General features: G+C 40.4%; 1 protein-coding gene across 6 annotated transcripts; it reads left to right on the forward strand.

Moving 5' to 3' along the window:
• The first annotated feature begins 18,779 nt into the window (after positions 1 to 18,779).
• On the forward strand, positions 18,780 to 216,256 carry nrxn1a (neurexin 1a). 6 transcript variants are annotated; one of them, XM_056255588.1, is made up of 23 exons: positions 18,780 to 19,150; positions 21,316 to 22,607; positions 31,656 to 31,673; positions 32,692 to 32,721; positions 33,484 to 33,495; positions 91,388 to 91,689; positions 92,584 to 92,607; positions 93,855 to 94,016; positions 104,934 to 105,378; positions 113,909 to 114,292; positions 124,823 to 125,026; positions 128,381 to 128,407; positions 139,792 to 139,914; positions 141,352 to 141,733; positions 141,828 to 142,018; positions 142,649 to 142,834; positions 149,193 to 149,312; positions 167,207 to 167,388; positions 179,000 to 179,171; positions 184,971 to 185,060; positions 186,304 to 186,620; positions 211,867 to 211,948; positions 215,054 to 216,256. In XM_056255588.1, the coding sequence occupies exons 2-23, from the start codon at positions 21,896 to 21,898 to the stop codon at positions 215,353 to 215,355; spliced, it is 4,467 nt and encodes a 1,488-aa protein (XP_056111563.1). In that variant the 5' UTR covers positions 18,780 to 19,150; positions 21,316 to 21,895; the 3' UTR covers positions 215,356 to 216,256. The 6 variants fall into 6 exon arrangements, with proteins under 6 accessions (XP_056111563.1, XP_056111557.1, XP_056111559.1 ...); XM_056255582.1 differs by lacking the exons at positions 18,780 to 19,150; positions 21,316 to 22,607; positions 31,656 to 31,673; ... (5 more) ...; positions 104,934 to 105,378; positions 113,909 to 114,292 and having other exon boundaries at positions 124,827 to 125,026; positions 211,867 to 211,939; XM_056255584.1 differs by lacking the exons at positions 18,780 to 19,150; positions 21,316 to 22,607; positions 31,656 to 31,673; ... (6 more) ...; positions 113,909 to 114,292; positions 184,971 to 185,060 and having other exon boundaries at positions 124,827 to 125,026.
• The last annotated feature ends 71,345 nt before the right edge of the window (positions 216,257 to 287,601 follow it).

The raw sequence follows: 287,601 nt of genomic DNA on the forward strand, positions 1-287,601 counted from the left end.
AGAAAGAGCCCTGGACAGATAAGAGCTGACCTATGGGCCATAAATCCTTACCCTCCTCCAGTCGGTCTCTATGTTTGGGCTAATTGCTCCGGCTGCATTATGGCAGTGCTTGAAGCTGACCACCTAAACAGTGTTGCTGTGAATCATTTCGGTCTCATACGTGGGATCTGTGCGTGCCCATTTTGTGTGTGTGTGTGTGTGTGTGTGTGTTGTGTGCCATGCATGGGTGGTTTGCTCCTGCACTCCGGCTCCATATTTCGCTGACTGTGCAGCGTCGTAGAGATCAGGCTCCTCCACAGTGGGACAGTGGGAAAATTACTGCTGTCATTCCTGCATTGGCTGACTGGTGTTGGATTTGTGGTTGTACAGAAAAATGATGTGATAGATTTATTCTCCAACAGGGTGCATGGCCATTATGATGCGCATACCAATCAGATACTTTCTCAATTTTAAGAATAAACCTATCAATCTCACCTTCGCATAGATCTGCCTTTGAAATGCATTGCAGTGGACCACTATTTCTGATGTCTAGAATACATTTCTGTTGTTCCCTGGCAGGAGATGCATGCATAGGAAAATCAATAAAGCACATTTAAGTAACTCCTGTTATAAATATTACACAAACTACATCCCTTGTTCATTTTGTCATTCCTTATTCAGTGTAGCTAATCTAAACGGATGGGAATGCAACATCACTTGCCAAAGCACAAGACAGCTGAGAGCATTTCGAGGGAAATTGCCATCATTTGGCTCTCAACCATCGCACATGGAAAGTGGAGGTCAGAGGAGTAATTTGTAGAAATTGGCAGACTCTGTCAGGCCCTGCTATTTGTGCAGTTCCTTATGCCGACCAGAGATGGCAGGAGTGAGCTCTGTTATGTTGACTGCTGTGTTCTCCTCCCAGCATTCTACAGATGATCTGTACTGGCTTTTGAAGTGTCACCATCTTCTTGTTTACAGTAATGCTATTAGAGAGGATGGAGTCACAAAACGAGGAAAAAAGCAATGTAAAATGAAAAACCGCACACCATTGCAGTGTTTGGGAGAGTGCAGTTGTGCCAGATCTGACTTCTCTGCTAACTTTGACTGTATGAAAGATTAATTACACTGAACATCAAATGCTCTCTCAGCCAAGTCAGACAATCAAGAACCTTCCAGCTTTAATGATGGCGTCCAAAAGGACAATGCTAGAATCATAATCGACAATCGTTTCAGGAATAAAAGGGATTTGTGAGTGTGTTCACATGTGTGCCTGCTTACGCGAGTATGTGGAACGGGCAGTAATTTGGCTTTTATTCAAAGCAGACGCTACCAATTCCGCTGTGCTTCAGGGAGCAAGGGACATAAATTACTTTAAAGAACAATAACAGATGTAAGCAAGGGTATTGTTAAAGGTTCATCATGCACTAAAGAGGTTTGGTGGCCCGCTGCATGGAGTGCCAATGCGAGTCATGCTAGTCACCCTGTGTTTAAAGAGCAGGCGACGAGCGCCTCAGGATAAACATGCCGCTGACAGACATCATTCAAACCCAATACTGCGATTTCCACTGTGTGGGGCTGCTGTGAGACAAATCGAGCCTGGTCTGCAGGGAAATGCATGGTATGATCTCATCGGCGACATGTCCTGATGTGGTTCTGTGCGTGTTTGTGTGGCGTTCATGTACAGTGCATTCACGTGGGAACATTTGCATCATAAGGTGTGTTATATGTGACGTTGTTTTATTTTTCTGAGCAAATACAGTGGGGTTCAAGATGCCTCATTCAGAAGGTTTAGTGATATAGAATTGAATTTAAACTTGAAAATAAGCAGAACATTTAAGATTTTGAAAAATTAACTTTAACCATAAAATATATGTATTACTGTATGTACTTACTGTATACGTATTATACATATAGTTGGCTGATAGGTCCTTTAAATGCAACAAGCAAGCAATCACATCATTGCCTCATGTCACAAGCTGATTGACCTCTGATCCTGCAGTCAATGAGATTGCTTGCTCAGCATTTAAATATTCTGTAAGCTAGTCGGAGTTCCTTTGAAATCCTCCACCTCCCCCAGCTCCACCCACTTAGATCTGCTACGGGATTTATGTCTGTCTTTTTAATTCAGCAGTAGCATATCTTACATTCTCACAGCAGCGTGTCTATATATCTATTAGCAGTAGCAAATCCGTACATCAGCAGCAGCAGCAGCAGCGTAGCATGCATGTTCATTTGCCCTATTTTTCAATTCAGTTAAATTATGTTGTTAATTAAAGGTGCCCTAGAATGTTTTTTTTTAATTATTTTATAATGTTTCCTGGGTTACCCTTATAATGTTAGTATGTTTTTTAGATAAAAAATAATCATAATTTAGAAATAAATGGCATTTTTCCTAGCCTGCTTTTAGCCTCTGATTTGAACACTCTGTTTGAAGGGGCGTGTCTGCTGTGGGATTCAGTGTAACCGCGGCCACTGCTGTGATTGGCTGACATGCTTGCATATGAAATAGCTACGCATTACATGTGAAACTCTCTCCCGAATACTTTTACTACTGCTATTATACGTTTTTACTATAACAGCTATCGAGATTAACGAATCGTGAGATGTTTTTAAAGTATTTAGATCTATTCCCATCACATAAAATGTTGCCGTGATGAGCATTGAGCAGATGACAGTGTGTTGATCGCGAGAATGAAGATCTTATCATTGCAAAGCAGTTTCTGCACTCTCTCTGCTTTCACCAATGCAAACACGATGATGTAAATACAGTAAGAGCTTCGTTGTGCAGTAAAGTGCATCATTGATTTCATAACGAGTTTGGCAAGTGTCCAGATAAACTCGCGCTGTGTGGAAAGATTGTTCTTTGATCGCTTTCTGTATATAATTTGTTCACAATTTAAATACGATTATTTTCATCCGACTAAAAGAAACGATGTGAAGCTGATATTTTAGTCACTGGCTTGACTTACTGATGCATAAACAGTATTGAACGATTTTGAGAGAAAGATTACCTGTCTGAACTTGAAAAATTACACATCAGAAAGTGTTGCTTGGTAGCTCGATCCGAGGCCAGCTCTGTATTGGCCCAAGTTGAGGAAACAGCCGGTGAAATGTTTGGAAATTTCCAGAGAAAATAAAATTAACCCATTGTTTCTTCAGAGGCTCAGATGAAGGAACTAAAAATACTTTTGTGTTCATGTGTACATCCACACTGAGCAACTGCCATGCTTCGGCTGCGCAGTTCCGCCTGGCATTGAGGGCTGGCATTATGCAAATATTTGGAGGCGTACATATTAATGATCCCGACTATTGCGTCACAGTCGTTATTGTGTGGAGAACCGACCGTTTTTCAGGGGTGTTTTTCATAAACGTGAATTAAAGGTATTGTAGGTAGGATTTTTTTTTTTAACTTTTTGCCAAATTTGTTTAAACTTTCTATATATATCAATGCATAATTAAAATGTAAGTACTCTGGAAAAGAGAGTATAAAAATCGAGTGTCTGTCGTCCTCTCAGGGCTGTAATAAACACAGCTACTTATCTCCATTCACTTCCACCCCCTCCATTCTGGGCTCCTTCCAAAACCACGCCCCCAAAACACATGAACGCGCGATGCCGACAGCTCACAGCTGGAGGACGCGCTTACCAGCGCCGAGCGGAGAGGAGCAGTGCATGGAGTGACATTATGTCAGACTCACATGTAATAAAATACCTAACTTTATCATTATGAATATAAACAACTAACATGGCTGTTAATACTCACTATCAAGCTAGCATATCGATACTGGTAAAGTTTAAAATATATTGAGTTTGATTCGTTAACGAGCTAGTAACATAAAGCAAAGCTAAAAACAGGTTGCATTGATACACGTTTTCCCAATACAATCAATTACACTGTGATGAAGGTGATTTTCGTGTAAGATTCATAACATATACGCCGTGTTTTGCATGTAATTGTGTCTCTTACTAGTCTCTTACCCTCCTCGAGTCAAACGAGTGCGCGCATGTGGGCAGCGCATGTAGCAGCGGGGGTGTTGCCATGGTTGCGAGAGAGTGACAGACGCCTAAGCCAATCCATTGTTTCGTCCCGGAATGAAATAATGAGCTGTGTTTAGTGCAGATTAAACGGTCTAGAGTCACTCGATTTTTATACTCTTTTTATCAGAGTACTTACATTTTAATTATGCATTGATATATATAGAAAGTTTAAACAAATTTGGGAAAAAGTTTTTTAGACCAAAAACGACCTACCCTACCTTTAAATGAGAACGCGAAAACAGTCCAGTTTGAGATTCACTCTATGTCATGTCCATGCACTGAACTCTTGTTATTTGACTATACCAAGGTAAATTCAATTTTGAATTATAGGTCACCTTTAATGTTAAAGGAGAACTCCGGCACAAAATGAACCTTTGGTCTAATTACACATTGTTACCAAGTCAACCGTTATCTGAGATTTGTTTTCATGATTATCGAATGTAAATAGTTTTATCTCTAAAACAGTTTAGCCTATAACGCTAGTATATAGGGCATAGAGTAATGACAAATAAAAATCGCTTGTTAATACCACTAACAAGGCTCAAAATAGCCCCACACTAACACGGTAGCATAATGAGGGTCCCTACCTTCAAACCGAAGCATTGAGAACTTTGTCAGTGTCCAGACAGTTTAATAAGAAGATATTTTATACATACAGTCAACTTCGCGTATACAGGCAGAAGCCATCTTTGAAAAACAGTCCCTACCAGTCGATCTACGAACGCCGATCCAAGTGTATTGAAGAGAAGAAAATGATTCGTGTTTGTGCTTTTCCCGGCTGCGATAAGAAAATGAAACGAAAAATGAAACAAAATGAAAGTTTCTTCCGGAAACAACGGACCATGTGAGATTCTTCACAGTTCAGCGCACTTGGATCGGCGTTCGTAGATCGACTGGTAGAGACTGTTTTTCAAAGATGGCTTCTGCCTGTATACGCGAAGTTGACTGTATGTATAAAATATCTTCTTATTAAACTGTCTGGACACTGACACAGTTCTCAATGCTTCGGTTTGAAGGTAGGGACCCTCATTATGTTACTGTGTTAGTGTGGGGCTATTTTGAGCCTTGTTAGTGGTATTAACAAGCGATTTTTATTTGTCATTACTCTATGCCCTATATACTAGCGTTCTACTAGCGTTATAGGCTAAACTGTTTTTAGAGATAAAACTATTTACATTCGATAATCATGAAAACAAATCTCAGATAACGGTTGACTAGGTAAAAATGTGTAATTAGACCAAAGGTTCATTTTGCGCCGGAGTTCTCCTTTAATATACAATATATTTTTAATTACAATAATAATTTTTTCAAACTGTATATTATCATGTTATGACGCCTGAACATTTAAGATTCGGTGTTTTTTAATAAAGAAAATATGTATGCATATTTAATATCCATTTACTGGTGACCAGCCATAAGTTAACATGAAAATAATAACAACATACCAATTGCAACATGCCGAATTAAAAATTCACGTAAATTTACAGTTAATCTTTGCACAGAAATTATGCACAGCACATAATATATTTTGTCATTTTAAAAACGGCATTACATGAGAAAAATGCAAAACAGAAGCATTTTTACAAATGGGCTTTCGAACCCCAGTGTATTGTGTCTGAAAACATCACTAGTGGAGACTCAAGCTGCTGGTGGTTGGCATTTTCAAAGCTCTGGCCACTGAACCATGTAACCTCTCTGCGAGCACTGCCTTAGCTCCGTCCCAGATCACTTTCATCACTAGGCTAGTGTCTAATCAATCAAGTGGAAAAAGAGTCACAGTCAGCAATGAAATCGCCATGAAATACTGTCTAGATGCAGGATGAAAACACAAGTCTCCTAGACCAGCTCCCTTGTAGAGTTAAATCAGTTGATTTTCCATGGATTTGCCAGTTTTACATGTGATATTATATTAAGCGCCTCATTGATCTCATACCCGAAAATTCCTTCCTGTGAGTCCAGCCATTGCCAAAATCAGCATTCAGAGCTACTAGCCACCACTGCAGAATTTGGATTCAGGCTGTCCCACACGTCGTTGCTTTTTAACGTCCATCTTGTGCGCGTAGTTGAATTAGATGTGCTCTGATCCATGTCATGGCTAATGTAATACAGTGCACCCTGACACAAGAAAGAGAGGCGTGATTAGATAAGCATTCAGAACAACTGTACCATGTGACACACCCTGACACTAACACTCAGTAGGCATCACAACTTGCGTGCCGCGACTATAAAACGACCCACCCTTTAACATATTTTTTTGATGTAGCAGCTCATGAAATTGACACGAAACAGTGACAAGTGTGCTCACTATGCGAAAAAGCCGTGAAGACATTACTCACTTGTGATGCCTTTATGTCCCACGACATCCAGTTCCATTAGACAAGGTCTGAACTCATAAAAGGAATTGGGTCTAATAGCATTGATACGAATGGCACACTATACACTCTGAAAGAGCTCTAGATTATTCACCGAGTTGCCAACTGCCTGGCGCCTAAATGCTTGTCCATCTGTGTGACACAAACAACACACCGTACGATTACACTAATGTATAGTTATATAACTATGCCTACATATAGTTGGACTACAACTGCTGGGATTCCAGCTGTGCTGGCGTCAAAAACCTTAGCGCTGAGGTATTGTTGCAACACGGCGGCAGAGTGAGTCTGTCTATCTGAGCGCTAAAGAACGCGTCAGTTTCTGTGAGGGAAGGTGGCAGGCATTTATAGCTATTGAGCGATTGGATTCTGGGCTGATGGAGAAGATGGCTAGGCTTCTCCAGAGCCCGCAGGCATGTTCAGTAATCAATGCACGCTTAAAAAAGGAGGATGAATGGGAGAAAAATGAGGTGTCTACACAGAAAACAGCAATCTAGTGATGACGAGTATCATAACGCTGGTTACGGTGAAGCCATGGGATATACAGTCAGTAACAAAGCTCAGCCTAGATTTGTGTGTTTCCAATTTGTCTTTTTTAACTTTCGGGTTATTTTCTTCTTAACACCTTGAACTAGCACCATCTTTCCCTCAGAACTGCCTACGCATGTTGACTCATTGCCTATGGTCAAACATCGACTCCACTCTCGGATTGTGGTGTAAAAAACACTTGTTTTGGAGTGAGAGAGGTTGATAGTCAGGCAGAGAAGATTATTTAGATCTTTTGTGTTTCAGTTTATCATCTGGCCCTAAAAATTCTGTTTTATTCATGACTAGTACAACACCAGTGTGATTCGCTTCTCAGGTCATTGTCTGGACATACTACATTCTCAGATGCTTGCGTCATGCTGCTAGATGGGGAAGGAATGATTGACAGCTATTTGAATAATAGACAAGCACCCTGCATGTTTAACCATGAGATTATATTTGCTGCTCACATTTTTATTAGTAATTATTACTGCCAGGGAGCACAGCAACACCGGGATGCCTCTAATTCATGTTTACTGATGTGTAAATTCTCTGTAATCTGAATAGCTTTGTTAAAATGTCAGGGATGCTATTTTGTCTGACTTCAAAGTGCAATCCACAGACTTTGCTGCCAATTTGCTCGTTTACAATTTTTATTTATAGGTGTTTGCATGTTTTAACCAAATGCTGTTTTGCAAACTAATGAACATCAAAAAAGATAATCAAATTGGCTTATAAACAATTCTAAATTGTTCAGATTGTATAGGGATGCACTGATGTAATAGCTGGAAATTCAATACTATTTTGCCTAAATAGTTTAAAAAATAAAATAATAAAAATCTGATGTACAGTATGAAAAATAATCTGGCCAGCAGCCATATCACCCTGTAGCCCAAGACTGGTAGCCCACTGAAGCTAAGCAGGATTGAGCCTGGTCAGGATCTGGATGCGAGACCTCCTGAGAAAACTAGGTTGCTGCTGGAAGAGGTGTTAGTGAGGCCAGCAGGGGGCGCTCACCCTGTGGTCTGTGTGGGTCCTAACGCCCCAGTAAAGTGACAGGGACACTTTATTGTCAAAGAGCACCGTCCTTCGAATGAGACGTTAAACCGAGGTCCTGACTCTATGTGGTCACAAAAAATCCCAGGATGTCTTTCGAAAGAGTAGGGGTGTATCCCCGGGATCCTGGCCAAATTTGCCCAGTGGCCTCTGTCCATCATGGCCTCCTAATCATCCCCATTTATATATACTAATTGGCTTCATCACTCTTGTCTCCTCTCCACCAGTAGCTGGTGTGTGGTGGGCGTTCTGGCGCACTATGGCTGCCAGAACGCCCAGGGATGCTGCACATTGGTGGTGGTTGAGGAGATTCCCCCTTCTATGTAAAGCGCTTTGAGTGCAGAGAAAAGCGTTATATAAATGTAATGAATTATTATTATTATAATTTTTTAATATTAATTAATACAAATATATATTTTCTCATTTTTTAAAAAGGGTTGCTAACCTGACAAAACGTAATATCTAACATGCAACTCATAAGGCAACTAAATACAGCGTATGTATTGTTGCCAAATAAAAATATTAAACATACACAATATATTTCAATATATATCATACTTTACAGTATGAGATTTCAGATGCAGCTATGGTCAAGATAAACCGAGCATCAGAATGAGGAAGAAAGGTAATTTAAGTGACTTTGAGTGTGTCATTGTTATTGGTGCCAGATAGGCTGGTGTGAGTATTTCAGAAACTGCTGATCTATTGGGATTTTCATGGACAACCATCTCTAAGGTTTACAGAAAATGGTCTGAAAAAGAAAAAAATATCCAGTGAGTGAAAATACCTTGTTGATGCCTGAGGTCAGAGGAGAATGACTGGACTGGTTCGAGCTGATAGAAAGGCAACAGTCATTCAAATAACCACTCGTTACAACCGAGATCTGTAGGGGAGCATCTGAACCATGAAGCAGAAGGACTACAGCAGGAGAAGACACATCGGGTGCCACTCCTGTCAGCTAAGAACAGGAAACTGAGGGTACAATACACACCAAAATTGGACAGTAGAAGATTGGAAAAATGTTGCCTGGTCTGATGATTCTCGATTTCTGCTGCGACATTCTGTAGGATCAGAATTTGGTGTAAACAACATGAAAGCATGGATCCTGAGAAACCTACCCGAGTATTGTTGCTGACCATGTCCATCCCTTTATGACCACAGTGTACCCATCGTCTGATGGCTACTTGCAGCAGGATAACACACTAGGCTCAAATCATCTCTAACGTTTTTTTTTTAACATGTACTGTAAAAAATTGCGGAAACCCATTGCCTTAAAATTATATAAATTATAATTGCCTTAATTATTATATTGCCTTAAAGTAAATAAACGTCATGCTTAATCAAAAAAAATTAAGTAAAGTGGAATTGTCAAGTTCACATAACTTAATTTTTTCAAAATCATTTTTTATTTTATTTTAAGGCAACGGGTCTACTAAAAAAAAATGAAGTAAGTGAACTGAACACTTTTTACAGTGTGACAATGAGTTCACTGTACTCAAGTGGCCTCCACAGTCACCAGATCTCAATCTAATAACAGAGCACCTTTGGGATGTGGTGGAACGAGAGAGATATCATTTTTTGTATTTACTATATATTATTTATGTCATGTCAATGTTTGTTGTTTGCTATTTATTTTCCAGCTAGGTTTAAATTCAATTTTGAATCTCTGATTTTCAGTGTGGCCTTTTGAACCCCACTGTAGTTGCTCTGTCAATCTGAAAATGTCAAATACGTTGTCACTCATGTCTTATATTGCAAGTCATGCTCAAATCATGCACAATTGATTATTCAGTATCAGCCGATGCTGGGGGGGTTGCCAGATGGATTTGATATTGCAGTGTCCAGTACTGAAGTATGTAAGTTATTACTTTAGTGTCTGACATCAGCGACCAGCACCCACCATCTCTGACCTTGGAATTTCAGTAGCTTGGAAATGGATCTTGTTTCCATCACCTTCGGCCTGCATGCGTACAGTGCGAGCATCCTTCATTTGCTGTCTAATGTTGACAAGACTATGAGGTGTGGGCCTTTGGCTGTCATGAGACACTATCTGTCACTCAAATGTGCTTTGACTCATTTCCTCTTTCCATAGCTGGTTTTTCCTCTCCGTCTCTGATGACTTCATTAGATTTGGGCATGCTCTCTCAATCAAAACACCATACGGACATGTCAAGACAGAGTGCAGAGCCACTCCTTCCCTGTTTTGTTCTACTAAAATATATCCATCTTCTGACATAATCTCCGGCTTCTCTCAGGACATGGATCATCTGGGTTTGGTGGGCGATTTGATTTATAACTCTTATTAACCCATTCCTCTCCTGTCCTCCGGTCATTACGCTCGCCTCATCTGTCCGGCACCTACACTCGGTCTGTTTGTGAACTCTCTTCTCCTCTTTGAGCTGCGGGTCTTGCCGGGGCCTCTTTGATTGCGGTGTTTAATGAGAGGCAGCCACCACAGAGAGAGAGAGACAGGAAATCCATAACCCAGAGAACAGTAAACCCTGCCAGCCATTAATCACTGACAGCAGCGCTCCTCCATGGCCTTCACCGCTGACAAAACCCTCCCTTTTTTATCCTCCCTGGGAATGTGCGCCAGTCCTGCATGCAACACATAGCAGACTAGACACACTTGGCCTGTTAAACACCCCACAACCAGTCAGCGCAACCGACCCATCCAGTGCGCATCCCTAAACCAACCCATCACATGCACATACACAGCCTTGAGGGGACGTTCGAGCACTGATCCAGCCTTCAACAGTGAATGCGACTGACTCAGGGAGTTAAATCAATTCGCTCAACTGTCCCTTAGCATGAGTCTCAAGGTTCTATATGAACACAGCTGATCCAGCAGGCTGCTCTTGAATGCCACTTGTGGCTGACAGTAGTTTAGAACCCTCACACCAAAAGCCTAAAGTCCTAACCTTACCGGCCTTTAAAGCGATAAAAGAAAGCTCTTTATGTAAACGTTTTGTTATCACCTTGTATTTCTGTGGTGTTGTGCTGGGTAGCCCCGCCCACTGTGAGATTGGGACTGGCTGATTGTTTCACGTTGCCCATCAAACAAATATTAGCTAATGCTGTTCAATATGTTTTGAAATGTATTCTAATTTTTTTTATTCTTAAAAAATATCATAATTTTTCATTTTGTATTTACATTGCATAATGCATTTGGCAGATGCTTTTATCTAAAGCCACTTACATTGCATTTAAAGTAATCATTTCATCAGTTTTGCATTCCCTGGGAATCAAACCCATGCCCTTGTCTTTGCTAGCATCATGTTGTCCATTGTGGATGCGTTGCATGCCTAATTTCAGTTCTGTTTTATGGGAGAATCAAAGCTTTTGAAACAATTGCTTCACAAAATGATTCACTGTTTTGAAGCACTCAAAACGAAAACTCAGTCCAAAAATGCATGAAAAACATTGAAAAGTGTATCGAAAAGTTGAATCTATTTCATGCAATTGAAAAATATATAAAACATAGGTATAATATTTGTTATTTGATTAAATTGTTCTTGGTTTGTTTGTTTTATGGAGAGCTTGGTTAATCAGGCCAATAGGCGACTGTTAACCACAAGATCAGGTAAAAAAAACAACAACATATATAGTAGATACTGGTTCATGGGTTTACAGAGATCGCCCCTAGCGGCGAACTATTGAAATTTCGAAACATTTTGAAACGATGTCATGAAGCCTCGTTTACTGAAATCACGTGACTTTGGTAGTTTGATACGCGCTCAGAATTAATGGTTTGAAAATAAGATTTACAAAGGTTTCGAAATGCCCATCTCTAGTTGTATCTGCCTTGCCCTGTGTCTGTATTTACTCTGTTTCTACCTGAATTGAATTTTTGTTATTTTGTTAATAAACTTTGATTTGCACTTGGATCCTACTCGCCTCCTTTCTGAAGCACCCTGTATTACATTGGGAGAAAATAACTTGCTATTATAACAAATTAAAAAATATATTATTTAATTAATTTATTAAATGTATTAAATAAATTCCTTTCCTCTTGCAACAATACAAGAAGGTATGTTTGCCCACCATGCATTATTACATTATACATTATTAGTGGATACATTTTTTTAAAAAATCTTTTGCGCATGAAGATACCTTACTATATCTACTTTGGGGTGCAAAAATACACTTGTGAATGTTTTGTTGAAATTTTACAATTTTTAAAAATTTTCTTCTGATAATATCGTTATCCATGAAAAAATAGAACATTTGAAAAATGCAACACAAAAAGTATCTTTTTGAAGACCATAAAAAGGCAGAAAAAAATTGTGACTGAAAAAAGCTTATGAATTACTGTTCAGTTTAGTAAAGAATAACTTTGTTGCTCTTGTTCACAGAACCAGCACATGCAGTATGGTTGTGAGGGAGATGGTGTAGTCGACTGGACGCCAGTCTTGGAGGAGCAAGAAACATCTCCCCACTGCAGTCGCCGAGGGATCTCTGCCCAATCTGATTACTGCATTTGTCAACCTGCCACCCTGTTCTGCAAGTAAACAAAGCCAACACCAGATAAGACCCTGCCGACTCCTTCAACGCTGCTCGAGACAATTCCACTCGAATGTAAATGTACCCATCCCCCCACAAGCTAATGCACACAGGAAACACATTGGAAAATAGCCAGGATGCTTCCAATTCTGTTTATCTGATGGACAGAAGACAAAGGTCTACATTACAATCAAGCTCTAATGCATTGCATTACACATGCCACATCCTCAGAAGACTTCTGGTCATGTCCTATAGTGTCTGCCCTGAAAAGCTGCAACCACAGCTCAGTGTTTCTGAATTTTCCTATTATAAGACTGTCCCAGCTATTTATTTTTCACTTTGTTTTATTGCTGGTTCCTAAAGGAGTGATTGCTGACTAAAGTTCCTGAAGCCTGGACTTGGGTTTATACCAATATGTCTTGTAATACTCTTCGGTGACTTAACAGTCTGACATTCCTTATCATTCAAGAACTGATGGTGGTAAAAAACAAACAATCTCCTCACATATTTACAACATCATAGAAATTATTTCCTAATCTGAAAATAGTCTCATGTATCAGGATTCAAACAAAGGCTGTGTCACATTTGCTTAGAAATCCGCTTCATAATGTCAATATCATTTTACAGTGTTCATTTAATGCTCATAATTAATGGAAATAGAGATGTTCAGTTTGTAGTTTGTTGTCCCGGAAAAGAATGATCATTTTTAATGAGTAAAATAAGGTCTGTATTACCATTATTTGAAGAGTTTTTACATGTTTTCTTTTTACTACATTCATTATTATTATTATATAAATTGCATGATACCACCTAGGCAATTTTTTATGCACAATAGTTTGAAAATCCACATTCAAGGTATGACTCAATCATTTTCTGGAACACAACGAAAAAGTCTTTTCAAGTAATGTTGACCACATTTTACTCATCCAAAACCACTATTTTAAAAACCCATTAGAAATTCCTGAGGGAAAAACTATTGCAAATGATCCTTTTGGTTCGGCCTACAAATTGATATCATAACTGAGGGGCTCTATTGCAATAAAGAATAATTTGCAGTCTGTAAACATCATGACATAATTAGTGCCTCCTCAAAGTCATCATGAAAATTATGTTGTGAACAAAACCACACGTTTCAGGCTGCAAACAGACACACGACTGAATTGCACCTTATTAGAAATGTATTGTCTTATAACAGAGGATTGAAGATGTAATACTTTATTATTGATTTGCATTATTCAATAACTGTGTATTTAGAGTGGATGTGAGCTCATAAATCAAGCTTTTACTCGACTTTCATTTACACTGTGGTCCAAACCAGGCCATGTCATCAAGGCAGCAATGTTAAAACACATATTCCTCATAAATGATTAATACCATGATTCTGAATGAGGTCCAAGCTAGTATTAGGACACAACATTATTTTAACCATTTTTTTGAAAGACAAATGGAACAACAGGGATCTAGTGAGGCCCATTGTGAATACGTCTGAAGACTCATTTTATTTGCATTTGATTGTGTTTACAGTAATCAGACTTTCATGAATTCTCTCTCATGTACCTTGAAAAGCCCAAGAGTGAACAGAGCATGAATCTTTGGAAGAGGAATCATTATGCTCAGACTGAATATGCTGCACATGTGTGACTAAAATAATAATCTTGTATGTTGTAAGTAGTTATAGTAAACATTTAAGATATAAATATGATGTTAAGATATGTGATGGGAAGCCCCATTAAAATGCTGTTTTAACATAATCTTGTATTGAGTAATGACTTAGAATTTTCAAAGTCTAAATGAGGAAATAATTACTTTGCTGAAATTAGAAAGAACTCTGGGGGAGTCATAAAATGGAATGAAGATACAGGTCCATCAAAAAAGAATGGAATAAAAACTATATAACACGAAAGATTTGTAGTTGTTAATTGTATACAATAATAATGATGTTTCACCCCCCCAAAAAATAAAAATCCTTGATGTCTTTTTTTTCAGATTCCAAAGAAGACCAAAACCAGCTGATTCATGCTAGCCCCTTTCAGAGGAGACAGGTACTCCATATTAGATTTTATTCTTATCTCAAACAACATCCGTGCTGATGAAGACGCATAAACATAAAGCAAAGCTTCCCCCTGAAAGCATGCATGTCATCTCACGCCTCACCGTAAGTGCCCGAGGAACTCACACCTCATGTATTAAAACACCTCCAGTTTCACACTTGTAGCGATTGGGCCTGTTACCAATGCAATGTTTTGACGTGGAGGGACGAGTCATTGAACCATGCAACTGTTGAGTACAAAGCTGGAGGTTCCCAAGGGAGCTTTGCCCCACTTTTCTTGTCAAAAGATAATAGCTAACTGAGCAGAAGAGGGGACATCGAACAGATTAGTTTTGGAGCATCCTCTCTGAACAATCCTATACCCACAAGATGGTGCCCAAACTGCTATTAACAGAGACATTTGAATGTTCCCTGCTTATATTAGGTGTCTTTAACGACTATGTACAGTACATGTATTCAAATTGCAGTGTTTGACTATAGAGTGAGGCATTTATTTTAGATAGTAAAACAATGGGGGAAAGAGAGGGGTGGTGGATGGCTACATAATAGCAAACCGCTTGCAAGGTCTGCATGCAATATTAATAGACCATTTTTATTTGGAGTCATGCGGTGACCCTACCCATGATGCTAACCTTAACCTTTGTAGCAACAAATGTGAATATAGTTGTGCAGAACAACGTGTTCACAATGAGTGTATTATATCAAATGCTGTAAAAGAATATTTCAGGTTTAATGTAAAAGCTTGTGTATTATTTGATATGTAATGCTGTATATAATCATTTTTACAGTTGTTTTATGATTTTAGTGTTTATGGCTTTGTATTGTCACTGCCTTTTTCACAGTGAAATCATGTTGACATGCATATTATTTTCGTCTTATCATTTACAGATTGGCCTTATTCACTTCCATCTTGCAAATGCACCCAGATTTCTGTTTTTATTTATTTTATTTTATATTTTTTATTTTGTTTTGTGTTGTATTTTATTTTATTGTATTGTAGTTTTGTTGAAAAGGAGAGACTTTGTGTGGTATTAATGCCACAAATGCTGTTGAATGAGCTTAAAGGGGTGTCTAATGCTATTTCGTGCATTCTGACTTATTTACACCATTAAAGAGTTGGATTCTCATGCTAAACAGTTAGCCTGGTTGACACCAGACCCTTCTCAGTTGTAACTGAGAGTGGCTCTGGGAAAGGTTCATTCACAGCCCATTTCCAAAGGGGCGTCACCAACGGACGTCGCTCAAATGCCTCTGGGCGCAATTGGATAGACCTAAAACCGATCAGAGCTATCGTCATCGTGTAAAGCCCGCCTGAACGTTTGTGATTGGTGCCTCGATTTGGAAAAATTGGAAATGGGCTTGAATGGGCTCTTGGCCAGACTGACTAGCAAAGCAAATCTCAAATTTGCAGGAAGTTCGTCTGGGTTTTCCCAGGCTAAACATGGCCATTTCTGTGCCAAAAACACTCCTTTAGGGTTTGTATAAGCCTGCGTTCCACTCCACTTTTAGACACACTCTTGAACTTCCCTAAGCACTTCCCATTCCCTGACGCCATTTTGGACAAGGGAAGTTTAAATGGACAGACCCTCGTCCCCTCGATTTTGACCGAGGGAGCGAATCTCCGATGTACACTTCAAGCTGCTCTATATCCCACAATTCAACTTGATTGTGATGTCACAGCAGATCACGCTCAACTGTAGTGTATTATTTTGAGAATTAATCGCATAATAGTGCATAATACATCATGTTGAGATTTAATCACATAATACGTGTAGCTTACGTGTACGTGTAACCTTATGTTCACAGTCAAAGTTTATACTATTGAATTTTTTTTTCATTTTTATAATTTTATTTTTTTCTCCAACAGCTCATATATACGATTTTATATATTCTCCAACAACTTATATGCATATACATTGGTGGATAAACAAATTAATAAGTAAAAGAGGGGTTTAAATAATAAATCAGCTCCATAGTGAATTCTAAGTGTTCAAGGGCTTAGTGGTTCCATTTAAACCTTATTATGCGAAAGTTCCGCCAGTAGTGGGCACTCGTGCAACGTAAGCAATGACACACATCCGAGTCCACGAGACGGAGGGAAGTTAGCAAGTGAAGGGCATACAAATTTGGAGTGGAACAAGCAGCCTAAATTTGGGAAAGTTTTTTTCGAGTATGGCCCTTTATGACGTAATAAAGGACGGAATTCCTTGTATGGGCACTTCTACCGGAAGAGCGCGTGCACACATCAGCCCGAGCAAGAGCACGCCCATCAACGTGGTTCTTTCGTTCGTTGCTCGAGAAAAAATGGACAATTTGCTTTTAGACCTCGAAATCATGTCACCAAAGTGTGTTTTTGGTTGTGAGGGTGAGATAACCGTATTCAGCTTCCCAAAGAACCCAGTGTTAAGGGAACAGTGGATGCAATTTGTTCCGGGGCAGCAACGGAGTTGTTCAAGTAACGTTACGTGTGTTTGTTTGTTCCCGGGTTTCGGTGACGAATGTTTTATAAGCAAGGCCCAGTTCGACGCTGGATTTGCAGATCGTTTGAAACTGAATATGGAGCAGTCCCAGGCCAGCTATAAAAGATCCCGGTCATGAGTCGGAACCGCAGGGGGTAAGTAAAACTGCATTAACGTTAAATGTCTGTGTTTTGTTGTCAATAGGCCCGCAAGTGCATAATGTAAACGACACGAATTTATAATGAATCAAAAGTTTTCCAGGGATATTGCGATGATGTATTGTGTGTTTAAATCCATTTGTTTAGGTGACCACCATACTGTAATCCATTTGTTTATTCTAAAACCACATCGTGCTACTTTAGCTCCGCCCACGGCACGCCTCCAGGTGCTCGACTGTTTTCAGATAAAGTATTTTATAAATCTGATCAAAATAAAGACTCTTCGGAGATATGAAGGATGCAATACTACTCTATAGGTACTCTAAACTAAAGGTACTCAATATTAACATGAGATTGACAGATACGGTGTGTGTTATGTACCCTTAGTTTAACTTAATCTTTTCATCCCTATTGTAATGTAAATCCGAGTAAAACGGCTATTGAACAAGAACAAATTTAGGAGGGGACTTGGCTTTGTCCATTGGGAATTGATGGAATCGTTGGATTGTTGTCTTTTGCTGCTGCTGTGATCTCATATGAGTGACAGGTTGTCCCGCCCTTGCGCTGGCATACACGTCATACATCAAAGGAAAGATCTCGCTGCAGGAGGGAAGGGAAGATTTTGATTAAAGATTACAATTGCATATGAATAAATATATAAAAGATGTGCACTGATAAATAATTTATAATAAATACAACAGTAGCTTTTTCCATAAAAAAATAATAGGCTAGTTAATTTTGATTTCATGGTGACTTTATTATAAACCCATGACTATTTGTCTTCCCTTTAATCATTAGGGAATTTTTAAATAGTTTATTTTTGTATATGCAGCTAGTGGTTGCAGCTTTTTTTAACATCGTGACTCCAAAAGCTCCAAAATCGCTCAGTCCGGAGTTTCTCTCATTAGTGTGTGTAGGGAGTTGGAAAAGATAAAAACCTGGAGTGGAGCTGGAGCCGTGTGATGATAACGCTAGAAATCTGTCTCTGCTCCACTCACACACTGCTCCAGACCGTCTTTCAGTCTGTGCGTTGCTTGGCGACACACGCAGCTTGACATTTCTTTTGGAACTAATGACATTAGTGAAGAAGAAATTATACAAACTAAAAAGACTATTTTGCCTGAATCATAAGTTACTGGAAATTAATTGACTATGGTATTACAGTAGCAATGAATATCAGCACGGTTGTGACCTGTGGGCTAGTGCCTACGGACAAATCAGTCATTCTGATATTATTCTTACATTTATTATTAAATGACTTAATGTATAAATGCACCGTGATAGTTTACATTACAGTATTACACGGTAATAACTTTACCATGTTACACGTGTATATGGTGCAAGTATAATTAGGCCTAAATGTTTAGTTAAATAGCATTAACTTACTTTTATCAAAACAGATTTACAAAATAAATTGCAAATAAGCTGCATGAAGTACCTACGATATAACCGATCAACATGCACACTGTACTGTAAAGTGTGACTGAATGCTCTTATTTGTGGCGATCACGGATAAAGCTGTTCCCTCATCTGTATGTGGAGTTGCTAATAACGGTGAGCGCTGTCCAAGGTGCTGCAGCGCGCTCCCGCCCCGCCCGCGCGCCTCCATCACACACTAACCGGGAGACACGTGACGCGATGTGCTGACAGTCCCTGGCAAAGCTCGCCTGAGAAACACATCGCACCTTGTCTTGCACACAGAACAGGGAGCGATATCTTCTATTTTATATACACCGAGGAAATAACAGTTATATTGTAAAAATTCTTAAGCTTGAACCGTTTTGTACTTAATCTTAATTGGTTGTTGGCTCCATTTTTATTTTATTTTTGAAAAATCTATTGGGACTTTGGAGATCCGCATACGCAATTGTATCGCTCCCATTTCTTCTGCTCATTCGACACCGATGCAGTGATTTTTTTTTTTTTTTTTAATCGATGTGGAGGAAATCAGCCAGGTTCGTCGGTGAGGTTGATCTGTCAAGGGGCGCACAATGGTCCATTTCTCAAGGTAAAATAATTAAGAATTGTGTAAGTGTAATTTGAAGGCGTATTTGAGGTGATGTGCCGATTTCCGAGCGAGTTATGGTTGCGCTCAATGCAGTCACGCGCAGGTGAGATGCTGCAGCTGGGCTTTATTTCTGTTTAATTATGCTCTACAGCCGATTCATTCGTGTTTACTGCTGGCCTTTGCTTCGTCTTAAGCGATATTTGATGACTCCCTATATTTCCTGTCCTCGGCATCTGAAAGTGAACGTGGTAGAGGCGTGTTAAAGGTGTCTCTCTCGCTCAGTTTAAGCAGATGGTGGTTGATTATTGGCTATGTTTTGCGCATCTGAGTCATCGCCAACATTAATCAAGGGAAAGGAAAAAGGACAACACATTGTGACTGTTATGGAGTCTAGATTTAAAAGCGCAGATGTATTGTAGGATCCCGTTGTTGCGAGACTGTAAATCTGATGCGCGAGGCTATTAGGAGGATTGTGTTTTGTTCCAGACCCCATCTACAGTACTCATTACCGTAATCGTTACGCGGCGAATACGGTAAATAAGACTGCCTTCTACATTAATCGCTTATGATATGTTGTGTAAGATCCATCTGTGAAAGGGGTCGGCTGTTATCTTGCTAAGTAGCCCCGTGTAAACCTGACAGTAAACACATAAGAATTCAAGCATGAAATGATTGGTTGAGATCAGTTGACAGACAGCCCAGAGGCCAGACAATTGCAGTGTCATTAATGCTTAAGAGGCGCGCGATAAGCCCCCGCCCTGGGCTCATTTTGGGATGCAGGACTTGAACTGAACGAGGTTCACTGAATCAAACGAGATTTTGCCCATTACACAGTTTCGATGCTGCCGCCCGCTTGGAGCTTTCGTCAGTCTGCACAGGTCCTCCTGCTGAAATACCTGTAAAATATCATTGCATATACGTCTGACTCTTCTACACACAGTTCGCTGTAAAAACTGTCCGTAATTGTAATGGAAAAGAATGCAAAATACCACAGTACAACTTGGTTACCTTACCATAAGATAACATGTTTTATATTTTAAAATACAATACAATACTAAAGTAATGTAAAACATTTATATGTAAAAAAAGTATACATTAAATAATTTGAGTCAATTTACAGTATAATCAATATGTATAATTTTCAGTAAAATACTTTTTATAACGATGAAATATGAATTGCCTTATTCATAGCTAGTTTCTGTAGATTTCATGTTATCAGGTGTGCACATTGGAAGGGTTTATGATGTATGTCATTAATTAGTCATTATTTACGGCATTATTTTAGTGGTGTGTTATCCTAATTGTGTATCCTAATTGTGGGAACACTGTGTTCTATCTTTATATTAGTATTGCCACAATTGCTGAAGAGACCAATTTTGATGATTTTTAAGGCATCATGTTGTCTTTCATTGTTCTACCCGTGTTATTACAGAAACAAACAGATTTTAAAATAGGTTGGTATATTACGTTATGTATTAAAAAAATATAGAAATGGTTTGGAGGAGTAAAATATATAATGGCCAGAATGCTTCCTGTTATGCTTGTAACATCACTGTATTTTTACAGTATTTACTGTACATTTAATAAAAATACAGTACCTACCCAGTTTTGCAGCAGCAGTAGTAACATTTCATGGTATTAAAGAGTGAACCTAATGAGAGAGAATCTCTTGAAAATGAAAATAAAATGGAAATAAAAATAATTTGTGTATAATTTTTATCCAATTTTATTTTAGTTTTCAAGCTTTTTTTCTCTGCTTTATTCCTACATGCATCTAAAAAAATTATGATTTTTTTTTACCACCTTTGATCATTTAAGCAGAGTATTTGGTACTGTTTTAAAATAAGTATTTATATAGACAAAAACATCAGTGCACCACATGATGAAATGCTTTGGAGTTTTCTGGCTCATAAGACATACATTGTAATCATTGAGAATTATAGTGAGAAAAGAAAAAAAGCAAACAGAAAGTACTGTTGTAATTGAAGATTAATGCAATCAATATCAGCGTGAAATTAGTGGTTTCAATATCAATATCACTATGAAATTGTGGTTTTGTGTATGAATGATTGTATTGTGTGTATGCTATCTATCTTTTTAAAAGAGCCCATCTTTTCTTTGATTTCTTATGAAGAAATTAAGATATTCTTTTCTATTCTTTTCAGATTATGGATCAATATGTCAAAACGGATGTGAATTGAAGGTTTGTGAGCACTGAGGGCCCTATTCGGGCCTGCAAGTTAACACTGCAAAGTGTACTTTTTGTCCACTTGTGATTAGTGCTGACTTAAAGCGTACATGATGACTTTTAACTAGACTTAAATGACCCTGACATTAATGACCCTTAACACCCCTAATGAACTCTCTGCTGTACAGCACTACACATGGCTACGATTTATATAGATACTCTGATGACTTGGCCCCACTGTAGCACACCTGGATCCCACTGAAGGTTTTTTTTAAGCAAAGCAGTAGCCTTATTTTTTATTTATTTTTTTAGAAGACCACTATTCGGGCTTAGCGACTCCCTTTATTCAGATTTGTATCTAGAAATTGAAAAGAGTGGGCCGTAATACAGGCCTTCTCCCTCTCTCAATGAACAATGAATAAATTACCCCAAATGCATAGCAGTCCTGTATGCCATTGGGAGCTCTGTTACACTTTAGGAGCACATCACTAAGAGAGCTGAATCATTTTAGTTTTGATTAGTTCTATTGTTAGTTCTAACTTCCTTTACCATTCACAATGAGCTTCTCAATGCGGAACGGCGCACATCTAATCTGGATAGGCTTACTGGTTTGTTGCCTTGTCGACATGGGGGCCAGCATGGAGTTCACCGGCGCAGAAGGCCAATGGGCCAGGTTTCCTATGTGGAACGCCTGCTGCGAGAGCGAAATGAGTTTCAACATGAAGACCAAAAGCGCTCATGGACTTTTAGTGTACTTCGACGACGAGGGATTCTGTGACTTCTTGGAACTGCTCATCCACAACGGTAGACTCAGTTTGCGGTTCTCCATCTTCTGCGCCGAGCCGGCGACGGTGCTCTCTGACACCGCCGTCAACGACAGCCGCTGGCACGCCGTGACCTTGCGCAGGAATTTCAAAAACACTACGTTAGTTGTGGACGAAGAGATCAAGTGGGTGGAGGTTAAGTCGAAAAGGAGGGACATGACGGTCTTCAGCCATTTATTCTTAGGAGGAATACCTCCCGAACTGCGATCTGTAGCACTACGCCTCACGTCTTCAGCCATCAAAGATCAGGTTCCCTACAAAGGATGGATAACCAATCTGAGGGTGAACAGTTCCGAGCCGTTGCTTATCGGTAGCGAGGGAGTCAACAGCGACATTTGCGAAGCCGACCACATTTGCCTGAACGGAGGAGTCTGCAGCATCGTCAACGACGAGCCGATTTGCGACTGCTCCGAAACGGGATTCCAGGGAAAAGACTGCAGTGAAGGTAAGAGGCCTGGATTCGTCGTCTCCGTTGTTGAGGTGTTGAAATGTCTTTTGAAACACAGCCCTTCCACTTCTTTTTTCGTTTCAACATTGCACTAGTTCCTCAAAGGCAGTGCATGCTACATCATGTCTGTTCCTGGCCTCCACTACAGGCCTAGTACATTACATGATTAGATTACCACTGATTTCAGTCTGAGAAAGCCATTGTTCTGAAGCAGGCGATCATTTAAATAGGCTTTAGTGCCATCTGTGTCAATTCCAGAAAGCCTGTGTTTTTTGATAACATGACGTCAGCAGAGGCTCCTCACTCCTTTTTTTTTATGATAAATTATCATAATATACTCTTGACACTACACTGGCATTACAATTAAGTATGAAAATGAGTTGAATACATGCACACAAGCCCATGATTGAAGTATGATGATTTGAATATTATTCTCCCTCTGAATTGAAGGGTTTGGATGCTCTAATTACGTAATTAGCCAGATGTTTCATAGAGTCACTGAAATGACTTAGGCAAAGTTGCAATTTCAATATCACAGGAAAAAAAAATGACATACTCAATGTAGCATTCAGCAACCGTCACATAGAATTTATTAATCCAGCTTTACCAGTAAACCTCCACTACTGCACTTACAGAATTATTGTAATTACAGATTGATGATGTAACTAAATAGGGGAAGGCTGTTTCTGCTAATATCTTTTGAAAAAGGATGGTTGTATGCCTATCACAACAATTCAGATTTTCATGTAAAGTCTGTTCCTTTTTGAATATGTATGTTTCTGGTTGGTTTCCTAGTTTGACTTACTCCCTTGGTGTCCGATTTCACTGTTTTTATGTTCTTTCCATCTTTTTCTTCATTTTTACAACCGTCTCTGTGGACTGATCTTGATGTTGATGGATATTGTCTGGGTTAGGCCATAAGCCGAAGAGGCAACATGTTGCCAAGGAAACTACAAACCCACTGAGTAAATTTTGCCCTCCTAAAGCACAACAGTACGTTTCACTGACGAATGTTTAAACTAGAATAGCAGTCGCGTTGTGGTACGGCGTTTGCTGGGCTCTCAGCGAAATGGATAGTCTAGTGTATTTGATGAGATTACGACAAAAGGGCAGGGCCCGCAGATGCTCGGCAGCTTACTTAAAAGCAAGATGTGCCGCTCTCCAGCCCATGTGCTGGTAGAAATGCGCATCTTTGCCGGGTGAGTCAGAACAGACCTGCCCACGCAGCTTTGAGTGGTCTCCGTCATGCGCTTTGGGATGACACATGAGGATATGTGGAGAGATTGTGGAGGCCACAGGACGTGTAGCTCTGAATCATTAGCGTTATTTATTCAATATTGGAGGATCTTGAGGCTAGCGGTGTTAGGCGTTGGCGCTGCATGCTTGAACATTATCAGTTCAGTTAGATTTAGAAACATACCATGTACCGGTAAAATATATATACCGGTCCGGTATATATATTTTTTTTATGGAATCCAATGTGGCAACTGAACTACACCCTTAACTCTTTCCCTGCCATTGACGTAAATCTCCGGCTTTCCATGTTTTCACTGTTATACAGTGATTGCGCATCTTCTGAAATAATACTGAATCTCCATTCTCCAGATCAAAAGACATGTGAAGAAGCAGCAGAAACAAGCGATATCATATCTATGCAGATGCATGTAAAAAACCAGCGATCATCAACATTAAACCGCATATAAATCAAAACTGCCTTATGTTACCGAATTAAATGTTGACCCACGTGCAAGCTTTGGGGGTGTTGATGGACTCGATCTACTCTGTTTTGATCATCATTCTGAATCCGATGTGGATGTAGTCTTTAACAAAAACGTGATTTTTTTTTTTCTTAGCTTTTTGCTCAAAATGTTGCTTTTTTATGAAACTTACCCACATTCAAGTGTTGATAAAAACAGAATGCATGAAGCTAGAATAAAACGTTTTTTTGTTGTTGTTTAAAAGCAGAGGGTCTGTTCGTTCTTTTGATATATTGTATGTTCAGATATTCATACAACAAAATATTCTGGGGGCCATGAAAATTTTGTGAAAACTACCAAAAATGCTGGCGGTGGTTGGCAACTTCTTTTCAAAAACGCTGGTGGGGAAATAAGGTTAAATTTTTTTTTTTTGCAGCAATGCTATAGAAGAACCATTTTGGCTTCCCCAATTAACCATTTTTAAACCATTTTTTTAAACCATTTTTTTTTTTTAAACCATTTTTTTAGAACCATTTTTTCTTTTTGCGAAGAATATGATAATATACAACACCTTTTGTGCAATGGAAAGGTTCCATGGATTTTAAAGGTTATTCATGGAACCATAGATGCCAGTTAATAACCTTTATTTTTTTAGAGTGCATGATCCCTCCTTTTTCTGTCAGAAATGTGCAGCTATTAACACAAAATCAAACCTCCAAATGGCACCATGAAGGCTTAATTCCTCAAATGAAATAGAAATGGGGCTGGTGTATCGTTCATTAAAACAACAGCATCATTTTAAACTCCTCTTAGCCTAAATCTGTCCTTACTTAGGTTATTAATGCAAATCTGGCCCATGCAGCTCCTGCTGAGGAGAAAGCAGGCCACTTTGACTCATTCTACCTCCATTCAGTTATTTTGTGTGTTGTCAGCTTCATGACTGATGTGATCTGTCAGCTGACCACCAACTGCCATTGGCAATAAAAACCCAGACTCGTATTTTATGCGGCTAAAAAATGGATAGCTGCATATTAAATTGTTCGTTGATGAATTGCTAGCTTTTTGCTTTAGATATATGTGCTGCTTGCTTTACCCCTGTCGTCATGTGCAGTGCCTTGAGAGCGTCTATACGTGTTTGCAGATCCAAGGCAAGAAAGGGTGGTGTGTGGATTAAATATGTCCTTTCTCTCCACACGTCCACTCCGTCATTCTCTCGACAGGCAGTTGTGGTAATAACCTTCTTTAGCAAAGCAGGTGGGGCTCTCAGCGGGAAAGGCAGTCCGCACCGCAAAGAATAACAGTGCTACGGGTAATGAGATATTTTTGCCCTGCTGGGGTTAGAGAAAAGGCCTTATTTTGTGTTATTATGGTTAATGCTCTTACAAGTCTGAATTGGAAAGCCAAAAGAGTCTACTCTGTATCAGCTTGCAGCCATTGATACCTTATCTTTATGCTCTATTAACTGTATAATGTGCTCCGTCTCCCTGGTTAAAGATGGCTGTAAGGGATCTGCAATTGACGTCCGTGCGGTTTCATATGCTAGGAGACTTTGGTTGGAGAATTGGATTGTGTTGGAGGGCTTGTTTACAACAGCGATTAGATTGTTTCACCTCATCTCTTATCTTTTGTGGTGGAGCTAACGTTGTAAGGGCCGGTTCCTGGCTGTGCACTGTTTCGTTTAATGATGCAGTTATATTTTAAAGGGGTTTTTTTAACCTCTGCTATTGAATCTATGTAAATTAATGCGGGCGGCGTAGTGTACGCCTATTAACCTCTTGCTAACGAAATAAAAGGCCTGCTTTAATTGGATACATCAGCATATTAATTTTAGTGAGTCATTTAATCTTGTCACAAGGGGCCAGTTTTGAAGTTGACAAAAGGAAGATTTTAATGGATAATTCACCCAAAAATTTTTATTCTGGTATTTACTTGCCCTTATGCGCTTTAAAAGTAGTAGCCTGCAATTGTTACCTTAAAGAGCAGGGTTTTTTTTTACTTGATACATCAATTTATACCAACAAAATTGATTTATTTAGGATGCTTTAGCAATATGAAATAATATTTTTGACTTGAATAAAACCAGTTCATTTGATCATATTTGGTTAGCATTTTTTTTCCCAGCGTGTTATTCCAAACCTGTCTGACTTTCTTTCTTCCGTGAATCACAGAATAAGACATTTTTGAAGAATGTTCAAACAATTTTTGTCCATACAATAAAAACATTAAGGGTCAAAAACAATATATGCACCACGTTGATTTTCACTGTGAGGACAAAAATTTTCCACAGAACAAAACGTCATACAGGTTTGAGTAAATGTAATCCGTATATTAAAAAACCTACAAAAAAATTAAGCAAATACTTAATTTGTAGGTTAACTTAATATAATGTATAGGTCAAAAACTGGACGTGTCTTAATTTACTAAGGCACTCCAGTAAAAATGATGATCAATAAGTTATGACAACATATGTTTTTACATTGCTCATCAAAATAATTTAGGCAATTTTCAACTTTTAAAGTTAACAAGATTCAACTAATTTAGGTCAGAATAATGTAATTTAAGTTGAAATTATTTAAACATCCAAATTTATTGTACTTAAAAATTTAAGGTAGCAACTCTTTATTTATTTTTTTATTTATTTTTTACAGTATACCCCGTTGACTTTCACTGTATGGACAAAAACTTATTTTGCATTCCACAGAACAAAACAAGTCATACAGGTTTGAGTAAATGAGCAACATTTTCTTTTTTGGTAAACTGTCCATTTAAGTCAAAAGACATTTGTATAATCTGTACATTACAATAAATGTACATAAATTAAGCAAATACTAACAATGTAGGTCAAAAACCGGAAATGGATTTATTTCAGCCGCACCAGTCTAAAATCCCCTGGCTATTATAATATCTATGGGCTTTTCCCGAGTCTTGCAATCGACTTTCACCTTCCTTGATCCTGTAAATTCGCTTGATAATCTTGAATGGAGGGGGAGCCCGTGTCAAATACACTGTATATTGAGAATTCCCCTATCAGTGGCGGATGAACCCTTTCCAGATGGACTAAGCTCACTAATCTCTCTGTACTGTAGATGACTGCAATATGGAACATGCTGCACATTGCTCCCTGCGGGGGAAATGTTAAACTAGATTTGGTGAAGAGGATTAAAATCCCCATCACTGGCACAGTGACTATACATCAATGATGTAGTGCTATGTTTAGAAGCTTTTACAATTAATACTCTTGTTTTGGTTATATTTACCAGTGGTTTCTGCTCAACTATAAGCAAATTTATACCTCAATAAACTCTAGCATAGTGATTTAGGTGTTATCAAATGCAGCGGAACTTTTCCAACCCCTTCCAACTGGATGGTCATTATCTCAGTTTTTTGATGTTTTAGTCAATCGTTGTGGACAGCTACATCTTCAGTGACTTTGCCGCTGCGCTATGCGGAGCGTACGCTCGTCATATGATCCCTTTGGGCGAGTTCCACGGCAGATCAGCGCGTGTGCGTTTGAGAGTAACATGCTCTGACTTGCTGAAAACTGCTTTAAACGAGCATCTGGATCTGCAGTCCTGTTTGTAAAGGGTTGCATGAGTGCGGGCGTCACATCGCGTTTGCCCCCTGCTTGCGCCGGCCCATGCTGGAGAAGGGCAAGCATGTGTGCGTGTAGGTCATCCTCAATTTCTATCTCTTATTCGCTGCCAAATTCGGGGCAGTATGCAAGGCCAGCACTTAAAAGAAGCTGTCAGCTCGATGAAAGCCTGCATGTCGCTGGCTCTGTGTGAGCTCTGCAGTGCTAAGGAGAGGCTATATGATCCTGATCTGTCAGTCAGTGAAATGTAAATACAACCGCTGTTCGGTCAGCCGGACTCTGAGAAGACCAGGCTGTGCGTATGTGTGTGTGTGTGTGGTGTTCTTCCAAAATGGCTGCTGCATCCACACACAAATACTGTATATCTAAATTTCGGCCCTGTCCTGGAAGGTTTTGTAAGCGAGAACTTGACACCAGAGATGCTCACAAGTCTCTGAGCTAGAGTCCAAGTCAAGTCTCAAGTCTCTGAGCTAGAGTCCAAGTCAAGTCTCAAGTCTCTGAGCTAGAGTCCAAGTCAAGTCTCAAGTCTTTGAGCTAGAGTCCAAGTCAAGTCTCAAGTCTCTTGTGGTTATAAGTGTTGCATCACGTACAGCGACCCATCCAGGTTGCTTAGAACACTGCATAACTTTATATAAGGAATTCGAAGCATGTAATATGTTAGGTTACACTTTATTTCGATAGTCCACTTTAGACATTCTACTAACCATGTACATTTTCAACTACATGTCAACTAACTCTCATTAGAGTATTAGTAGACTGTCAGGTTATGATGTGGGTTCGGGTTTGGAGAACAAGTTGACTTGTAGTTGCCAAGTTACTTATAGTCAGTAGAATATCTGTTGGGGAACCAACAAAATAAGATATTATAATACATAATTAGCAGATATTAAGCCTACTAATACTCTAATGAGAGTTAGTTGACATGCAGCTGCAAAGTTACTTATAGTTAGTCGAATGTATAAAGTGGACTATCAAAATAAAGTGGTACCATATGTTATTATGACTCCTTTATCTATTAGCATACAGTATCAGCTTTGATTTTGGTATATAAGCAGTGTAAACAGGCTATTGCAACATGACAAAAACACCAAGAATGCTTTACTTTTAGGACCTAGTTAATTTCTTTATTTTGCCTTGTAGCTTGAACATACCAAGACATAAGACCAAATATAGAAAATGATATAACTCACAACACTAAAATTGACACACTCCTATTTAGTGCAAAACATCAGTGTAGCTAAATGCAAATAAACTATTGCGTCCAAATGAAATTAACACTACAGTGCACTTCCAAAACATTCAAATGCTCAAAATCTTTAGTGTAAATGTGAAGCAACTGACCAACTTATGGCATGTAACGTTAACTTGTTAAGAACAAAATGTTTAGAAATAAAAAAATCCAAAGGGTGAGATCAGACTGGTTAACCTTCTCTTCTCTTAACACACTCACTAGGTATGGGCCACAAAACATTTCTGGCTTCTTCTGGCTGCACTGCCTATGCAACTAATCATAGCTTAACGTTATACTGTAAGTCAACACATCCCAGACTCTCAAACCAGTGTAACGTTATAACCAAATGAAACTGTAACGTTACATAAACAACAATAATCCTGTAACCTGTTTGTAGACAACGGGCAGCCAGCGGCACGTAAATGATTAACATTACGTTAATCGACCACCACAAGTTTGGCAATTAAACAATCGCTCATTCATATTTCATAAGGAAGACAATCGGAGTTAACCTCCCGTAACGTTAGGTAGCTAAAGCAATAAGCAAGCTAACGGTAGATGGTCAATGCTGAGCTAAACATGTTTACTCACCTATCAGGGTGCGTTTTCAGACGCCTGATAAAATTAGATGTAGTTGAGCCAGAATCTTTTATCGTGATACTGCATAATTTGCATTGAGCGCTTCTTTTGAGCGCGTCTTGTTTGAAGTTTTTGAACCTAAAGCTAACGATGAATGGCACAGCAGCGGCCGGTGCAGTCGAACTTTTTGTTTGTTATCCTCTCATGGTCGCGCGCGCGCTGCCAGCAATAGGCCACGTAGTACGTGGTTACGTAGGCAGGTTATAGGTAACGGAGGGAGGGGGGTAACAGCGAGCTCATCAGACGTTTCCTAAAAATAAACATTGTTCACGAGTCCCGCAGCTCGAGTCCGAGTCGAGTCTGAAGTCTTTCGAGGACGAGTCTCAAGTCGAGTCTGAAGTCACTGTGTGTGGGACTTAAGTCGCACTCGAGTCCGAGTCTCAAACTCGAGTCCCCATCTCTGCTTGACACACATGTCTCTGCAGTGTGCAGGATATGTTGAAGCACAAAATCAATAGAGTGGGTCAGTTAAACTGCTGTAAAGCAAGTGTAGATGGTTAGTTAATGTTTTATGATGGTTTAAGCTAACTAAACTGTTCAGGGTTAGTTTTTTAAGCATAATTGTTTTTCCTTCCAAGCTGTCAGTGGGATGAGTTTGCACATTTGTCAAAGCAATTAGGGTTTGTCAGTCTCTTCATAAGTTGATAAGAAAGGATAGAAAATGTCCTGCCATTTATCACTGCAACACTAACAGCAAAATATTTCTTTGTCATCTTTTTCTGGCATGGCACGCTTTTCTGTTTATGATTTTTTTTTTCTCCTTTGATTTGTTTATTCATACATTCATCAGCATTTTTTTTTTTTTGTGGCAGTAGTGGTGCATGCAATTTGTGTTTGGTCGGGTGGAGGAACCGGCTGCGGTAAGTCCCTGGTCATTATTCTCCTCCTCAAGATGCAAAACACGGAGGTAGGATTGGATGCTTTAACTTTGAGATAGCCAAGTCCATTTTTAGGGAGTCTTGGGTGAGTTGATCCAGGGACTGAAAGTGTCACCAGAAGTAAAAGGTGTGTTGAATAAATGCATGAATGAAGGTAATGTACCCTTTTTGTCTAAGAACAGATAAAAGGTAATTTGCATTTTAATCAAAATTAAAAATGCCAATGTAAATTGGGTAATTACATGACAAGCATATGCATATTCAGGTATTGTACATTTCTTTATTACTGACCTGACTTGAATGATGTTGTTTTCTCTTAGTAGGTTCATGTTGCATCATCTATCTGCATTTTTATTTCCGAACACGTGCATGCTTCGCATCTAGCCCCTGTAAATTCCCCTCACAAGCACCATGAACGCCATTCAAAATGATAAATATTCCTCCTGAAGATACAAATTGTTTTGAACAGCCCTTCAGAGCCGATCAAAAAAAACAATCTTGATGTTTTAATATGCTATTTACATTTTTTCCTGAGGGAAAACAACATATTTTGCTTTGCTTTGCTTTGTATAAAACAACTTCTCTGAAGTAATATCGTAGCTATTAGGGGTCCCACCCATTTCTCTCCGTCTTTTAGTTTACTTTTAATTACGATTTGCATGTTTGCGCATGTTCATTGATATACTGTGAAGAGTCTATTTCACCATGTGTTTTATCAGCTTTTGAATGACTTAATAATGTGTTATCATCATCTCACCATGGAACAGCGCTCTTTCAGAGTACTATAGACTCAATGAGATTAGATCTTGAGGAGGCCAGAGGACACTTAAAGTCAAATAAAAACCCTCTGGTCTCTGCATTTTCCATGGTAATGAATGTTTGGCCTGGGCACAGGATGATAAGACGCATGGTAACCACGGTAATCCTCAAGGCTGGGCCACCTTCCAGTCTGCATGCTTCTTAATCAATGTCTCCTTCTCTCTCTTCACGCCTCGGCCGCCCCTCCAGAAGAGGCCTATGTAGGAGGTGGGTAGACGTTTTTTCCTATTTTCTTTTCATCCAACCCCTGTCCCTACTCATGTACTTCTCTCTGTCTTCATATTTCAACTCGTTCTTTTAGAAATATCCTCTATTTCAAATTTTATTTGAATACGGTACACAAACAGAAAGTGGAACTGGTGTACAGCACAGGTAAAAGGTATGCATCTTCATTTTGCAATATTATTATTGAGAGCACTTCCTTAATTAGAGGTTTTCTGTAAAGACATGGTTCATTTAAATCGGTGTGCTCTGCTAAGCAGAAACCAGAGGCTGGAGCAAAATGGACGCCGTACTGTTTAATTACATCTAAAGATACAGACACATGAGCTTTTGAAACCTCATATAATGAATAAAAGACACAAACTCACATACATGCATATGAAGTGTTTACTACAATGGAAAATCTGGAGAATCTGGTTGGTAAGTACTATAGACAAATGACAAAATCTGCTATTTCTTACTAACAGAGTTTATATTTGAAGAGAAAAACCTACACTCTCCATTCAGATTTATTTTTGGAGGTATATATATTTATATATTTTGGCTGTGGCTCTCAGGAACCTAAACAGACATCAAATTAAAGATGAAATGGGTAATATTGATTTATCCCAATATAAGCTGTAGATATTTTGTTTTTGTATTGGCACATTTTTGTGGCCAACCATTATTTGCAACATAACATAACTTATCATCTTCCTCCTGTGGAAGGTTGACCAGGCGGACGACAAGTTTGTTGTTTGGCGACTGAGAAGTGATTTATTTCTTTTCTAATCTAGATGTGTCTCTTTCGAGTGTGACCGATAAAGCATTGCAACCGCTGGGTTGAGGAAATGCTTTTTGAATGTTCCCTCACACCCACTCTCTCCCTCACCTTTGACCCCACCCCACCCCCACCCCGCGGGCATCCACCGTTCAGACGATGCCCGCATGTCAATGTGACCAAAAAAAAAACCTTCCCATGATCCCGTTCTCTGTGCTGACTGTGCTCTTGTCTTCCCTTAAGGTCTTGCGCACCTGATGATGGGCGACCAAGGTATGGGTTTAATTTCTTACTCACCTTTTTGCCTCCATCAGCCACTCCCTCCTCCATTTCTCTGCCTTTCTCTCTCACTGCCTTGTGCTGAATCCTCCTCATCTCCCTTCACTGCTGGTAGGGTTTTACTGGGGCTGCTTTCTTTCTGGCTTGGCGCTGAGTCAATGGATGGTTTGGTCTTTTCCATTTTTCCCCCCCCACCCTCTCCTCTGTCTCTTCTTCTCTCTCTCTCTCTCAATCTCTCTCTCTTTCTGCTTTTACTTCCCTTCAACCCATCACGCCGCTTCTTTTGCGCTTTAGTTTTTCTCTCCGTCATTCTCTCAACAGCCCCGCTATTCCATTGCCGCTTGCCAACTTCATTTTCATATAGAGGGGGAAAAAATACTTTCAACCCAGTGGATGATGTGAGTCACAGGGACTTTTCTCAGGGGTCTGTTCACTCTTTGTAAATGTGCTAGCCTGAAAATTCTCCGAAACTGGAAAGCATTAGCCATCTGTTCGATATTCATGCAGTCTCCCTCATCTCTCCCATCGTCATGTTCTGGCATGTATTGCGATAGGAAGCTTCCATCTCCTCTTTGCCTGCCCTTTCTCTTTTTGTCCGCAATGCATGGAGTCTCTTCTAAACGTAACCTTTCATTTTTCTGTCTCTGAATCTAACACACGGTCATGATTCTGACTGTTGCCTCTTTCCTCTCCTTTTGTATTTCCCTGTATCTCTCTGGACTTTCTCTTCATGGAACCATTATATCAATATCATAGGGAAAAGAAAAGGTATATAATGCTTCTTTCATACTATGTAATGATGTAGTTTAACTTAAGCTCTTCATGTATATTCCTGTATATGTGGCTTTACACATGCATCTGTTTATTCGTGTGTTTGTGGTACTGAAGTCACACTGATTTTTCTGTGTCACTCCCTACAAATATGACGAGGGGCTGGAAGGTAGGTGCGATGTCATGAAAATGCACATGTCAACAAATCTAATGTAGGGTTATGAAGGACAACAACACATTCAAATTAGTCTGCTACTAGAAAATCAGTTGCACAGTGTTGTGTAGATATGTATTAATACCTACAGGCAACTAACAGTTTGCTTTGTGTAATCTATTACAAAAAATACAATAAAGTAATAATAATATATAGTAATTGCCTCGATAGACAGGTTTATTTCCATTATTTCAGAAATATTCAAATAAAATATTGACCACAAGGAGTCGACGAGAACACATGCAGATTTGGGACACATTTGAAAGTTTTTCTAAAAGCATTCAATATGAACATGTGTTGTCAGATCATCCCAAAAAATCAGGTAAGAGCTCTTCAAGATATTAAAATTTTCATATTCTGCAGACATTGATCCCTTTTAGAACATTTCATACTGCCTGTATGCACAAATGCATATTAATTTAGTAGCACTTTACTGCTCTTTGATATTAAAATACAATTTTTGAAGAACCCGGTGAGACCCAGCTAAGGTAAGTGGACGGCACCCAACACACTCACCACTGCAAGCACTCACATCCTGCACCCGGCTCACAGACCACTGCATGCTGGTTTATCCACTGAAATGTAAAGGGCTCCACACATAGACTGATGGGGTTATGCACCTTGGTTTGAAAAATGAGGGATCCGTGATTGGTGGAGCAGGTAGGTGTGCTTTCTGTCTTTCGCTGGGATCTTGATTGTGCTCTGTAAGGCATTGACACCCAGGCCATCACACTATCCTGAATGGGCTAATGCCCACAGGAGATGTGGGGGCTTCAAGGCTTCTCTTAGCACATTTGAATACATTTTCAGAGGCATTTATATTTTCTCTCATTCCATTTTCTTATAGAAAATTGGTTTTCATCTGTCTGTAAAATTGAATGAAATGATGCGTGTGGCGGCTGACCTTGCCAGCGGGGTCACGCTGGCATTATCAAATGAATTTTGCATTGTGATATTTTTCTGTGGATATATGTTTGTGTGTGCGAGGACCACAGTTGTTACAGAGAAATTGAATGAATTGGAATGTGCATTTCTTGTTGATTTATATTCTGTTTATTGTTTGTGTAGCAGCTTCCGTTACATGCTTCAGTGATGTCCTGCAATTAAATTGAAACAATTACAACACAAATTTACCAATAATTGCAGCCAAATTAATTACAAGGCAGCACATAATATAATTAAAGATTCAGTAAACTTCTCAATCTTGGGATCTTCAGTTGAGCTGTGCCTGCATGGCTGAGAATATAAATTACCAGCATGTCTGAAATTTATTATAATTCAACGCATGTGTATACTGTATATATAATTCTCTACTCTTATTAAATCACTTTTATGTTCATGTTATATGCTGAGAAGGCAGCGAGAGAGCGCCAGAACTAAATAACAGTAAATATTTTTAGTTTTACATTTAAATTAGGCTTTGACTGAATATGATTACTGAAGTTATGATATAAGGTTTTTTTAAGCGTATTCTGTTTCTCCTGAAGGAGTGTTTAAGCTTGAGATAAAGTTCTTAAGTATAAAATAGGAAAGTATGGGATTTCACATGCTTGTCGTCTTAGCATTCGTAATAAAAGGTTGGGCTGGTTTTCACAAAAAGCCCTGCAAGATTTGGAATGTTACTAAAAACAGTCCGTGCAAAGGTCTTACAGCATCGTGTTTTCAATTATTTATTTTTTTTACAGTTATTAAACACCAAGGAAAAAAGCTTGAAAATTTCAAATGCAGATGTGGCGGACCTCGTCCTGCTCGCCACAGCAGAATAAAAAGTTGTAATGTTAAATAACTACTGTATATAAAAAGCTATTCATTTCTTTGATTAAGGTCATTAGTTACACTGTTAGTTTGTGAAATGTTTTGCCAAATAACCTAAAATGTAATTAATGGGGTAACTGCTTTTATTCAAGTTGAACATTTTTAATATTATTCTATGATAAGTTTTGTAAAATTATAATAATATTTAAATATGACTGCATCTACTAGATTGTCACACCAAAATAAAGTATTTTAAAAATGTTTTTTAAACCTCTAGTTCTCTTTGTAATTGCAATCCATATCCCTTTAATATGATACTATAGGTCATTTGCTTAGGGACATTTAAAGATCAGGGGTCTGAGCAGTGTCCTTGCTTTCGGCATGAGTGAACTCTTTGTTTATATGTGTGGTTCCCTCTGGGAATGCACAAACCCATTTTTACTTGACATTAGCCGGATCGAAGACAAGTGCAAGTATCTTATTAAAATACGTGCCGTACAGCATAGATGAAGTGTGCGTCTGTGAGATTGTGCTTGTCTCCTCTTTGCAGCCGCATTACCGTCGTTCTTATGCTAAGTTGCTTTGGGGAGGATAAAAGATGTGCTGTAATACGGGTGGTGCGCAGAAGGCCGGTGGGTCTAATTGCTGTCATTTCACTCGGAGAGAGCCTGTGAAGCTGAATCGTTGCTGCAGGCGCTGTAAAGCCCGGTTCACAGGTGGGACTACACTGACTCCAAATTAGAATTCTTTAAATCTAATTGACATGGCGGCATAAATAATGCCAAAAGTGTGGGTATTTATAGTAAATCCTCTGAATTGAAACCTCCTGCACCTGTTTAAATAAGCAATGTTGTGGTAGACGTGTAAAATTCCTGAAAAGTCTTTGGATTAGCTCTCGTTTTTGTTGCGAGTGAAATTATCCAGCCAGCTTGTTCCATTTAGCATGTTTAGCTTTTACTATAATCTAGAAAAATGCTGTGCTAGCTGCTTAAGTCGTTTCTTCTCAGCCAAGAAACGCACCTCAGATACCATCCTTCACTTGTGTCATTGTCACAGATGACCCTGAGTGTGATAGGAAGAAGAAAGCCTGCTGTGAGGTGTTGATCAATACGTATTTAAAATCCCATTACGCCTGCCGTTGCACATCGGATGCCTCGTTAATGTAATTACAAAAGTGGAACGGCCTCTTAAATTACTACAACCGTACCTTTGCTGACTTGCCACTGTCGTGTTCATTCATACACTGTGATGTATTAGGTGAAACGCAGAGAAAATAAATTGTGCGCCAGTGGAAAACACACCACTGGCTTTTCACTAACTCACTAACCCGCTAGCTAACCACAATGTCAATATTTAGAAATAAATCAATAGCGCTACCTCACAGTCACAGGCGATTAAAGATTAAAAGATGCTAATCTACTCTGAAAACAATGACCTTTCCAGACCTGTTATGTGATATTTTGTGTACAGGCTGAAAACAAAGTACAAACTGGCCATTTTTTTTCTATCTTAATTGCAGCGTAAGTCACACAAGGTCACACATTCCAGTTATAAGCACTTCCTGCAATCTAACAGCCGTTCATCCATCACAAATCCCATCACCTTATACTCTGTTCTCATTCATCGCTCTTTGACACAAAACTTCAAAGACTTTTTTATAAGGAAGAGAGGCAGTGTTTCAGGCTTGCTGCCAGTTGGAACTGATGCTATGTTGCTTGAAGTAAAAAAATAGAAAGAAAGAAAATAAATATTTTTTTTCTTTTACTTGAAGGAAGAGTATGTTGTGTTATTTATGGATTTAATACTGCCTCCAGACTCTCAGTCTTCATATCTACAAGACACCAGTCCTATGCTAGACCTTATCTTAAATTGGGCGCACATTTCAATCAAACACAGAGTTTCAGTTGCAATCATTTCGGATGAGATTTCACTCAAAAGATATAAATATATGGGGAAACCATTAGAACATCAGTGTTTACAGAGGAATTTTGTTTGTAGGTATTTCCTCAGCTGACTAGCAGTCATTTAAATGATGGAGGGTCATTCTTTCTTGATAATTTCTGAAGCACTCTCCAGTATGTGCTTTTCTAACCACTTCAGACTATAAACAAGAAGTAGAAAGCAAACACAATTACAGGTGAAGTGAGACACGTTCTGATCATTTGCCATTGGTGTTGTTTTTAAAATGTGACCCAAATGGCTTCTTCAATATATTACCACTTGTAGAAAATGGTAACAAGTTGCAATAAGATTCACTTTGTTAACGCTAATGCTGTTAAGCACTAGGTATCAAGAACTAACATTGTACTATTTTTAATAATCTGTGTTCATGTTAAATTCTAGAACTACCAATACATTAACATTGATATATTTCACATTGAATAAATTAAGCATCGGCTTTGCGAGTTCTGGTCATCTTTGGGATTAATTTAGCAGTGATCGGTTGACTGAACATGATCACTCTTATTACATGGCTATTCATCAAATAAATAAATAAATAAATAAATATGTTTACATGTAATATTGAAATGTATTTATCAGCCTACCCAAAACATGAACATAGTGCAGTTACTGTATGAGCATCTATACAGTGTTGTTATGGACGACGGTGACTATTAGTAAATATCTGGCCGCTGAAAGCTGAGATTGACCAATCAAAATCAAACATTCCATCGAGCCATGTAAAAAATTTCGGACGAGCATGAATTAGCAATATTTATGAATTAATTATTAAATGCTGTAAAAAAAAAAGGTTAATGGATTGAACTAATGTTAATGAATTGAACCTTACTGTAAAATGATAGATTAAGCCCAGGTTACACACTTGATTCATACACCCATGCTGGTGTTTTCTGCAGATAATGCACACGATTTATGGCGGTGGTTATTTCCCAACATTTATTCAATTGGAGCAGTCTGTAATGGAGGACAGCTCATTTCATGGGGTTCAGAGCCATGGCTAACCCCATCAGAGCAGCAGACATTTTAGGATTGTGTCTGGGCTAAAGGTGCTGAATACTCAGACAGTCAGGGGACCACAATGAGTTCACTGTCGCCATTTATGTAGAGCCGATCATTGTTAACAAGATGATTTTCTCATTAGATTCCTATAATGAAATTAAAAAGTAATCAGCAGATGTCATTCATGCGTTTTTGGAATGGGGGGTTTATCTTTGTGAAGGCGGAAGGATTTCTTGATGGGTCAGTCTAGCCACTGAAAAACACTTCTCAAATGCCACTATGCCTGACCAATTCAAAATGTATCACCCACCTCTTCTAGTTGGATTTAAACTGAACACTGATCCCAGTGGCCCCAATTTGCCAGTTTCTATGCAGTGTACTGAAATCTAGGAATATAATATTCACCATTGATATTTGAGAATCAAGCCACAATATTGTGTAGATGGTATTTAATTAATGTGGTGCAGTGTTTTTCTAATTGAGTTAAGAGATTGTCTGTCTTGTTTTTGTCTTTATGCAAATTAAAGTTCCATAGAACTTTTTTTTTCTCCATTCCAGCGAGATGCGAAGCAGTATTATGCAATATTATTTTACGGTGATATTTCTATTTGCTGAGAGCCATGCCATCAAGTAATGGCTAGCAACATGCAATTATTATATATAATTATGTGTATAATTATGTTTAATAGCACATTTATTTCAAGTATTACATTACGATCATTGAAAAGGTGTGATATTATCAGATATTATAGTCATACATGTCATGCTGCAAAGTGTTATGTTGCAATCATTGAGGCAAAAATAGGACCGAAAAGACTACGTAATGAGAGGGAGAAATAGATAGGCTCCGTCTTTCTTTCCTTTGGAGTTGAAGCAACACTTTTATCTTGCTGAAGGAGAGGAACATGCTGAGCCTAATTTGCTGGAGCAATGCTGGCTGGCAGTATTTTTCCATCAGGTCAAGCTATTTTGAAATACCCTCAAGGTGTGATAGTGCTTGGACTCATTGTTGTGGTGTGCCTGCCAGAATGTCATTACCAGCATTGGTAGGTGGGTGCTATCCTCGTCCAATGCACTGCACGTTCACATGCGTGCTGGGGTGATTTGATAGCTGATATAACCTTTTGGAGGAGATTTAGTAATTTTAGCCTGTAAACATAATAAATTAATGTCTATCGCTTGCTTTTGATATTGACTCGTGGAAGGTACTTACTGCATACATGGATGCTTTTCGAGCTGCAAGCAACTCACAATTTAACTACAGTCTGCAAATGTACTGTATAATCATATAATATAATTTATATTTTAAATGGAGACTAAAGGCCTGTTCACACCAAGAACGATATCTATAAAGATCATGATTACTATATTAGCGTCCACACCAGCGGACAAAACAAAATCATTCCGAAAGGGATTCCAGCGATACCTTTTCTCTGTGCCGTTATTGTTAAAGTTGTGGTGTGGACTCTGCTATTCTTTAATATTTAGAATTGTTTTTAGAACTATCTTTGTCATTATAGTTATCATCCTTGGTGTGAATGGGCCTTTAGACTTCAGTAGGCTAGATTTTTCTTTTAATGAACATTGCACGTGTAAATTCACACTCAATACCAGGGCTGTGCTCCATTCATATTTTAATTGAAAATGCCTTTTAAATTCCAGTTCAGGTCTTGAATTTGAATTTGTAAAATTCAAAGAAATGAATATAACATTTTTTTTTAATAAAGGCAAAAGCCTTGATGTTTGAAGATAGATGGATGGATGGATGGATGGATTCCCAAAATGTTATACCTGCATTGAATTTCTTTGAATTCAGTAAATTCCTCTTCCTGTCATTCAAATTCAACCGTCTGTGGGGCGCTGCCGATTCAATTCAAATTCTGTCTTCTGCTAAAAATTGATGTCACCCAAGGAAGATGAATGGAAATAGTTTTCTCCAGGTATTATAGGTGGATACTGCAGCTATGATTCACTGACCAAAAGAGAGAACTGTGTTTTTGAGCTTTGCATTAAACAGAAATAGAAAGTCGTGACAACCCTTTAAAAAACGTAAAGCGGAAAAAAGAACGAAAGAAAACAAAGACAGAAATCATTGGCAACACAGATCAATACACAACGGACACACAAGCTCCCCAGGTGAGCAAGATGGAGATCAGACGTTGAATCGATAGCCTGCAGTCAATAGAGGAGAGTGACTGAGGTGATGGAAAACTATATCCTGGGCAGACGAGCGAGGGCACAGTCCCCGAGGCGGGGGTGGGGGCCCTAAGCTGAGCTTGCACGACCGTTTCATTTTCAGTGGGAATACGTCCGACCTTGGTTATTTAAGATCAGCATAAATCTCCCTTGAGTAGAGCTGGCAGCAACTCACTCCCTGTTGTGCCACTTATCTTCATAGAGCATCGTTCGCTAGCAGCCAAATTGTCAAGAGATTATTTTTTACTTTATTTATTCTTTTATACCTTGGTAGCAGATGCGATATCGTGATTTATTGTTGTTTCAGCAGGTTGATGCCAGGAATAAACAGGACGCTTATCTGTATTCTAATTTCTGTAAAAAACCCATAAAGCACTGTAGCCTCCGCGACCTTTAAAGCGATTAAATACACAAACATGCACATTCGAAAATGAACCTTAAATACACACACACACGCACGCGCGGTTTCAAAGAATTTTTTGAAAAGCTCTGAAGTGATGCGTGATGACAGCTTGTGTATTGAAAAACAGTAAATATGCATGAGAATGGCTGCTAAGCATTTTCCTCTTCACAGTCGGTGGATTGTGAAGAAAGATGTGGATTGTGTGACTCATTTCTCATGAGTCATAAAGCTTATGCATTCATAGTCACTCCTTTAAGTGCCATATGTGAACTTCAGATTCAGGCTGAATACGGCAAGAGAGAAAAAAATAACCAGTCGGATCCCTGCGGTTAGTTGCCCTTAAAGGTTTGCGATGCAAAAAGATAAACAGACAGACAGCTTTGGCGCGGTGGATTGATAGGTATTTTAATGAAACCATAAACGAGGCTGTTTTGCCCCGCTCAGATTCAAGTGCAAATTCAAGCCATCCTCTCAAGATAATTGTAATACCTTAATTAACAGAACACATGAATGCATAAAGGCCTCAGAAGGGAAAATACATATTTAAATCCTTCCGTTTAGCCCACTTTGATGAATTTCAAATTTCTCTCACTGATGGGATGTGGAGCGCCCCCGCGGGAGAATGAGCTCTGCCATTTCCCCATTCCTCTTGACCTGCCAAATCTGTGGCGGCCGGCACCAGTCGGTCTCCCTGGGGGTGCGCGGGTACTCATTAATCTCCAGCCCGCTGTCCCAAAGGGGGCAGAGTAATTGTTTAATAGTAGATACTGAGAGATCATGATTCTCTCCGTTTGACATTTATGAGGTCATCAGTGTCTCTCTACATTAATGCACATATTTATTAACACGTCACGGTCAATAAAGTGGGCTTTACGGATATCCGGCGAACCACACGGCCAGCTGCACATAATAAGAGTATCTGCGTGACATTTCTAATGAGCGTGTCATTTACTCAGCGACGCAATTACATCACTGATATAATGATGGGCTGTGATTGACATTGTGTGTTTTTTAATCACAAACCGCAATGATATGTTTCACATCGAAAGTGTTGTGTGTCTTGCCCTCGCTGATATTCCTTCTGTTTGCTTAATTGTTTTGCTAATTATCCTGCAATGGCACAATGCTTTCCATTCTATATGTCAATTCTAAAAATATGTTGCCATTTGTATTTCTGACACGGGCGATGAGCTCTCTGAATTTCAATGAGCGTGGATTGCTAAATATATATATTAGGACATCATTGATTTCGGGTCACGGACTGGCTGTAGGGTAACTCCTTGTTAAAATGGACACCTCTTGTCATTAAAACCTGGCCAATTAAGCCATTACTCTGGAAAGGGTGTTTATGTGAGCCATGCAGTCTTCAGGCTTTCTGTTGGGATTGTTTTCCCACATCCTATACAAAATCCCCATGAAATCAAAATGGAAGTTTTTTGGCTTTTAGTATGAATATGTTAGTCTTACTGTTATCTATAAGATAGTGTGCTCCAAAACAATGACAAAATTTGTTTTTAAAAGATATAAGCATTAAAAACTTAATCTCTGACTTCCGGCAATATGGATCAATGATTTTGATGACATCACGCTGCACTTCAGCTTCTCATCAGATTTTCTGTTCAATCAAATGCTCTCTATAATCAACAGCATCCCGCCCCCAAATAGAAGCTGAACCTGTGGCAAAAATGCACACATTTACTATTTTCTACATGATGTATCGCACATAGTGCAATGTATAGGGGATAGGGAACAATTCAGACTATGTAAATATGCTTTCCATTTGGGCGAATGAAGCCTGGTTTTACGTTAGTGTCAAGCGAATCGCCGCAGCGTGCACACAGCCAGTCCAGAGACACGATAGCACAGAGCGGATCATATGCACGAGTCAGAGCAGACCACAAAAAAGTATCGGACCCATTTAAATTCTGCACAGAATGCTATATTTTAAAACGATATGGAGGTGGTTAGGAGGATAAACGATTAGATATTAGTAGGAAACTGCGGCTTTTCCAAGCTCAACTGTAATATAAACGAAACACTATTGGCTATTAGGAGCTGTTCGATATGTCCCACTATGTCTTCCTGTTTCAGTGGAAATTGTCAAAACATTGAATAATGCTGCTCGTCTCAAGGCACTTCAGTGGGCCTTTAACCACTTCAATTCATGAATGGATATAGTCAGAATTTCTTAAAGCGAGCGATCACCCAAACATTTAAATTTTGTCATAATTTCATGTCATTCCAAACATGATAAACTGTAATAAGGTCAGTGGGTTCGAAAACAACATTGGACCACATAGACTTATTGTATGGGAAAAAACACTTTTTTTCAGACAGTTTTCAAAATCACACTTTTTTGTATGATACAAAAGAAGATTCTCTCTTTTTGGTTTGTTTGTTCATACATTAAAAGACTGATGCTTATTTTGAATACCCCACAAAAGAAAGAAAGCCAGGTTTGGAATGACATGAGGGTGAGTTAATGTTGGCAGAATTTTCCTTTTTAGGTGTGTAAGGACTCATGGGCGGATCTAATCCGTGGGGAATTTGCATATCATAATTAATAATTGGTAATTAATAATTATTCATACATGTTTGGATTAGATCAGTCTTACATGTTAATAAATCTCCCGATAAGGGATGATATGTCATTTTACCTGCATACCTGCACGTGTATCCCTGCAATTAACCACAAGTTGATTGCAATTAATTACAAGGACCACGTCCCACAAAACAGGCAAAATTAATTAGCTCAATTGTCAGGATGATATTTGTGGGGATCCACAATATCATCTTACTTTATAGGATTTCAGGAAACGCAATTCTCTGGCCAGAAGAATTGGGTTTCCCGACCTATAAACACATACTCTTTAAGGTATATTTAATTTTAGTAAGCTTGTAGCATAAGATCTTTGGCACTTAAGGGACTTGAAACTGAGCAAAGAGACAGTACATCAATCAAATGAATATATAATTAATTTAATAGAGGCATGACTACTTATGTATTTACTACGGTTACACGGGATATATATGTATTTACAAACACATAGACATCAATGAACAATACAATAAGACATCAACGAACAATACAATAAGACATCAATGAACGAGAAATGCGTAAAGTTTGGACAATGGATAACTTACACGCGTGAGCGAGTAAGAGAGAGAGAGAGAGAGAGAGAGAGAGAGAGAGAGAGAGAGAGAGAGAGAGAGAGAGAGAGAGTGAGAGAGAACATTGGCAGAATTCCTCCTAAGACATTCACCTCTCCGATTACAACACGAAACATCATCTTAAAGCTTCTTAGAAGCTCTATAAAGAGATTATACTTGCACAAGTTATGTTATGGTCTCTCTGTGTGTCGAGGCATTCCTGTACGGCCCTGTCTGGCCGCGTGAGCTGAGTCCTTTGTGTGTGAGGAAGCGTCACGTGGGCTGCTTGGCGCGCGTGTTGAACGGAGGTTCAAAGTCTTTGGGGTAACATTACCAAAGGGAAATAGTTCGGCTAAGTTCGTTTCACTTCGTGAAAGTGAACTGAGTCGACTACGGAAAACAAAACTTTGACTAACAAAAAGGAAATAAAGATCTCTACGGGGAAATCACGCGGAGTTAACGTTACATCTTTGCATGGCTGGTGAAGAAGCGCGTGTGCATCTCTCGGTCCGTCGCGTCACGTGGTCACGTGCGCGTGTTTCTCCTTCAAAGCGCGCGCGCGCTCGTTTAAAGGTCCCTTGTAGATGGATTTGCTGAAGAGATATGTCACGCGGTTTTCTTTTCACTCGTCGATTGGAATTAAACACGGAGACTTATCTAAAACTGAAAAACACAAACGAAACTAGAAGCAAATAAAAAGAAAGGCGAAGAGCTCGCCCGGAGGCGAGACGTTACATTATGGCACGAAGACAAGAGTAAGCGAGAGACTTAAGCCTGCGGTTTGTCCATTTGAAGACCTGACGTTTCCGCCTTCTTTTGGAAGAGGGTCCAATCAGGAGCTGTCCCTTTGGAGGGAGATTTTATGACCCTTTGTGTTATAACCAGGCATCTCTAGTTTCATTGGGTGTTTAAGAGAAGAATCTTCACAATTCTTATAATACTAATGTGTCACAAAGTTTAGCAAAATGTAATGTCAATTAACAAATGGGGAACGAAGATTGGAGTTTATCGAGACCAAACTTGCCACAAATGGATTTGGTTAAACCTTAGTTGGCAAAGTTTGAAACATTATCCCATTAGAGTTGTCGAGAAACATAGACCAAACCACAGAAAGGCAACTCATGAAATAGGGAACTTAGATACATTGTTCATACAATTCTCAAGTGGATATATAATAGCATATATGAATACAGGATTCATTTCTCCTTCTTAGTTAAATCCAGAGAGAGAGTGAGACACAACAATTCTGGGGATCGACAGTTATATGTAAAATGCATAATGATAAAGTCACAGTTATTCCAATGTAACCTGGACAAATAAACACACATAAAACACATTGAATATATCTGGTTAAATGTCTTTTAAGGAAAAGGAGTTTCTTTTCGCTTTAGAATCCACTTCCTTTGGGAAATTCCGATCAGTCATAAAATGTCTTGTAAGCGGACACCACGCTCTGTCCTGAGTGTGGTCTTCACTGGTGGGGGATGTGTGTGTGTGTGTGTTTGGGTTAATTTACATTCAGAGATTTTGGGTCTTTAGGATGTATTTAGTTATTCAGATTCACCCTCGCCCAGTCCTTACAGGTGTGGAAAGGGGTGTCATGAAAAACTACGGTGACACGATCAAAGGTGAATACATTTTAGGCATTTATGTATTTGGCAGATGCTTTTATCAAAAGTGACTTGCATTTCATTTAAGGTATACATTTTATTAGTTCCTGCTTTCCTTGAGAATCGAACCCCCGACCTCGGCATTGCTAGGGCCATACTATATTGTTGGAAGGAAGGCTAAGAAAGTTGACTTCAGTAGCGAACTATGCTGGCTAAGTTTTATAACAGAAGCCAGTTTTCCTGTGATCGTCAATTGAAGCCACCAAAGTGCAGCTGCCCGGTCAATTCATTTAAGTTGACTTAACAGAGAGACCTCTTGGATTGGCTGTCTCAATCTAAACGTATGGCCCATCACATCTTTAATAGCAAACACAAGATGGGCTCACCGCCACAGTGGCTCTGGGGCTGATCATTCGTCTCGTGTGGAGAGGGGGGCAGTAAATCAGACCTGGCTAGGGATGTGACGCCTTGGACGGGGATAATTTGTGCTCATTCTGTTCTGGAGAAACTGGGCCAGAGATCATTAGGCCATAAATCATGCCAAAGACGGATGTAAATGTAAAAGAACAGGAAACACAAAAACAGAACCCTGAGTCAAGACTGGAAATGGAAACACTGTGCTGTGTTAAATGACTTCCTAGGCCTAGGCTGGGTTAGCTGGTAATTTTCCTTGGGCAACAAACTGTCAAGGTTTGTAAGACTCTCAGTTATGAAAGACTTTTAATTGGTGATTTTCAGTTTTAATGAAATACTACAAACTATCTGTGAAGGATGGTGTTCTGTCACATTGTCTTGCAGGACATTATTGGAGTAGTGTTCTATGTAAAGTAGGTGTGAGTGTCTTTGATTGATGGGAAATGGGAGTACTTTGCATACATTGTTGTTTAGAAACAATTCAATTCAAATATTTTACCCTCTGAAAGTCTTGGAGCCTAATTTGATGATCAAATGCCAGATAAAAGTGTACAGTGACGCCTTTAGGTGTATATGTACCTCTTGCAATGGAGAAATTATCTGTTTTTGTATCTATAGTTGGATAGATATACAGTACGAGCTTAAACTGGAAGTACATCACAACCACATTAAGCAGCCATTACTTCAGTCTTTAGTGTCACGTGATTGTAATATATTATTGTAATATTATTTCACAATTTTTAGTGCATTTTTTATCAAATAAATCCAGTCTTGGTAAGCATAAGAGACTCCATTCAAAAACCACTAAGAAGGTCTTCTTAATTATGTCAAAAGCAGTGTAATAATATATTATTTATCTGTAGTTAAAAAGCTTTATTATTGTAAAATAATTAAATTGTGATTATGATTTAGCTAATGCAAGTTCACTACAAATATTGCTTTATCCTTATCCTTATTTTTTGTCTCAGTGGAATTTGATAGATTGTTTTTCATTATTTGGCTTTTTTTACAGTACACCTTTATCTTTTTGCCCTGCTTTTGTTCTTTTCACTCATTTTCACCTTGAACTTTTTATTTACCGGTGTGAGAGATTGTGCCTCTACCATGTTATTTTACCCTTTACAACTGCTCTCTTCAGCTAGCTATACAGACAGGAAGGATATAATGCATCTCTATTTGTGTATATGTATGCTTATTTCATCGTTATAAATGGTTTAAATTGATGTTGTTTACTCTTCTTTTTATTTAAGACTGCTTGGCATCCTGTTGCAGTATAGGTCTATTGAATATTCATCCAATAGCTTGTTTTTGTTTCTGACGTCCCCTTCTTTTTTGGGTGGGAGCGTCCACAGTAGTGGGAAGATGCAAAGAGTACATTTGGTGTGGGTTGTGTTGAAACTATAAAAGAGCCGTATGATGCTTGAATGATGTAAAACAAAAGATTTGAAGTGAGAGGAGTTGTCGTGGTTACCAGAAAAGGTCTTTAACAATAGCTAATGTTCTCCTTGGGACCGAAGAGAAAACTAGCGTCACAATGAGAAGGGTTGCCTGGCAGTGCCGGAAGAGTAGTTGTTTCGGTTTGTGCTGTACAAAATAGATATCTAGTAATATATTCAAATGAAAAGCACTTTTGGATCTTTAGTATTTGGAGTTCCAGGGATGGGTGATGGAGACAAAGAACTCTGCATCTCATGCTCATTCTTTTTGTTCTTCATGCATTTGCTGACAACAAAGCACGGAGCGATCTTTATTAATACGATTCCAGAACGCTTTTGCTAATTGATTAAAAGGTGATTGCTGAAAGGTCTAACATGTTCTGGCTGCATTGGTCCGTCTGGGTTCTAATTGCTTTTTAATTGAGTCTTTCTCCCTTTGAATCTGTATCTCCGATTAATGCTTTTTAAAACGGAGGGCAAAGATTGGATAAGCGAGGCTGTTTTCTTTCATAAGATTCCCAATAATCCATATTCATGTCTGGTATGGTGTTATGTTAATGAATTGGAGCTCTTTACGCTGGGTAGAAATGAGTTCTCCCTCTCCTCTTCGCTTCTCGTGATAAGTGCGAGCCACGCTGCACTCGAGTGGAGAGCGAGCTCTGGAATACATTTAGATTCCCACCACAAGAACAACCTGTCAAATTGGAAATATGGAAATATGACAGCTTATTGAATCCTAGGCAATTTAATGAAGAATGATATTTGATAGGCAAAGCATTTTTGTCAAAAGCAATTATACAAATCGTGTCTGTGCCAAGCCTGGCAAAAACAGCCTTGATTCTGATTTCTTTTCTGTTCATTCTGTCTTCAGATGTGCATGTGTGCATTCAGACTATGATTTAAGTGAGAAACAGAGGAAGAGAGTGAGAAGAGAGCAGGTTGGCATCTGCAGCTTGGGCCAAAAAGCATAATACCTCATAGAGAAAGCACTCAGCGAACTGAGAAGAGCAAATGGAACCGATGTCAAAAGAGCAGCTTTGCTCTGTAGCCTGTGCTGAAACAGAGCAGGCCTCTTTCTAAAGTAACAAGGGCACACAGACAGGGTTCATGTTGTGTGCTCTTCTCTGTAAATGCTATGCTTTTTTTCATGGATCATTCCTCATGCTCCAGAAAACTGAAGTTTTGCCTCCACTCTCCCACTCAGAGTGACTTCAAAAGGATACAGTAAATCACCAAAAAATGAAAAAGCTGTCATTATCTGCTAACTCTCATGTCATCCCAAACCTGTTCGACTGACTTTCTTCTGTGTAACACTATTTCTTTACTGTTTCTAACATTTCTTTTGTTTTTTGTTCATACAATAAAAGTCAATAGGAACCCATGTTTGTTTTGGACCCTACAGAAGAAAGTTCTACAGATTTGGAACGACATGAGAGCGAGTAAATGACAGAACTGTCATTGTTGGTGTGAACTATCCATTTAACATCGAAACTTTCAAACCTCAGTCAGCAGTCATAATCCAACACTTTTTACTCATTAATGCAATTACAAACGTCAGCAGACCTCAAGGATGCATATTTCTAAGAAACATACCCCTTTAAGTCCAGAAATTTGCTTTGCTGATGCAGTGAAATTGCAAATGTGCCATGCCCATTCGCTGGAGTACATACGTCTCAGGGTGGCGGTTTAATCCCGCACCGCTTGCGACGTGAATAAGTGCTCGTACAGTTCAACATGACCCACGCCTGATACTTCATTGGGGAAGGGGGCTAATTTGTCTTCTCAAATGGATTTAGTTTGTCAGGGCTTTAACTAAATTGAAAGCGGGGAGGAAGAGAGGTAGAAGAGCAGCGAGAGATCCGTTAAGGTGGCGCCGTTACCGCTGACAGACTCTGCTGTGGCGACTGGGATATTGCAGCCATTTCTCACTGCCACTGCGGCTGCAGGAGCCACAGGATGCGGAGCAGAGATGCCTGTGTTCGAGACCATTAGGGACCTGGGCAACCACTGAGCCTAAGGGAGAAAACACTACACCCAGAAACAGCCTGCAGCCAAAACACTGTGTGTGTGTGTCAAGGCACTTGCCTATTCGTCCAGCTGTTCATTATAGCGCTCGTGTACACAATGCCTCAATATTTAATGGTTCTGTGATTGACTCATCTCCACCTCAGTGCTGTCAATGGCATGAGAGAGATGGGAGGGGGAGGTCACTGAACTGTCCATTCTTTTCCTTTACCAGCCAAGGATGTAATCCAAGGCTTTTGGATGTTGTCTCACTTTGCTGTCCTCACTAGCTTTGTTATTATAGCTTGGTGCTGCAAGCTCATTTCCTGACTCAAATGGTCTGTGTGAGTGGCAGGGTTCGCGAGACCCGGCCTTACCGAGAGGCCTGTCAGCCACATTAATAATAGAGGACTCAAATTGCTTAAACGAAGCTGCAGCGAAGAAAATCAATGTGGAAAATGATTGCTGGAAGCTTCCTTGTGAAAGGAAGACCTGGAGTCTCATTGTTTGTCTCGCTTTCAACCATTTCGAACTGTGGTTTAGCATAGTACAATAGAGGATCTGTAGGGAAGGTTTGGTAAATAATTCACCTTCGACAGCTAGCTTAGCGGTTTTCTTCTATAGATCCAAATCTGTAGAAAATATCAGTGTCTAAATGCGAGGCACTCTATTATTTTGAATCAGAAGTTGCCAGTGAACTCTTTTGGAGCAATGCATTTTGCACAAAACCTGATTTTTTTATTTTTATATAATACTTTATTTTTATATATACTGTACACTACAATAAAGATACTTTACATTCAGCATTAAATTGATCAAACGTGACAGTGAAGACATTTAAAGTGTTACAACAGATTTCTATTTAAAATAAATGCTGCTTTTTAAAACTTTCCATTCATCAAAAAATCCTGGAAAAATATTATGACTATTTTTACAAAGATATTAAGCAGCACATCTGTTTGCAACATTAATAATAATTGTTTCTTGAGCATCAAATCAGCATATTGGAATGTTTTCTGAAGGATCATGTGACACTGCAGACTGGAGTATTGATGCTGAAAGTTCAGCTTTGCCATTTCAGGAATATATTACATTTTAAAGTATATTAAAATAAAAAACAACTTCACGTTACATTTGTCTCAGGAAAGTCAGTGAGTGTCCATAGTTCGTAGCTTGAAAACTTTAGAGCAGAGCATGTAGCTAAAATCATAAATCTATTGGTACATATATGCACTATATTATAAATGCATTATATATTTACTTAAACTGTTGTTGCCTTAACTATGTAATGCCATTTTTTAAACAAAACTTCTATTTCTGCCAAAAAAAAAGTCTGAAAACTGTCTTAAAAAAAATAGACTCTATGGTTTTCAGCAACCACCACTAAAATGAGTAGAAACAAAATAATACATTTTTTTTTCATTCAGTAATAAATCTCAAAAGGGGTTTCTGGGTCAAAACCATTCAGTATGATGGAGCAGGCCACACTTCACCTTGAATAGTTTCTCTTCACAGATTCAAGTCTGTAGAAAATGTCATGCTATATATTTCGCAGTCACAACATCTGGAGCCACTTATAGATGACAAGGAGCGCTGTTGCTTTGAAGATCTCCGATCTCTCATACTCTCTCAAAATTAACTCCTTAAATCCTCTTGAACGCTTATCCCGTGCCTCACGAGTTTCCTTTCTATGTGTAGCGTTGTTTTTTATGCTGTCATGGGCAAGTTACAGGAAAAGATCCTGACTCGCCAAGATTTTCTTGTTTAAAGACCTTGCTGTCCTTCTCGCTCCGAAGGTGAATCATGAGAGCGGCGTAGTGTGATGTATAAAGACGGTTCATATGATTTTTCATAGGCGGACTGTTCGTGTCAGCAGGAGGGAGAGGGTCTGTGGGCTGCTGTGGTCGGGGAAAAGGATTTCATCAGTCCTGACTCCTACTTTTGTTGCCTAGACAAAAGTGCCTGACGAGAAGTTTCTCGCAAGACGATGACAATGATCATGATAAATGCTCTCAAAATGGCTGCCTCTTTATCATTCGCCGTTAACTCTATATTCTCATTTTATGCAGTTAGTGCGCTCACACAAAAAAAAAGTTCATCAAAACGAGCAGGGGAAAGTGAGACTGCAGAGTTTTTGTTATCAAATTGATCATTATAAGCTTTATCTCGCTCGCAGTGCGCCAGAGAAAACAAACGGCCCTGTCAGCCGCAGCACATCACCCATAATTCCTCGTCCTTTTTGCTCCATAAACAGTTGTTCCATCCGCACCGACCTTGGCGAGAGAGATAAATAAGTGGAATTAATTTGTTGCTGGGGCGACAGGGAGGCGTAACGAAGAGCACTGCCTGTTATTAATGTCCCTCCCGGCTGTGGCCGCACCCCCAAGGACCATAGACACTCGGAGAGGAGGTCAGGAGAGAGGGAGGGTTCGACTGGTCCAGTGGGCAGCACGGTGAGCAGGCTCAGGGTGATAGAATACGCAAAGAGGCCACGGAGAGCCCGAGGCAGAGACAGATGATCTGCCAGATTGACAGGAAATTAGACTGAAAGCTGGTAGATATGCCAACGGCACTATCTCTCCGCAGAGCGCCGGCTTCACGCTGCTTCGTTATAGAGCGTCGAGTAGAATGCTTTTTGATAAGGCTGGACTTGTGACCCGCAAGGGTGCGTAATTAAGCGAGAGCTTTTAGGACGTCAGTTCTTGGTGTGTGTACGGATCGGGCTTTTTGTCTGCACGTTGTGTCAGGCAAGTCATAATATTTAGCCGAGCAATCCAGTCCCTGTTCCCGGTTCAGTTAATTGAACCTGGCGAGAAGTAGGGCAGTGTCGCGTAAATGGTGATTGACCTCGATAAATTTTAGGCAACCCTGGTGTGCGAGGGGAGGGCCGTGTAGACACATTTCTACGCCAGACCCGGTAATTAGCTTTAATTTCCTACCTTTATGGCTCGTCATTAAAATTAAGCCTCCCAGTAACGCATTTATTACCCTTCTCGGGAACAGTAGATGTTCCTTACAGAAAAGAAAACCGTTTAGGCGAGAATTTACATTTTAACGATTATTCAAGCAGGCGTTTCCATGAAATGTAATGTGTGCTGTGCGACTGTATCTATCTGATTTTACTATATGCAACCATGCCAATTAGCACAGCTACTGTTTGCTAGTGTGGGCCCGCACGCTACAGGATGACCAGGGCGGCTCATGGTGAAGAGGATGGCAGGAGACTGCAATTATATCATATCACCCACTTCCCTCAGAAGGAGGTATACATCTCCATCCACTCTCGGAGGAAGTATTGTTTTGCACATACATTTCAAAGGATTACTCATTCCGGTAATTCAAGAATAGACAGTGCATTATAGGGGTCCAGCAGGCCGAGTGATGATTAATTGCCGGTACTTTTGAAGATGCAGTGGGCATATTTGCTTCACAGTCATGTTTATATCTGGAACTTGTCGTCATGGAGCGGTTCACGCTCCTACTAAAGCCTGTGCGATTGAAACTAAAGTGTGATCTAAATTTTCAGGGATGTGATGGAAAGTCAAGTCACGCTTCATTTTGCAAGGTTCTTTGTTCTAATATAAAAAGTGACTTAAAACCAGGAATGTGCAGAGTTGTGTTCTCTGTGCAGATTGGTTTTTTGCAATTGATTAAGTGCATTACTCAATACCGAGTACACGTCTTCAAAGCTCTTCACACAGTAAGTGCAACAGTCGTGTCTGTGGTCTAAACTTGCTAATTGCTTTTCAGTTGCTTTCATACGAAAAATGCATTCACTGACTGTATCAGTTAAAAAAGAAATTCTGAACCAACTCAACCGCCGTGTTCATGTTCTCTATTTCCACACCTCTATTTCCATACTCTTCAAAATGGTTATGCACGTTTTTGAATCTGTGTGCTTTTTTGTACTGCAGTACCTCATTGAAGAATAATCTATATCTAAAACACACTTAATGAGGTTTCATTTGTTAACATTATTTGGTCCCACTTTATATTAAGTGGCTTTAAGTACTATGTACTTACATTGAAATTAATAATTTGATACAATGGACTTATTGTGTACATACATGTTTTTACATTGTACTTATATTTTAAAAATACCAGCTTGTAATTACAGCTGTAATTAATGTATGTAATTACATTTGTAATTACGCAGTTGACCCTTCCCTTACACCTTAACCAATCCTTATACCTACACATACCACCACACCTGTCCCTAACCTTACCCGTATCACATCACAATAGCAGCAAAAGTGTTTTACCATACAACTGAACACAATTTTATTTGAACACAATAATATTTTTCGATGCTAATACTTAAAGCCACTTAATATAAAGTGGGACTCATTATTTAATATACAACTATGAACACAGCTTGTACAGCATTAATTAATCTTATGCTAATTTCAGGATTTAAATTTGCATAAAAATGCATTTAACAGCATTTATTTATTTATTTATTTTTTACAAAAAACGCTTTACAATAAGGTTCCATTAGTGAAAGTTAATGCATTAAGTAGCATTAATTAACAATGAGCAATAGGCCTATATTTGTTATAGTAATTTTTCATCTTAATCAACATTAGGTAATAAAAATACTGTAATTTCACAATAAACTGTTTATTGTAGTTAGCTGTCGTCTGTTAACTGATGTTAAAGGTTCTCTAAGCGATCCTGGGTGACGTCACTTCTTGTTGACGTTCGAACTATTGTCAAACAAAACGGAGGCTAGCTAGACCCTCCCTCCTCCTCATCCGCACACTAACCCCCCAAACCACACCCCCAAACCCTTCTTGTCGGTCATTGGCTGGAACAGTTTGTTATGTTTTGGGGAGCGGGTCGCTGCAGTTTGTTTTTGGTGCTGTTTGTGAAGCATGGGCTGTCTACAGAGATCGCGTTTCTTTACAGTGTGTTCAGGGGACAGGCAGCCAGCGGATAGTGAGGAGATGTTTGCTGTATGTGACAAAAAATGTTTTGGCCTAAAAAACACATGACATCGCTTAGAGCACCTTTAATAGAGACAACTTTTGATTTTAGTAAATGTTAAAAATGAACATCAACTAAGATTAATGAATGCTTTAGAAATATTTATCATTGTTAGTTCATGTTAACTAATGTAGTAAACTAATGGAACCTTATTGTAAAGTGTTTTTATTCAAATTATTTTTATACAAAAATGTGAATGTTAACAGTAGTTAATGCACTGTAAAAAATGCACAGTTTTTCACTTATGCATTAGCTAATGTTAACAAATGAGACATTATTGTAAAGTGTTACCCAATTAGATCTGCCACAGCTGATTTCTCTTTTAGCTGAAAACCACCCTGAAATTGATTTTTTTCAAACCAATTTTGTTACCATCTACTTAAAAAGATGAAATACTTTTTATAATGATTCTGTTATTTAAACATGGCTGACAGAGAAAGTAGTGATTGGACGCATCTTTAACAGTTAGGGTCACAGTTAGGGGTGTAAAGGTTAAAATTACTCACAGTTCGGTTTGTATCACGGTTGCTCTATGGTTCGGTATGTGCTATGTTCAGGAAAAAAATTACTACTGTCAAATAAAAATAAAGAAAATGAGACTACAAGAAAAGCACAAATAAATACAATAGAGCAAAGATACAAATGAAAGAGCAGTGAATGGATTTTTTTGTCTTGTTGTTTGATTACCATTAAAAACACAGACAGACATAGACAGTATGAGTGCAAGTTGCAATTAGAGAGATGGTGTGGAATTCAGTTGGATCACAGCCTCGGGGAAGAAGCTCTTCCTAAGCCTACTGGTGCGAGAGCGTAGGCTCCTGTAACGCCTGCCCGATGGAAGGAGGGTGAAGTCCATAGTTAGGGTGGGAGGCATCCTTGATGATGTTCCTTGCCCTTCCCAAACAGCGTTTGTGGTAGATGTTCTCAATGGTAGGTAACTGAGTGCCGGTGATCCGTTGGGCAGTTTTCACCACTCGCTGGAGTGCCGTACGGGCAGATACGGAGCAGTTGCCCTACCACACTGAGATACAATTTGTTAGTATGCTCTCAATGATACAGCGATAGAAGTCCACAAGGATCCTGGGACACAGGTGAGCTTTCTTAAGGCTCCTTAGGAAGTAAAGGCGCTGCTGTGCCTTTTTGACAAGGTTCGAGGTGTTTAGAGACCAGGTGAGATCATCAGAAATGTGGATGCTAAGGAACTTGAAACCAGGCACGTGCTCTACCACAGCTCCATTGATGTAGATGGGGGTGTGTGCATGGCTCCTAGCCCGCCTGAAGTCTACGATGATCTCCTTGGTCTTCTGGGTGTTTAGTTCCAGGTTGTTGGCGGCACACCACACTGCCAGGTGCTCTACTTCATCCATGTTGGCTGACTCATCGTCATATTTGATCAGACCTACTACGGTGGTGTCATCTGCGAACTTGATTATGGTGTTGGAGCCATAAACGGGAACGCAATCGTGGGTGAATAGGGAATACAAAAGAGGGCTCAGCACGCAGCCCTGTGACACGCCGGTGTTCAAAGTGATGATGGAGGAAGAGAGGTTATCTAACTTAACAGATTGGGTTCTGTTAGTCAGAAAATCCAGAATCCAATTACAGAGGGAAGTGCTTATTCCAAGCTGTCTGAGCTTGGAAATCAGCTTGGAGGGTATCACAGTGTTAAATGCTGAACTACAATCAATGAACAGCATTCTGACATGTGAGTTTTGACTGTCCAGGTGGGTTAGGGCAGACTGGAGTGCCGTGGAGATGGCGTCCTCTGTTGACCTATTGCGGCGATAGGCAAACTGGTGTGGGTCCAGTGTAGCAGGGAGACAGGATTTGAGATGAGATAGAACCAGTCTCTCGAAGCACTTGGCAATGATGGGGGGTTGATGGGTGGCATGTACAAATATTGTACATACGTTGTCTTAATATACTGATACTGTACACATGCGTGGTCTTTCTTGACTGTTCATGTTCACTTGAGACATAACAGACTGTGTTTGCTAGGATACTCGTACCAAGACAGGCATGTTGACATCATTTTTGAGTGCAAGAAGACTTGAAAGAGAACTCAATTCAGTATTCGGATGCTGTCTGAGAAGCATCTTTCCGTGTATGCGCACAGAAAAATTCTCATACAACGCACGCAAGTTCTCTTTCCCCTATTCTTGCGCTTAAATGTTTAAATTGGCAAGGCTTAAAAACACCAACATGTGAGGAACTGTGAGGTCAGAAAAATATTTGCATACTAACAGTTGATTTGGGCAGCTACTCTCACCTGAAACACATGTGGAGCGTATCCATTGACAGAAACATACATTAGTGGAACACTGTCTTGTCTGTTTTACGCATAGTTTTTTTTTCACCAAACCATACTATAGATGTGTTGTCAGATTTGAGATTAACCGCGGTGCAAATGCGTGCTGAGCCGTGGGTGGAGAACAGTGTGGTTCGTTGTTTTTACCTAGAACCATTACACCCCAATGCAGAATACATCCTTTACTTCTAGGTTGACCTTCATGCAAGGCTTGTGTCTGGTAAAGAACAGAGCAAAATATGGCATTTTATCACTGTCCTGCAGTCATAGAATATCAGCATAATGTGACTTTTCAAACTCTGCATTCCATAATCCTAGGAATTTCTTTTCCTCATTGAGGTGAAAAGTATAAGATACCATTCATATGATCAGATGCCCCTTCGGGTGCAATGAATGCAAGATATCCAGATACATTTGCAGAGGATTGCCAGGAATGGATCAGGCATACAGAGAGATTGCATGGTGCATTACAATACATCTGCCATTCATATTCAAGGGAACTAAATGGAACATAGGTGAAACATCACAGTAATTAGCTATACGTTGACATTAGTTAATGCGGTAACACTACAATAAGGTTAATTAGTTAACATTAGTTAACTACCTTAGTTAACATGAACTAAGGATGAACAATATTTCTTCAGCATTTATTAATCTTAGTTAATATTAATTTCAACATTATTTAAATCAAAGGTTGTGTTTGTTAACATTAGTTAATGCACTGTGCACTAACATAATACAGCCGTTCATTGTTTGTTCATTAACTAACATTTGTTACAGTATTTATTAATCTTTGTTAGTTCATGTTAGTTAATACAGAATATACTTGAATAATACTTACATGATAATGAACCTTATGTAAAGTGTTACCGTTAATGCAAATACAGATTAGCTAATGATATAAAAATGTTGTAATAATGCTGTAACTTTTGCAGCATTTAGTAATTTTGATTAATATTGATTTCTACTAATGTATACAAATTTAACATTTCAAGTTGTATAAACCATTCAAAAGTTTGCCGTCGGTAAGAAATGAATATTTATATTCATAAGAATACATTAAATTCATCAAAAGGTCTCAGGTTTCTTTGCTATTATTGATCAAATAGTTAATTGTCAGTTAAAAATATCACAACTTAAACTTAATAATTGGCTGTTGTGCATTATATGGCAAATGTACTGTATTGAAATTATGTTAAAGGCTGTTTATATGTGAAGTTTTTATTGCTTAGAGTAGTTTGTCTTTACAACCATAAATTGCCAGTACACTATTTTCCTCCTCAATAATTACTCTGTGTGATAAGGGATGCAGCTGAAACTGACTTTTGTTCGCTGTTGTTCGTACATCTGTGTTCCTTGTTTGTTATCATAATCATACCCACAATGCATTGTGCATTCATGGATCAATTCCAGACAACCTGGCAATGTGTCACAGTAACTGAATAAAACTTGGATATTTACTTCAAAAGAAAGCAAGATTAACTTTGATACCCACCCAAACTCTGCTACGGGACCGAATTGGACTGAAGGTTAATATCTGGAGCGTGCATTCATTTGCATGCATTTGCATCCATTGACAGTAACGGGCCATCCATCTGGATACGGTTCAAGTGAGAGAGCAATAAGTGATGTGTGAGAGAGACAGCAGATGAGTAAATGAATCCGTGAACGCTCAGAAACGTGACCTCACCGGTGATCGATCGTGTAAGTGAGTGTGTGAGAGTGTGATCTCATAGGGTTTCGGGTTACTGCAGACCATCACAAAGTAGTGAATGGCAGATGTGGAGCCTGATGCAACTGCTGTGAACGAGTGAGAGTGAGCAACAGTGGTCGTGAGGTTTGCAGAGCTTGCGGTCATGCCGCCCTCCTTCGCCTCCGATGGGGGTCCTAGGTGGGCCCTGTCGCTTGGCAACCCACTGAAATAGCCCAGGACATGTCATGGGGGAGAGGATTACACTGTAATCAGGTTGCAAGGTCACAGTCAGAGAGCGAGTGCATGAGAGGGAGAGAGAGAGAGAGGAGAGACAAATTCACCGCTGCAGAATATAGAATTTCATGCTTCTGGTTGAACTTCATTCATCAGGGTGTCTATTGAATGGGCATGCAGCCATGAGGAGGAAGTGGTAAAGGTTGCTGGAGAACCGGGTGAAGTGGGAAGAAGGCAGGGTTGTGGAGGAGAGAAGCCCTCAGGAGTAATTGTATGGGGAGAAGGACGCTCAGAACGTGAAATGAGTGTGTTGTGGTTCAGAATTGTGCACGGAACAATTGTGTAGGTGGCGTATGGGTGCTGGGAAGAGGTCGAAATTGATTTGAGAGTGTGTTTAATTACAAAGTTCAATCAAGTCAATCTTGGGTAGAAATGTCTTTATTTTTTTGCATCAGTCTAACCCTCCTGATGAGATGGTACTCTTTAATTAAGATAAATTAGACATGAAATATACCAGAAAGAAACAGCCCATTCCCTTCCAATTTATTTATTTGTTTGGTTATTATTTTAACCCCGGCCTGTGACTGGGACTAATGAGCTATTGAAACACATTTGGGGAGGTGCCATGTGGGAGGTGGGGAGGGGTTCGGAGAGAAAATAGAGAGAGGAAAAATGTGGGTTTAAATAATGACAAATCACCCTGACTGATAGAAGCGTAAGATTGCTTTTACTGATGGGAAGAGAAAATATTACGGCCTCTTCTCTGGGAAATTGAAAGGGTATAAATAAATTATATTATAGGGGAGGGAGGGGAAGATGAAGAAAATTGGAGAGGGAGCAAGAAAGAATGAGGAAGGGAGGAAGGAAGGGAGAAAGAGCTACAAACTGTCGAGGCCACACTGGGTGGAAAGGACAGGGAGACATTGATTGTAATACATATCCATACAGATTATGTGTAGGATTATAGCAGAGTTGCTCACATATCTCTACATAAGTGGTGGCCTGTGAGATGGTGCAATCGTGTTTTTGTTACTTAAAGGGATAGTGCGCCCAAAAATTTTAACTCTGAAATGACACCCTTATGTCGGTCTATAAATTCATGATTTTTTTTTGTGAAGAATATCTGGTCCTCTTTATGATTTTCTTGTGTAACAGGAATATCCTGTCCACTTTCTAATGAAAGTGAATTGGGAAGGGAGCTTTCAAACTCCAAACTGACAGAAAAAAGCACCATGCAAGTAAAATAATAGGGGTCGGTATTTTGTGTGCTTTATTTTCAAGTCTTCTGAAGTCATACGATAGCTTTGTATGAGGAACAGACCTTGAACGCTCCAGTACTCATTCATTGTTATTGAATGGAAGAGAGAAATCAGTATTTTTATTTAATTATATATATATATATATATATATATATATATATATATATATATATATATATATATATATATATATATATATATATATATATCAGTGGCGATTTCTTTAAGACTGCAAGGGAAGCTCAGCTTCCCCTATAATGTCAAAAGATTAATGGTCAAATGTGTACCTTGTGTTAACATTTTATTGACTAATAATGCGTTAGAACACGTTCATCTCGAAGACGAGTTCGTTCAGAATCAGCTCCATATAGCAGGTCGGCGGACTCGATTTCCTTCTCATACATTCACGTAGCGTCACAGTGCATTTCCCTATGGCATTTCCCCGTTGAAGCCGAGCGTCTATTGACTTCAATGGGGCTGCTTTGAACAGTTTTTTTCAGTGCTTCGAAACTAGACGGTCATTGGATAAATGCTGCGATTATGTCCCGCCCCCGGACGCTCAGCGTCTCTGGGGTGAATAGAGAAGTGGGCTGGCCTGGAGTCCGGGCGTCTGCGTGATGATTGGAGGATTGCATCTCCTTTTGATTGACAGCGATTTCGTCCAATAAAAAGTCGCTGACGCGGAAGCTATTCGAGATTTCGAGCTGTCCCATGATCGCGGATTTTACAAGTGTACTCGAAAGACAAACTGCTGTAACATATTTCTTGGTATTTGCAAAACATTTTACATTTCACAGTTTAACCTAATTCCCACATTTCCTCCGTCGATGTCAGGTGCCTTGTTACATGTGCGGGCGTGGTGTTTGAATCACGGCACATCTGTCTAGTTTGGTTTCGGTTTTGTGTCGGGATTCGGACATTCATGCTCCTCGTGTTTGTTTGTTTTCTGTTGTGAGCGCACAGGATGAGCTTACGCTCGTTCTCGTGCATAACGTTCTGTCAGGTCGTGTGAGTGTGCGGTTTTGTGTTCGCTCTGTGCAAGTGTGTTGTGTTTACATCGGTCACGTGCTTTCATGTCATGTTTGTGCTGTGTAGCACAGCTTGTGTTTTACACTAGCTGTTTGCTTTCATGTTGTCATGTTCTGTGTGAACACGTGGCTTATGAGTGTTCTCATTGTTCGTCATGTCTCATTTTGTGTGAGCACATTGCTTGTAATTTGTTTTACTGGCCATGTGCTTGTGTTTTTTGTCATGTTTGGTGTGAGCACATGGCTTGTCATGTGTTTTCCTTGTGCATGTGCTCTCCTGACGATTGTGTCAACTCCCATCTTGTTTCCTGATTATTAGTTAATTTGCCCCACCTATCCTCCCTCGTTACCTGCCTTGTTTGCTCCCTATTTATTCTCCTTGTGTTTGCAGTCCTGTGGTGGTTCGTAGTTTTTGTTTGTATTATTATTTTTTATTATTATTATTAAAATAAAGCCCATCAACTCTGCACTTGAGTCCTCACTCTTTTCGCCATCCCCACACCTGACAGTCGAGTTTAAAAAAAAAGAGCTTCCCCTCTTTGAAAGACCAGCAGCCGCCACTGATATATATATATATATATATATATATATATATATTCTATTTTATAATTTGATGGGTTTTTTTGTAACAAAGTCAGACAGATTTGGAACAATATGAGGGTGAGTAAATGATAACAAAATGTTTTTATTTTCATGAACTGTCCCTTTAACTAAAATTAACCTGTGTTAATTTCAAAGTTCCTCAGCCAACCAGTTTCACTGCAAATAGTATATGCACTAAACCAGCATCAACCAGTCTGAATCAGCAGTGAAATTCACACTAACCTAAGATCCTGCTCCATTTTACCGTCATACTTCTTTCATTACTCACCATATCTGTCACACGGTGTTCACCTCCTTTTCTCTCTCACAGATTGTCAACCATATATCTGTACTCAGCAACAGCTATGCATATCCTTCCCCATTAACACATTTATACACAACATATGCATAACACTGTGCAGATGGAACACACTTTGACAGTTTAAAAACTTGTTCGCACAGAGCGAAGAAGTGGCGCTTTCGCACATATGCCGCAATCAGGCCTAGATTAAAGTGCACACCAACTCAAATGAACATTGCAAACAGCTGGAAGTGAGACGTCTAAAGCAGTACACCTGGCGGTTTGAGGTTCCGCTATATATGGAATAAATAACAGTCCTCATATGACATGAGTATTTTGATATAAACATGGAAGAATGGGATCACATGCATATCATATTCAGCGCGTGGGGTGGGATTCTGGCATTTACGCCATTGCATTTTTCAGGGTAATTGCGTTTCATAGTTCAGCTAAGATATGAGTGGGAGCATGTGCGCATATCAAAAACAGCATTTGCTCTGCTTATTAAATATGCATTTCAGGCCCATACATTGCAATGTGCAATCCCACTGCATCTGCCTTTGAGGTGCTAACATTAATGGAAAACAGTCATTATAGGTTAAGGTTACTGGAGCTTTATTCCTTATTTATTCCTTACACAGAATAGGTTATCCCTTACAGTTGCACCTTTTAAGTCATAATTGTGTTCGAGGCATTTTTGTCAGATCGTCAATTTTCTCTTTTTTAGAGTGAAAATTATGGAGCGCTCGTACCTGGCTTTGTGGGATTTCTTAAGCTGACTGCGGAAGGAAGATGTGAAGGCTTGAGACCAGCCGAGATATGAAAAATGCAACGTGGGCGGAAATGAATCCCTGAAAAAACACTCTGTGATTGAGTGTGTGTGTGTGTGTTTGCGACCAGCAATCCACATGGTGACGGGTCTGCAATGATTGAAGTCTCTCTCTTTTTTTTAATTTTGGGTTTAGATACGATGTGGGTGTGTGACTATGTCTGTTCCATTCCTCCATCCGCCTCTGTCTTTATATCTTTCTGTGCCTTCGCTCTCCCTCTTTCACATCTTCCCCTCGTCCCCCCTTTCTATTCCATACTCAATCGATTTTGCTCTCTGACAGACAGCGGTTGCTTTTGATCCTAATCCTGTTATCTGTTTATACTGTGTCCTCAACATGGAGGCTGATGAGATTTCAATGCATTACTGTCACCCAGTCGCTGACAGCTCGACGTCTGTATGTGCGGCTATGCGTTTGTTTCCCGCTGCGAGTTTGGAAGAGAGTTTGATGCTAGTGGATTACTTCATTTTTATCACTGGATTCAGGGTTTGTTTACTAGTAGGAATTTTGGTCTCCTGTACATAACATTGTTATTTTACCTCAGTTAAATGCTTGCACACCACTAAAATGATTATTGCTTGCCTGCTGGGCTTCCAACCACAGAATAAGCCATCCTTTTTTTTTTAAAAGGGATTCTGTCTCCGTTTACTCATCCGCATGTCATTCCAAACATGTTTGACTTTCTATAATGCAAAAGATTGTTCTGAAGTATAGGGCTGCACGAAAGGGCCCTGCATTTTTTTCTGTCACAATAAAAGCTTGTGGTTTAACATTTGAACCAGTAAAGTAAAGACATTAAGACATAAGCCGTTAATTTTAAAGTTGTACTGTAAAATAAAATGATTATATTATAGTATAGCTGTAATGTAATATAAAAACATCATAAAACCATTATAAAATAAGTCCTTTGAAGCTATAGGATAGTTTCGTGTGAAGAATAGGCTAAAATAAATGAAGCACATGTTAATTAAAATAAGCACACAAGCGCACACCCACATGCATCATGAACATGTGCACATTTTGAATTATTGTCATTATGAAATAAATTTTTTTTTAGCTTCTGTTTATAGCTCAGACATTAAGCTATACAAATTTCTTCCATTGTGTATTACATGGAAGAAAGAAAAGCCGTGTGTTTCAAAAGATATGAGCGTGATTAATGATTACCGCGTTGTTATTAGTAACTTAAACTAAAACGATTAAAAAATTACTCGTTAATTTAAATAAATCTGACATTAAAAAATATTTGTAATAAAAAAAATATATTTTAAATATTAAATAATAAATAAATATTAAATAAATAAAATTGAATAATTAAAAAAATCACATATGATATGCTGAAATAAATATTTAGGTTGATATACTAAAATTAGTAAAACTGAAATAATAAAAATAAATTAAAGCTAAATATAAGCTAGTAATAAAAGCTTTTTAAAAAATATATTCATAAATACTATTAATAGTATATAAATAATACTAAAAAACAACGTAGGGTGCACTATCCCTTTAGGAGTGAGCTTTTGCACTACTTTTTTCACAATTTGCTGCAATTAATGTCAGTTGTCTGACTGGTAGCCGTGCGCATCTCAAATGTGTGCCAAAGGCAGACCATCTCTGTTACCTCTAAAAATAAGCTCAGAAGAGGCGCAAGTGCATCAAACTGAATTGTGTATTCAAGAGACACATCAATTAGTCATGATGGTTGAGACCGAGAGAAGCATCCCACAAGAGTTTGTGCATCACAGCTCTGAATATCATCGCGTTTTCTCTCCTCTTAACTCTCGTTTTTTTCACACTTGCTGTCTCTCACCCGAATCTTTTAGCTTCTCCTTCTGCCTCTATCTCTCTCTCTGTTCCTCACTCCTCTTCTTTCTTGTTTGCATTTTGCCTATCCATTTATCTATCCTCTCTTCATGTCCGTCTCTTGACTATCACTAAATGATGTATTGCTGAGTCTAGGCAGGATGAGCGCCAGCAGTGATAAAGCAGCGTGCTGCCTCCGTTTTCTGCGTCCTCCATTTTGATTCAGTAGAGCTGTCCACGCAGATATGCGCTGAGGCATGCACACCGACACAACCACTGCACCTTAGATTGTGTGTGCGCACTTCTATAGTCACAGGAGTGTCAAGCTAGTTTGAATTTCTTTCAGTCTTTCTCAGAAAGGCTCAGGCAAAGTCATCTTTGAAATAATGGAGGGAGACATAAACACTCACTCGTGTGCTCACACGCGGAGGAAGATGGTGTGGATGGCTCTGTTCCAAAACCTAGTGTGCTGCCTACGTAGACGGCATGCGCAGTGGAAAAAAAAAATCCAAGATGAAGCAGGGAAAATGTTTTTTTTTTTTAGAATATCATTCTTATTAAAACACTAATATTTGTGTGTTGTGCATTTTATACTTATTCAAACATGCATTGTTTGCTTAGCAACATGCTAACATTAAACTCTATTGAAATTAGGGTTGGGCAATAAATAAATCTCATTATTTACCAAAAAAAAAGTATACTGATAATAAACTTTTGAGAAATTTTCGATATTTAGCATTAGGGATGTCACAGTACCAAAATTCCAGTGATCGGTACAAATACCAGTAAAATTTGACGATTCTCTGTACCATAGCAAAAACTGTTTAATATATATATTTTTTTTTCAAATAGTTTAAAAAAATAGTTTTATTTAAATGAGTTCATTATTTATGATGAAGTAAATAATACATTTAACAGCACATAGCTTTCAAATACTTAAATAAGTAAACATTGTTTATACAAAAGATTTAATAAAATTAATAATAAAATGAAGGACAAAGAAACAAATACACTTTACATGGAACAAGTGCAAAGACTTAATGCACATCTACTTTGACATCCAGTATCAGCTTGTTTTGTCCTTTATAATTTTGTCCTTGAAGCTGTCAGTCACTTAGACTATGGTCAGCGTCTGCTCACTGAGATCTTCACCCCTGTGAAAACAGCTTAAACTCTATTTCAGTTGGCTTGCTACATTAGAACACAACTTCCTATGTAAACAGCAGAAATCAAGATAGCATGCTAGGTTTTGGTACAGAGTCGGTGTGAAGACACAACTAGTCTTTTCCCATATACAGTAATTATAAATGAATAATGATTACATTGTTAATACCAAACTCTATTGAAATTCACTGAGATGAGATTCTCCTATACTATTTCCTTCATCATCACAAATGAATGCTTAGACTGACGGTCTGATGGAGCCCCTTAGCATTGGGTTGCTATAGAAACACCAGTACTTTCGAAGATGACCCAAATTAGTTTTCCAGCAGCCAAGCGTACATGGTCTCCCACCTGGGAGGGTGAAAGAAAGATGGGAGGAGGGGAGGAGAAGAGCAGAGGAGGTTAGCAAAAGAACATACAAATGGAATGAAACGCTAGAGTGAGACAGGGGTTTAGGCTGAGAGAAATGGAAAGCAGAAGATGATTCCAGCAGGTGATAGACAGATGTGATGAAGTCATGATGGGGGACAGAAGAATGAAAGAGACCGAACAAAGCCTCGTGATTTGATACAATATACAACGTGTCAAGACGACATATAAAGGCAGAGATTAGGTTGTTGGAGAACACACTCCATCTTTAAAGGTCACTCCGAGGTGGCGGCGCTGACTTCGACGGAGGCATCAAAACATGAATGTTCAGAACTCAGAAAGCTTATTACAAGCCTACGGTCAGATTAGCCCTACAGCACACCACACGCTAATCAGACCAGAAAATACGGCGGGGATTACACACAACAAACTTCCCCTGCCACACAAGCGCCATTGTGAAGACCGAATAACTTATATCGAGCCTACCAAAGGCTTGTTATTTAGGAGAGAGAGAGACATTTGACGCCAGCCATCACTGCTAAGGAAGTGCTAAAAGATTTGGTCTGCTTTTGTATTAGGCTAAAGTGTGTTCCATTATTGATTTAAGTATTAATAGACCGCCCGTCTCAGGAAACACAATCACGGAAATTGATCCAGACATGTCAATGGCTTGTCATGGGCCGAAGAATGTCACACCTGCTGAAAACCGGGGCGAGCGAAATCAATTAAGTCAATTAGCATGCAGGCAAATTTCCCAGCTGGACGCATTCCTTCGGGTTCACTAGAGGGGGAGGTTGCCGAGCAACCGAGAAATTAATTGGTCATTGAAGTCCTCCCTGGGTGTGTTGTGGTGGACACATTTCATTCCTGACCTCATCCTCAAGTCCATCTGTTTCGGTGCAAACAGCTGGCAGACAGATGAAAGTCCAGCCCTTTGCACTATATATATATATACGTGTGTGTGTATATATATATATGTGTGTATGTGACCATAATATATTTTTGAGTTTTTGGAGGGAATGTGTGCCTTATGCGGTTACATTGAGATTGTGGAGATGGGAACCCAGCGAATGAATGTCTTGATCCAAAACCCCCCCCCCCAAAAAACAACAACAGAAGATCAGTTCAAATTGAACTACACATGTAGGCATAAACAAATAACACCAAAATCTCCACATCTTTTCTATTACCTTGGGCGAAATAAAGTCAATGTATACAGGGGCCGGTTGCATAAACTGCTAAGACTAGTCTTACGTTTTAGTCATACATTTTTTTTTCTTTAAGACTGTTCATAATTTTTTCAAGTCAGTTACATAACGACATAGATTGGTCTAATTTGATACTGAAAAGTAAGACTGATTACACCTAACTAACTGCTAGTTGGTCATATTAGTTCTTAAAGTCCCCCTGTGGTGAAAATCAAGTTTTTAATTTTGGCTATATGTCTATGTGGTGTTTTTAATATGCTTTAAGACAAACCATGTGCAAATTCATTGCTGAGTATTTTCTTCTTAAAACTGCAGTGAACCAAACACAGTCTCAAAAACTCGGTTTGAAATCGCTGGTGTTTCTGACGTCACAAACTACCGTATAACCAATCACGTCAACGATTGGATCTCTGAGCTGGTTTGAGTGAGTGGAGGCGGGCTAATTTGCATATTCATAGAACCGCATATACTAAATGAGGCAAGGGTGTAGAGTTACATTTAAGCTATTTTAAGGCATGAATAATTTTTTTCCACGGAAAAAACATTTAAACATGTAATTTTGGTGATCAAAGATGAGTTTTAAGGGATAAAATTTTGACTACAGGGGGGACTTCAAGACACAGTCTTGACATAATTGCTGTGTTTTTGCAACTGGCCCCGGGGTTTATTTCGTGTCAATTAGAGGTCCACGGCTCAATTGTTTTATTTTGTAAAAAAAAAAAAAAAAAATTCTGAAGAAAGACTAACATAAATAGTGATGAAAGACAAAATATTAAATGCCATGGATAAATATTAACTAGTAATCAACTATTTTGTAGAGTGGGGTCAAAATGACAATTTTCACCTTAGATTTAAAGCCAAATTACAGGGGGGAGAAAATGACTTTACAAAGGGTCCAATTCTCACTATTAACTAGTTGCTTATTAGCATGCATATTACTAGGATATTGGCTGTTTATTAGTACTTCTAAAGCACATATTAATGCATGACCATATTCTACATCCCTTAATCCTACCCAATACCTAAATGTAACAACTACCTTACTAACTATTAATAAGCATTAATTAGGAGTTTAAGGCAAAAGTCGTAGTTAATCTAAAGTGTGACTTTATTTTATTTTTACACATAGATAGGTAGGTCTATTAGTAAATTCTGTTGTCTTTAGCAATCTTTGGTGCATTATACAATGGCATATAAACCAAAGTTGGCATACTCCAAAAGTAATAAAGATATATCAATATGTTTTTAGAATCTGGTTCTTAAACTTTTCTTTTGGTATCTTCATTTTTTTAGGCTGTATATGGTTAAATCACAGAGATATGGGGATCTCAATGTGGATCCATGAGTAAATTACTAAATTGTACTTGGGTCAAAAACCAAATGTGGGTCACTTTGCTCTGTAAAAGGAAAAACTATCAACCGTGCAATGTCTGAAGAACAAATTATGTTGAAACTAGAAATGTGTCTTGTTACGTTACCCAAAAGTTATCAATATTTGGGTTTTGACCATTGAAAATGGGTAAAATTCAATCATTTGCATTGAGATCGCTATACTGTATCTGGGAATTAACCATATAGGGCCTTAAAAATAAAGATATCAAAAGAAAAGTTTAAGAACCAGAATCTAAAAGGATATTGAGATCTTTAATAATTCTTGAGTTACAGGCAAGCATACTTTGGGAAGAAAAATATTTGTGGCACTATGTTCTATGCAATTGCTTTGATAGAATGAAACCAAATGGATTTCTAGTTTCAGCATTATTTGTTCTTCTCGTTCTTGAGATACAGTAAGTGCATGCAAACCATTGGGGTATAATGCAACAAGGATTGCTAAAGGCAAAATAATTTACTAATAGACCTATCTATCTATGTGTACAAATAAAATAATGTTTTTTCTGTCTTTCTAAAGTCATTTTCATCCACCTGTAATTTGGCTTCAAATCTCAGGTAAAATAGTGAAAATAGTACAAAATAGTGGATTACTCAGTAAATTTTCATACATGGCATTTCATATTTTGTCTTTCGTCACTATTCATTTTTGTCTGTCTTCAGGAAAAATATTAACAAAATCAAAAATTTTAGCCGGGGAAGTTTCCAAAATTTGGTTGATTTGACACGGAATGACCCTACAGCATGATATAACACTATTTACTTTAAAGGTAGTAAAAACAAAGCCTGCAAACTCACAGACTTTTAGATATGTACTAAATTATAAATAAGTTAATTTAAAAAATGAATCTTGCAAGTAATGGAATGGGTTAACAAAACAACTATTTCTTTATCGGTTCAGAAGTGGCGGAATGTCTTTCCGGGCCGATTTAACCTCTAGAAGCACACACATTTCTGCAAGTATGTGTGGAGAAAGCAATGCTGTTTCCCTGGAATGGAGAGTGAGCTAACATAGATAAAAGTCTTGACGAATATGAATGTGACCCAAACATGGCCTAAAAAAAGGAAAGCCACTTCATCCCTGCTGGAACTCTCTGGATATGTTAAACCCTTTATCTCCGGTGCACCATGCGCTGCGTAGGCCCCCAGTGTGATATGTGTGAGTGTGTGTGCTTTGGATAAATATATTTGCCTTCACACTTTAGAACAGCGATGAGCTGATATCTGTATTCACACAATGCTCGAGTCTATTTAAGATTCATGACTCACATGGAGACCAAACTGATTCTTTCCAAAATGGGGGCACCTTCTGCAACCTCGTACCTCGGCAACACATGTAATCAAAGAGTGCAGTTAGTCTAGGAGGGAAAACTAGAGATAAACTTTGGTATTATGGTTTTAGATCTAAAGCAAAGGCTGTCATCCTCTCCTGTGCTGTGTGCGCTGTTTGCTGATATTAAACCTCTCATTAGATTCAAACACTTTCCCTTGAACACGATAAGCCCAAGGCAACACTTTCTAATTAGTTTATGTGGACCGCTGGTGACTCAAGTCGTTGTTTTATTTTTCCTTTTTTGGCAGCAAAGTGTCATTATCACTCGTGCTGATCTTTTTTGAAGCGCTTTTGGCCTGGTTGGCTCCACTGTGGGTTGACGCACTTGTTAGTGAGAGGAAGTGGCTGCTGTGAAGGTATATCTTGAGGCTAATGTAGCAAAGTGGAGCAGCGTACATCCATATGCAGTGCATGTTATCTTGCGCATGTCCAGTCATGCACCAATGAGGCTGCTGTTTGCTGTGTTGGGGAAGCTATGAACAATGCACCGTTTGAAGTATTTAAATGAGTCTGTCACACAAAAAAAGCAAAACAGTAATGATACATTTTGTCAAAAAGAGCTTAAAGTGAATCATAAGAGTCATTATTTACTCAGCTTTATGTCATTTCAAACCTGTATGGCTTTCATTCTTCTGAAGAACACAAAATAAGATGTTTTGAAGATAACAACTATCACTTTAAGACTATGAACTATCACTTTAAGACTATGATCTGTCATGCGACTGAATATGACAGCAGTTGAGCCAAACCTGTCAGAGAAGGCAAGTGTGAAAATTATTAAATTGATTAAATCAGTCAAATAAACCCCTAATAATTTTTTCTGATTTCCATTGTTACAATGCATTTAGCCTTTGTAGGACAGTACAGTCACCCTTTTCTTAGTTAGCTCAGGGTTCTCAAGTTTTATCAAAAGCTTGGAGTGAGATCACATGCGGTTAGGGGAGGAGCCTAAATGGAGCCCCGCCCCCGCCTATCCCCGCCCCCAATTTTACCCATTGTTCATAATTAACCAGCAAAAATTTAAATTATAACAATTGGTAAATCTGATAAATGACAGAGCAATTCATCACATCAAATATAGGCCTACTCTTTAATGTTATATTTCAAAATTAGGCTACAAATATATAACAAATTGCTCCAAAATGTTTGGAAAAACAATATTTTTACATTTTTCCCTGACATCTTTGAAAAATACAAATGCAATGGCAATGATTAGGCTAATGTATGTTTTGACAGGATATACAATATTACCAAGAGCACTCTGCTTTAGCCTTAATGTAACTAGAAATACTAATACAGTATAATATAGAATTTAAAATAAACTGAAGAAATACATCTTCATTCCTTCCCATACCCAATAACATTTCCTTAGCCAAACTGAGCCAAAGCTTTTGGCCTGGTTGCAAAGCAGTTGTAGAGTTTTTGACTGCATCAATAATGTATACGATGGGCTATATATTAAATGTTCTAGTCTAAAAATGTTAGGCGAGCTTTCTTCCAACTTACTTTCTCGATCACGACGTGTGTTCGCACGATGTCGCGGTGGCCGAACTTCCGTGTGTGTTCGCGGGTCTAAGTTGCCTAGTAACGAACGCAATCTGGCCGAGATGCGGACGCGCCGGCGGCAGGAAACTTATCTTTGTGTGCATGGCATGCGCCTCGTATACAACGTTATATATAAAGCTTGCAGGACAACTTGGTTGGCATTGCCTTTTCAGCGTGAGATATACACGGTGTGGCGTGTGAGCGTGTGAACTGGTTGAATTGCGTGTCTCACGGCCAATGCGTGAGACTTGAGAACCCTGGTTAGCTTAGATAGCTACGTAGTTAGCTACGCTATAAACAACTGAAAATTATTATACAGCTCTTTTTTTTGTATATTGACTGTGTCCATGGCAACTCTGTATAAAAGCCTGTTTACATCAAGAACAATAACTGTAATGATAATTATATGGGGCGTCCACAACAACGCACGATAGCGTTTAGTTAATTATGAGTTTGCGCTGCAGTTCTGTCGTCTGCCACTATAAATGCTTGCTCTTTAAAGTCAGGTGGATTCTGATTGGCTGTTTTTATCGTTCATCAGATGGAAAATCCTGTTCTGAAAGTGATTCCAACATTTTAACGGTGGTGTGGAGTATTATTAAAATGTTATAATTAATAGTTATTGTTATAATTATTGTTCTTGTGGTGAACGAGCATCAACTGACTGCTCACACCTACAGTATGTTTCCTACTTAGGTCTGCTTGATTTTGGTTTCTCCATAAGTAGGCTAATAACATCAAATGCATGTGTGTGTATATATATATATATATATATATATATATATATATATATATTTTTTTTTTTAAACTGGCTGTTTTTCTATATATTTGTTTTTTAAACGGCCTTGATTAGGTCATTAGCTTATTGGCGGTTTACCTCTTTTTAAGGGAGCATATTATCTGTGTTTTGTGCACCTTCTCCCAGCATTCTTTGCTGTTGAATAAGGCAAAGACAGTGCCAGGTAATTAGGGAGATTTTGGCCAGCTTCTACAACATCTCAGCCTTTTAGTTGCACAGCTCATTAAAACCCATGGCCATTGACACAAAATCTTGCACTGTGCCCATTCGGCGCTGCTAAAACAGCATAGCGATCAAACAGACTGCATAACTTCAGAAGAATGGGTGGCAAAGCATAGTTTGTTTTTAGAGAGTGCTAAAATCTGCAAATGCAGCTGATATTCAACCGGAACCGAATGGCAACAGAAGCATCGACCGCAGCACATTGAATGGAAGTCCCTTGTGAAGTCTTTGCCCTGACCTGCCAGTCACGCCGGACATCTCTGCGCGAGCAGTTCAGGGTGACCACTGGGGCTGCTTCTCCTCATAGCAGCGCTGACAGCTGGTCAATTGGCTTTAGAGAGCCGAGGCCAATCTCGGCTCGCATGCAGAGTGGTCTAAGTGACCTTGGGCTTGCCCGTTGAGATGGCCAGGGAGAGCGGGATGAGATATCCATACAAAAGAGAGCATTTTTTACCCTTTACATTGTTCGTTCTATTTCCACTCTGTTCTTTTTTTGTACCCTAGGATCATTGTTTTTCCGAAGATATCTGAGATTTTCGCAACTCTCTCTTCCTCTCTCTTCCTCTCTTTCCTTTCTCCTCCATGACCTGCTGAGTTCAGGAGAGAATTTATCCTCCGGGAAGCCTGGCTCAGTGTCAACATCGGCATTTCTCCATAGTGTTCCTGTTTACCTTTCAATGTGAGTTAATACTCTGTCAACACCATTAATCCCCAGCATAATAGGGAGCGTCCACTAGCGTCCGCAGTGTTTACCAGGCTGCCGACAGCTCGCCGAGATTGATTCAGTGATGCTTTATGTCCGGCAGTCTGATCTAATGACACGGCTGTAAATTCCCAGCTTGGAAGGGCCACGGCTGCAGTGCCTATAGTAGTTTTGTGAAGTTTGTTCCTCCATGCTGGGTTCAGCCTTACATCCGTTTACTATACCGCACCATGCTTCTTATTGGGGCCCATTTAACACTTCTGTTAGTTAATTTCATGTACAGACAGCTGATGTACTTTTGTTCCCTACACTTGGCTCACTCTCTAAAGAGAACCGACTAAAACACAAAAATTAGCTTAACTGTCTATTTGTGTGTCTATGTGTCAGAGAGAGAACACGAGTGGGTGTCTGAAATCACAATGACAGACAGCCGCAGGAATGAGTGTGTCGGTCTGTCAGGCACATGTTTCGAGTGTGTGTTTGTGTGAATGTCTGTAAATTGTCTTCTGTTTGGTGCTGAGAGCTTCGATAGGTGGGGTGAAATACAATCTCTTTTCCATTTCTCCATGAAACTGGTTCACTGTCATAACCCCAATCCCTCTCAAAGAAACTGCCAATTTGGGCAGTGGGGCCGCGTGACTCGCGCACTACGGCGCGGTCTGGGTCTGAATCTGGAGAGCCTGATAATAGAGCAAGTGTGTCAGTCACATCTCCCACCCTCCTCCTCTTCTTTTAGCATCCATGTAATGAACGAATAGATTTCTGTAATTTCAGTTAAATTAGCTCTAAATTATTTCCATGTCCTATTATTCAAGTCAAGTTTTCTTACATTATTTTGGATTAATGTACAAACAAAAAAGCACCAGATTTCAATGTTTTTCAGAATAGCGATAAACATCTGTTAGTTATCGCCTCCAGTGGGATGTAAATTGTGTATCTAGATCTTTCCATCTCTCCCTTTTGTTCTCAGAAGGACAATGCTGATCTTTGATAACATACAATGATAAATGACTGAGTTGCTCATTCCCTCCCCGTGCTCATATTAGCACACTGATATTTGACTGACAGCCTGTCATGGAATTACACTTGCTGTTGCATGGTTCGCACGTCTTTGATGATTGCTGTCGAGGGAATGACATCTGTTGAGATTCCCACACCGAGTGTTACTCACAGTGGATGCCATTAAATCAGCCCCTTACCCAACACCCCACCCCTCCACCCCCGATATTGGCAGTAAAAACATGCCTCAGGAGCCGAACCAAGATAATGGCTTTCCCATTACAAATACACCAATATTTGTAAGACTGCAAACTCGCCACAAACCTACAGGGACTGGGGTACGAATTACATTTTCGCTCTTATTGGATACCATTTGAAGCGTGCTGTGAAAGATAACTTTTATTTCTTGTGCCCTGAAATCAGAAACCGGTTTCTGCGAAGGCAAGTCGACCAAGATGAATGTCAGATTTCTACTTTCTCTATGTCAAAGCCCGATCACATGTCCATCCAATCGAACCCACTGATGTCTTTCGACTCTGTTCTATCTGTAAATGCATGGCTTTGGTTGTGTTATATTTATTTATTTATTTATTTTCTTTTAGACCGAGTAGAGAGGAGAGAATGGAGCAGCTAGAAAACTGTGACAAAGGAGAGCGATTTTGTTAGCTGAGCAGTCATGCGGGATGAGATAAGTGACGGGGGCCATGCTCATGTGTGTACGTTGAGCAGTGAAGCATGTGTAGCACAGCCAGTAGTCACTTTAGAAACGTATGCGTCGCAGAGGCTACAAGCCGGGTCACCTTCCATCCAACCAGAGAGCCGTGCTGTGTTCAGGTAACATTCCCAGATGACTGCGGAGATGGAAGGCTCGTTTCATAAATGTATTTCTGCACTGCAAAAAATCCAACTTTCAAGTTCCTAAATCCTTGAAACAAAACCAATTTACTTGAAAAGCAATCCTGCATAAGACATATTTTGAGAGAATATGCCTACCAGTGTATTTTGTCTTACTGCAAAGGCATATTTTGCACCTGTTTTAAGGATTCAAACGGTAAACCCCAAGAAGCTGTTGTTTACAGTGATTTTAGAACAGCTAAGGGTCTTGTTAGGCATGATGCACAGTTGTTAGCTACTACATATACTGTACATGGAACGGTTTCATAAAATAAACACAGGAACAAAAACGTAATCATTTATTGAAATTTGATTGGCAAGCATCACACAGACGCAGTGGTGCAGTACTACTTATGTAATGAGGTCAAAGGTGTATGTTTATCATATTTTACAACGACCTCAGCCAATCGCAATCAAGGACCAGGATAATCTGTTTTATAAAAACGAGTTTAAAACAATTTGAGCATTTTTGGATGACTGTCTGAAGGTCACAGTTGAGGGTGGAGGGCAGAAAGGAGAGTTGGAGCCACGAGAAGAGGATCGTGCTTCCTAAGGCCTGGGTACTTTATTTATTCATTATACACTAAAAATGGTAATAATAACTATAATCTGCTTTTTTAATGTAATTCTAAAAAAATACAGATATGTTTTTTGGTATCCTGATTACATTACATATATTCTGTCACTCCCCAAGCCTGGTCAACTGCCGTGCTCAGATGCTCTGTGATTTATTCCATCGAGCAATATAAAAAAAATAAATGAAGTAGCTGAGAGAAAATTAAAGACAAGGAGATTGAGAGAGGTAAAGACATAGAAGGCCCAGTCTCTCCTTTAACTTATATAAGCACGTAAACACTTGAGGCATGAAATGAACAATTGCATATTTTAAAGAGGCAGAATTATGTAGATGAAGTGAAGGTAGAAGGAAGGGAAGCTTATCAGAGAGCGGCAGTGCTGCTCCCTCAGCTCGTGTGTTTATGGATCAGGAGTCATTCATAAAGCCCTAGCCGAGGTGTTTACGTCTGTGTATATGGAGATGGAGGAAGCTGAAGCCCGGAGTGAGCCTGAACCTCTACCTGAGGACGGTGTAGCTTTCAACTGCCTCATTCCGTCGTTTAGTCTTCCTGCCAAGCTACATGGTCCCCTATTTATCATTCCAGTAGCTTTGGCGTTTTGTAGCTTTCCGTCTTCACGCTGTGGAGAATTTGATTACCGTGGCGTTCAGGAGGAGGAGATGCAGACCCGAGTGTAATCGTCTTGTTTGTCTCTACTGGTGTTTGGATATGAAAGGTAGTTCTGTGCTCGTACTGTTTCATATCCACCATAAGGTACAAGGACACTTTGATGTCTTCGGTTGGGAGAATGTTCTGTTGCATATGCTATGCAGTGACTCGGTTGTTCTGAAGCGGAGCTGTCCCATGTCCTGTCTTCGCTGTCATCCGACTCAATGGGTGGTCCATTTAATTCCCTTCTTTGATCTGGTAAGCACGGAGGGGAGCTTTTGCACAGAAAATGAGTGGTTGCGTCTCCCTTCCCAACTGTCTCAACCTGCTCTTGTTTTCCCCTGCACCAACAATTACTATCAGGGCTTGCCGACACCCTCCTTCCCCCCTTCCCCAATCTGTATCTCCGGAGAATAGGAGGAGAATAGGAGGGCGCATGTGTAAAGCACACTGATGTGTTAATCACATTTTGTAGTGTGTTCGGGTAGTGCTGTCTCGCTGTGAAGCAGTGTGCAGCGCTACAGCGCTAACCGTTGTGTCTTCCATCATGGATTGTAAAATGGCTACTGGAGTGACAGTAGTGAGCACATTTTCTGTGAGAGGAGAGAAAAGAAGGAGCAAGCACAGCTATGCTTTCATTAAGAAGGGCTAGTTCATTTCTGACCCAACAAATTGCAAAAACTTGTTGAAAAAAAGTGATTTTTTTGTTTTGTTTTGTTTTGTGATCCAGTGAAAATTGTATATCCTTATAACAAGATTTACTTGTTTTATAAGATTTTTTTGAGAATGTCTTGAATTATCCTGCCCCACTGGCTTCCCCCCTCATTTTAAGCACACATTTATCTAAATTTACAAAAAAAACTAAAAAAAATACTATATAAGGGGACAGAACTTAATTAATTCAAGTTATATTCTATACACAAGTCTTACTGTCTTAAGGTGTGGTCACATTAGTATCATTTCAGAAAGAATTTGCAGGCAAAAAAGGTCTATTGTCAATTGTGTAGTGATATATGAAGCAAAACTTTCAAACCAAGCAGCTTTCTGTTTCTCAATGCAGCAAATTCACTTGACCAACTTGAAAGTGTGGAAATATTTCGCTATTATGTGCCATTCTCAATTGTGTGTGTGGATTCCTATTGAAATTACTGTTTTTTTTTTTCAGTGAAAAATTTGTTGAACAACAATAAATGTGACTGCACCCTTACCCAATTTTGCTTCTCAAGTCAGTTTATCTTATTTTAAAGGTTTTTATATATATTTTATTTGGATTTCAAAATGATTTGTTTACTCAGGACGACTCACCCAAAAACACTGATTCATTCAGGAACCAAACTAGCCACTGTCTTTACGAGTGAGCCATTGATTCATTCACTTGACCGTTTTGTTCAAAAACATAGATTCATTCAGAGACTAAAAAAGTGTCTGTCTTTTTATGAGTAAATCATTCACTCAACCTATCCATTCATGAACACATAAACAGAGGCCTTTCTTTATGAATGAATCATTGAATTTACCAATTTGTTCAGGACCACAACACCACTTCTGTGCTTTTATTGACCAAGCAAAAATTGGCAAAGCAACTGGCAAAATGTAAGTTACTCAATATTAACTGCATGTTTATTCATTTATTATATCAAATTAAAATCATAATCGTTCTGTTGGCCTGACCATCACCACAGCTACCCCACCACTTTTACGCATGTCATGTTTATTAATAGAAGATTGAATCTGAATTTGAATTTATTTCAGGATAACCCCTTGAGATGTAACATCTCATTTTCAAGGGGGTCCTGCAACATATATATATATGTACAGTCACAAAGGTTAAACACACAGTACATATACAAAAAAAACATAAACACAATATAAACACAGACATATGTACAAAACAATAACTCGCTCACCTGCCCTTACCCCACAATTACAATAGCACACACATATTAAAGTATATTAACACATAGTCAGCCAAATGCATTAAACTAATGCATCATTTATCAATTTGCCTTATGACAAAATGTAACATGCAGGATAACGTCACATCTCGCAAAGAAATGTAAAAAAAAAATCAAGCTAAAGAAAAAAAGACAAAGAAAATCATAATTGTATACTACTATAAGTTTTCTACATAAATCATTTATATGTAAATACCATTGGTGTCCCTAATTACAAGAACATGTAGTTTTAAGAAAAGAAAAAAGTGACGATTTGAATAAGCCAAATATGGAAATAGACCTCAAGAAAAGAGGAAGGTTATTCCAGTCATGAGGGGCCTTATATTGAAATGCTCTCCTACCAGCTTCAGAAAATAACCTTGGTACCGTAAAAAAAGTTGGACATTGGAGGTGTCTAAGTGAGTATGTTGAGCAATAAGGTATTAAGTACTGTTTAAGGTATGCCGGACAATTGGAATAAACACATTTAAAGATAAACATAATCCAGTGATAATCCCTTCGTGATTTAGGTTGCAACCAGTTTAACAAGTCATACATAAAACAATGATGAGTTTTAAATGGACAGTTCAATATAAATCTGCAAAGGGAATTGAATACAACATTAAGGGGTTGGCAGATTGGCAGACTGTCATCTTTTAACAACTACCATTTTGTTAGTGTCTGTTAGCGCAGTGTATACTAGGCTTAATGCAAGGTAGACTGACTCCTACTATGGAGTTCTGTCAGCTTCCTGAATGAAAGGAGAGTAGAATTGGTGGCAGCTCTGAGGGTCCCAACTGGGGGAAACGGTACAAACGATGTGGTCACTCCATTAGTGGTTACCTTACACAGATCTGTTTGTCAGAGAGCGTAAATATAGTGGATCAATAACTGAATGACGAAAGCAGAGAAATGCATTTAAAGACAGATACTAGAAGAGATCTGTGTTATGTTTTCATGTTCAAGCTTCTAAAAATACACCGGTGCTGAGAGGACAGCTTTCCACAGAGCGTCAAACCGAGCTTACTTTAGCGATCTGGAGAGTAATGGAAATACAGGTCTGAGATAATGGCATTGATATGCAGTAGGGATGAGAGAGCTCTGCATGCTGGCTCTATATTCTGTCTCTGCTGTGATGGGAAGGTCTATAATGAATGTGTGTGCATGTGTACGTGTGTACATTGATCAGTTACAAGGCTGTTCTGGCACGTATAGACTGTATGCCATATTGCGTCCATGCTGGAGAGCTTCAGCAGAGAGGGTAGTGCTCCTGAGTGCTGAGATTCTGAGCTTTCCTCCCTGCTGTTATTCAATATCAGCACAGGCCCATGGATCCACATTCACGGTCTGACGATAACATCAAATTACACTGATCCAGCACAGAGCTCTGACTGAGTTTACAAAGAACACCTCTCTCAAACTCTCTCTTTCTGTCTGTGGGAATCTTGGCAGTCTGTTCACGCCCACCTCCTGTTTTTCTTTTAGGGACACTGCACCCAAAAATAAAAAGTCTGTCATTTTCTCAACCTTGCACAGAAACGCCATTTTTTTTGTCTCTCTTTTCAATAATTAAATGACTTTTTGTTAACGGTTCTCGTGTGTTCTTCTGCTGATGCTGACGAAACGCCATACTAAACAGCCTACAGCACAACCAGTGCAGTCTGATTCACTCTAAATTGTAATGTGGACTCATGCATTTTCTGTAAAGCTTCTTTGAAACGATGTGTATTGTGAAAAGCGCTATACAAATAAATGTGAATTGAATTGAATTGATTCCTGAACAAATGACCTTGAGTCAGTTCTTTTTAGGGAATCAAAAACATAGAGATCAACCATGATTCCTGAACTAATGATTCTGAGTTTGTAGTTAATCAAACAAATACAGCTCTCAAATACGCATAGTTAAAGATAAACATTACAAGGTTTTTTTTATATTATTTATTTTATAAGGTATTATTTTATAACGTCAATCATTAATACAGTGATTGACCCAACTATTTATTTGTAAAATAATATTTAAGCGGCAGTTATGCCACTTCTAAAAATGATTAAATGATGATGACAATTTAATTTGGTAACACTTTATTTTACAGTGTCATTGTTACATATGTTACATGTAGTTACTATAGTAAAAACTATTATGCATAATTACATGCAACTAACTAACCCTAAACTAAACCAAACCCTAATCCTAACACTATAGTAAGTACATGTAGTATTACTCAGTAGTCAGTACTTAAATGTATATTACAGTATAATTACAGTATAAAAAAGACACCTTACAATAAAGTGTAATCTTTAAATTTTCATTTGAACTATTACATTTCACTATTACCTTTTACCTCTGTCTTTCTCGCTGTCTCTCTCTCCTAATTGATCGTCTGTCTCCCACTTCATCTTGTTTCTGTTCTACTTTTGCTCCCTCTGATGCTCTTTTTCTGCTGATCTCTCCATCTCCCCACCTCTGTTTTTCTCGAAGTATGTTTATATCCTCACCCCCCCCCCCCTCTCTCTCTCTTTTTCTCTCTCACTTTTGCTAATGGGGTGCTCTGAGGTCTTGTGTGCAAGGAGTTGGCAGAACACTGGGACATATGGCAGGGACTGAGTGAGAGGGTTGGCTGCTGGTTTGATGCTCCAGAGAGGTAGCTGGCTCTGACAGGTCGGACAGGTCCCAACGCATGGAAGGAGGACTTTCCAAAATAAAAGTGCCCGGACGGGTTTATCGAGAAGAGCTGTGAAATAAATAACGTTAGTGGAAGAATCTGTTTTCTCTCATCTTCTTGGCTGGTTTCCAGATGCCATATGAACTGAATCTTCTCTGTGAAATTGAGACGAGATCTGAGGATTTTACGTCACTCAACCACAGGCTTCTCAATTTAATATGGTGTCCTAGAAAATGCCAGCGTTTAAAAACACTGAGCCTCCACACCTGCAAGAGAGAGAGAGAGAGAGAGAGAGAGAAAGAGAAAGAGGGAGTTCAAAAGTTTAGACGGATTCGTTAGGAGAGGCAGAGATGCCTGTAGGACGGCAGGCTGCGTGTCTGTGTGATGCCAGTTTGTCTCCTCGCATTTGCATAAGAAAGGCTGTAATGAGGTGCTGTGGAGGTGGAGAGAGCGTTTTGAAGTGAGTTTTGACTTCGCGCTGCATGTTCCACAGATTCACGGCTATTTTTTGAGAGATATGTGTTTGGAGCGTTTAGCTAAAGGTGTCTGGTCACAGCTGAATATAGGAATACGTTTAATAGTGCCATTTCTCAGAATGATAATCGGACTCCTTGTTCACAAACACTGCAGCTATGAGACTTTCAGTGAATTTTTTTTTCTCTGTGAATCTCAGATGCATGAAGGCATTTTCAGCCTCTAAAAAAGCACCCGGCCTTGCCATTTTTGAATAAAAGCCTTTGAATTATGTTTATGGAAGATCAGTTGCCAAAATATATTTTGCATTTCATGTTTAAAGGTGGAGAAACCATGTATCATCCCCATATTTTGTAAAAGTGATGTGCTTTCAGCCTCTTCAATACTTAATCATTAGAATGTTATTCCAAACCCTTTTATTTATTTTTACCAGATATGAGCTCTTATCTCAGCAAAGAAAGAATCAAATATCATTCCTCCCCACCAAAATGTATAATACTGCCATTTGGAGAAATCGTAATTTCAGATTGAACCGCATCGACGATGCAGCCGCCTCGACATCCGGATCCCCGAATAATGAGCCAGCCAGTCTTTTGTGCTTTTTGTATCTTTCGCCATCTGATCCCATTCACTGGCAGACTTATGATGTGAGGAATAATCAATCAAACAATAAATCAATATTCAACAAAAAACATCTGTGGCCATTCAAGTGTGAAACGCTCCTCCGTAGCGCGGGCTCAGAATAGCTTGACGGGTCTCGGCTGCGCTCTGAGATTGAGAAATTTTGATAACCGGCCTTATCAAGGTCGAAGCGGCTAAGCAGACTGAATAAACTTGTCACACGTAATATAGTGCTCTGTCGGAACGTTTGGGGGAAAATATCATCACGCAGGGGAATTAATTGGAATTATGGACGACAATATGTATTTACATTATGTCAGTTAATGCAGTGAATGTACTTGAGGCCCTTCTTAGCAGCTGAAAAAGCTCACTTGCAGCGTAACTAGACCTCAGAGTCAGTTTAATGGTATCGTTGCTGTCCACGGTCCATAGCCCCCGGTATATATTTAGCTTGGGTAATTGCGGTGTTATTATCTTCTGTTGTTGTCACTCCTGTTGTTTTTCTTGCCGTTGTTAGATTGAGACTCGGCTGCGGCTTTGGAGCTGCTCTCATTAACTCACTGTGCTATCATCTCCAGTAGCAAAACAAGCTGCCTGAGTGAGTGTACTGCTCACTGGGAGCCACTTAGACCTCTCCTCTCCTTTACTCTTATAGACCCTATACATACTGTATGTGCAGTGAGGTTTACATGCCCCTCTTTTCTCATGTTTACACGCCTCTATCATAATCTGCAAGGTCTTTTAACATTTTAATAAGAATAATTTAATAAACTGCAGAAAATATATTTATTTAATAATTAAAAGTGAATGTTTTTGAAAGACGTTTCTTATGCTCACTAAGGATGGATTTATTTAATTAAAGACAAACAAAAATATGCAATAATTAACTAAATTAAAACCGTAATATAGTTTTAATATAGTATACAATTTTTCTGTTTTAAAGTAACACCATGTAACTTTTGCTCTCAGGGTCCCCCTACAGTTGGGAAACAGTATTGTCTTCTACTTCTGTTGTAATATCTGTCATGGTTACACGTGCATTTGTTTACAAGCCGATACCCCCGAACTCTGCAGAAGGAGTTCTCACGTCTTGGGCAGACTGCCTGCGTTGCGTGTGAAATATCTTCATCCCAGGTACAGTGGCATATATTTCAGCATGTCATATGAATATAATTTCATGTTTGTTTTTTTTCAAACGCCAAAAGATCGCGTAGCTCACGTTTACAAGCCAGCGTCATTTATAGTAGCCTATTGGCGAATGTTTTACAGAATGGATATGCTAATTCAATTCAATGTTTGTGTGGTAAGTAATAGCCATATATTGTCAATATTATATCAAGCTACCATAGATGAATCTGCAAATTTGAAAAATCGATTTGCATTATAGCCTGAGGCAAGACACTTTCACCTTCGCCGCCTTTGGTTTTGTTGCTGCTTCGGCCATGATGTTGATGATGATGAATCATGATAACAACATCCGGCAAACAAACGATAGTTGGGCTCTCACGTCCGAATTTGAGAAAGTGGGGGCTGGTGGGGGAAGTGAGGTATGCCATAAATCAGTCGAATTTTGTAGTTCTTTTTGTGCTCGGGTTACTACCCGAACCCCGAAGTTACGCAGTGCCAGTAAAAGCGATACAGACCCCGCCATGACGTGTCATTCAACCTATTGTAAGTCGATGTACCATCACAAGGGTTTTGGAAATATATTATGAAGGTTAAAAAACTACATAGTGTTGCTTTAATATATTTTAAAATGTAATTTATTCCTGTGATGGCAAATCTGAATTTTCTGCAGCCATTACTCCAGTCGTCAGTGTCACATGGTCCTTCAGAAATCATCGAACTAGAGTGGTGCAGGTATGACGTCACTTTGTAGGCCAACCAGCAGTTAGCATCAGACTGGTTCCCTCAAAAACCTAATAGCATTTTCCCATAGGCTTTTGGATTATCAATGAAAACAAAGTTTATGATTGCATGTTTTGTCAATCAAGATCATTTCACAGATGAGTACAACTTTTATGAATTTAGAATTTTGAGTGGGATAATACTGATGTATTTTATGTCGTAGAAAAAAAACGTGAAAGTGTCTTGAGCTTATGTTCACCACAGTCCTTATTTCAGCCATTTAACCAAAATCCCATTCAAAAAACCCATTAAATTCAGGACGATGGAACTGGAAGTGCTAAAATGCTTACTCGCTTCCGTGTTTTCGCCTACAAAGTGATGTCATACCCGCACCACTCTATATGCTGTTGGTGTCCAGGTTTCTAATCAATTTAGAAAAAAAAAGTTGTACTGCTTATTATTATTAATATTCTTCTTTTTTTTTTTGAAAATCGTAAATTTTTTTCTGGATTTTTCCTTTTTTTATATTGAACATTTAAAAGAATAGCATTTATTTGAAGTAGAAAACTTTTGTAACATTAAAAATGTATGCACTGTCATTTTCTATAAATTGAATGCATCCTTGCTAATTTTTTCAAAAATAATGTAATATTTTTTTTAAACAATTTTTAACTATTCTGTTCAATAGTTTTGGAATACTAAATGAAATGATCATCATTATAGCACATTTATAAACAAGGGTATGTAAACGTACATGCAGAACTGTATACCTAATGTATACCTCATGCCACATTGAGTCAATGTCAGTGGATTACATTTAATTCTGCTATGGTGAGGTGAGTGTCTACACACAATTGACATACAATCCACACACACACACACATACTGAGTGCAAATTGTTTGGGGATGTACTGCTCCTACTATAAACTATAATGGAGGACAATATTTTGCTCGGAATTATAAAGCTGGAGGCTCAGGGAAGAAAGGTGTGAAAAACGGAGAGAGTCGAAGTGAAGGCTGGTGATAAATGATAGAAAGGGTGGATGTGTTATGGAAGAGAGAGAAATAAATGTGTGAATACACATGCATGTAATATGAGCTTACTTAATTGCTTCTGCTTCTCCCCAGAATGCCTTCCTAGAGCTTTGAAGGGAGTTTCCTCACTTCTCTGACAATGCAACAAGATTTTTATTAAAAAAAAGATCATGTTTGTTTTATGCAGGTCAAAACAGAAGTGTTTAAAAAATGACTTAACGGGATAGTTCACCCAAAAAAATATATTCATGATCATGTCGTTCCAAACCCCGTTTGACTTTCTTTCTTGCATGAAAAAAGATATTTAGCAGAATGTCCAAGAAGCTTATATTTCCCATACAGTGAAATTGAATTTTGAGCAGACAGTGGTGGTCACTATTCAATTTCATTATATACTTATATACTGATTTTATACTGTGGTTTATTTAGACATCATTATTAAATAAAACACCGATAGCATGTGTGTAACGGCATGCTGTTACCCCCACCCCCTTCTCAAGCAGATTCTCAAGCAGGCACAGATACAAGTGGCTAAGCTATTACTTGAATGGGTTTGCAAGTAATCTTGATCTAGTGGACAAGCTTGAAGAAGTGTTTCCTCCCACTAGATTTATCTGTGCCCAGAGCCTCAGTCTCCTTTTCAGCCCCACTGTCGTTTATCTCCGCTCTTGTATTCCCTACAGCGTGAATGGGGCCACGGTGGTGAAGCTATATGTGATTCACCATAACATATCTCTAGAGAGCCTATAAAGGGCGTTTGGCTAAAACACAAAGAGAGGAAGAATCAAAGCATACAGGATCAAATTAATGCACAGGCTAGCTGTGGCCACTGAGGTACAAGGTTGACAGGCGTATTATTTATACTTAAGTCAATGACAGTGCAGTATTTCTCTACAGATTACAAATTCATAGTCCATGAGCTACTGTTGAAATAGCTTTACTTTTTTCTTACATAACTGTGAGCGAACTTCACCTTATGAAAAATCAATGTAGACAGCTTTGACAGTTTATCTGGCGCTTAGTCCCTGTTCAGTCTGACACCAAACGTTCACTGAGATCAGCCTATTCTGTCAGAGAAGCTCCTGTGATTTTAATTAATTTTCATTTTGGTGTCATTTAGTGGTGTAGTTTTCTAAGGAGATATTAAAAGGGCCAAATGATTGAGTTTTATGTACGGCGTCAATTATTAATGTTGACTGTTTTGTGTAGCATTATTGGCTTTGTTGTTGCCTTGGAGATTGTGCCGTCGTATAATTGTTAAAGGGGATTTAATTATAAAATTTATATTTTGTGTTCTTATTCTTAAATATCACATTTCAAATATCAAAATAATGATTATGGAAAAAGATATGGGCATGTCAAAATAAGTTTATGAAATGTCTGTTGTTGAATAGAACAATGTATTAATGTATTACCACCCCTGCAGTACTGCTAATTAGACCAAGTCTGTCATATTGCGTTTATCGCATGCAGCACAATACAGATAATTAAAGTTGACACTGCTTTTTTTAATTGTTTTTTTAATATCCCACCGTTACTGGGGAAGCATCAAATTGCAGCTTTCATAAAGCTCTTTTTTTCAGACGGTGTCATGGTGAGAGGGAAATCATACAGGAAAACATACTACAGCTTGTCTTCCTGTAGCATGGGAGTTCTCAATGGTTGAGTGACTGTGTTCAGCGTTCACAGGCTGTCGCCTGTAGCAGCTTTGAGGTAACAAGCCCACAGACGTGCTGCCCCCAACGTTCCTGTCTAAATTTAAGCTGATGAAGAGATAATTGCTCAGTCAGCAGCGTAACAGGAATCACTCCACAAGTGCGAACAAGAGCTATAGCAGTTGAGTGGTTCTCAACTGATTTGTGTACTTAGAATTTACTTTGGACATCATGTGGAGACCCTACTACACAATAATTGTACAAAAGGTGCACTATACTGTTCAAAGTTTGGAGTATGTTTTTTTTTAAAGAACTGAATACTTTTATTCAGCAAGAACACATTAAATTGATCAAAAGAGGCAGTATAGACATTTATAATGTTAGAAAAGGTTTCTATTTCAAATAAAGCGTGTTCTTGCGAACTTTTGATTCATTAAAGTATCCTCGAGGGGCCACAGTCCTGCAGAGTCTAGCCTCAACCTCGATTACATGCACCTGATCCAGCTAATCAAGTCCACAAGTACACTGAATAGACCGTTTTTTTGAGGAAACAACTTATTTTTTACGTAATTGACAGCCTGTTCGCTAATCTTCAACATGTTTTACGCCAAACAATACTTTTGTTGGGAACGATATGTAGATTTTACTATGATAAAAAGGTTATTTTATAAGAGAAGGCAGAGTAGGGAATGTCGTGACAGGTAAGACTCATTTGCGGCATTACCATAGTATTTAATAGTAATATTGAGTGATATTGAATATTGTCTAAAGAAAGTATAAAATACTGATGTTTTCTTTCTTTGGATTTCAGGTTTTACCAGTTATGGTAATACTTGAAATGTAACGACTATTATAACCGCATGTATGCATGACGCTGATATTATGCATTTTAATGAATAAAGACAAAATTAATCATTTAATTATTAATATTGTGTTAAATTGTATGTTGTTTAATTCAAATAAAACATGAAGTGTTGTCAACTGCTGTGTGCCTAATGATGATGATATAATGCTTTTTAATGAATGATGGTAAAAAAAAGTTGAATGAATTAAATATGTATTAAATTACAATTAAGTTTTTAGTGTAATCTTAAATGTAGTTTTTTTTAAAGTGTTAGTCACCCTGCAGTGACTAACACTTTGCAGCTAATAGAGATATTCATGCTTTTTTTCCGCAGTAAAGTACATTCCACAAACAATGCAGTCATACTGTACCTATACTAGCGAATATAACACCAAATACAAAACATTTATTCACAAGACCAATGCGCTAATAATCCACAAGAAACTGATTAACGTTAGCTGTAACGAACTGTCATAAAACTTTGAACTGCGAGCACTGGCGTCACTTCCATTACTTCCATATGCTGAGGTGCGTCACGTGATCCAAGTTAGCCGTTACGCTTTCTCTAATGGTAAGAAATACAGACCCTCTGCTACAGGTATGTGTGTTGGAACTAAACTCTTTAGGACTTTGGACCTCCAGGAACTGAGTATGACACCCATGGTTTACATGAATCCAAAAATCTATTTTCTCATAGTTTACATTGCACATCACCTCTTTCCTCAAAGAGGCTGAAAATGGTTTGTTCGAAGATTCTGATTCTGTACGAAAGGTAATATTTGAAAAAGCATAATAGGGAGACTAACACTGACTGAATAGGAAAATTGACAATTTTCTAAATGTATAAACATCAGAAGTGTGCTGCTGCTTCAAAATATGGCAGAAGGCAGCCACACCAAATTATTAGTGCTATGATATCAGCTACATCTTTGTTTGTGTACATCATAAATTCACTGTTTGTGTTAACAGAGAAAGCAGAATTATTCCAAAAGGAATCAGCCATCACAAATGGCATGTATCTTCAAATGCTATGTCGGCAGGTAAATAGACAATTTAAACCGCATTTAATGTCATAGATTGTACTATGAGCTTTCAAAGAAAAAAAATTGTATGGCTCATTTGGGCGTGGATTGTTTGGCGTATGTAAAAGCAAGCTTTACAAAAAGGCTGTTATTCAAAGATGAGGCATTGGCAATTATTTTGGACCTGACGGCAAACATGCAAGAGATCTTGCTCATTTCAGATGCAAAAAGTCTAACCAATCGTAGCTGACATCCCATACATATTGTCTTAAAGGCACAGTATCAAAATCAAAAGAGAAATGGTGGAGCATGAATGACTAACATGTATATGGACTATAGAGGAAAAATGTACATTATGTAAATAGAAGTAGGTAAGTGTAAATGGTGACAAATAGCATCTTGTTTGCATTAAGTATGAATTGTGCAAAATGGAAGTAATGTGCTGTTTTATAAGGGTAAATTGATTGAGCAGTGGTGGTTAGAGAAAATAGTTGTTACCAAGGTTGGCGTAAATAGACACTGTCAAAAATAAATGATAACAACAGGTAGGATATGGCTTAAAACAGAAACAAAGTACGTATGATGTTATGTATGATGTATGCATATTTATGATGACATATATTTTAATCCTGCATTTAATCAAGCATTCCTGGTTATTTGCTCTTGAAGATTTTATTTCCTGCAAGAGTTTTTGCAGAGAACAAATCTGATGGGAGACGAGACAGCAGAGTCACAACGGAGACAAGTTGAGACGAAAGACTCATAACACACTCTGTTACTGGCATTGGAATTGGGTTTTAAAGGCCATTTTGTGGTTATTCTGGGCATCCAATATATATACCTGTGTGAAATGTTGTGTGTATGGCCCAGTGTGTGTGTGTTGATGCAAAAGCCTGTTTTGCTGGTGCGACTCTGTGGGCGCCTTCCTGCACTGAGTCACATTATAGCTGACTCAGTGGTATATAGAGGAGGTGGAAGAGAGCCAGATACAGCACCACCCTTTGGCTCTTTGTGCACAAACAAACACACACACACACACACCATCATCCGAGGCAAAAAGCTTATTTAACTCGCAGTGGACACAGGAAGGGTGATGAAGGATGGAGAAAAAGATGGAGTAAATGAGCCTTGTTGATATCTCCAGGGTTTATCTTAAGAATATTCCAGATAATTCCAGAGCAAATGAGCTGGTCTTATGGTGTGTTAGGTTAATTGTGTTGCAGATTCCTGGATTTATGGTAATTTGGTTCAGTCTTGCTGTAAATTGCCTGTTAAAGTCATTAATATTCCTGATGAGAAGTAGACTCAGCTCTGCTCTGTAATAATATAATTGTATTTACCGGTAAGAAGGTAGCTGTGGAGATAGGACTTCACAGTTTATTAATGGGCGCCTCTTCAGTTATTATTTTAACCAAGTTCCCAAAATACTCTCGGATCTGTGTGACAGTCGGAGCTGTTTGCGCAAATGGGAAGAGGAGTGAGAGTGTGCGTGCCTGGGTTCTGTGCCAGCACGCTTACAGTAATGGGTCTCGCTGACTGATTTGGTAATTATGTCCTGATATGTGTGGCTGCTTTATTTATGGTCACCATTATCAAGGACCTTGGTTCTCATTTATGAGCAAGATGGCTCTGACCTCAATCTCAGGTGTGTGTGTGTGTGTGTGTGTGTGGGGGCATACTGACAGCAACCAATCACTCTCAGATTGACTGTGGTGAGTTTCCACAACGTTTGACCCCTTTAGTATGACTTTTGACTGGCTTTTGGCTTTGTACAGGTAGGTAATTTGAAAGTTGAAGCAAGTCTTGTGTCCAGTAAGCATGGGAGCCAGTAGATGGACGGTAAGTGATCTGCTCTGTATTATTATGTGATGGAGGGCCAATGACATATAAATGCATCAACAACAAAGAAACACTTTAACGCATATGTGCTTGGTATTAATGTTTGTAAATGTTTTTTGAAAAAAAGAAAAAAAACTCATATACCATTTTTCAAGAAAGGTTTAATTTTGAATGACTCTAAAAATGCCATGTGGTGCAACAAAGTAAAACGTATTAGCATTTTGCATAAATCTTAAATATGGGTTTGAGTATCAACATTTTTTTAAATGTTTTTTCAGTCTAAGAAGTATTTTTATTTCATTATTATTGTAAATGTCATGAATATCAAGGTTTTGTGCAGTCACACCGCATGGCATTTTACAACCTGAACTAACCTTGCCTTGTAATAAAGTTCAAGATATCTGATATTTTAAGAGATTGATCTAGACACACAGGGTCTGCAGGGGTCCTCTCTATGATGTCATTTTCTTTTTTCTTGCATGTTGGTTGGACCACATTACTGGTGATTTGGTGGAAAGGTTTTCAATGTTCAATGTTTTCTCTCTAAGAAATAGTAATAAAGGATTATGACAAACTAGTTTAGTTTTTTTATTTAAATAAGGTTTTAATAAAAAATATACTGAAACTCCCTCATATATTTTTTACTTTATTCCCCCACCCCCTCCCAAAAAATAACATTTTTATTTCCTTATAACAGGTTTGATCAATCCTTCATTGTAGTTATAAATTGCATTGTAATGTATTTTTTAATAAATTAATAGATATGGCAAAAAAGCATCATGTCACTGACCCCTATATTTGCTCATCTTTCCAATTAAACTTTTATATTGCATTGCATTGCCTTTCTAGCTTGCTATTAATGCATCTGAACAATCTCTTTTATTGCAAAACACTGGTCTGCTCCTGGCTTACCTGCTTTGTTTCTCCATGTTCTTACAGAGAGGGAAGAGTATGTTGCCACCTTCAAGGGTTCAGAGTATTTCTGTTACGACCTGTCCCCGAACCCCATCCAGAGCAGTAGCGATGAGATTACCCTCTCCTTCAAGACCCTGCAGCGCAATGGACTGATGCTCCACACCGGAAAGTCTGCAGACTACGTCAACCTGGCGCTGAAGAATGGTGCCGTCTCGCTGGTCATCAACCTGGGCTCTGGGGCCTTCGAGGCCCTGGTGGAGCCCGTCAATGGGAAATTTAATGACAATGCCTGGCATGATGTGAAGGTTACCAGGAACCTTCGTCAGGTAACCGCGCAGAAAAGGCAGAGGTCGAGATTGGATACATTCAGATTCAGATTAGTAGCATCAAACTAACCTTCGGAATAGATTTAACCGTAAACACTTTAACCAAGACATGCATCCATTTAAAATAGTTTAGGTTTCCATGTTATGTGTTTGAAAGTTGCTACTAAAAGTCCACTACTACAGAGAAAGATCTAGGCGTTTGATGCACTTTTAGCATTTTAAATAAGCTTAATTTATGTAGCATAGAGAAGAGTTCATGTATAAAAGACGCTCCCGATATTGAAGTTTTCATGTACCAGTCATTAATTCAGCTTTTAGACATGAGTGAGCATACCCTTAACACTGTTCCCCTTGACTAATATTTAAATTCAACCTCAGACGCTACGGCATCCATATTTTACTGTCACTATTTGATAGCGCCACCTCTCACTACATTACATGAGTGCATCACCTGTCAACGCAGAACACCTTTGAAGTGTCAAGACTCGGATAAGATCCGAGATGTGTGGCACGAAGTTGGATAGGACAGGCAGTAAACATAAAAAGCTCAGTGGTGTGTTCTGTCACCAGTAAAGTTAGTGGAGCGCCAGGAATAGGAAGAGACAGTGTTTGGAACAGAGTAGACTAGATGCGTCCCAGAGGAACTCCACGGTGCAGATCTCTTCTGCTTCTCCTTTCCTTCTCTTCTTTTGCCCTTTTTAAATGTTTACTAACCTGCTTTTGGGGAAAGAAACTAACCTTTCATCCATGGAATGTGTCATTTACTAACCTGTTACCTCTTACTAACGTGCAACGCTGATGTACTAACCTTGGCAAGAGACCATCTTTTTTGATTAAGGAACGGTGTTCTGTTCACAGTTTTTTAATTTCCTTTCTCCCCCCTTTTCCACAAAGCACTCAGGCATTGGACACGCTATGGTAAACAAACTACATTGTTCGGTAGATATCATTCTAATTGTTTCTTAGTTTGGGTTTGCCGTGTGTCTATTTTCCTTTTTTTGAATCGTAGACATCAATACTAAACAAAAAAAGGGGGAAAATGCGGTTGGTACTCTTTACGCTTACTTCCCCTGCCCTGCCCAAATTCCCCATTTCTTTTTCTTCTCATTAGTTCCGTTTCCTCAGCTCTTTCTGTCCCGTTCATCTTTATCGTTTTTTTGTTAGGTTATCTTGCATCTTTTCCTTCTTTGGGTTCTTTTGCATAAGGTTTTGCTCACCGATCGGTCTCGGCTGGCTGGCTCTGAGCCTTTTCATTGGTCCAGCTAGCTTTGAGGCCTGTTGTTCAGCATGGTGTGCATCCTGGCCACCCCGTGTACTAACACCTCTGTTTCATCAGTACATTTAAGGCTGGCATGGGTGGCCAGTCATCTCGTCTGTTGTAGTTTTTGCTTGCTTTCTTCATGTGAACACGCTTATGCATGCAGACACCTCTGCTGTGATTGGTCTCATGAGCTTCGTCGTGTTTGTGTACTTCTCCCTCCCCTTCTCTCTGTACTCATTCCTGTGCAATCTAATCTGTGAGAAGAATTATTCTCTCTAACCAACCATTGTTTGCATGTAGAGAGGGAGGGATAATGAAGCATGCATCCATTCAACCAAATCTGTGAGAGATGTGCCTCTAATTGCCTGTGCTTTCATTTCTAACCTCTTAGCACGCCGTGTTCTTTGTTTTTACCTCATATAAATACATTGAAAACTGCTGAAACTACTCACACGCACTGGATTCAAGCGATACTAACTCTCAGAAACACACATACTACTAACACCATTTTTGTGTCTGCTGATTTATTTTTTGTGCTCTAATAGTGGCACCACTAACATTGATCATGGGCTAATGTGCCGCAGACTTCCTCAGCTCACCTAAGGCATACTAGAATTTAACACCAAAACGTAAATCTAGAAGGACAAAAAAAAAAGAAAAAAAAGAAAGTCAAATAAGAAATAAATAAGAATTTCCTGAAACCTGAAACAGACATGAAAATGGGTTCACATTAAATCAATAAAAAGAGAAAAGCAATAAATAAATACATAAATAAGAAGCATTAAAGACAAAAAACAAAACAAAACCAAGCATCCAAATCCTTAAGAGGGGGACCAAAGCCCTGTAACAGCATTCAAGTTATATGTGAGTATAGCGTGTCCTTTCCCTGTGCTTTGTTGTCTAGGTTACAATATCTGTGGATGGAATTCTGACCACCACTGGATATACACAAGAGGACTACACCATGCTAGGCTCGGATGACTTTTTCTATGTCGGGGGTAGTCCCAGCACTGCGGATCTGCCCGGATCCCCCGTTAGCAACAACTTTATGGGCTGCCTGAAAGAGGTAAGCGCCCTGAAAATTGCTACTTAAAAAAAGGTATTTCCACCCAGAAGTCTGCTAGTAATTGAATTACCTTCAATTGATACTGTATTACATTTATTCATTTACATTTTGAATGATAGAAAGATATGACCATGCATTTAATCCACAAAAATGTATTCAAAATATGTTGAATTGGACTATTGCACTAGTTTCGTTTTATAGGAAGTATGTATATACAGTATACATACATATATATGTATATTGAATGAAAAAAGGAGATGCGTCCTTGCAGCTAACTTCTCCCAAACATTTGGACAGTAGTGTGTGTGTGTATGTGTGTTAGGAATAATCTGTATTGGCCGATTGTTTAAAAACAGCCGATGATCAGGGCCGATTATATCCAGTCAATCAAAAGGGAGCAGAAAAACGTGTCAGACTGACACATGTGTGAAGAAAATGTCTGTTGTGTTGAATTTAAGGCTGTGGAAGTTAATGCAACAATGACATCATATAACAATGCATAAACAAAAAATAGCGATGTTAAAGGGGTCATATAATGGTACATGCACTTTTACAAGTTGATTGTACTGAAATGTGTGTTGGCAGTGTCTGTACACAACCATCATATAATGATAAAAATCCATCCAGTGGTTTTGTTTTAATCTCCTTATATGTTTTCCCCTGTCTTAAATTGAGCCGTTCGTTTTTGTGACGTAAATAAAACGGACGCCCCTCCCACGATTGTTGATTGACAGCCGCGACAGCCGCGTTTCAACACAGACCCGCCCTCGCTAGCTGTCAATCATAGTCAGCGCGGACCGGCGCGGTCATTGTTGATATGCTGGAGCACTGTCTATGAGCAGAATGGCGTCTAAGCGATTGTGGTGTTCTGTTCTTGGGTGCAATAACGAACACAGTCATTTTAATGTTCCTAAATCCGAACCGCTGAAGACGCAGTGGCTGAGTTTGTTTTCGAAGGGAATATTCCCCACGATGCTCATGTTTGCGCGAATCATTTCACACCAGACTGCTTTACAAACGAGGATCAGTATAAAGCTGGTTTTGCTAAGAAGCAGCTCCTGAAGAAAGGATCGGTAGCAGATATTCGTGTTCCTGCTGAGCCTCCAAAAGAACTGAAGTGAGTGTAACGTTTTATTAAACTTTATATTACTATTTATATTAATCCTTGTAAATCGCTAGCTGCATGCTTCACAATGAATGCGTCTAACTCTAAGGTTTACACTCAGGGTACATTACGGCATGTTTTCTATGTATGACGTTCTCAATATAATGCATAATCCCACGTTTATACTGAACAACGCTATGGTTATTGTGTTATTGTGTTACAAACGGTGTACGCCAGAGCCGGCTCTGGTGACGCATAGAACAGAGAGGCGGAGTCAGCAAAGCTTATGATCATTTAAAGTCATATACACTGAAACGGCGTGCTGAAAACAGAGCTGTTTTTGACCAGGTAAAATAAGTGTTTCCTTGCAATACTAATGAGAATTTTTAATTAAAGTATATTACAAACTTTTAATTTAGACCCTAAAGAATCATATTAGCTTGTACAAAAATGGCATTATATGACCCCTTTAAAGCAGGCTCTATTTGACCCTATGTATCACCCGTAGGCCGTAGTTCAAGCCAGGGTTGCCAGGTTCGCGTTTACTCCCTACACCAAACATTATTTGTAGCTCCTCCCATCCAGTAATCACAAAGAGCATTGTGCTTTGTTACTTCTGATAAGAAACAAAGTCTCAGCTTTCAAATTCTGTCCATTTTATCACAAAATGAAAATTTGACGCTCTTAAATGTGGTTACATATCTATGAAGTGCCTTAGTTCAAGCGGGGGTTTGCTTCAGAAACAGCATTTTTAATGTCACCCTACAAGTTTCCAAAGTAGTTGAGGTCAGGGATTTAAGCAGGCAACCAAGGAAACCAAGATGTTGCTCGCTTACTCGTGTGTTTGGGGTCGTTGTCTTGTTGAAAGACCCATTTCAGGGGCATTTCCTCTTCGGCATAGGGCAACAATCTCTTCAAGTATTTTAATGTATTCAAACTGATCAATGATCTCTGGTTTGAGATAAATAGGTCCAACACCATAGTATGAAAAACATCCTCATACCATAATTTCTGCGCCACCATGCTTCACTGTCTTCACAGTGTACTGTGGCTTGAATTCAGCACCCGGGGGTCTCCTGTCCTGACGTACTGTCGATGACCACTAGACCCGAGAAGAACAATTTTATTCTCATCAGTACACAGAATGTTACGCCATTTCTCTTTGGGCCAATCGATGTGTTCCTTGGCAAATTGTAACCGTTTTTTCCAACAATGGTGCTTTACGGGGGCTTCTTGCTGTTAGTTTAGCTTCGATCTAACATAGCCATCTAATAGCTGTCCAAACACTGCCCTGACGTCTAGGCTAAAACAAGGCAAAATTTGGGCTGTCAATAAAAATTTAATAGACCTCTAACCATAGCCCAAGAATAGACGCACAGGTAGGGCTGCACGATTATGGCCAAAATGATAATCACGATTATTTTGATCAATATTGAGATCACGATTAATTATCACGATTATTTGTTGATTTTAACCAAAACAAATTTTATTGTCACATAGGCTAATTATAACTGCTTTCACATCCATATTGTGCTACATTCCTGCTAATGTACAAATTTGTGCATCAAAATTAAGCAGGTCCTCTTATTCACCAAAATTCAGTGCATCTCCTTAAAGAATAAATAAAAATAAATAAAACAAAGAAAATTTAGCAAAACTTCAACAGGGCACTATTTTACATTGTGTAAATATATTTTAGGAAGCAAAATATAAACTTGCATTGTACCTGCATAATGGATGTGAATAAAACTCAAATATACAATCAATAAAAAACAAATATTCCATAACAGAATGTAACCAAATGAGAACATGTCAAGGCAGAACTATGCACTATGGAAGTTCGATTAATGGATGAAATGCAGAGTCATTGTTATTTGACGCTTAAGAAACGTAAAGCCTGGTTGTGGTAGAGTGTCAGTGATTAGTTGTGAAATCTTACTGCATAAATTGAATCCATTTAATCATCCATATGAAAGTTTATGTGCTCGAATTATTTCTATTTATTAAACAATAGTTCAAAACAAGACGTTTGTAGTACTGATTATTGGAGTCCATTAATCGAACTTTCATGCCTCTTATATAGTAATTATATACTACTATGTAGTATGTACCAATTTGCTAATGCTCACACTCGGTCTCTCACGCGCACTTTCACTCGGTCTCTCTCGCACGCAGACACACAGACACTCTCGTGCACTGTCGCTCGCGCGCAGACACACTCGGTCTCTCTCGCGCACTGTGACTCATGGAGGCACGTGATCAGACAGTGGTTTACGGAGCGTAAATTGGCTTTGCAAAAAAAAAAAACTTTGTGAACGGAATGACGCATTTTAAATATCGCTCGATCACGCGAATTTGATCGTGGGAAGCCAAAATCGTGATCGTGATTAAAATTTTATTAATCGTGCAGCCCTACGCACAGGCTACGCATAAAACATGTCAAAGAAATGATATAAAATAAATGTTTTTCTTCAAAACACGTTGGGAACAATTATTTGCCCCCTTTTATTAAATACTTTTTGCAACCTTTTTTTTCCAAGATAACAGCTCTGAGTCTTCTCCTATAATGCCTGATGAGTTTGGAGAACACCTGACAAGAAGAGATCAGAGACCATTCCTCCATACAGAATCAAGATGTCCAGGACCTCTGGCAGAAATTAGGCCCACAGCATTAAAGATGCATTATTAGTATTTCATTTTACACATGGGCAGTGGCGTCATGCCCATTCAAAGTGAGGGGGCACGTGCCCCCTCAGATTTTTCCTCCCTAGGGTGACCAGAAGTCCCGAAAAATTCGGGACAGTCCCGAAATCTAAGCTGTTGTCCCGAATCCCGAAACCGGCCTTAATTGTCCCGAAAATTATACTAAAGCAAAATCTTGATATAAAATATTAAAAACTGTCCGTGGAAGTTGAGTCGTCCTGCAGCCAGCCTCTTCCAATTGCAGCAGCCGCAGCCGCGAGGACAGTGAATGTGCAGGCAGCCAGTCTAAACTTTAGTTTTTTTACGCGCGTCATTTGCTCTTGACGCGCGAATGGATTCAAAGTGTTCACGCGTAGGCTATAACTAGACGCGGTAGGCGCGAATTTGACGCGCTATTCGCGTGTGGTGTGAACGCAGCATTAAAGGAGTGATTGATTTGTCGCGTCACTGTGTGCAAAAAAAAACTTCGTCCGGGCCTTATAATGTCTGATGTCGGGTTAGGCCTACACAAAGCAAATCATCTACAAAATTATTTAGTTTTCCTATTTAATGACCGACAATTTAGTTGTAATAATAATTTTGCCATACGGCTTATTAGCGTTATGGTGTGTTCACACCAAACGCGAATAGAGCGTCAAATACGCGTCTATCGCGTTTAGTTAGACGCTTGAACATTCGCTCGAGTTCAAATTTTTCAACTTGCGCGGAAGACATTCGCGGCAAACGCGTCGCCCAATTCGCGTCATTCGCAACGCCCGGCGCGAATGATGCGTCTATTCGCGTCTTTGCATTGACTTTGTATGTAATCTACTCGCGCAAATAATTAAATTCGCGTTCGGTGTGAACACACCATTAGGCTATAGCCTGAAAGGTCTGATTTAGCCTACACACTGTTACAACAGTAACACATTTTTTTTTCACAATGACATTTGAGTTCATGATTTTAATGGTTTTTTTTTTTTTTGGCAGACTAAAGACTAATGACAGACTTTGATCTTTGAATTAAAAAATATGTTTGGTTCAGGTTTGAAATTCATTATCTTTTAATGTAGTCTAATATCATAGTAGGACTACCCCCCAAATCCCTACAGCATAGTTGTTATACAGATCGCTATACATATTGCATTTGATTTGATTACTTTTCTACATTTCTGTCAAATATTAACCATTTTCAAATAAACGGGGTAGTGTTAACCTTATTCAGCACTGAAATCTGTCAAACTTCTTTCAAAGTCCTTCATCACATATTAATATTAAAATAACTTAATTTCAGAGCACCACAAAGTCAGACCTCAGCACCTTTATGTAGGCTACCTTTAATGTAAGATCGTTCTTAGGTCACATACCAATTTAAAATCATAACATAAAAACTGCAATGGTACTGTTTTTAAAATCATGTGTAGTAGGCCTAAGTGTACAGTAAGTGTGTGTGTAAACATGCTTTAATGAAGTAGACTTCAAAAGCTTTTGAATTTGAGCTTATAGTTCTTTCATCAACCTGTCTTTTACATAAACTTACAAAATAGATACTTTAACTTAGTCCTCAGAATCAGATAGAGGAGTGTTGCTGCTAGCTCCGTTAAGGTATTTCTGTCCCTCCCAAACTGCATTGAAATGGTATGTTAAGCAGCCAGAATTTAACAATTTTCAGGGGGAGAAACCCCCTGACCCCTCCTAACATGATCCATATCACCCGTCAGAAAACAATTGCAACGTCTCAGATTGTGCCCCCCCAGAATTTTGGCTTGCATGACGCCCCTGCACATGGGGTACTTTTTTATCCCTGTGTGCACCAAATCCATCTGAAGTGTTTGCTGCCAAAAAAGCTCTTTTTTGTTTGTTTCATCTGACCATTGAACCCGTCCCGTTTGAAGTTCCAGTAGTGTCAGTTACTTTTCAAACTATGGACAGATGAAAAAAATAAAATAAAAAGCTTTTTGGCAGCAAACTCTTAATATGAGTTTGGTTCATACAGGGATAAAAAAGTACCCCATGTGTAAAATGAAATACTCTGCGACTATATCTTTAATGCTGTGGGCCTAATTTTCTGCCAGAGGTCCTGGACATCTTGTTCAGATACATGGCATCATGGATTCGATCAAATACCAACAGATAAAAAAAATCAAAACCATGACAACCTCTGCTAGAAATCTTATAATGGGCCATGTTTGGATCTTCTAACAGGACAGTGATCCAAAAACTTTTAATTGATGACAGATTTCCCCACTTTCAATTATTTTACTTCAATGAAAGGTTAGATTTTTTTTTTTTTGATTTTTTTTTTATAAAATATCAAAAGGATTAACAATGCAGATTTTTTTTTACAGCCATCTTTGATCATTACCAAGGGGGCAAAAAATTCTGACCAGCACTGTACATGATGGAATATCATACATCTTACAATGTATTTAGGCAAAAACGACATGTAACCAAATTCAAGGTTATTTAGGCTAGAAGTGGGTTAAGTTACTTATAGCCGGACTATATCGGGTCTATAGTTAACCGAGACTGTGAAATGACGGTTATTGCTTGCTGGGATGTTTGAAATGGCCCATTTTCTTAGTAATTCAGAAGGAAATGTATTTTATAAAAATGTTTGAAACATTTGCTTCCCTTTTTCCTTAATAAAGGACAATTAATGACCCCTTTTTAAATTAAACTCCACACTGCTATTATTTTGAACACACCCCTTTTAATGAATGAGTCAATTACTTGGAACAAACAGGGTGGCAAACTGTATATGTCAATACAGCATTCACATATATGTCTGCTGTTTTTATCATTTGTATTAGTTACTTTTTATAAATTTTTATGTACGTCAGCATTGTGCTTATGTGTGCTGTCTCTGACCTGTGAAAACGCATAACGCCAACAACTGAAGGAATTATTTATCAGTCGCCACGGACTCGGGAGCCGAAACACAGCAGCAGAGTTGAAATGCATTCACTAATTAACATTGCTGATGAGGTTTCCTCACATCTGAAGACTGTTAATTTTAAAATGGGTCACAGATCGTCAACAGTGACAGAACTAACAAATAAACAAGAGTGCGACAAATTGGATAAATAAGTAAATAATACATTTAAGTTCATGTGGAAATTAAAAGCAAGCCTAATTAAATACATTAGAATCACTCAGTTCCCGGCAATATTTGATAGATCTGTGCGACAGATCACCAGTCCACTACCTCACATGCTCTTGAATGTGATCGTAAAACTCCTGAGAGGAAAACTGTGGAGAACATGTTGTCTCATCCATCAGCTTCCATCCTCCATGTTAGACTCGCATCCCTATGGAATGGGATGTCCTCTGATACGCCAGCTGGTGAAGTAAAGAGCTGTTCTGACTGCCAGGAAGTCAGATATGTGTTTGGTGTTATGAACAGAAATAAAATGCCAGCCATTTTTGTTTTATACATAGAAAAAAATGCATATTTAGCTAACTACAGTACGCTAGTGAAGAGCAGTTAAATTGAGTTGATTGTGATTGATTTATGAAACAGGGAGACAATGATGGTGTTGGTTAAACTTAAGGTGCTATATCTCTTGGTGATTCATTCATTATTAGTGACCCACAATTAGTGACAATTGCTCAGTGGCATTTACCTTGTAAGTCTATTTATCATGTCTAATCTTACACAGCCTAGGTCAGTGGTTTTACTATGGTCACCACGTGACCCAACACAGAACCATCAAATGTCCTCTTTTCTTTTTTTTAACCGTGCATAGTTTTGTTCATGGCTTCCATAGATGTTATGCAACCTGCAGAATTATTATCATGACGTAGACTGAATAGAATAAATTAACATAGTTTTTACATTTTATTTTATAGTTAATTTTTTTTATTAATATATTAGTTTGGTTTAAAATAAAATATCTATTTTCATTGGCCTGGATGCCAGCCCGAACCCCGCCCACAACATTTTTTGCTCGGGAAGTTCGGTCTGGACTCGATCCATTGAGGAGTAATTATGATCGGTTCAGAAATCGTCTGGCCAATCAAATTGCCAGGGCGGGCTTTATACGATGATGGACAGATGATCTGCAGTTACGTAATCATCACGTTATCAAAGAGCGCTTGGGTTGAACTGGTTTCCCTCAAAGGTGACTGCAGCTGGAGAATTGAGATGTATAGATTCAGCCATCGCGTCTGTTGTAAAAGAAAGACAGTGCATTAATTTTAAAAGACGAACAGAGAACTGCAATCACGGCATTTGTCGATCGGAAAGATGTGTTTGCCGTCCTTCCTACGGGATTCGGCAAAAGTTTAATTTATCAGCTGGCTCCGATGGTCACTAAGAAGATGGGACGCAATGAAAACCCTGTGGTCGTTGTGGTTTCTCCTTTGGTCGCACTCATGGAGGACCAAGTAAAAGAAGCAACATTCATTATTTTACTACTTCTTCCAGCGTGCGTGCAGTTGAGTTCTGTTGACAACTATGCATAGCTCAACAACATACGTCACTTACTGCGTTGCTCTGATTGGTTGTAGGTCTATCCAATTGAGTGCAGAGTTTTTTTTTTCCTGGTTCGGTTAAGACACACCTCATAATCAAAGCCCTATGGAGCAGTATCAGACTCACATTCTGACTAGAATATGAGTATGACGAAGTCAGGCTATATTTTCATGCTTATTTCCATTAAGATTACCTTTGCTGCCATCAAACACTCTCTTAAATCTTTTAAAACACTAATAACACTGTAAAATAGTAACCTTTCGCAAATCTCAAAATAAATATTAATTTTTTATACTGTACATTATAATGTTGTAATGCCTTAAGTCATTTAGCATTTTAAATTATTGAATGTAGCTTTAGTTCAGTGTTTTATTGTTAAGAAAAAAAAAAAGCAATATAATTTTAATTTTGGTGGTTTCTTTTGGTTATTGATTGTAGCATGACAATACCCCATGTGTAAAATGGGGTATTGTCAATCTGTTTAAAAAAAAAAAAAAAAAAAAAAAAAAAAAGTATATTAAAGTTTTATTATTTGCATTTTTTAAAAAGTGTTTTTAAATTATTTATTTTATTTTATTATTTGTATTTAGCATTGTTTTTACTGGCTGTCCGCAACTCTATGAGAACAGTCCTCCATCCAGTATTTGAGAACCAGTAGTTTAAATATAAATCATGATTTTAGACAGAGGCATCAAATATACAGTAATGCTAGTGCCTTTCTTAATGCAAATGTAACACTTTCAATAGTCACAAACTCTTACAAGAGGCCTAAAGATGACAAAAGGTGAGATTTAGTCAAATATGTGGATGCACTGAGCATTGAAACAGTGTAGACTCTGCACTTTCCGCCTCCAGCCTTCAGCCTTCATTTCAAAACCAATCCACAAGCAATCAATCAATGTCAAACCATGAAAGTGCAGACTCGTGTAAGCTGTGGTCTGCTGCCACGTGTAGGCGTTGGGTGTCTCTTGTCTGTGCTTTAGCGCTATCATTTCCACAGATTAGCAGCAGGCCTGAGGTCATCGACCTGTGTTATCAAACACTCTAGTGCTTTGAACTCATGAACGGGAATTCATATTAAGAGGATTCTGAATGGATCCTCTTCTTGGTTCATTCACGAGCTTTACTGGCATTAAAAGAACAACTATGCGTAGGCGGTACAGGGGACCTTTTAACATTTTATTTTGTCATTATTTTGCTTTGCAAAGGTCATATTTAATATTTTCATGCAAGATGTGCATTATGAGTGTGTGTGAGGTACATTGAGGACCTTTAGGTGTGTGTTTGTTACCGTGCGCGAGTAGTTATTTATGCCGAGGTTGATTTATTCAGGCATTTAGAGCTGGGTGCACAAGAAGCCCATTCATCATTAGTGCATTAGTTTTAATGCGTCCCACCTCTCAGGGGCATTTGGTCAGTGCTTTCCGGGCTCCTGATGGTTCAGATCAGGTGGCACAGACAGATGTGTCGTCCTCCACCTGCTGTCCCTGCCCCTAACCTCTCATCTGTAATGCGCTCTTCTCCGGCGGCCATGTTGTGCAGTGTTTTATCACAGATCGCTAGTGTTTTTCCTCCCGTGTGAGTTTATGAAGCGGGAAGGAGGAGGGGGGTTCACTCCTGTGGCACGTTAATGGCTGGAAAGGCTCTTGTGCCTGCCTGTGATTGGCATTTCTGAAGCATCATCAATAAGCTTTTATTGCATCCGCATACCATTATCTTCTTCCTGGCAAGGGCTCAAATGAAATCGAAACTGAATTAAAAGAGGGTTATAGTGAACACTTCACAGTCTGGTGCTCGGCTTTATTTCACCGGGTTTCGATAGAGAGAAAGTGTTGTGCCCCACATTCTGAGAGGGCAGAAAATGCTCTGCGATTTGATGCTATTTAGATTGAGTAGTAAAATGACACCGGGAAGCTTGAGTGATTACATACCCACTGTATTACGAGGGAAATATAGTAAAAGGATATGTACTTTTCATTTCGAGACACTGAAAGTGTGAATGACAGTTTCTTTGACAAATGTTTGACAGACGTTTAGCCTCCACAAAAATGTAATCCAAATTAGAACTGAAGTGACATTTATTTGCTTTTAAATCTATAAAAAAAAAATATATTTGTCTTATTTTTACTTACAGTATTGTGCCATTAGTTTTAATCACTGCACCGATGCCAGAGGAAATGAATGTCTATTGGTTTCTGTCCAAACATGCACCTGAAAAAGATAAATAACCAACCATTAACCTCTCAAGTTTTTAGTATTACTTTAGTATGTCATTGAGTCTGCTTGTGGTTAATGAAACAGGTGAAAGATAATGAAAGATAGGTTTCACATTTAGCTAAAATATTGATTGAGTTTAAACAATTATCGAGTGGAGGAAGGATTTTTTTTGTTTTATTTTATTATAAATTTAAATATTGCATGTAAATATAATTCATTCAAATAATACTAACAAATTGTATTTAACAGCAGCTCCGATCAGAGACATTGCTGGGGTTTCTGTGCTTCTTGTGGACTTTATTAATAGTGGAACAGAGTTTAAGACTATTAACGTGATTTCTGCCCCCAGCTCTAGTTGTAATACACAGTAACATAATGTGATATAAAGTCTGAGTTTTTTCTCACTGGAATTCTCTATTCTTCTCTTCACATAAAGGTTGTGTACAAGAACAATGATGTAAGGCTCGAACTATCTCGACTGGCCAAGCTAGGCGACCCCAAAATGAAGGTGAGCGGTGTGGTGGCCTTCAAATGTGAAAATGTGGCTACCCTAGATCCTGTCACCTTCGAGACACCAGAGTCATTCATTACCCTTGACAAGTGGACTGCCAAAAAAGCCGGTTCCATCTCCTTCGACTTCCGCACCACTGAGCCCAACGGCCTGCTCCTCTTCAGCCACGGAAAACCCAAACCGCAGCAGCAGAAAGACCCCAAGAGCCCCAAAACCTTGAAGGTGGATTTCTTCGCCATAGAGATGCTGGACGGCCACCTATACCTTCTGCTCGACATGGGCTCGGGCACCACCAAAACCCGTGCTGTCAACAAAAAAGTCAACGACGGAGAATGGTACCACGTGGACTTCCAGAGGGACGGAAGATCAGGTAGATCAGGCTCTGTGTCTTAATCTTACAGCTGTTCCTTCATTCTGCTGATGCATTTTTGATGTATTCAATGTATGGTTAGATGTTGGCTGGTATTCAAGGCCTACAAAAATATTGACATAACCGAGACAGCAGTGTTCTCTCACGCTCGCGTGAACACAGCCGTAACCGTGCCTTCCGGAGCGCACTGTCAGGCAGGCATTTGAATATGAACAGGACCCGCAGTCTTTCCTGTCTTCCTCCTCCTTTCGAGCTCTGTCTTCTCTACCGGAGTTGCCATGGAAACCAGATTTGGTTTCCCAAAGGAGAGAGCAAGCTCTGCCAAGCAAAGACATTCATCCCTAACTCTCCCACTATCCCCCTTTTTCTCTCATGTCAACGCTGTTTGCCTGGAGTCGAAAGAAGGGCCTTTGGTACTCGTTCGTTTTCTCATTTCTGTGAAAAAGTGAGAAAAGGCTCTATTGATCCGTGGTTATTGCGAATCTCTCATCTTCTCTTTCCGGATATAGAAATGCCAGTAGCCTGCATTAGTTCTGACATATACTGTGAGATTAAATGGTGAAAGTTATAAGGAGAAAATTAAATAGCTTTTGAAGCAATTATGAAATCACATTTCTAAAGCAAAAGTGTTATTTTTGTTTCATGCCAATACAGTATTCAATTGGGATTGGATACGGTTTCGTTAAGAGAACTGGTCTTTTTTTCCACGGCTTTAAATTGTATTTTTCATCAAATCATCGTTTTCAATCACGGGGCTCGGTTTGATCTTATTCTCCAGGCTTTATCGTCGCACAATCCACTAGCCGTCATTGTGAGTTCAGGCACATTTTAAAGAGAGAATAAACCTTTTCTCTTAGTGGCATTTCATGGGAATCTGAAACGCCATTGACAGATGGGGCCTTGCATTTCAGGCCTGCAGAATAAGCTGTGTCACTCTCCCGCCTGCGTGAATTGGCTGCCTACGCAAACCTTTTGATCATATATGGGCAGCCGTCCTGGTTCAGGGTGCGCCCGCGTGTGGGCATGCTGGTGTTTTTGCGTGCATGTATGCAAACATGTACATTTGTGCCTTTGCTTATGCATCTATTAATGAGAATGTATTATGTACACGTATATATGTGTGTCAGGGCCGTTTTTGTGCCTCCACAACAAATGTAGGATGAGAGAATAATCAACAATCCAGAGATTCGGAAATATGAGATCAAGTATAGTGGATAAACCACTTATTTTTCTAAAGTGACACTGTCCAGAAGTCAGCCAGGCCACAAATTGGCCTGAATGAATGGGTCAAAATGGTGGAAATGGACAGGCTAAGTACAAAGGAAACACACCCACTCAGACATCTCCACTTTCGGTCACTTCTGAATTGAAATGAACTGGAAGTGATGATCTATGAGTGTGGTTTTAGTGACCATTCAGCTCAGTTAAATAAAAGCTGCACATCCGTGCTTTTCCCAGGCATGAGACCTGCAGTGTTTACAGAGGACTTGTTGACTAATGGTCCAAAAAGAAGGTGATTATTAGTAATAATAGCTTAATAATAGCTAAACATCAGTTACCAGTAACAAGCTACAGTACATGAAATTATATAAAAATGTTAAAAACCATAAACTTGATGAGATTAAAAATCATAAACTTTATGAGATTGAGTACAAATTATTGTATATACTGTGTATATATATATATATATATATATATATATATATATATTTTAATTCAGTAGAATTCGTTATTCATTTTTGAAGCTATTTTTGTGCCTTTTTTACTGCTGAATAATATATTTGACTTCAAGCATGTCACTAATAAATAGAATGCTAATATAATGCATGCAAACAATTATAGATTGTATTGTTTGTTGGTAATGTAAGGTAAATGCCATTCCATAAACATTTCAAGCAAAAACCATGTAAACATCAAATGAAACTAGAACATGAATTTACATTGGATTTAAAAACCAAATGAAACATTGCTTCCTTTTTAAGAAATCCACTCTACTCCACTAATGTGTGTGTATTTGTGCGTGTGTACAAAAAGTAATGCCGGGCCCAGCATTAGGCCGTGCTATGTAATCACTGAGCAGAGTGAATGGAAGTCGAGATGATGGAGAATGCTCATTACTGATGACCCGGGGGAGATGTTTGGCTGCTGTTTAGGGGTACATTCGCCAAGTGCGCAACACAGGACAAGATAATGTGTGTGTGTGTGTGTGTGTGTGTGTGTGTGTGTGTGCACATGGGTGTGGGAGGGGGATGTGAGTGCAAGAGGAGGAGAAATAGTGCCGCTATGCCTCATCAAATCCATACAGACTTATTACAGGCTTAGAGGAAAATGAAATTCTTATTTACCAACACTGTTAGCATGTTACAAGTGGCATCTCTGCAGTAATGTATCAAGCGGAATAGAACAGAAAGCACTATTTTCGTTGAAACACTTGGCAGGGAATGAGTTACATGGAGCATAATTATAATTTACTGTGCCACCATGTCTAGCCGTTTAATATTTCTCCCATTTCTTTGGGTGTGCCTGTGAATAATGAGTCAGATACAAGAGGGCGTAATCAGTCTATGGAATCACATTTAATCTCGAAGGGAATTTTTCTCCCTCTCGAGGTATGTGACGCAAATCTAAGCTCAGGCCCAGAGCTCTACATCACAGACCGGAAAGCATAGCAGAACGTTACTGCAGCCATTCATTGAATTCCCACAATAGCCATTAATGATGAAAATAAATCACAGATCTAAGAACAAATACATCCTTTATTGGAGCTTGGTGCACATTTATAGGCACATACTCACTGAAGCTCCTGCTTTGTTTCTGTGATCTATTCACAGATGATTTATAATGAAAATCCATACATTTTCAGCCAATGTTTGTTTAGATTTCTTGAGGAATTTAAAGTCCAAGTTAGCATGTGCAGACTGACTTAAAGGATAAGTTCACTTCAGAATTAAAATTTCCTGATAATTTACTCACCCCCACGTCATCCAAGATAGTCACGTCTTTCTTTCTTCAGTCAAAAAGAAATTAAGGTTTTTGAGAAGACATTCCTGGATTTTTCTCCATATAGTGGACTTCAATGGGGTACAGCGGTTTGAAGGTCCAAATTTGCAGTTTCAATGCAGCTTCAAAGGGCTCTACACGATCCCAGCCGAGGAATAAGGGTCTTATCTAGCAAAACGATCTGTCATTTTCTAAAAAATAAATAAACATTTATACAGGTCCTTCTCAAAAAATATGCATATTGTGATAAAGTTCATTATTTTCCTTAATGTAATGATAAAAATTAAACTTTCATATATTTTAGATTCATTGCACACCAACTGAAATATTTCAGGTCTTTTATTGTTTTAATACTGATGATTTTGGCATACAGCTCATGAAAACCCAAAATTCCTGTCTCAAAAATTAGCATATCATGAAAAGGGTCTCTAAACGAGCTATTAAACTAATCATCTGAATCAACTAATTAACTCTAAACACCTGCAAAAGATTCCTGAGGCTTTTAAAAACTCCCAGCCTGTTTCATTACTCAAAACCGCAATCATGGGTAAGACGGCCGACCTGACTGCTGTCCAGAAGGCCATCATTGACACCCTCAAGCAAGAGGGTAAGACAGAAAGAAATTTCTGAACAAATAGGCTGTTCCCAGAGTGCTGTATCAAGGCACCTCAGTGGGAAGTCTGTGGGAAGGAAAAAGTGTGGCAAAAAACGCTGGACAACGAGAAGAGGTGACCGGACCCTGAGGAAGATTGTGGAGAAGGACCGATTCCAGACCTTGGGGGACCTGCGGAAGCAGTGGACTGAGTCTGGAGTAGAAACATCCAGAGCCACCGTGCACAGGCGTGTGCAGGAAATGGGCTACAGGTGCCGCATTCCCCAGGGCAAGCCACTTTTGAACCAGAAACAGCGGCAAAAGCGCCTGACCTGGGCTACAGAGAAGCAGCACTGGACTGTTGCTCAGTTTTGCATGTCATTCGGAAATCAAGGTGCCAGAGTCTGGAGGAAGACTGGGGAGAAGGAAATGCCAAAATGCCTGAAGTCCAGTGTCAAGTACCCACAGTCAGTGATGGTCTGGGGTGCCATGTCAGCTCCTGGTGTTGGTGCACTGTGTTTTATCAAGGGCAGGGTCAATGCAGCTAGCTATCAGGAGATTTTGGAGCACTTCATGCTTCAATCTGCTGAAAAGCTTTATGGAGATGAAGATTTCATTTTTCAGCACGACCTGGCACCTGCTCACAGTGCCAAAACCACTGGTAAATGGTTTACTGACCATGGTATTTCTGTGCTCAATTGGCTTGCCAACTCTCCTGACCTGAACCCCATAGAGAATCTGTGGGATATTTTGAAGAGAAAGTTGAGAGACACAAGACCCACTTTGGATGAGCTTAAGGCCGCTATCGAAGCATCCTGGGCCTCCATAACACCTCAGCAGTGCCACAGGCTGATTGCCTCCATGCCACGCCGCATTGAAGCAGTCATTTCTGCAGAAGGATTCCCGACCAAGTATTGACTATTGAGTGCATAACTTTTTGACAGGAATTTTGGGTTTTCATGAGCTGTATGCCAAAATCATCAGTATTAAAACAATAAAAGACCTGAAATATTTCAGTTGGTGTGCAATCATAGGTTAAATTGGGGCGGAGCGCACCGGAGCGCAGCTCCGCCTCCTCGGGTCCACAACACACTCTGCCGGAGCTCAGCTCCGTCTCCTTCAGCACCAAATATATAATTTTTGTTGAGTGTATATAATGAAAGTTATGAAATAGGTGCAATGATTCGCCCATCGCAACGATGACCTTCTCGTCTGAGCTGCTTCAGCACTCACCCGCTCGTCAATGTCAGAATGTTTGAGTTCAATCAAAGCAAGTGGGATTTATGTTCACAGAAGCGCAAGCCGAGCGCGAATTCCAACTCTTCACGCTTCAGTTAACGGGCATATACCGTGCGAGATAAGATGCAAGTAATCTAAACAGCTGTTTGTCGATAGAAGTTTTAAATGATCGACAGAAATACTCAGTTTGATCAAAGACAGTGGATAATATAAGCTCAATTTAACAACACAAGCACCCAATTAAATATATTGCCATTATTATTGTAATATATTTGTATAACGTTACCTCGAATGTGTTCGACTTTTCACTGTTTGTATCACTCCGCTTGTTCGTGTTTGCGCAACTTGCATCATTAAGCCAGAAGGCGGCGACAAGTGACTGTCTTTATGAGTGAACAATTGAACCATTGATTAAATGAACAGATTAGCTAGTCCAAAAATATTGATTAATTTAGGAAAGAAAAGTAGCTGAAACTGATGCTCATACTAATTGCTCATATGCCTCTGGGCACAGAATGATTGCATTGGCGTTTGTTTGAAATGTAACATCTACAAAATAGTCCTCGAATCATTTCTTATTTAAGGACATTCCCGTTTCGAATATGTGATTGTGTATTGTCAACAATATGCATAAACATTCTGCATTTCTATTTTATAGTGTGGATCACTCATTGCGACATTTAACATGTTAAATAATCTGTTATCTGATCAAATAGGCCTACTTCATGCTGACCACTGACATGCTTTTAAAGCTACTGTTGTCCTTTTTTTTTTTGCCTTCAAAACACCTTAAAATCGACATGTTGAGATCAGGAAAACCAAAAAAAATTTGGGGGGGGGTTGGGGGGACGGGCATGCCCCCAAACCCCCCAAGCAAGATCATTTTTTGTAACTTTTATTTAAACCCCCGTACGGCCCTGCGTGTCGGTGTGATTAAATCAAACAACAAATTGCCAAAGAAATTGGCCCTGATTCTTTTAAATCAACTTTTTTTCTTGTTTTAAAAACATATTTGCCGCAGTGCTAGTGCGATGTGTGGCGCATCGCACTAGCACTGCGATGCGCCACACATTACGTAATCTTACCAAGCCCCTTATTCCTCGGCTGGGATCGTGTAGAGCCCTTAAAACAGCTTATAAATCATACTAAGTGATGTTTTTTGAAAATGTAAAAATGCAGAAAGCTTTCTGTGATGGGTAGGTTTAGGGTTAGGGGATAGAATGTACAGTAAAAAAATCATTATGTTTATGGAAATTCCCCATAAAACATGAGTGTGTGTTACATAGAAGAAAAAAAAGAAATGCATGTTTGGGATGACATGAGGATAAGTAGTTGATGACAGGATTTTCTTTTTTGGGTAAAATGTCCCAACATGTTGTATGCCTACAGTACCACCTCCAGCTGACCCCTCGATTATAGTCACACAAATTATGCCTTTATAACAGAAGCTGCATTTTTGTCACTAAAGAAAGAAGGTTTTGGCACTGAAAGGGCGGCATCTTTAATTCTAAGCTGCCTTTTATTGAGTTTGGACTAGTGTTGGACACTAATAAACAGGATTCAGCAGTGGCCAGAGCTTTGCGTTAATCCCTGCCTGTTCTCTCCTATCTTGCCAGTAATGGCTTTTCTTTTGTAACTGCCTTCAAGGCGTGAATAATGGCAGTGCACAGTGGTGGAAAATGAGAAGGAAAATTCTGAATTGCAGCCTGCGTATAAATGCCTGTTTGTAGGAGTCGCCAGGAAAACAATGAGGGTGATTATAGAACTCGTGAAAGTGTTTTAACATTATTAGAGTGAATGAAAGGCTCGCCTCACCCGAGACCACTGTGTTTTCGCTCTTTATATTAACCACTGTTGTAAAAGCGGTGTTTAGACATAAACCATAAAACAGGAGGGCGGACAGAAACATGCTTTGAAAGGGTTCACAAATAATTTGTTAGAACTGAATCAGTCACAACCAATCAATTAGATATGAATAGGGCTGAGCGTTCATTCTGTTATATGCCCTTTTGATAGTGATGACTTTCCGGTGAATCTGGTACATGTTGTCTGCTGTTGCTATGGAGACTGCTTTTTGAATCTTTGTCTTTGTGTAAGGGTTTGCACTGTCATATCAAGACAGCCCAAAAACAGATGATAATAGAGTGGTGCAGGTATGACATCACTCTATAGGCCAACCGACAGTAAGCATCACACTGGTTCCCTCGACAAAAACACAATAGGATTTCCCCACAGGCTTTTGGATTATCATTAAAAAAAAACAAGCTATGTGATCAACAAAAGTTTATGATACTTGCACGTTTTGTCCATCAAGATGATTTTCACAGATGAACACAATTTTTATTAATTTTGATAAAATGCAGTCGCAAGAAGTAAAAAGCTAAAGGTAGGCTATAAACAAACTACACCACGGTCCCACGACTTCAGCGTCACCATCACTAGCCTCTGAAAACTCTTTCAGTTTTTATCTAAAAAACATTCCCCAGAACATTGGAGTTAGAATAGTTTATAAGAGCACAATTATAAGTGAACTGAGTTGACCTGTTCGGCTGATGACGTTTAATCACCTCGACTGCCTCTGTAGTCCCATTTAGCCGCTTGTTAGCAACTGCCTTTTTCAAGACACATAACGGCTTAAAAAATCATGAGTGGGATAATACTGATGTATTTTATGTCATAGAATAAACCATAAAAGTCTCTTGAGCTTGTGTTCACCACAGTCCTTATCTCAGCCATTTAACCAAAATCCCATTTAAAAAAACACATTGACTTTAGGACGATGGAACCGAAAGTGCTAAAATGCTAACTTGCTTCTGCGTTTTAGCCTACAAAGTGATGTCATACCCGCACATATGGATTTAATCCCAATTTCCAACAGTATGTAAAATGTAAATTATTACTATATACATCCAGTAAAAGTTCTGTACTGTTTTACTTACCGATTCCCTATATTATATTATATTATATTATATTATATTATATTATATTATATTATATTATATTATATTATATTATATTATATTATATTATATTATATTATATTATATTATATTATACATCAAATGGGAGTAATATACAATTATTTTGAATTTTATGTAAATTATCCATCTATTCCAGTAACTTGAATACATGAAATAAGTGCATCTACCTTAACAAGAAATTATGCAAAAGACTTGTCATTGTGACAAGGGCCCACGTTTTGTCCCAGGCTTCCTTTTTTTTCGCACCAATATTGTTCATAACTCATACTTTTGCTATTGACATCTACATCAAGCTGATTTGATCATCCGCAGAGCGATTTTATACTCGACACATACCTACAAATGCAAAACTGACAAATCAATGCTAAAGGCGCTGTTCTGACAAATGGTGACAAAGTGTTGCTCTGGAATCATCCTTCACACTTTCAAGCTTAAGCATGAATATACAGTAGCTACATCATTTCAGATTTACTTTGAGGAGACTGAAACCGAGAGTTTTCGTCTACACATTGTGTGCTCTGAAAGCAAAGGGGCTTTTATTTACAGAGGAAAGAATGAAGGATAATTTCAATAGCCTTAAAGAGTGTCATTTGCATAGTCCATAATTTGCATATATAATTCCTCATTAAAACTGAATCAAACTTTTTAGAAGTTGCTGAAATGGCATCTAAACATCAAGTTAACGCAATTAAATTTGCTCCTTGTGGTTTTGTGACAGGCACCATTTCCGTCAACTCGATCCGGACTCCCTACAACGCTCCCGGTGAGAGTGAGATCCTGGACTTGGATGACATACTCTACCTGGGCGGCCTGCCAGAGGACCGCGCCGGTCTGATCTTCCCCACGGAGGTGTGGACCGCTCTCCTTAACTACGGCTATGTGGGCTGCGTGCGAGATCTGTTCATGGACGGCCAGAGCAAGGACATCCGGCGGATAGCGGAGGCCCAGAGGGCAGTCGGGGTGAAGCCATCCTGCTCTAAGGAACCTCCCAAACAGTGTCTAAGCAACCCCTGCCTTAACAGCGGCTCCTGCAGAGAGGGCTGGAACCGATATGTGTGTGACTGCTCAGGGACGGGCTATCTTGGTCGCTCCTGTGAGAGAGGCGAGTACCAGTATTTTGCATGTGGAGTCTAGAGTTTGGTCTTGCATTGTGTCACTTGATAATCTTTTCCATGATAGCCATGACTGTCAACAGTTTTGATGTAAGCTTGGTTTCTATTTTTGCTGTATTGTGCTGGGTATTCCTGTCCACAGTGAAATCTCATTGGTCTAAAATCAAGCTTCACATAATAATAGAGTAGTGCAGGTATGAAGTCAAAACCCGGAAGACTAATTTGCCCCTAGTTCCCTCGAGATTATGGGATTTTTAAATTCATGAAAGCCTGTGGTAAACATAACTTGACTATACTTTGACGTTTTGTTTTTACATTGTAGAACAAAACATCAAGTCAAGTTATGTTCACCACAGGCTTTATTTTACTCATAAATTGAAAACCCCCATACTAAAATCTTGAGGGAACCAGTGGCGAATTAGTCTTCCGGGGTTTGACGTCATCCCTCCACCACTCTATGGCCCCCCAAAATATTTGACCATATTTGGCCACCTTAGCCACACTTAAAATGTATGAATTTCATTGTATTATGTCAAATCAAACTAGACAAAAAGTGTGATCCGCAAACAAATTCTGATAGTTTTTCTGATTAATTTGTGATTGATTTGGAGTGATTTCATTTCTATTTCTTGATTTCTTTTGAAAACCTAATAAAAGGTTCTTTTTTATATATATTTTCTTTAAAAGTGCACTATATTTCTATAAAATAAATGCCATTGGGTTTGATATTTTGTTTTTAAATACAAGACATTCATACATTTTGAAGTGTGGCTTAAATATCCAAATAACAACACTTTTTGAGGACAAACATCACATATGTTCTCATTAGCTGCGATTGTGTTGCTTAGTGCGTTGTTTCGTTTTCAGCAAGGACCGAATAGGACAAGATGTTACAAAGCATCCCTACTTCTATGAAAGATCTGTACACTCATTCTTTCCCCCGTGATGTGTAAAGACGCGGCACTCATTCAGAGATATTCTGTCCATTATGTTGCGTAGGAGAGGGCGACATTCACCGCTTTGTTGCCTCGGCCTTAGCATAGAAAAGTATCTCTCTTTGTCAGCTCATCCTTGACAGTGCAGCTGAGCTGACGTTACTGTTACCGTGGTAATTGTGTTTCTCTTCAGTCCATGTCATCTTCAGAGAAAGCCACTCAAGCATGGATTATGTTTTTGCCTTTTGTCTCCATCCCTAGCAGAATTTTAATTCTGTTGTTTTTCCAGATGAACAAAGCGACCAGCGTTCACCCCCTGCCTGTTAAAAAGGGAGTCAGCAAGAGCTCTAAGTCCACATCCAGTTATGCATTTCCACCCCTCATAGATGCCTCCTTATATTCGGGCAGGCCTCCGTGAAGTGCTTTAAGCTATAGTGGCTAATTCTTTAATGGAAGAGCATCTCTCTTAAGCTTGTTGCTGTTGTCTGGACGGTGATATCACCCTGCAGCAAAGCCGCTACTGTGGGAAAATAACAATCAATTATATGCGCATTGTTGAAGCTCTGCGCAGGAATTATGCAAGTGATTCGGTCAATTAACCCATCAAAGACGGGTTGCTTTGTCATCACCCAAGCAAATTTCACCACAAACAGCCGTCAGAAAGAGAATGGTGCAGTCTGGTGCAGTTTTATAGGGTGTTGCCGGCTTCCTCCAGATGCACATTTATAAGATTCCAGTCACAGAAAACAGCTTTTTGTGCAATGCTAAAATGGAGGAAAGATGAGAAAGAGACACACACAGAGAGAGAGAGAGAGAGAGAGAGAGAGAGAGAGAGAGAGAGAGAGAGAGAGAGAGAGAGAGAGAGAAAGACAGTGTTACGACATTGTTAATCTTGTCAGCAAAATTTATAATGGAAATGACAAAGATGCTTACTGACAATAATTAAGCTATTTTAATCTAAATATGCTTAAAATATGATGAGGCAAAGATAACCTAATAAAGTAAAATGGTTTTAGAAGAAAATCAATGCAGAAAGAATTGATTGAAATGATCTAATTACAGCATGTTGGTATTGATCTGCTTCAACTGAAAGAGCTGAACACTGGTGTAAAAATATATACACAAGATACTATAACAACTGCGCAGGTAGTGAAGCGAATGCTGATGATCTTCAGTGCTGGTCAGAATGTGTTACTCGTATTTGCCATAACAACATGCTACGCTAAAGCAATATCCTGAACAATTTCTAAAATGTGGAAAAGGACTTAAGCATGTCTCTAAAGCATGAAGAGCTCACTGTTCAGCTTCTGAAAGGTAGCTAATACTTTATAATACTCTAGAATACTCATTCTAATGCTTTTTTTTTTCTTCAGTTTTCGCTTATGTTTTATATGATTTGATAAATGTTTATACTTTTTTCAAAATGTTCAAAATTTTGTTAGTGTGGTCTGCTAAAACTCATTACATTTTATTTTTTATTTGATATAATTATATTTAATTTCAAATTATTCTAAGATAATTCTATTATATACTGTATATTTCAGTCAGAGTAAAATAAATTAAAGGAGAATAATTAAAGGAATAAAAGTAAAAATTTAAATTGAAAGGATTTTTCTTTTATCCTGGTCTACTAAAACAAATCAATGTTATTTTTACATTTTATTTTATTAGATAAGTAGATTTAATTTAAAATTAGTATTAGTATAGTATAGTTTACTGTTTCAGAGTAAAATGGGGGGGAAAATGAATATGACATGACAAAAAAATGGCTGAAATGTTAAAAATGAATTTTGAATTTGAAAAAGTTTTTTTTAAACGAAGTCTACTACAATGAATTGATTTGTAAAATGATTTTTATATCAAGTCCCCTTTATTTAAATAGTGCTTTATACAATACAGTTTTTTTCAAAGCAGCTTTACAGTGATATGATTCAATAATGATTCAATGATGCAAACAGAATTCTGTTGTAAAGCAGCTCTAAAAAGACAATACTAAAGTTATTCAGGTGAAATCAGTTCAGTGTTGATTCATTTCGGTTCAATATCTGTTCATCAATTGTGGAATTAGTTCAGCTGATCTGTAAAGCTGCTCTGAAGAAAATAGTGATGTCATCATGCAACTCATGCAGTTCAATTATACTTATATTTAATTTCAAATTATTATATTATAATTCGGTTAGTTCAGTCAAAGTAAAACTGACAAAATGAATGAATATGAAACGACAAAAAGGCAGATGGAGACAGGGTGAGTTAAGGTGAGCAACAACAACAATAAAATTATGCAAAAAAAAAGTTCCCGTAGAGTGTGGTTATGTTCACAGTTGGCCCTGCCCAGCTGTGTGAGGTGAAATAAACTCGGCGCATAAATCCATAACCATCCAGCTGCTCTCAGTGCTTGACTTACTTGAACAAAGCATCAAAGAAAAACAAACGCCCCAGAATAACATCTGCCCTAATTTCCTTTTCTATCACTCCAATGGTCCTAATGGGCACTTACAGTGACTAAACTTAGCGCGCAACCTCTGCTCATCCCTCAGTACCCGATAGTTCCGCAAACAGAGTTTTTACCCTACAGCACTCGTTTTGTTTAGAGAGGCGATAGGATGTGCTACAAGCGGGATCAGCCGAGCCTTAATAGACTTCACTTTTATTTCCCTCAGCCACACCTGCTTGATTGCACGGTTGGCAGGTCGTTCATGTTGATTCCCAAGTCGGTATTTGTTTCATTGCCCCGGCCGCTGCGCGCTTTTAGACTTCATGAGGTGTCGTGTTGCGTGCAGAAAAATTGTAACATGCATTTACGGTGAAGGTTCCATCGGCATGCAGGAACTCACCACGAGCAAACCTGAATAATGTATGATGCCTCTGAGCCAACTCATCCTGTTTATCATGATTGTTGAACATACATTTCCCTAATCCCTGTTGCAACTATAGCTCCTGTGCGCTGCAGTATTCTGCCGGGGAGGGCCTGCGGCTGCACCATGTGATTGCTGACTCTCCGGATGTCACCTAGGGAGCTAAACTCAAAGAACAGCTCAATTCAGGGAGTGTGTATTCAGATTAAGGCAGATTAGGTCTTTTGCATGATCAAATGCACTTTGACATGTCGAGCACTCATGCAGGTGGTGATGCAAGTTTAAGTCTGGCTTGTGTCATTTTCTAATCCTGTTCTCCCTTTACTGCACCATTTCCAGTTATTTTTCTGATATCACTATGAATAAAATGACAAAAAGGCCAAAAATGTATTAGAAAAAGGGCTGTAAGTTGACACTATTGTAGAGCGTGCTTCAAATGGAAGAAAAAAAAGCTAAATTGCATGTCATCTCCAATTAAAATAGCCTTAGTAAGTCACCATTTTATTCTAAGAATATCAGTAATATCTTTGTTTACATTTTTCTTTTTTGTTCTCTGTAAATTTTGCTGTATGTGATAGATTATTGTTAACTAAAACTACCAAAACTATAAAAACATTGATAACACTTAACCAAATAAGTTACATTTTTAAGTACAACCAACTTGGATGTTTAAGTCATTTCAATTTAAATTGCATTAAACTGACTTTAAAAAAAATGAGTTGAATCTTGTATAACTTAGAAAAGAAAGTTGACAATTGCTTAACTTATTTTGATGAGTTAAAGCAATGAAAAAACAGCATGTTGTTATGACTTATAGATCTTTTTTTTTTTCAGTGCTGCAACTACATATCAACTACCAGTCATTAGATTATTAGTTGTTAGTTGACATAGTTGCAAAGTTACATAGTGGACTATCGGGGAAAAAAAAGTGTAATGAAAACATGTGCATTACTTGAAATAAATAAACATTAACTGATATAAAATCAAATATAAAAAACTGTAAATATACAAATAAAATCTAATTTAAAATATTAACAAAAACTAGTATATAAATGATGCTAAACACTAGTACACACTAGTATGTGATGAATTATGATTAGGCCGATTAATTGATTGGCACATCATGTAATTTATTAAATTAAATTGTTAATGCATCGACAGCCCTGTTTTTATTTATTTATTTATTTGTATTTATTTATTTTTATCTGACAGAGAGTAAGTGCTTCATGTGAGATTATGTAGTAGCCTGATGGAACGGGAAAGACAGAGACGGATGAGGTATTTATTCCTGCATAACAGTGTCTCCATTTGCATGTGTTGGGCTGATCCTGCATTTCAAAGGAGTTGGACAGCACCGAGCAATAAATGAAAGTAGCAACAGATGGAGGGGCAGATGGAGAGAGTGACCAGCCATGTACACTCCTTTCTACCTGCGGTCCTCCAGTTCCGTCTCTCTCATTACAGACCAGGAGAGCGGCAGTTTGAGGAGCTTTCGTGACTGGTCAACGCTTGTTGCGACACGATTGCCCTTAATTGAGAGATCTGTGTCATTCGAAAAGATAAACCGAAGCCATTCTAAAGCTATGGGCAGTATAATACTAAGATTTACCTTTTTTTTTTTTTGTTATATGAGGGTTACATTAAATCCATTCCTATATCAGTTATTTTTTGCTACTTTTCAAATGCCTTTTGCATAGATTTTGTCATTTTACATTGACTTCCAAACATAAATATGAAAAACTATTATAATCTAAACAAGGAGCGAAATAATAATTAACAATTGTAATGTTTATTGTGTGGAAATTTATATTAATATTTTTACTCATTGTGTCTGTCCTGTTGCGACAGACATTTTATATATATATATATATATATATATATATATATGTAAATAATGTCTATATATATATATATATATTTTTTTTTTTTTTTTTTTTTTTTCTCTCTCTCAGAACTTTGTGTTCTTGGTTATCAAATTGGCCATTACGTCAGATATGAAATATGGCGCATAAACCAATCAAGGTAAATATCTATTGTGGAGAGAACATTTTTATTGTGCTGATATATTAATTATGTGTATTGAGGATTTATAACATGTTATGAGTAAAATTAACTTTTTGGGCATTTTATTCCAAATAATTATTCCATTTTATTCCAAAATTGTTAAAAATCTCATATCCATGACCATAATTTCCATTCCATCAGAATGCTATTACACACAATATGTATTTTTTTTATGTGGGAGAAGTTGGAGGTGACATTATGATGGAAATACTCATGATGTTTCCGAAAATGGCACACTTTTCATTTCATGCACGAGTTAACACTGTTGGGTATTGTTAGTAGATACATTAAACTAGTCAAAGTGTGTTTTAAGAGAGTTATTTTAAGCCCACCGGGTCCAAAAGTGCCTACAGTTGAAGAAACACCCTTTTCCAGTGTCTAAATATGTGGACAGCTGAGCTATGTCGATCACACCTTCAATTCTGTCATTTCCCGTCCTCCTTCTGTTCCATCTCCATGCTGGTTTCCTAGCATGTTTCTTCATTTGAAACCTCTGCAGACCTCTGCGAGGCTCAGAGAGCGTCGCTTCCATCTTGTCCAGATTGGATGTGATGTGTGGGCTGTCGAGCGCTACGGATGCCATACTGCTGCGCTCTCCCGCTGTGTGACTGTTTGAGGAGGCAATGAGGGTCTTTCTGAACCACTGGCCATACCTCTCTTTTCATTATCCTCTCCCCTGGCGTGAGACTACTGCACTGGAGACGAGACGGGGGCTCGTTTGTCAAGCTGTCATTGTTTTGAGGCTGCCTCCTCTCTGGAGCGGGTCTCAGTGGGGAGGGCTAAAGATTGGGGTTTAGGGTTAAAGGCTACAGTGGGAGCTGCTGCTCGGAGCAGGTGGGCACCTGCTTTGTGGTTGCTAAAGTCTACGTGATACTGTATTTGTAACCCTTCTCTTTTATTGATTGAAATTCTGTAATGTAGGGTGGGACTTGATTTTGGAAACCAATTGGATAATGAAAAGTTGAGGTTAAATACTTGAATGGAGCCAAGCTGAATGAAGTTTGATTGTGAAACATATAGGTTCAGGTCACCTTCTGTGTGTCAACGGATACCAATGCTACAGCTTCACCGATGTGTGTTACTTGGTTACGCACAACAGTTCTGCTGTGGCTTTTGTTGGAACTGTTATTTTGTTGCAAATAGAGCAAACAATGTTGCCAATAGTTAGTTTAAACTGTAAGCTACGTCACTAAATATTACCTTTTTGTTTGTTGAACTGTTATATAAAATCCATGTCACATTTTGCAACCGTGTGGATATTCGGGAAAAATTGCATTCTTGATCGTTTAATATATTATCAACATTAAAAACAAGAACTCACACAGGATATCTTTCTGCATCAAAGAGAGTTTGAGTCTTAAATCAATCTCGATGCACAGTCTGTGTCTGTATTTGTTCTTCATGCTAGTAAGTGCTTAAACCTCACTTTTAAAAGTACATTGCACGACAGTAATGTAGCACGATTTGCTAAGACAGCATATTCTGCAGACAACAGTTTTGACCACAAAAGATGAGGTAATTTGATTGGATGTCATTTATTTGACTATTTACGGCACTACCTTTTTCCTGTTTTTAAACTAAAGACGGCATTTTGCCTGTTAGAAATACATGCTCGATTTTAATGTTATTTTAAGATGGGAGTAGAATTAAATGAACGGCAAAAATCAGCATTTTGTTCACGTGCCTCCTCAGTCACCTAACGTACCCCAGTTCGGGAACCACTGCGTTACTATGATCAAAGATAGGAATTTGTATGTTCCCACTGTACATTTGACTTCCTAACAGTTAAAACGGTTTATAATATCATTTTTAATAAAGTGATTTAAATGGTTTTTCTGCCTTAAAACTGCTGTTATACTGTAATTGTTTTGCACATAATCTATATCATAGATATATTTACAATATTTGTTGTCACATCGCAATTTGTACATTGTTTGGAGGACAACACTGGGTGGGAAGATATTATATACAGAAAATATTTGTGTAAAAAAAAAAAAATCCTGTTCAAATTGACCCTGAACATTTGACCAGTACTGCACATTGGATAGATACTGTATACGCTCACATGCACCATTACTGAGCTTCATAATCTATTGATCTCTGCTGTGGCACTAAAAGATAGCATTACACATTCCTACAGGCCTCATAAATTGAGTTTAGTTACAATGACAAGCTGTTGTATGCAGGGGCTTGTTAGGTAAATCAATGTTTTGCAAGAGTTGAGACATAATACTCATGCAACATGACTACGGTACCTTTTTTAAATGGCTACATTCTCACACGCTCTCTTTTCCTTGGGGGTTGAATGTACATCACACCACTGTGCTGATTAGTATGCATGCTGCCGTACTTGTGTTCCTGTCTTCGTCTTGTTTTCCGCTAGCTCGCTCTCTCTGTTGTGCTCTCGGGCTCGGCAATGGTGTAACAGAAACAGGATGCTGAGACAAGACAGGCATCAAAATTGCTGGAAGAGTGTGTGTCTGTGGGTGTGTGAGGAAGAGGGCAGCCTAATTGGTGATAGCCTGCAGCCTCATCATCTCCAGAGCTCCCTCACAAGCGAGTGATGTCTCTGTACTGGTTCCATGCCAGATGTTGTCCTCTGGCTGAGAGGCCGGTCTTTGCACAGAGGCAGATGTGTTCGGCCTCCATTATCGTGCTAAATTATCTAGGCATATACACTACTGCTTTCCTCATCAGACCTATTTTGGCTTTTTTTTTTTTCTGCTACCTTTCTCCCTATTTTTCAAGGGAAACTCTCATACTCAGCACTTCTGTGGTTTTAAGTGTCCTGTACCCATTTTCACTGAAATTGAGGCTAGTGTTCTGAAAACTTCTCAAAGTTACTTCACGAAGACTGTTACTGCGTTTTTTTTACACAATACTTACCAATTACCAGCTGACACAAAATTTGTAAATTATAGCCTGTCATTTTAGACATTTATAATGTTACAAAATATTTATTTTCCAAATAAAAGCTTCTCTTTTGGGGGAAAAAATATTAAGCACCACAACAGATTTTAACATTATTAATAAAAAGAATTTCTATTGATCAATTTCTAATCTGATTTCTGAAAGGATCGTGTGACACTGAAGACTGGAATAATGACTGCTGAAAATTCAGCTTTGCATCACAGGAATTAATTACTTTTTAATTTATTAATTATAATTAATAAAATTAATTAGGAATTTTAATATATTTAAGGGATAGTTCATCCAGAAATTTAAATTCTGTCATCAGTTACTCACCCTCAAGTTGCTTCCGTCAAGTTTGGTTAGCCACATTTTTAAAAATATCATCTTCTGTGTTTAGCAAAAGAAAAAAAAATGCATACTGGTTTGGAACAACTTGAAGGTGAGAGTAAGAAATAAAATAAATAGAAAACACTTATTTTAAATTGTAATTATATTTCGCAATATTGCTGTTTTACTGTATTTGTGATCAAATACATAAGGCATTGGTGAGCATAAGATATTTCTTACAGAAAAATCTTTCAGACCCCAAACTATAATATAATATAATGTAATTTAATGTAGCCTAATGCAATGTTATATAATATAAAAGTTCCAAATCCATTTCAGTGTCTGTATGCCATCACAAGCTGATTAATGCAAGCACGATATATTATTTATCAACCAAAATTCATAGCAATCAATTCACATTATTATTTTTGTAAATTTCAGGAGCAACTGTGTAATGCGATGTACAGTATAAAATGCTCGCAATTGTCATTTGTATTTTAGTTGATTATAATGGGACTGTTTATTAAAGATTTTGTCATGTCTTACAGTAACTACTTGAGGATTTTTCTTTTTTTTAATTCAGCTGAAACTTTTGAAAATTATTTTAACAACGTCAGACCACATTTAGTTTGAGAGATTTTATCAAAGTGGTGAAATCTTGGTTGTGGGAAAAGTGGTGGTCTTATATTCTTAAGGTTTTTATTTTTGTTCCTTTTAATATATTTTTACCTGTTTTTTACCATGAAAATTTAAGTTGACATGGCTAAACAAACAAACAAAAACAAAATAATGGGGGTGAATGGGAGGAGTTTTGTGAATCTATTTTTGTTTCCATTTGATACCAGCTCAGAACCAGGTTTTATGCAGGAAACGTGCGGAGTAGTTGCAGATCTCTTTCGGTTGGCATGTGTGTGTCCTCTTCTCTTTCTGGACTGTATATCTCTGATTGAGCAGCTGGAGAGATTATGCTCTGAGACACTCTGAGACCTCGACTATCTCCCATTGTAAAATGAGTTGTCTTGAGATTCGGCTCACTAAATTGAATTGCTCTATAAAATAATTGAGATACGTATAAACAGATTAAAGCAATTGACGGCGGTAAACGGCGCTTCAAAAGCCCCTCAGCAGGAATACATTATGTGGTCTCTTCATAAACACTGCCTTGCAATATAACAAAGAAATAAAATGTGGTGTATAATGAGTCTTTTTTATGGCATTTATCTTCTGGTTTGACTGAGCAGTTGTGGGCTACTGTTGTGAAATGCTGTAGAGAATTTCAGTGTCTGGCTGTAAAACATTTTAGTAAGCAGTCATTCATCTGTCGCCATCAACACTGGGGTTTATGATCAGCCACGAGCTGCTGTCACTGCCCAGCACTCTCCTTTTTTAGTGTTTCCTAAATTCTCTCTTCTCTTCTCTCTCTCAGATGCCACCATCCTCAGTTATGATGGCAGTAAGTTCATGAAGATCCAGTTGCCAGTAGTGATGCACACAGAGGCAGAAGACGTGTCGCTGCGCTTCCGTTCCCAGCGTGCCTATGGTGTTCTCATGGCAACCACCTCCCGAAACTCAGCTGACACTCTGAGGCTGGAGCTGGACGGAGGACGTGTCCGACTCACTGTCAATCTAGGTACATCAGCCAATCGGAGTGCTCACCTTAATGGCTAACTACACACATACACAACATAGCATGGAATAATTTGTTTTCAATTTGTTGTTGATCTATCTATTGTCTATGTTAATAAGTTTGAGTTTTACTATTCAGATTCATTTTTGCCAGTATTTCTCTTTTAATATTCAGGTAACACCCACACAATAACTTGGCTATGGGAACTTATCATTTACTTCTAATTATATGCACACTATAGACACATTATATTATATATTATGTTATATTATATTATATTTAGTGCTGGACAACGATTAATTGCGATTAATCACATCCAAAATAAAAGTTTGTGTTTACATAATATATGTGTGTGTACTGTGTATAATTATTTTGTACATATAAATACACACATATGCATGTATATATTTAAGAAAAATGTGTTATTTATAAATACAATATTTATATTTATATATAATATATATTATGTATAAATATATACCTTATATACATGCAAATATTTCTTACATTTGTACATGCATGTGTGTGTATTTATATATACAAAATAATTATACACAGTACACACACATATATTATGTAAACACAAACTTTTATTTTGGATGCGATTAATCGCCTTTAAACGTTGCCCAGCACTTTTATATTATATTAAATTATATTATATTATATTATATTATATTATATTATATTATATTATATTATATTATATTATATTATATTATATTATATTATATTATATTATATTATATTATATTTTTGTTCCCATATTATATTATATAATATTTTTGTTCCCAGAGTATAGATAAGTATATACAGTAGACACGCTTTCTACAGACATTAAACACTTTAAAATCTTTGTGTTGAAGAGAAGGATGTAGAACCTTCAACGGCCAGAGTCTGCGGCCAAGCGCTCACTCCCAGATGAGCACGCTGTAGACTTTCCCTACCAGAGAGTGCACAGTCCCTTCCACAGTACTGATACACAATAGTACTTCATCTGCATACTATAGACTCCCCACTAGAGCGTTACACGTGTCAGGAGTACTGACAAGCCATTGTTCCGCCCAGTACGTTTCATTTACATTTCCCCAGAAGCCACTACACTTTCCTCCCTCGGTTGCACAGCTTAATATTATACAGTCTTGCTCCACTAAAAAAGCACCACCTCTGCTGTTCGCAAGTTCAAGCTAGTTCACAGTAAGTAAATTTGAACATTGGTCGTTTAAAGCTAAAAAGTTCCTCTGCTCAAATGTGCAGAGCTCTCACTAAAATGAATGCCATCCATTCCCATCTGGCAGTGTGACATACACTGTGCCATTTAACATGTCCGCTTACATATAGCTTGTCTAAAACCTCCCAGTTGTCCCAGCAGGCTTAAACTTGCACACCTCCACATACACAAACAGACATGCACCCACACAAACACCAATCATTTCTTCTGGCCCGGAGGGTACTGCACTCGCTGTTAGGGTGGACACACGTTGCTCTCTGGCTGTTAGCGGCCACGATTTTCACTGTGGTTGACGACACGCGACGGGCTGCAGCCTCATGGGAAAAAGATAGAGCTGGATTTGTGTAATGTTCTGAATTCCTCTCGGCCCTCCACTCCATCATAGCACACACTGAAGCATGGACAGGACACTGAGCACGAGAAATATTGATTCTCCATTCCAGAAGTACACTTTGCAAAAGACAGTAATGGGAAAGGGGGCCTCCTCACAGGATTCAAGCAAGGGTTTATATTATACAGTACCAACCAGAACAAAAGCTGTTGTGTTGTGCTGTTCAGTAAGGAGTCTCAGCGGTACTGTACTTTTTAGCGTTTAAAGACCGCTCACCTTAAGTTTTTTTTTTTTTTTTTAAACCTAAGATTTAGGTTTTTGTGTTAAGGCAGATTCACTTGGGAACATGGGGTTTGGAAAAGAAGCTGTAGGCTGAACATCCTGAATGTTAATAAGTGATATCAGGGCTCAACAATAAGGACTTTAAGTGTGAGAGTTTTGTGACAGTTGACAGTTTTACAAAATGTTAAGGTTAATGTAAAGGTTTATAAATGTCAATGTCAATGTCAAGTTTATTTGTATAGCACTACTAACCACAACACCAGTTGACCAGTGTGCTTCACATCAAATACAAAAGACATAAAAAACAGAGGGAATAAAAAAACACACCATACAAATACAATACATTTCATCCTTAGCCATATGCTAAATCAAAAAGATAGGTTTTTAGCCTCGATTTAAAAACAGACAAGGAAGGAGCTAATCTAATATTAAAAGGTAAATTAGTTATATTATAGCTTTATAATTTCTACTCAGATGAGTTTTATATATATATATATATATATTATTATTATTATTATTATTTTGGAGGGACCAGCTAAGATGTTGGCAGCGAAAATAAAAAATACAGCAGAAAAAAAAACTTGTTGTTGAGACCTGAATAGAATTTATTTAAAAGCAGTATTAGTAGCATTAATAATGATCCTGTCAGGATCTTGCCTTTAGGGAAATTACCGAGAGGTGTGTTCTTTATTTTCATGCACACACTCAAACCTCACCCATACTGGCTTTCCTTATAGCTTCACTGTGAGAACCCCCCATACAACGTGTTATTCCTACAGTTCTTCTCACATGCAAGCAGGAAAAGTGAACCTCACGTCAAGGGCTGTGGGTTTTTTCGGAGTGTTTTTATCTACAGGAGCATTCTAAATTCAGCTCTTCTCCCAGGAGGCTAAGGCTTACCGTGGACACGCTCTGGTGCTCTGCTGCGACATAAACACACGTTTTTCCTCTCCCTCTTATCTTGCGGCCCTTTTCCCATTTCCAAATTCGTCAAATATGAGCCGTTCTTTAATTCGTCTGATTTTACTCATTAAAGGGAAGTGTTTTTAAAAATGTGCATATGAGAGCATCAGCAGCACCATTGGCGAGGACCGGCTGTTTCTCTGGCAAGATTCTCTCTCTTTTCCTCTTCCTGTGCCGCTTTCTGAGCTAACCCAGAGAGCAAATTAATCAATTACCTCTGAATATTCAGTAGTCCCGAGACTCATATGGAACTGGGTATAATCACATTTCAATACATGCCAAATTTCCCTAATTCTAAATATATTATGGCACAGTGAAGGCATGAATATTCATTAGCGCAGGCAGCGAGTCTGTATCCACTCCACCTGGGGTTCATTATCGGCACGCAGGAGGTAGAAAAGAAAGAGTGCGTATCTGGTCAGCGAAACAGCGCCTCTCCGCTCCACTTGGTTTGCGTGTCCGTCCCCAGTTTGTTGGCGATGTGTTGTAATGGATGTCTGCAGTCATAACCTTGAAGGCTGAATTTACATCTTGTCTGTTCTCCCCCATCTAGACTGTATCAGGATAAACTGTACTACCAGTAAGTGACTCTTCCCCTCTCTTCCTCTTCTCTCTGCCTCTATGATACTGAACCAAAGCGCCCTCTGTATGTGTACTCTTCATTTGTATGTATGTGCGTGTGTGTGTGTGTGTGTATGGTTTCAGAAGTGTAAAACATTGCGGTTATGAAGCCTCTGTGTTGCGGCCAGCAGGGCTTTGAGTGGTGTTTCCAAAGTGCGAGCGAGCTGTCAGGTACGGCTAGTTTTTGCCTGTGGGCTGCAGGAGCCTGAAGGCTCCCTGGCAGCCATTTTCTAGGAATGTGAGAAATGGAGCTGACTGGAATGAGAGGAGAGGCGATTAAGTTTCTCACTCACAGATCACACTCCAGCTCACGCAGTTTCCAATAACCCTCGCAAAGATCATTTCCTCAGAGAGCCTCTCCTCAAATCCCTCCTCAGCCCCGAGCTTAACAGCCAATGACTGCATCTTGTTTTCCTTCCCTCATCTTTATGTTGCTTCCTGGTCACTGCAGAAAGAGAGCCCATCAGGAAGTGTTGGGAAGAGAAAAATGTGGCTATTTTTTTTTTAAAGTTTTGTGATTATTGTGAACATTGAGTATTTACTACTTACCTTGTGTTGTTCTTGTTCCATGCTCATATGAATTTAAATTTTTTTCTAGGAAAAAAAAACGAGATATTAGAATCTTCACCAGGTCTTTTCCGTACAGCAACATATATAGAGCACAGCTGTTACACTCAAATAACAAAAGGAATAGTTATAATATCAGTAGTTCATATGGCGTACGCTATATTTCAGTTCTTCTGAAGTCATACAATATTACAGTATGTTTAAATTAAATGATTTGCTGACCGTCTTCCTCTCCAGTCAGCTGTTAAATGGAGAACTGCTGTGACCAGATCATTGAATCAACCGTGATTCATGAACAAATCAGTCTGATTAGTGAACCACATCAGCCGGTTAAAAGAAACCCATTTAAAAGAGCCAATTGTGCACTGATTTGTTTTTATGTTTAGCTTACTGATTCAATAATAGTCACAGTTATTCTTTTTTTTTTTTTTTTTGGAGCTTAATAGGTGTGATCTGTCACAAAAGAAATTATTTATTGTGTTAATTATTTATGCTATATTAAATTATTTATGGCAGGGGTGAATTCAGGATAATTGGGAAAATTGACTGGGAAAAAATATGAATTAACCCCTATAACCTTAATAAGCAACCTATTTGTGTACATATACACACCTGGCTGTTAGTGCATTCTAAGTCACTATGAACTATCACTAAAATAGTTTGCCAAAAAATAAATAAATAACACCGATTTCTACTGTTTGCTTAAAATATTCCTTTAACAGGAAACAGACGTTTTGTGTTAGGAAGGTAGTGGAAGAAAAAAAAGTGATGTGAGGAGAAAGATAGGTGTTCTCCATCTCTGCAGGCTTTTAATTTTTTTTTTAAAAAATTTTTTTGTGAGAACTCCAGCATACCCTGGCATTGATTCTCCAAAAGCCTCAGGGTAATTAATAGCACTTTTTAAAGTCTCTTTCAAAGGAGTCTTGTGTTTGCTTGTTTCCGGTACAAATCTCTTAAAGTGACTCATCATAGAGTCTTATGTCCCCAAACTGCCATTGCTCATTCATATTCAAAGAATGAACGTAATGATCAGTTCCCTCATCATCAAACTAATACTGCTTTGCATCCAAATTTGGCCTTCAGAAATATTTGCTTCGTGCTGTTGCATAGTGACAACAGCTTATTTGTTAATTCACAGAGTTTCTCGTCCAATCTAAAGCATCCAGAGATTTCAAGGATTTTACCATCCGATAAAGTGCTTTGTTTCTTGGTCTTACCGAGTGTATTTTGTTTGTCCGTCTTAACAGGCTTTTGTGAGCGTATTATTGTTTTGTTATTTCGTTGCAACCCTGAGCTCAGTATATTGGCTCATTTGACAATGAGGCAGTTGTCTGTGTTAACCTGAATGCCCAAGATAACAAAGCACCTGAGCTTCCTCGGGGGGCTTTGCTACATCCTTTCGTCTACTCCCTCTGCATAATGGTAGCACAACACACTCCCAGACATGGTAGTCTTGTAAACAGGCCAGTGACAAATTAGGGTGCACATTGTTAGATTTTTTTGCCAAGATTCTGCTGTTTGAGACCAGGGATTGTGAAATATTTATTTTCTAGTTCTTTCATCGTTGGGCAAATTCAGCAGTCTTGAATCTCTTATTGTGTCATGCCCGTCCTCAAATAAGGATGTCAGACCGGACGCAGACTGCCCAGTCAATGATGTATATCGTAAAATCTGTTGATGTCTCACAGTCTGTCTTGGCTTTTCTCACTTGGCTCATATCATGCGATCTGACAAGCTGATTCGTAGCTACAACGCATTTCCATGCACTTAAAAAAAATTAAGTTTGACCAAATCAATAATTCTTTTGACATTCTTTTTTAATGTCATATTAACGCTTTAGACTAACTGAAATCATGCTGTTGTTTTTGTGATGGTAGCTCGGCTTCGTCCAGCATGTGCATTACCATTCGAAAGTTTAACTTCAAAACGATGTTTTCTATTTTAGTACATTGTCAAATGTAATTTATTCCTGTGATGGCAAAGCTGAATTGTCAGCATCATTACTCCAGTCTTTAGTATCACATGATCCTTCAGAAATCAGTCTAAAATGCTGATTTGCTTCTCAAGAAACATTTCTTAAGTTAAAAACAGTTGTGCAGCTTTATATTTTTGTGCAAACTCTGTTATATTTTTTCAGGATTCTTTGATGAATAGAAATGTGTGTGTGTGTGTGTGTGTGTATTCTTCCGGATTAATCCAGAATTCCGGTTATTTCAGCCTAAAATCATGACCCACGTGAATCATGCAGATCAGTAATAAAACTAAAATCGGGGGTGGTGGGGGGTGTTTGGAAGTTTTGGGATAGTCATTGTAATTTGTTTCAAAATATTTATATAATAGAATGTTTAAGTGATAATATTAGTTATCTACTACAATACTTAACGTTCATTCGATCCATCCGACTACGGCATTTCCATCAGATTTCGTTTTGCAGCGTTGAGCATTTTAACCAATCGCACACGTTTCCGTTGAGTTAATGACCGTGATGACCAATCAGAGGCGTTCAGATTAGTCATCGCTGAAACGAATAGTTTTGTTCAGTGCACTGACTGAATTCTTCTGACTTCCATCATAAACAACAAAGTGCAGATTCGATGTAAGAGATTCATGTCGCACGTTTCTGTGATTTTTTAACGGGAGTTTTGTGCGTGCTTAAACTCGCGCTAGACCCAAGTTATGGACAGCGTCACGATCGTTCCTGGCACTGCGTATCTAGGCCTATAGCACGAGTGCTTTTATTAGGCTTGCTGTTTATACGCAAAAGTAATACGTGCATCTGGTAGGCAAAAAAAGTGCGTATCATATGTAGCCTACGGCGCTAAATTGCTTATTGGATGCACGTAAAAGGTCATTTATACGTAAAAGGTCATTTATGCGTATAAAGAGCACGCAAAGCTCGATCAGTCACATTCTCTGCTCCCTTTCTGTGTACAGTTTACCCAGTTAATATAATTTATTCATCATGCTGATAAGATTGTGTAGTCTTAATTTTCTAATGCGTAAAAAGCATTAATATAATTCATAAATGGTTCTTAGGTTGTTTTTTCTGTGTAGCCAGAATATGATGTGCAGTTTACCAAAACACAAAAAAACATTTTATGTTGCATATTTCTATTGTAGAAGTTTGAGTGGAATTTTATTTACTGAATGAGATTGATCGGTATTGGAAACACAGTTGTTTTCTTTACAGAACTTCAGAACAGTTATCGCCCTTACATTTACCCCAAAGATAAGTTAAGACGTCCTGTTTTGTATTACTAGAAATAAATTATAGCTGTTAAATATATTTCCATGTGTGTCACTCATCACAGTTCCTGGTAGTTCATGCAGTAAATGGCTGATTCAGGTGTTTAAAAAGTAAAAAGTGCTTTACGCTGGGTCTTAAAAAAATTTCCTGCTTTTTTTCACTCGCATAATCACATCCCTGATTTACACTCACCGGCCACTTTATTAGGTACCCCATGCTAGTAACGGGTTGGACCCCCTTTTGCCTTCAGAACTGCCTCAATTCTTCGTGGCATAGATTCAACAAGGTGCTGGAAGCATTCCTCAGGGAGTTTGGTCCATATTGACATGATGGCATCACACAGTTGCCGCAGATTTGTCGGCTGCACATCCATGATGCGAATCTCCCGTTCCACCACATCCCAAAGATGCTCTATTGGGTTGAGATCTGGTGACTGTGGAGGCCATTTTAGTACAGTGAACTCATTGTCATGTTCAAGAAACCAATTTGAAATGATTAGAGCTTTGTGACATGGTGGAAGTAGCCATCAGAGGATGGGTACATGGTGGCCATAAAGGGATGGACATGGTCAGAAACAATGCTCAGGTAGGCCGTGGCATTTAAACGATGCCCAATTGGCACTAAGGGGCCTAAAGTGTGCCAGGAAAACATCCCCCACACCATTACACCACCACCACCAGCCTGCACAGTGGTAACAAGGCATGATGGTTCCATGTTCTCATTCTGTTTACGCCAAATTCTGACTCTAACATCTGAATGTCTCAACAGAAATCGAGACTCATCAGACCAGGCAACATTTTTCCAGTCTTCAACTGTTCAATTTTGGTGAGCTCTTGCAAATTGTAGCCTCTTTTTCCTATTTGTAGTGGAGATGAGTGGTACCCGGTGGAGTCTTCTGCTGTTGTAGCCCATCCGCCTCAAGGTTGTGCGTGTTGTGGCTTCACAAATGCTTTGCTGCATACCTCGGTTGTAACGAGTGGTTATTTCAGTCACTGTTGCCCTTCTATCAGCTCGAACCAGTCTGGCCATTCTCCTCTGACCTCTGGCATCAACAAGGCATTTCCGCCCACAGAACTGCCGCTCACTGGATGTTTTTTCTTTTTCGGACCATTCTCTGTAAACCCTAGAGATGGTTGTGCGTGAAAATCCCAGTAGATTAGCAGTTTCTGAAATACTCAGACCAGCCCTTCTGGCACCAACAATCATGCCACGTTCAAAGTCACTCAAATCACCTTTCTTCCCCATACTGATGCTCGGTTTGAACTGCAGGAGATTGTCTTGACCATGTCTACATGCCTAAATGCACTGAGTTGCCGCAATGTGATTGGCTGCTTAGAAATTAAGTGTTAACGAGCAGTTGGACAGGTATACCTAATAAAGTGGCCGGTGAGTGTATATATATATATATAAATTACTTATTTTGTAACATTATAAATGTCTTTTGCAATGCATCCTTGCTGAATAAAAGTGGTCATTTATTTTCTTTTGTTTATAATTTACCGACCCCGAACTTTTGAAAAGTAGCGTACTCACATAAAACGGACTTCAATTGTCCTCAGCATTCTGCTCTTGTTCTGAAAGACAGAGGTGACTCACAGTGTGTATTTAATCCTTCAAATATTTGATTACACATTGTGTCGTGTATACTTAGACAGATGAAGACTGTAGCTCAACTACGCAATAACCTGCTGTAGCTCAATTATAACTGTCAATGTAAATGCTCAGAGATGGACTGCACATAGGAGAGATTCACAAAGGATGGATTCTTGATTAAAAATGGCTAGACAGACCACAGAGAAATGGAACAGAATATGTTTATAGGTGCATTAACTTCCATGCACCAGATGGACTGTGTAAATTTAAGATGCTTATGTCATCCCCAGAATTATCTGATCCAGTCCATATTTTTAAAAATGGACATTGATCTGACATGCAGCATATCAAAAGTTGAACTATATGTTTCAAAAATAGCACAGGTGAAATGCAAGAACACATCCTGTGTGAACAAATCCTTGCATGTCCCCTAACAGAAGATCTCATGAACAAACTCCAGCCTGATTATTTAATAACACCTTGTGCAGAAGCACATTTACCGACGACAAGGGGACGACATTTCGATGCATTCAGAGCATCCTTTACTAGAATCAAGAGATTCATGTGAATTCAAAAGGACCTCATTTCTCTGAAACGGCCTCCTCCATAAATATGCAGTAGCGTTGCCATTTACTGAAGCGGTAGTGTTCATAAATATGCAGTGGCGATGCTCCTGTTTCATTTGTGATGCAGATAGAACGGCGGACAGGGTGAATAGCAATGCTAGCCCTCCGAGCCTGATCTTACTGTGTTTGTTTGTCTGTATTTACTGATCTTTACACGGTGTGGCTGACTGTATAAGTCTCACATTGTGAGTCCTATGAGAATAGTATTAAAAGGCCATTTATTTAAGGTCCCACAATCTCAGCCCTAACCTGGCCTAATTTCTGAGTGATAGAGCAGATGGTCACATCATGATGCCCCCCATTCCATCACAGCCTCGGTATCCCAGTTTGCCGCAGTGATGTTCAGATCTGGGCGGGACGGATGACTTTGTTTGAACCACTGGGCATCGGACCCAAAGCCTTTTATCCCACATGATTGGCTCTTTAAATGATTTGTTGCTTCCTGATGAAGGCCCAATTTTGTCTCCGAAAGACAGCCATCAGGAGTCCCAGGGGTTCGAGTGGATACTCTGTCCTCCCAACAACTCATTTGTGTACCAAATGTATGTGCTTTTACCCCAATGGGACTGCATTCTGGTGACGTTAAATAAAGTTACCAGAACATCCTCACCTGAATCTATTCCTTGGAGGGAAACGGTTGCGGGGAGAACTGTTGAAATGGGCCCAAGCCATCAAGCACTCACCTTCACGAAGCACAGTGTCTTGCTGCTGATTGCACTGGGTGTTTCGGCATTGAAGAAGCAAAACAGCTCTCGCTTGACGATGTGCGAAACACAAAGATGCCTGGAGCTGTCAGGATCCTCCACATCTCCCTCACAGTTGGGCATCTACCCACACAGTAAGGAGCCTTGGGAGATAATTATACACAACTACATATGAACAGAGAGGAAGTTGGAAAAGGTGTGAATGGTCCCATGAAAACCACAGGAACCAATTCCACTTCGATAGCGAAGAAGGATGCCTGGATATTTCTGACGAGTGGTTTGTCACCCGTCGATACAGTTGGGTAAGAGGTCTCGTAAACAAATCAGAAATGGAAACACTTCGCACGGTAGTCCCCTGCAGAGAGTTTACCTTTTAACACAACACACAGAAGAAGAGTCTGACTCTGCTGTGTGCTGCTTGTTTACATTCTGTTATTTCAATTTACAAGTCACTCAGGAAGCGGATTCAGTAAGATTTTTTTCCAGAACGTTTATCAACAGTGTCATTCATTTTGTTGAGTTTATTGCATTTTTTCCCCACCGAGGAACTGAAAGGGAAACAGTATCAGTTTGATAAATGTGGCCATCACAGGTTGGGTGTCTGTACGATTTTTTTTTATATAGCCTATCTATCCCCCAGTTTCACAGACAAGGCTTAAGCCTATAGTCCCAGACTAAAATGCATTATTGAACTGTTTTGACTGAAAGCAACTTGTACTAACATATCTTAAAATATGTCAGTACCATTGTTTTGTCTCAAAAAGGCACGTTTATAAAAGCTATCCTAATTAAACTAAGGCCTAATTCTGTCTGTGAAACCGGGCCTGGATTTCTTTAAAGACATCAATACTTTTATTCAGCAAGGATGCATTAAATTGATCAAAAGTGACAGCAACGACATTTATAATGTTATAAAAGATTCTATTTCAAATAAATGCTTTTATTTTGAACTTTTTATTCATCAAAGATTCTTCAAAAAACAAATATTATGGTTTCCATAAAACATATTAAGCAGCACAACTGTTTTCAACTGACAATAATAAGAAACTTTTATTGAGCTCCAACTTATCATATTAGACTGATTTCTGAAGGATCATGTGACACTGAAGACTGGAGTAATGATGCCGAAAACTCAGCTTCGCATCACAGGAATACATTTTATTTTTAAATGTATTAAAATAGACAAACAGTTCTTTAAAACTCTAATAATAAAATAATTCACAATATTACACTTTTACAGTATTATTGATCAAATGAATGCAGTCTTGGAGAACATAAAATGCATTAAGCATTAAAAACAGGGCATTGATGGCAGCCATTTTCTTTTTTCCTAGCAAATTTGAAAAAAAAAAGAAAGAAACACACACACTCTTAGGAAGTGAAAAGAAAGCCTTTCCCTTTTTGGTAAATTTAAGAAGCAGGCCATGGATGGTGGCCATTTTGTTTTTTCAAGCACATGTAGGCGTTCATAGATTTTTAAGTCAATTCAACCCTCAAAATATATGGTGATATCTGTCTTGTTGCATCTTTTTCTGTGCTCAAGGACACGGCTTCTTATTGTCTGTGTCTATGTCAAAAAGACAGAATCAGGGATTCTGAGCAAATGGAGATGTATTATTTAAGCTCCCGTGGAGAAACAGAAGCAGGGGCTTTTCATGTTTGAACAGCCTGCTATTGTGCAGCCTCATCTCTCTGTTTTTTGTATCCTCATTAATTATCTGTGCCAGCCATACTCCTGTCGTGTGTGTGTGTGTGTGCGCGTGCGCGTGCGTGCTTATGTGTTTATGAGCGTTGTTCTTCTTCTGACACGAAGAACAAGCCGTTGCCAATTAGGGACTCTGCCTCCCCCAGGGTGACAGTGTGTTCAACCAAGAGAGTGCTGTCACATCAGCTCATGGGTTGTTAATATGGTCTGAGTGTCAGCAGGATGAAAGATGTATATTTAGAAACCAGTAGGGTCACTATACGCTCTTGGCTAAATCAAGCTATAGGTTGAGAGCAGCATTTTGGCTAGTTAGAGGTTTGCACTTCAGGGATCCATATTTCCACCTTGGGTCTCTGACATTTATAGTTGCGCCATCGAAATGGTTCGGCTGTTCGGATTTTGATGACCTTTAAATTATTTTCTATAAAAACTGCTTCATACGACAGAATGAAATGTGAGGCGTATTGGTTTAAGGTTGTAGTTTTATGTTGTGGTTATTTATCATGCTGTGATTTGAAAGTTAATGTTTTAACCTGCTCTGCACCATGAACAACAAAAAAGACAGTTTCCTCCTGTTTGAGTTATGATTTAGCAGAACATTTCCTTTTATTATCAGTAACCATAATAAATCAAACCCCTCACACACATGGGTGGGCGCGGACAGGTGCCGAGGACACAGTCATTATCAGTGTCAGAATTTTATTTTATTATAAAGGGAAGGGTCAATATTTGGCTCCTTACATTTTTTACCTTTGTTTTGTACTTTTAAATGTTTACCTACCATACATATTTTTAACACACAGTATGCCATCTTGAACCAATTTATAATAAATATAAAGAATAAAATTATATAAATATATAAAAATGTAAGGTAAAGAGTAATTACCTATAAAAAAAAGATTTGTGTGTGTATGTGTACATAATATATATATAAATATATATATATATATATATATATATATATATATATATATATATATATATATATATTAAAAATATAAGTACTCTATCTTATATATTAATATTTTTAAATGTCTATGGCATTTTTGTCACTTTCGACAGCATATTATATTATATTGTATTAATTATATTATATCCTCACTTTCTTTCTCCTTCTATTTTTTTACCCTCGCATTTAAAACATCTTCAGCATTTCTGTCACATTTGATAGCATTTGTGCCCTGGTTAATTTCTGACCCTGGCTGATACATTGTGAAAAATAGAAAGATTTAGCTGTAACACATCCATATATTAAATTTGTTGGACGATCAAAGAGTTTGTAAAATGACTTTAGCATTGCTGATTAGTCAGTCCCAGTTGAGCTGAATTACTGTGTCCTCAATATGAAGATCGTCCTGTCTCAAAAGGGCTGCCTGCGCTTGTTTCACATGGGTATCGTTCTCAGCTGGATGAGCTAGATATCAATGCATCTCATCTCTCCTAGCCTAGACGAGTGTGTGTGTGTGTGTGTGCGCCCGCGTGTGTGTGTGTGTGCGCGCGTCTAGTCTGTGTTCTCCTGCTAGCCCTGTCCTGTCAGAGCTCTCTAGCCAGCCTCTGCCCGCCTCTGTCTTATTTAACTCTGCCCTCTCTCCACCCTGGGAGATGAGAATCAAAGTGACCGGACACACGCAACCATCTGCCCCAGTTCCATGGCAACAAGCTGCCCTCCCAGACAGAGGGAGAGGCTTTTTGTCTTTGCTGCTTGCGAGTTTATCTGAACACAACTTCCTAATGAAGGCATAGCAGCCGTGGACCTTTAGCTGTCTCTCCAGCTGTCCAATCACACGCTGTCACCTTTTCACATATCCTTTGTGCAGCGATGGTCAGAGGCCTAAAAAAAGCACATGTCATGTCTTGTATATTGCCAGAGGCTTAATAGTGCTGCCCCTTAGTGTTTCCTCTCAGTGGTGGCTTTTTCTTTTTCTTTTTCTTAGATCTGCAGAGATTCCTTTAGGTGGCATTGTTGCGCAGTCTGAAACTTTACATGCTGCTGCTTTTCTTTCCCTCAGAGCTGGCTGATCTGGATTCATTGTAATTGAGAGCAGGGAGGGATAGAAAATCGATTGGGAGCCTGGCAGTTCTTTAATGGCAACTCTTTTTACCTGTTATCAAGTGAGATGGGCTGCAGGGGCCCCTGACAATGACACGCTGCCCTCTTAGCGGGAGTCTGACTGATGAGGAGAGACAACGACGTGTCAAAGAGAGCCAGAGCGGCTGAAATCACAAAGCCTGCAGGCTCCTCTTCGCACGCTCTGATCATCTAGTGGAAGCTCGATTGGAGCCCGGAGGTCCGGGGGCCCCGTCGAACTCGCCGCACGACGCACGTGTTCACGGGATAAAGGGGAGGCTCTACAGCCGAGAAATTGCTTTCTCGAATAGAGTTTACAGTCTGTGGGTTTCTTGCATGTGCTTCCTAAACCGCTCAGGAATTGTAAGGACGTGAGAAGCATATGCAGCCGAACATCACCCGACTGAAATAACAGACACAGTTCGGTTTCCTCAAGGAGGGCCGTCATAAAAACAGTTGAATGGCTCTATCTGGTGGCGGAAGTGGGATAATACAGTTGAGTTCACTTCATGTATTGTATGCTAACAAATCGTTTTTTTTGTTGTTGTTGTTGTTGTTTTTTTAAGGGGAGACCGAATTCATTACAGGGCTGGCCACAAGACCACAGGACATTCAGTAGATAGATCTAAATGTGTGAATGTGATGTGTGACAGAATCATTTCCTCTGCTGTTTATCTATGAACCCTCTTTTCTTTTTCTCTACATGGATATCAGTCACCTCTCTACACCCCCTTTTTTAGTTTATCCCGTTTCACAACCCCTTGCTTCCTCTGTCTCTCTATCACTCCCTGTCTTTCTACCTTCTGTTAACCGCTGTGTGGGACATGTTATAGGTAAAGGTCCAGAGACCATATTTGCGGGCCAGAACTTGAATGACAACGAATGGCACACGGTTCGTGTCGTCAGAAGAGGCAAAAGTCTGAAGCTAATGGTGGATGACCTGCAGCCATCTGAAGGTACATCATATTCTCAAGTATTCTTTGAGTTTGATAGTGAGCATCCTATGTGAGCACTTGAAGTGGATAGTTTAAAGTGTGCAGAGCGTTATTGTCTGACTCTGACCCTATACGAACATATACGTCACCAATACTTTGTTTTGGATTAAAACGTTAACTTACATTAACATAACAAAATTCAAGATTGCTATGGCTACATCTCTGATAAAAAAAAAAAGTTTTTACTTGGATTATGAAAATATGTAAATATTTCCTGCTGTATGTATGTATAATAAATTATATACACTAACATTTCAAAAGTTTGGGGTCGATAAGATTTATTTGATGGACAAAAAAATAATTATAATTTAAAATGAAATTTATTCATGTGACAGCAAAGCTGAATTTTCAGCAGCCATTACTCCAGTCTTCAGTATTAATGATAAATACACTTTTGATAAATGTAATGCATTCTTGATGAATACAAGTATTTATTTTGAACAGTAGTGTAATTTTATAAAAAATAAATTGTATAAAAGATGTAATGCTTTCCTTGTTGATATAGTCCTTAGGTGTATGTAAGATAAAAACAAATCTTCACCTGTGATTTCAAAATATGAAACCACAGGTATTTTATACGTATATAAATTGATTTAAATTAAATAATTTCTTTGTTGATAAAGTTACTGGGTGTAAGAGAGTCTTATGAAAGAGCCATTCATGAAGGGATTGAGTGGCTCACTTTCCAATAGCCTTCCCTCAGTGCTCCTCAAAGGGCAAAAACACCTTTTGCAATTTGCCCAGTAAATGAACGGCATATGAAAAAGGTAGTGCTTTCCCACAGTGCCCTACAATCATCTTTAGTTTCTCGCTGAACTTACTAGTGTGTAGTCGACACTTTGAAATATCCTCGGTATTTTCTTTAATGCTGATGGTTTCGGAGGCCAAACCACTGAGGGAATACATTATACTCACATAACCTTCCTGATTTTAGAGTCAAAGAGCTTTCTCTTGGGAAGCTTTAAAAGAGGTTTTTAAAATATTTAAAGACCTCTTTCTCTCCCACTGGTTTGCTGAAATATGAAGTTCACTTTTTTTCCTTCAAATTCCCTAAAATACTTCTGACATTCTTACAACTCTTTATGCATTCGTGTTTTCAAGTCTCTGATGTGTGTTAAAAATTTCAATTTGCTGCAGTAGATTTGAGATGACCCACTTTGACAACACTGCGGCCCTGTCCTGAATTGCGCACTTTATATGTACATGTGGTCTTGCCATGGCTTGTACGTGTCTGTCAAGCCCACAAGACCGTATCACGTCCCATTTGTCCACTTCATGACTGTATATACTGTATTCAGCATTACGTTACTCTTTGGGCGGTAGTTGGGACAGGGCCTGTGTTTTGACACCCTACCCATTCCTGTATTAAATCTGTTTTCGATTATTCGCCTTGGTAAGGTCAAATCACGGGGGACCACACGCAGCTGGAGTTCCACAATGTGGAGACGGGCATCGTTACAGAGAAGCGGTACATGCCCGCCGTGCCCTCCAACTTCATTGGACACCTGCAGGGTCTGTCCTTCAATGGCATGTCCTACATTGACCTGTGCAAGAACGGCGACATTGACTACTGCGAATTGAACGCCATGATCGGCTACAGGAGCATCGTGGCAGATCCGGTTACCTTCAAGTCTCGTTCTAGCTATGTGACCTTGCCCACTCTGCAGGCCTATTACTCCATGCACTTGTTTTTCCAGTTTAAGACCACTTCACCAGATGGGCTCGTCCTGTACAACCGAGGAGATGGCAATGACTTTATAGTTGTAGAGCTGGTGAAAGGGTAAGCTCAATTCATTTTTAATGCGCCACGTTTGATACATTTAGAACATGTGATAAGTCCTTCACTGAATGTTTTCATGACTGTTTGCATGCAGATATCTCCATTATGTGTCAGACCTGGGAAATGGAGCTCATCTCATCAAGGGAAATTCCAACACACCTCTGAATGACAATCACTGGCACAATGTGATGATCTCAAGAGACACAAACAACCTTCACACTGTTAAAATAGACACTAAAATCACCACACAGACTACCATGGGAGCCAAGAACCTGGATCTGAAAGGTACTTTTGATATTCTCTTTGATTTCAACTGATCATTTAAGCTGAACTAGATACAAAAATGATATATTATATTATATTATATTATATTATATTATATTATATTATATTATATTATATTGGGTGTAGACTACCATTCAAAAGTTTGGGATCTGTAAGATGTTTTTTCAAGAAGTCTCCTATGCTCACCAAGGATTCAGCAGCCATTAGTCCAAGCTTCAGTGTCATATGATCTTTCAGAAATCATTCTAATATGCTGATTTGGTTAGATTGTTTCAGGATTCTTTGATTAATATAAAGTTTGAAAGAACAGCATTTGAAAAAAAGAAAAACGGTATAATTTGTAAGATTATAAATGTCTTCACTGTTACGTTTGATCAATTTAATGCATCCTTGCTGAATGAAAGTATGGAAGAAAAAAATCTTGCTGACCCCAAACCTTTGAACGGTAGTGTATATGTGTTATTTACCTTAGTGCCAAGTTGTATTCACATGTTGTGTACTGCAATAAACAAAAGGACCAGCAGGTGGAAGTGGTGTACCTTTTCTATGGATATTTCCAAAACATGCTCCCCTGATAGTTGAAATGAAAAGACATTGTCAGTCAGAGCATAATATTTCCTGTCTCTACAGGTGATTTGTTTGTGGGAGGTGTGGCCAAAGAGATGTATAAGGACTTGCCAAAGCTGGTGCATTCGAAAGAAGGCTTCCAGGGCTGCTTGGCATCTGTGGACCTGAACGGCCGTTTGCCAGACCTGCTGTCAGACGCACTGTCCAACGCCGGCCAGGTGGAGAGAGGATGCGAAGGTGAGGAAAACGGTATGAATGGCACAGACACAAAGCCGGCTTTAGTGCGGTCCTTCGCTAGATGACTGCAATCTCCAATCCTTGTCTCATCTCATGCACTCCTGTTCATCCTCTCTGCTTCTTGTTCTCTTCACTATCTGTTTTGTGTTTTCTTCATGCTGGGCCAGTTTTAACAGGTTTCAGGCTTCTGTGTTCTTTTCCTCTGTTGGAAACGGGTGTAGATTAGGGGTAAACGATACGGACATGTCTCAGCAATGTCAAGAGACCTTGTTTTTTCCCCAAGCTATAACTGTGATGAAGCTGAATATATGAGAGTAAAGAGACCGGGTTTATTAGTAGCATATTAATTAGGGCTACCAAAGTTAACAAGAATCTTTTTTTTCATCAAAGCTCAGAAAGATATAAAAGTGACATTTTTATTTCTGGCTCAATTTATCAAAGAATCTTGAAAAAAAAATTAAGGGTTTCCACAAACATATTAAGCAGCACAGCTGTTTTAAACATTGATAATAATAAGAAATTATTCTTGAGCACCAAAACAGCATATTAGAATGATTTCTGAAGGATCATGTGACACTGCAGACTGGAGTAATGATGCTGAAAATTCAGCTTTGCATCACAGAAATAAAATCAAATTTTAAACTTATTCAAAAAGAAAATGGTTCGAATCCCGTAGGAAGGACGGGAAACACATCTTCCCGATCGACAAATACCTTGATTGCAGTTCTCTGTTCGTCTTTTAAAATGAATGCGCTGTCAATTTCTTTTACAACAGACGCGATAGCGGAATCCATAACGTTACATCTCAATTCTCCAGCTGCAGTCATCTTTGAGGGAAACCAGTTCAACCCAAGCTCTCTTTGATAACGTGATGACTACGTAACTGCAGATCATCTGTCCATCATCGTATAAAGCCCGCCCTGGCAATTTGATTGGCCCCAGGGCTCCAGACTAACTTTTCCACTGGTTGCACTGGTGCTACCAACTTTCTCAGTTGGTCGCACCAGCATATGATTTGGTCGCACCTTTTTTTTTTTTTTTTTGCTACATGCCATGGGATTAATCAATGCATGCTGATGAATAGTGGTTTTAATGGACCAAGGCTAGCAAAGGCTTTCTTGGTTGCAGCATAAATACCTGTAATATATTATATAAAAACACATGTAGTATTTGGTAATTATCATTGCCAAATTTCAGGATTTTCATGGATTTTGGACAGTAATTTTAATATGTAATTTTAAGCATTTTACATTTGAATTATATACAATCTATCTATTTACATTTGAATCATATTCTATCTATCTATCTGTCTATTATCATCTTTCTATCTTTTAAAAATCATTAAACATTCAAATGTATGCATTACATTTTAAAAGATTAGAGTATTATAATACGCTGATACAGATTTTTCGTTATCAAAGTTTATAGTTGTAACAAAAATCAGAAATCTCACACTCCTTACCTTCTGCATTTTATAATAATTTCCTTTTCCTCTGTCGAGCGATTACTCTCATCTAACCGCTGAGAGACGTAGGAAGGGGCTCGGTGTTTCGTGAGACCTTTTCATTTTTATATGCCTTAATTCATGAATTCGTAATTGGCGCGTTTCACCATCAGTGTGCAATGCGCGTGACGTCTACGTTCGTCAATAAATAAACTGCAAGTGTCTTGGGGAAGACTGTAGCCGGAGCTACTTCTCTCCGTTAATGTCTATGGCGAGTCACGCAGGCACTGGGCAACTCCGCAACCGAGTCGACCCGGGGATAAAATAGTTCGAATATAAACGCTTATTATAGGTGTACCGTAGTGATTCAGGATAAGTCAAAAACACGGTTTGGAAAATGGATCCATGATGTACTCGTTCATTTTGAACATAAGTTACGGACTGTAGCTGCTGATACAACGGCGTTCTGTTGCGCGAGCGTCCACTCGCACAAATGCGAGCACATAAAATTTTAACTCGCACATTCTCAAAAAATGGTGGCATATGCGACCAATTTGGTCGCAGTCTGGAACCCTGGGCTCGACTAATTCTGAACCGATCATAATTACTCCTCAATGGATCGAGTCCAGACCGAACTTCCCGACCAAAAAAATGTTGTGGGCGGGGTTCGGGCTGGCATCCAGGCTACATCAAATCTTTTCTCAAGAAGCTTTTGCTTTCCATAGACTGCTATTATTTATTTTTAAATAAATGTTTTTTAATAAATCTTAACTACAGTCTAACTGTAACCCTACTACTAAAAGAAAACCTATTTGTTACATTTCCAGGAACATTTTTCAGCAATTTAGTCAAAATACACACACATATAGTACTTATATCCATCAGAATATTCAATTGTAAAAGAGTCTCTGATATTTGCTAAGAACCACAACATTAAAAGTGCATATAAACCTTTGATTATGAATACATATATTAATTTTTAGTAAAAAAAAAAGGTGGGACCATTCCCACATTTAGGGAATGGTCATCATGGCTGAAAAATGTCCTTCTGTTCAAACCAAATCTACGCTTACTGGCTTTTATCATGTCTGTTCCTGATTTTTTTTTTTGTCATCTCTAATTCCACCTCTCTTCTTCCCTGGGTCTCTGTCTACTTTCATCTACTTTCCTTATTTCCTCTCTCTGTTCCCTTACATTTTAACAACTTAATTTGTTATAATCACAGACATTCCAGTGCCTCTACTAACATCTTATATATTTTGTTTTGTTTTTTTCTTTTTCGTTTGGCTGACAAAAGTTGCATTGCTGAAAGCTGACTTGCAAGGTAGATAGCCATATGTGTGTCTCAACCGATGCCCCCTCCTCCCCTCCTCCAGTGTGACCGTCTGATGTCGTAGATAACCTTTAGATAACCAGCAGCCGGTCTAGTTACTCCATCACCGTAAATACAAGCACAGTCCGCGCACCTTGTATTTACAGCCCCCTCTCTTAAAATGTCTCAGAGTGTCCTGTGTCATAGTTTTCCCTCACTTACCCTTCACTTCTCTTCTCATTGGAGCGTACATCTGTTCTGTGGTTTACTGGAGGCATGCGTCCCCCCTTCCCTGTTTCGACAGTGCCCCCCCCCCCCCCCCCCCACCCACTGCATGCAGTCTCAACTCCTTCCACACAAAAAATGCGACGGAAATAGCCTTTACCCCCGATAAAGGTCTTAAAACTAGATGGAATTTCCCAAGCGGTTAGGGAATCTCTCCCGTGAGTTCGAAGCCACATTACTCCGCTCAGATACATAACACTTGGTTTGAGAGAATCTCGTCGGGGGAATGAGCCAACCCTCTGTTTCTCTGCCCGAGACTTTAAATGAGCTTCGCTCAGACAGATCAGGTGAGACAGGAGGAGCGGCTCTCATCTGAATCGCACCGGCGGCTGTCGTATAGCGCTTCTCTCTCTCTTCCTCCTCCTCCTCCCTGCCAGATTCGCTTCACTTCCGAGTCAAGTGGCCAAGCCGCAAATGTGCGACTGATTGGCCAAATGGCTGAGTGATGGAGAGGAGGGAGCGTTTGAGGGCCAGGGGCCTGTTTTACATGCCGGCTGAAGTAATGAGAGAAATGAGAACAGAAGTGTTTCCGCAGGCTGTAATATGCCTGGCCCGTCGCCCCGTCGCTTCGCTTCTGTAGACCGAACACAAAATGAGCTGTTCCAGACGGCCCCCATTTATCTTACAGCCCCTAGTCCCCAGGGAGTGCTGCTGCTTTAAACTCACCTCAGCAATACTCGGAGCAGATGTTATAATCACACAGGGGCCTGTATTATTACTGCAGCCAATACACTGCGCATTACCGCCAATGCTACTTTGTCACAGTCTCTGGTGCAGTGCTTGGATTGCACTTTAAAATCAAGTCTCCTGTCCACATGTAATGTCTTCTTGAGTAATGAGACCGATTAAAGGTGCACTCAGTGATTTTTTTTTTTTTAACCTTGTTTTTAAAAACATTTTTACACTTAAAGAAATGAATAATACTTTTTTTAAAGACGTGTTGAGATCCATTTATCTTGGTAACCTCCTTATTATGATATACTTTTACTTGTGGAATAAGTTAATCATGACCAGTGTTGGGGGTAACTCATTGCAAGTAATTACGTAATCAGATTACTTTTTTTAAAGTAACGAGTAAAGTAACGCATTACTTTTAAATTTACTACAAAATATCTTATTTGAAGTTAATTTTTCAAATAAGTAACGCATGTTACTTTTTCTAATTTATTGACATCTACTGTACAGGTGTGAATTTGCATTTCCTTCAGTCTGAGAATTATTCATTTCACTTTTGGTGTCAAAGGGCCTTTAGAATAGAACTTTAGTTTTTTCTGTTATTAAAAAACAAGCAAGCAAGCCTAGGTGAGAAAAAGTAACCTAATGCATTACTTTCCATAAAAAGTTACCAAGTAATGTGATTAGTTACTTTTTTAGGGAGTAACATAATACAGTAACAAAACAATACTTTTTTTTGTTTAAAGAATTTAATATTAAAATTCAGCTAGGATAGATTAAATTGATCAAAAGTGAGAGTAAAGATGTTTGTAGTATTACAAAAGATTTCTATTTCAAATAAATCCTGAAAAAAATTACGGCTTCCACCAAAATGTTAAGCAGCACAACTGTTTTCAATGTTGATAAAAATGATAGCAATATTAAATATTTCTTGAGCACAAAATCAGCATATTAGAGTGATTTCTAAAGGATCATGTGACACTGAAGACTTTAATGGCTGAAAATTGAGCTTTGCCATCACTGGACTAAATTACTCTTTTGAAATATATTAAAACATAAAACAATTAGGTTTTTATTTTATTAAATTTTAAATTGTAATATATATATTACAATTTTATATATATATATATATATATATATTTTTTTTTTTTTTTTTTTACAGTTTTTACAGTTTTTATTAAATAAATGCAGCCTTGGTGGACATAAGAAACTTCTTTCCAAAACATTAAAGTGTTAGTATAATGCCCTTTTCACAAGATGTAAAATAAGTCTATGATGTCCACAGAGTGTGTATGTGAAGTTTTAGCTCAAAATACCCCACAGATATTTGTATATAGCATGTTAAAATTGTCACTTTTTGAGGGTGAGCAAAAACGCACCGTTTTGTGTGTGTCCCTTTAAATGCAAATGAGCTGCTGCTCCGCACAGAGGGCAGAGCTACAACAGCTAATGTCCTTTTACCTCACACAACACATGCACTGAAAATTTCAAAAACTGTTAGCCTTTTATGTTCAAACCGGAGTCAGACAATGAAGGAGAGACTCAATAAGAAGTGACAACTTGTAGAAGCAACAGGACATTTCTGAATGGTTAGTTGATGAATTTATGTAGCTTATATGTAGTTATCTTCTAGTCATTGATTAGCATATTCTGTCATGATAATCTATAAATCATGTTCCCGGGGGCGGGGTTTATGTAAATTTTAGGGTTAGCGATGTCACTAACCCGGTAGGAATGTCGTGTAATCCCTACAAGCCGTTTGTTGTAGTCCTTAAAAAGGAATTTCTTTAAAAGCAAATATCTCCCTTTGCTTTGAACTTTGAGCGTTGTAACTTTACAGATGTTTTTTTATGCTCAAACAGCAACATTACACGCTAACTAAAGTTAGAAAAGTGAAATCATAATCAACCACCCCTTTAAAAAAGACTTTACCCGCCCCCGAAATTTTAAACGGTAGTGTACATCTAAACCACTAGGTGTCAGTATAAGTCTAACACGGAAGTCACAGAGTCACAGCTAACATCATGTGTCATTGTCAACATACTCTAAGTGTGTCCGGAGTGTATTAATACCAAACATATGCATCATTTTAAAATGTACTTTTTAACGGTCATGAAGTAAGTTCATTAAACGCAGTACATACTCAGACAGTATGGGTTTTCGGATGCTGTCTTATTATCCAGTGCAACATAAACAAAATAAAAAATTACTGAGTGTACCTTATAAGCCCTGTTTTGTATAGGAATTTATTTAGGGATCACCATGGTTCATAAATGTGAGATAATGACATAAAGTAAGCTAAAATAAGCACACTCATTATAATGCTATATGTAATCACATTGAAATGGAAAAGATTTATGTTTTTCTTTTACAGAAGTAATCTTTGAATGTTACACATTTTTGTGCATTTTCAATACATCATGTATATTGTATTTTCTTCGCCTAATTCAGATCCCTAAAGAGTGTTAAAACAGAAGATTTTGTTTTTCCATCTATGGAGAGAGCAGATGGGACGGTTCTGTGTGGCTGTTTCTGCTGCAATAAAAGCCTGGATTTTATGTTGTAAGGGGCCTGTTAATTTATATACTCTTCTCTTTTTTTTCTGTCTGTTTGTTTCTCTCTCTCTCTCTCTACTCTGTCATCGGTGTCTTCAGGGCCCAGCACTACCTGTCAAGAGGATTCCTGCTCCAATCAGGGTGTGTGTCTGCAGCAGTGGGAGGGCTTCAGTTGCGACTGCAGCATGACATCATTTGGAGGACCGCTCTGCAATGACCGTGAGTCTTTCACCTCTCCTGCTTTTCAACTACTGTAGAAAAACACAATGCACTAATCCACAATCACCCAAATTAGTTTGTCAGTGGATGAGAGCACTTGTGCTGCTATTATTTATGGCATTCTTAAAACATCAGCCAGTTTGATGGCTATTATATTTTTGGAAAATGGTATTGATTATGTAAACTGTGAAAAATAAACGCAGACCAATTTATATTCAAACCTCATGCACTATACTTAATACAAAGATTGAGATCAAAAGATATGAGATTCCACCGATGCATCAGATGTGACATGTCACATTGAATTAAGATGGAATCTCAGTGGCCCTTAGAAAGTGAATACTAGCATAGTGTGTACTGCATACTACACAGAATACACCACATGCTCCCAATACAATACTGTGCTATTAGTGTGTGTATGCATTTTGAACAATAAAATTTCAGATTTAAAAAAATAGTTAGCTACATTGTAGGGGTGACCCCGAATAGTCGAAGATTCGATGCTTCGATAGGAGGAGCCTGATTCGACTACCAATCTCACGGTCGAATCTTCGCAGAGGTGTTATTAAAACGAGGATTAGCCTATGTCATTTTGGCTATATGAATGTGCTCAATGTCTGATTTCACATAGAACTACTGGTTTTCTGTCAATACGTTAATATACAGCTTATTAATGCTGTCAATAAAAATGGGCAAAGAAAGAAGCTTTTAATAAATATGTTTTTAACGTGCGTGCAGCGTGAATAAATGCAAACACCCCGTGACAGATTTAAGTTTCACTTTCGATCCGTGACCGACAGAGGATCGTCTTGTCGGCAGAGATTTAAATCTTTAAAAATGTCTGGGATAAGAAAATCTAAAGATGCACACCATCAGAAAGGATATTCTCCAAGGCTGGATTTAGCATCAGGAAAACCATGATCGCACTTCTGCCGGCCAACGTGTCGTTAACAGGTTGGTTTTCCTCGGGACGTTCTAAAACGCTTAACGTGAAAAAAGCTTTTAAAACGCTTAAATGGCACTTTTACGTGCTTAATGTATGTACACAGTAGGCTACACACCTTAAGAAACCATTCTATGTGCAGATAAGCAGATGAACCCAGAATATCTTTCCTATAGAAAGTCACGTAAAGCTTTTTCTTTAACGGTTTTCTATGGGAGGAAAATGCTTAACGTAGCCTATAATAAGACGCGTTGCATTCATATTCTGGGCTCATCTGCTTTTCTGTAGGCTATATAGTATGCTTTATTAATAAGGTGTGTACAGAATTTGATCTTTTAATATAACAGTTTTAGGACAAAGCCGTTAAGCGTTTTTCACGTTAAGCGTTTTAGAATGTATTTTATCCGCGCACACAATTTGAAAAGACTCAAACGGACACAGGGCAAGTGAAAGACTGGATTTAGTTTTTTCGATCAGGTACAAGTGATTTCAAAACATTTAGGCCGGTTCTAATTTGATTTTTGGATACTGTGAACAAGTTTAGCTAAAATGACTGCCGCTCCAGTTTACCGTTTATTGTTGTTTCTGCAGTTAAAAAGACAAAGTTGACAATCCTGGCCATACTTTCGTTATTTTAATAATTTCTTTATTTTTATTATATTAATTGATCACTCAGGGTGATCTAATTTAACTATTTGTGACTTGTGTTTTAAATATTTGTTCCCCTGCACTTTAGGCATTTTGCACACATTTGTTCTGCTTCTTGTGACTTGATTCTGACTTATTTCGTTTTGTATTTTTATTAAGTATAAATGTATATTGTGTTCTTAATTGTTGATTATTTTTCAGTGCATCGATGTTGCGCTGTAGGCCTACTTAGAGCATGCTCGTACAGGCAATTCAGCCGATTTCATTTGCATGTGAAATGCAAATCCTATCTGCAGTGTGGCCTTTCTGCAGTTATTTATGTTATTTCTTAGTTTTATTGATCCAGAATGTTTTTATTCATTTTCTTCTATATCTTTGTGTGATGTTCTGTACATCGCGGCTTTAAAATGTTAATGCCCCGCCCCCTCCCCAACACCACACACATGATTCGACTATTAGTCGACTATAGGCAGGACTTGACGAATCTGATTCGACTATGAAAATCCTTAGTCCGGGACACCCCTACTACATTGTCACAGCAAGTCCAGTTATCATCTCAAAGTAAAAAAAGCAACCTGTGTTGCATAACAATGTTTATACATTTATTTATTTTTTGCTTTTAAGATATTTCAAGCCTTTATTTGTTATAATTTTGATGATTGTGGCTGATGAAAACCCCAAATTCAAAATTAGAATATTGTGAAAACGTTTTCATTAAATTTGTCGAGTTTCACCTGTATACTGTGTAGTATTAAATAAATAAGTTAGTATTCCTTTCTGAACATAGTCATATTAGTCATACTAAAATAGTCATACTGCCAAAATATTGCAGTCTTCTGCTACACCACTAGAGGGGGTTAGTGGACAGTGCATAGCTGGGATCTGTACCAAGTTATATATCACAATATACTACGACAAAAAATTGACTTAATACACTGTTTTCATAGATATAAATTACATCTAGAGGAAACAAGTGTTCTTAGATTTGTGTGTGTGTGTGTGGGGGGGCATTTATGAATGGGTTTGTAATATTGAGCTGTATCGCAAGAAGAGCATTGACTGAATTTGGTGTGAAAAGCCCCAGTGCTTGTTGCCTGTGAAAGTGCTGAGTGCCAGGAATCTGAAGCAGAGTGAAAGTCCTTGAGATGGTTTACGGAGAAGATCTATTACAGGCTCAAGCCATGCACAGCTAATCCATTCTGCGGGTTTGCCAAACTGATAAGAGCCCGCCTTTGTTCAGGAGGAAGAAACCACATAGACAGCTTGCATTACATCATCCGCATCCCTACACCTCGCTGGAATCTATTCAGTGTGTGTTTTTAGAAGAGAACGGGAGAAGAAGATAGGATCGCTTATGCTACCTAATTAGAATTATAAAGACCCCCCCCCATATATATATATATATATATACACAGTGATATTCAGATCGATAAATGGAGTAAATTGGTGGATTTTCACGTTCACATTTGTTATTGTATGTAAGCCCATGGGTTAATGATTACACTGAATCTTTTACTGTGCAGAGTGTGCAATTATTACAGTATATGTGCACAGTGCACACAATATTAATGTTCCTGCATGGTCATATGCCCATGCGCACACAAACACACATGCTCATTTAGATGTGCAAGCCTAGTGATCATCAGGCGTGAAGGCAGTGCAAAGAGAAAGCATAGTGTCAGACAGTAAAGCCTGGGTTTGAACAAAACATTCCACCTTAAGACCTGCACTACACATATTACAGACCCATCTCTAATGTAAGCTCTCCCTCTCACACACACACACACACGCACACTGATCAAGTCCCTGCAGGGGAGGGTGCAGGTTCCAGAATTAGCACTTGTCATGCGTCAAATGCGAGTGAAAATTTTACTCACCAGTGACTTTTTATATGTAAACAAAATATAATACATGGTTTGATTAAATATTTTCGCAAGAACATATGAAAAAAAGTATTTGCATTATCCACCCAAAATAAAAATATTAACTAAATTATGATCTTCATGTTTTTGTTTGGTTTCCCTAAAAGAGTTAAATTATATTATTATTAGGGCTGTCAAACGATTAATCACGATTAATCGCATCCAAAATAAAAGTTTGTGTTTACATAATATATGTGTGTACTGTGTATAATTATTTTGTATATAAATGCACACATTTATATATTTAAGAAAAATATGTTATTTATATATAAAATGTTTATATTTATATAAAATATACATTATATATAGGCTACATTCAGTCTTTATACAGTATATACATGCAAATATTTCTTAAATACACATGCATGTGTGGGTATTTATGCATTAAAAATAATTATACACAGTACACACACATATATTATGTAAACACAAACTTTTATTTTGGATGCGATTAATCGCGATGAATCGTTTGACAGCCCTAATTATTATTATTATTAATATTTTTTGATTAAGAACATAAATATTTTATTAGAAATAATGTGAAATGTTATATCTTATTTATAATAATATAATTTCATATCATTGTACTTTTATAATTTCATAAGAAATATTTAGGCTGGTAAGTCTTAATTTCTATATTTATGCAAGGGAAAAAACAGCTAATCCAAATTTTCAGAACAAAAAAATGATGTGATAAAAATAATGATAAATTAATTATTCATACTCATATTTTTAGTAAAAATGCAGATAATATGGTTTCATAGCCTGTAAGGTAAATTGTCTGTTTCTACTTTTATGCAAAAAAATAAAATAAATACTAAGCATCTAATTTTCATAATCATAAATGTAATCATTAATATTATTGTTTTTTTTGTTTGTTTTTTTAAGGGAAAAAAATGGTTTAATGACCTGTAATATTAGGCTGTTATTTTTTTCTGAATTTTGTTCGTCACTGGCATTTATGGCAAAAGTTAAATTTGAATGTTGGATTAGAGCATTTGTCCATTAGTCTCATCAAGCATGGACACATTTCAGAGTTGTTTGTCTACTATTGACATGAGCAGTTTGGTGTGAGCTGGTTGTCAAAGAGCATTTCAGAGAACAGTAACTAGCAAGGAGAAATGGCAGGGTCTGCCACTGAAAGCAAAACTGATTTTCTCCGTGTAAATACAATTAATGACGCAGAACGCAGATAATAGGCGGAGGAATTACCTGATTAAAAAATGACCACAGCTATAGAGAAAAACGTGAAGAGATAACACGATTCTCACGTGAGAAATGTGATATTAAATCTGATGAATCGCGCTATTTATGACGGCAATGCACTCGTCGGTTCTCTAACCGAACAAAATGTGTTTAAAAGACGTGCTTCATTTTTAATTAGCTTTTTGCTTATCGAAGATCTTGTTTCTTAATAAACAACATCCAATCGGTTATTGAAGCATCATGGGTGGTGGTGGTAATATGATTGTGGGGTTTATTATTTATTTGTTCTCTTTTCGCATTGTGAATCATTCCTCCTTTCTTTATAAAAAGAAAGCAGCGCAGAACAACAGAAAATAATCAAATTCAACACAAAAGCTGAAGTGAAACGAGAGAAAACAGACCTATCCACTTATTTCTCCCCTACTGTTTAAAATACTTGAAACCTTTTTTCCTCCACAGAATGGAAGCACCAGTATTAAAACATGCTCTACTTCCTTTGAATCTGCTTTTGAGGTCAGCTGAAAAAAGAAATGGATTGGCTCAAACATGTGACTGCCGGAGAACGGCGAGGGTCCTCTGCTCAAAGCAACACTCAGCCTTCACCGTTAGGTGGCAGCCTTGTAAACAGAAAATGAAACACATGCTCATTTTGCAGGCGGGGTTCACATATTCTTTTAATATTGCTGAGAACAATTAGCTCACTATGAATGCGGCAGACTGGTTTCCAAATTGTTTGGTAAACCTCTGGAGCTGAGATGTGATGTTTCATTATGTACAACACTGGGTATTGCTAAAGTCGCAGTGATAAAATTATCTTCCAAATAGAGCAGTTTGGGCTCCTGCTGGAGTCTGTCTTTGAGCCCCTGGCGAGGCGGCTCTGATCACCCTGCTTTGTCAACTTTAATTATACAGTGCTAACAATGCTCAAAGCTGAGAGGAGGGAGAAGCAATGATCTCCTTGTGCGAGAGGAGATGACACCGTGTCACTTTTATAGCGTCTTTCTTCACACTCCAGCTGGAGTCTCTATGGAGAAGCACACCTGCAGACTTCCTCCTATAACCCACACACACACACAACATGGGGTGCACATTAGGGAAAAGGGTGAACCTGACACATTCACCATAGATGTTAGTTAAGTATGTTCTTTTCTTTTGTTTCATTTGTTAGTGAAAAACTCACACTAACAAAACAGATTTAGGGGTTTTGACTGATAGGCTAGACTAGATTGGGTCTTCAAATAGACCAGTGGTTCTCAACTAGTGGATTGTGACCGGTCATGCACAGCATGGTTAAAAAAAAAAACAATGCTAAATGCTAACCTTATGATTGTGCAAAGTTGATTAAGGTCGTTCTAAACCTGTGTGATTTTCTTTCTTCTGTGGAACATGAAGAATGTTTTTAAAAATTGTGTTTTTTTGTCCTTTGGATGAAAGCCAGTGGGATTCAGCATTGTTTTGTACTCCATTGACTTTAATTGTATTGACAAAAACAGTTTAAATATCTTCTTTTCTGTTCCACAGCAGAAATAGTCATAATTAATTAGGACTATGGTTTGGAATTATATGAGGGTGAATAAATGATGACAGAATTTATATATGTTTGTGTTAACCGTACCTTTAAGAAAACGTGCCTGCGTCTTTTTGTTGTCGACGTCAAAGTCTGGGCATCCATCTAAGCAGTATTTTGACTTCTCATACATGCCACTTGGTACCAACTAGACAAATTAGGCAGATGGCAACATGATCAGGTTGCCTGACTTGCCCTCATTTTCAAAAACTGTAAAAAGTTAATCAATTTCACCACCAAATTAAGGTTATGAAGCAAAATCAGTTGAGAACCATTGTGCTAGTTTAATTGAAAACAAAATGTCAAACTATAAAACACTTTGATTTAGATAAAAAAAAAAAAATTACAATTACATCTTAAGCCTTGCTTGAAGCCTGGAAGCCATTGTTGCATCTTGCAAGTAATGAAAGACTGTTATTGAATCAAGCCAGGCGCTGTCCGTGGTGCTGAAATGCACCCAATGACTGTCCTTCCAGTAAGAGAACTCATTCAGCTACACAATGGCCGAAGAGGGAGGCGTATATATCAAGGTTTGACTAGTTTGTGAAGGAAGAGGGAGCCCACACTCTCTGAATTCTAGCTGGACTCTCTTCGAGCCACCCCTCTGTCAAGGAGAAACGAAGACAGGAAGAGAGAAACAACGATTAGGAGGACGAGACACGAGACCCCCCTTCCACAGCTGCACGCGCCTCCCTGATGATCGAGGGGGAGGGAGAGAGAAAAAGAGGGGGAGGAAAACTCAGCAGAGCCTCACCGTTCTCTGTTTCCCCTTCTCTACATTCAGAGGGTCTTTTCCTCTAAGCATGCTGCTTAGGAACGCTTCCGCTACAGAGGCGCTGTGAGAAGTAAGAGAAGAGGAAGGACTTTCTTCTTGCTGACATTTTCAGAAACTCTGACCATCCTTTTCACATGAGGACCACTTGACTACTCTTGCCCTTTCTTGGTTCTCTCTTTCTGTTCTCCTTTGGCGTGTCTGCTAATGTTTCCTCTGAGGCAGTGCGGACTGAGCCAGGCAGCCAGCAGCAGCAGCAGCTCTTGTGTGGTGTGTGTGAGAGAGTGTGTTTGTCGTTTGGGGAGGGGGAGAGGCACTCTGTATTGAGTTAAATGCTGCAGCGGCGATCTCGTCTTGTGTGTGCCATCGCTTCTGGTAGTCTCCCTGCTCCTCTCCTATACTCTCCACGAGGATAACGTGGGATGCTGCCTTGTCTTCATGGGATACAGCTGGGATTCAGGCGATAGAGTGCACTGGAAAAGTCCAGGACTGCTGGGAGGTCTGTAGCAAAGGCTGCTCGCTCTTTTCTCCCTCTTCTCCAACACACCATTACGCCTACCTTACTGGAGTACTGGATCGGATTCCGTGGTTTCTTTTCTTCTTCTCCCGGAGGATTTTGTGTTTTTGAATACCATGAAGAGAGGAATTTAATCCAGGATCATTATCTGAAGTTTACCTCTTCTGCGATGCTCTTTTTTTGAATCCATACCTCGGAGAACTCTGTGGAAGTGCCCTCTCCATGTGGATCCAGCATCCCCATCCCTCTCCATCAGTGATTGGGCTGTTGCATGGTCAGGATCCGAGGCTTGAGCAGGACATGGGTTGCCAGGTGGTTTGAGGACGCCCCTCTTTAAAGTCCTTGCACTCCGGGAGCATGCTGCGTCTGTGGCCCGGCGGGGCTCCTGCTGGTCTTGCTTCCATCCTGCTCCGCATCAACCTACGCCTGGCTCTCTGGCTGCCACCGCTGACTTTGGGGTCAGCCCTGGCTCTGGCAGAGGGGCCTGGGGAGCTCTACGTCCCTCAACATATGCCTCATCACCTCGTGCCTGCCGCCAGATCCCACGCCCCCCTGCGGGCAGGACATGGTGCGTAGCTTATTCGACTGCCACATTCACCCTCTCACTGCTGTGCCATTCGGTAACCTTTCATTCCTAGAGCTTCTGCTTTCTGTCTGTCGAGATTCCTGCATAAGAAGCAGTATCATGCTCTTGTAATCTCATGGTAATAGCTGGAGGTCTATGAGTGTGCTTGTGCAATTATGTGGTCAGGATGCAAATGCGATCTTTAAGAGGTGTTTGTGAACATTATGCAGATGCATTATGCAGAGTACAAATGTTGAGAGCATAATGCTGGCTGCACCACAATCACTTAGCGACCAGCGATTCAGCCTCCCGTTACGCTGACTATGCTCGAATACATGTTTCTAGGGGCCATCAAGGGGGCTGTGTTTATATAAACACCGGGGCCACATCCTTAACCTCTCCTGTTTGAAAGGTCTCTTCCAAATGACTTAAGCTGACCTTTGACGTGATGAAATTATATTAGAAATTACATTGTGGTCACTGTACAGTGTGTGTGTGCATTTAATTCAGCGAACCAGCCAAATTGAATGTATTAGGTCTAGAAGGGACAGTGGACAGGCTTTTATGCGAATACTAGACCCCAGGGCCATCCAGCGATTTCTACACTGGTGCATCCCCCACACTTCCTTTGAAACTCTATTACTTCTACATTGCTGTTAAATCCCACTGGCCACTACTCCTGAGACCGGTATACTGTATAAATTGAACACCTTCTGCTTTATTGCACCAGATTTTTTCCCCTCTCAGTTTGTGTTGTAATGTCTCGTTGCGGCTGGCTGTTTAAAACTATCAGGGCGATTTCCACGCTGTGTGTGCAGAGGGGCTTGAGCTGTCAGTGTGTGATCCACTGCACTTATATAACGAGACCTGGCTGCCTCTCAGCATTATCCTCACAGATTATGCTTTGATCAAAAAAACACACACTATTGAATAGAGGCAAGAGGAAGTGAGCGGAAGCTTGTGAAGTGAGACGAGTCATTTATCATCCTTTCTGAAAGGCTCTTAGTTTTTCTTCTTTACCTCCTTGCCTCTCTCCCTATCACTCTTTCCTTCTATCTTTGTCATATTCTTCTTTTCTGTGTGTGTGTGTGTGACACAGCTGGCGTCTCTAATGGCAGGGTGTGCTGAGATCACAGAGCCCCGCTGCTCGTATGCGTCCCCCCAGGCAGCGAGGCAGCGCATCAGGGTCCATTGCTTCTGCGTCCGCCCCCCTCCCGGCCGAGCTAATCTAAACCTCTCAAACCTCCGGACTCCTTTTGCCCGGGAATATTCGGCGACATTGTTCACAGCTGAGCATAATTCACGAGCTCTGATAATAATAAACTGAAACCGAAGCCGCTTCCAGCTATGTGTCTGCTACGCTATTTACAGCACCAGCGAACACCTCCTCAGCCGAACTGCAAATCTTTTCAGCCCTACCTGCTTCCAGCCCTGTTTTAGTATGCCGCGACAAGGAGTTTGAGAACAGCACGAGTTCTGTTGTTGCAGCAAAATTACCATTTAAAAACCATTAACAGTAGGTTATGTGGAGTGCAGGAAAGTGTGTGCGTGCGCCCTTGTCTGTGTGCACTAGTAAATGTGCCCTCTCTCCCACCGAAATGATTGGACGGGAGCTGAAAATGAAATCAGAAAGCGAGGCAAATTATCAGAAGTTACCCTGGGCTCCAGCACAGTGTTTTTAAAGTCAAACCCATCCCCTTTTTTTTTTCATTTTGCTGCAGTCTTGCACTTTTATCTCCCCTTTCCTCCACAGTTACACTGACAGATATAACACAAGCTACATTTAGATGGAGTTATACAGTAGAAGAACGCTGCGTTCTCTCACACCTACAGAAAAAAATAATCGTATGTAACTTGCAGTGTAAAAATCGAACAGTGTAGGTTAAACATCACTCCCCCTCATTCTTTAAAAAACAAGTTTGTGTGCCTGCATATGTTTATTAATGAGTTAGTATGCTGCCTCTCTCTTCTCCACCACTGCAAATCTGAGTAGGGTTGGAGTAAGCGAGCTGATGGGGCTGAGTAATCTCCCTCGATCTTTCGCTCCCGTCTTTTTTGCACTCTTTTATGTCAGAGCTTTAGTTTGAGACGCCCGAATTGCTGTAATGAAAGGATGATGTGGATTTGCTGGTGAATGGTGATGTGCTTGGTTAAATATGATACTCTGAGAGGCTGAGAATTCAAAGCGTAGGATGTCCTGACTAAGAGGAAGATAGAGGGAATTAAAAGAGGCAAAGAGATGAGCAGAGTGGTCAAAGACTACATGCACTTGACAGTGATATTCCAGCGGGAACAATAGAGCATCTCCAAACACAGTGAGACATTGAGTGACTGCACAGGGCTGCAAGCTGCACTCTATAGTGGGTGCATTGTGTGTGTGTGTGTGTGTGTGCGAGTTTATATGAGAAAGACATATCATCCCCTTGATAGTATGGAGGTGATTGATTCTTTAAATGCTATACTCTCTCCTAGGAGAATCTGGAGAAAGAGAGGGAGAGATAGAAGGAACAATAGCTGGGGTGTGTAATCTAAACCCAGTCAAGCCAAACCTCCAGAGAGATTTCTCATTATGTCACTGTAGCTCACACATGGGGCTCAGGGAGGCTTAGACTGGACGTACTGGCACACACACACACACACACACACACACACACACACACACACACACACACACACACACACACACACACACGCATACACCTGCAAAGATTATTACACATGCTTCCGTCTAATAAAAGAGTTATTTGTGAATTCATCCCTCAATGTCGACACAGCACTTTCTTTCTTCATTGTTTTTCTTCCTTTCTTTAATTTCCTTCCCTCTGTCCTTCCTTCTTTCCCTCTTCCTTCCTTCCATTGTTCCTTCCTTTCTTCTCTCTTTCTATTTTGCCTCCTTCCGTTTCTCCTGTTTTTCTTCCTTCCTTACTTCTTTCCTTTTCCTTCCCTACTTCATTCCTTTCCTCTTCATTTTTTCTTCTTTCCTTCCCTCCCCTTTTTCCTCCCTTCATTCCTTTCTTCCATCCTTCCCTTCTTTCCTCTTCCTGTTTTGCCTCCTTCGTCCCTCCCTTCCTTCCTTCCTTCCTTCCTTCCTTCCTTCCTTCCTTCCTTCCTTCCTTCCTTCCTTCCTTCCTTCCTTCCTTCCTTCCTTCCTTCCTTCCTTCCTTCTCTTTTACTAATCTCATCCTTAACGTCTTCCCTTTTCTCCTTTCTTTCTTTCTTTCTTTCATTTTTTCTTTCTTTCTTTCTTTCTTTCTTTCTTTCTTTCTTTCTTTCTTTCTTTCTTTCTTTCTTTCTTTCTTTCCCCAATTCCTTCTCTGCTTACATTCATTAATTTCATTTGTCCATATCTTCCTTCCTTCCTTCCTTCCTTCCTTCCTTCCTTCCTTCCTTCCTTCCTTCCTTCCTTCCTTCCTTCCTTCCTTCCTTCCTTCTAATTCTCTTCTTCTTCCTCCTTCCGGCCTTCTTTTCTTTTCCTTCCCTCATTCATTCCTTTTCTCTTAATTTCTTTCTTTCCTTACCTCCCTCTTTTCCTCCATTCCTTTCTTTTCTCTTCTCCTCCTCTATACCCATTATTTTATTTCTTTACCTCTCTGTTCCCCCTTCCTTATTTCTTTCTTTGCTTCTTTCTTTCTTTCTTTTTTTCTTTTTTCCCCCAATTCCTTACATTCCTTCATTTAATTTGTCCATTCCTTCTTTCCTTCCTACCTTTTTACCTGTTTTTCCTTCCTTCTGCCCTTTCTCATTCCTAAACTTTTACTTACTGTTTCTCCTTTTTTTTTTTTTGTCATGACAGCTTTGATTTTTTTTCCCTCTGCTTTTCTTATTGCAAATGTAAAATGCAAATCATACACACAGATCACCACATCTGTATACACTCACAGGAGAATGGACACGCTCACACACCCTCAGCTTAAGCCTCATCGTCTCCTAAACCCCCTGGAGGTGCTCAGGAGCCGAAAGCTCGTTATAAAAACACAAAGCAAATCAAAACAACATCCACTAAAGTGCCACAGCAGACAGGCTTTCAGCCAGCACAGCACTGACCGCTCTTTCTCAGCTCTGTTCTAATTGGCCCTGGAAAGGTCAGCAGGAGAAATACCAGAGCTCTACCACGACCACAAACCCCAGTGCTCCCTGCGTCTTTCACTCTTAGTGGTCTCTTTTCACGTGTGAACTGCTGGTTTTTCTCCAGCCAGGCCTCATTGTGTTGAATAATTCTGCGAAGCAGCATAGAGTCAGCTGCGGCAAATATCCTCAAAGGTAAATTGTATTGTCGTAATGTGCTGTATGATGCGCTGCTCTCCAGATTTGTAGAAAATTCAGTTTGTGCCAGGCTATTGTCCTTGAATTGCATTGCACTAAACATGAAATAATTCAGCAGACTTTACATTTCACAATGGGTTTATTGTTTTATTAGATCTGATTCATTCAGCCCCCTCAGGTCTGACAATAAAAACTGAAGAGAGTATTAAAGAAAGGAAAGGAAAATGTTTTGACAGTGCCAATGATGCATGTAAAAATCAAACCCATGAGGCGTGCAGGAACTGAACAGTATTAGAACTGTCCGTGTAGACTCTCAACAGCGTCCCGAGGCAGCCACCCACCCACCATAGAGCCTAAACTCTCGCAACCAGAGACTCTGTCTCTGTCAGTCACCCGGAGGATTCCTTTACAGGCAGACAATAAAACCATGCGCTGCGCTAGACCCGTCATAAACATGACGCCTCGTCTTAAAACCTGCGTCTTAAGTTGATTCCTGGTGAGGGAGGGAGAAACCGCAGTCAGATTTATGAATGTTTCTTTCTTGCTGTTTCTGCTGATGATAACGGCCAGTTTAACCGCATCAAACACACAAATGCAAAGATACACACATTCGTCTACACATCCGTACGCTCTTAGGTTGGCCAGTGTTCCGCTCGAGCTGTTGCCTGTAATTACCCAGTTGGTGTGGAGCTCTGTGGTGTCAGTCTGGTAATTGGAGCTGCAGTAATTCACTTTTTAATTGCCTGTTTATTATTGCAGAAGCCTCGGTTTTGTAGTTGCAGCACAGCTCACACTGAATGTTTAATAAACAAATACAATGTCACAGACTCATATTTCACGTAAACATTATAATTGCTTCACATAAAAAACCATCAACACACTCACTCTCACCCACACACCTATTCTTTTCAGCATAATGGAATAAAAATAAATAAATCCTGTCCATAACTTGCCAGGTGGATGAGCTAACAAAACACACACAAAACAATACGCCACATACCTGTAAAAAAAAACCCACAGTGGCATCCAAACATCTGAGACCACATTGAATATCTAGGATTTTTTTCTTTTAAATTAAAAAAAAATAGAACAAAATAAGAAATATTAATCAAAGTTTTGTCTTATTTCCTTCGCTGGGGTCAAAGCGTATATATTAAGACATTTTGAAATGTATGTTAATTGTTAAATTTAGCTTATTCAAATTGTTATGGTGACTATATATTTACATGTATGTATGTATGTATGTGTGTGTGTGTATATATATATATACACACACTCACATGTACACATTTTTAGCAGGATTTTTTTTATTAGGAAAATGTTATATGGAGTAGTAGACACCCCCACTGTAAACCTTTTACCAGATAATTATAGATTTGAATAACCTCATGAATAAGTCACTTGCAATGCTCTTGAAACTCATGAAGGTTACAGCAGCATGTCATTTCATTTTTAGTGGTTTGAAGTGTTACTTTTAGATTTTTGTATACTTCTCTATGTGGGGTCTTCACTTTGCCTTCTGTTTATTTTGACAGTATTTTCATACCAGTGGGGTGCATGTGTATTTGTGTGTACACAGTCACACTAGATGTGCAGAACTGTGTGTGTGTGTGCGTGTGCGCGCGCGTGTTTGCCCACCGGGTGAATGGCTCCAACCCTGCAGAGTTTGACTGATGTTCCTTATTCTAGCATGCAAGTAGGAGGTGGGCAACCCAACACAATGCACCGTAATTTTAGACCAAACTGCCAGGGTCCTCACAATATGTCTGTTCTCAGGAAAGAGGCATCCAGGGACATGAAGCAGAATAGAGTGGGAGCTCAATTCATTCCCCATTCCGAGACACGAGCACAATGTTTTGTGTTTCTGAAACGTTTATTGATGGAAAGTCAGCTCAGTGCAGCTTATAAATATTGTGTTTTCCGCAGTATGATTTGCTTCTTATAAGCCCCCAAGACAATGACGGTATTGGGTGTCATTGATTTTACATTTAAACATGGATCCGAGAAATCAAAAGATGAGGTATGAATTGTTCCAACTTTTTTTACACATGAAATTATTGTTTGAAGAAGGGACGAGGGGATTAGGAAATTACACAATGCTGATTCCAACTCATTATGTCTCAATGTGTCAGAGCACAAATGTTAACCATTAACAGCAACTTTTGCTGTCTTATGCAAATAGAGAGTCTTAGGCATAGTATATCCAAAAATTTAAATTCTGAAATGTAATCACCCTCATGTTGTTCCAAACCTGTATGCTAGCAACATAAGGGTTAATAAATGATGAAACATTCATGGGAACTACTGCAGCCTTGTGCAAATAAAGAGACTTTAAGGGATATTTCACAGAAAAATGAAACTTCCGCCATTATTTTATCACCCTCATGTTTTTCCAGACCTGTATGCTAACAGCATGAGGGCTAATAAACGATGACAGAATTTTCATTTTTGGCTGAACCATCCCTTTAAGCAAAATAGTATTTTAGCTTGTGTAGAGAGGGATCCGAACTGAGACCCTGGCAGAAGAAGAAGCTGGTGCGTAATTTAATTTCTCCAGCACATAAAGGAGATTACGGCTATGATGGGATTCCAGAGGGCCAGGTAATATCTATCTCATTAGAACAGCTCTCCCAAGCATTCACACACAGCTCTTCTATGGGACGGCAGTCTGCCCTCTCTCCTTTGCTTGTTCCTGCTGATTGACCTCAGAAGGGCGCTGGAGTGGAAAGACCCGCACGGTTGTTAGGTAGCGAGGGTCTTCTTTAAAACCCAGACCCAGCTGCCCACCTAGCCGAGATGATGGAACATATTTAAGAGGCTAATGGTCTGGCTTGCACAAAGAGCCTGCCTCATTTAACAGCATCAGAAAATAGACTTCAGAGAAGAGGTTTAACCCCGTTAGGAGGAGGGCAGCAAGCTCCTTAACCACATCAGGGATGGGAGTGAAAAGTCAGGCTGAGGGAGATAAGAAAAGAAAGAAAAGAAAAGAAAAGAAAAGAGGGTGTCTTGGAGAAGCGCCCAAGTAGTTGGTATAAGAGCCGACTGCACGAACACAGAATCCAGCAGAATGAGGAGAGATGACAGAAAATTATCAAGAGAAAAGGGGAGAACAGAATCAAGGCTTGACGCAGGCCAGATTCAAACCCATATTTCCCACGTGTGCACCATATCTTGTGTCTGAAGTCTGTGTCGCTATGCCGCGTCTTCAAGAATCCAGCGGGTATTTAAACAGAATTGTTTCACAGTTCCCTGCAATACTCGTAGCATTCTGCAGTCGCTTTCTTATAATAAAATAAAAACTTTTCAGCTCAAATCAATAAATAATTTTCACTTTATTTACTTAGTAGCTGCATAAAAAAAGAAGTCAATGTTCAGTCAGCCTATCATTATGACATAATAAACTCTCCTTTGGATGAAGTCAGGATCACCCTGTCTAGAGTTTCTTTATCCCCAAAAGTCATTATTTACTCACTCTCATGTTGTTCCAAACCTGTAAGACTTCCTTTCCTGTGTGAAACACAAAAGATATGGCAATACTTTACAGTGTCCTTTTTATACTATAGTAATAACAGTAATTTATGCAATCATGCAACTGTAAACAATTGCCAGCAACAAAACCCCAACTATATGCCCGTAAGTACATTTTGTTAATAATAATAGTGTAATTACTCTGTAACAAGGACACCCTAAATCAAGTGTAACCAGAGGAATTTTGAATTACGTCTTTGTTTATTTATCTATACAATGAAAGTCTATGAGGTTGTTTTAGGCCCCATTGACTTCTATTATATATACAAAATAAGGTGAAACATTCTTCAAAATATCTTTTGTGTTTCACAGAAGAAAAAAGTCTTTGGAACAGCATGAGGGTGAGTAAATGATGACAATTTGTAAGGCTGAACTGTCCCTTTAAATACATTTATGAGTCGGATGTCAGCTTGTATTTTTAAAAGTTGATTGCACTGATTTTAACTTTCAGTGCACCCGTGCATTGCCCATTTGTGCCCGTAAATCTCTGCACAGCTTTACGCTTCCCTTCCCGGCAAATCCATTCACTCACCCACAGCTGCGAATTACCGCCATACTGAGCGACAGATATGAGGCAGGCAGCCGTAGCGGTTCGCACGAAACAGATTTCAACAGAGCCTAAATCTCATCTATTCGCTCTCCCTATCCGCTTCACATCTATGATGGCCTGTGCGCATATGTGTGTGTGAAGTTCAACCATCTGAGCCCCGCTAATGAGCAGAGCTCATTTCCCTGCGTTTCGAACAAGCCCGTCAAGGGAGTCGTCACTAACTGGGCGTTAGTTTGCGCGTGAATCTGTGCGCGCTTGTGAACATTTGTGTACCCGTGTCAGCGAATGTGCCTGCCCCTAGGGTGTTGTTTTTGGAGGGGGTCAGGCCGATCGCTGACACGGTGTGAAACAGTCTCATTGAGATGCAGTCAAGGGGGCTGACGAGAGCCCGCTGGTAAAAATCACGGAGAGCGGAGCTAATGAGCAAGGCTCTGCAAATAGAGAAACGTTCCAGGAAATAACCCAGCTCTTCTGAAACCGCTCTCAGCACTTTAACTCGGGGCGTCTCGCTCTTCTGAGAGCTCCGGCCTCCTCTGGGTTTTTTCCCCCGTGCTGCTTCGCCGCCCGTCTTATCTGCATCTGGAGCTCAGAAGCGCAGCAGTCACGCTCCTCGGAGAGTGAGTGTTGAAGTGCGTCTCGCATCTCCCGAGGCTGTTATCTTGAGGTTGATGAGCTCTTTGCTCTGCAAACACTACCCCGACTGCACCTGCCACAGTAGAAGCGCTTTCGCCCGTTTTGCTATTGAAGTCACGCCTGATCAAAAGAGCTGGCACAGTCCGCCAGTTAATGAGATCAACTCCATTAGAACAATTTCTCTCTATCTCTCCCTGCAAAAAAGCGACGCCGATTTATCCGAGAAACCTTCCTGCAGGCGTTGAATCACAGTGACCCCACTCACAGTAAGCTACCTGCTTCTGACACTGTAATTAGCTCTGTCAGGCATTAGCATGCGTCTCGCTGAGCAGGAATAGCTGTCTAGTCCATGCCGTGTTTGCCCACCTTCGGCAGAATAAATGCATGCAGAAGTAGGCACTGGGCTGGGGGCCGTGAGGCTGGATTGATTGTCCGGTGTGTTGGCGGGTGTAATCAGCTCAATCAGCACAGGGCTCGGATGGGGTGTTGAGTGGTTGTAGCAAGAGCGACTCTGTTTAGCTCATGCTTCAGCAGACACAGGTGCTCCTGGTGACATCAGCGTACCGAGGGTCACCTAAGGGCTATAATTTAGCCAATCAGGGACCAGCAGGGGCTGTCTGGCACTCTGATGGGTTCATCAAGATACTCCCGCGCTTTGTGTAATGGAGCAGAGCCGCCGCGCATACGCACGCACACACATGTGAAATGGAAATAGTTTTCTCACTTATTTTGATGTTCTTACACTTAATATTCTGTTCCTCTCTTTTTCTCATTCTGCAGCGGGAACCACATACATATTCGGACGTGATGGAGGGCTCATTGTGTACACATGGCCGCCCAACGACAGACCGAGCACACGAGCTGACCGACTGGCTGTCGGGTTTAGCACTCAGCAGAAGGATGCAGTCCTGGTTAGGGTGGACAGCTCTTCTGGCCTGGGAGACTACCTGCAGCTTCAGATTGTGAGTCTTACACAAACAAACACTTACAGTTGGGTCACAAAGTCTGAGAACACAAGTGAAAATGCATCTGTTTTCATTCTAAAATATATTAGCAGCATAGCAATTTAAGTGAAATTTGAATTGAATAGATTCCAGATGTTCTTAATATTTAGTACGAACTCCTTTCACTTTAACACAACAGTAATGAGCTGCATGAATACCTCAAGTTTGTGTCAAACCTGATGATCGTGTTATCCAGCATGATTGGAGAATTATCCAGTGAGCTGAAAGAACATCTGATCGTTTGTACAAAGAGTCCAAGAAATATTGCAGAATCTTGAGTCATACTTTTTTGCTTTAAAAAAATCAAACGTTTAAACTTTATTTCCAGGTTTAATTCTTTCCCCACCAGCATTTTTTTTTTTAAGGTTGCCAGCCACCGCCAGTGTTTTTGGTCATTTTCACAGAAAAATGTCATGGCCCATATTTGGTTGTATGAATATCTGAACATGCAATATATCAAAAGAAAGAACAGAGGCTCCGTTTTATTCTAGCTTCATGCATTTTTTTTTAATAAACACTTGAATGTGGGTAAGTTTCATAAAAAAAAGCAACATTTTGAGCAAAAAGCTGAGAAAATCACATTTTTGTCAAAGACTACGTCTGGATCAGATACAATGTACAATCAGCAAAACATAGATGGAGTAGATTGAGTCCACCAACACCTCCAAAGCTTGCACAGTCCTAACCACTTGATGGTTTGACATTTCACGCCGTTTTTTTATTTTTATGTTTTATGTTTTTTGTTGATGATCGCATTATTTTTCATATGCATGCTTACATATGAGATCACTCGTTTCTGCTTCTTCTTTGCCTGTGTTTTGATCTGGAGATACTGTACTCATTCAGGAGAGCCGTAATGGCGCCCCCTACCGTATAACAGTGATAAAACGAAAACCCATAAAAACTCGTCAATGACATGGAGGCTTTTTCTCATAAAAGACGAGATAACTCGTCAATGGCGGGTAAAGAGTTAAATGAAAAAAAATCACAGATTTTCAATACTATCTCAGACTTTAGTCCCCACTGTTTGAACTTGCTTAAACCTACACAGACTCTCCTGAGAATGCCTGGTGTTCATTCATTCTCACACAAACCCCAGAGTAGAAATTCTCCAAGCGCCGTGCTCCCGAAGAACCCTGTGAATGATCATTAGGGTAATCATAGTGTTCTACGCCTCCTCCGACACTCAAAGTGCTGGTCTGTTTTAGAAAGTTCCAGCGCCTCAGACCGCCCTCATGAATAAAATCTGTATAATGTTCAGAATAGAAGGCTCTACCAACGCTTGCTCAAAGGATGCTATTTGATAGAACCCGCATTTCCTATGACATGCTGTGCTGGAGGAGTGGGAGGTGGAGGAGGTGGAGGCAAGGGGGACAGGAAAGTGTTTGGCACTGAGCTTCGAAGAGTTATGTATGTTTTTTTTATTTATTTATTTTTCTTTCTTTCGTTCTATTTTTTTTTTTTTACGCCCACTCCTGCTGTAATCACAAACTTGATTCCCAGAAGAATCAGCGAGCTCTCTCAGGGGTGGCATCATGGCGTGACTGTTGCACGACTGCCTCAGCAAATGCGTTGCGATCGAGGTGAGGTAATGATTTCTCCAGCTGAGCCCTGGAGTTTACGATGCTGCTGTCTATATAAGACTTCAGCTACAGTGCTGCAATGCCCCGACGTTCTCCACACTTTCCTTTAAAGGAATAGTTCGGCTGAAAATGAAAACTCTGTTGTTATTTACTCTCCTCATGTCTTTCCAAATTGGTATGATTTAAATTGTTTTCATAAAATGCAAGAGATAATTTTTTTTATCCTGGCTGATATATTCGATATAATTAATGAAAGTAAATGAATGGCTAGTGCTGACAAGCTCCAAAATAACACACAAATGAACAAAAATACCATGTTTGTCACAAAAATATGTTACTTTAATGATGTTTTTGTGGAGCTGAAACGCTCCAATCCTCATCATCTTTTAATTGCATGGTGCGTCCAACACATTTGAAAAAAGTTCTGCTTTTGTGTTTCGCTGAAGAAAGAAAATCAGGTTTGGAAGGACATGAGGGTGAATAAATTACATATTACAATTCCTGGTACTATTAAATATGTCTTTAATACACCAAATCTGAAGTATTAACAGTAAGTTTAGTTTGCATGCTTGTGCGAACCCTGTGCCCTACGTACATAAATATCCAGGTCGGATATTTGAATTAATTTTGTGTTATCGATCAGCAGACGTCAAAGAAGCTCCGAGCACAAGCATGATATCAGATGCCCTGTAGACTGTGGTTATGATTTACCTTCTCATGTACTTGGAACATCGTGTTCCTTCCGTTCGCATTTCAGCTCAGATATTAGCTTGGGAATTAAAGGTGGTAGGTAGTAATGATGTCTTCGGAAAATGCATCTTAAAATGAGCTTGCCGGAGTTGCGTAAGACCAAGATATGTAGCACTTTACATAATGCCTGTAATTAAGATTATCACAGATTATATATTTCCATATATTGGCATGACAATTAATCAGGCATCCATGACTGATATATGGCTTTTTGGCATAGGGATGGCAGGGAATGTTTATGAGCAAATTAAAGGCCCCTTAATGTCTTGATGCGATTAGCGGTGGATATCTAGGCTAATTCTAATGTGTGACTGGTGGAGTCTCTGCAGTGCTACGTCTGCCATTTTTGATGCTTGTTGGACTGATGACTGCTAAGCCAGCATAAAAGGTATTTACTAAATGAATCAGCGTTGTGTAGGAGGGTAAATTAGCTGTACCTACATCGCTAACCATCTATAAAGCAGTTGAAATCACAGATATCCAGTATCATTTTTACCCCATAATTAACAGGGGGGGGGAAATATCTTCCCTTCCATTTCCGTTTAATTATATTTAGGCACTGACTAGATTAAGCATGTCAGTATTGACATTAATGGCGAGACTGTTCGGTGATGTAACGGAATGTTTTGATAAACCTGTCTGTTGACTGGGAAGGATATCATCATCCAGAGACTGCCTTTCTGAAAGTGAATTAACTTAGGATCATTGACCATGTTAACGAGCGGCCCTTGATGTCCTGATTTTTCAAACAGACAGTGGCGTCCCTCCCCCCCACGCCCCGTTTCTGCTTATGACCCTAAACACTTGTGACAGAGTTCATTTAAATCTCATCATATCACCATCACTGGGGATTATCATTAGTCATCGTTCACCCCAAATCATTGAGCCACTTGCTCATGCAGAGAGAGAGAGAAATAACAAGACGGAGAGCGAGAACTGTAAGGAATGGTGAGACAGGCACTGTACAGAAAAGTAAAACATTCGTATGCATTATTTCCCTCACCATAATGTTGCATTTTAAGGGGTAATGGCCTATTAAATACATTTCTTCTGCTCAAGATGAGCTTGCCAGCTGCTCGAACCCATGGCCAAATGCCCTGCGGACGGCCCGGCCATTTGTGGCAGCCATGCAAGCCGCCAAGCAGGACAGGAGTGAAGGAGAAATGGATGATGACTGTAAACGAGTCAAAGCCAAGTGATTATACCCCTGGGGTTTGACCAAATCATTAGCACTTTCTGACCTCTCACACTCTCCATGCCAAAAGAGTGTGTGAGCGTGTGGGCAGTCTAATGAGCACATCAGTCCAATTGAAGAATGGTGACAATCACAGCTAACTCAGCAGTGAGAGGTACAGAGGTGTGAACGGTAGTACTGACAAGGGGATAGAGAATGTGTGTGAGGGAAGGAGAGAAAGGAGGTGAATATAAACAGCTTTCAGAGAGCACCTGTGCTGAGATGTCAGCGATAACAGGCCATGTGAAAGGGATAAACCCAAAATTGAATATTGTCATTTTACTCACTCTGTTTTGAGACTTTCTTGCTACCATGATGCACAAATAACAAGAAATCACCACAAAAGATCATTAAAATGGTCCATTTTACTTGTGCGCTATATTCCTAGTGTTTTGGGGCCATATAATATCACCATCTCTGTTTTAGTGGCATCATTGCCTCCATAGACATTTGGTCATGTGATGAGAGAACTAATAAAGTTATAGCATCAATGTGCCGTTTTTATAGTTCATTCGAATTGTTCGAATGAAACTAACATTCAAAAGTTTGAGGTTGGTATCATTTTTTAAATGTTTTTGAAAGAAGTATCTTATGCTCACCAAGGCTGCATTCATAATTATGAAATATTATTACAATTTATCATTAAGCATATTTTAAAATGAAATGTATTCCTGTGATAGCAAAGCTGAAGCGTAAGTTTATGTAGGGCACTTTAAGGCTTCAGAAGAAGAGAAGATCAGTGTATTACAACTTAGATTTCAGTCTAATCATCAAACAAATCTAAAGTTTGGCATGAGAATATAGCGGGTTCATGATACGATTATGGTTGTTTTGCTGCTTTACAGACCTAGTCCCCATTCATTTTAATTTGTGAAAAGAACAGCCAGGATATTATAATAAAAAAACACCTTTTGTGTTCCAATTAAATAATTTTCATTTTCGGGCGAATTGTACCTTTAAAATTAGGTAATTGAAAAATAATATGTAAATGAATCATATATATACTGTATGTGTAGAGAGAGAGAGAGAGAGAGAGAGAGAGAGAGAGAGAGAGATGTATATATAAGATGTATATATATATTAGATGTCTCCAGTCAAAATGACTTCGGGCAGCCAAAGAGACTCATATGCTTACACACATGCACGCACACACACTCGCATTTGGATGAAGGTGAAAGTGAAAGAGAGTGACAGATGCTGATTTTCTGCTTCAATTGTGTCTGAGTGGGCAAGACATACCTGGTCAGACATGAGTGACGTGTGACATGGCTCTGAGTGACAGCAAAGTGTCTGTTGACCTCATACCGTCAGTGCAGACTAAGCCTGTCTCCACCCAGCAGCTCAGATGGAAACAGCCAGTGCTTCAAAAATGGAAAAATGCCATTTTGCTTCTCCGTCGAAACCCAACGACACTTATTTCCTCCATCCACTTACCCGTATAATTTGAGTACAAGTCATTCATGCACGTTGTCATTTTTACATACCGTCAAACTATATGCCAGGTCATTATGCAATTAACGAGTGGCGTGGAGAACAGTTTGACTGGCCACAGACGATTTAATATTTGGTCTTCGTCAGCCATTTTTTCTTGAATAAGTGCGCCATATGGCTAACTGTGACTTTGCTATCTTTAGTATCTGAAAGGATAAGCAGACAGATGGCAGCAGAAGTAAAAGCGGAATATTTAAATTTATTCATCAAAATAAAAAAGACAGGTGTTCTTTTAAACGCTCTCTTTGTGACGAACTCAACCCACTCGTTCATTTTGCATTTTAAAAAAAATGTTTACCACGCTTTTATCTTCAGATTAGAGTCAATGCATGAAAGAACGTGTTACTATTGAAGACCAGTGACGGGTTGACAAGAATCACTACAAAAATAGCAGCACTTCAGTACGCCTTGGATTTGTCGATTGTAATATGAAATGATATTGTCTACGAGAGATATTGCATTCAGGCCGCCGTTTGAATTTTTTTTTTTTTTTTTTTTTTTTTTTTTTTTTTTCTGGAACTCGTAACTCGGCACTGCAGTAGGGAGACAATATGCGTGACTTCTTGGATGGCTTGTGTAGTAGACAACGCCCATAGAGTGCATGTGGTTTTCAGGTTCGAGAGGAACTAGGACGGAGTGCTATTTTCAGTTTTTAACTTGGAAAATAATTCTCTGCTGCCAAAAAGATTCATGATCTCACCAGATCCAGCCCTTACCAGAAGATAAAGAGAGATTGTGAGAGCGAGCGAACGAACGCTACAGCGAGAGAGAGAGAGACACAAAGAAAGAGGAGGAGGAGGGGGTGAAACAACAAGAACTGCTTGCCAAAGTGGAATTATTCTGCGGACACAACAAATTTATCTGTTTCACCAAACCTGCAGTACTCAAACAGAAGGGCACATGCACTCCGAAGCGTGTCACACACGGTGTGATATTTTGATCTAATATCAAACACAAGTTATTTATGAGAGCGTATATTGCATGTCTGGGTGTTCTATCCAATTAAGCGCATTCCCTTGGTATTAGCTTGAGCATTACTGAGAGGCTCTTTATGTAAAGTGGCTGAGGTTTCCTGGATGCACCAGCTCATTTAAGCTGAATGCCATGGCAGATCAGCATCCCCGCTGTGGCACACACACTCCGTCATACTCCATAAGCTTCTGCCTGCACCTTTTCCTAAATAAGACTCATCATTAGTGGCTCTTCTGTCCTCCAGGTTTCCGGAGCAACCGCCTCGACCCTTTGTGTGTGTATTTGGCTCCTCTTGATGGAACATTTTGCCTTTATCACAATTATTTCACTGATTTATTTAGAGCTTAAAGAGATAGTTCACCCAAAAAAATGAAATTTCTGTCATTATTAACTCGCCCTGATGTCGTTCCAAACCTGTACCTGCACTTTCTTTGTGGGACACAAAAGAAGGTATTTTGAAGTCAATGGGGTCGATTTGGAAGGTCGATTTTCTTCGAGTAGCTTTGGAATGGCATGAGGGTGAGTAAATGATGAATGAAATAATGATGAATTTTCATTTTGGGGTGAACCGTCGCTTTAAGGCAAGACACTACAGGCAAAACCATTGTTTTTGAGATTTTGGGCTATTTCGCTTCCATAACTTGTCTTCATTTATTTCATTAATTCATTTATTCATTTATTTCAGGCAATGGCACAGAAGTACAAGGCAAACAAAATATTGTTAAGTCATACAGTGTAAAACAAACATACAGTATTCAGACTTGTGGAAAGAAAACATCCAAAATATTATACACATTAAGTGTTTATTTTATTGCACTTTATCTATTTGCATCTGTAGATTTCAATTGCTATACATATCCTATAAATCGTTTTCTTAAAATATATTTTTTTTTCTTGTGCACTGAGCCAGAAATCTCCACTTCAGTAGCACTTACACTGCATTTTCCAGTTTTAGTCCTATATCCGCATGTTTTTTTCAAAGGGGGGGGGGGGTATTAAATTTGTACCTTATTCACCTACATTGTCTTGTCTTAAGTAATGAAATAAATATTAGGGAAGTACCGTATATCTAGCATAAACCTACTCTCCCATAAACTACTTCTAATTTATTTATTTTACCCTTGTCTTGTCTTAAGTAATGAAATAAATATTAGGGAAGTACCGTATATCTAAAGTATATTTAGCATAAACCTACTCTCCCATAAACTACTTCTAATTTATTTATTTTACCCTATTCACCTCTGCCTTAAGTAATGAAACAAATATTTGGTAAGTATAAATATTTTAATATATATAAAGTATATTTAGCAGAGCGAGAAACCTACTCCTCTAAACTATTTATAATTTATTTTTTACATACATATTCTCAAGTTCAGAACAACTAGATTATTTTGTGTCTGGCGAGGGGAGATCGTCACAGTTCCAGTGTAGATGAAATGCTCTGTCAATCAGGATGGCTCCGTGGTTGTCACCTAATTGCCTACAAGAATTGAGAGAACTCTAGAGAACTGTGTTGCTATAACAACCCCCATTGAGTCTAATGAGAATCCAGTTGTATTAGTTCTTTATATTTGGAGCAGCACTGCAGGCCTCAGTAGAGAGGTGACACAAAGCTGGAGACGGACAGGGACAGCTGAGATGCAGTGGTGTGGAACTGGGCCCTCCTTTTAAATGACACCCCATCCTTCGCTCGCTTTAGGGATCATTTAGTGAACACAGAATCCTGAGCACATCACCCAAAACATTTGTTATTCTGTGGTAATCTGGGATTTGGTGTCACGGCTCAATTTTGCTTTCCCCTCCCGTATGTTTAGCCCCTGAGGCATTCATAATAGAGCCGCCTTCCTTTTTTGTTTTAAACAGAAAATTCTGCGAAACTGGGACATTATTACACCCGAGACTGAATGTAGGACGTAGGGTGTCTCTTTTAAACCATGCCCACTTTAAGATTGCAGGAAGAAGCCCTCTGCAACGGTCTGAGCCCCTTTGTCCAAGTCAGAACTAACTTAAAGAATGCTTATGAACAGGGCCTAACTTTTTGCCATTTGACACCCGTGAAAATTCACAATACTCTATTCCAATTTCAGTACCACAGCTAAAACTACTAGCCTAACTAATATATTGAAAACATTATTAAAGTAAACAGTCAGTAAAAGAACAAATAATCAAATTACAAGCAATAGCACAAATAAATACAGTAGAACAAAGATCCGAATAAAACGAACAGGTAGGCCTTACAGTAGTTTTCAGGTATAGAAATGTAATAAAGTAATCAAATGTACAATTACTGCATAGTCTTCACTGTATAAATTATATATAGATTAATCCTTAATAAAGTTACAAAAGTTATTCAGTCAAGATTAGTGAGAGATTTTTTTCTTTGTCTTTTGTTGTTTGATTAACATTAAAAAAGCATTAGGAATATTAGGCTACTGTCACTTTAAGACATCATGCATGGATCCAATATACTGATACTGTACACGTGTTGTCTTTCTTGGCTGTGTACATTCACTTAAGACATAACCGACAATGTTCACTAGGATACACGTTAAGACAGGCTTTTTTTGGGGGGGGTTTTTCATAATTTTGTGCAAGTGCAAGAAGACGTGAAAGAGAACTCAATTTGCAAAAATTGAGTTCCTTTTCGCATCTTATATTTAAATTGGCAAGGCTCAAACATTCGTGACGATGCAGCATCATTGTTAGGATTAATAAAAATGTTACCAGCCAACTGACGATTGACATCGTTTAACTCACCAATGCCGATTTTAACACAACCCAAAGTGTTCATTTTAGGCCCTGCTTACGAACTTTATTAGCATGTATATTTCCCCCCGATGATTCAACTCTGTCATTTATGAGTTTACAAAAGGCCTGCCACTCTTGGTGTTGGCCAGCCACCGAACCCTGAGTGAAGGACGAGGTCAGCTACCGGAAGGGTGAAAGAGAGGTCATTCTCCAATTAGAATGGGGCGTGGAGTGTCACAGCCCGTTGGAGTGCAGGCCAAGCTCTCACATCACTTCTCTGACCACAAAGCTGAAAATATGGGCAGGGAGGGAGAGTGAAAAGATGGGCAGGGAGGGAGAGATTGGCCCTGGAGAAACACTGTTAGAGAGCACAGAGGAGGGTGAAGGAGACGCTGCCCCATTGTTCCCGGTGATGGGAAGAGGATAGGGCTAACGGGCAGAGTCTGTCTTCATTATGGGGTGTGAGAGGCGGAAGAAACATCCAGCTTCGGCCCAGCTGGAGATGATAACATGTGGTGTGTGTGTGTGTGTGTCTGTGTGTGTGTGACAGAAAAAGAAAGCTTGAGAGTATCCAGACAAAAACACACATCTCCTGGGAGGGTATAATGAAGTCTGGTGTTGCGATTTGTCCTCTGCTAGCTCTCTTCCTGCAGATAGGTGTGAATTAGGGGAATTCACAGAGGAATCTTCTCACACACACCTCATTTCATTATTTTCAAATGCCACATGTAGCTTTTGCAATCTGCAACCAATCAATCGGAAGGACCACACGTTCCCACAGCAGAGTATTTCAGTGTTTTTAAGCTAATGGCCTCCATCTGTCGTAAATTTGTCAAACAACCATTTTCACAATTGTCTGCGCTCGTGTCAAGGCTTGTAATAGCTTTCATAACAAGTTTGCAACAAGTTTGTTGTTAACTAAGTAGTGTATGTAGGCACGTAGGTCATCAAGCAGAGCACAGAGTGGGCATAGTTACTGTTTTATATAAGACGAGCACCGTGGATCGAGTTATTATTATAAGCAAGTGCTTTCATGAGAAGAGATTGTTTGCACATGAATACATTTTATTGTAATTAGCAAAAGTGAATCCCACCCACTGAGCTGCATCAAATAGGAAACCATTAAGGATTGAGGCCATCTAGTGGTGTGGATGTGAAGCACACAGAGTGATTTCACTCTCACTGCTCGATTTAATAAGACAGCAACATGCATTGATGAGAATTTACACAGAAAATGACAAGCGCTGCATCAGAATACAGATTAGATTCCGTTTCACTGAGACTGTCACACATTATTCTGTATGACCAGCATATTGCCTTGAGGCGCTGATTTCAAGGGGGAAAAAATCTTATAAGGTTATTTTTTTCCCTGTGATTTCCTATGATTCGATTATGTTATCTGCCTGCAGGCTTGTTGCGAAACTTTTGAACATGAACGGGAATGAAAAAGTAGTATTATTTAGTTTACAAGGCTTAATGTGTGACACAGTAAATTTTATTTTGACATCTGCAGCAGTCGTCCCACCCCCTTGAAATAACAGATTGCTGCTGGTAATATTCTTTTCCTCTAAATGTAGCATGTGTGTCTTTCCATGTGCAATGTTTTATATATATACTATTAGAAATCAGAACCCCACAGAAAGCTGAGGAGTTTTGAATCACACTGAAGGACTGATTCAAAAGAGATTGAGTTTAAATTATTTTACTATGTGAAAAGAAATAGGACACGGGTGTTACGCGAGACATGAAACTTGCATAGCTTTGCAGGATATCAAGTGCCTTCGGCAACAGACAGTTATACAGTTTAGCGGTTATTAATTAAACATTTTTGACCTCAATATTCTACAAAAAAAAAAAATTCCATATAATGTTTTTGTATAATCAGTACATTGTACTGGGCATCAGCTACAGTCTGTCTCTCATATCAATCAGTGTTTCCTTTCTTCTCATGTGATTAAATAATTTCAGCTAAAATCAATATTTGATGTCCATTTATTTCTTAAATTGGTAAGTAATCATGTAATGAGCAGGATAGTGTACAGTCAGCCAGTCGTTAATATGAAATAAACTACTTCAGGATGATACAATACCCTCCCTCTGTGCAATGGTGTCCTAATCAAACTGTCAGGATTTATTTTGTCATGATGAGTCGCTGACTGTACATTATCACTTGCATATCACATAGCTGATGCAATAAAACATACTAAATTGGATTTAATGTAATATTCACCAAATGTATGAACCAAAACCGTAGCATTCTCTTAATGTACTGTACACAGACATAACAAATATATCCTCACTAATTATTATCAGTTTCTTTGTTACTATTCATTTCCTTCATGTAATAACCTCAATAAAACATAAATAATAGATATTTTTGTTATTAAATATGAATACCGCCTTTTGCTGGCGAATTAAAGTGGTGGTAAATCTTTCTGATGCATTGTGCTGTCAGGAGAAATTGTGCACAGTCTGATAAACTATCACCTTGTTTGGTCCTCAATAAATTTGGGACATCTGTTATTCTGCCAGTTAAGATAGAGGATAGCTGCCTCTTTATATGAGGGCCTTTATCAATAATCAAAAATTGTTTTCCGAAAGGTTGCAAACACAGAATGATGTTCATTAAGTGTGATCTTCATGTGCTAAAATAAGGCAGAGAATATAGCTCGACTGCTTTATTTTGGCGTAGCGAATCAGAACAGAATGGCTGTGATAGAATCTTAAACTCCTCTTTTTTTATCTCCCTCTTTCTTTCTCTTTTCCTTTCTCTCTCTCTCTATCTTTACAGGAAAAAGGCAATATCAGAGTGGTGTTCAATGTGGGCACCGATGACATAAACATTGAAGAAACCTCAAAGTTTGTAAATGATGGAAAGTACCACATAGTTCGCTTTACGAGAAGTGGTGGTAACGCCACCTTGCAGGTGGATGATCTGCCAGTCATTGAGCGCTACCCAACAGGTAAGAGCTCTAAGCCTTTATACGCTTGTTCTCACACAGACACACACATTCACACACAATCTAAGCCATGCAGCTATAAACAATGGGAACAATAAAAGGCTGGCAGGGCTCAGGTAAAAGAGTCTGAATCACAGGGTTAAGGACAAAATTCCTTTGTCTGTGATTGTGGTTTCTCACAGTTAAAAAAAGGTAACCCTGGTATCCTTTCCAAATGTCAGCAGAGATGATTGCTCTTGGGGCTTTAGAAGGCTGAAAATGTCAGAGCCAGGGTTATCAAATTCACCAGCCTCTCAGTCGCCTGAAAAGCCCTGACAAAAGCTTGACAAGAGATCAGAGATGAGAAATAATCCCATTGCTCTCGTTTGTCAATCATGATGAAAAGGAGGCGGCTGTATTAGTCTTTTAATTTGTATTTTACTTCAAGCTCTTCATAAACCATCCCTTCCATCACAGAGATTATTTGCTCTCGCAAACTTCTTTTCTTCTTGAGAGCAGACGTGAGAGATGATGGTTGATGGTAAATGTTGAGTGTTCGACGACTGAAGTGGTAATGAAGCTTGGAAAATCTTGTGCTTCCCATAAGTGCTACGTTGTCGTCCGTTGCTCATCATTGCGTTCAATACGGCTCGTCATTAAATTCTAAATGTGCAGGGAAAATGCAAATGCATACTCGTGAGACACACTAGGTTCAGCTGTAGATACATGGGTTGCATAGAATTGCATTTTGTATTATTTAATTTGGAGAACAATACAAATCTTAACAAGATTATCCAAATCCAAGAGTTGACATTTTGTATTTAATTACAACAGCTTAGGCAAACTAGGACATACGATGAAACTAAATATAGTAGAAAAATAAACATAGTTCTTGGAAACACGACTATAAAGAATGCAGACGTATAGAAATAGAAACCGAGACAAAGACAGGAACTGTTTTACCTTAGTCGAGACCCTCTCATTGTTTTAGTGTAAACAAACAACCCAAATACCAGCAGTGTATTTCATTTAGAGTGGAAGACAATTGCTTGTTAAAATGGAGCCATTGTAATGTGCCATTTTCTCTCGGCTTTCTGTTTCCATTGTGTCGGTGGATTTAGTGAGAAGTGTGCATGTGATTGCCTGAATACTAATGCATCTTATGTCCATGGCAGAGTGGAGGAAACTTTTCCACTGAAATATTTAAAAAAGAAAATTAGTCAAGACCGCTTCATTTTAATCAGCGCTTGATTGACTCTGCTCCACATTAGACGAGATAATAAATGCATAGAATTTAAATTGACAACCAGTTCGAGGGAGAACAAAGAGAGCAGCTTGTTTATCTTGAACAATTAGTTCTGTAACTAGCATAACTGTAGCGTACAAAGAAACTTGTAATCTTCATGTTTATATATAATATATGTACAGTGCTGGTCAGAATTATTTGCCCCCTTGGTAAATATGATCAAAGATGGCTGTAAAAAGTAAATCTGCATTGTTAATCCTTTTGATATTTTATTTTAAAAAATTAGCAAAAATCTAACCTTTCATTGAAGTAAAAGAATTGAAAGTGAGGGGGAAATCACATTATGAAATAAATGTTTTTCTCCAAAACACGTTGGGAACAATTATTTGCCCCCTTTTATTAAATACTTTTTCCAACCTCCTTTTTCCAAGATAACAGCTCTGAGTCTTCTCCTATAATGCCTGATGAGTTTAGAGAACACCTGACAAGAAGAGATCAGAGACCATTCCTCCATACAGAATCTCTCCAGATCCTGCAGATTCCCAGATCCATGTTGGGGCTTCTTCTCTTCAGTTCAGCCCACTCATTTTCTATAGGGTTCAGGTCTGGGGACTGGGATGGCCATTGCAGATGCTTGGTTTTGTGCTCAGTGACCCATTTTTGTTTTGATTTTGATGTTTGTTTTTGGATCACTGTCCTGTTGGAAGATCCAACCACGGCCCATTATAAGATTTCTAGCACAGGCTGTCAGGTTTTGATTTTTTATCTGTTGGTATTTGATCGAATCCATGATGCCATGTATCTGAACAAGATGTCCAGGACCTTTGACAGAAAATTAGGCCCACAGCATTAAAGATATAGTAGCAGAGTATTTCATTTTACACATGGGGTACTTTTTTATCCCTGTATGAACCAAACCCATATTAAGAGTTTGCTGCCAAAAAAGCTAATTTCTTTATTTCATCTGACCATAGAACCCATCCTGTTTGAAGTTCAGATACATGGCATCATGGATTCGATCAAATACCAACAGATAAAAAATCTAAACCTGACAGCCTGTGCTAGAAATCTTATAATGGGTCATGTTTGGATCTTGGATCTGTTTGGAGCACCAACATGGATCTGGGAATCTGCAGGATCTGGAGAGATTCTGTATGGAGGAATGGTCTCTGATCTCTTGTCAGGTGTTCTCCAAACTCATCAGGCATTATAGGAGAAAACTCAGAGCTGTTATCTTGGAAAAATTGTTCCCTAAATGGCCTAAATTGTTCCCAACGTGTTTTGGAGAAAAACATTTATTTTATAATGTGATTTCCCCCACTTTCAATTATTTTACTTCAATAAAAGGTTAGATTTTTTTTTTTATATATAAAATATCAAAAGGATAAACAATGCAGATTGATTTTTTACAGCCATCTTTGATCATATTTACCAAGGGGGCAAATAATTCTGACCAGCACTGTGTATGTATACATATAAATGATTGTATTTATATGTAGTAATTATACAGTATATAGTAGCTTTATGAGGTAAGTATTAAACTAAGAGATTTGGTTTTCAAAATGAAATGCATATATTCCCTGAGGTCTTGTCTGATTTACTTTTTTAAATTAAATGAACTCAATTAAAATTGAAATGAAATAAAAATAGCATCTAAATGTAAATGGATATTGCATTTTATATCTTGATTTCTGTAGAATGGGGAGGTCCGGCACTGACTAGCGGGAATGATAATGCTTAAAGCAATAGTTCACCAAAAAATGAAAATTATACAATCAAGTTTTTCTTTTGCAGAACGCAAAAGATCTTTTGAATTATTTGACTGTTTTTGAAGTCAGTGGAGCCTAAAACAACACCCACTGAATTCCATTGTATAGACAAAAAACACGGAGACAAATAACAAATAAGAAAGAGAGTCTTATTTGTTTGGGACAACATGAGGGTGAGTATATGATGGCAGAATATTCATTTTTGACTGAACTATAAACTAAGATAACTTTACTACAGTCACTGTTTTAAGCAAAAGTGATGACAAATTTAAAGAGTTGCAATGTGTCATGTAGGTGCAAATCACCTATGCTTTATGTCCATCTGAAGAGATTTCAAATGGACGCAAAGTATATAAAATAAAGGGGATCTTTTCCATATTTAGTAAAAAATAAAAAGTGGAATGTTCCTGACAGAATTACTGCCATACAGTTACTGCTGAGCACAAAATGGCCACAGCATGAGGTTTAGACTGACAGGGCGGATAAATTGAGGTGTTGATGCTGTCTTTGAAAATCACTGTGTATTTCCTAACATTACAAATGGATGTAGAACATATATAAGAGCACAGAAAAAAGATTTTACTGCCTTTGCTGAACCAGGAAAGTGTCTTAGCCTTATAAAGGCAGAGTTTTCAGACTGTTAGCATGCTAAGCTAACTAGGCAGTCATTTTCACTTTACAGAGAGGCCCTCAGGCAACTGCCCCCTCATTTAAACAGAACATGACCACTGCGTGTGAATGTGTATGAGTGGGTGGGCGTGCGTGCGTGCGTGTTTATGTGCATTCAAGCAATCATGCACATAACTTGCCCTTAGTCATCCAGTCCATCCCGCTTCAAGAACTCCTATTGTTTTTTTTTCTATGCTTTTTTTTTTTACCCTTTTTGTCTTGTTTCTTTTAAGCTGTGGTTTGAGACAAATTACTCCTTTCACTTTTGATTACTCTAGGTAAAGTGCACAAGTGGACATAAATCACAGTTAAACCTGACTGCACATGGTAGGGGACAGAAAACGAAAGAATTATAGAAGGGGGAAATACAAATGAATGAAAGTGAAAAGAAAGAGGGAAACATAATGGACTGGGTTTCGGCCTTCTTTCTGCTCTCACAGCAGAATATCCGCACTCTCAGTCTCAAGTCCAGAATCAAACACTCCATCTGTCCTTATGTGCAGCCCCGAGGAAGCCTTATTTCCCTGTCCGCGGGTGTTCTCCTTCTGCAATTACCTATCAAAATCAGTATTGTACTGTGTTTGAAAAGCAATTTAGTCATACCATTTCAGTGTCAGAATAAAGAGCTTTACCTCAAAAGTGCAGTAGAATGGAGAAGTCATACTCATGTGAGGTGATATAAGCTTCAACTTTGGTGCCTATAAAAGGAATTTTAGGCATCATCTTTGTCATTACAAACCTGTATAACATTATTCCTTCTGTAGAACACAAAAGGAGAAAGTTTTAATAATGTCTTTGCCACTGTTTTCCATATAATTCAAGTAAAGAGATCCAGATATCAAGCACCAAAAAAATTTCATATTCACTTTTATTACATGAAAAAGAGACAGTGGAGGGTTGATATGAGTGTCATACAGGTTTGTGGAAGTTCTATGAGTTTAAAGTTAGTGTACAGTATTTGTGCACGTGTATGGAAATGAGGACACATTAGGATGGAAATTTGCAAGTAATTCTCTCGCTGAATTTCTCACATCATAGCCTTCAGGCTGACTTGCTGCTCTACTCTTGTTACGTCTCATTGAGGCAACATTTTTATACCGTTCATATTTTAATCGTTCTTTAATCGCATATAGAGAGAGCGAGACTCGTTTTTGATTGACAAATAACAAGTTAATGGCTCATAGGGTAAAAAATGTGAGGCGTAATTATACTCTTTGGAAATCTGAGCAAGTCAGGCTCGTGTTGCATTTCCCTGTGAAGTCAGGAGTGGTAATTATGTGTGGGCCGTAATGGGAGAGGAGTAAATGTTTTCAAATAATCTCAATTCAATAGAGCTACTGTAGTTGGCTCAACCTGGACATGTTGCATAAATATCTACATTTAAGCACAGCTTCCGCTCAAGGTCACGTGGCGCACCCCGCAGGGAACTTGTTCCTAAATGTGTGCATATGGCATCTCTGAGGTCAAAGCTTTTGTCAGAGCAATTTCAAATTCACATGGGGAGCATGAACATGAATAGTGACTGATTTTACATGCATTACTGATGAACTGATAATCTTCCTGTTGCTTTAATCCTTTGAGTGTTTTTTCTGCTACTTTGATGTTTTTAAATGTATTGTGATCTGATAATGTGAAATTTATCATATTAAAAATGACTGAAAATACCTTAGATTAGATAGCAAATGTGAAGCTAAAATCAAATTGGTTGCAAAACGCTGGAATGTACTGTAATGACAATATTTAGATTAAAATGAGCTAGTTTTCATGTATAACTAGATGAAAAATCTGCTAAAAAGATTTAAAAGGATTACTATTTTGTAAATGTATTATGTAAAGGAGTGATATGTTGTATAAACGTGATTGAGTTTGGTTGGTTTCTCTTAACACAAGAAGAGTAGGTGCATATTTAACATAGCTTAAAATAGGCTTAATTTGTTTGCTTAAATTTTACGAGTTAATTGACTGTAAAGCTTCATCTTTCTTATGTATGCAACCTTGGTGTTCCAAATAAAAAAAATGAAAAAAGTAAAGAAGAGGAAAAAGAAAAAAAACAGACAGTTAGGGCATATGTTTCACTGTAGGTTTTAATCTTTGACCTTTCAGATTTTTAACAATGAAATGTCTCTTTAAACTTTAAAGGCAACATTGATAACGAACGCCTGGCGATTGCTAGACAGCGAATCCCATATCGGCTTGGTCGAGTAGTTGACGAATGGCTACTCGACAAAGGTAAAAACACTGATTAAAACTTTAAATAAAAGATAATTTGATCATAAGCAAGTGATATTTTGCACAGCAAATAAACCATCTAAAACATAAATCCCCTGTATAACCAAGTTTAAAATTAAACAAATGTAGTTTGTAATATTTGCACTGTACAGTTCAATAATGTGTTGTTATACTGTACTTGTAAACCTGTCAGAGGTTAAAGGGACTGGTAATATACTGATAACTGAAGTTAGTTCAATCATTAACAAAATATGTTTACATCATTAAAATACTTATTTAAATAATGTTATTTTCCAGCTGTAATAATCTAAATGACTAATTAAAGTATATGTCCATTTGAATTCATAGTGATGTACACACTATTTAATTTATATATACATATCTTGTCATGCTAAACATATTTCTTTTGGAAACTGCTAAAGTGGACAGTTAAAAACCCAAAGCAAATGTCTCTTAAATAGCTTCAATGATTATTGGCATCAGATATGAAGTCCCTTTAACAAGCAAGTTAAACACACAAGAAGGGAAAAGACTTGAATGCATGCTGCAATGTATGTAACAAATTGAATCGTTCAAAGTGATTTGTTTTCAAGTATGCTTGTTTTCTTGCTTTCCCTTTTCAATGGAATTATAACCATGATGAATCATTTGTAATGTGTCATGTAGCTGTAAAGCCATTCTCACATGAACCTTATTTCAGTCTAATTAATTTTAATTGCCATTGCCCTTGCTGAAAGGCAATCTCAATAAAATGTACTAGACCTGTGCATACAGGCTTTGTAATTTGCAATAAACGACTGTATTATTAAAAGAATAAAAGTAATTTTCTCACGTAAAAGGGGAAATTTGTTTTTACAGATACATAATATTGTTTCTCTCATCTTAGTATGTATTTGATTGTCCTTTTAGCAAAGTCCCATTGATTTTTTTGGGACCCAGCTTTCTCATCCCCTTCATTTATTTACTTTGTGCCAACAGCAGCCATTAAATTACAGTCGATAAATTACCAGTGTTGCTGTTAGCATTAGTGTAATTTATTGCTTCATAATCCCCAGGGAAAATAAGGTTACGGTTGTTGTGTGTTTTACCATCAGGACTTCCATCAGTTCTGTTTTCTCGTGTGCGTGCGTGCGTGTGCGCGTCTATGTTTGTAGCGTGTGCATGTGTATGTGTGCGTCTCTACGGCGTGGGGGAGCGGGACGTTGAACACTCTTGTATTTTCTGTAACGTTCTTCTCCGGCAGGTCGGCAGCTCACCATCTTCAACAGTCAGACCACCATAAAGATTGGAGGCTGGGAGAAGGGCAGTCGGCCCTTCCAGGGCCAGCTCTCAGGGCTTTACTACAATGGCCTAAAAGTGCTTAACATGGCTGCCGAGGGCGACCCCAACGTGCGTGTGGAGGGTAGCGCCCGGCTGGTGGGAGATATGCCCTCCTCTTCTATTACGCCCCAGTCCAGCGCCTCCGCAACGGGCAACCGCTCAGAAACGTCGCCCTCCATCACCGACATCACCACTACAACTGCATCCAACCGCCAGGGCAAGCAGACGACAACTCCACAGGTCAGCGGCCACTTTACTCTAGTTCAAGATCCTGTGAAAGCTGATGCTGAGTGTTTGATGTATTATTTTCTTCCTTGTCAGAATGTGACATGGATTGGAAAACACTAGGGTTCTTTCGTTCATGACAAACTTGGAATCAACTGGGAATTTTACAGATGTACTCTACGATTATGCTTTGGACTTATCATGGTACAGCAAAAGTTTTCAGTTAATGTTGCCATTGTGAAAATTAGGGCTGGAATGACGGGTCGACTTAATTGATTACGTGGATTACGCACTGTTTATGTTCATCCCTAATCCCCTGTCATGTTTTACACAAAACAAAACTCTAGATCAGATGCCAATGGCTAGTATGGTAGCGTCTTAACTGACACATTTTCAGGATTCACAACCGCATTCTCGACAAACCTGCGCTGAATGAACGGAACCGTGGACAACTAGTTGTCTGCTACGTCATATAATGTGAGAGCCACAGTGAACTGTATAAGCATTATGAGTTTAGTTTACTCGTGGAAATGGAGAAATGATTTGTGTTCATCCGCAGTGAGTGCGTGCTGTGAGGCGAACGGCTCAAACCTACTCTCTGCACTCGGTTACTAAGCACTTAATGTCCTTAAAATATCTGATGGATGAATTCATGCCTCGATTGGACTTATTTAATAACACGCTGTCAATTGTGATAACTTTTTTTATACTGACGCTGAATGTGAGTCCTGAAAGTGTGCAGGCTCGTTTTAAAGCGATAGTTCACCCAAAAATTCTGTCATTAATTACTCACCCTTGTGTCGTTCCAAACCCGTAAGACTTTCGTTCATTTTCGGAACACAAATGAAGATATTTTTTATTAAATCTGAGTGTTTTCTTTCCCGCTATAGACAGCTAAACATTGATAAAAACATTGATCAGCCCAACCTACTTGGCACGCGAGAACAAACCTCATTGGTTATTGCAGAAGTGTTGCGTAACACGAGAATGAACCTCATTGGTTCTCACATGTCAAACAAACATGTTTGAGCTTCCTTTTAGAACAACTGATGTGTGAGATGATCAATGTTTATGTGTGAATAAAAGCCTAAATTAAATCTGTTCATCATATAAAGTGATCATTGGACTAAACTGCTCAATTCATATGGATTAGTTTTACAATCTCTTTATGAACTTTTTTAAGTATCAGAATGGTAATTGCATAGCTGTCAATGGAGGGACAGAGAAAACTTAGATATCTTTAAAGGGGTCATATAATGGTACATGCACTTTTACAAGTTGATTGTACTGAAATGTGTGTTGGCAGTGTCTGTACACAGCCATCATATAATGATAAAAATCCATCCAGTGGTTTTGTTTTAATCTCCTTATATGTTTTCCCCTGCCTCAAATCAAGCCGTTCGAGCCTGTGACGTCACAGGCTCGGAAGCCCCTCCCACGATTGTTGAATGACAGCCGGGTTTCAACACAGACCTGCCCTCGCTCGTGAGAGCTGTCAATCATAGTCTGCGCGGACCGGCGCAGTCATTGTTGATATGCTGGAGCACTGTCTATGAGCAGAATGGCGTCTAAGCGATTGTGGTGTTCTGTTCTTGGGTGTAATAACGAACACAGCAGTCATTTTAATGTTCCTAAATCCGAACCGCTGAAGACACAGTGGCTGAGTTTGTTTTCGAAGGGAATATTCCCCACGAGCAACATCAATTGCTTTCATGTTTGCGCGAATCATTTCACACACCAGACTGCTTTATAAACGAGGATCAGTATAAAGCTGGATTTGCTAAGAAGCTGCCCCTGAAAGGATCGGTACCAGCTATTCGTGTTCCTGCAGCTGCTCCAGAACAACTGAAGTGAGTGTAACGTTTTATTAAACTTTATATTAATATTTATATTAATCCTTGTAAATCGCTATAGCTGCACGCTTCACAATGAATGCGTCTAAGGTTTACACTCAGGGTACATTACGGCATGTTTTCTATGTATGACGTTCTCAATATTATGCATAATCCCACGTTTATACTGAACAACGTGTTATGGTTATTGTGTTATTGAGTTACAAACGGTGTACGCCAGAGCCGGCTCTGGTGTACGCACAGAACAGAGAGGCGGAGTCAGCAAAGCTTATGATCATTTAAAGTCATATACACTGAAACGGCGTGCTGAAAACAGAGCTGTTTTTGACCAGGTAAAATAAGTGTTTTCTTACAATACTAATGAGAATTTTTAATTAAAGTATATTACAAACTTTTAATTTAGACCCTAAAGAATCATATTAGCTTGTACAAAAATGGCATTATATGACCCCTTTAAAAGATCTTCATTTGTGTTCCGAAGATGAATGAAAGACTTACGGGTTTGGAACGACATGAGGTTGAGGAATTAATGACAGAATTTTCATTTGTGGGTGAACTAACCCATTAAGTGGCCCTTCCATAACCATTAGCATCTGCTCTAGAGTTTTGTTTTGTGTGAAACATGATAGGGGATTAGGGATGAACAAAAACTGTACGTAATCGATGTAATCAGTCACGTGGACGCATTGTTCCAGCCCTAGTAAAAATGCACCGTTAACATTCAGACATTATTGCTTAATTCCACAAGTAAAAATGTCTAAGACCAGGTGGGTTACTGAGTATTTTGCCCAAGTGTTCAGTGGGCGTGAAGAACATAAGTGTGTGTAGAACTTTTGATTACACACCTAGAACATACTTTTTTTTTTGTTTACACATTTTTAATTTCATTACTTGGCACTTCTAAATGTCTATTCAGTAGTCCCTATTTAACAGATGGCACAATTTAATTGTGGTGCTTCTAATTAAATGATAAAAAGCAGTTGCCATTGTAAAAATGTTTTACAAAATACACATACTCATCTCTGTGCCAATACCAAATTGCAATTAATTTATCTAATTAATTTAAATGTAAAGTTTCTAATGATTTCGGCACAAGTGAGATTTAGTGTGCGTTAAGGGTGTTTTTCTGACAGTCTTGTGCACTTACTTCCTGTCGCATACACACGCTCTCAAGTGGTCAAGACCGCAAGTGTGAGTATTGGGCTGGGACAAAGTAATATTTGTTTGTTATTTGTGTATAAAATGTTTTGAATGAGGAAAACATTATGCTGAATACACCTTCAAAATCGTGTTTTCCAGGCTTGGAAATTTCTAATGTAATGAAACATGTTATCTAGTTATGCTGTGCAATCTTTAAGCAAATGCTTCTTCACTTCATAAATTGGTCTAAATGATTTATTAGCGAATAGGTCTGGCTTTGAATGATTTATCCAGTAACCATAAACAACTGGAAAGGCCATGGAAGATGGAAGAAGTCATGAAGATTCATTGGCTCAAAGTGTAGGAACCGATTGGTGCGATCAGATTGAAGCAGACAGGCTGTGTGTTGTCTGGGTCAGTGTGTTGTGTTTTAGCTCTGTGCTGTTATTGGCTGTCTACATCATTACTCTCAGCTATTCTCTCTATTCCTCTCACATACACTCGCTCAGTTTCTCTTTTACCATCCAAGATATTATAAGTGGCATTTCAATAAGTGACCCAGACAGCAACGAGGCCGGTTTAAACTGAACTCCATGCTCTCTCGAGCAAAAGAGGCCTCGAGTCTAAGACCAGGGCACTTAAAGACGTGCCCGCGGCTGAATCGCACATTATCGAACCGACAAAGGGTTTCGGCCCGGCACAGTTCAATTGCTTTCAGACATAAAGTGATTGGCCCGTTTCTTTTGTGGATGTGCTGTGGCTCAGGATGAGAGAGAGTGCCGGGGGATGCTGAGAGACTAGAGTCAGTCAATAAGCCTGTGTGAACTGAGAGAAGAACCCACAGGCAAATGGAACGGGGCCATAGAGGGGAGAAATCAGTAGGGGAGATGAGCGCCGTGTAGGTGGACATGCTTTTCTCCTTTACTACTTCTCTCCGGTCGGTCTGGTTCTCTCATCATTCAGGGCTCTGACAGTGAGCTCTAATTACGGTGGCACTGTAATTACATGTCAGAGCAGGAGGCTGAGCCGCGTGATTGACAGGCTTGCCAAGGCCAGTTCAGTCTCGTCTCCTCGTGCGTGACTTTACACACTGTGATTTAGCCTCCACAACAATAAAATCGTAATTTGATATGGTTAAAACTGATTCTGGCACTGCATATTAAATTACCTCCCTGCTCAAGAGCACTCCAGGCACGTTGTGTGAAAGTGATAGTTGTGCAATAAAAGATAGTTCGATATATTAGCACCCGATTGTGAGGTTGGCTTATCATGGCCTCGTCTGTGGATTGCATTACAAAATGGTGGGCTTATGATGGTAAATGTTGCCATGGAAATATGAGACTCCTCTCTTCTCGGCACAGCGGTGTCTACGCCACTCTCTAAGTTTGCGCCATCTGCGCTCCATTATCATCCATTACAACCTCTTTCTCTCTTTCTCTGCACAGCTGCGCTGTCCAAATCAACTGCTTCATTTTTTTAAGATGGATTTTTAATATCTAATTAATGATAAAAGCTGGATTGAGAGGGATATGAAATCAAAGAGGAGTTTGTGGTTCTTTGATTACAGGCCTTTGTGATGCCCATTAGATGGGAGCGGCCATTAGACCGGAGAGCTCTGTGTAATAAGAGCTAATGGAACTTCTTGGGCTCTCCATCTTCTTAACACTTTTCCAGAGTGTCCGCCGAGGTCTCCCCCTTATACATCCTCGAATTAGCCGAGATCTGGAAGAAGGGCTAAAGGAATTTAAGTGTCACGAGCGTGGAAATTGCTGTGCAGCGCACGAAGGAATAGTTAGATGCATAGATACGTAATTGTTCAATCTGTATGAAAAGATTGTGAATTAAACTAGCTGAAAAATGTACATGAATTATTATTTGATTATATAATATAATATGGGTGAGTGACATACGATTGTTCACAATAAAGATAAGGAAAATCTTTTAAAAGGAAGGGAAAAAGCAAGTTGTACAAAATGTATTTTTGGTAATTATGTTGGTTTTTAAATGGTTTTCAAAAAATGTCAAGAAAATATTCAATTTAATGACCTAATGATTTAATAAAATTGTAATGTAATTTATTACTTTTTTACATTATTATTTCCAAATGTTTTAAAATATATTTTCAGGTTATTTTTTCCCCCAAATATCATTTTAAGTATGAATTGCATTTTTTTATATATTTTTGAATAAACGAAGAGATAGGACAAAAAAAGAATGTCGAGAATTGACCCGTGTAATTATTATTTGAGTAGTGAGCTGTATTGAGCTGTAGTGATGAATCTTAAATGTTCTGTTTCGTTTCATATTCTTGCTTTGTTTAAAATTTCAAAATCCTAAAACTTTCATTTCATTCCCAGCTTTGAATGAGATTTTGAGTCCCAGATTGTCAGCGTCGCCTTTGAAGATAAAGGCATTGTAGATAATAGAGATGATTTTTATTGTACAAATGGTTTACAAATGAATGGCTCAGAAGGAAATAATATTTCATGCAGACCAATTGATTTGCTTGTGATACAGCAAATTTGTGTGTAGTGTAAATGAGTTCTGTAGTGTTTGGAATAATTTTGTATACTTTGCATGACCAGTTTTTTTCATTTAATGGCTTCAGATCTGCTCTGTGAGCATGCTTAATCTTTAAATGACGTATGGAGTTTGGATTATCCTCAGATAAACTGGTTTTGCTATTGTCTGACACTGGCTCACAGCATATAAGCTTTTTAAAGAAGTCTTAATGATAGAAAGCCAAGCATCGTGTTTTACTCGTTTCTGTTCAAACAGCAGCCGCAACAAACAAACAACTGAGTTCGTCTCAAAGGAGCCCAACATGCTTAGAAAAACACATGCATGCACCGTCTGCTTGTGACTGACAGATGAGATGTTTAATATTTCTATCAGAAGTTGATTTCCTTTGTGACTACCACCCTCACGACTGATGTTCAGAAGTGACAGCTTTTTTATTATCTTCTTTATCCTCTGTCCCACTCTTCCTGTTTTTTTCTTCTCTAAAGTATACTTTCTCTGCATTTTACCTGCAACATCACCATGTTTATATGTGGATATGTGGCTGTTCTGTCTTGTTTTTGATGCTGTGTTTCTGATATCCCTTCACATCTGTGGCCGTGGTGTTTGGCTCGATGGGATTTGACATGCCAGGAATCTGCGTGTTTATTCTGATCTACAGGGACATCTTGCTGTGGCGGGCCATCAGGCTATATGCTGGGCTTTAAATAATAAATTAGCATTTCCTATGTGAGCTGTGCATGTCATTAAACACCCTGGGGTATCTTTTAGATCTAGAGATGGGCAGAGGGCAGTGAAGCGCCACTTCTCTGCATAGAAAATGGCAGCGTGGGCGTGTGCCACGTGAGAGTCGTGCGTTTATAGATGCCCTGTGCTGGTGCTGAGTGGATTTGAATCCATCAGATGTAAAATAGTTGTTTTTTTTTTCTCTCTTGGTGAAAATATTCAGAATTACTGTAATGTTTACAGTATGTCCTGGTGTCATAACAAATCAGTTCTTGCATAGTGGCAATATAAATTGAAATTGCATTTGAAAATTGTTTACATTTGTTTTCTTTTACCTTTATGATTTGAAATGATGCACTCAACTAAAAAACTGGATGAGAAAATAATCAATATTAAATTAAACAATTCAAATATTACAAAATGTGACATTAAAAAGTGTAAAAGTCACCCGTTTTTATAAAGTGACACCCGCAGGTAAATTTACAGTTTTTAGTTAATTAATTGAAACTGGTATTTTGAACTGATTCAAGAAAATGATTCAAATCAACGGACCCTTTTCACAGACGCTTTTTAACGCGTTTAATCAGCATCGTAAATCCAGAAAGGTTTATATATATATATTAAATTGTTTAATGTATTGTACATTTATTACACTATACTTATTATCATATTACCTTTGCATCAAATTACAAAAAAATGTACCCTGCTGCAAGGTTTCTAATACAGCGGCCATGGCAGTGATGGTAAAATTGACATCTTTCTCTCTTCTGACTGCCGGTTAAAGTGTTGTGGAGTTTTTCTTTTGCTATTTGAGCAAATGGGAACACAAATAATGTATTTAATGTTTTCTCTCATTCACCGCTATAGAAGATTACCCAACTATGACGACTGCCACTTCAGAGGAACCCGGAAATGTGAAAAGGGTCAGTCGCAAAGTAGTCAAATAAAATAGCATAATGTTGCTTATTTTTATACCACCATATTGCCAGAATATCTGAATCACCCAGCGCCAGTAGTAATTATAATTAGCTTTATTATTTAAATGACCTCAATTAGATGAGCATATATTTGTGATCTATGTGTGTCACAATTCCCAAAATACAACAGTCCAGCATCAATGTTCACATGTACTCTATAATGAGGTACCAACTCGTTTCATTCTGTTGCATCATGAGGGCAAGACAATGTTGAGCACGGATGGATTTAAACTGGTCCAGATTCCTGTGCCTTTTCTCCCCCCAGTTCTGTCCAATTAATGGATCCTGTGACTTGCTCTGCATGCACTGTTGTCCCAGTGCTCATTTACACTGACCGCTTAAATCAGTCAATCAATACAATTGTTTGAGCTGGCACAAAGCGAGTAATAAAATGGACTGCTGCTGCTGCTTCTTTTCCCGGGTTTCTTTTTTCTCTGTCTCCCTCTCTCTCTTTGGAGTGTTAGATATTGCAAACGTTTGTTAATTTGTGTGCTTTTGGGTATTGATGAGCCTGTTAATTCACAAAGGGTGTTTCATGTTGCTTGGGTAGTCTTCATGATAAACCACAAACCAGACATTTGTGTTCCTACCTATCATGTTGCCGTCAAGACCTTGGCCTTTTTTATATATTCTGTCACATTCATAATGTATCGCTGCGTTTGGTGGCCGTGCGCAGATTCTGCAGACGCAGGGGACAAATAAAGTCCTCTGAGACTGACCACGGTGCGAAAAAAAGACGCCTACCTCGTATCTCTCTTTATCTGTTCTCTCTATCGTATCTTATCTTTACCCCTCCTTTCTGAGCGGGCGTCTACGTGCTCAAAACACGCATTTGAATGCTATTGAAATGAGTGTTCACGCTGGTTAGTTTAGCTGGCGGAGGCATTTAGATGGAGTCGAATAACCCGAGGTCCCATAGGAGCAGGAGGGCCAGTGGAGATGAAAACGTGGAGCTTTTGCCATCCGTTGTGTAACATTCGCTCTCTCGCTGTGGAGAGATGTATTTTGAGTGTGTGCATGTGTGTTTGATGTTAGGTTGTGGGTTGTGTCTCTGTGGAGTTTCATGGCAGGGCTGAAGGTGTGCAACCCCCCTCCTCTCCACATACACACATCAATCTCTTTCTAAAAAATGCTATAATAAAATATCTCCAACTGAGCAAACCCTTAGCAACCTCAAGCTGAGCGGCGATGGCGATTGGCTAATACGAGTCAGGTGATCGGCTTGCAGTCGTACCGTATTTTCCCTCTCTCCCTCCCGCCTCTATCCGTGTGTATCTTTCTCGTTTTCTCTTCTCCCTTGCTTACGCCTTCCCTCCCTCTCTCTCTCTCTCTCTCTCTCTCTCTCTCTCTTCTAGTCTGTAGAAGGCACTCATAGTCTCTCCTGATGCACAGACAATTTATCATCCCTATCTGCTTACCAAAGTAGGACTTCTCCAGTCATCACTTTTGATCTGACAGAGCGGACTTTATTTTACTGGTGTGGGGCTTTTTTATTGCTCTAGGAGCAGGGACTGGGAGATCAGAGAGGGGGAGAGGACAAACTCTCACCTTAACAGAAAAGCAAAGCTGTATAGAGGAAGCAGACAGTGTAGCCAGGCTGCCATCATGGATGCGAGGTGGCATTGTTCCTCATCCCAGGTAGTCTCTCTTTCTCACGGTCCTTCTCCATCCAGCCATCATCGCATGCAGAGTCTTTGATGTTTTCATATCCATGCAGTGAAAGAGGCATGCACCATTTGTCTGCAGCGCTCTGCACGTAGAGCGAGTGAGAGAGAGAGAGAAAGAGAGGCAGAGAGAAAAGAGAATTGGGGCAGCAGTGAGGGAGTTACGGGAAAAGAACGAAAAGTTGCAGTGCTTTTGTGAGCGTGCATGAGGCTGGCGCCATTCGTCGCCGATGTCCACATCTGTTGCAGCGAGTTCGCATTTCCAGAGTCGTTCATGGCATGCCGGTTTCTTTTCATCCTTAACTAGACGCTTCCTCCGGTCGTCTAGACAGCCCACTGATGCTGTTATTTGTACTGTCCTTTTTTCATCTGCATCTAATTTTTTCTCCCCCTCATTAAAAGTATGTGAAGATCAAGCGCTGTCCTCCAGTAAAGTTTAACCCAGTGTGCCGTGAACAAGTGTGTGTATTGTGTTATGTGAAGTCGGCAGGTTGCCCCCTCTCTCTCACTCTTTGTTTAAGATCTAGAGCTTTAGTCTGCAACAGCGTGTTCTGTCTGTGGGCAGCGTGTATGATCAGATTTATTTATTCCCACTTGGATGACCCCTGAGAGTTGTTTGTAATGGCTACTTGTGACTCACATGTCTTCTCAGAGTGAGTCATGAGTACTTTGAGAACTTCTTGGTCAGTCTTGATGCATTTGCCTGTTTTTTTTCTATTTCTTTTTTTTTCTTTGCAGATAATATAGAACATAATTATACTTAACTTACAATTCTAATTTAATAAGGTTTGTAATTGTTCAAATTATTTTTAAAGTCAATGTGTATTGCCCCTTTTACTTAAACAATTTTTCATATTTCTATGTGAAACATGTTAGTAAGCGAGAAAAAAACTAGGACGAGACTTGATTTTATCAATCTGGAACTGATTGGACCACAAAAAGTTATAAACCAAAATTGAAAACGGACTGCTAAAACAGTGTCTAAATAACTAATTGACTATTAGTTAATGGTATCCAACATTTGATTAAAATATATGAAGACAAACTATTTTTTCCTTTGGAATAAACTGCACCCATGTGTCATTCACAATATGACCAGAAACATGAAATAAAAAATAAATCAGGTTCATTTTGATTTCATGTTGACTTTAATAAAGATTATTAATTGTTATAATTAACCATGATATTGTAAAGCTTTTGAATGTGCTGAAACATTCTAACGCCTAAATGAGAATCATTCTTGATCGATACGTGAATAATTGCACAGGAAGCCATCTTGATTTCCATCTTCTATGAAAGGTCTGGGTTCTCTATTATTCATCTTAGTACGACATTTGAAGATGGAAAATGGAGAGATTCAACCTGTACGTCAGACTGTGTTGTTTTAGCTCTTTTGAATCTCTTGTACAGAATTTCAGTGAGCGCATATGGAGGCCCTGTGGGCCAGCTCTATATATTCCTGTACATGCTAGTTGTATACTAGCAGGCATATCTCTATTGTGTTTCCTGTGATTTTTTTTCTTTTTTCGTTCTTGTTAGAGAATACTGCAGTGCATCAGTGGCCATTTTTTATTCATTGTATGAGCTCTCGGTATTTTAAACACACAGCTCTCAGCAAAGTGAGGCTGCATTTAGCACCAGGACCTCTCTATGAATATTCACACTTCATTAGCAGGCTGCTAAGTTAACTGGCAGACTTTAATGTTCTTGTGCTTTCCCTCGCCCTTTCTTTCTTTCACTCTGGCTGAAGGAAAGGAATATGGAGAAAAAGAAGAAGAAAAACAGATAGTGAGAAATCAATGGTTTGCTTTGCAGGTCCCAGCTGAGCCACCAAGGCGATTCGGTTTTTATTTCCTATCATTTTGAACAGGCTGAATCTTCATGTCACCATGGCAACAACAACAGACGGTGCACTGTTCTGAGATATTCGTATTCTTGGTGGAATACTAGAATCTTCATGACTGAAAGAGATGGAGAGATAGAGGTGAATGTGAGTGTCTGAGCCTGGCCATCTCAGACTGGCTGTAAAACGTACTCGGTTACTAACGTAACCTCGGTTCTCTCTAGAGAGGGAACGAGTACTGCGTAATAGCTTTACGCTAGGGGAAAAACTCTTTTCCACGAGATATTGAAGCCAAAAATTATCCTTAATTTTTTATTAATGTAAAACGCTTTGCAGCAGCAAGCAGACATAGGCGAAACAGCTCGCGCGCCTATTGGTTGCTCTTGCGGCAAATGCAGCAGCCTATCGAGAGAGACTCTGCGTGACGTAATGACCAATGGGGGCAATTCGCGCCCATATCGTCACGTCCCGCCAGAAAGGGCGTGGTCTCACCCTATACATATGCTCGTTAGGCTGGTACAAGCTGGTTTTTATCGCTGAAGCGAACCAGAGCGTATTCCAAGCACGGCAAGATACGCAGTACTCGTTCCCTCTCTAGAGAGAACCGAGGTTACGTTAGTAACCGAGTACGTTCTCTTACGAGAGTATCTCTCGTACTGCGTAATAGCTTTACGCTAGGGGAACACAATGCAACACGCCGTGCGTACAGGGATCCAACACCAAAGTCCCAAGGGCCGAAGCCCAGGGCTCATGTAGTGCATAATCACCATAAACTCACATAGAGTGGAGGAAGAGAGGCTGGAAGCGTCATTCCCTATAAAAAAGCACCCAGCGGGGCTATCATATGACAATAAAACGCGCAGCCAGGGTGAAAGCTTTCAGCCTGATCTGGGTGGCCATACGTGTCAACACTCATGGGGCTGCAGTAAACTCAGCATCTGGGCCGCACAGCGGGGCAGATAGCACTGAATTTTAGACCGCCAAAAGCTTAGCTTGTAAGGCGGGTACCTCCAGGTTATAGTATTTTATAAATGTAGACGGCGAGGCCCAGCCCGCGGCCGTACAGATATCTTGCAGGGAAACCCCGCTCGACCAAGTCCACGAAGAGGCCACGCCTCTCGTGGAGTGCGCTCTGACACCCAAGGGGCACTGTAGGCCCTTTGCAGAGTAAGCGAGCGCAATGGCATCCACTATCCATCTGGATAGGCTCTGTTTTGAGGCGGCGAGTCCCTTGGAACGCCCGCCAAACAAAACGAAAAGCTGCTCCGTCTGTCTGAAAACAGACGAGCGTGACACATAAGCTCTCAATGCCCTGACGGGGCAAAGGAGACTCGCGTCCTCCTCCTCACTGAGAACCGGAAGGGCGGACAGGGAAATTACCTGGGCCCTAAACGGTGTATTGAGGGATTTCGGGACATACCCGTGCTTAGGTTTGAGAATGACCTTCGAGTCATTAGGCCCAAACTCCATACACGACGCGCTTACTGAAAGCGCCTGCAAGTCCCCTATGCGCTTCACTGAAGCGAGAGCCATGAGAAACACTGTTTTGAACGACAGGTGTTTCATGTCCACCAGCTGGATTGGCTCGAACGGGGCGCCTTTCATGGCCTCCAGGACCGTGGAAAGGTCCCACGTCGGGACTGAAGGGGGCCTGGGAGGGTTCAGCCTCCGAGCTCCCCTAAGGAAACGCACGACTAAGTCGTTTTTCCCCAGCGACTGGCCAGACACCGGTTTTGCAAACGTTGCTATGGCCGCCACATATACTTTGAGCGTGGATGGGGTCCTGCCCTTATCCAGTAGCTCTTGAAGGAAGGAAAGCACTTCCGAAACCCCGCATTCCACAGGTGAAAAGCTCTGGGCTTGACAACATGCAGAGAAAACAGACCATTTCGAGGAGTAGAGCCGCCTGGTAGACGGAGCTCTAGCCTGCGCGATCGTGTTTAACACTCCTTCTGGGAGGCTAGCGGGTACCCGTTGATGGCCCATGCGTGCAGGGACCACAACTCCGGGCGAGGGTGCCAAATCGAGCCCTCCGCCTGAGAGAGGAGGTCTCTCCTCAATGGTACAGGCCATGGGGCAGTGCTGGTCAGCTGCATCAGGGCAGGGAACCACGGCTGGTTTGTCCAGAGCGGAGCTACGAGCAGCACTGGGCATCCGTTCTCCCTGATTCGTTCCAACACCTGAGGCAGGAGCGAGACAGGAGGAAAAGCATATAGGGGGCAGCGGGGCCAAACATGAGCCAGCGCGTCCTTGCTTTTCGAGAAAAACTCCGGGCAATGAGCGTTTTCGTGGGACGCGAATAGGTCCACCTGTGCTCTGCCGAACGTTTTCCACAGCAGCTGGACCGTCTGCGGGTGCAGCGACCATTCCCCTGCTGGAACATTGTTCCTGGACAGTCTGTCTGGTCCCACATTCAGGTGACCAGGCACGTGCGCTGCTCTCAGTGAGAGCAGGCTGTGCTGAGCCCAGACCAGGAGGCGTTCCGTCAGCCTGTGAAGGTTTCGTGACCTGACGCCGCCCTGGCGATTTATGTATGCCACCACTGACATGTTGTCCGACCGGACCAAGACGTGGTGGCCTGTTACCTGGGGACAAAAACTCCGTAGCGCTTTGTCGACTGCTATCATCTCCAAGCAGTTTATGTGAAGGAGCTTTTCCCGTTCTGACCACAGGCCAGCTAGCGGTCTGCCCTCGAGCAGCGCTCCCCACCCCGAGGTGGAGGCGTCCGTAGACACCACCTTCACACTCGAAGCGGTCCCCAGACTCACACCTGACTGATACCAGTCGGTTATTTTCCAAGGTTCCAGAGCTGAAACACACTGTAGGTTGACCCTGAGGCGAAACAGACCCGCTGTCCATGCCCTGGGTGGAACCCGCGCTTTCAGCCACATCTGCATTGGGCGCATGCGAAGCAAGCCCCACTGGAGTACAGAGGCCGCTGAGGCCATCAGCCCCAGCATTTTCTGAAACCTTTTGAGCGGAACTATCGAGCCGTGGCGGAAGGATTTCGCGACGCGCTGAATATTTAGTCCGCGCTCTGGTGACAGGCGTGCCGTCATGGATAGCGAGTCTAACACTGTTCCCAGAAAGGAAATTTTCTGACTGGGAGACAGTGAGCTCTTCGCCCAATTGACTGTGAGGCCCAGCTCCTCGAGGTGCTCGAGTAATGCGGCCCTGTGTTCAATGAGCTCCGATCGTGATCGAGCTAGAATCAGCCAATCGTCCCAGTAGTTCAGGACTCGCATGCCCTGAAGTCTCAGGGGTGCGAGCGCCGCGTCCATGCACTTCGTGAATGTACGAGGTGCTAGGGACAGGCCGAACGGCAGGACTGTGTATTGATATGCCTGGCCCTCGAAAGCGAATCTCAAGAATCGCCTGTGATGGGACGCTATTTGTATTTGGAAATAGGCGTCTTTCAGATCTATTGACATAAACCAGTCCCCGTGGCGCACTTGCGCGAGGATTTTCCTGGTCGTAAGCATTCTGAACTGGCGCTTCACAAGCGCTCTGTTCAGCTGTCGCAGATCTAAAATGGGTCTGAGACCTCCATCTTTTTTCGGTACCAGAAAATATCTGCTGTGTAGGCCCCCTTTGCTCTGAGCTTGAGATAAAGGTTCTATAGCACCTTTGCTCAGTAGTTTCGCTATCTCGGCTCGAAGTAGATGAGATACTTCGTTTTCCACCGTCGTCTCGACGCGCGCCGTATAACGGCGGGGACGTCGAGCGAACTGTAGCGAATAGCCTCTTTTTATAGTGTTCAGCACCCATTCTGATACCCCAGGAAGCTGTGCCCACACTTTCGCGTGAATAGCTAGGGGTAGAATGAGATCTGGGCTCTGGCCGAGACATAGTGACGGCAAGAGAGCTCCAGCGTGCTGTAACGCAGACACTGTGTTTACAGTGTGTGAGGCGGGGGGCGCGCCGATCGCGGCGGGCAGCCTGGCCGCGCTCAAAACCCTTATAGCAGTTTGCTGAGGGAGAGAGAGCGGGGCGAGCCCCGTGGGGCTTAACATGTCTGTGAGTGAATGTGGGTGCAGGACAGCGGGCACATTTACTGCACTGAAAAACACCGTCGGCCTGAGCTGACTGAATGCGTGTTGGTTTCGTTTTCACAGAACCCGTGGGACATGTGGTGTGTAGTGTTTGTGGGCACTGAGACGTAGGCACATTCACTACATTTAGTGCACAATCGACATGAGGCGATTTTGTTTGTGCGAGCCCTGCATTTTTGCGGGCTGTGTTTGTGTGTAGAAATGAGCCCTGGGTTGTAGGCATTTTCAATACACTCATAACACCATCGGCTGTGGCCGGAATACCAGAAAATACACCATTTATGTGATTTATCTGGGTCGCCGTGGGAACAGCATTTGTGTGCAGGCAAGCGGGCATGGTACTGGCTTGCTTACTGCAAAATACACTGGAACAGTCACATTTTCTGGAACTGAACGAGCGAAAATTTCAGTGGAAGTCTGGCCCCGGCGAGACTGAAACACCGTCGATTTCCTAGGAGGCTAGGAAGACTTGTGTTGGTTTCGTTTTACAGAAACCGTGGTAGTGTTTGTGGGCACTGGGTTGTGGGCACATTCACTACATTTAATGCACAATTGACATGCGTCGATTTCATTTGTGCGAGCCCTGTACCGTGGCGGGCTGTGTTTGTGTGTAGAAATGAACACTGGGCTGTGAGCATTTTATTACACTTATAACACCATCGGCTGTGGCCGGAAAACCAGAAATACAATGATTACATGATTTTTCTGGGTCGCCATGGAAACGGCCTTTATGTGCAGGCAAGCGGGCCGTGGTACCAGCTTGTTTACTGCAAAATACACTGGAACAGTCGCATTTTCTGGAACTGAACGAGCGAAAAGTTTCGGTGGAAGTCTGGCCGCGGCGAGACTAAATTTTTATCTGCTGCGAGAGCCGGGATCGAACACGGGTCTCTCGCGTGAAAGCTTCGGGTTCCGCCACTGGGCCACAGGGAGAACTACACTAGTTTTGTGTGTGTCGGCGTTTGTATGCAGGTGTGCGTGTTATACAACAGGCTCATTGCTGCAATAATGACATTTTCAGCCGCTCAAACTAGGAGCTGAGAAATGTTTGAGAAATGGAGATTAGTCCGACCTCGGCGGGGACTAAAACACACTCTTTTCTCATTTGCCGGTGACGCACGCCCATGGGGGGCGGGGTAGATTTCTTATAACGTAAAGAAAGCTAGCCGCGGTTTTTAGGGCTCGCGGTCTTGATGCTGGCCCGTTTCCTTGACGACTCGCGGACAGAAGGCGGAGGTCCACAGAGCTCGCCTGTTGCGCGGGCGCCTCCCAATCGAGGCCGATGCTTCCCACGGCCTGAGAGAGCAGACGCATCAGCTCAGTCTCAATGCCGGTTCTCTTACCAGTGGTCTGGCGGGAAACGCTAGCGGGGGGGAGGTCCACGGAGCTCGCCCAATCCTCGCTATCGGATGCCAGAAGAGAACACGCCTCGGTGGGTTCGTCGAACTCATGGACGGACGCGGCGGCAGGCGGCGGCCGTTGTCCGTCAGTGAGCGACTCGAGCGAAGCCGGCGAAGCTGGCGGGCGAACCGGCGAGCTTTGGCGGGCTGGAGAAAGCTCGGGAGCGCGCTGGGCACGGCGCTTCTTGCGGCGCGGCACCACGGCGGGCTGTGGTGAAGGCTCGGAGAATGATGCCAGGCGAGTCCTCAGAGTCACCATAGGCAAAAGCTCGCAATGAGGGCATCCGCCGTCAGCGAGCGCGAGAGCCGCGTGATCCTCACCCAGGCAGGAAACACAGATGACGTGCCGGTCTCCGTCGCTGAGCGGGGCGCGGCACGAGCCACAGGATGGCATCTTTAAAAAGACGCAGCTCTTTTGTGAAGAGAAGTGTGAGTCGCGTCAAGTAAGCGAGCAAACACTCTCAGCAGAGTAAAGATACACAGAGTATAAAAAGGATATAGAACGCCGGAAAGCGCAGCAGGTACGGCAGTTGAAGGCGGCGAGGCCAGCGACTCCAGAGCTCGTCCCGCTGAAAGGCTTGCTTCGACGGCGCGGCTTCTCACTCCGGATCCAGCGATGCGTGTGCGTCGCTGAAGAGATAAAAATCAGCTTGTACCAGCCTAACGAGCATATTTATAGGGTGAGACCACGCCCTTTCTGGCGGGACGTGACGATATGGGCGCGAATTGCCCCCATTGGTCATTACGTCACGCAGAGTCTCTCTCGATAGGCTGCTGCATTTGCCGCAAGAGCAACCAATAGGCGCGCGAGCTGTTTCGCCTATGTCTGCTTGCTGCTGCAAAGGGTTTTACATTAATAAAAAATTAAGGATAATTTTTGGCTTCAATATCTCGTGGAAAAGAGTTTTTCCCCTAGCGTAAAGCTATTACGCAGTACGAGAGATACTCTCGTAAGAGAACTTATATTGGTTTTTGAGTGCAAATTATTACAATAACAAGGAATTGAGAAGTTAGGAAGCTTTATTCCGCCACTGAATATATATATATTTTTAAAAAAGGTTAGAATTGCGTGATATAAACTTATTGCAAATTATAGTCACAATTAAAAAAAAAAAAAGTAAGTTAAATATTATAATTATTCCTGTTTCATGACGGAAACAAGCTTCCATAGGTATCTGTTAGATGGAAATTGAGGGAATGGTTTTTCACAACAGGCCTGTTAGAGAGTTTTGAGGGTCAGTACTTACAAACAAGGTCCAAAAGTAAGAGAAAAAGCCAAATATGAGCACCAAAAATGTCTCTGGAAGATAATATATATATATATATATTAGTGCCGTCAAGTTGATTAATCGCGCATGATTAATCGATTCTAACATAAGTCTGTTTATTTAATATGTGCGTGTATCATAAGTCTGTTTATTTAATATGTGTGTGTACGTACATACATAATATAATATGTGAGCCTGGACCACAATACCAGTCACAAGTCACACGGGTATATTTGTGGCAACAGCAAACAATACATTGTATGGGTCGAAATTATCGATTTTTCTTTTATGCCAAAAATCTTTAGGATATTAAATAAAGGGTAACACTTTACAATAAGGTTCATTAGTTAACATTAGTTAAATACCTTAGTTAACATGAACTAAGAATGAACAATACTTCTACAGCATTAATTCATCTTAGTTAATGTTAATTTCAACATTTACTAATACATTATTAAAATCAAAGGTTGTATTTGTTAACATTAGTTAATGCACTGTGAACTAACATGAACAAACAATGAACAGCTGTATTTATATTAACTAATATTAACAAAGATTAATAAATACTGTAACAAATGTATTGCTCATTGTTAGTTCATGTTAGTTAATACATTAAATAATGTTAACTAATGAACCTTATTGTAAAGTGTTACCAAATAAAGATCATGTTCCATGAAGATATTTTGTACATTTCCTACTGTAAATATATAAAAAATATATATTTTAGTGAGTGGATGCAGCAAAATCACGAACATAAATTGAAAACTTTAAAGGCGATTTTCTCCATGTTTAGATTTTTTTGCACCCTCAGATTCCAGATTTTCAAATAGTTGCATCTCGGCCAAATATCGTCCTATCTAACAAAAACCATACATCAATGGAAAGCTTATTATTCAGCTTTCAGATGATGTATAAATCTAAATTTCAAAAAATGTACCCTTGTGACTGGTTTTGTGGTCCATGGTCATATATTGTGTGTGTGTTTACAAACGTATGTATATATATATATAGACACGCACACATACATTTATTTACATATAAACACAAACATTTATGTTAGAATCAATTAATTGTGAGTAATCGATTTGACAGCACACATATATATATATATATATATATATATATATATATAAATATAATGCAAAACAATGCAGTTTCATAGCCATTATAAAAAATTCATGGCTGCAAATGTAGCTGAATTAAAGGATTGGTTCACTTTTTAAAAAACTTTTGCTGATAATTTACTCACCCCCATGTCATCCAAGATGTCCATGTCTTTCTTTCTTCAGTCGAAAAGAAATTAATGTTTTTGATGAAAACATTCCAGGATTTTTCTCCCTATAATGGACTTCAATGGTAGCCAAACGGTTCAAGGTCTAAATGACCGTTTCAGTTCAGCTTCAAAGGGCTTTAAACGATACCAGACGATGAATAAGGGTCTTATCTAGAGAAACGATCTGTCATTTCAAAAATAAATAAAAAAGTTAAAGTGTTATAGGCACAAATGCTCGCCTTGCGAACTCTCCTGTTCGAACTCGTTCATCAAAATGAACGAATCTTTTTTCGAGTCATTGACTCGTTCATCAAAATGAACTAATCTTTTTTCGAGTCATTGACTCGAAAAAAAGATTTGTTCATTTTGATGAACGAGTTCGAACAGGAGAGTTCGCAAGGCGAGCATTTGTGCCTATAACACTTTAACTTTTTTATTTATTTTAAAGACATGGACATCTTGGATGACATGGGGGTGAGTAAATTATCAGCAAAAGTTTTTTTAAAAGTGAACTAATCCTTTAAGAAATTCGTTTTGAATCCTACTTGCATAATGTAATAAGTGTATGGTTGGAGAGGTCAGTAGGTCAGTTCCACCCACTCTTATCCAGGGCATGTATAGCTGGCTCAGTCAGGTCCTACTTTTAGTCTGTCTCTGTAGATCAGTCTGGCAGCCGAGAGATAATTGGAGAGGGATGAATGGAGGTGGAGCTTGAAAAGTGTGTGTTTGAGTTGAGGCAACTCCTTTCTCATTAGGGCACAGCTGGGTCCCCCTCTGTGTTCACAGGTGATGTGTGCGTCGTCTCTCTCCCCCGCCTATTTTGGCGCTCTGTCGCTTATTGTGCCTGTTGGCAGTGAGTGCAGTAATTAAGAGCAAGCAAAACAAGGAGTCTAATACTGTGTATGTGAGTGTGTGTGTGCAAATGATGGTTTGATAGCACACCCACCCTGTTTGACATGCTCTGAGGAAAATGGCCAGTTATAATGTAGGCCGCTTCTGTCCGCCTCAGCACAGCTGTTGAGTGGGAGGTGGATGTAGGAGAGCGACGAACTCAGGCAGATGGATGCTGAAGGCTCAGTCTTAGTCATATGTGACTTTTCTGCAGAAAACAGCATCACGCTCAAGCGCTTGTGTAACGCCACATCTGAGGACTAGGACTTATCCGAGTTTTGACACTTTGCTGAGGGGCAGTGTTTCCAAAAGAGGAAAGAGAAGGATGGTTTCTGGAGCTCAGCTGTGTGAGATGAATTCAAATAGAGATCCTAACAAAGGCTTGGGTGGAGCATGTTCATGTTAAGCCGCCAGTCACAATGGCATATAATCATTTAGCAGATTCCTTTTAGTGATGGGTCTTTTATGACCTGGGTTCATTGCGTCTACCATCCGAGTCTTTCGTTCATTTGTCACGTGACAAAGTAATTATTTATGATCCCTGTAAATTATTTTTGACTGCATAATAGTGATTTCTTAATTCAGAATATTATCAAGATTGCGTAGGTGAATGTGTTCGGGGAATTTGGCTGTTAAATGTATAACATTTAAAGCCACTTAATGAACGAAACGACTCGGAAAAAAGAATCTGTTCATTTTGATGAACGAGATCGAACAAGAGAGTCAGTAAAATGATCCGAACTTCCCATCACTATTTCCTTTCCCCGCCATACAGTTAGGGCTGAATGATATCAGTTTATGCCTTTTTATCATATTCTATATACACTCACCTAAAGGATTATTAGGAACACCTGTTCAATTTCTCATTAATGCAATTATCTAATCAACCAATCACATGGCAGTTGCTTAAATGCATTTAGGGGTGTGGTCCTGGTCAAGACAATCTCCTGAACTCCAAACTGAATGTCAGAATGGGAAAGAAAGGTGATTTAAGCGATTTTGAGCGTGGCATGGTTGTTGGTGCCAGACGGGCCGGTCTGAGTATTTCACAATCTGCTCAGTTACTGGGATTTTCACGCACAACCATTTCTAGAGTTTACAAAGAATGGTGTGAAAAGGGAAAAACATCCAGTATGCGGCAGTCCTGTGGGCGAAAATGCCTTGTTGATGCTAGAGGTCAGAGGAGATTCAAGCTGATAGAAGAGCAACTTTGACTGAAATAACCACTCGTTACAACCGAGGTATGCAGCAAAGCATTTGTGAAGCCACAACACTCACAACCTTGAGGCGGATGGGCTACAACAGCAGAAGACCCCACCGGGTACCACTCATCTCCACTACAAATAGGAAAAAGAGGCTACAATTTGCAAGAGCTCACCAAAATTGGACAGTTGAAGACTGGAAAAATGGTGCCTGGTCTGATGAGTCTCGATTTCTGTTGAGACATTCAGATGGTAGAGTCAGAATTTGGCGTAAACAGAATGAGAACATGGATCAATCATGCCTTGTTACCACTGTGCAGGCTGGTGGTGGTGGTGTAATGGTGTGGGGGATGTTTTCTTGGCACACTTTAGGCCCCTTAGTGCCAATTGGTCATCGTTTAAATGCCATGGCCTACCTGAGCATTGTTTCTGACCATGTCCATCATGTACCCATCCTCTGATGGCTACTTCCAGCAGGATAATGCACCATGTCACAAAGCTCGAATCATTTCAAATTGGTTTCTTGAACATGACAATGAGTTCACTGTACTAAAATGGCCCCCACAGTCACCAGATCTCAACCCAATAGACCATCTTTGGGATGTGGTGGAACGGGAGCTTCGTGCCCTGGATGTGCATCCCACAAATCTCCATCAACTGCAAGATGCTATCCTATCAATATGGGCCAACATTTCTAAAGAATGCTTTCAGCACCTTGTTGAATCAATGCCACATAGAATTAAGGCAGTTCTGAAGGCGAAAGGGGGTCAAAGACAGTATTAGTATGGTGTTCCTAATAATCCTTTAGGTGAGTGTATATTACAGATATATTGTATATTGTTACCATTGTTGCAACCTAAAGAGTAATTGTAGCCAAATATGAATCAGAATTTTTAATTAGTTAATCGAAATGGATAGTTTTAACTAATTCACAGAAATGAACCGACTCTGTGTTTTTGCTATTGACATTATTACATTCGAGATTCTTTTAAAACAGCTACATTTTAACAAGACAAGGAAGGATCTCAAAACTAGTCTAATGACGTGCTGTTTAGGAAGCTTAATAATAACATTTCATTTAATATCAATAACAGAATCATTGGAAACATGCTACCGTTGAAAAGTTTGGGGGCACTAAGATTGTTTTTATATAAAAATGTATAATTTTATTCAGCAAGGATGCATTTAATTGACACTATATTAAGTGACAAGACATTAATAATGTTACAAAAGATTTATATTACAAAAAAATGATGGTTTTTTTTTTACTTTCTCTTCATCAAAGACGACTACAAAATGTAGCAGTTCCAACAAAAAATATTAAGAAGCACAACTGTTTACAAAATTGATAATAAGAAATATTTCTCGAGCACCAAATCAGCAATTCTGACCCTGAAGACTGGAGTATATATACACTCACCGGCCACTTTATTAGGTACCCCATGCTAGTAACGGGTTGGACCCCCTTTTGCCTTCAGAACTGCCTCAATTCTTCGTGGCATAGATTCAACAAGGTGCTGGAAGCATTCCTCAGGGAGTTTGGTCCATATTGACATGATGGCATCACACAGTTGCCGCAGATTTGTCGGCTGCACATCCATGATGCGAATCTCCCGTTCCACCACATCCCAAAGATGCTCTATTGGGTTGAGATCTGGTGACTGTGGAGGCCATTTTAGTACAGTGAACTCATTGTCATGTTCAAGAAACCAATTTGAAATGATTAGAGCTTTGTGACATGGTGGAAGTAGCCATCAGAGGATGGGTACATGGTGGCCATAAAGGGATGGACATGGTCAGAAACAATGCTCAGGTAGGCCGTGGCATCTAAACGATGCCCAATTGGCACTAATGGGCCTAAAGTGTGCCAGGAAAACATCCCCCACACCATTACACCACCACCACCAGCCTGCACAGTGGTAACAAGGCATGATGGTTCCATGTTCTCATTCTGTTTACGCCAAATTCTGACTCTAACATCTGAATGTCTCAACAGAAATCGAGACTCATCAGACCAGGCAACATTTTTCCAGTCTTCAACTGTTCAATTTTGGTGAGCTCTTGCAAATTGTAGCCTCTTTTTCCTATTTGTAGTGGAGATGAGTGATACCCGGTGGAGTCTTCTGCTGTTGTAGCCCATCCGCCTCAAGGTTGTGCGTGTTGTGGCTTCACAAATGCTTTGCTGCATACCTCGGTTGTAACGAGTGGTTATTTCAGTCACTGTTGCCCTTCTATCAGCTCGAACCAGTCTGGCCATTTTCCTCTGACCTCTGGCATCAACAAGGCATTTCCGCCCACAGAACTGCCGCTCACTGGATGTTTTTTCTTTTTCGGACCATTCTCTGTAAACCCTAGAGATGGTTGTGCGTGAAAATCCCAGTAGATTAGCAGTTTCTGAAATACTCAGACCAGCCCTTCTGGCACCAACAATCATGCCACGTTCAAAGTCACTCAAATCAACTTTCTTCCCCATACTGATGCTCGGTTTGAACTGCAGGAGGTTGTCTTGACCATGTCTACATGCCTAAATGCACTGAGTTGCCGCCATGTGATTGGCTGCTTAGAAATTAAGTGTTAACGAGCAGTTGGACAGGTGTACCTAATAAAGTGGCCGGTGAGTGTATGTATGAGAGAAGAGACTTTCAAACACTTCAAAATCTTTCTAATCCCAAACTTATATCGCCAAGCGTTACTTACAACTTGGGATGATTATTCAGGCACAATGGTGAAAGCTCATGGATCTTCACTTGTGGACTATCTTTCAGTGACCTCTCTACATCTTTAACCGCTAAACCACGCATTCATCCCTCTTCTAGAACTCCTTCCTTTCTCTCAGTGGTCATGTCAAGGAAGAGAACGCTGAGTCTAAGTTGCGTCTCATGCTCAAGCCTATGCATTATTAAGCCCTTTTATCGGACACGTAACCACATTTCGGTTGATTTCTAATCTCATTGTGTCCATGATAGTTGCAGTCTTTTATGCATCACATGTCAGCTCACAGAATGAGAGACTTCACCCAGCGTAGGCTCCCAGGATCTCTGCGGTATTATCCTTTCTCTCTCTAGAGTCAGACAGATACCGCTGCCGGCCTTTAGCAAGGGCTCTGTTGTGCACTCCTGTTGCAACACATTACCTCCATGACTCTCAGCCTTCCAGCAGCAGCAGCACACAAACCAGCACTGTAACGTCAGGGATCTAAATTATTCACCCGCACTGACCTACTTGCAGGGTGTTTTAGAGCTGGGAGTTGAACAGATATCGCTGCAAGGAAAATGGCAACCATGTGGTTATGGCAACCACTTTGAAACAACTGTACAGGGTGCCCTCCCACTCCCACTTTCCTCTCCCTTTCTTCTCCCTCACTCTCTCTTTCCGTGTTGTTTCGTGTGGTCCGCATGGCTGTGATGATGGTGAAAGGTCCTGATTGGCGTGGGCATTGCCCCGCAGCCTGTGGGCAGACTGTGTGAGCTCAGAGAGACTAATCGATGTCTTTCCTCCCTGTGCGCGCACACACACTCAGCCAGCCCTGCTTTTCTATTGGGACAAGCACACATTCATGTACACGTTTGGCCAGCTGGCAAATGTATACACACTCTGGCTAATTGCAGAGAGAGAGAGAAGTGTGAAGACACTAAATGGATGCCACCAAAGCGACATCGTCAGATGGAATTTTCTGCCGTAGCGCTGAGAGGAACGTCGAGCTCGCTGCTTTTTTGCATAGTTGATGGAGAATTCCTGCACGGAGAGACTTTCTGAGCTATTAAACCACTGTCGGATACCATCTTTGGGATTCAAACCGTGAAATCTCAACATGGCTTTCTTTCCCTTCGGAACCATCACAGGAGCAGAGGCAAGATTTCCTTCACAATGTGTTGTTGTGCGCGTCTCAGTGCCGTGCATTGCCCGTGATATGGCTTGTCTGTAGAAGTGCTTCCTATGGTTTTATTTCAGATTAAAAGGCACGTTTGATGAGATTGTTTTCCAGCGGGACGGACGGATGTGAGCGGATTTGATGCTCCTCACACCATGTTTCTGCGTTGACAGTCTTTAACTGCCGGCAAAATTTTATTCGTCAGGGGATTTGTGAAATCTTTGTGTGTGTGTATGTGTGTTTGTGCTGCTCTGATCGATATTTCCAACTGCCTTGATGTGGAAGTCTCTCAAGACTGTACTATAAGACGATTCGGCATGTTATAATCTACAGAAAGGGTCATTTTTGTGGAAAAGTTGTGACCTTTTACGGTTAGGACACCTTTGATCGCACCTGATAGTCAAAGCTCTGAGGTCCTGTGAGAGATGTCAGAGTGGCAGTGGAAAGGACATTTCCTTTTCTTTCCTCTCTCTCTCTCGCAGCATGAGGCCTTAGATGACACAGCAGCCCTATAAAACTGTAATGATGCCACAAGGTGTTTTTGACTAACCCTCTATCTGTTTTGTGTCTCTTTGGTACAGGATGATCTTCTGGTAGCGTCGGCAGAATGTCCCAGTGACGATGAGGACATCGACCCTTGCGACCCAAGTTCAGGTGGGTTAGGTTAGTCATCTTTCTTTTATATTATTACTGTTCACATGTTCTTTTCCACCACAAATGTTCTCCATTTTTCATTGTTCTGTTTGAAACCACTCCATGCAAGATTATTTTACTACAGTACAAGTTAAAAGAAAGAAATTATTTTGTGTAGTGGCCATCACTATAATTTGGGGAGAAACAATCATTATATTTAACATTTTACCAAATGCACTTTCACAAAAATAGAGTTTAAAATACCAAATGGCATCATTTCTCACATATCCAGCCAAGCGGACACATTATACACCAGAAAAATGAAAACAGTCTGGGAAATAATGTGTCCGCAGTGTCATCCGCGACGAGATTCCAGCGAAAAGTCATTTTTCTGCCCACACTGAATGCGAGAATTCAACCCAACAAAACCACAGCCAATCAGAACAGCGAGGGCGAGCTGAAGAGCGTCAAACCTAGAACACATCTTGTATTTTCGGCACTTCCATGATGCGTCTTCGGGCAGCATCCATTTTATGGTGTTTCTTGTGGATCTTGAGGGATTTGAAATATCTGATGTTTCTCAACTTCCAAAAACAACCTCTCCTAGGCTCATTCATGTTTGATGTTCCAGCGCTATGGTGCAGAAATAGAAACCGAGCGACTGACAAAATCTAGCCCGTTCAGTGGATGTCGCAGCTGGTTCGAACAGGAGCTCAGATTAACTTGAAAGTGCTTTTATGATTTTGTTGCCGATTAGGACACGCTGTTACCTGAGCTGCATTGTTGCTTATGTGCTCATTTATCAGTGTTCACAGTGCGTGCCGAAATATATGTTTGTATAATCTGCCTTTGCCTCTTTAAACAGACATTATTACATCATTAAATCCTTTACCCTGTGTATGTGCTGTAAATATAGTATTTTAATTTTCTTTCAGGCACAGAGGGAGCTCATTTCTTAGATGAGTTTTTAAATAGGTCATTATATTAAACCAACTTAAACTTGTGCCTATCAAATTTCTTTGTGCTTCTGTATAATTTTAGCTCACATCATTTCATTTTTTACCCGTTTTATAGATTAGCTAGGCAGATTATATAGCTCTTTATATAGATTATATAGGCAAAATCTGTATTTTTTTATCATTTTTTTCAGGATCACTTATTGTAAGACCTGGCGAATTTTGTTGAGGTTTAATTTCAGAAAAGGCCAGCGAGCATGCTAGCGTAGCACATACTGCTTTTCCTATTTCTCCATTCAGAGAAATCCTGGCTACTCAGTCGACTGCACAAACCACTTTCGACATGAAAAATGAAGCACAAAGGTTAACCCAATCTGGATTCGTTCAGCTGGCTTAGTTGCAGCAGCTAGTGGCCTATGCAGCATTCATATTATACATAGAGCAATGAAAGCATGTACATGACATAATGAAAAAATATGCTGACAAGTCATGCAAAGATCTTGCTAATAAGCACAGAAAAAAAGCAGAAACATAAATGTTGGCCAAAGCTGAAAGGTCTCAGATAAATGATGTTACAGCTCCTCAAAGTGTCCTCCTTCCACGCGACATTTCTAAAAACAGATGTTTGAGCAGAGGTCGCCATCCATAATTCCCTGCTGTATTTTGTCCTTTCCTGCACCTGCGAGTTGCAGCGGATCGGACCGAAACTGTAAACGGCTTTTTCACAGGTGTTGTTTACGCTCAGCCTGAAGTCGCACTGTCTCGCAGTTACTGTCCCCTCTCCCAGAGACATAAATCAGAACAAACTATTCCACCCACCACGTCGTTCTCCCTGCCAGGAATAAATAGCCAGGATGCGAGGTTCACTCACTGGTCGCGGCTCATGGAACATGTGCGACATATCCATTCTGATCGCTCTATCTGTGTCAGCCAGATGTGTTTTGTGACGGTTTGATAAGCAAAGTGTGTTAGCACAAGCTTACAGTACAAGTTTGTCCGTTCAGCAGCAGTACATACATATATTGCAAGGTTGAGTGTTGTTATTGTGGTTTATATCCTGTTTATTGAAGTGGCTGTACGGTGCTGTGAAGCCGTTTCTCAGTGGGATATCTCATCTCGTCAGGAGAGGAATCAATTTGGCAAAGATATATTGATTTTTGGGTTTCTTTCAAGTTCTTTCTAGTTTCAACCCTCTCAGTATTTCTCGTTGGCTTAAAACTGAATAATTCTATTACTGCTGGGAAAGAAGCTGCAATGTTGACATTACAGTAGAAAAAAAATTTATATTAACCATTCGGAACAATTACTTGGATGTTTTTTAAGAAAGGGGCAATGTACACTAAGCTGCATGTTATTGCAAAATATACCCAGACAAGGTAATAAATGATCCCAACACACAGTAAAGACATGGACATGAAATACTGTGAGTTTAAATTATTTAACCTCCATATCTTGATAGAAAATAAAAAAAATGTCCATTACTGTACAAAACGATTGGCCTAGCAGCAATATTACAGTAATATTAAAGTTGATTTAATGGAAGTAGCATTTTTTCTTCCATAATGTGACATACATCAGAGTGAAACATTATCGAATAATACAAAAAAATGTAGGGTGCAGACTTGGATCTATCCATCAGTTGCTGATTGAATGGAGAAATATCTGAATGCGAGCTTGCAGTCAGTTTAAAAAAAAAAAAAAAAAAAAAAAAAACGGACTACATGATTGGAGAAGTCCTGCATACATCACCAAAGAGAAGTCTGTCGTCAAAACTCATTTTAAAAAATGCAACATGATAAATTGTTCACAATGAGCTCTTTATGATGCATTTAGAACAGAAAATGCATAGGGTGAATTGTTGGCTTCAATACTTAAGTATTTCATTTTCACTACAAATTGATAATTGAAATGCAAGATGGTGCCATTTACATTTGAATGAAACCTGAGAGAGTTAGTCTGTAGTGTAATATGAGACATGAGTAGCGCCTGTTTCAATTACCCAAGTGAGCAGACTAATATACAGTTGCCATGGATGATGTTGAATGTTAGGAAACATCTGACTGCTGAATTCTGTGATTGACCAATCAGAATATAAAGGTCATAATAGAGGTAAATGGTTATCTCTGTTGCTTTAATGAACGGCCTCTCTCTCTCTTTCTTTCATTTTGTGTGTCCACAGCTCACCCTCCGCTGCCCGAGGCCAAGGGTTACCCTAGCCCGGAGGTGATTCGGGAGTCCAGCAGCACCACTGGCATGGTTGTAGGCATCGTCGCGGCCGCTGCCCTCTGCATTCTAATCCTGCTCTATGCCATGTACAAATACCGAAACCGCGACGAGGGCTCATACCACGTGGACGAGAGCCGTAACTATATTAGTAATTCTGCCACGCAGCCCAACGGAGCCGCTGTCAAAGAAAAGCCCATTGGCGTGCCCAAAAATAAAAAAGATAAAAAGAACAAGGACAAGGAGTACTACGTCTGATCTCACAGACTTTCTCCCCCCCCACCCCCGTACAACCCACCCACAGATCCTGTGCTACGAACTCACGCAAAAAGGGCGGGGAGATCCACCTGTGTATAGTAATTGAGAAAAAAAAAATCGAAAAGACAAAGTCTTAGTTTGAACTAAGGCACAATATACTGTTACTAACAACGACAAAACATACTTTATAACCAAGCACACCAGAACTTCACTGAAAAGTGTGTACAAAATGAAATGGTACTGTGCAAGACGACTCCACATAGTCACTCCAGCTGTGGATCGCTGAGACACAGGGCCGCTGGTTAGAATTAAGTGTATTTCATATTATGTTGCCTGTATATGTGTTGCCGGAACATTTTCCCTCTAAAAGCCAGAAAAACCATCTGCAACAATCCAAACAGACATTCACCGATGGGACGGATGGAAAAGGAATGAAGGACTTACAAATGAGATGCTACCTATGATTGTTAAATCAGCCAAAGTACTTGACTCCCTTTTCTGATGGCAGTATTGCACGTTTGGATGAGAAAGGACCGCTCCTTAGTAGGATCCGAACTGATTTCCATTCGGTGGACAGAACCCTTGGTGTCAAAGAGAATTGTGGAGGCCTTAAATATCAATCCACGTCAAAAGGTTGTTGGATTTTCTTCTGTTTGTATGTTTGTCAAAACGATGACAGATGACACTGATGATGACGAGGAATTTTCGAATGACGAGGGGCCATTCGGGATAGATTGAGGAAAAACTCCATGCACGTAAAGTATCTTATTACATGTTTATATACGGTGCAAAGACTATCTGTGTGCTCTCTGGACTGTGGCTGAAGTGGTGTTTTATAGCCTGTTATATAGATGATGCCAACTACAGTATACCTGCTCTTCAAATTTTTTTTTTTTTTTTTTTAAGAAAAAACCAAGGCGAAAACAAATGAAAAACAGAAAATTAAATGTTAATGTGTTGCTATAGCGATAGAACCGTTTCTGCCATTAGCTATACAGATTTTATTTTCCCTCCTTTATGTGCATCTCCAACATCTTATTTTTGACATACTCCTGTCTTTTTTGTTAATTTTTTCAACTTTGTTTTTATTTGCTGTTGTGTCCACATTAAAAGACAAGAGTATGAGTATAGGTTTTGGAAAGCAAACAGACATATGGAAAATAAGATTTTGGACTGTTTAAGCAATATTCTTTTGCTTGTCTTAGTGACCAAACAAATTATGCATGGTATTTAGGACTCCAAGTCTACCGAGAGACAATATCAATCTCAAAAAGTAACAAATGAATTCAGCCCCCCCAAAACTGAGTATTGGATTATAGCTAAAGCACAAAGATAGAGAAAACAACCCTTCAAAAGTGTTTGCAAACATTCTCCTCTCTGCTATCTTGTACTGTGTGGAATGTACAAGAGGTATAAACTATATGACATTCTGAATAAAATGTTGCTTTTTGTTTTTGTGTGTTTTTTTTATTTGTGTACAATTTTTCTATAATACCTTCTTTTGTTTTTATTGTGACAATTCTTTGATGACCTCAAAGTGAAGATTTATTATGAAAAAATAGTTTTGAAAAATCAAAATGAATAAATAAAATATTAAGACCTATGAAAGCATTTGTTCTTTGTTTCTTTATAATGTCTTTGTAAAACACATTACAAGGATTTAGAGAATGCCATGTTTTTTTTTTTGTTTTTTTTTTTTTTTAAACATTAATATATCTTAAGAAATGAGCTTTGTCATGCTATATTCAGTCAACGGTACAAGAAAAGATTTTGCTGAATTTTTATCTTTAAATTAGGGATGCACAATATATCAGCCACCATATCGGTATTAGCCGATATATGATCATTTTTAATGTTATCGACCTGATAAGAAAACTTGGCAGATATATTAAAGCCGATAAATGATATTTTCTTCAGATGCGCACTGTTCGCCATGATGGTTTTGAATTGCTTGAAATGTGATTGGAATCACTTCGAAAAGGAAAATACATTTAAGAGCAACACAAGTCTGTCATATAAGCTACATAAAATTATAATTAAAACTACAGTAAAAGAATGATGTGAATTCTTTGTACACCCATGTTTTAACGCATTGTAATAGGAAGAGTGCATCCACAACGGAGTTGCATCTTCATGTCTACGAGTTTGCTTTAGCCTTTTGTTTTGTGCAGTTGTAATTTTATGTTTATTGTGTCTATATATATATATATATATATATATACACTCTCACTTAAAGGATTATTAGGAACACCATACTAATTTGACCCCCTTTCGCCTTCAGAACTGCCTTAATTCTACGTGGCATTGATTCAACAAGGTGCTGAAAGCATTCTTTAGAAATGTTGGCCCATATTGATAGGATAGCATCTTGCAGTTGATGGAGATTTGTGGGATGCACATCCAGGGCACGAAGCTCCCGTTCCACCACATCCCAAAGATGCTCTATTGGGTTGAGATCTGGTGACTGTGGGGGCCATTTTAGTACAGTGAACTCATTGTCATGTTCAAGAAACCAATTTGAAATGATTCGAGCTTTGTGACATGGTGCATTATCCTGCTGGACGTAGCCATCAGAGGATGGGTACATGGTGGCCATAAAGGGATGGACATGGTCAGAAACAATGCTCAGGTAGGCCGTGACATTTAAACGATGCCCAATTGGCACTAAGGGGCCTAAAGTGTGCCAAGAAAACATCCCCCACACCATTACACCACCACCACAAGCCTGCACAGTGGTAACGAGGCATGATGGATCCATGTTCTCATTCTGTTTACGCCAAATTCTGACTCTACCATCTGAATGTCTCAACAGAAATCGAGACTCATCAGAACAGGCAACATTTTTCCAGTCTTCAACTGTCCAATTTTGGTGAGCTCTTGCAAATTGTAGCCTCTTTTTCCTATTTGTAGTGGCGATGAGTGGTACCCGGTGGGGTCTTCTGCTGTTGTAGCCCATCCGCCTCAAGGTTGTGCGTGTTGTGGCTTCACAAATGCTTTGCTGCATACCTCGGTTGTAACGAGTGGTTATTTCAGTCAAAGTTGCTCTTCTATCAGCTTGAATCAGTCGGCCCATTCTCCTCTGACCTCTAGCATCAACAAGGCATTTTCGCCCACAGGACTGCCGCATACTGGATGTTTTTCCCTTTTCACACCATTCTTTGTAAACCCTAGAAATGGTTGTGCGTGAAAATCCCAGTAACTGAGCAGATTGTGAAATACTCAGACCGGCCCGTCTGGCACCAACAACCATGCCACGCTCAAAATGGCTTAAATCACCTTTCTTTCCCATTCTGACATTCAGTTTGGAGTTCAGGAGATTGTCTTGACCAGGACCACACCCCTAAATGCATTGAAGCAACTGCCATGTGATTGGTTGATTAGATAATTGCATTAATGAGAAATTGAACAGGTGTTCCTAATAATCCTTTAGGTGAGTGTATATATATCAGATTTATCTCATATGCGTTTGGTTAAGAATTGACGCACTAAAGCGCCCAAATAGTAGCCTGGATGCCAGCCCGAACCCCGCCCACAACATTTTTTGGTCGGGAAGTTCGGTCTGGACTCGATCCATTGAGGAGTAATTATGATCAGTCAAAAAATGTTCGGGCCAATAAAATTGCCAGGGCGGGCTTTATACGATGATGGACAGATGATCTGTAGTTACGTAATCCTCACGTCATCAAAGAGCGATTGGTTTGAACTGGTTTCCCTCAAAGATGACTCCAGTTGGAGAATTGAGATGTATAGATTCCGCTATCGCGTCTGTCGTAAAAGAAATCGACAGGGCATTAATTTTAAAAGACGAAAAGAGAACTGCAATAAAGGCATTTGTCGATCGTCAAGATGTGTTTGCCGTCCTTCCTACAGGATTCGGCAAAAGTTTAATTTATCAGCTGGCTCCAATGGTCGCTAAGAATATGGGACGCAATGAAAAGCCTGTTGTCATTGTGGTTTCTCCTTTGGTCGCACTCATGGAGGACCAAGTAAAAGAAGCAACCGAAATGGGCATCAGGGCGATGCAACTCATGTCAAAGCCATCGCTACATCAAACGATGGTGACGCTTTGTTATACTGTACTCGCACACCATACCCATACTGGTAATCACTGTACCCCTTATGAGCGGTTTATTTTTTTTAAATAAATCATTAGATGATGTTACTCAATTCAGTTTATTTGCCAGACTCATGTCCAAAACACTAGCAAGACAGAACAAATAAACAAGACAAAGTACAAGTACAAGAATTACTCATCATTTTGTATTTAAATCATCATTAAAACATCATTTTGGCTCCCGGTCTCTTTTCTCTGAAGACTCAAATGAACACGCTTATTCAGCCTGGTGTCTTTCGTCGTCTCTCCATTTATTAAAATCAGTCAAGTCGCGCTCCAACCCTGTTATAAAATTGAGACAGGTCAGACAAAATGCGAGTAGATTTGTTGGCTTTACTGTCAAGATCTAATCCTAAACGGAGAACTTGTTCGTATATACATTCACATTTTCTATTTCGTTCAAAAATGTTTTTCGAGTTTGCAAGTACTCTGCAAATCCTTAAATTATTTTTGCAACACCGGCAAAGGTCGTTAACACTCATTTTTCTTTTAAATACTTTTTCCAGAGTGCGTGCAGTGCAGTTCAGTTCTGTTGATATGAGTCGCTCAACATACGTCACTTACTGCGTTGCTCTGATTGGTTGTAGTTCTATCCAATTGAGTGCAGAGTTTTTTTTTTCCTGGTTCGATTAAGACACGCCTCATAATCAAAGCCCTTTGGAGCAGTATCAGACTCACATTCTGACTAGAATATGACGAAGTCAGGCTACCCAAATAGCAATGCACAACATCAATTAGTATGATTGGGACTGTCACATTACATAACATTGAGAACACTATTGTAATAAAACATTGTGAATGTTTTCGTGTTTCAGCACATTGTTACGGGAAGAGAACATCCACAGTTACACATTTTGACTATAACATAACTTAGTTCAAGTTCAATTGTGTATCCCTGTCATTTTGTGCAGATACAAGTTGTAATATGTTTATTTTGTATAAATGTCTGATTAATCTCATACAGGATGAGTTTTGTTGAGTTAAATAACCCGCTAGCAAAGCTCTTCAGTTTACCGGTGTTCATTCAGCACACGCACATTAAACACCAATGCACAACATTAATAACTATGATAATGAGAACACTATTGTAATAAAACTTTGTGAATTATTTAGGTTTAGTTGCCATGTTTCAGCGCATTGTTATGGGAAGAGCACATCCACAACAGGAGTTACACATTCTGACTAGCAAGTAACTTCCAGTTCACTTACACATTTGCGTCATTTTGTGCAGATATAAATTGTAATGTTTATGTTGTATAAGTATCTGATTAATCTCATAAATAGAATGTGAAGCTGACGTCACGCCCCATTGAGTTGTGGGTAACTGTCTTTAGACGACGTCATATTAGTAGGATAACGCTGCCTTTCTGCTAGTGTTTCGAATTTCTGTCATGATTGTAAAAATGTTTTGCCATTGTAGGTCATTCATGCTGCATCGAGAATTGCCATAGCAATTGACATAATCATTCAGAGAGAAAACTGAACAATGTAATACGTTTTTTCGCCTTTTCTACATATAAAAACACTAAGGGAAGCAGGTTGAGGGGGTGACAAGACGACGGCGGATAGCAAATCTATTAATAATGTAATGATTAAACCTATTTTTTACAGTCTATGGATTAAACCCACTGCCTCACTCAATAAAATTATCAAAAATATATCTGCAAGCAGCCATTAAGTGGTCAAGCACAAAGAAGGCACGATAAGTCATGCCTGCCAACATGGCTGGGAGAATCAGACCAACTGCAACAATGAGCAATTTAAGACATATTAAGATGATTATAGGCAAAATGGCTGAAAAATCATAAATATAGTCACTATTAATATGATTTAATGGTTTATCACTTTTGACCAATTAGGTGGCGGTGACCAAATTGATGTGGTGTTGTAGTCAAAGTAAGGTGACAATGACACATGCAAAGTTTAGTGTTAATATGCCAAAGCATTGCAGATATACAGCCTCAGAGTTGATTTGGCATCATACCATCAACTTTGTTGATGTGGTATACGAAAACGGTTGTGTCTATCCCTAACTTTTTCTGGCATGTCCTGAAGATGATTTGATTCGATTTTGGTGAATATCGGACCAACAGTCTAGGAAGAGTTCGAAAAAGTATTTCTGAAGTAAATATAAATGGCGGACAGGAAGTTCGGTTGCCTATGCCAAAATGTGTCTCTATTTTCTTGGCATGATCCAAGGAATCTATTAAGAACAGGTACATTACAATAGGCTGATTTAATCAAAAGTTATTAGCATTTTTTTATATTTCTGCCACAAGGTGGTGCTGCCCTGAAAAGATGAGTACCTTCAGGGCATGGTCCTGAAGACACATTACTGAGTTTTGTAACGGCACGCCAATGCGTTCGTAAAATAAGGCAATTTACGACCAAATTTAAAATGGCCAACTCCCAACATGGTCGTTATGGGAAAATTGTGTACCGTTCAACTCGGCATGCTGCACCAAATCTAAAGAGACCCGTTTTTGGCCAAATCATTCAGAAGTTATATATATAATCTCAACAATATGGTTTAATTAAAATCATTTCATTATTGTCCGTGCGGAGGCTATTCCATTTTATTTATCCATTGCATATGCATACTTTATATGCAGGTAATGTTATCCAGTGACTTTTTTTAAAATGATTTAGTTATTTTATTTATTTGTAAGACAGTAGAATTTTTTTTTTTTAATAAATAAGTTGGCCATAGCAGTGTAAAATAATTTAAAATCTTACACTGGTTCAAATAGGCTACTGGTACTGTATATGTTTGATTTATGTTGTAGTGCTTGGGACACGGATTTTAATGGTGAGACATGTTGTTTTGTAATCAGGCTCTCAAAAATGATATAAAAATTCAGATTTAGATTTATTGGCCAATTATTCGGTCATCGGCTTTCAAATATAAAGAATTATTGGTTATCGGTATCAGCCAAAATTTTCATATCAGTGCATCCCTACTTTAAAGGTGCAGTGTGTACATTTTAGCAGCATCTTAGTGGTGGTGAGGTTGCGAATTGCACTCAACAGAAGTTACGGTGGCCGACAGGAAAAGATGTCGTCGTCTGAGACAGCAGAGAGTAGCCAGTTAAGCAATGAGGTTTCTTCACAAAGATAAAGTAAGAAATGATGTTTACTTAATTATTCAGTAAAACGATATGTTATTGCAAATATTATTGTTACTTGTTCATCATTGTGTCAGTGTTTCATTTGCTGACTTTAGCTAGCTTCTTTGCACGAAGAACAACAATGACGAAATGCGTTTGTCCATTTAGGGCTACTGTAGAAACATGTCGGCAAAAAAATGTCTATTTCAATCTAAGGGGACCCGCGGTGTATGTAGATAGAAATGGCTCATTCTAAGGTAATAAAACATAACGGTTGATTATGTAAGGTCTTTATACACCACTGAAAACATAGTTATGTATATTATATTGCATTTCTGTCAACAGATCCTCCTAAATATTACACAATGCACCTTTAAATCTCCACTTGCATCAGAAATATTACCTTTTCTCAGCATCGGCTCTTTTTCGTTTCATTTAGTTGTTTCTTTCACTATAATGTCCTGTTAATATAAAAACTGTGCTTCTTTATGGTTCACACATAAAGAAAATCTCCCAGGGGGCCTTAAGCGGCCAGTCGTACGGTGTTCAGATATTGAATGAAGCCATCGATCCGGCATAACAAAGAAAACACATAGTTCTGTTCCTTTTGTATCAAAGAACAAGATGTCATGATAAATCTCTGGCCGAGGTCGGTCATGGCGGTGGACAGTTCAGAATACCGCCTCTCTTTAATTTCCCGCACAGGAGGAGGCTACGAAACAGCTGGTGTGAAATAACTACCCCTACAGGGAGGCACACGCTGTAATTTATGATTCATGAATTATTCACACCCGCCATAGACTTTTCATCAGGCCTCATTTCAACACACTTTGCAGAGGGAGTGTGGGAGGGAGGGGCAGCTGGGCTGGAGGTTTGTCGCGGCCGGCCTTGAGAAAGCCTCTGTGATGCTTTTATTTAATTGTTGTAATCAAAGTTGGGGGGGAAGAATTGATACTAGTCATATGTAGCGTTGAGCTTCAAAAATGATCACATGTGGTTTTAAAATTGGATGAAATATGAAAAAGACTGCATCTCTTTCAGTACTGACTTCATTTATCATGAGGCTTCGCCTTGAAGGTGCTTTATGATTGATTTTGTGACATAGCACCTTGAATTTAACATCCTGTTCTGTTGTCCACAACTTGATGTTTTTCTCACTATCTAAAATCGACCTGGCATATGAACATGATTTAATCAGTTAAAAAATGCATTACCGTTCTGTAAATGGCGGCATATAAAAAAACTATTTTGGTGGGATTATAGTTTAATGAATGGCTCTCATTACCTGGGTCTAAAAATATATTTAATTATGCCAAGATATTCCTTATAATGGAGAGACAGTTTCCCATATGTTTCAGTTACATAAATGGACTTGAATGAATTTTTCATTTCCATGTAGTATGCAAAAATAACATGAAAAATTACTGAATTCATTTTCTTGGAAACATCAATTACTCATATTTGAGTGCATAAGCCATTCCAATAGTTAAACCAAATATCTTTTTCCATTTTCATATAATTTATTTATAATATGGAAATGTACTATCCTTTGTAGTGTTTATATTTCCCATTTGTCAGGGAAATTTCTTTTTTTTAGGGTTTTAAAAACAATTCAAATATGAATATAATTTACATGATTTACAGAATACCCGACTAGCATGATTTACAGAATACCCGACTAGTAAAGAATACTATTATCACTCACTAAAAATAATGACAATGAGTGTGTGAAAATGGCTGAAGGGCTGAGCGGATGCAGAAGCTTCTTGATGTGGTTCTCATTCTGATAAGGGCTAAAGCAAAGTCATTCTTCAGAATACACACATCAATATTTAATAAACCTGATGATGGACTTATATAACAGATGGATCTTTATTCCTCCAGATCTGTGAGCAGGCAAATTTCCCAGAGCCCCAAAAAATTCAGAAAACGCACCTTGAATAGTACTTGCTCTTTGTTTTACACAGGTAATTTTCTAACAGTATCTGCTTTTGTGAATATAAATCAACGGCAGATGTTCTTGACCAGCTCTTGCTGACTCAAAATGGTTGAAAAAAGCAGTGATTGACTCTCATCACACCACTGTCTTTGTGCTGAGCTGATGTCACTTCAGCTCATTACACTGTTCCAAACACTCCCACTGCTGCCTGTGTTCAGAGCACATTACTACGTCACTGTAGCCCTTGTTAATGCAATGATAACAGAGTTACTCACAGTTTTTCCTCAATCGTTTTGGCTCAGTTCTCAAATGAGAATTTTTTTCAAAACAAGTTCAGATCCCTGAACAATTAGCTTTTTGTTCACACCAGATTTGAATTTCTTATTAAGCATGTGTTTTGGCATATGTGTGCAAAAGAGTTGGGGATGTACCGATATGAAAATTTTAGCCAATACCGATAATTAGGGATGCACCGATACCAATACCAGTATCGAGCCCGATACTGCGCTTGTGTACTAGGGCTGGACGATTTTAGCCTCATTTGAACCCCGCTCTGCAGCCGCATCTCAAAGAATGAACAATTCTAGTCAAACTCTGATTGCTGCTGTGTTCACTTATGGAAAGTGGTACGATAAATCTAGCTTAAAATGAACAGTGCACTCGTTGTGACCCATTTTCTGGTTAAAGAGATGATGTCTCTTAGTCTTGTGGACAAGGCAGAATTCCGGTCCATGCTGCAAACCTTTGACCGGAAGTATGAAGTACCCAGTCGGAATTATTTCTCAAGAACAGCTATTCCAGAGCTATATAATAAAGTGAAAACCGAGGTTATGACTAACATCAGTAGCGCGGACTATGTTGAGCTTACGACAGATGTGTGGTCGAGCAGCAATATGATGACACCTTACATGTCAATTACGGAAAAACAAATCTTACATGAAAAGACTGATATAAAAACAGACAATTTCAATAATAGTACGTGCTGGGGCTCGAAGCTGAAGATGACAGAAAGGATTCTGGAGCAGACTCCAGCAATACGACGAGTCTTTGCGGATGACAAAAGCCAACGTGACGTCCACTGTCTGTGAACAATGGACTGAAGCCTGTAGCAGACTTGACCGACGTTTCGGCTGTCACCCCAGTGCTACAACACACACGCCACCCTTTAACGGAAACTGATGACACACAGCTGGGTAAAAAAAAAATAAGACAGGAATTAGACGCCAATTATGACCGAATATTGAACGAATTGGAGCAAACTAAGACCGAAGTGTTTTTTGTGTCTTCAGAAAGGGTTTTTAGCGCATCTGGTCAAATTGTCACCCCATTCCGTAATGCTTTAACCCCGAAAACCTGCGTTAGATTGTTTCGTTAGTTAATGTTTTCGAAATTTTAGGTACAATTAAATAACGTTCTTATGGTGTTTGGATTTTATTTTTTAAGAACTATTGTCTAAAAACCGAAATCATATTTGTTTTCATTTTGAATCATGATTTTGATTTGTTTTTCCAGATTTCCACGTTCGATTAATATTTGTATTATCTATATTCTATTAATTATGTTTTGATAGCCTATAATATGTCTAGAGCTGTTTAAAACTTGTAGCCAAGCTATATATGTCGCATCTGTTATTTGTAACGTGCTTCTCTCTGCATGTGTAATGAATATCCCAATTTTTTTTGTGCAATCTAAGTAAAGGAAAAATAGTAAAGTGCTTGGAGGATTCTTTAGGGGTGTGTGTGTGTGTGTGTGTGTGTGCGTGTGTAGTTTGCCCAGCATATTCATGGTCACTTTTCAACATGGAGGAACGTCACAACCCTGAACAGCAGCTACATGCTCATTGAAGATAAATAGAAAGATATACAAGAATGTGTGGTGGTTGTGTTAGGGGAGGAAATAATAAAAGCTACTGTGAATTGTTTTTAGTTTACATGTAACATTTCTATGAAAATAAATGTACTGTAACACAAATGTTAATTTTCTTTTTGTGTACTACAGTATTGATGTTTCCAGTAAATTTTGACCTATTTCAATGATTGACTGCAATGGTGAAAAAACATTAAACATTCTGACCAATGTGGCTCACACGATGAAAAAACACTTTTTATTGTGGTGGCATTGGCTAATTTACTGACACAATAACTAGGTTTTGAAACGTGAATTAGATGTTTTGGGTGAGTTGCTACATTTTGCAGACATGCAATTGAGTTGTGATGTTCAAGCAAACAGTTATGACACGCACTTACAGTTTAGAGAATGTTAAGACTGTTTGCAAAAAATGTGCAAAAGCGATTTGGGAAAAACTGTAAGCCTTTTCATATTTTTTAAAGCAAATGCACTGCAACATTCTTCCCATCTTCTTTTAACTACTAATCTTAGCCCTAGACCTCGCTCTAATCTGAGTCCAAACCAAATATTGTTGTTGAACTTATCCTCCTGTATAGGGTGTGTTTGGGGTAGGACAAACTTTTGTCAAAACTAAGGCAGACGGGACAGGGCAGAAGGGGCATGAAAAATCCATATTGAAAAAATAATTAATTTAGCATTTCCATTTGGAGCCACTGGTGAGTCAGCGACTCAGCATTTCATCATGCTGTCAGAACAAGAGCCAAATCTATGGGAATTCAGCAGGACACACAGTTGATCATAGCTCTCATTTAACATGCTTTTTGTTAATTTGGTACATTGCCAGGGGCAGGGTTTGACCACTGGGACTGCTGTGAATAGTGAAGTGTTATGGGTCCATGGGAATCTACTTGTAGGTCATTTTTTACACTCACTAGCAAACATGGATGGACCGAGCCTGTCTCAGATTTTGTATGTCCAACATTTTAAATGAGTGGAAAGAAATAGCCATTTATATACAGTTTTTCTCAATCTCTTTGGCTTATTTTTGAAACAGTCTTATCATTCTCTAAAATGTGAGTGCAATTGTTAATGTTTTATGGGTCATCACAATTCTATTGCATGTCTGCAAAATGTAACTCAATGTTATGGTGTCAATAAATTGGTCAATTCCACCAATATAGTAGTCAACCCTGCAAATGTTTAGGGCTGAGCGATATGGCGCAAAAAAAACAAAACAGAACGATTGACCGATTCAAGATTAAAAAATGTTTTATGTTCAATTAGTCAACTTAAAAGCATAACTACAATATGATTCAAATAACATTCTCTTTATAAACCATCTGGTTAAAAGAAGTTCTATTCCAAATGCACCACACCTGAAGTGATCAACATGGTGTAAATGTAAAATGACTTATTTGTTAAATGTCTTTGAAGAAAATATGTATGAAATATGAAGGCAAATAATTAACAAACTTATCTTAAACATATCTTATATGCTCAGAAATAATATAGGCTAAAATAAGAAAAATGCTAAACATTTCTTAGCCAAAAAAGTAGACTATGGCCCGATTTCACAGACAGGGTTTATAGATTAAGCCAGGATTAGGCCTAGTTCAATTATGTCATTTAAGTAGCTTTTATAAACGTGCCTTAGAAAAAAAATCTTTCTTGAGACAAAACAATGACACTGACATATTTTAAGATCTGTCAGTGCAAGTTTCTTTAAGCTAAAACAACTTAAACATGCATTATAAATGGATAGTTCCGGTCCTTGATTCTGATTGTTTGAGCCGCGTTCGAAGCGTTGTAAATTACTCAACAAACATACACCTGTGACCGCATTACATTAGTATTACTGCGCAACTTCCATTTGTGATTCTTTGTTGCTGCATGTGTTGCTTGGCAACCTCTTTGGAACTACATTGCTTGGCGGAGGAATAACCAGAAACGTACATTTGCACTTATAAAAAATCTCGGGGGAAAAAATATCTTATTCTTAAATCTGAACATTGAGTCATATGGAGGACATGTTAAACTATGAGAAACACATATCATGCCATCTCAGCATGTTTTTATGATTGAGTAAAATACATTTTTATATGCATTTCACCCCTAAAATGTCAGGCCCTGTCACAGACAAATTTGAATATGAATGGTTTCCTAATGAATTTCTTTGATACAAATAGCATTTTCTTATTGATCACACGTGCCTGCTGATTGTATCTAACATGGTTTTGTAATTCCTTTAAGAAATATAAGTAACTTTTCGGTCAGCTGTAGTTATGGAAGTAAAATAATGGGAAATGTTTTTGAAACAAAAAAAGCCTGTTGAATTGCACTACTTGAAAAAAATATGCATTGCATTAACCATGCTTGCATTTTAATGCATTGCATTTTTAGGGCTTGCATTTTTATGGGCTGAAATTCAGCATGGTTGAATATTTAAGCTGTGAATATTTCAATTCAAAACATTTCAAACACATTTTCATTATTAAAAATGTAATAATCCATATTCACCTTTCATAATTCACTTCCAAAATATTCAAACTGTTTAAAAATTACAACCTATAATATTCAACAGGCAATTTTTCCCAAAACTTTTGGCAATATAGTAGGACCTAAGGACCTAATTCATTAGAATTAGAATATATTTACAGTGTAATGTCTATTTTCAAATAAAGTTTTACTATGGCATGGGTTAAATACATATATAAAATAAAGGTAATAAAAAAGAACAATAACATTAATTTGTAAGGCCGTGTCACAGGTGTGTCTGGCCCTGTCACACAGGACAGGGTATATACAGAAATCCTGGAGGTAAATTCAATATTTTTTAATACCATTTTTAATACCTTCTCAATATTTTTTAAAACCAACACGCCATTGAGTTGCAGGTTTATGCGGCAACACGTTTCTAACCATTAAACAGAGTTTGAGATTTATAAAACTACACCCTCTTGGCCAATAGAACAATGCAGATAGGGAAAGTCAACAGAATAGATTGAGACTCACTGACTTTGGAAACATCTTGCATTTATTCCACCTTTAGAATAAAATTAATAGATTAAATAAAATGTTAAATTAAAGCAGTTCAAAGAAACAAGCATTCACTGATGCCATTATAACCACTTAAGACTAAGGGGGCCTTTACACTGGGCACGTTTGCTGCGGTCCGAGCCCGAGCACGTTTGTTCCCACCGCCCCCTGCAGTGTTGGTCTGGTTTCACACTCAACTTGATTCTATCGAACCCTGGTGTGTTTGCGTGCATATTACATCATCGCAAACGTGCATGATAGAAAACGTCTCGGTTACGGATGTAACCCTCGTTCCCTGAGTAGGGAACGGAGACGTTCCGTCGGAGGACGACGAATGGGGATTCGCTTAGGAAGCCTATCGACTTCGAGTACTACAAAACGAGCCAATGGCAAAGAAATGCCATGGGTCTGCGGAATTTGCATGGCGCAACTCCGCCCCACCTCGTGGGTATAAAAGGAGGAAGCCCGGCAGAATGCAGACATGTTTCTTCGCTGAGGAGCCAAAACTGAGCTCAGGCGATCCCCGCGGTACAGCGGAAGTGGCAAGAAGACGGAACATCTCCGTTCCCTACTCAGGGAACGAGGGTTACATCCCTAACCGAGACGTTCCCTTTCGTTGTCACTCCGAGTTCTGTCGGAGGACGACGAATGGGGATACCAGTCTAATCACGCCACCTTCTCAGCTGTCTTCCAGTGCCCTGCGTAAATCTGAGATCCCTGTCGTGAACTGGCACGGACGAAGGACTCCAATTTAGCACAGGACTACCAAGGTACACTGGGGAGCATATCCCAAGATTTTTGGGGGATTATGCAATTACTGCCAACCCAGAGGGGGGGGACTTAGAGAATACACATATGACCCGAGGGATGCATATGGGGAATCACTGGGGTGTCCAGCCGCAGGTGGAATATTTCAACCCCAGGGGTGGCAAGGTGGCTTGCCAAGGGAAAGACACCTGCTCAGAGAGGCTTACAGTGGAAATACACATGTGGGGGTCGCCCAGAGGAGGGACCATGCACACGGGAGGCACCCAGCCGACGCGCAGGCAAAAGACACTGGCGCCAGCGTCAGGAGTGCTGGAGGAACTCAGGGCTTTCGGGAAGCTCACCTGAGGAATATCCCACGTATCCAGTCCGTGGAGTGGAATGGCGAGCAAGCGAAGACACCTGAGCGGGTCCGGTACTAGCTGGTTGAAGCAAGTACATGAGAGGACACTGGCTCCACTCGGAGATTGTAGAATCTGGCGAATGTGTTGGGTGTCGCCCAGCCTTCAGCTCTGCAGATGTCTGTTAGCGAGGCGCCATGCGCTAGAGCCCAAGAGGACGCCACACTCCGGGTGGAGTGGGCGGTCACACCAAGGGGGCACGGTCAACCTTGCTGCTGGTATGCCAAAGCAATGGCGTCCACTATCCAGTGAGACAACCTTTGCTTGGAGAGAGCCTTTCCCTTCAGCTTCCCACCATAACAGACAAAGAGCTGGTCTGAGGTCCTGAAACACTGCGTTCTGTATACATGGATGCGGAGAGCACGTACTGGACAGAGCAGTGCCAAGGCTGGGTCTGCCACCTCCGGGGGCAGCGCTTGCAGGTTCAGCACCTGGTCCCAGAAGGGAGAGGTAGGAACCTTGGGCACATATCCAGGCCGGGGTCTCAGGATCACGTGAGAGTAAGCCGGCCCGAATTCCAGGCACGCTTCGTCAACGGAGAATGCGTGCAGGTCCCCTACCCTCTTGATGGAGGCCAATGCAGTCAGAAGTGCTGTCTTCATAGACAGGAAGTTAAGCTCGACTGACTGCAAAGGCTCAAAGGGAGCAGTCCGCAGGGCAGATAGAACCACTGCGAGGTCTCAAGAGGGTACGAGATGGGGGCGAGGAGGATTCAGTCTCCTCGCTCCTCTCAGGAACCTGACGATCAGGTCGTGCTTCCCCACCGACTTACCTTCTATAAGATCATGCTGTGCGGCAATAGCGGCGACATAGACCTTGAGGGTGGAGGGAGACAGCCTTCGCTCCAACCCATCTTGAAGGAAGGAAAGCACGACGCTGATCGAACATCTCCGGGGGTCTACTCGGTGAGAAGAGCACCAGTTGATGAAGAGGTTCCACTTCAACGCGTAGACGTGTCTCGTGGACGACGCTCTAGCGGAAGTGATGGTAGCCACCACCGCTGGTGGTAGGGTACTCAAACCTGCCTCGTCCCGTCCAGGAGCCACACGTGGAGGCTCCAGAGATCGGGACGAGGGTGCCACAGGGTGCCCCGTCCCTGAGAAAGTAGGTCCTTCCTCAGAGGTATGGGCCAAGCAAGTGCTGTCGCGAGGAGAATGAGTTCGGAGAACCAGGTTCGGGTGGGCCAATACGGCGCGACCAGCAAGACCTGCTCCTCGTCCTCCCTGACCTTGCGCAGGGTCTGCGCAAGAAGGCTCACTGGGGGAAACGCATATTTGCGGCCCCTTGCCAGCTGTGCGCCAGTGCATCCGTGCCAAGCGTGCCCTCGGTCAGGGAATAATACAGGGCGCAATGGGTCGAGTCATGAGAGGCAAACAGATCTATCTGTGCGTCCCCGAACTGGTACCAAATCAGCTGAACCGACTGGGGATGGAGTCGCCATTCTCCAGGGAGGGGCTGAAACCATGAGAGCTCGTCTGCACAGTTCAGGGCTCCAGGAATATAAACGGCACAAAGCGACCTCAGATGCTTCTGACTCCATAAGAGGAGGTGGCGGGCGAGTTGCGACACACGGCGGGAGCGCAGACCACCTTGACGGTTGATGTACGCTACAGTCGCGGTATTGTCTGATCGGACTAGTACATGCTGGCCCCTGAGCACGGCTCGGAAGCGGCGCAGGGCGAGCTGTACAGCCAGCAACTCGAGGCAATTGATGTGCCATAGGTGGTGGGGTCCTGTCCAGGAGCCCGCGGCAGCACATCCATTACACATGGCGCCCCAGCCCGTGGCAGAGGCATCTGTTGTTACAACAACATGCCGGGAAGCTAGTTCCAGGGGCACTCCGGCCCGTAGAAACTGAGGTTCGACCACGGGGTGAAGGTCTGACGGCAGGTCGGAGTAACTAGTACTCGGAGAGTGCCGTGTTGCCATGCCCACCTCGGGACTCGGTCGCGAAGCCAAAGCTGAAGCGGTCTCATATGAAGCAATCCGAGTGGTGTCGCCGCGGCTGCAGATGCCATATGCCCCAGGAGCCTCTGAAAAAGTTTCAGTCGAACCGCACTCTTGCCCTCAAACTGTCTCAGACAAGTCAGCAGTGACTGCGCGCGCTCGCTTGTAAGCTGCGCGGACATGGCGACCGAGTCGATGTCCATACCGAGAAAAGAGATCCTCTGCACGGGGCAAAGTTTGCTCTTCTCCCAGTTGACCCGAAGGCCCAGACGGGCTAAGTGCCGGAGCACTAAGTCCCTGTGTTCGCAAACCTGGTCTTGAGAGTGAGCTAGGATCAGCCAGTCGTCGAGATAGTTTAGGATGCGAACCCCGTGTTCCCGAAGGGGAACAAGGGCTGCCTCGACGACCTTCGTGAAGACGCGAGGAGACAGGGCTAGCCCGAATGGGAGAGCCGCGTCCTGATATGCCTGCCATTCGAAGCAAACCGTAGGAACGGTCTGTGTCGAGGGAGAAAGGAGACATGAAAGTAGGCGTCCTTCAGGTCGATCGCTGCAAACCAATCCTGGGGCCTCACACATTCGAAAATGCGTTTCGGCAGTGAGCATCTTGAACGGCATCCTGTGAAGGGAGCGGTTCAGCACGCGCAGGTCCAGGATTGGCCGTAACCCACCGGTTTTCTTCGGGACAATGAAGTACGGGCTGAAGAAGCCGGACCTCATTTCGGCTGGAGGGACAGTCTCGATCGCACCCTTCGCCAGCAGGGTAGCAACCTCCGCTCTCATGATAGGGGCATTGCCACTGACCATAGTGGAGCGGACCCCCCTGAAGCGGGGAGGAGACCGCGCGAACTGAATCGCGTAGCCGAGCCTGATCATTCGTGCGACCCAGCGGGACAGGTTCGGAAGCTCTAGCCAGGCTCCCAAGAACTGTACCAGCGGGGTCACGCGAGCAACAGAGCGTTCAACCGGGGGGACCCCAGTGTACCCATGGGCAGCGGCCCCGTCGAGGGAAGGAAGGGCGGAGGAGATCAACGAGGGATCGCTGGAAGACATGGGGGTCTTCGAGGATTTCGAGATCTCCTGATGCACATCCGGGAAGAAAGGCATTGACAGGAGTCAGCGGCCACACCCAAAACCAATCGCCCAGCAGCGAGTGCTCGGACAGGGTGAAAGGTTCCACTCTAGTCCGATGCTCGCAGCGGCCCGGGAAAGCATGGCTCTCATCTCAGGATCTGACTCGACAAATGCCATATGCACACCCGAAAGTGGCAGCACTGTCGAATCTTCACTTCCTGAAGATTCTAGCCCGCCCTGTGATGCTGCGATGGACAACAGATCCGATTCTGGACCGTCAAGGGAAACCCGCGGGGCATCCGAAAATAGACCCGGGGAATCCCCTGAACACTCGCGGGTTGCGTCACTGAAGAGGGGGGCGTGGTCCATGGACAAACAGTCGGCGGATTTGTTCCACACTCACACCCTCAGGTCACCCTGGCCACCAGCCGAAGTAGCACCTCACGTGGAGAGTGTTAGATCGGGGTGTGGATGAGGGGACTCTCTCTCTAATGAGATCATTGAGTCTCGACCGTAATGACGCGATGGTCACGTTCCCGCGGGGAGAACGTGAGTCATCCACAAACGCTGCTCTAGCGTGATCAAGCCCAAGCACGCAGAGCAGAGAATGTGCCCATCAAAAATCGGAAATGAGTCGACCGCAACCAGAAATGCACGGGCGAGCCGTCTTTAAAAAGACGTGCCGCGTGCAAGCTCTTTTGTGAGAGGAGAAAAAACTCTGCGATGTTGAAGCGAGCAGAAGCGAAACACACTCATTGGCAGATCACTGCACAGATCAGCAGGCAATGTTAACTCGCTGCAGATCGCCGTCACACCAACACCGGAGAGAGTGGCTCGTCTCGTAGAGTGAAGTCAGAAATGGCTGTGGAATGAAGAGATGCTCTTGGCTCCGAAGCGAAAACATGTCTGCATTCTGCCGGGCTTCCTCCTTTTATACCCACGAGGTGGGGCGGAGTTGCGCCATGCAAATTCCGCAGACCCATGGCATTTCTTTGTCATTGGCTCGTTTTGTAGTACTCGAAGTCGATAGGCTTCCTAAGCGAAACCCCCATTCGTCGTCCTCCGACGGAACTCGGAGTTACAACGAAAGGGAACAGAACGCGGGTCAATATTGTGTTTTTTATTAATTCGCTGCTATTATGCGCAGTTGAGTGAACGATACAGGTTTACTGTGCGTGTGTCACATAAGGTGGCCTTCTGCTGCTTACAAACGGACTCTTGTGAGGAGACAGTGGATTTCCAAATTTGGTGCCCTGATTTCACGCGCAATGCACGAATACACTGCAGGCTCACACTCGCTCGTATCCAAGGTAAATCATCAACAACACTATCATCCCTTACAAGTGTTTTATTTAAAGTGACAGACAAGCATGCACATAGAATAAAGAAAACATAGTTCTCTTACGAAAGGTTCTCTCGTATTGCGTAAGTTTAGCTTACACTACGGGAAAGATTCATCTTCTCGAGATATTGAAGCCAAAAATTATCCTTAATTTTGTTGTTAACGCAGTGTAGCAGCTCACAGACCTAGAGCGGGCATTCTAGCGCGCTCATAGGCTGCTATGCGGGAACTGCACAGCCTACCAGTGAGCCCGACGTGACGTCACGTCCAATCGAGGGCGCGTGTGTCCTAGCCCGCCAGAATGGGTGTGGCTTAGCGTATATAAGCGGGGCTCGGAGGCTGATTCTCTGATTTTCATCTCTTCAGCGAAGCTACACGCATCGCTGGACCTTGAGAAGCCGCCGCCACCGTTGAAACAGCGACAAGCCAGCTAGGATAGTGACTGAGGAAGCCAGCCGTCTTCGCCACCTTCAGCCTTCCGAAGCGAGCTACGCTATCCGGCGTCGTATCCTTTTCTTATTGCAACCAAGCATCTAAAAGAGCACGAGCGTCTTTTTAAAGATGCCTCGGTCCACTTGCGGCTCGTGCAGAGCCATGCTCAGCGTCGGAGACCGCCACGTTATATGCGCTCTCTGCCTGGGCCAGGAACATGCTGCTCTTGCCCTCTCTTCGGGAGGATGTGAGCACTGTGAGGAGCTTCCGATGTCGACCCTGCGGGCTCGACTCGAAGCCTTCCAGGACGAAGCTATCTCTCCGCCCTTTGCTGGACCGCGCAGGAAAAAGAAGCACCGTTCAACAAAGGCTGCCGGAGCCTGCCGCCGCCGCGACGCGCTCGCCGGAGTCCCTCCCTCGAGCCTCGCAGGCGCCCTCCCTGCCTCTTCTCACCGACGCGCAGCCGCCGGCTATGGACCGCCCTGCCGTCGAGTCTGAGGACGACGCGGCTGGACCCGCCGCAGGAGATAGCTGTTCCATCCTAGCTTCGGATAGCGAGGAGTGGTCGAGCTCTCAACGCTCCGCCTCCTCTTCTATTCAGGAGTCTGGGAGAACACGCGCTGGAGTGTAAGCCGAACTGATGCGCCTCCTTTCGCAGGCCGTCAACCGCCTCGGGCTCGAGTGGTCACCGCCTCAGGAACCCGCCCCCAATAGGCTTGATGGCTGCTTTCTTCAGAGTCGCGCCGTCAAGCACCCGCTTCCAGGCCCGCGCCCTTCCTCTCTGAGCTGCACTCGGAACTGGCTAAATCGTGGAATGCCCCTTTCTCCGCGAGGCTTCATTCCTCTATCTCCGCGTCGCTCTCCCAAGTGGACGGCGCCGCCGAGAAGGGATACAGCACTATTCATAAGGTCGAGGAAGCTGTTGAAGCGCACCTTTGCCCGCCCTCCGTGAGATGGCGCTCAAAGTCTGCCCTGCCATCTAAAGCCTGCAGGACCACATCTGCCCTCTTGTAAGTCAGTGCATAGCAGTAAGCGTGAGCGCTTGCGAGCGGGCACGTGACTTACTTTTAAAGCCTGCTTGGACAGAGGCTGCACTGTTTGAAGCGCGCTCACGTGACCAGCTGCCAGCTGCCGCGCAGGTCGCTCACGTGACCAGCTGCCTGCACGAGCCGCCACGCAGCGCCCAGCTCAGCCCAGACAGAACAGCCACTTTTCGCAGCGACAGGGCGGCCGCCCTAGATCGCGCTCAGCTAACTGCAGCAGGCCGCATCCGCACGAGGGCCCCGGCCGAAGATCACGTTGAAACCTGAGCACGCGAAGCCCTCCTAGCACCATCAGGAGGAAAAAGACGGTTGTGTCTCGCCGCGGCCGGACCATCGTCGAAACTTCTAGCCCTGTCAGTCCCCTCATCTCAGGCTACTACAGTGGATCATTTAGCATTCAACGAGTCGGTTGCACAACCCGCTCGCCTGCACACAAACACCGTTTTTATGGCGACCCAGAGAAATCTCAAAAAGAGCAGGTTATCTGGTTATCCGGCTCATGCCGAAGGTGTTTTATGTGTAGTAAAAGTGCCCACAACCCAGTGTTCACCCCTACATGTAAACACAACACTTCCCGTGTCCCACATAGAGCCCACTCTCATGAAGCAGGCAAATGCTGCTCGAGTGTTGCCCATAGCAGATGTGCCCACGTGCCCGTGCTCACATCTACTATCTGCCCGCTCTGTCACACGGCCAAGTCGCGCGCTTCAAACAGTGCAGCCTCTGTCCAAGCAGGCTTTAAAAGTAAGTCACGTGCCCACTCGCAAGCGCTCACGCTTACTGCTATGCACTTCTCACACAAAGCCGTGCGCAGTCCCACATGAGCCACAATATAAACGTAAGTCTCGTGCCCGCTCACAAGCGCTCACGCTTACTGACACACGCTTCGCCAGTGCTGTTAAACACATGCCACAAAGCGCAAGCTCATGCCGGTCAATCTATGGTTGTAAGTCACGTGTCCCCGCCCAGGAGCGCCCGCGCTTACAAGCCTGCAAGCCTCTCAAGGCGCCGCTCGCGCATCACAATGTGATCACAAAGCTCCCCCATTCACAGTAATCGGGAAGCTGCATATAAAACAGCCTGTCACTGTTTTCAGCGAGCCGCCCCATATAAGCACACAGAGCACGCTGCGCCCGCTCCTCCGGTTCAGTCTCTCGAGCCCGCACAGCGCGGCGACCAGAGCCCGGAGTCCATTCTACCCTTAGCTGCACATATAAAAGCATGGGAAAACATCCCAGGGGCATTGAAGTGGGTGCTAAGCACTATAAAGCAGGGTTATGAGTTACAGTTCGCTCACCGCCCCCCTCGCTTTCGAGCATGGACCGCGACGACAGTAAAAGCAGAAGAAGCACACCTACTTCGCTCGGAAATAACAAAACTGCTGTGCAAAGGGGCCATAGAACCGGTACCGCCTTCTCTGAGCGAGTCAGGCTTTTACAGCCGTTATTTTCTCGTGCCCAAGAAGGACGGGGGACTCAGACCTATACTGGATTTGAGGCATGTGAACAAAGCTCTTATGAAAAGAGCATTCAGAATGCTTACAACCAGACAACTCCTCGCGCACATTCGCCAGGGGGACTGGTTTATATCTCTTGATCTGAAAGATGCCTATTTCCAGATTCAGATAATACCCCGTCACAGGCCATTCTTGAGATTCGCCTTCGACGATCGGGTTTATCAATACACCGTCCTGCCGTTCGGCCTGTCCTTAGCACCCCGTATATTCACGAAGTGCATGGACGCGGCTCTCGCCCCCTGAGAACTCAGGGCGTGCGAATTTTGAACTATCTGGACGATTGGTTGATTCTAGCACAGTCAGACACAGAGCTATTATCTCACAGAACTGCACTTCTCAGCCATCTGAAATGCCTAGGTCTCACGGTCAACTGGACCAAGAGCTCATTACTGCCCAGTCAGTCAATTTCCTTTTTAGGAATAGAACTGGACTCAGCGCGCTGTGTCCGGCAACTGGCCATGTCATTCACAGCAGGCAGCATTTCCCCTCTGAAAAAATTCCAGAGGATGCTAGGCTTGATGGCTTCAGCCTCGGCGGTACTCCAGCTAGGTTTACTGCGCATGCGCCCTCTACAACACTGGCTGGCCGCGCCTGTGCCACACCGAGCTTGGAAGTCGGGTCGCGAGCGGATCAGAGTGACTCAGACCTGTGTCAAAGCTCTGCAGCCCTGGTCAGCGGCCGACTGGTACCAGAGGGGAGTGACTATGGGGGCGGTCTCATACAGGAAGGTCATCTCGACGGACGCGTCCAACTCAGGTTGGGGCGCCATCCTCGAGGGCAGACCAGTCTTCGGCCTGTGGTCAGACCGGGAAAAACTCCTCCATATAAACTGTCTGGAAATGATAGCGGTCGAGAACGCGCTGAAACGCTTCCTCCCGCTCATACAGGACCACCATGTTCTAGTCCGCTCGGACAACATGTCTGTGGTGTCCTATTTAAATCGCCAGGGCGGCGTCAGATCCAGGAACCTCTGCAATCTGGCGGAACGCCTCCTCGTTTGGTCTCAGCACCATCTGCGCTCACTAAGAACTGCACATGTGCCGGGTCACCTGAACGACGGCCCAGACAGACTGTCCAGGGACAACGTTCCCCCGGGAGAATGGTCCCTGCACCCCCAAACAGTCCAGTTATTATGGTGCCTTTTCGGCAAAGCGGAAGTCGACCTTTTTGCGTCACAAGACAACGCTCACTGCCCAACGTTCTTTTCAAAGGACAGGGACGCGCTGGCCCGGACGTGGCCCAGCCGCCCGTTATGTGCATTTCCTCCGGTATCTCTGTTACCACAGGTGATCAAGAGAATCAGGGAAACGCGCCATTCAGTGCTCCTCATAGCCCCGCGATGGGAGAACCAGACTTGGTTTCCAGAGCTAATGCGGCTGTCACAGACAGCCCCATGGTCTGTCCCGCTGAGAGCAGACCTCCTATCTCAAGCGCGCGGCTCGATCTGGCATCCCCACCCGGAGCGCTGGTCGCTACACGTGTGGGTGATCAACGGGTATCCATCGCTCTGCCAGACGCAGTAATGAACACAATCTCGCAGTCTAGAGCACCTTCTACCAGAAGGCTCTACGCGTCCAAATGGTTTGTGTTCTTTAAGTGGTGCACTAACAAAAACCTAGATCCACGAACGTGTGGGGTCCCGCGGCTGCTCAGTTTCCTTCAAGAGCTGTTGGATAGGGGCAGATCCCCCTCCACGCTCAAAGTCTATGTGGCGGCTGTCGCAACATTCACTGAATCAATGCACGGCCAGTCGATAGGCAGAAACGAGCTTATCATCCGCTTCCTCAGAGGAGCCAGAAGGATGAACCCCCCGCGCCTCACATGAATTCAGCTCTTCTGGTTGAGCTGCACTGTTTCAGGTTATGTGCTATATATGCCTATACACCAGCCACACGCGGCCGCTCTGTATTGCCTGTCAGTGCTTGTTTACACGAGCTTATATGCTTCATGGTACTCGCGCTTATGCTCGCGCTTATGTACATGCGTGTTATTCCCACTTTCTGGGTTCACAGAAGTGTTGTGACTCATGAGGTGGATGCGGGCGCGCACGGCGTGGACAATGGGTTCCCGTAGCGTAAGCTAAACTTACGCAATACGAGAGAACCTCTCGTAAGAGAACGTACTGGTTACTAATGTAACCTCGGTTCTCTCTAGAAGAGGGAACGAGTATTGCATAACCTGCCGTGCTAAACGCCACAAGCGCTATTTCGCTTCAGTCGATGAAAACCAGAGAATCAGCCTCCGAGCCCCGCTTAAATACGCTAAGCCACGCCCATTCTGGCGGGCTAGGACGCGGCAAGGGCGCGAGCGCCCTTGATTGGACGTGACGTCACGTTGGGCTCACTGGTAGGCTGTGCAGTTCCCGCAGAGCAGCCTATGAGTGCGCTAGAATGCCCGCTCTAGGACAACATGTACAAAATTAAGGATCATTTTTGGCTTCAATATCTCGAGAAGATGATATCCCGTATCAATATCCCGTAGCGTAAGCTAAACTTACGCAATACTCGTTCCCTCTTCTAGAGAGAACCGAGGTTACGTTAGTAACCAGTACGTTTTCTTTAGTTATCATTCTTGGTGTGAACGGGCCTTCACTCAGGGCTGGATTTATGCTAATAGGGCAGAGATCACCAGTCGTGGGCGGTGCTTGCCCTAATGTGACGACAAAACTTGAACAGCTCGTTTTGAGACACTGGCTGTGTTAGAAATCGCCCCTATACCCTCATTCACTATTCCCTACATTACTCCACAAATATAGTACACTTGAAGGAGTGAATGAAAACGAGTGAGTGAATTTGGATACTGAGTGCGCCTGAAGGGCTGCCGCTTTTGTATAATTTGTGCTTGCTGTTTAATAATCATTTGAAACTTAGAAAACTGGCAACTCCGGTAGTAAGATTAAAATATTTATCTTGAACTCACATGGAAACTATGTATAAACTTTAATTAAACAATTTAATAATCAAGTAAAAAGAAATTTATACCTTTAACATCTGAGACGTTTAAAGACTCCATTTGTCCATTATTTATTTCTAAAGAAACACGACAATGTATAAAATGCTCCATTACCTTGTATCTTACGTTGTGGCCCCGTAGAAGCAGTTTTTGTAAAAATAGGCTAACGATTGCGTCATAACATGCGACTCTCTGTCGCATAGAAGAGAAATGACCGTAAAGACAAATGTAGAAGCTCACACGCAATCGGGGGACGTGGAGGCATAAAGTCAAGGGAGAAGCCCATAGAGAGTCATAAAGTTGCTCCTGCTGCGAGCTCATGAACAGCTAATACTCACGATCTCCGGCTCTGCAAGATTCATGCCAGCAGCCAGCAGCCATATCACCCTGTAGCCCAAGACTGGTTGCCCACTGAAGCTAAGCAGGGCTGAGCCTGGTTAGTACCTGGACGGGAGACCTTCTGAGGAAACCAGGTTGCTGCTGGAAGAGGTGTTAGTGAGGCCAGCAGGGGGCGCTCACCCTGTGGTCTGTGTGGGTCATAACGCCCCAGTGTAGTGACGGGGACACTATAATGTAAATTGAGCACCGTCCTTCGGATGAGACGTTAAACCGAGGTCCTGACTCTCTGTGGTCACAAAAAATCCCAGGATGTCTTTCGAAAGAGTAGGGGTGTAACCCCGGCATCCTGGCCAAATTTGCCCAGTGGCCTCTGTCCTTCATGGCCTCCTAATCATCCCCATATATATATACCAATTGGCTTCATCACTCTGTCTCCTCTCCACCAGTAAGCTGGTGTGTGGTGGGCGTTCTGGCGCAATATGGCTGCCGTCGCATCATCCAGGTGGATGCTGCACATTGGTGGTGGTTGAGGAGATTCCCCCCTTCTATGTGAAGCGCTTTGAGTGTCCAGAAAAGCGCTATATAAATGTGATGAATTATTATTATTATTATTATTCAGAAGGGAATGATTCAGATTCCTCTTGGCACAGCTACTAGAAGACGTACAACTGTCAGAACGGTTGCTCACGTCACATCTACGTCTTCAAGCTCAGTTTGAGCATGCGCAGTGCGCTTGGCAATCAGGAAGTGAGTGCTTCTATTTGACTTCACTTTTCTCCGTTGAAGTCTATGGGGTCGCTGTGTCCATTTCTTTTACTGTCTATGAGCATACATCGGTTGAACACTCGTTATTGCGGTGCATTGTGGGATTGAATGTTGCACTCGATAATGTCAACTACGTTTTCGGACACCACTACAAATGGCTGTCCCCTAAAATAGTACCCTAATTAAGGGTATTGGGGCGATTTCAGCCACTGTTTTTGATTTATGGGGATTATTTAAAAAAAGGGTGGATTTTTACCATTATAGGGTTTTTGTTTACACACACGGCGGGCACACATTTATGTTCAAACACCATGTAAAAGTGAATTTTCCATAATAGGTCCCCTTTAAGTTAATTGTTTTCACTTGTTTTGTCTGCATGTTGATTTCATATAGGGTTCACAATCTGTTGTTCACAATAGAAGTTTTTAAGCACCACTATGCGAGATGCTGATAATATGTACAGTATTGTTATATCAACTACAGAAGTGCTAGTGCATTACATCATTAACAAACTATCAATATCAAATTTAAACTCACTCATAGTGCCAGGTGTGTGTGTGTGTGTGTGTGTGTGTGTGTGTGTGTGTGTGTGTGTGTGTGTGTGTGTGTGTGTGTGTGTGTGTGTGTGTGTGTGTGTGTGTGTGTGTGTGTAAAACGGTCACCAGCTGGAGTGCCCTTGAGAGCCACCACAGGGCACTCCACATCAGACTATTGTCATTTCCTCATAAACTACATTTCTCATAACTCACTGCCCGATATCATCATCCCTGATTTTGATTACATCCACCTGTGTCTCATTCTACACTCATTCATTCCCTGCGAAGTCTTGTTTAGTGTTAAACTGCAATTCCGAGCATTTTGGTTTCATGTCTCTTGGTTTTTGGATTCCTTGCTTGTTCCGTGGATTACTCTTTTGCCCGTGTTCCCTGCCTTGTTGTGTTTGTTTGTATGGACTACCTGCCTGTCTGTACTTTGGATTACCCTGTTAAATAAATACTGCATTTGGATCCACAACCTTTGTGCCTCAGAGCAATTCGTGACTGTGTGTGTGTTTTACTAGCTTTTTGGAATCAGAACTAGCCTTGGCAGATTTACGAATTAATCACTCTTTTGATATAATTGGTCAAACAGGTTTGCAAAAAGGCCTGAAATTGTTCACAATTGAGTTTGATTCATCTGGACAGTAGAATTGTTTGCAGTGATTCTGTGAAACGCTGAACATGATTTCATCAAGTACTACATATTCCTGGATCAAGATCTTTGTTGATCCTGGAACAACATTCCAATCGACCAATCAGATTTGAGGGACAAGTTTACAGTTTATGTAAAGTTTAGACTTACAACCAGGGTTAGGTGCTTCTACACCATTCTTATTCACTTATCATTTAATTGTGAGTTTAGGGATAAGTTATGGGTATATAGGTTTAGGGGTAGGGATATGGTTAGGACTAAATATTTAGACAGGAATGCTGTTCCAGGATTTACAAAATATGTTGACCCAGGAACGCCGTCTAACTTGGCAAATTCAGGACATGCATCAGAAACTCCCCTGATGTTGACAAGTCAAAACAGCTCTCTATTGAAAATGAATGGGATCATGTCACTGGAGATGTGAGCAGGGCTTGAGGCAGCAGCATCGTTCTGTAACGCGGGGGACACTATGCAGCTTTTTTAGCTTAACTGAACAGCTTCAGAGTTATTGAAATGGTTATATAACTTCTTTCGGGTTGAATGGTGGGCGTCTCGACCCCCCCTGGTGCCTGTGAGCGGAAAAATCTCACTTGCAACTTCGGTGCGGCGGGCCGCCGTGCTCAGTGTCAGGAAGTATCGCGTGATATCAGCTCTCGCGATGTAACATATTCCTTTACGGTAACTGCACACATACACACAGGAACAAGGTATAGAGGGATGGAGTTTGTCACACTATCGTCATGGCTGAGCCGGCATATAAGATGCAGAAAGCAAGGAAAGCATTGTCGGAGGAACAGAGAAAGAGGAAACGGCAGACTGACCGAGCGAGGAGTCAGACACGACACGAGCATAGGCATAATTTGCGGGTGTGTTATGTCCCCATTGAAACTTCTCGCGGCACGGATGTACCATTACAAACAAATAAAACATCTCCAGGTAACTCTAGTAGAGCATTTATTTCGTTCGTTTGTTAAATAAGAGGCGATCTGAAATGTGTTGTTTTTGAAATCAAGTGACCAAAGTGCTCGTTGCCTCTGCGATCAGTGGTGCAGATAAGTTACAGTGTTCTGTTGTGACGCGCGCCTGAATCCGTTGCGGGGACTGAGAGACTCTCTATATTTTGTTATGGTGAAATCACAAAACCTAATGCACAAAAAACATGTCCCTGCTTGAAATACAACCACTTATAAACAATCGGTTTTGATGAGGAAAATAAACTATACTACTAGTACCGATTAGAACCCAGAACCTCTGACACACTTGGCAAAAGTTCTGCCTCTGGACCATTAAAGTTCATGGGGATAATTGTCGGATCTATGTATTTAATCACGTGAAAATTCTCACCACTAACAACATATATTATATCTCATTAAACGACAAATTAAACACAATGTACTATTGTATACTATGTAATAGGCCATGTCACGCTCTGAGTGAGTGGTATTTATGACAGTAACGTTAAATTCAAGTACTCCACAGTAACTCTTTTTGACAAAAACGGGATTCCTGCATAATGCCCCTTTAAATGGCTTAAAAAACATCTAATGTATGAATTACGTAATAGCTTTGTTTTATGAAAATCGATAGAAAACACAAAACTAAAAAAAAATAGTTTTTGCTAAAAAAAAAGGGGGCATATACAGACCTTTATCACCTTGCTTGTCCAATCAAATTAAAGAACAGTAGCTATCAGCTGTAATATAGCAAACCTGGTTCAAACTATAATGGACATCCACGCACACAGCGAATAAATGTTAGCTCTTTTTAAAATTCTTTGCTTAGCTCCGTTTAGTGACCTTATGTGAGATTTAATCTATTTACTCAGAAGCTGAGGCAATGATTTCTCGAGTTCGATAAACGTGGATACTCTCAGCAGCGAGCATGATTTATCAAAGGCTGCATCTGCTATCTGACAGCAATGACAGATAACCCTACGGACAACTGTTTACATCTGTAGCAAGAAAGGGATCATTGGAGATTTTGTTGCTTGCACAGAATCAGTAGAGCAAAGATTGTTATCACTTTGAGTGATATCAACAGAGTAATTACAAAAAAAAAGAAAAAAGAAAATGATAGCGTCGTTCTCAATAGGGAAAAAACGGTTATAGCAAGCACTGGTAAGATTCATTTGAACACTGGGAAGGACACAATTACATCTGTCACTCAAACCCCATTAATAAAAAACATTTCTGCACATTTATGTTCCACTTTCTTGAAGAAAGAGATCCACCCCAACTATGGAGAGTGTGGTTGGGGTGTAGAGGACCATTTCAAAAAGGATATATGTCACTTACTTAGAGTATATCTGTTGTTTCCATGATAATATCTGAACCGAGTTTCAGCTTTTTCAGCCAGATTCATCTGTCAACTTCTCTGCAAGTTTTATTTCCATATTTTCATTAGCTTGTTACAGTTGTCCCAGCCACTGAATGATTGCAGTGCTCCGTCTGGGGAGGATGGGGAGTTTATGCTGAGGCGATCACTCATCTTGGGCACACTCATCATGAGTCCTGAAACACTCACTTTTTGGGTTAATTCCTTTAGGTCCAACACATCACATCTGTCAAAGGCTTCCGAAATGATCTGAGTACGAAAGTAGCAAAAAATTATTACCATCTTCCCAAATTTTAGATATGAGAGCTGTGTAATTAACTGTGAAAGTTAAGCCCATCTCTGTATAATTATGTTCTTTGACTCATCACATGCTCAGGGCCACAAAGGCAAGCTTGTCTTATCTTTCTTCTACAGTTCTAAATACAAAAAAATAAAATAAAATACCCTTCTGAATTCCAATGAATACAAATAACAGGTCACAATGTGATGTGGTTCACCATTTTGCTGAAGTTTTCAAGAGTCTGTCAGATTATAAAAGGGAGAGAGAGAAAAACAATTGACTTTGCTTTGCCTTACCTGTCAAAACAAGAGAAAGAATGAGAGGTTTTCTTCCTTCCTCTATCTCCTTCCTAGCTTGCTGACAGCTCTATAAATCATTATGAAATAATTGTGTGTTTTTAATTAAATGTGAGGTGGTTGCTATCAGTATGCTGGGCTTTGGCGCAGACGTTTTGTCTGCTTTTAAGGATGTGAGTGTAAGACTCATCTGTGCTCCAGTGCACAGGGTGGGGGCAGTAACTCAGGCCTGGGGGGACAGCTATAGGCAGACTGGTGTAAATACTGGCCCCTGGCTCGAGGAGAAGGACCTTGGTGATGGCAGTGCCGTAATTGAATGCTCTGTGTATTGTGTTATTACAGTCTGCAGTGTCATATTTCATGCATGGCTGTGGCAGAGTGCACTGAAGTGGGGTTGACGTCCTTATCGGGGGAGAGCCGTCTCGATGGAAGTGGGAAAGCACGAGTGTGAACGGCATCACCGGAGGTGGTCAGACCGATCCGTGCCTCTTTCTCCATCTTTTAGTCAAATCAGCTCATATATTTCAGCTAATGTTCAGGAACATGGTCATCTATCAGGGAATTCTTTCCAGGTATTGTATTGATGATGAACCATACTGTGCTTTTTTTTGAAAGTGAGTAGATGAATTGCGAGACACACATCCTACATGATAAGTGTACTTTAGGATGACAAACATACATGTACTAGAATAGAGCACTGTGGGTTTTCCATTACTGACAGATTTCAGTGGTCCAGTTTCAAGCAGAAAAGACAGGTGAAGGACTGTTTTCGCTCTTTTTTGTCTATTCTTGCTGGCAGGTTATTCCATCAAGTGTTACCTTGAAAGTGCTGGGTCCCTTTTGTCCCTTTTGTGTATGTGATAAAATACAAAGGAGAGAATCCAGGATTTTTTCTCTCCTTTCAGTGGGTCTGGGACTAATTATGAAGCGTTCAGGAAGCTGTCATTGACTACATTTTAAATGATCCAGCCATGTTGAACCCTGCGGTTTCCCCCATGAGAATTACTTTCTAAAAATTAAAAGCATGGAGGTTTCTGATAAATATTTATGTGACCACTTGCTCCAAAAAATGTTACTCCAAAATGTGTGAAAAATATTTGTCTGATTTTATTGGTGATTTGACACGATGATGAAACAAGCTTTTTAAGTCTTACCAAGTAAATAAAAGCTATACTGCATGCCTGTTGCCTAGATAGAAAATAGCTGCCTGGAGCCATTGCCAAGATGGCTGCCAATTGAAGAAACTTAAAGGACTGCATTGTGAGTGGACTGAAATGAATGATTCATTTGTGTGATTTAAAGTGATAGTTTACAAAAAATCCTGTCATTTACTCAACCTCAAATGTTCGAAGTTGTGCTGTTATTTATTGATTCATTATTCAGTGTAACACAAAGGGATTTTTCTGGAATCTTGACACACTTTTTTGGTTCATAGTCACCACATCTGTCATTTTGAGCAAATTATTTATTTAAAATACAGTGCAGGATTGAATATATATGATTATTAGAATATGCCATTCAAAAATGTGGGATTGGAAAGATTTTTTAATGTTTTTGAAAGAAATGTTATGCTTACCCAGGCTACATTTATTTAATACAAAATACAGTAAAAAAAACGGTAATATTGTGAAATATTATTACAATTTGAAATAATTGTTTTCTGTTTGAAAATATTTTAAAATGTAATCTATTTCTGTGTCTGCAAAGCTGAATTTTCAGTATCATTACTCCAGTCTTCAGTGTCATGTGATCCTAATATTCTAATATGTTGATTTGCTGCTCAAGAAACATTTATGATTATTATCAATGTTGAAAACAGTTTTTTCAGGATTCTTTGAGGAACAGTGTCACGGTTGGTAGTTCTATTTCACTGTTACAGACCGACAGAGACGGTCGAACATAGTGGAAGGAGTCGTGTCTCGCGAGCCATATCGAGAATCTCGCATTGATTTGTCACCTGTGACCCTGACCGATGACGTGTCGGAAGCTATATCTGCTCCGTTCATGTCACGGTCATTCTCACGGGCACAGCGTTTTTGGTGAGCAACTACTCCCCGCTACAGCTGTGTCTCGGGAGAAATATTTTGGAAGGCTTATCGTGGCAACTGTAACGCCTTTTTTTATAACCCCAGTGGTTGACCAGGGGTTTTTTCAACTACTGGTCTGGAAGTTATGGCAGCTTCATGCTCCCTTTGCTCCGGCCCAATGGATCTCATGGATGTTCATATTCAATGTTCCACTTGCCTAGGCATTGATCGCATCCGAGAGGCTTTAGTTGGCCTTAGAGAGGCTTTAGAGAGGCCATGTCTTGAATGTGGTTTGATGTCCTTGGAGATGAGACAACATCGACTGGCTGAATTAGATCCTGAGTTTGAGAATTCTGCTCCATCAGCTGGGGTAGCGTCGCATGTGAGTAGCAAGCGTGTGGCCAGTGGGACTGGAAGGCCTTCAAAGAGTATGCGAACCTCCTCGGAGTCAAGTACATTGACCCAGCAAGCAGCTGAGCTTGCGAACGCAGTTCAGGGTATTAAAGTCTTATTATCTGCACCCCCTACTCGTCAGAATGTGAGTGAGGGGACAGGGGTGGGAGTTTTAGCTCCTCCCTTGCCGAGGTGTGAGCTGGCATCCAGGTTTCCCAGGAGAGAACCAGACACTTTATCTATTGCGGCCTCTGCAATTTTCTGGACTTAAGACTTACTTGACTAGATCTCTGAAAAGACTCGACTTGACTTTAGACTTGCTTCTTGTGACTTTAGACTTGACTCGGACTTGTGCCTATTTACTTGAAATGACTTGTGGAAATTTTTTTTTTTCAATTATTGTGATTTTTTTATATATATTTAAGAACGAGGGAGCGCGGGCGGTAATGCACTCACTCTGTGAGTGCTGTTACTGATGTAACCCTCGTTCCCTGAAGGAGGGAACAGGAGACGTGACGTTGACGTGACGACGTTAGGGGATCACTTCAGGGAGCCCTATCAACTTCTAAAGAGTATCTAAAGAACAAGCCAATGAACTCGTCACGCGCCCCCGCCCCGCAGCACGGGTATAAAACAGGAAGCGGGCGCGCGCACACACTGTTTTTCGCTGAGGAGCCGAGATAGTGACGGCCGTACAGCGATGGTCAGCAACTGTGGCGGCGGGACGTCACGTCTCCCGTTCCCTCCTTCAGGGAACGAGGGTTACATCAGTAACCGAGACGTTCCCTTTCAGTCGCTCACGTTCGACGTGACGTCGACGTGACGACGTTAGGGGATCCCATGGAAAACGCCATCGGTTGCTGCCACATCCAGCGCCCTACGCAAGACTCTCAGACCCCCAACTGCTGGGGCGGAAGATCTGCGTAGAGGGAGTCAACTGCTGTTCCATATACCCATACAGTGAACTCTTGGATAACACTGGGAAGCGTGCCTTCCCGGGGGAAGGGGATGCTGCGGAAGCCACATCCTGCCCGAAGGGAGCTAACATGTGGAGAATACACATATGGACTGGCCGGTAGGGGCAGTGCAACATATGGAATGTCACTGGGGTGGCTCCAGCCTAAGAAGGGGGAGGCTGCACCAGACAGTGACGGCAGAGCGAGCTCTGCCAAGGGAAAGACACGGGCTCACCGCAGGGAGCTGGTCATGGAAAAATACTCATATGGGATCGCCGCAGGGATCACCACATATGGAACCCAGCCTAGCACAAGTTACACAAGCATACGAGCACTAGGCCTGGCGTCGGACGCTCCGCAACGTCCGACTGCCGAAGGGGTGCGGAGGAACTCACAGGGTTCGCCTGAGTGGGGAACTCGACTGGAGCAAAAAGCGCACGTATCCGCTCCGTGGAGGGGAGTGGCGCAGCAAGCCGACACTAGAGCGGGAACTTCGGTGTTACCGGCTGGTTGAAGCGAGCACACAGGAAGAAACCGGCCCAACACGTAGGCTATAAAACCTAGCGAACGTGTTAGGTGTCGCCCAGCCCGCAGCTCTACAGATATCTGTCAGCGAGGCGCCGTGTGCCAGCGCCCAAGAAGAAGCGACACTCCTAGTGGAGTGGGCTCTCAACCCGGGCGGGCAAGGCACGCCTTGGGATTCATAAGCCAAGGCGATGGGATCCACTATCCAGTGGGCCATCCTCTGCTTGGAGACAGCCTTTCCCTTCTGCTGGCCTCCGTAACAGACGAAGAGCTGATCTGAGGTCCTGAGGCTTTGCTTCCGGTCCACGTACAGGCGCAGAGCGCGGACGGGACAGAGAAAAGCCAGGGCTAGGTCTGCCTCCTCCGAAGGCAGCGCTTGCAGGTTCACCACCTGGTCCCGGAAGGGAGTGGTAGGAACCTTGGGCACGTATCCGAGCCGGGGTCTCAGGATCACGTGAGAGTTAGCCGGGCCGTATTCTAGGCACGATTCGTCGACCGAAAATGGATGCAGATCCCCTACCCTCTTGATGGAGGCCAATGCAACCAGGAGTACTGTTTTACAGGACAGAATTTTTAACTCAGCTGACTGCAAAGGCTCAAAGGGTGGTCTCTGAAGTGCCGAAAGGACCAGAGACAAATCCCAAGAGGGTATAGAGAGTGGGCGAGGAGGATTCAGTCTCCTCGCCCCCCTCAGGAATCTGACGATCAGGTCGTGCCTTCCCAACGACTTACCTTCAACTGCATCGTGATGTGCGGCAATCGCGGCAACATACACTTTAAGGGTGGAGGGAGACAGCCTTCGCTCCAACCCATCTTGCAGGAAGGAAAGCACGGCTCTGATCGAGCAAGTTCGGGGGTTCTCCTCGTGAGAAGAACACCAATTAACGAATAGGTTCCACTTCAATGCATAGAGGCGCCTCGTAGAGGGGAGAGGGGGCTCTAGCGGAAGTGATGGTGTCAACTACCGCTCGGGACTCGATCGTGGAGCCAGTGTTGGAGCGGTCTCATTTGAAGCAATCCCAGTGGCGTTACCGCGGCTGCAGATGCCATATGCCCCAGGAGCCTCTGAAATAGTTTCAGTGGTGCCGCTGTTCTGCGTCTGAGCGTGCTCACGCAGTTCAACACTGACTGGACGCGGGCGCAAAGCTGTTGGGCAAAGCTCTCGACCGCGTCGCAGAATAACCCAACCTGGGAGAGAGGGGCATCCAGGAACCGATATTTATCAGTGTCCCTCATGTCCGCCAGGTTGAGCCAAAAGTGGCGTTCCTGGACCACCAAGGTGGACATCGCCTGACCGACTGAACGTGCGGTTTCTTTCGTCGCTTGGAGAGCGAGGTCAGTTGCCACACGGAGCTCCCGGAGGAGCTCTGGGTCAGAACCACCCTCGTTCATGTCCATGAGCGCCTGGGCCTGGTGGACCTGCAGAAGCAGACCCGGGAAAGCATAGCCGCCCATTCTGGATCAGACTCGGGCAACGCTACACTCCCCGAAGGGGGCAACGCAGCCGAATCTTCATCTCCAGAGGACTGAAGCTCCCCCTCCGATGCTGCGATAGACATCTGGTCGTCAGGTGGAGCTCCAAAGGACACGCCTGGTCGTCCATAAGAAGGACCAGCGCTCCTTTGGAGGCTCCAACGGCGGCAGCGCTTGTGAGGCGTGAGGGACCCACGGAGATTGCCTCGGCGGGGAAGCCCTCACGGTAATCCTCAGATCACCCTGACCATGCACAGAAGTAGGTCTATTCTGAGGTCCAGAATAGACGATAGATCGGGGCATAGGCGAGGGGACTGCACCTCCCTTGAGGTAAGCGAGTCTCGATCTCAGCGCTGTCATAGTCATATTCCCGCAATGGGAACATGAACTATTCACAAAAGCTGCCTCAGCGTGCTGAATGCCCAAACACGAGAGGCAACTATTGTGGCCGTCTGCTGGCGCCAGGGAATGACCGCATCCAGAAACGCACAAGCGGAATGACATCCTGAAAAGGACGCAGGGTCACACTTGTGTTGCTCTTTTAGTTGAAAAACAAAAAATCTAAAAAAGAAAAAATAACTCTCTCAGTGCTGAAGCACCCAGCGATAGCCGCGGTGTAATCGGGGTACACACTCACGAGAGGAACGCCCACCGAGACCGACACACACAGACACACACACACACAAGCAATGCTGTGAAAACAGCAGTTGTGAGCTGTAATGCTCGCGGCCACCGCTGATCGCGCCTTCACACCAGCACTGGAACAGAGTATTCTCTTTTCGAAGTCTCCAACGATGCAGCAGTCTGCAGAAACTCAGAGTCAAAACGAATCTCGGCTTCGAAGTTAAAGACAGTGTGTGCGCGCGCCCGCTTCCTGTTTTATACCCGCGCTGCGGGGCGGGGCGGGGCGGGGGCGCGTGACGCGTTCACGCACGCCAACGTTCATTGGCTTGTTCTTTAGATACTCGAAGTTGATAGGGCTCCCTGAAGTGATCCCCTAACCTCGTCACGTCGAACGTGAGCGACTGAAAGGGAACTAGAAATAAGAAAGGCAGGGACAGTCTTACAGGCTTGTACAGCAGGCTACTCGACCTGGGTATGACTCGAGAAGGGAGGCATCCCATGCTCGTAGACTCCCAGGGGTAGGGAAACCGCTCCCCATCGTCGGTGATGGTCCAGGGTCTGTGATAGGACACTTTTCAACCTCTCAACTACTACTTTGGAGAGGGATTACAGACAACAAGTGGCTCCACGACACACTCGACAGGGGCTACTGTCTTCAGTTCCGTCACAGACCCCAATTATGCACACACACTCGGCCCACAGTGGTTCGGGACCCTCGTCAAGCTCTTGCTCTATCTCTCGAGGTCCGGAAGCTACTGGAAAAGGGTGCGGTAGAGCTAGTAAACCCCCAAGTCCATCCGGGAGGATTTTATTCAATGTACTTCCTAGTTCGCAAGAAGGATGGAAGTTTCAGGCCAATCTTGGACCTCAGACGCTTGAACAGGAGTCTCAAACACCTTCCTTTCCGCATGCTGCGTGTCAGGGATGTCCTACAAGCAGTCGAACCCGCCATGTGGTTTACCTCTGTGGATCTGAAGGATGCATACTTCCATATCCCCATTGCTCCTCATCACAGAAGATTTCTTCGGTTCACCAATCTCAAGAGCCGCTTCGTTTCGGCTCCCATCTTAGTCGCCCCTGATCCCACACGTCAGTTCGTGGTGGAGGTCGACGCGTCAGAGGTGGGGGTAGGTGCAGTTCTTTCCCAACGCGCTTCCTCAGACGACAAGATGAATCCTTGCGCGTTTCTGTCCCATCGTTTAATACCTGCAGAATGAAACTATGACATTGGTAACAGAAAGTTGTTGGCCGTCAAGTTAGCGTTGGAGGAGTGGCGTCATTGAAGGGTCGGGGGTACGTTTTATCGTTTGGACCGATCACAAGAACCTTGAATATATTAGATCTGCTAAGAGACTCAACTCCAGGCATGCTCGGTGGGCACTTTTTTTCGAACGTTTTGACTTTTCTCTCTCGTACCGCCCGGGGTCCAAGAACATCAAATCCGATTCCTTATCTCGCATTTTTTATCCATCCGAACGCCCGGTTACTCCCGAGTGTATTTTGCCCGAGAAAGTAGTTATCTCCACACTCACATGGGAGGTCGAATCGATGGTCAAGACGGCCTTAGAAGGGGTAACGCCTCCGCCCGGTTGCCCACCGAGTCGATTGTTTGTTCCGGAGGGGTTATGGTCCGAGGTTATTTGATGGGGTCATTGCTCCAAAGTGGCTTGTCATCCAGGAGTAAACCGCACCAGTTTAGTAAAGCAACGATTCTCGTGGCCTTTAATGGCTCGCGACATTCTGAATTTGTTTTGGCTTGCTCAGATTGTGCCGTTGGTAAGACGTCTAACCGACCTCCTGATGGGTTACTCCAACCGCTGTCTGTCCCTTCAAGACCCTGGTCCCACATAGCGCTAGATTTTGTCACCGCCCTCCTACCCTCTAATGGCATGACAGTTGTTTTGGACCGGTTCTCGAAGGCGGCACCTTTCATTCCCTTAACTAAATTACCTTCAGCCAAAGAAGACAGCGGTGACTGTAATTGATCACGTCTTTTGGTTACATGGCCTCCCGATGGATGTGGTTTCTGACAGGGGTTCTCAATTTGTGTCCAGATTCTGGCAAGAGTTTTGTAGATTATTAGGAGCTACAGTTAGTCTGTCTTCGGGTTATCATCCCCAGAGCAATGGTCAGACCGAGCGAGCCAACCAAGATTTGGAGAGAATGTTGCGATGTTTGGTTTCCAAGAATCCTTGATCCTGGAGTCAGCAGCTGTCTATGGTTGAGTACGCACATAACTCGTTACCAGTGTCATCCACGGGCCTCTCTCCGTTTGAGTGAAGTCTAGGGTACCAGCCACCAATTTTTCCGAGTCTGGAATCCGAGGTCGCGGTTCCCTCCGCTCACGCCTTCGTCCAGAGGTGCCACCGCAATTGGACCAGAGCCTGTGAGACTCTGCTCCAAGTGGGGGCATGCACTAAGGCTAAGGCCGATCGCCACCGGTCAAAGCCTCCCGTACACGCCGTGGGTCTAAAAGTGTGGCTTTCTACCAATAACATTCCACTCCGTTCCGTTTCTAACAAATTAGCTCCCAAATTTATTGGCCCGTTCCCTGTCACCAAGATTATTAGTCCGGTAACAGTATGTCTCAAACTTCCTCCGGCGTACAGGAGAATTCATCCCGCCTTTCATGTGTCAAAGATCAAACCCGTGTTTTATTCACGCATTAATTCGCCGGCCCTGGTTCCCCCACCGCCGCGACTCGTAGATGGGGAACCTACATATTCAGTAAATCTTATTCTGGACTCGAGACGGAGGGGACGCGGATTCCAGTACTTGGTGGACTGGGAGGGTTACGGTCCGGAGGAGAGATGTTGGGTACCTGCTAGGGATATCCTGGATCACTCCCTTATCGATGATTACAATCGACAGGTAGTTTCGTCGGGGAACGTCTAGGAGGGAGGGTACTGTCACGGTTGGTAGATCCGCTGTCTCATTCTGCTCTTGTGTTTATTGTGTGTGTGTTCCTTCGTCCTAATTGTTTCATGTGGGCGGCACGCTGATTATCAACCTCATTATCAGCACCAGCTGCACTTCATCAGTCAGCCTATTTTATGCCTTGTCTTTCGTCTTGTGTTTGTCAGATCGTTGTCGAAGCTTCTCGTGCCTGTTCTCTGTGTTCCTCGTGTTTCCTGTTTTCACTGGATTCTGGAGTTTGCTTCATTCACCGTCTTTCACTGGTTCATCACTCCGCTTCACACATCCGAGGATCGCCCGTCTCAGTTCCTGCGTCACGCTCTCCTGCTGGCTGTTGTCCCGGCTCTGTGTTCCCGCCTTCTTCATGCCTTAAAATAGCTTGAATGTAACTCTACATCCTTGGTTCATTTAGTATACGCGGATTCATGAATATGTAAATTGAATGCATTAAATTGTTCAAAAGTGACAGTAAAGACATTTATAATGTTACAAAATATTTCTATTTCAGAAAAATGCTGTTCTTTTTACTTTCTATTTAGTTACTCGAAATCTGCATCTCAGACTATACGTACGACTAGTGAATTGAGTTCTCTTTCGCGTCTTCTTGCACTTGAATAGACATATTCAGACACAATTATATCAAAATGCTTGTCTTGGCAAGTATCCTTGTAAACATACATATACTATATATATATGAACATATATTGGATCCTCTAAGTGACAGTAGCCTAATATTCTTGCTGCTGTCTATATATTTAATGGTAATCAAACAACAAAAGAAAAAGAACAATCACTCATTGCTCTTCACTGAATAACTTTTGTAAGTTTAATAAGGATTACTCTGTTTCATGGCTGGCAAAAAAAAAATATTTTAAGTCACCGGACATTGGCAGGTGTGCCAAAAAGTTAGTTTTATGCCCTGGATATATCTCTTGCGTTAGCCATCAGAAATGTCTTGCTCTCAGGAGCGTAATATCCAGCCAGTTATATTCCGCTAAATGTGTTGCTGTTGAAGATAACCCTTATGATAGGATGGCTTTACCTTGGATAGTAAAAAGCAAAATGCAATTTAAAACTTCCAGCTAAACATGTAAGCTTGAAGGAGCCACATCCGATGACCTTGAGTATTGTGAATACTTAAACAGTGAGATTTTCCACCCGAAACCACAGTTACCAATCTCATTTCAAAACGGGCTGTACCATGCCAATGGCCTTGCAATCATAAACACGGCTGGATGTCGATGACATTGCCTGTCTTCCATATGATGTCCCATCTCCAAAAGCTGCTTAAGATAGACCTATTACACCACCAAAGAAAATAAAAGAATACAGTTCATGTTCACAAGATGGCCTACCGGCAGGGGCTCTGTACAGTTCCGCTGTTGTCCTTTGATGAGATGGCCCTATCACTGCAGTTGGACGATTTCCAACCAAAGGACGGAATGTCAAGCTTTCCCATCAAATCACACACTTCCAGTATTGAGGAGTGGTGATGATGCACTAGCTGGGAAGCAACACGAGAGTGTTTACATTGCGATTGGTTCCACATTCCAGATGGTTTCATAATTATCAGAATGAACATGTTTAAAGCCTTATGGAATGTAATCATCTTACACAATGCAATTAGTCTGCGGGTCGTGTTTGTATTTTCAGTAGGTTTTTTAATGCTATGTTACTGGTGCCACTGCTGCGTAGAACACTAATCATAAACGCATATCTCGTGATCTCTGCAGCGTGGAAATAGACACAAAGAGCTGGCTTCTTTTCTCTGCGGGGCAAAGAAAAAGCTTATCACTCAGACGGAAGCATGAAAGGGATAGCTAAACCAGGACACCAAGTACAACACATCATCTTCTTATTGCTTGTCATTTCTTCCATCCTTCTCTTTCATCTTTATTATTAGCACTCCTTCCAATTTGAAGTAGTTCTCTTTTTATCCTCTCATCCCTCCTGCTGTACCTGACAGGTAAATTGGAGGAGTTTGCCTGAGGCTCGACCAAAGCTTATAGAAGACACGAGTAGGTGTTCTGGTGAAGATAGCATGCTTTATTAAAGCCACGGCAGTGATGCCATCAGCATATAATTGATAGCTGATTAAAAGAGATACTGCGCAAGGATATTTTCATATTAATAGTAAAAAACTAATCTGTACGAAATTTTACAAGAACCTTCTTCCTCAGTGCCCAAATGAGCTCAAAAGTGGACATCTAAATTGTTTTTATTTATTTTTTTGGAATGGTACATCACTAAAGTTACATTTGTTATAATTTGAGTTTTGTCAGTTTTACTACTTTTACAGCATTTATTATTCTAGGTCAATGTTATTTCCTACCTATAATAATGCATATTGATTGCATTATAATTAATGCATTATGAATGAACATGAATAAACAATGGACAATGGTGTATTAAATTGCCATTATGGAATAAATGTTATGCTGTCTTATAACCAGTGCATTACCAAAATATGTGCAACGTGTTAGCAAAAATTACTGCTCACAGCTAAATTTTTGTGCTATTTTTATGCTATATATCAGGTCACCGTAATTTACCCTTAGCCACCAAGGAGAAAACTTTATTACATTTTTTGGTCTCTGTGAGTGGATTGTATTTTCAAACAGACCTAATAAAAATGGCAAAACATTGAGGGAGAGAGTTCTATTGATTTCTAAATCTTCATTCAGGTGTTTCACAGGTCAGAAAGTGACCTCTTCTATTTCCGCTGGCGATGGCACAGCTGAGCCTCTGGGCTGTCTGTCTACCCGAGCACTGACCCTAGAGAAGACTGCAGAGCCCTGACATTTCTCTGGATGGAATATGAATGGCAGGGTGCCAGGAAACTGTTCTAGATTATAATACCTGCACATGTGTGGATTGACAATGAAGCCTTTTGACTGAGACTACTCAAAGTCCAAATCAATATATCCATGGATGTACCTCAATATGTTAAAGGAATACACACAAAAATGAAAGTTCTGTTATCATCATATACCTAAAGAAGAAACTAAGTTGTAGGCTATGGTTTGGTGCAACATGAGGGTGAATTATTGATGACGTATTTTTTTTTTGTGAACTGTTCCTTTCAGAGAAAATCCAACATTTGGAATCTAAGAGTTGCTCCAGTAAGATATTCTGTTTGAATTTTTTCTGCACTCGGCTAGTACTTAAATTAGTTAGAATTTTGCCAGTTCTGTCAAATAACTGCTTCCCCACTCATGTTATCTGTTGAGTCCACACAATGATATGCATGACTGTGTGCTACATTTGAATAAATGCTCTCACATTCTGTAGCGCAGGGGCCAGCCAGTCAAACAGATGAGAGAGGCTGTTCTCATGCACTGAGTGTACCTGGCAGACTGGCATGTGGGACACCTCTATATACCGTCGCGGGTGATTGACTGAGGAACTACATTGACATTTTGAAAGGAGCTTGACGGATGAGAGGCCCAGACGGTCTTCACCTACCATCACAAAATAAATTGGGCTTCCTATCAGCTGTAACCTTTAAAGTGTGTATTTACCTGTGTTTGTGTGTGTTTCCTTGAAAACATCCAATAAAAACCATCCAAGGCGCACAGGGGTGTTAAACGACAGAATCACAAGAAATGTGTGCAGGTCTCACATGCAAAACATAAACATAGTGTATTCGTAGGCAGAATTTTGAGGCATAATAGACGCACTCCTTGTTCCAAATAGTATGCAACTTAATGCTAGCCTGGCTCCGCCCTCCTACGCACTTCCGCTCAATTTTATTTTCCTTCAGTACTACGTCTGGGATTGTGCTGTAGACTTTGGTTTCCAGAAATATTTTTTTTACCGGTCCAATCAGCGAACAGAGGGAGTGGCTGAGAACGATGACGTTGATGTAGCGCGTCAGTTTGAGTTGGAGTTCAGTAATGGCAGCGGAGAAAGACGTGAGAAAATCTATTCGGTCCGTTGTTGCAAAACTGCCGAATATCCAGAAGTTAAAGCCGGAGCAAGATCAATGTTTGCTAAATGTTGTTGGTGGCCCTCCTCCCCACGGGGTTCGGGAAAAGTTTAATTTTCCAGCTCACTCCGCTAGTGGTGAATGAGTTAGCTAAGGCGAACGATAGGATGCAAAGCCGATAGTTGTTGTCGTCTCTTCTTGTTGCACTAATGGAGGACCAAGTGAGGGAGGCAGAAAGGTTAGGAGTTGGTGCTGGGCAGCTCGGCGTGCACGATGATCACTGTACAGCATTTGCGGCAGATCCGAAACGACCGCAGCGGCGTATTGTTAATGATTACACCCAGCTTCGACAGTTGACTGAATACATCACTGTCATTAGTGTCAAATATACATTTAGAATTTAGAATTGTTCCTTGAACTCTTAAATTCGATGAACAAAACATGCAGCTCTCGTTGACAGACATCTTATTCTAAACATAATCCTCTGATCATTCGGATTTGTTTTTTTTTATTGCTTAAAACAATACACAAGTAATAACAGAAAACATAATACAAAAACAAACAAAAAATAATAATAAAAACAAAACAAAAATAAAACAGTAGGGGGATAATATAAAATAAACATGAACAAGTTAAGAGAATTACATGACACTGAAAAAAGGAAAATAATTACAAACAGATAATGTGTTTAAGGCTTTTTTTGTTCTCAGACAACTTAATTGAAAAGAGGTATTTTTAAAATTCTTTCACAAATATAAGAAAGAGAGGTTTAGCATTTAGATTTATGAATATGGAATTCGGACTTGTTGTTTCCAGCCGGTTTCGGCGCATGACATACGTCACGACCACACGTTAGCGATTGGCTATGGCAGATCCTGAGTGACTCTGGGCAGATCCAATAGTTTTGAACTTTAACAGAGAACCCGCCTACAAGGAAGTAAACGTTTCTCAATGGAGCGAGGCCAGACTCTCTGTACAAATGAAATGTACGAGAGTCTGGTAGAACCAGGCTAACTTAATGCTGCCTCCTAGATCGTAACTGCTTTTGGCCAAATTCCAGGGAAACATCACATGTATCCTAGCCTGGTTAAAACCAGACCATTCTCAGTTGTAACCGAGTTATGGTCTCGCAAAGCGTCATATACAAATCATTTCCAGAGGGGCGTCACCAACGGACGTTGCGGATAGACCTAAAACCAATCAGAGCGATGAAGGAAATGTCGTATGCAGAGCGGCAGAAACATCTCCGAGTGTTGTTCTTTGCTCGGTTTTTAACAAAAAGGAAACGTTCAAATCGCTTAAAAGAGACGCGATAGTTGATTCGAACGAGTGATGTTCGACGGCGGCATCCATCTTTGTAATGTAGGCTACAAAATCTGCTTCAAAATCCCAGCGCTGTCGTCATCGTGTAAAGCCCGCCCCAACGTATTCTGATTGGTGCCTCGATTTCGACGGATTGGAAATGGCCTTGAATGAGCTCTTTGCCAGACTAACTTTCAGAGCAAATCTAAATTTGCCGAAAGTTGTATGGGTTTTCCCAGGCTACATGTATTCTTACAAGAGAAGGCAATGACAGAATGCATTGCGACAAGACAATAAATCAAATATGGCCACATAAGAGAAATGTTGATTATAAATACGTGAGAAACACTTTTTGGATTTTATGCACTGAATAGAGTCTCTGAATTCCAATGAAATAACTTTGTTTCTACTTCAAACCGTTGTCTATTATTTTAATTGTGGCCATAAAAAGAAAGTTTAATGATTCCAAACCATTTTAGGCAGTTTTCAATAACTAAAGTTTTTTTTTTTTTTTTTTTTTTATTGAGATAGGACAACACAGAGAAATGACAGGAAGCGAAGTGGGGGAGAGAGAGGAACAGGATCAGGAAAGGTCCGCGAGCCAGGGCTCGGGTCACCCGAAGCGCATCCTCGATACATGTCGGAGCGCTGCCCACGAGGCTATTGGCTCAGACAATTACAACATATCAGGTGAAGTAAAAATATAATGAATTTATGCTGTGCATACAGTATTTAACAGTATATTCACAATTTTAGTGATGTGCTCTTCTCTAAAGTTCTTTGTCTTAGCTAATAAGCTACATTGAATTACTTTCATGGGGTAAGTTCAAACAGGGGACATGTGCAAAAACAATTGCTTTGTTGACATCTTTTCAAGCTTGAAACACGGATTGAGCAATTGCATGAGAGATGACACATTTCAGTAAGTTGGTTCTATTATATTTTTCAACATAGCCCCTGTTGTTCATTCACAATTTTTTCTATGATATAACTAGTAATGAAGAGAAAGAGACAATCTTTATGTGCGACATGATAACGTTTGAATCAGTGATGTAGTTTTGATGTTTTACCTCATAATTATGACCTAGTATCTCATAATTACAACTTTTTATGTCATAATTTTTATTCACCAAAGCATGATTTATTTATTTTTCTTATATGGCAAAAGTAATAATGTGTTCTCAAGCCAACAGTACACTTTGACAGAAGTTCTCGAGTCAACAGTCGGTTCCAACAAATGGTTGTAACAGTTCTCGAGTTACCAGCACACTAAACTGAGAACATGACACAGAGATATCCACATTGCCAAATAACATTCAGTCAAGACATGCAGCCTAAATCAATTTAGAATTTAAAACATTTCAAAATAGGTTGTATCAGATCATAAAACCTGTTTCTGTCTCACCTTTGCAGGCCGGAGACCCAGGATGGTGTATCTGTTATGTCTCACCCGATGGGAGACTTTGTTGATTTGTTTCTGTCTATCCCCTTGCAGAACAGACTCAGAACGGTATATCTGTTATTTCTCACCCGATGGGAGACTCAGAACTTTGTTGATCTATTTCTGTGTAGGAACTGAGAGGGAATCAGACTGAAAAAACTCCTTCAAAACTGTGAAAAAAAGCCAAATTCCTACTCAACATAATTGGGCGCCATCCAGTCTGAGCTAACTAACGAACTCCTAAAACTACGGACGATTGTAAGTTATGGTCCTAACTAAAGAATGATCACTTAAGATGTCAAGTTTAACAAAACATATTGGTTTAGAGATGGCACAGCTTGAGTCCCACAAGGAAAACACAAAGGATTGTTTGACCCCCAAGACAGAGACCTAAAACAGAACTTCTTCCTTTTTTAAATACTTTTGAGTGACATCTTAAACACAGGATTGATAAAAAAGTTAAGAGCCTATGTGACTAGTCAGATAACATGTCATTTATGTGGGAGGAGGGGAAATAGCACCGAGCTAAGACAAGGTCTAATTGGTCAGAACTCCTCCAAAGGACTGGAACAACGTTTTGAGTTAAAAAGTTTAGAAGATGAAAATGGGTCCGAGCATCTTTATTTAAGCCATCTAACTACTCTCGTCTCATTTACTTTTCTTTCTTCTACTCTCTTTTTCTGAGTTAAGTTTTGATGCAAAGCCCGTCTAAAACTTCGAACAGAGACTCCGCTTCTTTATTCATTTGCAACACACAAGAACGTGATTGGCCTCGCAAGACATCACTCCAGACAGGACCAGACAACGAACCTGGGAAACCCCCTGTCCAGCAAGGACCACAGAAGGGAATCCTCATCAAAGACGTTAATGATTGATGGTTCGTTCAGCTCAGGTCTTATAAAGTGTTATTGCTAGAAACTTGGGATTTCATCATTTCACTCTCTTAAAACTCATTCTTTTCTTATTTCTTTCTTTCTGCAACTGGTGTGAATGTGTGTATGTGTTATGATCAATAAAGTCTCATTTGTATTTAAAGAGAAATCTCTTGTGTTATGTGCTTACTAATATAATGTCTTAAACTGCTGATCTTGTTACCGTGCTAAAAAATAGTGTTTTCACTATAGTTTGGATATTGATATCCACTACAGAGTTTATAGTTAAGGCCAGTTCAAATGAAAGCTGGACGATTCATTTGTTCGGCCATAAAATAAGTGATTCTTTCAAAATTCCCTATAAATGAATTCCTTTTGAGCTAAATTGACCTGTTTCCCTTACATCTGTCTCACCTTCACAGGCCCAAGACTCAGAGCTTGTATCTGTTGCTGCCTTCCCAGTAATGGACTGCAGACTCAGAACAAAGAGTGTCTGTTGAAAGGGTACCTTGAGGAAGAGATTGCAATTTGGTGCTTCTCCATTACAGTGCTGCGATTGGCTGCTGGCAAGTGGCAATAGAGGGGACACACACAGTGTGGTGCACCCTTCTTTCCCCTGTGGAAATGAAAGCGTAAGCGTAAGTTCAATCAGAAAGACTCCATTGCACGTCACTAATTTATAATTCCACGCTACCAATCACAGCTCGACATTGAATATAAAAGACTGATCCTACCGTTCCATGTTGTTGCCCGCAGGTGTCGTAGCAAAGTTTTCGATGCCAATTACGCTTCCATTCAGTTCGCAGAAACAGCCGCTGGCGTTCACTTACTCGCGTTTCGATAATGACAACACAAGTCACATTGATTTTGATCTCAGCAACTTTCGCGATGCGCGAGTGCGACACACTTGTGTAAGAAACAAAGGTGTGGCAGCTTTAAATCTCATGAGAGTCGATCTCCATTCAGTGTTTTTCAAAAAGTTCCCCTTTTACTACGATTAAACTTCATTCAGGTAAGTATATTAACTTGCTACTCTACGGTTCCCTTCAAGCCGTGAAGTTCAAATGTGGTGATGTGGTAGCTTTAAAATAACTGCCGATTCTGCAGTCTGCAACGCAACATACTGCAACGCTTTAAACAGTAAACAGTGGGCCGAATAGCTCATTGAAATGGTAAGTGTATGCAAAGATTCACGTAACTGCATCGTCGATCCCACGCACTCACGGCCAGTTGCAAAATACTATCAACTGGGTTGCTGAATAGAATTAAATCAAGCTTAACTTTGTTATGAAATCGCATGTATATTACAGCTCGCGCTCCTCATCTGCTCACTCCCCATTGTGAGAAACGAGACGAATTGCCTTCCATCTTAAAGGAGCAGTACCTATTAAGGCTATTCAACTTGCTTTACAGTACCTATTAAGGCTATTCAACTTGCTTTACGCCCTTCTCTGAATTTGTTATTGTTTCGGTAATGCATTTATGGAGATGTTTTTTTTCAATCACTTCCCGAGCGCCGGAAAGATCTCGACTTATACCTAGATGATTGCAGACTTCAACTAATAAAAGGGGGCATACTATTTGATCTCAGCTCGTTTTCTGTAAATATAACTATCTCTTATTCAATCATAAATCAACAGCAATTAATAATTCAAATATATATATAAAAATTTTTTTATAAAAAAAGGGTATATATATATACACTTTTTCTGGAGTCTCTGGCTGTCAGGTGTGGTGGAGGTGAAAGGAGCGAGGACTCAGGTGCAGAGATGATGGGTTCTTTAATGATAATAACAAAACAAAAATACAAACAAAACTACCCCGTAGGGGAAAACAAATGACTTGACTGACTTGGCTGACTTGACACAAGGGGTAACACACCAGGTACATACGACAACGAAACAGCACAGGACTGCAAACACAGGGAGAATAAATAGGGAGACCAAACAAAGGAGGTAACGAGGGAGGACAGGTGGGGCAGATGATTCAATAATCAGGTAACAAGATGGGAGGGGCTAGACAATCAACAGGAGAGCACATGGCACAAGGAAACATGCATGACAAGCCATGTGCTCACACCAAACGTGACCTGAACACAAGCACATGGCCAGTAAAACCAATCACCAGCCATGTGCTCACACAAAACTAGACATGAACACGCAGCTAATGAAAACACTCAGAAACCACGTGTTCACACAAAACATGACAACATGAAAGCACACAGCTAGTGTAAAACACAAGCTGTGTGCTACACAGCACAAGACATGAAAGCACATGAAACAAGGCACAGACAAGATAAAACAGGTGTGTCAGGGCTCTGTCACAAAACCAAGAGATAGACTAGACAGAAGTGACAGAACCCTGACACTACCCCTCCTCTAAAGGACGCCACCTGGCGTCCCTAAGGAGGAACACCAAAAAAAAAAAAAAAAAGACAGGAACATGACAACTCACCAACAGACAACACAAGACGGGAAGATCAAAACAGAGACAAAGAGGGGAGGAAGGGAGGGGAGCCAAGACAGAGCCAGCATGACAGCCCAGGAAGTCTCTATAAGGGACCAGGGAGGGACGGGAGGGTTGAGCCAGGGAGGCTCAGGCGGGTCTGAAGTCCCAGCAGAGGGCCATGGGGGGACAGACCAGGCAGGCTCCAGCGGATCAGGAGTCCCAGCAGAGGGCCATGGCGGGACAGACCAGGCAGGCTCCAGCGGATCAGGAGTCCCAGCAGAGGGCCATGGCGGGACAGACCAGGCTGGCTCCAGCGGATCAGGAGTCCCAGCAGAGGGCCATGGCGGGACAGACCAGGCAGGCTTAGGCGGTTCAGGATTCCAGAATGAGGGCCAAGGTGGACCAGGCGGATCTGAATACTTGGCAGAAGGCCAGGGTGGGTCAGGCAGCAAAGACTGGGTTGGCAGGACAAGACATTCGGGTGACTCTGGGACGGCCTCCGGACTGGCAACGGGCTCTGGGACAGCCTCCTGGAGCTTGGGCGGAACCAGCCTGACTGGCAGCATGGACGGAGCCGGCAAGGCGCTTGGGTGGCGCCGGAAGGGCAAGGCGCTGGGGCGGCGCCGGAAGGGCAAGGCGCTGGGGCGGCGCCGGAAGGGAAAGGCGCTGGGGCGGCGCCGGAAGGGAAAGGCGCATGGGCGGCGCCGGAAGGGAAAGGCGCATGGGCGGCGCCGGAAGGGCAAGGCGCTGGAGTGGCGCCGGCAGGGCAATGAGCCTGGGGACGGCCTCTGGGCTGACAGCAGGCTTTGGAACAACCTCCGGGCCCCGTGGTAAGCAGGAAGCCTTCTTCCTTCTCCGTTTCCTTGAGCAAGGCGGCGATGCAGCCTCTTCGGCCAACACTGGGGGCGCTGCAGCCTCTTCGGCCAACACTGGGGGCGCTGCAGCCTCTTCGGCCAACACTGGGGGCGCTGCAGCCTCTTCGGCCAACACTGGGGGCGCTGCAGCCTCTTCGGCCAACACTGGGGGCGCTGCAGCCTCTCCGGCCAACACTGGGGGCTCGACAGTGAAAGTGGATGGCTCTGGGAGGACCAGACTTGTTAAGACAGAGGAAGCCTTCCTTCTCTTCCTCCGCTTACGTCTGCAAGGCGATGGTGTGGAGATTGCTGCCTCTGGGGGAAATGCAGCATTCACGGCCGCCTCTGGGGGAAATGCAGCATTCACGGCCACCTCTGGGGGAAAAGCAGCATTCACGGCCACCTCTGGGGGAAATGCAGCATTCACGGCCACCTCTGGGGGAAATGCAGCATTCACGGCCACCTCAGGATAGGTGGCAGAAGAGGTGGACCCGTTCTTCCTCCTCCCTCTCTCCGAAGGGGTCATCGGAGGACTGGGGACTTGGCAGTTTGTGAGGTAAATGGGAGGTGGGCCAAGAGGCGGAAGACCACCCTCTTCCCCACGGTTGTATACAAACCCCACAAACTGCCAGAAAGACAGTATCCCCAACATTTCCATCTCCCAGGCGCTGACAGGCTCGTTCAGGCCGCGGTTAAAAATGTCTTTAAGCGCAGTGTTGTTAAGGTCGAGCCCCTCCGCAGTGATGATGAACTGGTGGGCAAACTCTTTTACTATGGAGCCCCCTTGGCAAAGAGAAAAGAGCTTGCCATAGCGTTCCATCGTCTGACGAGTGGAGGGGCAAGGGCTGGGAGATGGAAACAAGAAGATGCCCATTCTCTGCTGAGTCCTCTGATGGCTGTTTCGTTCTGTCAGGTGTGGTGGAGGTGAAAGGAGCGAGGACTCAGGTGCAGAGATGATGGGTTCTTTAATGATAATAACAAAACAAAAATACAAACAAAACTACCCCGTAGGGGAAAACAAATGACTTGACTGACTTGACTGACTTGACTGACTTGACTGACTTGACTGACTTGACTGACTTGACTGACTTGACTGACTTGACTGACTTGACTGACTTGACTGACTTGACTGACTTGACACAAGGGGTAACACACCAGGTACATACGACAACGAAACAGCACAGGACTGCAAACACAGGGAGAATAAATAGGGAGACCAAACAAAGGAGGTAACGAGGGAGGACAGGTGGGGCAGATGATTCAAAAATCAGGTAACAAGATGGGAGGGGCTAGACAATCAACAGGAAAGCACATGGCACAAGGAAACATGCATGACAAGCCATGTGCTCACACCAAACGTGACCTGAACACAAGCACATGGCCAGTAAAACCAATCACCAGCCATGTGCTCACACAAAACTAGACATGAACACGCAGCTAATGAAAACACTCAGAAACCACGTGTTCACACAAAACATGACAACATGAAAGCACACAGCTAGTGTAAAACACAAGCTGTGTGCTACACAGCACAAGACATGAAAGCACATGAAACAAGGCACAGACAAGATAAAACAGGTGTGTCAGGGCTCTGTCACAAAACCAAGAGATAGACTAGACAGAAGTGACAGAACCCTGACACTGGCGTTATTACTATATCTAAAGTCTATAATTCTTATTGCCCTTATACCTCTATGGTCATATCTCAAAGCATGACCACACTTCAATACTCCCCTTTTTTCATATAAGCGAACGGTCTTCCAATGACAAAGCACTGGTTTTGAACTCATGTAGCTTCCTCCTTAATTCTCCGGTCTTTCTCCACATATATACACTGGGTATTCCTTTTGTATCAGAGCCACAACAACAGTAGCCGAATGCGGCGTTCCCGACTCCCCCATCCAAATGCTTGGCAGATGGTCGTCCACAGCATACAAGACCTACATCAGATCCGACATGTATGTTCTACTAAATGCTCAACAAGCCCTCTCAACCGACATTCGAGGTAAATTTCTTCGCTAGCTACTGGTGGTGGTTAACAATCCATACATCTATCATACGTTCGCTTTTCGCTGCTAATCTGTTTAGTTACACGCTGTCAATCGTGGCTTTCTTTATTTCGTTCTTTACCATCAACTCATCCCATAATTGATTAATGAAGAATAGCTTTGAAAATACCATAATAACAACGCTCCAAGGCTATTCGTATCCTTGCTTGCTTATGTCTATCATGACTTTCGTTTCTGATTGCTGCAATATTTTTAAGCTATCACAGCTTCTGAAATTCTACGATTACTGCCATTTTATGACCAATCTTGGGCTATGTCATTAATGTTATCAAAGCTTTCGACTTGATTTCGTTCTCGACGCACGAATTCTGCCTATCGAGGCATAACTTGTGTGAGCTTTCACGATTGTAATCCAAAGCCAAATATTTCATGGCTGATCGCGGGCTTCGTTCATAAATGCATATCGTAGCTTTCCTGGTTGAATCATCTTAACGTTATATCTCTGCCTATCGTGGCTCCTCGGAAAAGTGTCCCTGGCTTCAGCCTTTATCATAATAAATATAAGGTCAATCATGGACCCATTTTACGAATACTGGTATCGTTACATGGCTAAACGTAGCCTATTACATTAATGCTATCGAAGCTTTCGACTAATCTCAGTTCTGATGCATGAACTCAGTCAATCGAGGCATCAGCCTATCTAGGCTTCACTATTAAACAAGCTTTCATGATTGTACTCTAAGCCAAACATTTCATGGTCGATCGCGGCCTTCGTTCATAAACGCATATCGTAGCTTTCCTGATTGTAATTATCTTAATGTCATATCTATGCCTATCGTGGCTCCTCTGAAAAGTCGCCCTGGCTTCAGCTTTTTATCATCATATATGTAAGGTCAATCATGGACCTATTTTACGATCACTGGTAATGTTTCATTGCTAAATGAAGCCTATTACATTAATGCTATCGAAGCCTTCGACTAATCTCAGTTCTGATGCATGAACTCGGCCATATCGAGGCATCGGCCTATCGAGGCTTCGGCCTATCGAGGCATCGGCCTATCGAGGCATCGGCCTATCGAGGCACTATCGAGGCATCGGCCTATCGAGGCATCGGCCTATCGAGGCACTATCGAGGCATCGCTATCGAACAAGCTTTTATGATTGGAACCCTAAAGACAAATATTTCATGGCCAGTCGCGGCCTTTGTTCATAAATGCATATCGTAGCTTTCCTGGTTGTAATCATCTTAATGTCATATCTATGCCTATCATGGCTCCTCGGTAAAGTCTCCCTGGCTTCAGCCTTTATCATTATAAATATAAAGTCAATCATGGACCTATTTTTCGATTACTGGTATTGTGTCATGGCTAAACGTAGCCTATTACAGTAATGCTATCGAAGCTTTCAACTTATCTCGATCTGATGCATTAACTCAGCCTATCGAGGCATTAGCCTATCGAGGCATCACTATTGAACAATCTTTCATGATTGTACTCTAAGCCAACTTTTTTCATGGCCGATCGCAGCCTTCGTTCATAAACTCAAATCGTAGCTTTCCCGATTGTAATCATCTCAATGTCTTATCTCTGCCTCTCGTGCCTCCTCGGAAAGTCGACCTGGCAACTGCCCTCATCATTTATAAATATATGGTCAATCACGGACCTATTTTACAATCACTGTGATCGTTCATGGCTATACGTAGCCTATTACATTTATGCTATCGAGCTTTTACTAATCTCGGTTCCGATATATAAACTCAGCCTAACGAGACATTACAATTGACCGAGCTTTCATGACTGTACGCTAAAGCAAATATTTTGCGCATATCGTAGCTTCCCTGATAGCAGTTATGCCAATGTGTCATCTCTGCCTTTCGTGGCTCCTCGGGAAGTCGCCTGGCGACAGCCTCATTATTTATAAATGTAAGGTCAATTACGGACCTATTTTTAAAGAAAGACGAGGGCTGGTGCATATGCTATTTAACTTTGCTTTTATTTATTTTCTCCCTATATTCATACCCAGGATGTATGCATCTTTAAATCTCAGCCTATCGAGGCTTCATTTAAAATCTCCATCTCAAGTTTTGGGGGGAGACGTGGCTCCTGTTCATATTCAGAAGATGAGAAGTTCAGCTCACATATAGTTACATTCCAAATTTCGATCTTTTAAAGCTGGTTCTGACGCATGAACTAAGCCTATCGAGGCATCAGCATGAACTAAGCCTATCGAGGCACCAGCCTATCGAGGCACCAGCCTATCGAGGCACCAGCCTATCGAGGCACCAGCCTATCGAGGCATCAGCCCATCGAGGCATCAGCCTATTGAGGTATCAGCCTATCGAGGCATCAGCCTATCGAGGCATTAGCCAATCGTGGCTTATTTCATAAACACATATTACATTTCATCTCGGTTCTGACGTATGGACTAAGCCTATTGAGGCATCAGCCTATCGAGGCATTAGCCTACCGTGGCCTTAGACAATCGTGTCTTTTTTCATAAACGCATATTACATTCAATCTCGGTTCTGTCGCATGAACTAAGCCTATCGAGGCATCAGCATGAACTAAGCCTATCGAGGCACCAGCCTATCGAGGCATCAGCCTATTGAGGTATCAGCCTATCGAGGCATCAGCCTATCGAGGCATTAGCCAATCGTGGCTTATTTCATAAACACATATTACATTTTATCTCGGTTCTGACGCATGAACTAAGCCTATCGAGGCATCAGCATGAACTAAGCCTATCGAGGCACCAGCCTATCGAGGCATCAGCCCATCGAGGCATCAGCCTATTGAGGTATCAGCCTATCGAGGCATCAGCCTATCGAGGCATTAGCCAATTGTGGCTTATTTCATAAACACATATTACATTTCATCTCGGTTCTGACGTATGGACTAAGCCTATCGAGGCATCAGCCTATCGAGGCATTAGCCTACCGTGGCCTTAGACAATCGTGTCTTATTTCATAAACGCATATTACATTTAATCTCGGTTCTGTCGCATGAACTAAGCCTATCGAGGCACCAGCGTATCGAGGCATCAGCCTATCGAGGCATCAGCCTATCGAGGCATCAGCCTATTGAGGTATCAGCCTATCGAGGCATCAGCCTATCGAGGCATTAGCCAATCGTGGCTTATTTCATAAACACATATTACATTTTATCTCGGTTCTGACGAATGGACTAAGCCTATCGAGGCATCAGCCTATCGAGGCATTAGCCAATCGTGGCTTATTTCATAAACACATATTACATTTAATCTCGGTTCTGTCGCATGAACTAAGCCTATCGAGGCATCAGCCTATCGAGGCTTAATGAACAGTTTTAATGATTACTTTAAAGCCAACTATCATGGACAGTCGAGGCTTTCGTACGTATGTATCTTAATAACTCAGCCTATCAAGGCTTCGTTAAAATTCCCATTTCAAGTTTTGCGGCCAGACGCGGCTTCGTTCACGTTTAAAAATAAGCTCTGCCCATATAGAGTGACATTCCTACTCTCGATCTTGCTGAAGTCTCTTATAAGTTATCTTATCTCAGAACATATCGTAGTTTTAATCTTTTACGCTCAGTACCTGACTTTAAGATAAGCAATTAAAAGTCGTCTTATTGTCTTCCCTATTTATTAATCCTACTGTATGCCTTTCAGAATCCTCATAGGTATGTATGGAATTCATCTCATTTTCCTTACTTTTTGGGGGTAGGCTCCGCCCCTGCCTCTAACATCAGGCAGGACCTACAAGCTAACCTTCAGACCCTGACGGAGGACGAGGCCTACGCCAAAGAACTCAGAGACGGAGCTTGTCGAGCATCTACCTTTATTTTTGTCTGTAAACTCCTTTCACAAAATAAATTCTATTTATTTGAGAATCCTTCTGAGTCTTTATGGTAGAAATGAAAGCGTAAGCGTAAGTTCTATCAGAAAGACTCCATTGCACGTCACTAATTTATAATTCCACGCTACCAATCACAGCTCGACATTGAATATAAAAGACTGATCCTACCGTTCCATGTTGTTGCTCGCAGGTGTCGCAGCAAAGTTTTCCCCCATCCTCCCCACCACCACCAGAATGTCTCCCGTCCACTCGTCGGGGGGTAGGCTCCGCCCCTGCCTCTAACATCAGGCAGGACCTACAAGCTAACCTTCAGACCCTGACGGAGGACGAGGCCTACGCCAAAGAACTCAGAGACGGAGCTTGTCGAGCATCTACCTTTATTTTTGTCTGTAAACTCCTTTCACAAAATAAATTCTATTTATTTGAGAATCCTTCTGAGTCTTTATGGTAGAACTAATTTGCATAAAGCACTTCTAAAGTTAGAAGTCTTTAAAGTGTCTTTAAAGTTTTACCAGTGCATTGCTCACTTTCCAAACCCCCACCAGAATACTTTTGGCAATCTTCTAAACAAACAAGATGGAAAAAGATTGAACTGTCATGAATTTATTCATTTGTACATTAACAGCGGAATTTGTGTAAGATGTACAAATAGCTTTCACTGAGAATACTTATTTCTCTGAATAAGTAGGAAATTGATGTGTGTAGTTTACATCCGTTTTAAGGTTTCCAAACATGGTTGAATGGATTTGAATGGATCAATGTCTCTCTTTTTTACCCACTGCTACTGCATTTTATGGCGGTTGGCTCAAACCTTAGAGATTAGTCTTGGAAACTGCCAATTTGCCAAAACATAACTTTTTTTGTTTACAAATTTCCATGATATTGTGTTGGTTCAAACTAGTGATGGGTAGTCTTAAGCTTTGTTCAAAATTCTAAAAGCTAATTTACTAGTAATATTACTTCTCTTCCAAGAAAATTGCCACAACTGATCACTTGCCTCAAAAGGTTCTGTTCACACATGATCGCTGAACTGTAATTTACCAGTAAATTTCCAGAGAGGATAGTATGTGTGAAAGCCCCATTTCATTTCTTGTATTGAATCATCCAACAAATGTGGATACTCTCAGGCTCAGCAGTAGATCTGTCTCAGCACATCAAAAAAAGCATCAAACTGACATTTATTGTTTGTGTTTCGTAATAAAATTGACATAACTTGAAATCCGAGATTTTTCAAACAAGTACCCCTCGTTACTTCATTGCCATTGGTCATGTCAATCTCAGTGCTGATTGCCTACACCAAACACTAATCCCTAACCCTATACCCATCACCATAGCCTTAAAGCTCCAGTCGGCAAGTCTGGCAGATTGAGTGGATTTAGGAAAATTTTGAATGTTTACAACTCTCATGCCCCTCCCCCACTATCAACGGATACCCTCCCACCCAGTTCATGCTTGTCAGTGCGTGTGCACCAGATTTTCAGTGAACGCCAGGGCTCTCAAGTGTCACGCATTGAGCGTGACAGTCACTCATTTCGGTCTTTTGTCACACTCTCCCGCCACACATTGTATTTCTCACGCTGAAAAACTATTTGTAATATATTTAATATGCCGCAGCGCCCAAAACTCTGGCCGCGCCGCTCTCACTGTGGAACCGGCATGAATCAAGCGCGTTTCCTCTGGTGTTGTTCGTCGAGCTACACAATAGCCAATCAGAAAATAGCACTATTGTATCTGGGTAAGATTTAACGCAACAACCAATGACAAAAATGTATCCAACCCCCCGTCGGCTGGGTGTCACTCTTACCTGTCTTCAAAACTTGATTGCCCTGGAACACGCCCGTCTCATCAGCATCCATCAACACCATGGAGTATTTGGAGGTATGCTGTCCTGGCTAATCTACCGATAGATTGCAATTGCTAACGTCATTTATACTCTAAATGAGCTTACTTGATTTTCCGCCATCACTCTTCGTTACTGCGCGAACTTCCGCGAACTTCAGGCGTGTGCATGTGATTGTAACGTGCGCGAGGGGTGGCGTGTGCCCGATCTGTGATTGACAGTCAGATCTCACACCCCCCTGCGCTGATTGGCCACGATGAACCGGGAGCTGTGGATTTTTGCAAAACAAATAACAAGCTCCAGGTGGAGTTAGAAGCTCGGGTTTTTTTCTAAAACCACTTTATTTATGTTGTTCTGTCAGATTATAGTGTCGATTTCACTGAATATGATCAAAAAAATGTTGCCGACGGCAGCTTTAACTAATGACACTATAGCTGCAGGGAGGGATTTCTGCTGGGGGGGATCAAATGTCGAAGCGTTGTGTGTGCTATTGTGTAAACATGATGGCTACTGTATAGTTCTAGATGAAATGTTCGCATGCATTTACTCATCTCACTTGCCGAAAAAACGATTCAGTATTCCTCAAAATGAATAAAAACAGCGAAATGCAAACTCAGAATATTACGCAAACCAACAATAATTAAATGTGTTAAATAATACAAATATACTTTATGTATTTAATCTTACTTTATTAAGCAATGGCTAACCAACATATTTAGTTACTTTTTTGGGGGGAGTAACACAATACTGTAATGCATTACTTTTAAAAGTAAATTTCTCCAACACTGGTCACATATACGTTAATTTGCCAAAAAGTATTGATAACCTTAAAACACTGCAAAACTTACAATTTAACCAAAAAATCATGCATGCTAGATGTGTTGCATGCTACTGTATACACAAAGAGAGTTTTGGAACAAAGCTAATGACACCAGAATAAGCCTCAGAGCATCATTTCAGGTAAACAGATTTTTCCATATTGACATAGCCGACTTGTGTGCACTTGTATTCAGTGTGAAGTGAAGCTATGAAGCCAGGGTAAATGGCGCATTGTTCATCACAGTAGAGAAGGCAGGCAACAGCTCAATCTCTCTGACTGCCCTCATCGCTCTGTTGCGTGTCATCGGGCAGTGGGTGATGTCAGAGTAGCTGTCATTTGTTTTGGCCCGTCATAATCATTTCCTGACTTCATGTTTCTTTTCCACTGTGTCACTCTCACTCACCATGATCATTAGTCATAGAGCCAATCATGCATTATCCTCATGCCATCAATCACAGCCGGTCCCACCCTCTCCGTACCAGCCGGTAGTGTGACAGCCGCTCTAATGCATCATGCAAGGGTTCCTGGGAGCAATAAGACAGGGGAAAAAAACAGACGAGGTGAATAAGTGCGATTTTGTGCAGGTGCTTTTAAAATGTGTGCAGGTTAGGACGTGTGGCTCAGCGGGAAGGTTTGAATGTTAATGAATACTTTGACAGTTTTGGCTTGTGTTGTGAGAGCATGTGTGTATGTGGTGTGTCTGTCACAGCATGACATTTTATTCATTCATTTCCTTCAATAAATAATAGTGTCAGTGCTACTGATATGTTGGCATCCTTGAATGGAAATGAGGAGATGGGTGTTAAAAAGAAGCTTTTTGTCCATCCCATAATTTCTTTCTAGCATTATTAAGATTTTTTTTTGTTTTGTTTAGTTTTGTTTTGTTTTGTTTTGTTAATTCAGTTTTGGAAGGTTATGCCAGATCTGAATGGTCCTTTTTCTCCTGGTGACAGAGAGAATGCCTGAGTGAAATCCAGCTCCTTCTTGATTCCACAGGGAGTTTTGTGCTTGTGCAGATTAAAAAGAGAGACAGAGTAAAGAATGAATCATTTAGAAAGGAAAGGTGTGAGGTTTCTTGTGGCTGACAGCTGTGCTTTGAAGTCCGCCTCTCTGCAGAGGGTTGAGAGTGTCTTGGTGGGGATGTTCTGCAGTTGTTTGTTTGGATAAAAGGGCCGTAAGCCTCAAACGCATGAGAAACACAGGAGAAAAACATCAGTCGCGATGGAACCGTACGTTGGACGTAAAGTTCTAGAATACTGTCCCTTAGATATAAACCAGTATTCTCTGTCCTCGATGCTGCCAGATATTTTGAGAATAAAGTATAGGGAAAAACCTGCTGTGAGAATAATGATGCAGTTGCATAAGAAGACATACACACTTTAAAATGCCGAAGTGGCTATCAAAGTAGTTAACACAGTAACACATGCAGTTAATTGAATTTAACAATGTTATTTTTTAACACAGTAGACACATTTATGCAGACATACACATTTTAACTGCTTCATTCTCTTTTTGCATGTTTACACTTTTGCAAGAGGCAGAGAGGAAGAGCACATATGTTTTACCACTAAATGACCAAATTCAAATTTAATTCTAATTCAAATTTTAAACTACACTCTTAGAAAAAAAAAGTTCTAGAACTCTGCTAAAAAGGTTCTGTATAAGTCAAGTCAAGTCACCTTTATTTATATAGCACTTTTTACAATACAGATTGTTTCAAAGCAGCTTTACAATGGTAACAGGAAAATAATGCAACACAATTTGTTTTTGGTTGTACAGCAGCTCTAGAAGAAAATAGTTAATTGTCCAGCTTAAGTAAGTTAAGTGTTGATTATTTTCCATTGTAAAAATCATTCGTTTTTTATTTAGTTCATTTATCTATACAGCAGCTCTGGAGAAAACAGCTCTAAGGAGAAATCTCCTAAATGAATCATTGCACAATACTTTCATGTTTAACAGGTTATTTATTTATTTTTGTTGTAGTGATAAAGTATGTTTATGAGCTGTTTAATTCATAAAACTTAATTAAAATTAACAATGAATTAAAACAAAATTAATGAATGAATACATGAAATGATCCAATGATGAACTTCTAAAAAGTTCTAAGAAGCGTCTGACAGAACCCTTTAACATTCTATATTGAACCTTTTCTTCTAAGAGTGTATAGAGGCCTTATCAGCATTCTACCATTGTTGGTAAAGCATAAAATAAGACACTCACACTGTTCTAAGAACAGGCTATTATGCTGAATACAGATATATAGGTCTGAATGAAGTAGAGGAGTGAAGAGGAGGCAGGAGACTCAGATAACCCGAGGAAGAGATGGGTGTGAGGAAGCATGTGAGAAGTATCAAAGATGCACATGTCACTACGACCTGTAAGACTGGAAAAAACTGGAAGAACTTGAAGAGAGGGTAACTCTCTGAGAAAACAAATGAAATTAACATTTGAACTCACTCTTGTGAAGTTACAGTAGCATCACCATTTGGGACGCAAGTCTCACCTCAGAATACATCTCTTTCCCTCTTTCCCCACTAATTCTCTCTCATGCTGAGATCACCAAAATTCACCCAAAAATCTATATGGTTTAATGTGAAAAATTATCATACAGTATTATACATGTTTGGTTTTATTTGAAATGTCTCAGTGTGACTGGTAAAAATGTCTCATCCCCAAAGAAGTAAACCAAAAGGTAAAAAAAGTTCTTAAGAGTTTAGAGATAACTTGCACGCAGAGGAGGGTGGGTCGTCCAGGCAAATGTTATTCTGCTCCCAAAAGGTGTAAACTCTGAATGCAAATTCTCATTGTTAGCAATAATAAATGCAACAAGAGGCTCAGTGCGATCTGTAACTCAAATTAGCCCGTGGAGTGTATGCAAGCCACTCAGCATTATGTATTTTATAATGCCAGGTTCGCATCTTCTATCTCTATATTCCAGAGCATTTGATGTTTTGTATTTATTATCTTTGAATTGATGATGAAATTGGCATGATACAATTACCTGACATAATAAATTGTTACATTTGATTTTATTCTGAATTACTCTGAAATTATTTTCTCAAGTAGATTAAGTGAAGTCTTATCTTTCCGCAAATCTGCGTCCAGTGTTAAGTACATACTAGATCCCAGTTTAGATGGAGCGTGAGGCACATCTGGTGGGATTCTAGATTCCTGACTAACTTCTTGACTTTAACTAAGTTGTTATGCAGTTGCAAATAGTGGGCTAGATAAAAATACTATTGAGATACTAGCAGCGTTTGGAGCAGCATTATCTTACTGTATACTAGCCATAACCTCTGGTTATTGTTTGGGCTTTAACTAAGTTGTTATATGGACGACTGTAGGGGGCTACATGGGTACTTTTTAACAATAGCCAGCATGTGCGGCGACATTGTTAAACTGCTAGCCATAACCTCTGGTCATTGATCAGACTGGCGAGTTTGTGATCGTGAGATCCGCGTATAAATACGGCCGCCGCAAGACTCTCTGAGCGACTTAGATTCCCAATAAATGAGTAAAATATAAAGTAAAGAGTTAAATAGAATAATCAAATGTATTTCTAAACTATTATATAATTGACCAACAACCAATTGGCAATCTAACCTAAATTCGAGGTTGTGATAAAATGGAGTCAGATACGTGTTACAGATACTTTGCCACGCGGAAAGACAGTAAGACTTCACCCGTTCTATCGGATACCGCCTTTGGACTGATGTAGATGGGCTTACAAAGTGGTGACCCCGACGTGATCTCACAACACAGGCGAGCAACGTCTTTTCAGCAAAGTATTGGGATTTTAAAATCAACAAGAGGTTTGATCATCTTCTCTTCCTTCCGCCGTTGTGGTAAGTCAAATTTTTTTTGGCCTTTTTAGAAGTGTTGATGGAAAAGCAGACGTATCCTGTATAAACACATAGAATACCCAGTCACAACGGACACCGAAAAAGTCAGATAAAGCTTGAGAATTAGACACAACCACATGTCAGGGACATGATAGATTGATAAATGAACAGCGCAGATTGATAAATGAAAATGAAAATGCAAAAGGTCGATGCATTTGTTTATGAAAAGCCAAGTTGGGAAAAACAGGATGATCTGATGCAACAGGTTAAAAAGTTAAAGAAACTTTTTGTTTGACCAGAATTATACCTCAATCATACCTCAATTATACCTTAAAAAATAAAAATGATACACAGAACGATGGTGATGTTGTTACTATATTTTTGTCAAGAAAACGCATGATTTAATGTTTCTGAGAGTGGTTCATAGAAGTGGTTCGTAGAAGTGGTTTTCATATTCAAATGTATTGATATAAGAACGAGAAGTTCATTGGGTGTTAAAAATAACAGAGTTCCTCATTGGCTTTCAGCCTGACCGTAGGCTTTCTGCCCACAGATCTGGCTGTAATGAGAGCTACTTGAAGTAAAGACATTGGCATCGACCCATTGGATCTCTTGACGATATGAGTGATATAAACTCTGATTATTAATCCAGAAAATTTCCCCAGCAGAACTGGGGTCTCTAATGCTCATGACACAGCAGACTGTGAAGGCTCAACTGCAAGAACAGCTTTAAGGTGTGACACAAACAACAGCAATAATTCAGACCTGGTCAACAAAACTTGGTCTCATGTGACAACTGGAATTAAAATTGCAATGGACATGATAATGGAGCAAGTAAAATAATTCCACATCTCTGAATTTGAAGCTGTTGAAAACATCAGAATTAACTGTGGTTCTCTCTGCATTTGTTTCTGTCTCAGGTTTACCGCTGCAATTCCTTGGAGGATGGATGCCAGGATGGTCCTGACTCCACCTGCATCAAAGACAGGACAACGGAATTGTTAGAATATAACCTAAGACTAGGGAGATGGGTAAAAAGACACTTCAAGAGGCCATTCACAGCTCACAGTAGCACACCACTGCATACGTATGGCCTCCCAGTATAGAACTGAAACTAAATTTGCAACACAATTGTTATCGATTAGATTCCACCCATCTCCTAGACATGAACACTGAACACACACCTCCCAGCCTGTTCTCACGTAAATGCGTCTCTATAGCACGCATTGTGTATTATCGTGCAATTTATACGCGAAAATGAGTTTTTACGTGCATGATTCGCAGTTTTCGCGTGCATTTGATACGCAGTTCATTTGCGTGTAATACACACGCACCCCACACCACTAATTCTACCCAAACGTATAATACACACGCACCCCACACCACTACTAAACCTACCCTAACCAACCCATGCATATGCACGTAAAAACTCATTTTTGCGTATAAATTACACAATAAACACACTGCGTGATACACATTTAGCATTTAGTGTGATCGGGTTGCACCTCCATTACTACACCCTCACATTATCATCACCTGGAATAGATCAAAATTAATTAATTCAATTAATTACAATTAAATAATCTGACTGTTCTAAGAGCAGGCTAGTATGCTAAACACAAAAAAAAAAGTTCTAGATGAAGGATATTTATATATATCGATATTGTGATAATATAGAATTGTGAATTATTATTGCCACAATAATTGTGTAGTGAAAATGTAATATAGCAACATCTTAAGATGACTGCCATATCATCCAGCATAAATGACTCATTTTAAAATTATATAACGACATATACACTCACCTAAAGAATTATTAGGAACACCTGTTCAATTTCTCATTATTGCAATTATCTAATCAACCAATCACATCGCAGTTGCTTCAATGCATTTAGGGGTGTGGTCCTGGTCAAGACAATCTCCTGAACTCCAAACTGAATGTCAGAATGGGAAAGAAAGGTGATTTAAGCAATTTTGAGCGTGGCATAGTTGTTGGTGCCAGACGGGCTGGTCTGAGTATTTCACAATCTGCTCAGTTACTGGGATTTTCATGCACAACCATTTCTAGGGTTTACAAAGAATGGTGTGAAAAGGGAAAAACATCCAGTATGCGGCAGTCCTGTGGGCGAAAATGCCTTGTTGATGCTAGAGGTCAGAGGAGAATGGGCCGACTGATTTAAGCTGATAGAAGAGCAACTTTGACTGAAATAACCACTCGTTACAACCGAGGTATGCAGCAAAGCATTTGTGAAGCCACAACACGCACAACCTTGAGGCGGATGGGCTACAACAGCAGAAGACCCCACCGGGTACCACTCATCTCCACTACAAATAGGAAAAAGAGGCTACAATTTGCAAGAGCTCACCAAAATTGGACAGTGGAAGACTGGAAAAATGTTGCCTGGTCTGATGAGTCTCGATTTCTGTTGAGACATTCAGATGGTAGAGTCAGAATTTGGCGTAAACAGAATGAGAACATGGATCCATCATGCCTTGTTACCACTGTGCAGGCTGGTGGTGGTGGTGTAATGGTGTGGGGGATGTTTTCTTGGCACACTTTAGGCCCCTTAGTGCCAATTGGGCATCGTTTAAATGCCACGGCCTACCTGAGCATTGTTTCTGACCATGTCCATCCCTTTATGGCCACCATGTACCCATCCTCTGATGGCTACTTCCAGCAGGATAATGCACCATGTCACAAAGCTCGAATCATTTCAAATTGGTTTCTTGAACATGACAATGAGTTCACTGTACTAAAATGGCCCCCACAGTCACCAGATCTCAACCCAATAGAGCATCTTTGGGATGTGGTGGAACGGGAGCTTCGTGCCCTGGATGTGCATCCCACAAATCTCCATCAACTGCAAGATGCTATCCTATCAATATGGGCCAACATTTCTAAAGAATGCTTTCAGCACCTTGTTGAATCAATGCCACGTAGAATTAAGGCAGTTCTGAAGGCGAAAGGGGGTCAAACACAGTATTAGTATGGTGTTCCTAATAATCCTTTAGGTGAGTGTACATGCATTATTATATGTTTGCTGTTTTTCATTGTTACCTATATATCTCTGGATCATTTGACCTAGCCTTACTAACAAAATCAGTGAAGATTAAGACCAAACAGAGAACACTTTTTCTCCATCGAGTGGGTACACAAACATCTGGGTTTGCCTTGAGAACACAAAAGGGTGATTGAATTGGAAAGATGATGCTGTCAATGTCTTGTTTCCGTAGCATTCCCCACACATAATAGTCATGAGACCCCACATTTCTATTTTTAAGTATGGGGGGGTTAAAAGCACGACTCTGTACTTTCCTAAAAGAGAATTTTAGATTCTTCTCTCCAGAGACAATTCTTTGAGAGAGACTTTTTGTGTTACTTCTGTGCGAGAGGACAGATTTTGCACAGCAAACTTCAACAGAGACGGCAACTAACAACTCAGACAACGCTCTCCAGCTCACTCTCTCCATTAGAAGTAGAGGAGAACAGAGTCTTGAGTGAAACTTCAAGGGGGCAATTCAATGTGAGACTCTGACATGGCAGACCATAAATTCAGCAAGAAACCTCACCGACTCATTGTTACACCCCAAACACCTCAGACATAAATAGCCGACAGGGAGAGTTTATGAACGTCTAGCTGAATTTACAGCAGGAAAGTTAGTGTGAAATAATGGTGTGATTTGCTGACTCATCTTAGTAGAAAAAATAAAACAAAATTAGTAGGCCTACCCTCCTCAGGGAGAGGGGCGAAATGACATCAGTGCAAAAAGTAAACAATAAGAGAGAAAAAAAATAAAAAAACCTTTCACTTCATTTTTAAGCAGTGTGAATAAAGGGGGAAACAAGGAAACACACACATGAGATGTATCCCTGCAGTGTGACAGACTGTGGACAGCATCCTACCGAGTTCAAAACTGAGCTGCCAGGTGTGTACCAAGACATTTAGCAGTTAAAATAATAACTCACTGTTCACAAAAGCAAATACTTGCATCACAAATTCTATCTAAGAAGAACTCTGGAAGTCATGAAATATTGAACACTTCATGTTTGCGGTTACCTTGACCCCACCTAACCTTCCTCATAGATTTATATGATTTATGTATTCATTCAAGTCAGCTGCTGTGGATGCAATCTTGAGGTGCTTTTTAAGCCCTCGTGTTTCACAGAGAAAGGCTTTTTCAGCATATCCCTTTCCCCATGGCTAGTTTAAAGGATGCTGTAAAAATTGATTGCTGTTCATTATTGCAGAAGGTCACCATTTGGCCAATAAGTGTTGATGAGGTTTTCACCCCTGGTCATTGATCTCAGTGGCGTTAAAGCTGCCGCCTGTAAATTTACGCACATCTTCAGTTGGCTTTGTCAAGACGAACAACCATCCATGCATGCCGTATAGTCAAAACACACAGAAATTTACGAAGGCAGTCGAACACACAGAAATTTACGAAGGCAGTCGTGTATGCTGATGTTTGCTCTGAATCAAGGACAAAACCCAGTCATGTGGCCCTTACTTAAAATAACTTTGTTTAACATCTAAACAAGCAGGTGCTTGACAATCTTTTAAGTCCTTCAGTCTCATATTTAAGTCATTTACTATAATGAAATCCAAACACAGAGATGTAATGACATTGTTTTTTGAGTTTTTTTTATTTCGAATTCAACTCAGCCGTTAGTATTCATTAAATGACACAGAATAGTTATTCTCTGATCAAACAGGATTATCTGAAGTGCAGTCAAAGAGTAGCACAAGCCTCCTTCAGGCAGAGGTAATGACTATGAAGGACTTGTGTAATGAAATAAAGGACATGGCAGAAACATTCAGCCATGACTTGGATGCTCAAAGCCTCTTCTGAATTCATAACGCTGTCGTCATGTCACTAATACATAGCTCAAACAGAGAAATGAGACTGGCTGCAGAGAAATGAGACTGGCTGATGCTGATAAATACTATAACAATAATATTTTTTAAATATATAACTAATATCTAGGACTATACATTGGGGTCCAAGCATCTGGGACTATTTGTTTGTTTTACAAATATAGCCTATACAATATTTGTGTATAATTTTTATATTCAAACCAAATATTGCAATTTATATTATAAACATTTTAGGGAAAAATTTTATTGATAAAGTAATACTTAAAAAAAATAACATTTAACCAATAAATAAAAAACCACTACACGTTATATTTATTAATACAAATATTACCTTACATTATATTATATTAATTTAAAAAAAATAATAATAATAATAATTGAAAAAAGGTAACACTAGAGTCCAATTCTCACTATTAAATAGTTGCTTAATAGCATGCATATTATATAGGGATAACTAATAGACAAGACAGGGAACCATAGAACCTGACAGGACACAAAACCCACACCGTGACAATATTAATGCCTTATTCTGCGTCCCCATATTCTACATCCCTTAATCCTACCCTAAATTGAACAACTATATTAGTAAATCATTCTACAGTACACCTAACATGTACTGTAGAATGAAATGTCCTACAGTGCCCTGCTTATGTATCTCACAAGAACTGAGAATATGAGGAAACTTAACAACTAAGAGAAGAAATAGTTGACGCATAACCGGAGAAAATCTTCCTTACGGCATAATTTTAAAATGAACCCACTTCCATGGAAGAAAGTGGCACCGACACTCTGACTTGACAAAATGTCAATGTGTTTTCCTCAGGAGAGCATGCTACTTTGTCCTCTCTTCTCAAAGCTGAACGCATGGTTTGCTCCTGGATGTGGAATGTTAATGAGGTTGATGGGTTTGATTGAGGTGAGATGGGAGAGAGAGGGAAAAGAGGGACAGCGAAAGAGAGGACTGCCAGAGCGTGAAGGAGTATGTCGCTCATAAGAATTTACCGCTCCCCCCTTTCATAAAACAATAATAGACCCGGGGAAAAAAGAACTGGCTTTGTTTGACTTCACCGGTCCAAGACATAACATGTTTTGCTGCATGTCATCTGCTGATGTCAACAACTGCCGAAACAACCGTTGTTAGAAAGTTTTACTCCAAGGATTCAATTTTCTTGCTTCTTCACCGCCATTACATGCCAATACACACAACCGCATCCCTACCTGTTATAGTATGACTTTTTTAGATATAAGGAAAAGCAATCTTGTGTTTTCAGTGACTCATAGCCTGGATGACATCATAGTCATTATTTTCATTTTAAAATCCACACGAAATCAAAATTGACAATTCAATTGTTTTTGTTTTTTTAAATTAAATATTTCAGTATTTATTATAAATGATTTATCCATACACACATGATGATTAATGTTTTTAAATTATTTTCTATAATAACGTGTAAACATGAGAGGTGTTTCTCGGCGCGAGGGCGGGACAACCTGTCAATCACATGAAATCACACCAATAGCAAATAAAACAACGATCCAACCATACAATCAATTACTAATGGGCTAAATCACGTCCCGCCTTACGTTTTCTTTTTTCTTGTTCGAGAAGCCGCTTCACTCGGATATATAAGTCACAATAGGCTTTATGCCGAGCGTCACGTGACCAAGCCGGAAAACAGGTCACATCGCTTCCGATTCAGGTCTTTTGTATGTGCTTCATGAATTTTTTAAAAAATAACTTAAAAGGAGCACGCAAAAATGAGCACAACCAATGTCCCTCGCATGTGCAGATTGATATTTAAAAGTTTTTTAATTTTTCTTCTTCACACTAACGTTTAGATACTTAAACAGCATAAAACACCAATAACAAAGTGAACTTAGTAGGTTAGCTGATTAACTTAAAAATCAATAGATATCGTAGTTAGTTCTTACGGCCGTTAACACTTTCTCTGACAAGCGGATGCAATGAGACCTGTTTTCCGGTTTGGTCACGTGACGCTCGGCATAAAGCCTATAGGGAAGAATACGCAGCTTCCGTTTCATGCCGACTTTAAAAAGATGTGTTAATGAGCGATTTTCACATATTTGCAATGCCATGTAACAGTAAATGAATTAAAAATACAGAAGACTCATGCTGTGTACCTTTACTAACAGATACCTCCTCAAAATTGAAAAGCCAACAGATACAGCAGTACATTACCATGCTGCTTTTTGGACAAGATCCACTATGTTCAGACATGCTTGAGGGGGAAAAAGTTATAAAATCCTTCATTATCCCAAAGCTCCCGTACACCTGAGCCCTTGGCGCTTTTTTGCTCCTGCCAATGAAAGAGTGTGAAGAGAATCAGGAAGCTGTCAGAGCGTATCTTATCATGTCTCCACAGAAAGCCACAATATGTCTCTGCTGATGGTCTTGAAAACAGAATGAGATCTGCAAGGTTTTTCTTCCTTAAACCGCAGAAAGTTCCGGACAAGATCAGAGGATGTATGTGTGCGCACGAATTAAATAACCTGCGTTTTCTTGAGCTATATTCCAATTTACATTTATCTGTTGTTCCAAGCAGATGTTTTTGCAGAAATATGTAGGTGTTTTTTTCAACCCCATTATCAGATGCTACATCTTTTGGGGCTACAGAATCCACGGAAGCGAGAACAAAATTGAAGATCTCATCAGCAAGGGAGCACATCACTAGGAATGCAGAATGCCGTAGCCTACGCTGTGTGTAGGCAGATAGGCTAGCACAAGGCTCCAGGCAGATAAGCATTAGGCTAACATACAGATCACAGCTTGCAGCTGGCTCAAAGCTAAGTACATCATCTAGTGACTATCTGCGAGGGCAGATGCTGAAAGGTTATTTCATACATATAGATGGTTTAGGGTTTATTTCCACACACAAAACATATATTTAACAACATATCTTAGTGGAAAAAGTCAATAAGAAACCTTGCTTTGCTAAACAAAACATATTATGACAGGTTTTGGAGGGTAAGCAACCGTGAACGGTTGCACAAATGTAGGTTGACATGAATAGGTTAGAACATCATTGCCATGAGCTACTAACACAGAAGGTTGATGGTTAGGCTTTTATGGTTCTCTCCTGACCCCTGCTGACGTGTTGTGTTAATGACAATACAAAACAAACAATGTCAAGTTCAATTTGCAGCACTGGTGATGATATGCAAAGTTTAACATGTCTTTTACTTCAGAATTATTATTATTATTATTTTTTAATCATTCTTTTTGTCTCGTTTTACAGTACAAATGTCTAACTTACTTGAGAAGTTGTGTAAGATAATAAAACTTGGTTTCAGAGAAAAACATCTTGAAATACATTTATTTGTACTCTATTTACACCCTTTTCTTATATTAAACGTATAATTCATAAAAAATATAATTCAAATAATTTTTTATAATTTTATAATTCAACCTTTTTTATAAGATTCATTTATATTATGCAATCTAAGTAAATTCATCTTGTTTTAATGATTTTTATTGGAATTAAATAGTTTTTATATTATTATACTAAATTAGTATGTTTGTCTTGTTTTCAAGTGAAAATATCTCATTTACTTGAGAAGTAAAGTTGTATAAGATAAAAGAACTTAATTAAATAAATGTATTTTAACTCCATTTTTAACATACTTGTCTTATGGTAACCATAGACTTTAATCAATTTTAATTAATATAATATATTATTTTTGTTTTATATTAAATATATAATTCATATATCATATTTATATTAAATGCAAATATAATATAATTAATATATATTTTTTTATAATTTTATAATTCAAACATTTTTTATAAGATTCATTTATAATGTGCAATCTAAGTAATTTTCAGCTTGTTTTAAGAATGTTTAGGTATGTTCATTATAATTAAATTGATCATTATTATAATTATTATTATTATTGCAGTTCACGCAAAGCTATTCATCTACTGTTACATTTTTTCTTCTTTCTCTCACCTTCATAGTGCACAGGAAACGTCTGAGCTTCTGTAATGTGTTGTGTATTCACCTGGGCTTGATAAGACAGGAAGTCTTCTGATTGCTTATCCCACCTAACTATTTTTAGCACCTTCACCATCCTTATCATCAAGGTAAAATAAGAATGTTGCTTACAGGGCTTAATTACGTATTTCAAACATATGCAGCGACACGGACTCATTTCCCTCGTTCACTCACTCTCGCTTTTGGGACTCTGTAGTAATGAAACAGGAATTGACCTAAATATTCACTTTGCTTCACTATCGTTTCTAATTATTGCGGCGTTACAAAGCTGTGTGCGTTCAAAAGCATCTAAAGCTTCAGCTGTATTGTGGGAATTATATCTTAAATTAAAAATTCATAGTCATTATTTAAATGGTGCTCAAAGGGATCCACATTCAAAAAAAAATATCCAACATTATTTTATAGTATGTTTTTTTTTAAGTCAGCTGAATGTTCAGGCCAAAGAAACAGATTTTTTCTTTTTAAATAACATTGAGTAAAAACTCCCTTCCCCTACTAACTACTCCTCAAGGTTATCCATTTATTCAAACT

Source organism: Rhinichthys klamathensis, unplaced genomic scaffold (genome assembly GCF_029890125.1).
Source record: "Rhinichthys klamathensis goyatoka isolate OS25496 unplaced genomic scaffold, OSU_Roscu_1.1 h1tg000121l_1, whole genome shotgun sequence".
Classification (NCBI taxonomy): domain Eukaryota; kingdom Metazoa; phylum Chordata; class Actinopteri; order Cypriniformes; family Leuciscidae; genus Rhinichthys; species Rhinichthys klamathensis.

What these genes read in the sequence shown, in the direction of transcription:
- nrxn1a (XM_056255588.1), top strand. Translation starts at nt 21,896, where the DNA reads ATGAGCTTCTCAATGCGGAACGGCGCACATCTAATCTGGATAGGCTTA. An exon ending in TTATGGGCTGCCTGAAAGAG is followed by an intron (nt 94,017 to 104,933) that starts GTAAGCGCCCTG and finishes CTTCACATAAAG; the next exon opens with GTTGTGTACAAGAACAATGA. An exon ending in AGCAGACGACAACTCCACAG is followed by an intron (nt 186,621 to 211,866) that starts GTCAGCGGCCAC and finishes TCTTTGGTACAG; the next exon opens with GATGATCTTCTGGTAGCGTC.